General features: G+C 43.5%; 4 protein-coding genes and 2 non-coding genes across 9 annotated transcripts; 1 reads left to right on the top strand and 5 right to left on the bottom strand.

The window, feature by feature from the left end:
• Window positions 1-2,492: 2,492 nt before the first annotated feature.
• Window positions 2,493-41,785, bottom strand: LRRC47 (leucine rich repeat containing 47). Of its 2 annotated transcripts, XR_003939940.1 has the most exons (9): window positions 41,214-41,785; window positions 39,585-40,055; window positions 36,480-36,596; window positions 30,883-30,998; window positions 28,319-28,421; window positions 27,378-27,467; window positions 26,713-27,025; window positions 17,404-17,410; window positions 2,493-2,503 (listed from the first exon to the last, which is right to left on the bottom strand). XR_003939940.1 is itself a non-coding variant. In XM_030186284.1 (7 exons), the coding sequence occupies exons 1-7, from the start codon at window positions 41,778-41,780 to the stop codon at window positions 26,780-26,782; spliced, it is 1,710 nt and encodes a 569-aa protein (XP_030042144.1). In that variant the 5' UTR covers window positions 41,781-41,785; the 3' UTR covers window positions 26,420-26,779. The 2 variants fall into 2 exon arrangements, 1 of the variants encoding a protein (XP_030042144.1); XM_030186284.1 differs by lacking the exons at window positions 2,493-2,503; window positions 17,404-17,410 and having other exon boundaries at window positions 26,420-27,025.
• Window positions 41,786-51,848: 10,063 nt separating this feature from the next.
• On the bottom strand, window positions 51,849-123,383 carry CEP104 (centrosomal protein 104). Of its 3 annotated transcripts, none has more exons than XM_030222082.1 (24): window positions 123,224-123,383; window positions 122,892-122,978; window positions 116,950-117,071; window positions 116,654-116,827; window positions 111,075-111,213; window positions 107,134-107,196; window positions 105,333-105,409; window positions 100,722-100,890; window positions 100,047-100,202; window positions 96,650-96,889; window positions 94,944-95,141; window positions 93,681-93,848; window positions 88,415-88,588; window positions 84,425-84,601; window positions 82,310-82,516; window positions 81,432-81,545; window positions 80,490-80,606; window positions 79,633-79,666; window positions 73,194-73,269; window positions 70,717-70,825; window positions 63,460-63,598; window positions 60,636-60,703; window positions 58,308-58,398; window positions 51,849-53,123 (listed from the first exon to the last, which is right to left on the bottom strand). In XM_030222082.1, exons 2-24 carry the CDS (start codon window positions 122,940-122,942, stop codon window positions 52,987-52,989), a joined length of 3,000 nt encoding a protein of 999 aa, XP_030077942.1. In that variant the 5' UTR covers window positions 122,943-122,978; window positions 123,224-123,383; the 3' UTR covers window positions 51,849-52,986. The 3 variants fall into 3 exon arrangements, with proteins under 3 accessions (XP_030077942.1, XP_030077943.1, XP_030077944.1); XM_030222083.1 differs by lacking the exon at window positions 122,892-122,978 and adding an exon at window positions 122,793-122,846 and having other exon boundaries at window positions 123,224-123,382; XM_030222084.1 differs by lacking the exons at window positions 122,892-122,978; window positions 123,224-123,383 and adding an exon at window positions 119,915-120,118.
• Window positions 62,530-62,679, bottom strand: LOC115456934. The gene has a single exon (XR_003939959.1). It is a non-coding gene; the product is annotated as a small nucleolar RNA U109 (small nucleolar RNA).
• Window positions 68,552-68,690, bottom strand: LOC115456933. Its single transcript, XR_003939958.1, has one exon. It is a non-coding gene; the product is annotated as a small nucleolar RNA U109 (small nucleolar RNA).
• A 104-nt stretch (window positions 123,384-123,487) lies between the features above and the next one.
• On the top strand, window positions 123,488-141,926 carry DFFB (DNA fragmentation factor subunit beta). The gene is made up of 7 exons (XM_030222085.1): window positions 123,488-123,713; window positions 126,104-126,230; window positions 126,706-126,894; window positions 128,119-128,198; window positions 136,175-136,348; window positions 137,742-137,842; window positions 141,143-141,926. The coding sequence occupies exons 1-7, from the start codon at window positions 123,579-123,581 to the stop codon at window positions 141,372-141,374; spliced, it is 1,038 nt and encodes a 345-aa protein (XP_030077945.1). The 5' UTR covers window positions 123,488-123,578; the 3' UTR covers window positions 141,375-141,926.
• Window positions 141,927-144,233: 2,307 nt separating this feature from the next.
• Window positions 144,234-171,882, bottom strand: C13H1orf174 (chromosome 13 C1orf174 homolog). The gene is made up of 5 exons (XM_030185846.1): window positions 171,803-171,882; window positions 155,124-155,219; window positions 150,533-151,003; window positions 147,748-147,889; window positions 144,234-147,372 (listed from the first exon to the last, which is right to left on the bottom strand). The coding sequence occupies exons 1-4, from the start codon at window positions 171,815-171,817 to the stop codon at window positions 147,764-147,766; spliced, it is 708 nt and encodes a 235-aa protein (XP_030041706.1). The 5' UTR covers window positions 171,818-171,882; the 3' UTR covers window positions 144,234-147,372; window positions 147,748-147,763.
• Window positions 171,883-288,358: the final 116,476 nt, after the last annotated feature.

Genomic DNA, 288,358 nt, shown 5'->3' on the forward strand with positions numbered 1-288,358 from the left:
TTATTTTTGTTACATTTGTACCCTGCGCTTTCCCACTCATGGCAGGCTCAAAGCGGCTTACATGGGGCAATGGAGGGTTAAGTGACTTGCCCAGAGTCACAAGGAGCTGCCTGTGCCTGAAGTGGGAATCGAACTCAGTTCCTCAGTTCCCCAGGACCAAAGTCCACCACCCTAACCACTAGGCCACTCCTCCACTCCATGCTGGCTGTCATTTGGCCTTCCTTCCACCATTTTAAATAAGTGAAATATCTGGTTCGGGCTTCAAAGATGGTATTTTTCAAACAACATCTGCACTTATGCAGTAGCTGAGCCAGTTAGCAGATTGAAAATCACTGCCACTCTGGCCTAACTCCCCCCTCGACCATCCACAAAATAGCTGGTTTCAACATGGGCAATTAGAGGGGATATTCAGCGGCACTGTCCACTGAATATCCCTGGATAGCCCTGCACAAGCGACTTAAACAGCTATTTATATTGCTTTGAATATCTACCCCACAGCGTCTCATTGGTTAATCTCCTTTTACCAGGTCTCTGAGATACCTGTTATATCTACCTCTTCATTTAGTGCTATATATTAATAGAAATCAAACAAAATAAAACATGGAAAAGAAAATAAGATGATACCTTTTTTATTGGACATAACTTAATACATTTCTTGATTAGCTTTCGAAGGTTGCCCTATAAGCAAATGTGGTAGATGACAGTATATATAAGTAAAACATCCAAGCATTTCATTGACAGTCTAAGGTTGGAGGTGGGCAGGAGGTATGCATGGGAACATCAAAGCATTTCAGAGATAGTCTAACAGGATGGGGGTGGAAGGTGAAAGGAGGGTGATAAACATAGCAATACAACTTTATGGGTTATAATAGGCTAGAAAACCCAGATATTTGTTAAGTCCTGTCTGTTGGGTGTCAAAATATCCAATCATTTTGAATTCAAAGGTCTTACGTTCCTGTATTGTTTTAAAGTTACCTTTCAGGATTCTTACTGTGAAGTCACTGGTACAGTGATCTGGTTTTGTAAAGTGCTGACCCACAGGGGTGGAAACCAGGCTATATATTGTAACTCTTCCATCTTATTTTTTAGGCTTCTAACAGTTGTATACATACACTTCAAATTGTGGTTTTTGTTTGTATCTGCAGGTTGCTTAAAAGTTGACAGGGATAATTTGCAGTCTTTACTCTGCTCTTCCCTTCAAGGCTCCTGGTTTACTTTTGGCTTTGTTGCAACCTTTCTATTGAGATGTCCTAACTTCCTTGTTCCCTTCAAAGATGCCTTACTCCAAACCATGTGCTCCTGAGTGACTGTTGGCTTTCACCCAGGTTCTAGTTTAAAAGAGAACATTTTTCATGCCTATTTTATACATGCATAACCCCCTGGGGTTTAAACAGGGTTTACCCATGGAAAATGCTTAAAAAATCACCCCCTTGATGTAGGTGGTTTATGCTGCTTTGGTTTCCTTGGTAGAGCTGGTGCAAGAATATTAGGCACCTTATGTAAACCTTAGCCTGCCCCCCCACACACACTTCTTTCACATTACCCTTTAGCTCCCTTGGTCCTCTCCAGTTATCATAATCACTCTATCATCCCTCTCAGAATAACCTGGGTAAATGGGCTGCTTGAAAAATGCCCACCTCGCCTACTGTGGGTGATGCATGTGGGAAAAAAGAACCCGAATTATAGCTACGTCATGCAAGGTTCCACATTAGGAGTTACAGACCAAGAAAGGGATCTGGGTCGATAATACACTGAAACCTTCTGATCAGTGTGCTGCTGCGGCTAGGAAAGCGAATAGAATGTTGGGTATTATTAGGAAAGGTATGGAAAACAGGTGTGAGGATGCTATAATGCCATTGTATCGCTCCATGGTGCGACCGCACCTTGAGTATTGTGTTCAATTCTGGTCACCGCATCTCAAAAAAGATATAGTAGAACTGGAAAAGGTGCAGCGAAGGGCAACGAAAATGATAGCGGGGATGGGATGACTTCCCTATGAAGAAAGATTAAGGAGGCTAGGGCTATTCAGCTTGGAGAAGAGACAGCTGAGGGGAGACATGATAGAGGTATATAAAATAATGAGTGGAGTGGAACAGGTGGATGTGAAGCGTCTGTTCACGTTTTCCAAAAATACTAGGACTAGGGGGCATGCGATGAAACTACAGTGTAGTAAATTTAAAACAAACCGGAGAAAATTTTTCTTCACCCAACACATAATTAAACTCTGGAATTCGTTGTCGGAGAGCGTGGTGAAGGCGGTTAGCTTGGCAGAGTTTAAAAAGGTTGGACGGTTTCCTAAAGGACAAGCCCATAAACCGCTACTAAATGGACTTGCAAAAAATCCACAATTTCGGGAATAACATGTGTAAAATGTTTGTGCGTTTGGGTAGCTTGCCAGGTGCCCTTGACCTGGATTGGCCGCGATGTCGGGGACAGGATGCTGGGCTCGATGGACCTTTGGTCTTTTCCCAGTATGGCATTACTTATGTACCTCCTGTTGTTTCTTCATTTTTGTAGTTGTCAGGATCTGTTGTTTTGCTTTGACTGCAGCTGAACTTTGATGGCCTCCAGAACCTGCTACTCTAGGTGGCAGCCTAGTTTTGCCTACTGGTTGGGTTGGCTAACTGCCTGGTATTCCCTAGTAGTCTTTTATCTAGGTGCTACTAGGGTTGGGCCCTACTTAACGAAATCTTTACAGAGAATAAAGGTGAATATTGATCCAAACACTCCCCATCCACCATCTGCCATAGCAGACAGGTTTGATTGTTTTGTTTTGCTGTTGCTCTGGCTTTAAGGCTTCTGCTCAAGTTTCAGTTACTTGAGCTTACTTTCTTGTCTAAGCCAGCAGATGGCAGTAAAGTACTGAAACTACACCATCCTGTACTACCAGATTGCTTTCCAACAGGTCTGTGTCTGTAAGAACTGAGGGGCTGATGCTGAAAACTTGTGATTAATAGTCAGGGTTGAACTTAGAGCAAGGAGTAGAGATCAGTGCTCAAAGGAAATTGCATGCAAATGAGATGTGCAGAAAGTCTGTGCGCAGTTCGGTAGAGAAAGCGCATGACACATGCGCAGAACCAGTCTTGCGGTAAGTGTCAATGTTCAGTACATGCCCAGGCCAGAGAAATGGGAGTGGGGAGAAGGGGCAAATGAGTGCAGTAGATGTGCTCCATTACACAGGAAAAAAGCAGAAACAAAATACAAAACAAGACAAAATAAAAACAGAAACAACTGTTCTTTGGACCCTGCTGTAAAGGCATGTGTCATAGACAGACATCATACGCGTACCAGGGGCGTAGCCAGACAGCAGATTTTGGGTGGGCCTAGGCAAGAAGTGGATGGGCACCAAATGTTCTCTCCCCCACCCCCACACCAAAAAAATATCTCAGATGGTGGGAAAATGATTGTCTCCAGTCTCCACCTTGGTAGTCTGCAGCAGGCATGCACTGAAAACTGAGCATGCGAAGGTGCCAGTATTGTGGAGAGCAGCTTTTTCATTACCATGTGCTACTGTTGGATGGGCCTGAGCCCTAAGTGGATGGGCCCCGGCCCACCCAAGCCCACCTGTGGCTACGCCACTGACGCGTACAGTCATTGACAATTCTTATTGGTTACTTTTTTTAATTGTTGTCTTTTTATTGGGTTTTGTTATTGTTGTTGTATTTTGTGTATGGCAACCAGAACACTTTTCTTTTTTAAGGTTACATTACTGTTCTGGATGGGATACACGCACATGAAAAGTGCAGATACTACTAAAAAATGCAGACTACTGACTACTACTACTACTACTTATCATTTCTATAGTGCTACTAGACGTATGCAGTACTGTACACTTGAACATGAAGAGACAGTCCCTGCTTGACAGAGCTTACAATCTAATTAGGACAGACAAACAGGACAAACAAGAGATGAGGGAATATTAAGGTGAGGATGATAAAATAAGGCTTCTGAACAAGTGAATAAGGGTTAGGAGTTAAAAGCAGCATCAAAAAGGTGGGCTTTTAGCTTAGATTTGAAGACGGCCAGAGATGGAGCTTGACGTACCGGCTCAGGAAGTCTATTCCAGGCATATGGTGCAGAAAGATAAAAGGTACGGAGTCTGGAGTTAGCAGTGGAGGAGAAGGGTGCAGATAACAGAGATTTACCCAGTGAACGGAGTTCCCGGGGAGGAATGTAGGGAGAGATGAGAGTGGAGAGGTACTGAGGAGCTGCAGAGCGAATGCACTTATAGGTCAATAAGAGGAGTTTGAGCTGTATTCGGAAACGGATAGGAAGCCAGTGAAGTGACTTGAGGAGAGGGCTAATATGAGCGTAACGACCCTGGCGGAATATTAGTCGTGCAGAATTTTGAATAGATTGAAGAGGAGAGAGATGGCTAAGTGGGAGACCTGTGAGAAGCAAGTTGCAATAGTCTAAGCGAGAGGTGATAAGAGCGTGGATGAGGGTTCTGGTAGTGTGCTCAGAAAGTGTGCTACTGAGAAGCTACCCCTTCACATGCAACGCCACCTCAGACCTGCTGGAAAATTCTGAACATTACAGGTAGGCGCTCCCTTCTGTGCATCACATGGCATGCTCATTTTAATACATTTGCATCAAGTTTTTGGCCACTGCTCTTGTGCACAGTAAAAGCAGTCAAAACCCTTTGAGCTTTAGCTGCACAATAACATACACCCAAAACCGGCTAAAACTAATCAAAAGAGAACATTACAAGCCCCGTAAGCTTTGAGCATCAGCCCCTGAGCCATTTCACAGAGGTGGCCAACACTTGTACAAAAAGGCTAGTCAACATTTATACCCAATAACTTACTAAATCCCATGTACAGTGTTTAGGAAACCTGTATAAGAGATCCTGCTCACCATGAATTGAGTAATGATAGCTTTTATTGTCAGGCACTAAACAAGCTTTTAATCCTTTCATGTCCCATGTTCCATATGAGAACTGAAATGTTAGGCATTTATGGGCATAAAAGGGTTAACTGATACAAGGAAAGCAGTATCTGAACCTATATTTGAGTCACCACATAATCCGTGTTAGTGAACAGTTCCTTGACTACTATATTTTCCTGTACACAAATGCAAACTCTTCTTAATGCATTTAGGATACCCAGCACTGTCATCCCTGCAGAGCTGCTCATTAACAGCTTTCAGCCAACAGGAGAGCAGCAAATCTTGATGCATTACTCAGGGCGACCAAAAGGATAAAGGAGATGGCACACACCTCTGATATGAGGAAAGGCTAAAGAGGTTAGGGCTCTTCAGCTTGGAAAAGAGACGGAGGAGGGGAAATATGATTGAAGTCTACAAACTCCTGAGTGGTGTAGAACGAGTAGAAGTAAATCAATTTTTTACCATTCCAAAAGTACAAAGACTAGGGGACACTCAAGGAAGTTGCATGGAAATACTTTTCAAACAAATAGGAGGAAATACTTTGTCACTCAATGAATAGTGAAGCTTGGAACTCTTTGCCAGAAGATGTAGTAACAGCAGTTAATGTATCTGGGTTTAAAAAGGGGTTGGACAAGTTCCTGAAGGAAAAGTCCATAGTCAGCTATTGAGACAGATGTGTAGCATGGAATGTTGCTACTATTTGGGATTCTGGAATCTTGTTACTCTTTTGCATTCCGGAATCTTGCTACTATTTGGGTTTCTGCCAGGTTCTTCTGATCTGGTTTGGCTACTGTTGGAAACAGGATACTGGGCTAGATGGACCATTGGTGGCCATTCTTATGTTCTTAAATTAGATACTTTTGCACATACCACAGCAATGGCCCTCACTCCTAACCAGGGTATGTGGAGTATGGTCTCAGTTCAAAGGGAGAGTTTCCTTCTGGAGCTTAAGTTTGTAACATGCAATGGTAACATTTCAAAGAGTGCTTGGAAATGGCTTCTAATCAAGCCTTTGACAAAATATTTCTGTAATTTTCTGCCACATGTTCTTGGTTTCCAATTGCATTTTTTGTTATTTAAGGACCTTTTTTCTGAGTGGAGGAGTGGCCTAGTGGTTAGTGCAGTGGACTTTGATCCTGGAGAACTGAGTTCGATTACCACTGCAGCTCCTTGTGACTCTGGGCAAGTCACTTAACCCTTCATCGCCCCTGGTACAAATAGTACCTGAATATAATATGTAAACCGCTTTGAATGTAGTTGCAAAAACCTCAGAAAGGCGGTATATCAAGTCCCATTTCCCTTTCCCTTATGCATCCTGTCTACCATCTGTAGCCCTGTCCCTATCCTTTCTCCAGTTCCAACATCTGCCTTCAAAGTGTTCCAATCCAGCCCTTAAATTCAGCAATTTTCCCTCCATCCATATCCAGCATTTCTCCTCACTCCCCTCCCCTCCGTCCATGTGCATCTACTTCCTGTCTTCCCTCCCCTCCATCCATGTCCAGCATTTCTTCTCTCTCCCTCCCACTCCATCCGTGCGCATCTCCTTCCTTTGTCTTTCCTTCCCTCCATCCTTGTTCAACATTTCTCCTCTCTTCCCTCCCCTCCATCCATGTGCGGTATATCAAGTCCCACACATAAGGGTATATTCTCAAAAGGCTGCCAAGCACTGGGACAACAGTGCACAAATTCTATAACAGCAATTATGCGCATGTCCACATTTATGTGCCCAGTGTTAGGCATGCCAGCTCAGAGGCTGGTGTAAGTGATTGTGCCTAACCAAAGACGCATAAATGATAGTTTATGCGTCTTTGGTAAGGCACAATCACACCAGCCTAACCAATTGGTCTTTGGTAAGACACAACTCTTCCACTGTACGATTCCCTAGTATGGCTGTGCCACATGAACTTGATCTTACCAAATCACCCTTTATTTGTTCACATCGGAGCCTGCAAAGGCCTCTCCGGTACTATGTAAGCCACACTGAGCCTACAAATAGGTGGGAAAATATGGAATATAAATGTAACAAATAAATAAATAATATTCTATAACCTCTTCTGCAGTATTGGTTATTACTGAAAGCCCAGAGTCTTGTGCGCCTGTTCCAGCTGTTACCGGGCCCATTTTCCATTGCATGTGTCCACTGTGATATGGGTTACTTTAAAAAGCAAAGATATGGCTTTCTGCATCAAATCAGTCAGGTTTTCAGCATATCCAAATCTGCATATATTTGCACACAATGGAACCTATGCTGGAAATCCATCTCTTGCATATTCATTGTGAATAGCTAAAAGCTAGACTAGTTGTATTAAATTTCCAAGTGATATTTATCTCAAATTACCTGGGTGAAAATGGTGGAAATCCTGCAGGGATTAATTTACCAACAGTATGCACCAGCTCCCTCTGGTAGATAACATACATTAAGGGCCTTAGCACCTACCATTAGTAAATGACCCCTATGTGTGATAGGCTGAAAGGAGTTTGTAAACCACATTTTCTGATCCAAATGCAAATGTTTAATCCTTATTTGGCAGTTGCATCAACAACCCTATTTTAATACCTTGCTCACATTTGTACTCATTCTACAAACCGCTTTCAATTTTCATTAATATCCTTTGTAATGCAGAAAAACTGTCACATTTATTTTACTAAAAGGTTCTAGTAAAAAAAAAAAAATGTTTGGATGTAGAATTTAGTTAAATAATGAAATTAAACACTACCACCCTGTTTACTAAGCTGCACGGCAATGCTGACACAGTCCATTAGCCACTAGGATGGCTTAGTAAAAGGGGGGGGGGGGGGGGGAGGGAACGACATGAGTTCATCCCTGGGAAAACATGACAAGTTGCAGATCCATTCTGAACACTTAAAAAAACAGTTTCACAAATGTAGAATTTTTTTGGTCCTGGAGAACCAGCCAACAGTGAACTTACTATATGGGGCCAAACTACAATATTGTTTATTACTGCACATTAATATATGTCCAAAACGTTATTACACTGAAGAAGTATTTGCGCCAAAATAGCAGGGCTTTTTTGTGGGGGTACTGAGTACCAGTACCTTTTTCATTGTCTGCTAAAATTGACCCAAGGAACCCCAAGTTTTAATGAAAGAGCTCAGGCTCTACATACCAATTCTGCCTTGTCATAGGTTCTATGACTGGTTGCACAGGGGACCTGGCTATTGTGGGGTGGATCCCTCAGTGATCACCCCAACCTGAAGGGTGGCCTAGCATTTGAGTACCGGCACCTTTTTTCCTAGAAAAGATGCACTGCAAAATAGTAACAGGTCTGTAAGGACTCTCTTCAGGGCCGGCGCGAGAGTATTGAGCATTCTAGCCAAACCTTCAGCCTTACCCCCTTCCTAATTAACTTTCAGGCCTCTGCTAACACCCTCCCCCTTATCCCCAAGACATCATGTTTCTAAACAAATGGGAGAATAGGCTATTTGAAAACTGCCGTCCTTTCCTGCAAGGAACAAAAAAAAGGATGCAGTGATGTTTTTTTTTTTGAGTTTGTGTGGCTGTCAGGTTCTATCCTTTTATTTTGACTGCAGCTGCTCTAGGCAACCTCCTAGTCCAGTTTAATAGTTGGGCGGCCCTGGGAGTTGGGCGGGGTGTGGGGGGGGGGGGAGAGAAGAAACCCTCAACAACACTATATTTAAATAAGTACATAAAATGAAATAACACTTACACAGAAGAATGCACTACGTTTAGCAAAGCACGGTGTCTTAAAAAGGAGTTCAATTATGGTACCAACCCCCCCCCCCCCCCCCCACCACCACCACCAAAAACAGTTTAGCTCCCCAGATCAGGTTTTCGGCCGAAGTGCTAGGTCCCGAGTCCAGCGGGAGATTTCAGACAAACTGAAGAAACAGAGAAAGTTGTTCTTAAACATACACACAAAGCTTTCTGCTTTTCGGTCCGGCTCTCCATCCAGTTATGTAATAAGAGCTGAGAGGTTGACCCTGGATTTGGGATCCTGGTACTAACCATCCCCGTGTGAGACCGGAGAAGTCCTGGCTTCATCAGTCACCCTGATAAACAATCTTTATGGCGGTGTCCTGCTCCATGAGACGGGGCTCTGTGGTCTGTGGATGGGACGGGGAAAACAGGACTTCATTGACCCGCAGGACCCACTCTGCGATCCTGCTTCGGTTGTAATATCCCAACTCTGCCGCGCGCTTCTGCTCCTGATCCAGATCGAGTTCCGCCGCGATCCTCTGCTCCGGCCCCGATTCTGTTATGTACCTCTCCTCCTGCTTCGAATCCAGCTCTGCATCGCACCTCTTCTCCTGCAGATCCGGATTTAGCGCCACCTCGGAGCTCTCCTGCTCTGGTTCTAGTCCCGCCCTGTACCTCTTTCCCCGAAGATCTGCATCCAGCTGCGCTGTGCGCCTCCTCTCCTGTAGATCCGGACCGAGCTCCGCCTCCCAGACTCCAAATGACAACACGTCTCTTGCACCAGTCCCTCCCCTGGAGCAATGGGAAGGGGGTCGGTCGGGAACCACAGCTTTGTGCTGTGGGGCGCACTCCAGGCCCCAGGGTGCTGCGGCTGCCAAGAGGCAGGCTCCTTTCTGTTGGCAGCTCTCCGGGGTCAGCTCCATTTTGGGGTGCATGCCCTTGAAGGCCAAGGGATGCCCACTGGCAATCACCTGCACCGAGCGAATCCCCCCAGGACTGGGCCAGCAGAGGGGAGCTGCCCTGATCGGTGGCAGGAGGCTCCGGCAGTAACTCCTGTAGCTGCCCGGACTCATCCTTAGGAAACGACGGCTGCAGGTGATGTTGAACTGCGGGCTGGACTTGCAGGCGCCCGGCTTACCAGAAGCCGTATAGGAGTGTAATGAGTTTTTCAGTCCGTTCCCCCCCTTGGCTGATTTCCTTCTGTCCACACAAAGCAGCCTCCTGTGTATCTGTGCAGAGCCGGACACGGGCATATTATAAACGATGATCCCTTCAGTCAGATTGTCTTTCTTCAGCCTAAGTTCCCTCTTCCTCCCGCCCTTGGCTTTCACTTCTAGTCGGTGTGAGGTCCGCTTTGATCAGGAAACCTTTAAAAAAAAAAAAAAAAAAAACCACCCAGGTGGAGCAACTGTCTACAATCTGGACAGAATCAACAATGGCACTGGTGTTTCCTGGCAGGGGACACGCTATAGCTTCAAGTTTCCAGCTTTCAGCATTTAGTTATAGCCAGTGAAAGCGCTTTTCATTTGTAATGCCACCCTCCTTCAAAGGACAGACTATTTTTGAGAGCAGCTCAGAAGCAAGTAAGTGAAACCTTGGCCTTTCATCACAGTTCAAGTAGAAGTGTAAATATTTAATGTACATTTGAGGGTGCTATGACAGAAGCCAGTCAATTTTACTAAGGTAAAAGGAAGGAGGCGACTAGAAAATCAACTTGAAATGAATAGGCCAAGTGACTGAAGTACAAATACTCCCCCCCTCTCCCTTTCTCTTTATGGAGAGGAGTGGTGGTGGGGGAGGGGGGAAGTATTTGTAATTCAGTCACTTGGCGTAAGTTTCAAGTTTATTTCCTAGTCCCTTCATACATACAACATACATTCAACATTCCTAGTTCCTTTCATACATACATTTATTAGGCTTTATTGACCACCTTTATGAAGAGATTCACCCAAGGTAGTGGTCAGGAAGTACAGTTTAACATAAAACTTAATTTTGTTAACAGCATAACAATAGTAAAACAACCAAAATAGCATGAAGCCAAGGACCAAAGTTAAACCCGAACACCACAGCCCTAGTATTTAAAAGTACTGGACTTCAACTTCTGTTACTCCAAGTGGACTGTGAGCCTTGGCGTGGCCTTTGGTTTCTCGTTCTGGTTACATTTACAGAGACCAGAAACACTTTAGGAAAATCAGGGACTGTCCTTCTTTGTTTATTGTACAGCGCTGCGCAACCCTAGTAGCGCTTTAGAAATGTTAAATAGTAGTAGTACCTCATTTGTTCTACATCATTCTACAATCAGAGCGTGAGGCAATTTAACTTGTTAAACAGCATCGGAAACTCATTAGTAAAACCATACTTTTATTTTGAATATTAAGTCTACAGCACAAAGTTGTAGTATAGAGCCCTGGACACCGACTGCTAAGAGTACAGTTTTACAAATGGTCCCCCCCCCCCCCCCACAGACACACACTAGGTACCTATACCATAATAGCACCTGCATTCTGTTTTAAAACACTAGTATAACCCTGTAGTGACCTAACATTTTAAGCACTTTCTTTGTGAACCCATTGGGTACACAGAAATTACCTATATACGATACATGTAAACTACTTTAGCTGTACCACAGAAAGGCAGTATCTCACCAAATCCATGACCGCAGTTACACCAGCCCAGGGGCGTAGCCAGACTTTGGTGAGAGGGGGATCCAGAGCCCGAGGTGAGGGGACACATTTTAGCCCCCCCCCCCCCACCGCTGCCACCAACTGTGACCACTCCCCCTGCCGACGACCCTCTCGACCCCCCTCCCGCCACCAACCCTCCCTCGCCACCGCCTACCTTTGCTGGTGGGGGACCCCAACCCCCCCCAGCCGAGGTCCTCTTCTTCCTTCGTTCTGTTTCTGAGTCTGACGTCAGACTCACAGAAACAGAAGGAAGCCTTGCAGATCAGCCAGCGGAACAACGGACGTCAGACTCACAGAAACAGAAGAAAGCCTTGCAGATCAGCCAGCGGAGCAACGGACGTCAGACTCACAGAAACAGAAGAAAGCCTTGCAGATCAGCCAGCGGAGCAACGGAAGTCAGACTCACAGAAACAGAACAAAACTTGCAGATCAGCCAGGCTTTGTTCTGTTTCTGTGAGTCAGACGTCCTGCACATCAGACTCAGAAACAGAACGAAGGAAGAAGAGGACCTCGGCTGGCGGGGGTTGGGGTCCCCCGCCAGCAAAGGTAGGTGACGGTGGGTTGGCGGCGGGAGGGGGGGGTCGAGAGGGTCGTCAGCAGGGGGGACCAGGGTCAAATCTACGGGGGCCCAGGCCCCCGTAGCTAAGCCCCTGCACCAGCCATAGACCTAGCTTAAGTACAGGTGCCTAAAACATAGCAAGGGAACACAAAGTACAGTATTCTATAAGTTATACACATAACCTGACACCCCCACCCCGGACATGTTTTCTACCATAACCCCTCCCCTCAAGACAGTGACACTACAAACTGGCAAAGCTGCCACAATGGTACCTTAACATCGGCGCATGTTCAAGGCCTGCTACCTTCCATCCTTTACACAACAGGAAGTTCAGAGAGGGTAGGAGCCCACAGGTGCTCAAAGCACCACACTGGCCAGTGGCTCTGCCACCCTGCTTTTGGAGCTCTGCCAATTTGTATCATTGACACTCTAGGAAAGGAGGGGGGGGAATAACAACAGCACAGGGGAAGAAGAAAGATTGGGGGGAAGGGGTTGGAGAGAAACGGAAGGAGCAAAATGCTAGGCCTTTTTTTTTTTTGCGGGGGTGGGGGGGAGATTTGCGAGGTAGGGAAGGAGAGAATTATTGGACACCATGTGTATGTTGGGAAGGGAGTAGAGAGCTGGGAGGCAGAGAAATGATGGACACCATGGTTGGGGAATGGGATCCAGAGTTATGGAATAAATTACATAAAGAAATTAGAAATATTAGCTGCTATTCTGAATTTAGGAAGGCAATAGGATTCTTGAACTGAGGTAGGAAAAGGGTTTTGGGGGGGGGGGGGGTTAACTTAAATATTTGCTTGTAATTCAATGGACTTGTCCATTTCTATTTTACACTGGGATCTGCCTTGAGCCTTTTTGTAGGTTAAGCAGAATAAAAATGTCTATATTAGATTAGTACACAGGACTTGTAAAGGGAAATGGGACTTGATATATCGCCTTTCTGAGGTTTTTGCAACTACATTCAAAGCGGTTTACATATATTCAGGTACTTATTTTGCACCAGGGGCAATGGAGGGTTAAGTGACTTGCCCAGAGTCACAAGGAGCTGCAGTGGGAATTTAACTCAGTTCCCCAGGATCAAAATCCACTGCACTAACCACTAGGCTACTCCTCCACTAGCAACATTCCATGCAGAAGCCTGCCCTTGCAGATCAGCAACGCGGCCGTGCAGGCTTCTGTTTCTGTGAGTCTGACGTCCTGCACGTTTGTGCAGGACGTCAGACTCACAGAAACAGAAGCCTGCACGGCCGCGTTGCTGATCTGCAAGGGCAGGCTTCTACATGGAATGTTGCTAGTGGAATAGCAACATTCCATGTAGAATCTCAAATAGTAGCAACAGAATATCAACATTCCATTTAGAATCTCAAATAGGGAAAGGGAAATGGGACTTCATATACTGCCTTCCTGAGGTTTTTGCAACTACATTCAGGTTTACATATATACAGGTACTTATTTTGTACCTGGGGCAATGGAGGGTTAAGTGACTTGCCCAGAGTCACAAGGAGCTGCAGTGGGAATTGAACTCAATTCCACAGGATCAAAGTCCACTGCACTAACCACTAGGCAGGCACATAGATTTCAGTCAGATTAGGAAGATTTTATTTATTTGCCGCATTTGTATCCCACATTTTCCCACCTATTTGCAGGCTCAATGTGGCTTACATTATGTTATAATAGTAATTATTATTGACAGAATAAGAAGGTCTGCATATTGTTACAATTAAGATGCAAGAATAACAGGTAAGTTAGGGTAAGTAAATAGTAATACATGACATATAAGTGAGATAAGGGAAGTAAATAAATAATACATATGAATGATATCCAGATGTTTGGTAATATTGGGATTGAGGTAATCAAATTAAAAGAATTCCGTATTAGTTGGTTCTGGTGTAGTTTAGGAGTTAAGTCATTATGATGGGTTCTTTTTATAAGTCTTTTTGTACAAGTTCGTCTTCAGTAACTTCCGGAAGGTTGTCAAGTCGTGTTGTTTATATGGTTTTCGGTAGTTCATTCCATAATTGCGTGCAGAGGTAAGAGAAGGTAGATGCATGTATTGATTTGTATTTAAGTCCTTTGTAATTGGGGTAGTGGAGGTTTAAGAAGGTATGTGATGAACTTTTTGTATTTCTTGCTGGTAAGCCTATTAGGTCTGACATATATGATGGGGCTTCTCCATGAGTGACTTTATGAGTTAAGGTGCAGGGTTTGAATGCAATGCGTTCTTTTAATGGGAGCCAAAGTAATTTTTCTCTGAGGGGTTTGGCACTCTCATATTTTGCTTTTCCGAATATGAGTCTGGCAAGAAAGTTTCTAGGGAGAAGTGCTGGAGGGGCAAGTTTTACCCTGAAACCTTGAGGTAACAGGCACTACGAGTCCCAAGCTCCTAAGGGGGAGGGTGATGACTGGCTCAGGAGGGCTAATCAAGAAGATTGGAAGCAGCTGGGGGAGGAGCAGGAACAAATGGGACTGGCAGCCCTTAGAGGGAGTGCAGGGAATGTCTCAAGGAGATGAAGCTGCTGGCCCAGAGCCCATGCATATCTCTGCACTGGCTAGGGTGAAAGGGGAGAAGCTGAAGAGTTTTATAGGATCCCTACTCTCTAGCCTGGTGCAAGGGTGGAGGAAAGACTCCTTGACAAGGACCCTTAGTGAGCAGGGCTGAAGTCAACGCTAGGCTCCAGACAAGGACTGTTTCCCAAGGGGGGAAACGGGATAGCAGCAGAATGGCTCAGGAAAGACTCCTTGACAAGAACCCTTAGAGGCATATTTTCGAAGCACTTTGGGAGGCTAAGTTCCATAGGTTTCTATGGAACTTTGGGAGGCTAAGTGCTTTGAAAATGAGCCTGTTAGTGTGCAGGGCTGGAGTCAACTCTAGGCTCCAGCAAGGACTGTTTCCCAAGGGGGGAAACGGGTTAGCAGAAGAATTGCTCAAGCCTCACCCATACGGGAGGATATCAGATGTTTGAAGCTGGTATAAGAAAGGGAGGGGGGTCTCTTCAGCCTCTGTGAGTACAAGAGGGTGAAGAAGCAAAGATTTTTGAGCTGAAAGCACTGGAACTGTTGTATATAATTATATGAACTTTAACCTCAGTATGAACTGTATTCTGGGGGTGGGGGGGTGGATAAATGAACTTTGGACCTGTGGGCACTTTTTCTAGTTTACCACTGACTTGGGGGGGGGGGGGGGATCAGTATATGAGCATGCTTTATACAGTACCACAGGAGCCAAGCCTGCTTCCCTCCACACTGCTGCTGCCAGGAACCCGATCATAAAAGGTGTGATGTGGGTGGGGGATGAGAGATGGGGCGGGCGGTGGAAGGAGAATCAGTGGGGGGGGGGGGGGAGGGGATTAGTTGGACGTAAGGGTGGAGGGGAGGGTAAGAGGGAGAAATGTTGCTTGGCCATGGAAGGTGTGAGGGGTAAGAGAGGGAGAAACATTGGACATAGGGTTGGAGGGGAGGGATACTGCATGGGGGTTGAGAGGGAGAAATGTTAGACAAGGGTGAGAGGGAGAATTGTTGGACATAAGGGTGGACGGGAAGGATGATGATGCACAGAGGGTGAGAGGGATAAATGGACATTGGGGTGGAGGGGTGAGCAAGAGGATGCATAGAGAGTGAGAGAGGGAGAATTGTTGGACATAAGGGCAGAGAGGAGGGTAAGATGCGGCATGGAGGGTGAGAGGGAGAAATGTTAGACATAAGGGTGGAGGGGAGGAAGAGATAGTGCACAGGGAGAGAGGAGAAATGTTGGCCAAGGTAGTGGACAGGAGGAAGGGAAAAATGCAGCATTGGTTAGAGGGAAGAGATATTTTGGGCACAAGGGAGGGAAAGAGATGGTGGACAAATGGAGGAAAATGAGAGAAAGGGAGAGGAGAGAAAGAGGGAGATGTTGGATCCAAGAGCAGAAGGGAGTGATGGAGAGATGCTGGACAATGGGAGTGAGGGAGAAGTGCTGGAGAAATGGGGGTGCAAGCAGAAGGGAACAGAGAAGGGACAGGGAGATGTCAGGCTACAAGAGATAGGGAGATAGAGGGAACAGTTAGAGGGTGGAGGGGATGGTGGAATCGTGTGGGAGAGGCCAGAAGGAGGTGGCAAGGAAATGAACGAGAGGATAGTGATTACAGAGTAGAAACATGGTAAAGCGAATGCTACATACCTGTAGAAGGTATTCTCCGAGGACAGCAGGCTGATTGTTCTCACTGATGGGTGACGTCCACGGCAGCCCCTCCAATCGGAAACTTCACTAGCAAAGTCCTTTGCTAGCCCTCGCGCGCCCGCGCGCACCGCGCATGCGCGGCCGTCTTCCCGCCCGAAACCGGCTCGAGCCGGCCAGTCCAGTATGTAGCAAGACAATACACTTCAAGGGAAGACACAACTCCAAAGGGGAGGCGGGCGGGTTTGTGAGAACAATCAGCCTGCTGTCCTCGGAGAATACCTTCTACAGGTATGTAGCATTCGCTTTCTCCGAGGACAAGCAGGCTGCTTGTTCTCACTGATGGGGTATCCCTAGCCCCCAGGCTCACTCAAAACAACAACAATGGTCAATGGGGCCTCGCAACGGCGAGGACATAACTGAGATGACCTAAAAAATTTACCAACTAACTGAGAGTGTAGCCTGGAACAGAACAAACAGGGCCCTCGGGGGGTGGAGTTGGATCCTAAAGCCCAAACAGGTTCTGAAGAACTGACTGCCCGAACCGACTGTCACGTCGGGTATCCTGCTGCAGGCAGTAATGAGATGTGAATGTGTGGACAGATGACCACGTCGCAGCTTTGCAAATTTCCTCCATGGTGGCTGACTTCAAGTGGGCTACCGACGCTGCCATGGCTCTAACATTATGAGCCGTGACATGACCCTCAAGAGCCAGCCCAGCCTGGGCGTAAGTGAAGGAAATGCAATCTGCTAGCCAATTGGATATGGTGCGTTTCCCTACAGCCACTCCCCTCTTGTTGGGATCAAAAGAAACAAACAATTGGGCGGACTGTCTGTGGGGCTGTGTCCGCTCCAGATAGAAGGCCAATGCTCTCTTGCAGTCCAATGTGTGCAGCTGACGTTCAGCAGGGCAGGAATGAGGACGGGGAAAGAATGTTGGCAAGACAATTGACTGGTTCAGATGGAACTCCGACACAACCTTTGGCAGAAACTTAGGGTGAGTGCGGAGGACTACTCTGTTGTGATGAAATTTGGTGTAAGGGGCCTGGGCTACCAGGGCCTGAAGCTCACTGACTCTACGAGCCGAGGTAACTGCCACCAAGAAAATGACCTTCCAGGTCAAGTACTTCGGATGGCAGGAATTCAGTGGCTCGAAAGGAGGTTTCATCAGCTGGGTGAGAACGACATTGAGATCCCATGACACTGTAGGAGGCTTGACAGGGGGCTTTGACAAAAGCAAACCTCTCATGAAGCGAACAACTAAAGGCTGTCCTGAGATCGGCTTACCTTCCACTTGGTAATGGTATGCACTGATTGCACTAAGGTGAACCCTTACGGAGTTGGTCTTCAGACCAGACTCAGACAAGTGGAGAAGGTATTCAAGCAGGGTCTGTGTAGGACAAGAGCGAGGATCTAGGGCCTTGCTGTCACACCAGACGGCAAACCTCCTCCAATGAAAGAAGTAACTTCTCTTAGTGGAGTCTTTCCTGGAAGCAAGCAAGATGCGGGAGACACCCTCTGGCAGACCCAAAGAGGCAAAGTCTACGCCCTCAACATCCAGGCCGTGAGAGCCAGGGACTGGAGGTTGGGATGCAGCAGAGCCCCTTCGTCCTGCGTGATGAGGGTCGGAAAACACTCCAATCTCCACGGTTCTTCGGAGGATAACTCCAGAAGAAGAGGGAACCAGATCTGACGCGGCCAAAAGGGAGCAATCAGAATCATGGTGCCTCGGTCTTGCTTGAGTTTCAACAAAGTCTTCCCCACCAGAGGAATGGGAGGATAAGCATACAGCAGACCTTCCCCCCAATCCAGGAGGAAGGCATCCGACGCCAGTCTGCCGTGGGCCTGAAGCCTGGAACAGAACTGAGGGACCTTGTGGTTCACTTGAGATGCGAAGAGATCCACCAGGGGGGTGCCCCACGCCTGGAAGATCTGTCGCACCACACGGGAATTGAGCGACCACTCGTGAGGTTGCATAATCCTGCTCAACCTGTCGGCCAGACTGTTGTTTACGCCTGCCAGATATGTGGCTTGGAGCACCATGCCTTGACGGCGAGCCCAGAGCCACATGCTGACGGCTTCCTGACACAGGGGGCGAGATCCGGTGCCCCCCTGCTTGTTGACATAGTACATGGCAACCTGATTGTCTGTCTGAATTTGGATAATTTGGTGGGACAGCCGATCTCTGAAAGCCTTCAGAGCGTTCCAGATCGCTCGCAACTCCAGAAGATTGATCTGTAGATCGCTTTCTTGGAGGGACCACCTTCCTTGGGTGTGAAGCCCATCGACATGAGCTCCCCATCCCAGGAGAGACGCATCCGTGGTCAGCACTTTTTGAGGCTGAGGAATTTGGAAGGGACGTCCCAGAGTCAAATTGGAGCAAATCGTCCACCAATACAGGGATTCGAGAAAACTCGTGGACAGGTGGATCACGTCCTCTAGACCCCCGGCGGCCTGATACCACTGGGAGGCTAGGGTCCATTGAGCAGATCTCATGTGAAGGCGGGCCATGGGAGTCACATGAACTGTGGAAGCCATGTGGCCCAGCAATCTCAACATCTGCCGAGCTGTGATCTGCTGGGACGCTCGCACCCGCGAGACGAGGGACAACAAGTTGTTGGCCCTCGCCTCTGGGAGATAGGCGCGAGCCGTCCGAGAATCCAGCAGGGCTCCGATGAATTCGAGTTTCTGCACTGGGAGAAGATGGGACTTTGGGTAATTTATCACAAACCCCAGTAGCTCCAGGAGGCGAATAGTCATCTGCATGGACTGCAGGGCTCCTGCCTCGGATGTGTTCTTCACCAGCCAATCGTCGAGATATGGGAACACGTGCACCCCCAGCCTGCGAAGCGCCGCTGCTACCACAGCTAGGCACTTTGTGAACACCCTGGGCGCAGAGGCGAGCCCAAAGGGTAGCACACAGTACTGGAAGTGGCGTGCGCCCAGCTGAAATCGCAGATACTGTCTGTGAGCTGGCAGTATCGGGATGTGTGTGTAGGCATCCTTCAAGTCCAGAGAGCATAGCCAATCGTTTTGCTGAATCATGGGGAGAAGGGTGCCCAGGGAAAGCATCCTGAACTTTTCTTTACGAGATATTTGTTCAGGGCCCTTAGGTCTAGGATGGGACGCATCCCCCCTGTTTCTTTTCCACAAGGAAGTACCTGGAATAGAACCCCAGCCCTTCTTGCCCGGATGGCACGGGCTCGACCGCATTGGCGTTGAGAAGGGCGGAGAGTTCCTCTGCAAGTACCTGCTTGTGCTGGAAGCTGTAGGACTGAGCTCCCGGTGGACAATTTGGAGGTTGAGAGGCCAAATTGAGGGTGTATCCTTGCCGGACTATTTGGAGAACCCACTGATCGGAGGTTATAAGAGGCCACCTTTGGTGAAAAGCTTTCAACCTCCCTCCGACCGGCAGGTCGCCCGGCACTGACACTTGGATGTCGGCTATGCTCTGCTGGAGCCAGTCAAAAGCTCGCCCCTTGCTTTTGCTGGGGAGCCGCGGGGCCTTGCTGATTCGCACGCTGCTGACGAGAGCGAGCGCGCTGGGGCTTAGCCTGGGCCGCAGGCTGTCGGGAAGGAGGATTGTACCTACGCTTGCCAGAAGTATAGGGAACAGTCTTCCTTCCCCCGAAAAATCGTCTACCTGTAGAGGTAGAAGCTGAAGGCTGCCGGCGGGCGAACTTGTCGAATGCGGTGTCCCGCTGGTGGAGAGACTCTACCACCTGCTCGACTTTTTCGCCAAAAATGTTATCCGCACGGCAAGGCAAGTCCGTAATCCGCTGCTGGATTCTATTCTCCAGGTCGGCGGCACGCAGCCATGAGAGCCTGCGCATCACCACACCTTGAGCAGCGGCCCTGGACGCAACATCAAAAGTGTCATAAACTCCTCTGGCCAGGAATTTTCTGCACGCCTTCAGCTGCCTGACCACCTCCTGAAAAGGCTTGGCTTGCTCAGGGGGAAGAGCATCAACCAAGCCCGCCAACTGCCGCACATTATTCCGCATGTGTATGCTCGTGTAGAGCTGGTAAGACTGGATCTTGGACACGAGCATAGAGGAATGGTAGGCCTTCCTCCCAAAGGAGTCTAAGGTTCTAGCGTCCTTGCCCGGGGGCGCCGAAGCATGTTCCCTAGAACTCTTAGCCTTCTTTAGGGCCAAATCCACAACTCCAGAGTCATGAGGCAACTGAGTGCGCATCAGCTCTGGGTCCCCATGGATCCGGTACTGGGACTCGATCTTCTTGGGAATGTGGGGATTAGTTAATGGCTTGGTCCAGTTCGCAAGCAATGTCTTCTTCAGGACATGGTGCAAGGGAACAGTGGACGCTTCCTTAGGTGGAGAAGGATAGTCCAGGAGCTCAAACATTTCAGCCCTGGGCTCGTCCTCCACAACCACCGGGAAGGGGATGGCCGTAGACATCTCCCGGACAAAGGAGGCAAAAGACAGACTCTCGGGAGGAGAAAGCTGTCTCTCAGGAGAGGGAGTGGGATCAGACGGAAGACCCTCAGACTCCTCGTCAGAGAAATATCTGGGATCTTCCTCTTCCTCCCACGAGGCCTCACCCTCGGTGTCAGACACAAGTTCACGGACCTGTGTCTGCAACCTCGCCCTGCTCGACTCCGTGGAACCCCGTCCACGATGGGGGCGTCGAGAGGTAGACTCCCTCGCCCGCATCGGCGAAGCTCCCTCCGCCGACGTAGTCGGGGAGCCTTCCTGGGAGGTGGCCGCGGTCGGTACCGCACGCGGTACCGACGTCGGGGACCTCAACCTGGGCGATGGGCCAGCCGGCGCCACGCTCGACGGTACCGGTGGCGCAAGCACCGCCGGTACCGGAGGGGTAGGGCGCAACAGCTCTCCTAGAATCTCTGGGAGAACGGCCCGGAGGCTCTCGTTTAGAGCGGCTGCAGAGAAAGGCTGAGAGGTCGATGCAGGCGTCGACGTCAGTACCTGTTCCGGGCGTGGAGGCTGTTCCGGGCTGTCCAGAGCGGAGCGCATCGACACCTCCTGAACAGAGGGTGAGCGGTCCTCTCGGTGCCGATGCCTGCTGGGTGCCGAATCCCTCGGCGACCCAGAGCTCTCGGTGCCGACACGGGGAGGAGACCGGTGTCGATGCTTCTTCGATTTCTTCCGAAGCATGTCACCGGAGCTCCCCGGCACCGACGAGGAGGACGTCGAATCCATCCGTCGCTTCCTCGGGGCCGAAAATGAAGAAGGTCGATCTCGGGGGGGCTGTACCGCAGGAGCCCTCAGGGTAGGCGGAGACCCACCCGAGGGCTCACCGCCACCAGCAGGGGAATGGACAGCCCTCACCTGCACTCCACCCGATGCACCACCGTCCGACGACATCAGCAGACGAGGTCCTGGTACCACCGACGTCGATGCAGCTATCCGATGTCTCGGCGCCGATGCAGAGGCCCGATGCCTCGATGCAGGGGCGGCCGAGGAAGATGGTGCTCGGCCCCCAGACACTGAAGACACGACGAGTGTCGATCAGTGAGCGAGATAACCCGGGCGCACTGGGTGCACTTCTTGAAGCCGCTGGAAGGCTTCGATGTCATGGGCGGAAAAATCACGCCGGCGAAATCAAAAGCCGAAATGGCGAAATTTGAAGCACCAAATTTAGAGGGAGAAAAAATCTCGACCGAGGCCGAAAAGAGGCCTACCCCGACGACGAAAGAAAACTTACCGGGGCAAAAAAGCTGGAAGTACGGGGAGGATTTACACGAAACCCGGCGGGGGGTTTCCGGAGCACTTCCCGACTAGGACAAAGCTTTCCCGAAGGAAAAAAACACGTTCAAAACAAATTGGACGCGCGAGGTCGACTTTCCGGGGCTCGACACGGCGAAAACACGACCGTACCGAGTGCGGACAAAAGAAGACTGGCCGGCTCGAGCCGGTTTCGGGCGGGAAGACGGCCGCGCATGCGCGGTGCGCGCGGGCGCGCGAGGGCTAGCAAAGGACTTTGCTAGTGAAGTTTCCGATTGGAGGGGCTGCCGTGGACGTCACCCATCAGTGAGAACAAGCAGCCTGCTTGTCCTCGGAGAATGAGGATTAAAGATGAAAGAGAATTGAGGGCTGGGGAAGGTTTGAGATGGGTAATGGGAGAACTACTGGGTGAGAGAAGATGGAAATTTGATAGATGCCTGAAAAGTAAAAAAAGAAGGCTGATAAGAGGATGAAATCTGAGTTGACAGACAGCAAAGAAGAAAAAAAAAAAGAGGAAACAGCTAAAAAGGAACGATCAATGTGTTAAAGGCAGGTGTAGTGAGGGAATAGACAGGAGAGAGGAGAAATGACAAATGAACAGCAGTCGAAGGAGAATTAGCAGATGGAAGACAGAAAAGAGAAATCAGAAGCAACATGATGGAAAAAGAACATGCCTAGACTACAAAGGCAGAAAAAAGAATTTTTTTTATTTTGAATGCTTTTAAAGGAATATGTTAGCTTCGGGAAATGTCTTTGTATTGTGTTCATTACAAAAGGAAATGCATTTCTGTTTTTCGTTCTCCAGTATTGTAGAACGTGCTAAATGTATCTTCTTGGGGTTCCCAGCTCAATTTTTGTCTAAATATTTTTATTTCTAATTTGTGACCCCTTGTTCTGTATTTGGTGAGGGTCCGTCAGTGTGTTGATCAAGTTTCTACAGTGCTGTAATCTGCGCTCTCAGGTACGTGAACTGGTCACTGTTTTTTTTTTTTTTTTTAAGTTTGTTGCAGAAGTGCATTTTTATGTAAAAGATAAAATAAAACATTGGATGCAATAGAATAGCTACAGTGGGGGAAATAAGTATTTGATCCCTTGCTGATTTTGTAAGTTTGCCCACTGACAAAGACATGAGCAGCCCATAATTGAAGGGTAGGTTATTGGTAACAGTGAGAGATAGCACATCACAAATTAAATCCGGAAAATCACATTTTGGAAAGTATATGAATTTATTTGCATTCTGCAGAGGGAAATAAGTATTTGATCCCTCTGGCAAACAAGACCTAATACTTGGTGGCAAAACCCTTGTTGGCAAGCACAGCGGTCAGACGTCTTCTGTAGTTGATGATGAGGTTTGCACACATGTCAGGAGGAATTTTGGTCCACTCCTCTTTGCAGATCATCTCTAAATCATTAAGAGTTCTGGGCTGTCGCTTGGCAACTCGCAGCTTCAGCTCCCTCCATAAGTTTTCAATGGGATTAAGGTCTGGTGACTGGCTAGGCCACTCCATGACCCTAATGTGCTTCTTCCTGAGCCACTCCTTTGTTGCCTTGGCTGTATGTTTTGGGTCATTGTCGTGCTGGAAGACCCAGCCACGACCCATTTTTAAGGCCCTGGCGGAGGGAAGGAGGTTGTCACTCAGAATTGTACGGTACATGGCCCCATCCATTCTCCCATTGATGCGGTGAAGTAGTCCTGTGCCCTTAGCAGAGAAACACCCCCAAAACATAACGTTTCCACCTCCATGCTTGACAGTGGGGACGGTGTTCTTTGGGTCATAGGCAGCATTTCTCTTCCTCCAAACACGGCGAGTTGAGTTCATGCCAAAGAGCTCAATTTTTGTCTCATCTGACCACAGCACCTTCTCCCAATCACTCTCGGCATCATCCAGGTGTTCACTGGCAAACTTCAGACGGGCCGTCACATGTGCCTTCCGGAGCAGGGGGACCTTGCGGGCACTGCAGGATTGCAATCCGTTATGTCGTAATGTGTTACCAATGGTTTTCGTGGTGACAGTGGTCCCAGCTGCCTTGAGATCATTGACAAGTTCCCCCCTTGTAGTTGTAGGCTGATTTCTAACCTTCCTCATGATCAAGGATACCCCACGAGGTGAGATTTTGCGTGGAGCCCCAGATCTTTGTCGATTGACAGTCATTTTGTACTTCTTCCATTTTCTTACTATGGCACCAACAGTTGTCTCCTTCTCGCCCAGTCTTACTGATGGTTTTGTAGCCCATTCCAGCCTTGTGCAGGTGTATGATCTTGTCCCTGACATCCTTAGACAGCTCCTTGCTCTTGGCCATTTTGTAGAGGTTAGAGTCTGACTGATTCACTGAGTCTGTGGACAGGTGTCTTTCATACAGGTGACCATTGCCGACAGCTGTCTGTCATGCAGGTAACGAGTTGATTTGGAGCATCTACCTGGTCTGTAGGGGCCAGATCTCTTACTGGTTGGTGGGGGATCAAATACTTATTTCCCTCTGCAGAATGCAAATAAATTCATATACTTTCCAAAATGTGATTTTCCGGATTTAATTTGTGATGTGCTATCTCTCACTGTTACCAATAACCTACCCTTCAATTATGGGCTGCTCATGTCTTTGTCAGTGGGCAAACTTACAAAATCAGCAAGGGATCAAATACTTATTTCCCCCACTGTATGTGCTATAGGAGATCCAGTAATTTATTTTAGAGCCATATATGATGCCTTGTCTTTAAAAATTAAACAGAAATTACAGATGTTGATGCAATAAATTGATTCATAGTGAGTTGGTTAGTAAGCATTTTGATATTGTTGCCACTTAATGTGCACTCCTGTAATGGCAGGTGGGGAAATTAGAGGGGAGGCAGAGAGGAGAGGGGTTCAGGAAAGGCAGAGCTCTTTATTTTTTGACGTGTGCTCTAGCACGGCTAACCTCGATCCTGACCCTTGTTGTATAGCTGGTGGGTATCCCCAGTTGTGGAATTCATCCAACGACAGTCAGAACTCCCTTCTCCCAAGCCTTGTAGTCCACGACAGCATCCTTGAGCCACTGACAACTCTACGTGCGTGGGGTGCTGGCATCAGTGGCTTAGGAATAAAGCTGCTGCCTGCCAAGCTTGGTAAAAGGGAATTCTGGCCACCTTTGAGAAAATGTAATTTATATTTTGAGGTGTGGGGGGGGGGGGGGGGGTAGGGGGGGGGGGCAGAGAAAATGTTGTGCCCACCCACTTTGGGCTCAGGCCCATCCAAAACTGGCTGTCTGGCTACGCTACTGACCTGAAGTTATATATGCATATATCTATGTGGGTGCTGGAATGTTTTCACGAGCATAAAGTTTCTGCAATACCAATTATATCTGCACAGTATGACAGCTGAGCTGCATGTACTGGAATAGTAATATATTTTTTGTTTGAGCATAGGCCCATGGCTTCCTCCCAGTCAGCACTTATGCTCTTTGTACCAGCAGACTTTCCCCATGCTGTACAAAAGCTGCAGAACATTGTACTCACAGTAAAGGGAAGAAACGGGCAGGAAATCCTCATTAATGTTATCAAAGAAGTTCTGAGCTAGCCTTTTTACACCTCTTCAGAACTGGCTGTAAAGCTCTGGCATTGTGTTCAGCCTTTAGAGCTTCTGTACACTTCTCTGCATCGGTGCTGAATAGCCAGTGAAATGTGCTAGGCTTTGCAGAAAGCTTTCACAAAATTGTACATTAAAGCCAAGTAAATGGTGCGTGAAGGTTAGCGCACTTTTCTCCACCAGCCCCCCCCCCCTTTTTTTTTTTTGACATGAGCTCTGCCAGTCATCTACTGGCTCAGTCTGCAGTGCTAATTGGAGAATGACACATGGACATGGACCCACAGTAACCGCAGAGATGGGGGACATGAACAGGCTGGGGACAAACTTTGTCCCTGTGTCATTTTCTACATTGAAGCCTGTTAATGAACTGGACTTTTATGTTTGAGTGATACAGACAATAATATTTTGATTTTTTTTTGAAAACCAAGCAAACATGCTCGCCACAACTAACAAACTTGGCGTATGTGTGTGGGGGGAGATCCTGTACATTCTGCTACCTGCACATCTTCTATTACAGGAAGGACTGTGGAAGACAGGAGAGATAGACTGAATCCTGATATTGTTGATAACTTCTTATTCATCCACATATTTAAAGATAATTCATAACAGTGCTTCACAGGGCATACAGAACGGGTTGTATTCTGTACCCCTGGACATTTTAACAGAGCGGAATACAATTCCTTGTGGTAGTAGAAATCAGCTATTGCTGGGGTTGGAAGGGTCGAGGGTGTTGGTGAGGAGGTTTATTATAGCTACTCACTGTTATTATATTTTTTCTATTTGTAATTTATACACAATAGTTGCACAGCACATAGTTCCTTTTTATACTTTAATAAAAAGATTTAAATATAAAATCATCAGTTTGAGGCTTCTGCACATAAGGACAGAGCGGGGTGGGGACAAACATTGTCCCTGTGTCATTCTCTAGTGCTAATACCTTGTGTATCCACTTACAAAAACAGACATAATTCCTCTGGCTTCTCCTTTCATAGACTCTACAATGAAAACCCAACATGAAACCTGCTCCTAAGCAATTAACTATGATTCTCAGAAATATGACACTACAAGTTTCTGGCCAGTGTCCAAAGTCATGGAATAGTTATGGAACCACATAATCACTAAGTCTCTTGTTTCTTCTAGTCATGGATGGGAGACATAAGTGGAGGCTGAGTCATGATATCTACTAGTGTTACCATGCCAACATGTGTCCTGTATTGTGCACATACACGGGCAGCAATGTACAACTTAATAAGCATAAATTGAAATTACAGCATTTTTTACAGTTTTCTATGAAGATCAAAAGAGAACTCATAACAACCATTTCAAGATACAGAGGGGCATTAATATAATTTGTTTAAACTCATGGATTTAAATAAAGCTTACCCTAGTTTGAATCAATAATTGAACAAAATAAAAGGCATATACATCTTTTAAAAATAGGTTATACTGTTAGAGTAAACAATAGAAATGCCCTGGTATAACAAAAGTGCAAAACCCATCATCACAAGAGCCTGGTTTGCAAGAAGCAATTCTGACAGCTCTGTTTCTGCTAACGTATGACAGTTACATATGAATTGTCCATATTAAGGTCAGTTTTGGAAGGATATACCACTTTTAAGCACCCCTCCATGTCCACGACTCGGACCTGTTCTAAGGTTAAATGAAGACTTCCTTCTCTCTCTGCATTTTGGTGTCCTGTGGGCACCGAAAGCCCCACAACAGCATCTGCTTCAGAGTCGGAGATGGATTCTTCTTCCTTATTCTCTAAAGTGAATTTGTTGAGCTCTGCCATTTTCTAAGGGAGAAAAGAATACATATAGATATTTCCTCAGATTTTATATGGTCTCTCGTTACTGTGTCACTGCCACACCTCACTCGGCTTTTATTTTAACAATCTGCCCTGAGGATTTGAATTGCTAGCACAAACTTATGACTTAAGGTGAAAAAAAAAATCTCATAAAATTATCAGAAATCCAGAGTAGCCAGTCATCTTCAGTACAACTCAGACCATTACGGAGGTATTCATCACAGAGTGAGACCTCAACAATGTGGATAAAGGACTCCCAAAACCAGTAACCTCTTTCCCTAGGAAAAAATGTATTTTATTTTAATTACTACTGCTTTTTTCTTTAAAGATCCTTACTTACCAAAATGAGGGCATCCATAACATCTTTGCAAATCTGCAAACTGGTGGAACTTGTCACTTCCAGAAATAGAGCTGAAGTTGTTTTTCTTATCTGAGAAGAATGTTTCACAATTAGAAAGAAGGAATATAACCAGGTTTCAGCAAGTTTTGTAGACAGGCAGACAGGAGTATTAACATCAAGTAATGAAGTAACATATAATGCACACGTATGCAATATTCTTGGACAGATGCCACTAGTGAAAGCAGTCACTATACATGTATGAGCAAAAAGTAGGACCAGGCTATTGCATCCACTGACTAGGGGGCTGGAGAGGGTGGCCAGAACACAATGGAGTAGGAAGTTCAGGCCACACAGTGTTTAGGACACTCCATAACTGAGGGACCCAGTGGAAACTGTGCTAAGATCAAGTGGAGAGAGAATGTTTTGGTCAGGTCTGGTTGGGGGAAGGAGTGCTGGTCTCAGAATAGGGAGAATGGGCTTTGATATCAGCTACAAAATTCTTCTGTTGAATTTTTAGTGGATGACAGCTAGTTTAAAGACAAGCTGATTTATATTCCTTCTCCCCACCCCCCTAGTTCTCAGAAATGTTTCCCTTAACTACAGAAGCGAAAGGATTGTCAGCCTCATACAAAGGCATCAAATATCCCACATCTGGAAGGAAACTAAAAATGTGTGTGACCCAAAAAAGAGCATTTCCCACAAATTTATACACATCATGATCAGGTCCAGTGTTGTAGTATTTATTTATTGCATTTGTATCCCACGTTTTCCCACCTTATTTATTGTTAACAGCCTTACTTTTCAATCAGATCTGGTCCTAGTTTTATTCCCAAGGATTTATACTCAAACCTTCATTTTTTTTTTTTAATGATACCAGAACTGCAAATCCATGAAGGACTAGATCAGCTAAGTCAGACATGTGGGAGGTTCATATTTACTACCTTTGTCTTCTCACTGTTCGTGATTGGTGGAAATGAGATGACATCATTATCCTCATCTATGAGGCATGGGTAACATTCCTTCCCATCTAGCAACTGAAGATACCTGCAACATAAGGAAAAAAAAGAGACAGAGCAATTAGAGATGAACATAAGTACATAAGCATTGCTGTACTGGGACAGATCAAAGATCCATGAAGCCTAGATCACAACAGTGACCAATCTGGGTCACAAGTACCTGGCAATTTAATTTAAAAAAAAAAAAAAAAAAAAAAAGAGTAAAGTAGATGAGAAATGGATTTTCCAAAATCCATATTAAGAACTGTATGAACTTTCCTTTTAGGAACTTGTTCACACTTTTTAAAAACCTTGTTATGCTAACCAATTTTACCACATTCTCTGGCAACTGCCGTAATTTCACGTATATAAGCTGCACCCTACTATAAGCTGCAGATTTTCTACCTTTGCTTAAATGTGCCTCTGCATAAGCTCCACCTATGTATTAGATGCTTGGGTGTGCACGCACAATGTGCACTGAACGCTCAAGCAAGGAAGTTAACGTGCGTAGATGGCTACAATTTGTTAAGTTTTAAACGCAGATAGTAAACAACAAATACGTGCATGTGTCCAAACAAAACTGAAAATTAAACCACATAGATTTAGGAGCAGAACAGGCGCTGATACTTCCCACTTTTTTCCGAGCATGAACACAGCTGCAAAACCTGTGTGTGCCTGTGCCTGGAACGCTCCTCCCCTGATTAAATTCACATTGCACACTCCACTGCATATCTATATACACAGGAACACATATTAGTCGCACCCTTGTATTAGCTGTGATGCCTCTAGTCAAAATGTAAAAAGGAGTATAAGCTGCAGCTTATATGTGTGAAAATACAGTAATTTGAGAGCTTAACTATATATTTAGTGAAAAAATACTGTCCATGATTTATTCTAACTGTACTAATTAACTTTCATTGCATGCTCCCTAGTCCTTGTACTTTTGGAAACAGTAAACAAGGATCACGTTTCCCCTCAGCTGTCTGTCCTACTACTACTTAGCATTTCTATAGCGCTGCCAGGGTTACGCAGCGCTGTACAAGTTTAAACATGGGGAAGGACAGTCCCTGCTCAAGAGGGCTTACAATCTAAAGGTAACAAACTATGTAATCAGTGTAGGTATCATGAATGGGGAAGGTGGTTAGGCGCCAAAAGCAAGGGAGAAGAGATGGGCTTTGAGTAAGGACTTGAAAATGGGCAGGGAGGGCGCATGGCGTATGGGCTCAGGAAGTCTATTCCAGGCATATGGTGATGCGAGGCAGAAGGGGCGGAGTCTGGAGTTAGCGGTGGTGGAGAAGGGTACAGATAGGAGTGATTTGTCCTGAGAGCGGCGGTTACGGGTGGGAACATAGGTATGTCATACATATGTCCCTCCCACTGAAGAACCACAGCCTCTTTAGCCGTTCCATCCTCTTTATCATTTGGTCATCCTTGTCAGACAAGCAGATGCATGCAAGAATGCAAAGAAAGGAAGAAATATAAGATGTTACAAAAAGAGACAGATCAATCAGAAACCTATCACAGGTGGCTTTAAAATAAATATTAACAACAGTAAGTGGCAGCATCTTTATGTTATACTATGCAAACATAGGAATTCGTTGCCGGAGAAAGTGGTGAAGGCGGTTAGCTTAGCAGAGTTTAAAAAGGGGTTGGACGGTTTCCTAAAGGACAAGTCCATAAACCGCTACTAAACGGACTTGGAAAAATCCAAAATTCCAGGAATAACATGTATAGAATGTTTGTACGTTTGGGAAGCTTGCCAGGTGCCCTTGGCCTGGATTGGCCGCTGTCGTGGACAGGATGCTGGGCTCGATGGACCCTTGGTCTTTTCCCAGTGTGGCATTACTTATGTCCTCTACTTGGCTCACTTTTATTACATAGAGCAGTGATTTAACCTATTGTGATGTCATAGTGGCTCATTCCACCAATAAGAGCCAACCTCATTAGTGATGTCACAATGGCTTGATTGTATAGAATGTTTGTACGTTTGGGAAGCTTGCCAGGTGCCCTTGGCCTGGATTGGCTGCTGTCGTGGACAGGATGCTGGGCTCGATGGACCCTTGGTCTTTTCCCAGTATGGCATTACTTATGTACTTATGTACCTTTTTGCTGTCTATCCAAGACAAGATGCACATGTGATACATGTCCAGTAGTCAAAGGCTTTCCCTGGTGTTTTTGGCTGCATGGCACAGCCCCTTCATTTTATGTTTCAACTTTTTTATCAATGTCAATATAACATAGTGCAACCATCATTTACAAACCAGGAGGACAATTATAGGTTCCAATGCAGTGCACATCAAACAATACAGTCCATCAACACATTTTACTTGTTTCTCCCCCCCCCCCCATCTTTCTCCATCTGTCCCATTGAGACCTATGGGTATCATAATACGTACCCTCGAGAACTATCTCTGGGTAATAATCAGCCACTTCATTTTAATGGTGTGTTTCAAGGGAAATAAACTTTTTTGTGTTAGCTGAAAATGAGGGAGTTCAGATGATGTGCTTACTTGTGCAGCCCGGAAACATTTGGACGCTTTTTCTGTTTTCTCTGCTCTTCTGCGTCTAGCTGCAATTGGCGAACCAAATCTTTTGCTTTGATCTCCTTTCGACCCAAAGGGGTAATCTGGGGGGAAAAAAAGGCAGAAAGAAGGGTATCAGTATGGTGCCTTCAATGTGTGAAATGCCGTATATAGAATCCCTTGCCTAGAGAGCTGGTCTTCTGTGTTACACAGTGAAAGGTAGTCATGGGAATTACATGTTTTCATAGTTTTAGACCTCACTACACATTTGCTAAAAGTCCAGGTCAGAATGCCAAGGTGTTTGGGCAGAGACGATCCAAGAATCAGGCATGACTAGGCAGTTACCTAGGGTGCTAGCTAAGAGTAGCGACAATCAAAGCAAAACAACAGGTCCTGACAGCCACACAGAAAGAATCATCAGCACATACTGCAATCTGCAATTTTATGGGATGCTTGTGTGGGGTGATAATGTTGAGTTTAACTTTCAGAATATTGGAGGGGGGGGGGTTGCAGGTTAGAGGTTTAAAAGTTAATTGAGAGGGGGTAAGGCTGTGATTCACTAGGGTGTTCAATACTGTTGCGCTGGCTCTGTGTTTAGGGTACCATGTGACCTCAAGGGTATGCCATTTTAACCAGGTTTTCCAGAAATGGATTTAGCTTTACAGATCTACTGGAACATTTCATCAGGATGTTTAGTTAAGAAAAATACATAGAATAAAATGTGCTTAGCAATCGCATGTCTAGTTAAACATTAACCAGCCTTCTTTCTCTTGCTGTAGGAGTTACACAATGCCAGGCGCTTCAGCAATAACTTGTGCGGGAATGCCAGGCATGTTCAGAGTCTGCTGGGTTTTCCCTCTTTTGTTTATCAGATGCTGTTGCCACCTGTGACACAAACTCATGGCCAGAACAGAGTGTATACTTTGAAAAGTCTCTGGTTTGTTTGAAAATGAGAAGCCTGCCAGACCTTGGATTTAAGTTTCAGATAAAATCTGTAAATAAAAACAGACTGAGTGATTTCTCAGACTGTCTTATAACTTATGTGTAACAATAAATGCTACCATGTGCTAAGACTGAATTACAAACCTCAACTAGGAAGTTACTGTTACATTTCCTGGTACTGGCTGGCGATCTGAGCTTACTCTTAATTAGCAAAGATGATTGTATTGCACCTCTCTAGCTTTTTCCTGCACATGCAAAGAGACCAAAAGACAGAACTCCCAACTGGAGAAATTTCAACTTGTCACCTGTTTTCAATTTAATGTCAACTGTAATGAGTGGGAGTATAAGGCCTATGAAGGGAGAATTTTCCTGCAGGAAAACCTTATATATAAACCCAATTCTGTGGTTTGTGTATAGCTGACACCTGGTTTACTAAGGGGGAGGGCAGAAGTGAAGCTTGCAGCTAACCATTTAGTGTCACCATTCAACTGCTGAACATTAAGGGGCCCTTTTACTAAGGTGTGCTAAGCCCTAATGTGGGCCAAAAACATGCTTACTGCAGGATGTGCTAAGTGTCCTGTGGTAATTTAACTGTTTGTGCACAGTAATAATTACTCTCTATTTAGTTTTAGGAGGGCACGTGGCATGGGCAGGGAATGGGTATGGAAGAATTAACCAGCTGGCGCACTGACATTACAGCGCACTAGCTGGTTAATGCAGACTTGACTTGAGAGCCCTTAGTGCTTCCTCAACAGATGGTGGTAAGGGCTCCTGCTTGATTTTTTTTTTTTTAAATGGCTGCACAATGATGCTAACATTAGTGCACAGCAAGCAGGGCCAGCTGAAGGGACTATGGTGCCCTCCCATTAGTGTGCACCTCCCCCCACCTACCTTTAAAGGCAGTTTTCACCTCCTGAATACCCACAGCGTTTCACCTAACGCTACCCGCATCAGCCCCTGCCACTCCCCTATGGAAGCAGGAAGTCATATCGAAGGAGGGGCCTGGGCGCAGCAGAAGGAGATGCTGGGGCTGATGCGGGTAGCGTTTGTTGAAACTCTGTCAGTATTCAGGAGGAGAAAACTGCCTTTAAAAGGTACATAAAGAGATAGAGATTTACCGGCTTTATCTCTGGAACCTGGGCCAAAGCCTCAACTGGTCCATAGGTTAAGCCGGCCCTGACAGCACGAAATGAAACAAACAGAAAAATGGTTATTTTTACAGCCGTGCTAGAAATGGGATTAGTGTGCATGAAAGTCCTCCATTAGGATGCACTATGACCATGTGCTAGCACAACTTAGTACAAATTATCCATTTAATTTAAACTGCTGAATGGTAGGCTTAAATTAATGGATAGTTACTAATGTGGTCACTGGATATTCAGCAGCACTCCTTAAATAGATAATGCCACTGAAAATAAATTAAGAGACACGGCTGGCATTTAACTTTACATGGTGGCCATCCTGGCTGGAAATCTGACATTTTTCAGTCCTTATGTTTAAGGCTAGATTTACTTTTACCAAATTGAAATAAATCCCTAACCCAAAATATTATACCAATTTACATGCTTGCAAATTATCTGCTTCCAGCCCATCTCATACAGGCTCACAGAGCTTGCAGACTTATCAACTAGCACCGTTTCAACCTGAGACGAGCCATTAATTTTTAAATTCTAGGCTATGTAACGGAACACTGCCTGTACCTCCGACTCTGTGGCATTATGATCCTTGTCACTCTGCATACAGGGCTAAACTATCACTTGCAGGTTGTAGAAAGCATTAATATTATGTAGTCTTCTCAAACACAGCCAGAACCCAGATATGAAGGTTAAAGTAACAGATTTTTTTTTTTTTTTTTATACAGGAACCCAGAAAGTGCAAAGCTCTCAGACTTGATGTAGATTTGAGGTGGCAGACGAATTTTTGCGATAGCCTAGTCAAAGGATCAACTTGATGACTTAATCACCGTTTCGTCCTTCCGTGCAGGATAAATTACTTGCTTCCTCTCTACCAGTCCTTTGGACCAGGCTGGACTTGCTATTTTCAAGGAAAGGGAAAGCCATTACAGGGTCAATGAGAAAGTTGTAGGTGCTTGCCCTGGGATTTGTAGTATGGAGTGTTGCCAGGATTTGGGTTTCTGCCAGGTACTTTTGACCTGGCTTGGCCACAGTTTGGAAAACAGAATACTGGGCTAGATGGACTACTGGTCTGACCCAGTATATGGCTACTCTTATGTTCTTATGCACATGTGGTCATACTGAAATCAAAACTATGTGTGGAGCAAAGAAAGCCAGGTTGATATTTATTGGCTTACAGAAGAATTACTTTTTAACACCATACAAGCCTCAGTTTCCTGAAGTAATTTCATCTACTATAATAAAACGCACCCTGAACGTTCTGAGGACAAAGGTAATGAAGTCACAGCAGAACGATAAGGGTTCGTAAGTTCGTGGTGGTGAAGCCATCCCACTGAGAATGCCTCCAGCTCCGCTTCACACTGCTTTTCTTTTCAAAGGAAAACCTACAGGAGCCCTAAAAGGCCAAAAAAAAAAACGATCGCAAAAATAACCTCCCTTCTGCCCACGTAAACAAACACTGCTGCCTCAGCACAACACCAAAGAAGCTTAAAAAAAAAGAGAAACATCTATCCAGCACTCTGCAAACACTGACCCCCCTACAAACACCCTTACATTTCACCAAAACAAAGATCTACCTACACAAACCCCACAGATAAAGAAACAGCTTGCAAGCACAGCACATCCCCCAACCCCCTCCCCAAAAACAAAAGTTTAAAAAAAAACCCCACCAACAACCTGCACACATACACAAACTAACTCTGTCACACATGCACAGATAATGCACCACAAACACATACATTAACAGAAACACCCCTCCCCCCAAAAAACCACAGAATGTAAACAAAAATACATGCATACTCAATTGCTATCTGAATCACTCTATCATCTCTGCAGCCATAAACACCCTCAAAGCCACACTCTGCTCCATGACACTTTGCAAGCCTGGGGAGGGGGGAGGGGGAAATCCCTGCAACTGACATAAAGACCAGGGAACTGGGAGGGAGGGGGGACCCTGCCACATACTCTCATTCTCACACATGCTGGCAACCAGTCTCTGTCTCTCTGTGTGACACACAGACTCTCTCTCACACAGACCATCTCAACACACACTCTCCAAAGGTTGTTTGAAACTATGTGACTGGTAAGGATTTTTACCTAAACCCGACAAACATGTTTTTATAGTAAAGCTCTTTTTTGAAAACACTTATATCCCTTAATATCAAACAGGAAAAAACAACAACAAAAAAACCCCAAACCACATGCTAGCGCCCGTTTCATTTGTTACGGAAACGGGCCTTTTTTTACTAGTATTTTAATAAATAATGAAAAGAACAAGATGGCCTATTTAAAATTATTTCTCCCATTCCAAACCCGAGCTGCCTTCTCTGTCTGGCCAATTAGATAAATGTTTTATTTTACTGGAATAAAAAAAAGCATATTATTGTGGCCAAGATTATTTAGATGCCAATTTTGGAAATCGGTATGTCTTCTATTTTGTATGGTATCTTTTACAGGATGATAGAAAAGAAATAGCCATTAAACAGAAGGTGACAGGATGAGCAGAATTCTTAGCTTACAGATTTAACAAAGTAACAAAAATTGTCTGCATGTTTTAAGTGCTCCTTTGCAATTTTCCTGGGAGCAGCCACATTGCTAATCAGGTCACAAAATATCATAGAGTAGAAGAAAACTTCCAAACATATGTAGACGGGCCCAACATTTGATCTCCCTTTTGCACAGTCCCACTTTACACGCACATAACACTTTCCTCTCTCCCTCCCCCCAAGGAATTCACTCTCACTTTCCGTTCCCTCCCTCCTCTTCTCAGTCCTTCCAGCTCACCTACTCCAGTAGCAGGTGTTTCACCCACCACATCTGGCCCTCACTGGCAACATGCACATGTTCCCAAAGTGAAACAGAGATAGTCCAGGGAAAGGGAAACAAGTCCAGCCACAAACAGGTTTATAGAAAAATGACCCGACTCGTCCAAGTTTTGGCACTCACACCTTTGTCAGGGGTCAAAGACATAATTCTGCATTAGCATATGATAAATACAAATATGCCTGCTTCCAACGCAGACCAATTACAAGCATACGCTGTGCCGATAGTGTCACAGTGTGACCATGCACTCCAGCAACAGAATCAACACCCTATTGCTACCTTCTATTATATGATAAATGTGAAAGATCTGACAGGAATATACTGCCTATAAGTAGTTGTATCATGTACACTGCCCTAGAGTAATTATCCATCACCTGTGAGCATTCTTACGGTGGCTCCTGAAGTAACTGAGGGAGAGAGAGCACCAGAAAAACTCACAGTGAAACTGTTTAGCTATACGAGATGGGACTTGGTTGAATCTTATGACTTGTTTCCTGACATACAGCATAAGGAGTGAAGATTTCTGGGAAAATGCTATTTTTCATGATGGGGAGAGCAAGCACTACCCCTTCTGGACTGATTAAGACTTATTCTTACCTATTTATAACTACCTTCTGCGCCACTTACATCTCCACTGTAGCTGGCCTCTTCCTAATGGAAGCCACCTGCCATTACTCTCAAGCTCACCTTGAACTCATCTGGAGGCCTGGCATCGTATTGCAGGGGCCCTTTGACCAAACGAAGGTCATGTGTTGCTATAGTTGCTGCTGTTCTCTTCTCACAAATATCTTCATGGAGCTTCGTCTAGGAGAGAAAAACTAGTGCCATCAACAAATGACAGATTCTTTTTGTTTTAATACGAACACGGCATGCTAAGTTGCTCTACACACGTCCCAGTTAATTTTACATCACCTGATCACAAAGTCACATTCCATCCCTTAGCTGCTATTCTCCAAGAGCTGTATCAAACTGAAAAGCAGAACCTCAACTCTTGAGGATGAAGTACTAAGGATATAGGGGAAAAACAGGGGGGCTGACTCATCATATATAATAAAACGCACCTCCAACATTCTGAAGCTGACTGCATGGCTGAGGCATTCCTGCTCTCTGTATCCATCTCCTGAATTGACATCACGTACTTCCGGGTTCGTCACAAGCAGAAGTGACCAACCACACGAGGTTTCTCGGCTTCAGAATGTTGGAGGTGCATTCTATTAAATAGGATTGGTCAGTTCCTTGAAGCACAGCCAGAGCTTTGCGTCCTGCACAGTAATGCTCAGACACCAGAGAGAGAGAGGAGGGGCCTGACACCAGAGGGCGGGGGGGGGGGGGGGGGGGGGGAGATCTCTGTCACACACACTCTCTCTCTCACTATGTCTCTCTCTCACACTGTATCACATTCACTCTCTCTGTGTCACACACTCATACACTCTCTTGGTCTCCTACACTCAGTCTCACAGAGAGTCTGTGTCACACACACTCTCTCTCACACTGTGTCTCACTTACGCACTTGCACACACTCATTCTCACACACACACTCGCACCCAGACTCACTCCCTCTCTCACATACACACACAACCGCACATTCACTCTCTCTCTCTCACACAGTCACTCTCACACACACTCTCTCAAACATACACACTCCGAGGAAAACCTTGCTAGCGCCCGTTTCATTTGTGTCAGAAATGGGCCTTTTTTTTACTAATATATATATATAATTTTTTTTTTCAAAGCATGGGTATAATGCAAACTGCTTAATGTTAGAAACTGGTTCTTTCAGGACTAGAGAAACTCGCCTTTAGACATTAAATAGGCCATGTTTCATATCCTAGCCCTTTATTCTTTCTGGATTTCCATTTATTCCCCCGATAAAGCTAATTTTTTGCTTTTAAAAAAACTGATTAGAACTAACACAACTAAAAGTTCTGTTGCAACAAAGATATTGTTCTGATGGTCATGTTTACAAGAAAAAAAGTGGTACAGTTGACAGTATGATTAGAGATCTGAAACTATGTGGTAACATAGAGGCCTTATCTGCCATCTAGTGGACAAAACTCAGCACACCAAATGAAGGGGGAAAAAAACCGAGCTGTGTACTTGACCTCTTATATAAAGAGGTCAAGTACACAGCTTTTTTTTTTTTTATTGGTGCTCTTCCTAGATTGATTAGGTCACATGATTAATACTACCTTATAAATAACTGCACCCCTCCAAATGAACATAATCAATACCTTGTTTCTATTTAAGTACGATCCAAGCCTGAATTTGCTGCATTTGAAGTTTCAGGCCATTTACATTTAATTACAAATTTATAAATTGTACTTTTGAGTGAACCTGCATAAATTGTTTTACAACATTCTACACCTTACAGCAATAATCAATAAGACACGCTTCTGATGTACTTGATTTTAAAAGTAAGCTAGCAGATGCTACAATGAAACAACAATTTCTGTTTTAATATAGAGTTCCCACTGAAGACCAGTTTTATTGGGTCAAGAGTGTGTCACATCTGAAGCTCCATTCCAATTTTCAAACAGGAAGAAATACCCATGTCTAAAAATGAGGACGCTTTATCTAGACCTGTTTCAGTCACATCCAGGTTACAAAAAGGTGCTCTGACAGCAGCTGACCACTGGAAGGATTAAGACCTCAACCACTAGAGGATTAAGGAGGGGTCATGTCTCTCTCCCTCTCCCCTGAAAGTGAAACTGGAAAGGATAACTAGGCTTTGTGTCAGCTGCCTGCAGGTATTACAGCCATTCTGAACAAGGAAGCATGCAGGTCAGAGGAGTAGCCTAGTGGTTAGCGCAGTGGACTGTAAACTAAAGGACACAGATTCAATGCCCACTGTAACTTTTTATTCCCCCCCTGGGGTTCCCTCCAGGTACAGAATACTTACTGTACCTAAAGATATAAGAAACTTACAATGGTGTACATTCAGTAGGCATTTTTCTGTTCCTGGATGGATGAAATGTACAAACGCAATAAATAAAATAAATAAGAGTTACAGTGGGATTTGAACCTGTATCCCTTGGATTACAAGTACACTGCACTAACCATTAGGCTACTCCTCTATTCTGCAAGGACTTGTGTGTGGCCATTTTTATAAGATTGCTGCCAAACATTCCTGTGCTTTTATTTCCCTCATTTATAATTTAAATGTTTTAGTATATAACATGGTCATTCAGGACGGCTGTCTTCAGCACAAGAATGTCCTTCTAAGGTATTTTCGAGCAGGAAATGTCTTTCCTGTTCAAAAACTGCTGAGAGATAGACTTTTTTGGACATTATAAGGACTTACCAATTCTGACTTGGATGTTTTTTTTCAAAAATGCCCCCTATAGTAGTTAAATAAAAAGCTCAATGTACATAATTGTTTGGTTTACTGATTACTTACAGGAAAATCTTTGATAAATTGGGCTTTTCATGTCAATTTTAATGTTCAAATACAACAACCAATAAATACTAGCATTGCAAAATTACAACTACACTTTTCAGTTGGAATTGGAAATTCATGGTAAAAGTGCTACACTGACACCGCCTATAAAATGGGTGGCAGTTAAGTGCTATTTCTGTTCAAATCAGCGGGTGGTATTGTAGCTGCACTGATTAGCGCAGAACATCCACTCTCTGCCCTCCCAGACACACCCCCTCTAAGAAAAAAAATATTCTCTAGCATACGGTTATCATGCACTGATTTTTATATATTCCACTGAGGATGGAATAAGAAAAAGTTGTTAAATATTAAATAACATTTCAACAAAAGGATTGATGTAAAACCCTCTGAATTACCTGAGCCATTAGAAACCTCTTCAGTGCATTTCCTGGTTTTAAATTCATCCCTCTCACCACAGTACACACAATATAGGGCCGCACTTTTATGTTTGGAGTCACTTTAACAGTCAAGGGTGCAGGGTTTTCAGAAACATGCAAAATTCTTAGCAACATTTTACTGGCCTCTTCTACTCCGTCCTCTTCTCCATCTCCACTGTCCTTCTTCTGCTTTCTCTCTCTCTTTTTCTTTCTCTCTTTTTCCTTAATGTGCTCTTTTTCTGAATTTTCCAATTTACCCTTTCCTTTGCCACCTCCTCGGCCACCAACCCTCAGGTATTCCAGTACTGATTTGGTCTGGCAGCCATTCACCATTTTTTCTAGACGTTTGTCTTTCAGTTTGTTGCCTGTAAAGTTGATTTCTTTTAATTTGGGGCAGTCAGCCAGTTCTGTAGGCATCTCACTTAGTCTGTTATTAGACATATCCAAGCTCTGAAAAACAAAGTTGTTAGGCTCATCAATATTCGAACCATGTGAATGGGTGAAATCTGTAGGTTTGTTACAGTCGCAAATCCCACTTAAAATGGAAAGATTTTTTTTTTTCAAACAGAGCTTACTAATTTACAAAGATTTAGAAGTAACAGTAAGGCCCTTCCCATTCAAATACATAACATTCTAAAACAAAGAGGGGGAAAGTATCCAAAAGATTAAAATTTATAATGGATAGTAACACAGCAAAACACAACATATACGGCCTGACTAATCCAGTCTGCCCAGTTATTCAAGTTCACATCACTAAGGATAACTCCCAGTTACCAGCTCCAGAAGAGACTTAACTCCTTATGAAAATCTGCTTTGATTTTCTACTATCCTGGATGGAAGAGTATAGCATTCTGACACTCAATCCAATATGTCTTATCACCAATGCTTCATAAGCAGCTCAGTTATCAAAACTAGTGAGGCAGTTGTCTCATAGGGCACTATTAAGCTACTGGCTCCAACCTGTTGATTTCTTAGCTGCAGCCACTGGTACCAGCATAACTACTCTTATGCCTATGGTATAAGTCACACTACCTTTATTGTTTTCACCTTATTACCTTGTGGCCAATACCTGGCTCACACCATCCTTCCGGTACAGCGCTGGTTAGGTCCTTGGGAGCTATTTTTTTTATTTATTTTATTGCATTTGTATCCTACATTTTCCCACCTATTTGCGGGCTCAGTGTGGCTTACAATACATTGTAAATAATGGAAATGCAAATAGCCTACTGAATATAGCCTAGTTATCCAATGCCCTGCAGTACCATTAAGTCTGCTTTATCCACCCTTGGTTTCTTCTTATCACTTTGTTAGATGGGGGTACTCAACCCCCATATATCTAAAACAGTCCTTCTGATCCCTCTCCTGAAAGCACAACTGGTCAGTCGGGTTTTCAGGAGGTTGGTAATGAATACGCATGAGAGGTATGCATACAGCAGGTGTAATACACGCAAACAATGCATATTAATTGTGCTAACCTCGAAAACTCGGCTGGTCTGGCTAAGTGTGCTTCCAGTCTTAAGCAAACAACATTAAACTCATATATTCCCGGAGGCCCCTCGGGCCAACGAAAGGGACCCGTCACCCGCGAGGGCACACTGAGCTCCGTACCTTGAGCGCTGGTAGGAGGCCGACGTCGGGGTCCAGCTCCTCGATGGCGTTGTCAGAGGCGGCGACGGTTCCAAGAAGGGCGAGCTCGGGCCCGAAAAAGCCGCGGGGGAAAGCGGAGAGCTCGTTGCCGGAGACGTTGAGCAGGGCCAGCTTGGCGCAACGGCGCAGCTCCAGCGGCAAAGCCTGCAGCCTGTTTCCGCTGAGGTTCAGCGTGGCCAGCTCCTTCAGCTCCCCCAGCTCGACCGGCAAGTCCCGCAGCCGGTTGCCCGAGAGATCGAGGAGGCGCAGGGAACACAGGCCGCCGAGCCCCGGGTGAAGCTGCTGCAGGCCGTTCCGGCGCAACACCAGGCTGTGCAGCTGCTGCAGAAGCGCCAGCTCGGCCGGCAGCACGCGCAGGCTCGGGCAGCGCGACACCTCCAGGTAATTGAGCAGCGACAGCGAGAAAAGGACCTGCGGCAACACCCCGTCCGCCTGTTCCAACCGCTGCTCCACCGCGGGCCCCTGCAGCACCAGTTCCCGCCGTTTCTCGCGGCTCGCTCGTTCGATCTCGGCCCACTCGGCCTCCATCTTGCCTTACGCCTGTGCTGGGAGGCGTCACTTCCGCTCCTTTGATGGCGCGGCTGGTTACGTCACTTCCGCAGTCTATTTTCCTTTGTCAGGGAAGTTGAAGAAATTGTGGGCTGAATTGAACTGGTTGAAGTCATTAAGCGGAGAATGCCGCCACATTGGTTCACCCAAAATTATAGCAAACGCTTATTTGAGTGTAAAACGCTTGCTAGGGTGTAAAAAGTCTAAAGCTGTGCCAGTTGGATAGGCAGTGCCTTTAAAGGTGGAGGTTAAAGGGTTTTTTTTTTTTTATGTATTTGAAAGCTTCCCAAATAAAATTGAAAATCGCTAAAACATGTTTAGAATTTAGGGGTCCCAAGCCCCCCCAAGAAGGCTAGAGTGACCTCAATCTGACTCCATCTCTAAATAACACTAGTACTGGGGTAATCAGGGGGTTGTGAAGTTCTAAGAGAAATTGCCACTGAGAGAGACGTTAGGTCTCAAATCCCCACATTAGTCCGCCTCTCAGCACTGGCAAGGAATAGATACCAGCCTTATGACAAACTGGATTTAGGCTACAGGTTATATAATGCAGCGAATGATAGCCAGATGTAGCAAAAGCATTTGTACTTACAGCCTTTCATCATTAAGTGAAGCCCACAAACCATCGTTTAGAATGGAGAGTTTATTTGCATATCAGATTTTAATCAGGTACATTCATCAGACAAATTACTGTAGCTGATAGAAACAGCAGTTATAAACTATCTGTATTTTGTGCTCATTTTTCTACACTGTTCTATAGAATACAGTAATACATGGCCAAATTCCTGTTTGCTGATGAGTTTGTCCAGGGCTGCCGAGAGACTGGGCTGGGCCCGGGTCAAGGCCGCCCCCACTGCCACTGCCACCCCCCCCCCCCCGAGGGGGGCCCGGCGCCGCAGTCCCATGCAGCAAACAAAACTACCGCAGGGCGCCTGGGCACACCCTGCAATAGTGCTATTTTGCTGTGCACTACAGTCCCCCGAGCCACAGTGGGCCGTTTCCGGTCTTACCTTGAAGGGACCTGGAAATAAAGTGGCTTCTTCGGAGGCAGGAAAGAAACCCTCTCTTTTCTGCCCACTACCGCTATTCTGCCTAGCACTGCCATGATTTCAAAATGTGTGCCAAGACTTCCCACAGTAGTCTCACAGGTCTCAATAATCGAGGGAGTCTTGGGCCTTGGCAGTCATTTTTAAAACACGGTGGTGCCTGGCAGAATAGCAGCAGCGGGCAGGAAGGAGTGTTGTTCTTTCCTGCCCTCACAGAGGCCACTAGACCACCAGGGCCCTTCAAGGTGGGACGAGGGAGGCTCGGGGGGCTGTAGTGTGCAGCAGCAGGGGAAGGAAGGAGAACCTCTGGGTCCCCTTGAGTTTCTGGGCCCTCAGGCACTGCCTGGTTGCCCGAATGGTCAGTCTGCCCCTGCATATTATATACAAGTACTTATTTTGTACCTGGGGCAATGGAGGATTAAGCGACTTGCCCAGAATCACAAGGAGCTGCAGTGAGAATTGAACCCAGTTCCCCTGTTTCTTGGGCCACTGCACTAACCATTGTGCTTAGCACCATTCTATAAGCCACGCTTAGTTAGGCACAGTTTATAGAATAGTGCTTAAGGGCGAGGAACGCACCTACATTAAAGCATGCACAGCCATTTATGCCACTGAAACCCTGGCGTAAATACCCACGCCTAAATGTAGGCACGTTCCCCCGAATTCTGTAACCATGTAAATTTGAGGAACACCCCCCCCAACATGCCCACACTCCTCCCATGGCCACACCGTTTTCAGCTACATGACTTAGAATTTACACGCACCTCATTTTAGAATATGCCTGAAAAGAAGCATGCATGCATTCCAATTTTTGCCAATTAGTGCTGATAATTGGTTAGCCAATTAGCACTGATTGGCTTATTTCTCAATTAAGGTGCATGAGTAAATTGGGTGCACACCTAATTTAATGTATGCAACTCGCCACGCCTTATATAGAATCACGGTATAAGTGCATCTGCACTAACTGCAACCAAGTTTACGCACACTACTGCAGTTTTCAGTGCAGTAGTTGCTGAGGACATGCTGGACACACTCCCAACAATAACTACACATTAATTTTTTATGGTTAAGGCATGCTAAGTGCAAAAACAACACATTTTAGTAAAAGAACCCCTTTCATACAAGGTGATAACATACAGGAGATTAAAGCACAGTTTATTGTTACTAACAAGCTGGCAGGGATAAAAACAGTTAAAGTGAAGTATTAGAGTATTGTGTGTTGTTTTGGAGGCCGTATCTTGCTAAAGATGTAAAAAGACTGGAAGCGGTGCAAAGAAAAGCTACAAAAATGGTATGGGATTGGCGTTGCAAACCATACGAGGACAGACTTGCCGACTTGAACATGTATACCTTGGAGGAAAGGAGAAACAGGGGTGACATGATACAGACGTTCAAAATTTGAAAGGTATTAATCCACAAACAAACCTTTTCCGGAGATGAGAAGGTGGTAGAACTAGAGAACATGAATTGAGGTTGAAGGGGGGGGGCAGACTCAGGAGTAATGTCAGGAAGTATTTTTTTTAAAGGAAAGGGTGTTAGCATGGGTGTAGTTTGGGGGTCGAGGGGGGACATGGTTTAAGGTTACTTTTCAATGGGCCCTCCTTCCCTCCTCCTCGCCGTTCTTTCCCCCCACCCTGCGTTTAACCCTTTTACTTTCAGGCAGTGAAGACAACACAGTGGCTCGCCTCCAGCTTCTCCCTTCCCTCACATAGTATCCCGCCCTCGCAGAAACAGGAAATGTATCATCGCAGAAAGCAGGACACTGTGTGAAAGTAAAACGGTTAAATGCGTGGGGGGGCAGGAAGGAACAGCGAGGAGGGCTGTCGGAGAGCTGAGGGAGGGCAGGGAGGGCAGGGGGAGAGCAGAGATTGCGGGACGAGGAGGGAGGGCAGGGGGAGAGTAAAGATCGTTGGACATGGAGAGGAGGGGAGGGTAGGGGGAGAGAAGAAATTGCTGGACATGGAGAGGGCAGGGGGAGAGTACAGATCGCTGGACATGGATGGGATGGGAGGGGGAGAGATCACTGGACAGGAGGGGAGGGCAGGGCAGGGGAAAGGAAAATTGTTGGACATGGATGGATGGAGGGTAGGGGAGAATGGAGAGTTCCTGGACATGGATGGAAGAAAGAGGAGAATTGCTGAACATGGATGGATGAATGGAGGGGGCCGGGAAGAGAGGAAATTTACTGGATATGGGTGGATGAAGGAGAGGGCAGGGGAGAATGGAGAGTTGATGGACATGGATGGATGGAGGGAAGTCAGGAAGGAGATGCACATGGATTAAGTGGAGGGCAGGGAAGAGAGGAGAAATGTTGGACAAGGATGAAGGGAAGGAAAGACAAAGGAAGGATATGCACACGGATGGAGGGGAAGGGAGAGAGAAATGCTGGACATGGATGGAGGAGAGGGAAGACAAAGGAAGCACATGCACATGGATGGAGGGAAGGGGAGTGAGGAGAAATGCTGGATATGGATGAAGGGGAAATTGCTGAATTTAAGGGCTGGATCGGAACACTTTGAGGGCAGATGCTAAAAGGACAGGGCTACAGCTGGTAGACAGGACGCATAAGGACACAGGAGGATAGTGGACATGGTGAGTGAAAAATGGAAAGAAGACACTGCATAAAACAGAAGACACTGGGACCAAAGCAAATAGAAAAACTAAATGCTCAGACAACAAAGGTAGAAAAAAGTATTTTATTCAGAATGTATTAATTGGAATATGTCAGCTTTTGGAAATGTGCATCTGTGATATTTTTCATGCAAGTTTCAATTTTTCTAGTATTGCTGCGTGTTGAATCTGACTTCTTGAGGTAACTTTCCAGTTCAGTATTTTGCCTTCATATTTTTTAAAATTTCTAGTTCCTTGTGTCATATCTGTTGTCATGTGTTTTTCATGTGTGATCAAGGTACACTATTCTGCTAGTGTAGTATTTGCAACCCCTTTTTGTTTTGGGTTTGTTTTTTTTTTTCACTAGGTAGTGTACTGGTGTAATTAGTGCTGCCTTTCCACGCATAAGGTTGTAGCTCGTCCTGTCCTTGGAATTAGTGCTGTTATGGTTTGGTAAGGTTACGAGTGTGTTTTTGCACAAGTTTGTGTATAGTGTTTTGCAGTAGAGAGATTGTGTGTTGGCCTTACTGAGGTTGCACCAAAACATCAGAAAGGGTGTAGAGCCTAAATCATGACACACTACCTCTTGAAGGATCTACATACAGAGCTTATGCATTTCTAAGGCCTACACTGGCATGGTATGGAAAAGGGGGTGGGGAATTACTACTGGAGAGGAAGAGGGAGTTCTGGATAAGGAGGAAGGAAGGAAGGAAGGGAGAAAGAGCTGGCTTTTTGGGGAATAACCATAATGAGTATTTATGAGATATCTCACACATATTCATTATGGTTATTCCCCAAAAAGCCAGCTTTCTTCCTTCCTTCATATTAGCATATTCATTTGCATATATATATGCATATGAATATGCTAATATGCCCCATCCCTCTAAAAAGGGACCTAACTAGACCCTCAAAGAAGTCCAAAAATGACCTTTAAGATGCATATGTCTGTACTTATGAAAATCTTTTTCAAATTACTGCAAATTTTTGAGACCCCTCCCTTCCACTACAGGAACCAAGAGGCTGTGAATACAGATATTTTTTTAATGTGTATTTTATTACAAACATACATTCTCAGACTTCTCCTTCACATCATGAGCCCTTTGGTCATATGATGCAGCAACTATTTCAATAAAATAAACTCTTGATGATAATGTACATTAAAACTCAGAGGAACTGAGCAGCTGCAGTTCTGGAACAATTCTGTCCATATCCACAGACAAATAAGAGATAATAACATGGCAAATCAGGCCAGTACAAGGAGTGGGGAAAGGGGTGACAGCCCATGATGTCACTCTTTGAGGAGGCAACACACAGCAAAGGTGACAACAAAGATGATGTCAAAGCAAAACGTCCAAAGGACTCTCAAAGTTCACATCAGGAGTTTTATTCAAAGTACACAATGGACTCAACATGAAATGTGTTTCGGCCACAAAGGCCTGCCCCAGGAGTCCCTGTAGTGGGGAAGTATTCAACACCTAAACACAAATGTATAAAAACAGGAGTGCCTACTGTTAAAAGCGCAACAAATGCAAAGCAAAACGCTCCCGTTTTTATGTATGTTGTTTTCAGACATTATAGAGCACTGAGGAGTTGAATACTTTCCATACTACAGGGCTTCCTGAGGCAGGCCTTTGTGGCCAAAACGCAATTCATGATGCACATACTTTGAATTAAACTCCCGCTGTGAACTATCTCAGTCCTTTGGACGTTTTGCTTTGACATCATCTTTTGTGTCACCTTTGCTGTGTGTTGTCTGCTTGTTTTGACCTGTGCGAGGGTCATTTGTTCTTCTGTGCTTGACGACACTTTGAGGAGGGGCAGGACTAAAACTATCCTTGTCCAGTGTGTCATTTTGACCAGTAACTGCAACCACCGTCAGGCCTGATACCATTTTAATACTACCACTGGATTTGTGCAGCACTGTACAATGGTGATAAAATGTCTGGTAATATATATCCCCTACTCCAAAGAGCTTAGGATCCAATCAGGTAATGCCACAGCAATGGGAAACAAAGTGACTTGCCAAGGTCAGAAGGAATGTCAGTGGCAGGAGGATTTGAATCCTGGCTTCTATGGTTCTCAGCCCACTGCTCTAACCACTAAGCCAATTTGCTTCCTATAATGATAGCACAAGCCCTGGCTGCTCACTGGTTTCCTTTTACTTCTTTGCTATGAAGGAATGTGTGTGTTTAGGGCAGGCCTTCATAAATTTTGGCTTTCTTCTTTCTCCACCACTGTCCCTAGGAAACTATTCCATGCATTCATCACCCTCACCAGGCAGCCAAAGTTTGGAATAACACATGAGGTGGGAATGACGACTAATTACATGACATTTTGGAAAAGTGAAAAATGATGGGTCTCTTTTACCAAATGACAGTAAAATGTGGCCCGCGGTGGCTACGGCACATGGGATTGCCACATGCTGAGGCCACCTTTCCCTTTTACCACTGCCGGTAAAAAGTGTTTTGTTTTCATTTTTTTTTTTTTTTAAAGGGGGCAGTAAATGGTTGAGCAGTAATTAAAAAATGGTCATGCAGCCATTTCCTGCTGGAGCCCTTGGAAACATGACGGCAGATAAAGGCCTTATGACCCATCCAGTCTGCCCATCCTCTGTAACCCCTAACTCTTGCTTTTCCTAAGCGATCCCACATGCTTATTTTTAAATTCCGAAACAGTCCTCGACTCCACAACCTCCACCGGGAGGCCTTTCCTCGCCTCCACCACCCTTTCTGCAAAATAGTACTTCCTTAGATTACTCCTAAACCTATTCCCTCTTATTTTCTTCATATTCCCCCTCATTCCAGAGCTCTCCTTCATTTGAAAAAGGCTCTCTTCCTGTACATAAATGTCCTTGAGATATTTAAATGTCTCTATGTCTCCTCTCTCCCTCCTCTCTTCCAGCATATACATGTTGAGGTACATAAGCCTGTCCCTATAATTTTTGCGTTCAAGACCGCTTACTAATTTTGTAGCCACCCTCTGGACAGACTCCATCCTGTTTATATCTTTCCATAGGTGCGGTCTCCAGAACTGCACGCAGTAAGAGACTTATACAACGACATATAGGAGGCGGTAAGGGGTCTGGTGCTAACCCAGCAGCAATTACCGCCGGGCACATCCCTAGCAAGTCCGGCAGTAGGGCCAATTTTTCATGTGAAAACCTAACAGTAGCCCTACTGCCGGCTAGTAAAAGGGTCCCTTTATTATTTAAAAAAATATGTAGTTAAGGCAATGGATTATTTTTATTATTTTATGCAATTCTTAGTCTTGCCAAGTTTTCATTTTGTAATGCGTTCAGAACTGGAAAAGGTACCTTTGGAATATAAGAAATTTTATTGCATTGTTTATTGTATTGTAAAGAAATATTTTCTACATGCCACACAAAAGTGCTTTCATCCTCTTGTTCTACAGTTTCTTTTACACTGAGAAAAGACTTAAGTCTTTGAGGTACATTAATGTCTATCATACCACCCCCCCCCCCCCCCCCCCCAAACCTCTTGTCTGCTAGGATATGTTTAGGACTTTAAAGCTCATCTTGCACTAGTAAAAGAAAACTGCTAAAGCATCAATAACAACAACTAAATTACAGGTAAGACAGATTGTTCAAGAAAAAAAAAAAAAGTCAGTGTAAATCAGTATCTAGTGGCTATTCAGCATTTTGACAAAATCCAAGCACAGGGTCTGAGCTTGGACCTGAGGAGATGATGCCATTGGGAAAATTAGTAAGAGGGTTATACCTCCAATTAAAAAAAAAAAAAGCTAAAGACAGCACCACTTGCAAAATATATATTTAAAAAAAAAATTTGTATACTTTCATATATTGCCATTTGTTTCAACACAACTTTAACAAAGACAAAACAGTTAAATACCAGAATGCAAATGTACAAATCAAGATTCCCAAGTACAGAATTATAGCATTTAATCTACACACAGAGATGACATTTAAAAAATATTTATAAATTTACACTTTCATCAGCTGTCTTGTAGTTCTCGCATGTAAAAGCAAATCCACACATTGAGGCATATTTTCAAAGCACTTTGGGAGGCTAAGTTCCATAGGTTTCTATGGAACTTTGGGAGGCTAAGTGCTTTGAAAATGAGCTTGATTATGGACTGATTTCAAGCACTGGCTCTAAAGCGGACCTCTTACACCTCCATGATCGTATATTCAGGGTATTTTACGATATATAGTACTGGCATATAATGGAGGCTATGTATGCAAATCTCTCAAGCATATTCATCGCCAATATAACAGTAGCAGAGGACAGGTTTGGGCACCAGCGATTTGCAATAAAACAAACCGTCCTTGATTTCATTCTAGATTAGATGGCAACCTTTGAACGTGTCTGCACAAAAGGGCTTAGAAATATAATTAGAGCCTAATTAGCAAACCAGTTCATTTGATATTCTTGGCGAGTTTCATGCTGTTAAGCTGTAACCAGGAGATATAGCTAAAAATGCAATGTTCTCTTCAGGAAGGACATTTCTCCCATTTATAAAGTTATCCTCCCATGCAAACAAAGTCACCCAGAGTAGTATACAAATTAAAACATAGGGGCCTAGGTACCAAGTTGCATCAGATGTTTAAGGTGACTTAATAGCAGTGTATAAACCAGAGGCTCCCAAATCTGGTCCTGGAGGCACCCCATCCAGTCAGGTTTTCGGGATATCTGCAATAAATATTCATGAGATAGATTTGCATGCAGTGGAGGCAGTGCATGCAAATCTCTCTCATGAATATTCATTGTGGATATCCTGAAGTCTGACTGGCTGGGGTGCCTCCAGGACCAGGTTTGGGAACCACTGGTATAAATGGTTAACATGCACTAACTGCCATGTTAAAGCAGCTAATGCAGAAAATTCTACCTTGGGGAAGAATCTGGAGCAGTTCATGACAGCTCAAGAGGTATAGCTGACTGCATTTTGTGGTATCAAATATATTATTCACACGAAGTAGCAACTTTTTCTCTGTGTTAACCACATAACTGCCAGCCCATCCCCAAAATGTCGCAATGCTCACAGCAGCCAATATAGAGGTTTTGTAATTTCAGTGCATTAATTTTGGCTATTACCATGTAATAACTGCAAAATCTTAGCACACATTAGTAAATAGGCCTCTTATGTGTACAACACAGGTAAAAAAAAACAAAAACACAAAAATAATATGCTTTGTCCACAAATAAACTCCCAGATATCTCATCTCAAGTGCAATAATGCCCATCTTTAAAAGGCAAACATGTATTTTGTTTTGTTAATAAGAGGATTTCACTCAAGCCCTTTGAATGACAACATTTTGCAGGTATCTCATACAACAGATGCTCTAAATATATGAACAAATACCAACATTCATCTGTATTGATTCAGAAAAATCTCAAATATTTAATATTTTATAGGGGATAGATGTCATTTAAATTACTATTTAAAAAAATAGAAGGTATTTAATTTCTAAATACATGTGGATAAACATTATTCATATCTGCAGAATGAGATTTTTCTTCCAAAATGTTGAAAAGTTGTAAATTAATTGTGCCAATGCCTTCCACTGCTCCAGGTGAGCCGTTGTTGCAGGGTGGAAATGTTGTTTACTTTTCCACTGCTGCTCTCCTCGTGGTCTCTGTCCAGGTTATTGCCAGAGGACAGGAAATCAATAGAGCTCAGCAGCAAAGGAGAGTGGGGATTTGCTGAAGTAACCCGGCAGGTGGTCTGTCCATCATGACTCCTCTGAAAATGTTTCAAATGGATGGTCCAAGGTCTTTTGAGCAGAGCACTGAAATAGAGCTCCGTATGTCAGCTGACCTCACTGCAGTCAGGTACATTACTGACATTTTCTGTTTCTGTGCCCAGTTCATCACATGCATTTACACAGTTCTCAGCTAAAATACTTTCCTTATTCAGAATTCTGGTTTCCTTTGATCTGATTTATCCTGCTTAAAGTCATTTTTTCCCTTGCCTCTTACAGTGCAATCTTTATTGAACTTCTAGCAGCTTGCAGTAGCTTGTGGCTGTGCTTCAGCCTACAGTGTGTTGCTCTGAAAACAGACACCAGAACCAGCTGGCCGTGCTGTCTGCATCTGTAAAGCTCCAGGAGACCTTTTATCAGTACAACAATGGTTTGGCTCTCTTATTTTTACCTTTAAGATCCACACAGCTTTTCTAATATTTGGGAGTAAAGGAGACCAGCTTTACAGTGTAAAGAGCATCATACAAAGCTGTAGTAATAAATTATATCCTAGCAGAGAAATTTAAAACATTACTTAAGTAAAACAGAACAATGGAATGGCCACTGGAAAAGCAAAAAAGCAATCGTGCCACAAACATTCCTTTTAAAACTTTTGCTTATTTTCCGAATATTCTGTATTTTTTTCTGATGTTTCTCATATTGGTTTTTTTCCCTCATTTATAATAAACTTGTATTAAGTTCTGGAGTGCCTGTTCTTTCTGGAGCTGGGCCAATAATTAAGTGGACCAACTGTCCGCTGTGAGGAGTCAGCATGATTCTAGCCTGGAAACAAGTAATCCCAAACAGGCACAGCTGACATTTTTGTACAATCTCCTAGAGTTACGGACATTGCTATCTTGCCAAGAAAATCCTCTTAAGTAGTAGGAAGCCTTTCCATGCAAAGAAAGATAACTGTAAATGGTTGTTTAATCACAATATTCACAAAGAATAATATGGGAGCAGCATCAAACTTATCCCAGTCTAAGGGTATATTGGAGTACTCAGCAAATCAGATCTATAGCGTTACTGCTATGGAAACTGCACTATCAGCACAGAAGCATCTGGTGTCATGGTAAAGCATAACAAGAATAAAAAGAAGGGAGACAAATCTGATTAAGTCACCATTCATCCGTGTTTGCTGACCATATATGAAAACTTAGATTTTTTTAAACTGTGCTCACATACTTCCACCTACTCAAAGTGTTTGAGCCCCTTAGACTTATTTCGATCTGAGAAGCAAACTCCAATTTGACTGCAGAATTATTATAGCCTTGAAAAAGTCTGCTGTACCCATTTCCTAAAGTACCACCAAAGGTAACAGAAGAAAAATCTGGATGCAACAGACAACATACAAAATGAGCAGGTTAAGCACTGTTATGCTGTACAGAAATGTGCTACCAGCTCCAGGTCTGTCTGTAATGCAATAAGACTGTAGTTCAAAGTGCACCAGATCCTTTCTGGATGAAAGTGCTAGCTTAATTTAACTTATGGTGTCTGCAGCAAAACAGGTCAATTCATTGACCTAAGGGAAGAAAATAAAAAATCATCTTTCTCTCAATAAGCGATCTCTGCATATTTTTAGATATAGCAGAAACCACAGAAAGTAAAAATGATTTAGATACAGAATCCAGAGCTATAGAAAAATTAATAGCTAAAAGCAACTGCTAGGTGCAGAAGCTTATAAGATGTTCATGTGAGAAAAAAAAAACAAATAACAGTTCACGACAACAACGCATTAAAATTATTCACCACACTATCTTAATGCTGCTATGCACTGAGGAGGAGAGAGCGAAAGCTTCACTGTTGCCTGTCATCGGGTGGGCTGGGTCTTGCCTGTGGTTTTACCCATCCCAGCTCGTGGGGCGGGAATCTTACTTCCTGAGGCTGGGGTCCGCATCTTTGAGCCAGGAAAACCTGGCTTAGGCACAGTCAGTCCCCCTGCTTTACCTGTGGGGGAGGGGGATTTAAAACAAAAACAGAACAAAAATGGTAAAAATAAAATTCTCTCCTTCAAATTTGATATTTTACTTTTCGTAGGGAGTAAGAAAAGGTAAAATTTATTATTTTCTATTAATTTCCTTTCCTTGAGTCTTGCTGGACCAGTCCACACCAGTGGGTTATATTCTTCAATGGAGGTAAACAAAAACTCAAGACAAGTTTCCAGTGATCTCACCAGTATAACAGGAGATGCAGCCTGGACCTAGTCAGTATACCTCTAATAAAGCCTAGAAATAAGAATATCCCCTGTAGGGTCCTCTGGAACTTGTGCCCAAAAACAGAATAAAAAAACAAAACAAAACATTAAACAAACTGAAGCTATAAAGAGAGATCAGATTGGGATCACCAAGTCCCCGAGCAATGAGTAGGTAATCCCATGAACCAGTCTTTGGGCAGGATGGTAGACTGATCTAGCAAGGCTCAAGGAAAGAAAATTAACAGGTAAGAATAAAATTTCACCTTCCCTTATTGTCCAGCTAGACCAGTCCACACCAGTGGGATGTACTATATATCTCGGCAGGTAAAAGACAAAGTTCGCTGCACCAATGCCCTGCTAAAAGTGCTGTCACCTCTGGCACACAGATCCATCTTGTAGTATTTCACAAAGGAATGCAAAGAGGACCAAGTTGCCAGCAGACAATGTCCTCCAGGGAGATGGCCCAGGCCTCTGCCCAGAATTTGGCCTGGGTTCTAGTTGAATGGGTGTGCAGCCCCACCAGGATATCTGTATTGGCCAAAATATAGGTCGCTTCAATAGTTGGCCTTGATGCAGCACGCAATCAATGCCTTAGAAGCTGCTTCTCCTTTACACGGGCCTTAAAATAAAATGAAAAGGTGGTCTGACTCATTAGTGAGCGTCAAGCATTTCAGTAAAGCTCTGTGAATATTTCATTGCATAGCATATGATCTATTCTCTCCCTAGATCCTCGCATACAAGAAGGTAGCCAAACTACCATGGTTCAAGTGGAACGGAGACACTACTTTAGGGAGAAAGGAGGGCACAGTAAACAAGGACACCAGGTTACCTGAAAAGGGTAAGTAGGGATCTCTACACGAAAGAACATGGAGCTCTGAGATACATCGAACTGAGAAAAAAAATGACCATCAGAAATGCCGCTTTCAAGGAGAGATGCCAACCTGAGGGAGGTCCCGCCAGGGCCAATCAAAGTGGAGGAAGAAGTTGCTTAACACCCTGCAAGAAGCAGACTACATCAGGCAAGGTTATCAGAGTCCTGCCCTCCAAAGGCTCTGAAAGCAGGCCACAGCCACCCACCCAGACCTTCATGGAGTTCAGGGCTATGCTCTAGTCAAACCCGTCCTGGAAGAAGAACAGGACCACAGAGATATCTGCCTTCCAAGAACTACACCACAATTCAAACATCTTCCAAACCTATGCTAGAGATGTGGAGGATTTCTTGGTGCACAACAGGGTTTCATTCACCAGAGCCAAATAACCCTTGCACCTCAGACATTTCTTCTCAAGGACAAGGCTGTAAGCCAGAAGGTATCCAGACTGTCCATGATGACCAGCCCCTGGTGGAGAAGACCCTGCCCTCTCAGTCAGAGGAGAGGCTCTACACCAGAAGCCGAATAAGATCTGCATACCACAGCTGTCTCAGCTAATATGGTGCCATAAGAATCATCAGAAAGGGGTGCTGCACAAGACCCACCATAGGCTAAGGGGAGAACATCTACAGTACATCCCAATGAGGCCAAGTCTGCACAAGTGCATCAGTCCTCGCCAAGCCCTTCGCAGCCCTGTGGCTGAAGAAACGAGGACACTATGTTGTCTGGGGAAACCGGACCAATGACTCCAGGAGAACGGGAGATAAGATTTCAAAGAACCACTTTATTCAATGAGTCATTGAATAAAGTGGTTCTTTGAGAGTCATTGAATAAAGTGGTTCTTTGAAATCTTATCTCCCGTTCTCCTGGAGTCATTGGTCCACTTCCCACTCTCTCTGTGCTGTTATATTTACGTGGGAGTTAGTGTTCATCCACTTAGGTGGATTACTCTTTCCTTTTGTCCGAGGAAACCACCAGATCAGATCCAACTTCCACCAGCGATTCACAATGAGCCAGAAGGGTGCTTCACTCAAGGCCCATTCTACCAGGTCCAGATCTCAGCAGCTGAGAAAGTTTGCCTGAACATTGTTGACTCCAGCTATGTGCATCAATCACCAAGAGCGCCAAGAGCTGGCATTCTGCCCAACTGCACAACCACTGGATCCTCCAGCATCACCGCCTCGCTTCTGGGACCACCTTGCTTGTTAACGTAAGTCACTGCTCTCACACTGTACAAGAAAACCTGGACTGCCTCCTTTTGAATGATGGTGAGGAAACCCTGTAATGCCAAGTAAATTGCCCTGGCCTCCAAATGGTTGATGGACAAAGAGGACTTCTACATCGACCAAGTGCCCTGCAGCGAACTGGAATGACAAAGGGCCCCCCCAGTCCAGGTCTTGCATAGGTGGTGAATACTGTCCACTCTGGGACTGATAAAGGAGAAGCCTAGCTAAGTGATCCCAGCAGCTGCTGCTGAAATTCTGTGACTGGGGACTCCAACAGGACAAAAGCACCCTCTGAAGGGGACATATGTGAAACCTGGACACAAAAAGCCTGCTGCCGATTCTGCAGTTTGGAGACTCTCTTTTGAGTCAGGCAGGAGCACCCTATTTTTGTAAGGAAGTTTATCCTCAGGTACTCGAACCTCTAGGTTGGCTTGGTGTGACTCATATCATAGTTGACCACCCAGGCTATACTTTTAAGACGATAAGCAATCCAGGACGCTGTCGCCCAAGGGTCCTGCTCTGAATTGGTCTGGATCAGCCAGTCATCCAGGTATGGATGGACTTGTACTCCTTCCTTGTGGAGAAAGGCAACAGCCACCATCATATCCTTGGAAAAGGTCTGCGTTACCCTGGTCAGCCCACTCGGAAGGCCCCTGAATTGGAAATGCCTGCCCAACATCCAGAACCTCATACACTGCATGTGATCCAGATGAATGAGGATGTGAAAGTAGGCCTCTGAGAGGACAAGAGAGGAAAGAAATTCTCCTGGGCAAACAGAAGTGATCACCAAAAGAAAGGTCTCCATGTGAAAGCGGGGCACCTGCAAGGCTGCATTGACTCCCTTGAGGTCCAGAATGGGACAGAAAGAGCCTCCCTTTTTGGGGACCACAAAGTAAATGAAGGATTGCACCCATCCTCAATCTGCTGCAGGAACTTTCTCCACTATTCCCAGCTGGTAGAGGTCAGCTAAGGTTTCTTCTACTGCTCTGCGTCTGAGAGGGGAGCTGCAGGGGGATATCAAAGGAGTTGGAAACAGGACATGCGACATCCAAGGCATAGTCATTGAAGATGACCTCCAGAACCCACTGGTCTGAGGTCATAAAGGTCCACTCCAGTACAAAAACTGAACCAACCTCCCACCTGCACAGTCTGGTTAGGGCACCCTGAATCTTAATGGGGCCTTTTCTGAGTAATGGTACTGGAGCCAGAGGATCTGCCATGGTCTCTGGGCTGCTTTGCACCCAAATGGGCTGCCATTTCTGACCTTTAGCAATGGCACCCCTAAAGAGGGATTCTTAGAGCAGAAGTGGATGCTATCACAGGAACAACCCTGTGCCCCAGCAGCCCTAGAGGGTCCCTGGGGCTTGTCCTCAAACAGCTGGTGAGGCCTGGCTTCAACCAGGTCCTCCCAAAACAAGCCACTCCTGAAGGGCAACCTGCAAAGTTGGTCCTTGGAGGTCGCATCCGCCCCATGCACAGCCAAAGTTGATGCAGAGTACCCACTGAAATCAAACACGTAAGGGTTAGATCATAAAACAAGTCTGTCAAGAAAGCCACACTAGATTCCAGCCAGGCAGAGACCGAGGAGGATGGAAGTTGCTGTATCCATTGGAGCAGTGCTCAGGACACATAACCCCCACATATAGTTTTCTGAACTTCCAGGGTCTGACGTGGAAAAAGGGATCCCCTTCTCAACAGTCTAAGGCTGGAGACCAAACCTACTGTTCTCACAAGCTCAGCCTACAAAAGCATTTTCATTTTCCCTTGCAGACTTAAAGTTAAAAAAAATATTATCAACCCATCAGTTGGACTTTTTTTTTCTCTCTAAAGGGTGAGGCTCGTGAGGGGAAAGGGGGCACGGGTCCTGGCCCCTACTCACAGGGACCCCGTAAAGCCTGTGCTAAGTGCTCCAGGGAACCAGCTCACAAGCAAGAGACCCAGACATAGAGGGGTAACCCCCTCCCTCCCAACTCAACCTGGTAGTAGACTGTGAACAGGCCTGAGGACTCAACCAGACACCAGCCAAGGCCTGGGGGGAAGTCAGGCTAGAAAATCAACAAAAAGGCAATACCAGCCTAGTTCCAGGATGCACCTCCTGTTATATCGGTGAGATCACTGGAAACTGTTTTATTCTCTACCTCCAGCTGCTGGTTTGGGGATAAAACCCACTGGTGTGGACTGGTCTAGCTGGATAACAAGGAAACTACTACCACGAGAGTGTTCTGATTTTCTAAACAGTTATCCAGGAAGGCAGACAATGATTACCTTATTGTTCATCTTGTTTCCTCTACAATCTGTCTACAATATGATGTACATCTACATTCAATCATGAAAGAAAATTAAGGTGTACATCAGAGCTTAGACCAGTGGTTCCCAAACCTAGTTCTGGAGGCACCCCAGCCAGTCAGGTTTTCAGTAGATCCATAATAAATATTCATGAAAGAGATTTGCATGCAGTGGAGGCAGTGCATGCAAGTCTCTCTCACAAATATTCATTGTGGATATAATGAAAACCTGACTGGCTGGGGTGCCTCCAGGACCACATTTGGGAACCACTGGCTTAGAAAATACATATATTACTTAACGGGAGACAACAAACCTGTAGCAATAAAAGTAGACCTGTTCTAAAAAAGTAAATCCATTTTATAATTTCTAGTTAAACACAGTTCTTTTCTCCCCTCTAAAATTGTATGTGAAAATTAACCCACCCCTTCACTGAGGCACTATTTCATTTTAAAACAGCCTCCCTTCTTTGGATAAACAAATTTCAATCCAGGTAGCCCCCTCCTGCTTAGAGAGCAGAAACACATGTACTATTTTCTTGTACAAATACCATACATACCCTGCTGAAGTGGCTGAGTTCTCTGAAGGGCTCCCGTCCTGCGCAAGTTCATCTTGCAACCATCCCTTCCCATCAGGTGAAACTTCCAGGCCTAACAAAACATGACATTGTTACACTAACGCAGAAACAATGGGCATGATTACAAGAGTAATCAAATCTGCCTATTCCCACTTCCTTGTGCAACACCAGAGTTCTCAGTTAATCTCCAGCTTTACCTTTCTCACCACTTATCCCAGGCCAAAGTTAGAAGCCAGCACGTACAAACTAAGATTTTTTTTCTTGCCTCCACCACCTCCAGAAGGGGGCTCTTCCATGCAGCCTGTAAGGATCACAACCTTTTTTTGTGAACAGATGCAGCCACTTTGGCCTACCTGTTTGTAGCTTGATATTATGAAACTGTGCGCTCACATTACACCATCCCTGATTGCATTTCACTGGTTAACTGTAGAATCACAAATTTGATACTACTACTACTTATCACTTCTATAGCGCTACAAGGCATACGCAGCGCTGTACACCATACATGAAAAGACAGTCCCTGCTCAAAGAGCTCACAATCTAAATAGGACAGACAAACAGACAGAACAACTAAGAGGTAAGGGAATTAAAGAGGTGGGGATAAAAGGGTACAGGGCAAGTGAGTAGTGGTTAGGAGTCAAAATCAGCGTTAAAAAGGTGGGCTTTTAGCCTGGATTTGAAAACGGCCAAAGACGGGGCTAGACGTACAAGCTCGGGAAGTCTAATCCAGGCGATACGAGATTCTTGTTTTGTTTTTTAAAGTATTATGTATCATTTCTCCTCTAATAGCATCTCGTTTTCATCTTCATCACACCTCAAGGTCTCTGCGATCTGCAGGATCTGGTGTATTGGATGTACCTTGCTTTTGGTTGGTTTTCTTGGAAGAGTATAGAAATTCTATTTTCTATATAAGAGGTCCTAAATTGTGAAAAACACTCCCTGGGGAATCCGCTTATTGTGAAAACTGAAAGAATTTAAGGTTAAGTTGTATGGTTAAGTTAAGGTTTAAGGTTAAGTTGAAAACTTATTTATTTCAGGAAGCTTTTGATATAAAAATGTTCTAATTTTAAAAAAGGTCTTGCTGGGGGAAGGGGAGGGGGAATTAGAGGGCGGGAGGAGAGGGGGAAGATACCAAAATGTTGTGACAGCATTGAGATGTGGAATAAGTTTCTTATTTGTATGTAAAGTTTATTTGCATTTGTTGTCAATAAAAATCATTGAAACATAAAAAAAGGTCTTGCTGGTAATTTAGAGTAAAATAAACATTTGAATTGCAGGCTTGAAGGATGCTGATGATAATATTGTATTGTGGAAATTTATCCTATTTGTCGTTAATTTGTTTTATGTCAAAGATTTTAATTATTATGTTATACTGTACTCTGCCTAGAATTTGCAAGATAGTCAGAATACAAATATAGAAATAAATAAGAGAAGTGCAGAATATAAATACAGAAATAAAATAAATAAGGGAAGTTAAACTGGGGTCTTGCAGATCTGTAGCTCTTTGCTCAAATTGCTATGCTGGCCAGGGGGAGGCAAGATGTCCTGGTGGGAAGTACTTTTATTTGGAAAAACAAAGAAAGATTTTTTGCAAGCTAATTCAGGTTTAGAATAGGGGTTAAGTAAACTGTAAGAAAAGAACACAGAGAAGGTGACAAGATGGATGACGCCAAACAAACTTCTACTGGACTCAGAAAAAAGTTCACAGCAAGTCCAGTAGAAGTTTGTTTGGCGTCATCCATCTTGTCACCTTCTCTGTGTTCTTTTCTTGGTTTCTCCATCGCGGAGGTCTGCTTTCTTCTGTGTTTGCCGTTCTTAAGTAAACTGTAATCACAATTATACCCTTAGGGTCACACTTACTCTTCATCTTAGTCTCATCGTAATACCAGCAGCAGAAATGCCAGTAATCTTATTAAAGCAAAACTAACAGATAATAGATGATTATTATTTTTTTTTTTGCTTTACATGCATGCATACAAATGCAATCTAAGATGTTTTATAACCAAAGAACCACCAAGTAAAATACACTTGAGAGAGTAGCTAAAAAAAAAACAGAATACATGCAAAAGAAAGAAGGTGAACCTTGAGATGGGATGAGAAAGATGATGAATGAATCTAGACAGCAATAAGAAACTGTCACTAACGGACAAGTGAAAAGAGTGCATTCAAAAGAAGAAAAGTGTCTGTAAGATGGGGTAGTTTTAAATTTGTAGACATTTACTAAAGGTAACCAGTGGATGCCTATCTTTGGTGGATATGAGCCATAGTAATTGACCTATGGGACACCTCAGGCCAATTCTTCCTTCTTACCTCCTCTCCAGGTGTGAAATTCTCATGGCACAGAGGACAACGATTTGCAACTTTTTCTGGTTTGGCAGCTAAGTGAAAAGAAAACAAACCCTTACTCTGCAGCACTGCCTTTGTACTTATCTGCAGACTCTCACAGTTAGCAGCTTCATTGATAGGGCTATTGGATAACACATTTAACGAAATGGGGACGGTGCTGCATAAATTTAAACTCACAAGTTGGATCGCTGAAAATATACAAATAAAGCTACTAAAATATTAACTTTATCCCTGCCATTTCTGCATTCAAATTTGAACACACAAATTATCAAGAGAGCAAATGAATACTGCTACTCTCCTGTAAATTTTTAACCCATTCTAATTTAAAAGTGGTAAACTGTGACTACATAGAAACCAATCATGACTATTGAAATTATCTAAAAACTCAGGGGGGGGGGGGGGGTCTAATGAGATTATGGGGCTCATTTTCAAAGCACTTAGCCTTCCACTTTAAGAACTTCAGCTACATCTGACCTAGCAGCTATAACAAGCCTATAATGTTTTGCCAGCTACACACGTGATTGTAGCTACTTAGTCTAGTTAATCCTCAGTGTCAAATAAGAGTAACAGACTCATGACTTCATTATGACTCAACTGACCCATATAATGGTGATGAGAACATGCAAACTGGCTTCTACAAAAAAAAAAAACAACTGCAGAAAGAGGATGAAAGGTGTTTGTGTTATTTAATGTCTTATTATAAATCTGCCTACTTAATTCAATTCATCTTCTTTTTCTTTAAGTCTCTTCCTATTGATTTTTCCACAGAATTAAGCCATACAATCCATAATAAATTGCTTTAATGAAATATACGGCCACCTGCTTGCTATTAAACATTCATTAGGACACTGCAGCACAAAGCAAACTGCATACATTACACTTTGCCAGGCCTGTACCAAGCTATAATTATGCCCTTTGTGACTCGTCCACCGATACCGCTCCCCCATCCCGACTGCCCATTTTACTACCATCAGTGAGAGGAGACAGTGGGCTGGGAGCAATGTTTCCATCCTTCCATATCTGTGCCCTGAGCAGCCACACCACTCACTCAGCCCTTGGTGCAGTGCTGCACTTTGAAACAGCAAAATAAAGCCGAGAAAGGCACAGCCAACCAAGAAAATGTAGCATTAATACAAAAATATTCCCACGCATTTAAACAACATTTCATTCCAATTTGTATCCTACCCTATGATCCTTCCCCAAAGGGCTTACAAGAGTGGAAGATCTTTTTTTGTATATGTAATGATCTACCCTGGGACACTATGGTGCTCAATTTCAAAAGAGAAAAACGTCTCAAAAGAAGCACATGGACGTTTTCTTGCAAAAACTAAGATGCGATTTTTGAAACTCAGAATTGGAACGTTTTACTCCGCAGTTTATCTAAATTGCAAAGGGACATGTTGGAAACATTGTTTTGGGTGAGACTTGGGCGGCCTTAAAATCTGGACGTTTTTAAGCGACAATGGAACAGAAAAAAAAATGTCCAGGGCAAAAAAGACTTATATTTTTATCTGGACCTGTCAGTCACAACCAAGTCAGAAAAAGGTGCCCTGACCACTAGAAGGATTAAAGGCATGACCGCCTCTTAATCCCCCAGTGGTCACTGACCCCCTCCCACTCCCCCAAAGATGCGACAGTGACAGTAGATACCTGGCTATATGACAGCTTCAGATATTATGGCACTTACAGATGCACGTGTTGAGCACAAAAACATCCTGCTAAAAACCATAAACAAACCAGAAATTTAGAAGTTTTTCTGGTTCAATTATGGCTGCGAGTTAGATGTTTTTTTTCAGACTTTTTCGGCAAAACGTCTCAATTTGGACAGAAGGGCATTTTCGACATGACGTGTTATGTGTAATGTAGGAGGTATATACTACCACTTAGTCTCTGCTCTGGGACTAGTGGCCCTGATAGCTCTGCTTTTATTCTAGCACATGTATCAACAGTCCCACTATGAAAAGTGGACCTATTCTGAAACTACAGTCATGCAGTTCTCCATGTGCATTTGTTTCAAGCTCCCAGGATTCCCAATTATAGACTTCTGCTTTAAAAAAAAAAAATGCATATACACACACCTTACCAACAAACAAAAAAGCAGAAAGGGTTAAGAGATTTATTGGAACAATACCCGACGTGGCCACGTTTCGCCCTCAGGCTGCGTCAGGGGTAAAACTAGTAGGAGTGAATCTAAAAACCTATTCACTCCTTAATTGTTCCTAAAAACAGTTCCTAAAAGTGTGTTCTCTCTTCTAGTAGAATAGGTTTTTAGATTCACTCCTACTAGTTTTACCCCTGACGAAGCCTGAGGGCGAAACGTGGCCACGTCGGGTATTGTTCCAATAAATCTCTTAACCCTTTCTGCTTTTTTGTTTGTTGGTATTATTCAGTAAGCAGTTTTTGTGCCTTTTTGGTTTTTTTTGCTTATACACACAGCTTAACATATCTGGCAGGTATAAACCAACCAAACCCCTAAACCTCTTAAAACCCAAACAAAACACAGTGGTATTAATCACGTGTATGTGGAGGCTCCCCTCCCCTTTCCCCCAGGTCAACCTGGCCTATTGAGTCCAAGTTTTGCTTCACTGTAGTATTTGGTTTCCCTGTTAAAAGTAGAACTACATCGCCAGGCATGCAACAGGGCAAAACAAGGACCCAGATCAATTTCTCCAGGTTGATCAGGGTGAGGTGGCAACTACCAGCAAACTAAAACTGAATTATGCCCACAAAGGACAAAGGTCTCCAGTAAGATCATGCTTTCTAACCCACTTTATTCTAGTGTACTCACGATTGCAAGTTTTGGCCTTAACATGTTCTGCCAGTTCTTCCCTTGGGATAGCCTCACTGCAGAACTGACATTTTCCAAATGTATCTTTTCTGTCACACTCGGTCAACAAGTGCTCGGTCAAGCTGGCTATCTCCACCACCTGCAATTCCAAAATGCAGAATGGAATCAAGGACAAGACTATCACAAAATTATGCATGAAGTAAACCTGAAGAAACAGAAGGGGTGCTAACCTAACGGAACAGAAAGCTGTTTAGACAGAAATCCAGTAATGGCATCAAATGCTCAAAATCATGTAAAGATCTTGTTCCTCTCAGAAACTTTTCATGACAGCATGAGAGCCAGATGTTTCAGAACCTGCTTTACCTTTTTTTTTTTTTGTTTGTTACATTTGTGCCCCGCGCTTTCCCACTCATGGCAGGCTCAATGCGGCTTACATGGGGCAATGGAGGGTTAAGTGACTTGCCCAGAGTCACAAGGAGCTGCCTGTGCCTGAGGTGGGAATCGAACTCAGTTCCTCAGTTCCCCAGGACCAAAGTCCACCACCCTAACCACTAGGCCACTCCTCCACTGTTGCTATTATTTGAGATTCTACATGGAATGTTGCTATTCCACTAGCAACATTCCATGTAGAAGTCGGCCCTTGCAGATCACCAATGTGGCCGCGCAGGCTTCTACATGGAATGTTGCTAGTGGAATAGCAACATTCCATGTAGAATTTCCACTAGTAGCAACATTCCATGTAGAATCTCCAATAGTATCTATTTTATTTTTGTTACATTTGTACCCTGCGCTTTCCCACTCATGGCAGGCTCAATGCGGCTTACATGGGGCAATGGAGGGTTAAGTGACTTGCCCAGAGTCACAAGGAGCTGCCTGTGCCTGAAGTGGGAATCGAACTCAGTTCCTTAGGTCCACCACCCTAACCACTAGGCCACTCCTCCACTCCACTATGCTCATCTATGACCATCAACTAAACTTCTGGTGAACTCAAGGACAAACGTACATCAAATCCTCTATGAATAAATATCTTACTACAGCAGAGGCATATTCTTCTTACCGAATATTCATTTATTCTTGTTGCACTATAGGTGAAATTTTTGTACTGATAACCTAAATCTGATAAGGAAGCATTACAAAGTAAATGATGGAGGCAATTTTCAAATTATTTGTACTTTTATTTATTTATTTTTTAACCTGCTGCCTTTGCACTAATTCTCAAAACAACAATGGTTACTTGTTAATTTTCTCTCTTTTAGGCTTAACAGACCAGTCTAGAACTTGTGGGTTGCACCTGTCAGAAAGCAGATGGAGAAAGAGACCAAAGACTCACAGGCACTAGGCAGCCTGAGGTCATCAGTATTTCGAATAGCAAAGCAGTGGTGAATAGGGTACTTTCCCTTTCTTCTGTAGATAAAATGAGTAAGAATGGTTATTTCTAAATAGCAAGACGAGAAGAAACCTCATTTGGTAAAAACTAGAACAAGTGACTCATCTTCTGATAACAGCAATGAACTGTAGCATCTGGATACATATATAAAAACTAGAAGGGTTTCTGGACTGATCTGGTAGGACTAAAGGAAAGAAAATAAGTAAGCATAATTTCTCTTTCCTTAGCATCCTTACCAGACCAGTCCAGAATTTGTGAGATGTGGCAAAGTAATTCTTAAGAAGGGTGCAACTGTAAAATTCCCACTTTAAGAACTTCCGCTACACCTGACCTAGTAGCTACAACAAGCCTGTAATGTTTTGCAAAGGTATACAGAGATGATCATGTCACTGTTCTACAAATATCATGAGAAGATAGCATCCTGGGCAGAAATCTTCTGCGCTAGCACTCCTCTTGTGAAATGCGCCTTCAAATTTATTGGAAGTTTCTTCCCTTTAAATATAGGCTGAAGAAAATCAACTCTAAGCCAGCGAGCAATAGTAACTTTAGAGGCCACTTCACCCTTCTTTGGCCTGCCAAAAAGGACTAATAACCTGCCTGTCTTCTGAAAATCAATAATTACTTCAAGGTATCCGAGGAGGGCTTTCTGGATATCTAATAAAAGAAACATTTTGAAGTCTTCCCTGCAACCTTCTCAACGGAAGGAAGGTAGAAGCAGAACTCGATTTGCTTGAGAAGCAGAACTCGATTTGCTTGAGGAAGACACTGCTTTAGGAAGAAAAAAAGGAACTGTCATAATAGAAACTCCCGCCTCAGTGGGAAAGGATCTTTGCACAACAAAGCCTGAAATTCAGAAATTCTGCACACAGAAGAAAATCACCAATAAGAATACTGTCTTACAAGTAAGGCCTTTTAACTTTGCTCTCTTAAGAGGCACATATGGAGGAAGTTCCAAAACCTCAAGAACCAAGTTTAAATTCCACTCAGGACAAGCTGAGCATATGGAGACTCAGGCTACTCCTTTAAGAAACCGAATCACATCCAGATGTGTTGCCAAAGAGGTATTGTTGAAATGTCCCCTAAAACAGCCACCTGCACTTTCAGAGAAAAAAAAAGGGCAAAGCCTCTTCAAAGAATATCCTGAAGAACAGCTAAAATGCTAGCAATGGAGGCAGTAAAAGGAAACAATGCTTGACCAGAGCACCAGGATTCAAAAATTCTCCAAATTCTAGCATATGCTGTGGATGTGGGAAATATCCAAGCTTGTAGTAATGACTTCTTCTGAACAGCCTTTATGCCTTAAAATGTGACCTCTCAAGAGCCAAGCCGTAAAACAAAAGGGAGTCAGATCTTCCATGGACTGTTCTGAAACGCCTAGCACCCACCTGGGGTTAACCTTGCAGCCACAAACACTGCTCAGGCCCACATGAACCTGGGCACGTGCTCTATACCAACACCCTCCTCCCACTGACTGGCTGGTCTCCCACTCTCAGGTTATTCCCCGGGTGATTTCTAGGACACTAGGCCATACTCCAGGGGGTCCCACAGTTCTCAGAAAGCACCCACAGACCAAGCACACAGACACTAGGATTCTTGTACAGCGCTGCGTAACCCTGGCAGTGCTATAGAAATGCTAAGTAGTAGTAGTAGTCAGTCCAAACATCAGAGCTAATAAACTGAATTTATTTATTATCATGAAAAATTTGAACAATGAACGTTTGAAAAATCAGATGGAAAAGGTACAGCAAGCAATAACAGATAACCAAAACAAGGAGGAACATTAAAACTATCTAGCATTTGTTACTACTACTACTACTTAGCATTTCTATAGCGCTACCTGAAGAGTTCAGGAAATATAGCTGCTCAAAGGGCCCCAAGTAAAGAGATCTTTCTCTCTCCACTCCCTGGCTGAGACTGGGGAAAACTGAGTACCTTCAGGCTAGATTTGGAAATCAGCTGCCCAATGGTACTGCAGATTGCCTTTCCATAAGCTTAAACTGGAAAACAGAAAGTCTTTTTGTGCAACAGCTTTAAAACTCAAAAACAAGCGCCATCTGCTGGCCAATTAGGAGAAATACACTTCATAATAGTTTTCAGGCTTAGAAACCTAGTTTCATTACATGGACCTTAAAGAAGTAGTTCCCTCCTTTGGGAAGAAGGAGAGGCTGATCTATCTTGAGCTATACGAGATCCATAAACCAAGGACTCCTGTGCCACTCCAGAGCTTCTAGAATGACTGTTTAGAGTGGTAACTGATCCTTTGAAGAATCCAACCTATCACTGGAATAAGTGGAAAGAGAGAAGCTAGCTCCACGGCAAGGGTTGTAGAAGTGCATCCAGGCCCCTGGATTCAATATTTTTCTCTCTGCTCTAATAAAGTGGCAACCTGGCATTGACTTGTTGCCATAGGATCCATCACCGGCTTGCCTAGAAGGAATACTTCAGGAGACAATTACCACTCTCCTAAATCTAAGGTTTGTTTGTTGAGAAAACTGCTTGGGTGTTTTGAACTCCAGCAATATATGCTGTGACAAGGTTTAGAAGGTTATGTTCCACCCAAGATCGCCACCAGTCCCACTTCCTTCACTACAGCTGCACGTCTGGTTCCTCCTTGTTTATGTAGTCTACTGCATCATATTATCGGAGAATACTCTGAAAGCTTTGCTCTTCACTATCTAGTGTAAGGGTTGGAGTTCTAGACAAACTGCTCCGAGTTACAAATGGTTGATTGACTAGGATACTTCTGTTTGAGACCAAGTACCTTGTGCACCTGGTTACATAAGAACATAAGAGTAGCCATACTGGGTCAGACCAATGGTCCCATCTATCCCAGTATCCTGTTTCTAACAGTGGACAAGCCAGGTCACAAGTACCCGGCAGAAACCCAAATCGTGGCAACACTCCATGCTACTACTCCCAGGGCAAGCAGTTGCTCCCCCATGTCTGTAACAATAGCAGACTATGGACTTTCACTCTAGGAACTTGTCAGAGACACTGCTGCAAGTTTGAAAAATTACCATCATTTATCTGAGCACCTCTGTGAACTACCAGTAAGAAGAAAAACCATCTCCACAGTTCAGATATAGGGACTCCCTGTACTCACAAACCAATGCAGAAAAGAAATACCTAGCTCCAGACAATTTTTTTTTCTAAGAGAACGGAGCACCCCTTTCCTGAGATGGTTTCCGGTTCTCTAACTGGACCAGAAGTTCCCCTCAGAGACTAGTCTAGAAGTTGCATGGTCTGTCCATTATCATCATCTAATGGCGAGATAGAAATATGCTGAATTGTGCCCTTATAACGGCACAGCCCACGGGTCTTTGGTCTCTGTCTCTATGTGCTGGCTGAAGTACACAGTCCATAAATTCTGAATTGGTCTGGTAAGGATGCTAAAGATTTTTTCTTTGAAAATTGCCATTGATAAAAAGTAAAGACAGTCACTTGAACTTGTTTTTTTCCTGCAGGTAGAGGTTTGCCTGATAGAAGTACTTATGTAACACTAAAAATGAGATTTACATGCATATTTATCCACCCCTGAACCAAATAGGCCTCCAGAAATGGTGAAAAGTCCATGAACTCTTTAACAAAATAATTTTAAGGCACAATTTTCAGACAGCCCATCATGTAGGTAAAATGCTTTTTACGTAGAGAAGTCACTTTGAAATCAGTATACTGTATCTTTGCAGTGTATGACAAGCATTTGCAAAATGTAGGAGCAATATACTACCACTCAGTCTTTGCTTTATGACTGGTGGCCCTGATAGCTCCATCTTTATTCTAGCACACAACTCAACAGTCCCACTCTAAAGCAAGTAGGCTTTTTCCTAAGTCTACACTCATGCAGACTCAAAAATACACTTGTGTGCTTCCACCACTACTACTACTTAACATTTCTAAAGCGCTACCAGGGTTACGCAGCGCTGTACAATTTAACAAAGAAGGACGGTCCCTGCTCAAAGGAGCTTACAATCTAAAGGGCAAAAAGTGCAGTCAATCAAATTAGAACAGTCTAGATTTCCTGGACAACAGGATGTTTGTTTCTGTAGGGACAGTCCATATTCATTGACGATGGTACCAACTGAAATACTATTCTACTACTACTACTACTAACTAACATTTCTAAAGCGCTACTAGGGTTACGCAGCGCTGTACAATTTAAACATAGAAGGACAGTCCCTGCTCAAAGAGCTTACAATCTAAAAGACAAGAGAACAATCTAAAGACAAGTGTACAATCTAGAGGACGAATTAATCTGATAGGGTGGATAGATTGGGGGATTCTATATTTCTCAAGCGGTTAGGTGCCGAAGGCAGCATTAAAGAGGTGAGTTTTAAGCAGAGATTTGAAGATGGGTAGGGAGGGGGCAAGGCGTATGGGTAAAGGAAGATTGTTCCAGGCATAGGGTGAGGCAAGGCAGAATGAGCGGAGCCTGGAGTTGGCAGTGGTGGAGAAGGGTACTGAGAGAAGGGCTTTGTCCTGTGAGTGGAGGTTACGGGCGGGAACATAGGGGGAGATGAGGGTGGAGAGGTAGTGAGGAGCCGCAGACTGAGTGCATTTGTAGGTAAGGAGGAGGAGCTTGAATTGTATGCGATATTTGATCGGAAGCCAATGAAGTGACTTGAGGAGAGGGGTGATATGAGTATATCGGTTCTGGCGGAATATAAGACGTGCAGCAGCGTTCTGAACGGATTAGTAATGGTTGAGAGTGGTTCTGACCTCTCAAAGAATTTCAGAAGCCACCCGGAGGGGCCAATGCCATTTACCTTGTGTTTTCCAAGATGACTGTTTTTCACCTTTGCCAAACATCATTTGGACCAACTACCTGGTTTTACTAGGTTGGGACAATGCTAGTTCAGTTTGTCTTTTGCCCTAACCAGAGAATGAGATTCAATGGTTAAACTGAAAACAGGACTAACAAAAATTAAACAGAAGGTATTAAAAGCAGTATTTGCTGTGTTACTAGCAACTTTCCCTTTTTTTTTTCCCAGAGCCAGAGTTAGAGCTCATGTTGATGTGCAGTATATCAGACTGTATCCTCCCACTCTACTGCTATATCTTATTTTTGAACCACTTAGCAAGATAGGTAAAATAAAAAAAACAAAACAAAAACCTGGTCCCTGGGAAATTAGAGAACCTAGTAAAAATCCACAGAAAGGAAATGAGGTTGTCTGAGAAGTTTGTTTATTAAAATATTTGATATACTGCACTTTTTAGCAAGAGGATCATAGCTGTTTACAGTCAATAAAAAATAAACAACAAATAGAAAAGAATGCCAGCAAAATGATAGTAAAGAACATGCAACTAAGCTTTAAAAGAGTAATAAGTAAACAAATAGAGTGCACTGGGAGTTTCTCAATGATCCCAGGACTGACAGAGAGAAACCTGGTAAGATGTCAAAAGGACGTTGGAAAAAAAAAAAAAAAAAAACGTTTTAAAGATTTAAACTTAATAAAGGAAGCTTCTGAATGAATATCCGGAGGGAGATCGTTCCAAAACTTGGGGGCCACAAAATAAAAAGCTGACTTTCGGATGGAAGAAAGGATCATAAAGTCTGTTCTGCCCTTGTATATGTAATGCTATGAAGCTGATACTGAAACGTACCATTCAATTATTTTGCTCTGAAGAAATGTATTTCAGCAGAGTCTATTTTCCAACACCACAACTGTGTCTTAGCAATAAGTCTTGAAGCTCTAAGTGGCCAACGCTCTCCCCCTTTTAAAGAATCCATGTTTAGAAGTCTGTAGGATTGGCTCTGAAATCAAGAGTCTTCTGTACCCATGAGAGAAGCTACACTTATAAAAGTTATCAAATTACTTACAGTCCAACCAAATGAATTAAGCTTCTTTCTAGGCTTTGGTACAATGGCTTACCTGCTTACAATGTTCACATCTTTTTAACATAGGACAGTGCTTCCAGTAGTGAAGGTCCAAACCCTCCTCAGTGAAAGATTCATCTCTTTCTCCACAAAAGATACATAATCTACAGAAAAAGGGAGAACAAACATAAATAAAATCCATAACTTGGTGTCACAAAATACCTAGCTACCCCACGGCCACTTAGAGGATCTATCCCCAGCACAGTTTAGGTCCACCTGCACCTTGTGCTCTACACTAGCACCCTCCTCCCACCAACTGGGTCACCACCACCTCTGGGTGAGTCTCCCGCTCTCAAATTATCCCCAATGATTTCTAGGTTACTGGCGCCACACTCCCAGTGGTCCCACAGTTCCCAGAAAGAACTCACAGACCCAACACACAAACCACCAGGATTCTTTATCAGTCCAGACAGAGAAGCAATAAACTAAATATTGTTCACAGTCTTTTAAAAATCGAACAGTGGAACAAAATAGTGCAATCAGCAAACAATAACAGGTAACTGAAATATGGATCAATTATAACACTAACTAAACATTTGTATAATGTCTAAACAGCACCTGGGACCTGGGAAGATCAGGACATATAATTCACCAAGCCTCAGAAAAAAGATCTGTCTCTCTTTTCTCCCGGGTCAAGACTGAAGCAACAGTCAGCAACTGCTGGGTAATTTCAAAATCCAGGCCAATCAGAGCCTAGTCAACAAGTTTTAAAAGTATACTGCTCACAGTACTGTAGGTTCACTTCTTCACTGAATCTACAGTAGCAGGTAAAAGAGGGCATTCACTTTTATATAACAGCTTTAACAGAAAACATGCACCGCCTGCTGGCTAAACTAGAGAAATGCACTTCATGGTTTAATAAAGGCAATACACACTGTTCTGTCACACTTACCATATAGATGCTACACTTTTTTTAAAAATTGGTTTCCATATTTTATCACTTTTCTGCTTCACTCAAATATGAAACAAAAAGTCAGCTTGAGCAATGAAATTCTTTACCCTTTTGCCCCCTCCCCCAAGTATATTTTTATTTTTAGCTATATTGCACCTCATACTAGTACTGGGACCAGTTACACTCTCCCATTAGTGTGGCACTCCAGAACAGTCCTATTGCATTATGGGGAGAAACTGCACTAGAATCCAGCAAGTGGAAATTGGGGAATCGCCACACAATGCAGAACTGGCAGATTATAAACAAACCTACCGCCAGTAGCTGGCACCATCACTGCAACAGCATGTAAAGATACACTATTTTAAAAAACAAAACTGATAACATGCTCCTAGAGAACTTTTTCCTCCTCTTGGTAAGAGAATTTAAGGAAGGAAATTTTCTAAATATCTGCAATTTATAATCTCTCTTTTTACTAATCCTTTCAAACTGCCAACAATATAAATTTCAACTCTACTTAGGGATTCCAACCAGTCAGGAATTATTATACATTTCTTGTGCAACTGTGGGTTGCGGGGGTGGGGGGAAGTGCATTACATCCAGCTGTAAGCCAGCCTCTCTACATGTGACTTGGCATGGATTGACTTACATGCAGAAGGCTATCTGACCACATCATTCTGGCAACACATTGAGCCAAGCAGAAAGACTGACTTTTATGAGTATGACGATCATTCTAAGGACAACGTAAAAGTGAAGAAAGTAGGCCTACCACAAAGATCACATGTGAGATCCTACTACGTTCCTATAAAGTTCATCATTCCATGTATGTGTCTATATTCACTAGTGAATTTATAAAGGGTATTTTCCTCACCAGAGGAGAATGATGGAATACCTTTGCTAAATTAGACTAAATTCCACTAAAAATCTGCATCAAGTTTTCTATTAACATTTCTGTTTTTCTTACTATCCATTAGAAAGACTCTGGTTTCTTTCCAATTCATAGGCAGATTACATATCTATGTCGCAAGCACTCCTGGATCACCATTAGCTCTTTCCATGAAGCACTATAATAGAACCTACAATCTTGTAGTATTGTAATTATTTTATACATCTTGTTTGTTTTGCAGAACCCTTGTGTTGTCTCTGCAGTTCCGCACAAATGTGGAGAGTATTATGTATATTGATGGTGCATGCTAAACGCAAGAGAACATTTATTATGAGTGGAGGAGTGGCCTAGTGGTTAGGGTGGTGGACTTTGGTCCTGGGGAACTGAGGAACTGAGTTCGATTCCCACCTCAGGCACAGGCAGCTCCTTGTGTCTCTGGGCAAGTCACTTAACCCTCCATTGCCCCATGTAAGCCGCATTGAGCCTGCCATGAGTGGGAAAGCGCGGGGTACAAATGTAACAAAAAAAATTATAAGAAACAGCACTCATGGCACTAGGTTCATATAGCAAACTTACCAGCAGCCCATGAGTGACTTAAGCTGAATTTGTACATTAAAAAAAACAACAACTCTTGCATGTGTGAATGTTTTACATTTGGAAGGCAACAGATAGAAGAAAAAAAGTGGAATATGCTTACTTATCTAAGTAATTTGTAACTGAAGACTGATCGTCTGCATTTTCTAAGGGTGAAGCGATGGTTGTTGCCTTTCCGCCTAAACAAAAACAACAGAACACATTAAAAACAAGATAGGTTTTTAAATATTTTTGTACTTAAAATGGTAATCAACTATGCAAAACAAAGTCTAATTATGAAAGACGATGCCCAGTGTATTATAATCGGGGCTTTGTTTTTAGGCATTTATAAATACATACATTTAGAAAATTTCCAGCTAACTAGGCATTCTTTGAGTAGGGGCGTGGGAAACCTCACCTTCTTTCACAGACTGCCCCCTAGCACTAGGGGGTCAGAAGCTGCCATTTTGGAAGATGGAAACACAGGACACAGAAGTGAGTGGGTATTGCTCCTACCTTCCAACATTTAGAGCTGAGTGGGGAGGGGTGAACCACCAGGGTCATTTTTGTGGGGTCAGGGGAGGGGGCTTGATGGTGTATTGGGTAATCTGAGGTGAAGTGCCACACTTCAGATCACCCTTTTGCCCCTATGCTGTATCTTTATTTCACAATGTAAGAAAAAGGATGGTAAACAAAATAATAATAATATTGTGTGGAAGGGGTGACTCTCAGTTATCTAAGCTTTGACGCTACCAACGTCTGAAGCTTACTAGGACAACAAGAATTCTGCACAATATAATTTAATGCTCTAGCATTTGGTGCCTAGATACATGCTCGAGTGCACCTATTCCGTGTGCGTGTGTGATAGTGAAATAAATTGAAACCATCCAAAACTGAATAAAGTGTCCCCAAAACAAGCAAGAAAAAAAACCTCCAATTTAAATTGAAAAACAATATTTAAAATTAAAAAGTCCAAAGTACTTATCTTAAATTCCAAAATAATTTTTGAAAAACCACAAACTCTCCAAATTTCCTGTGCCATAATTTAAGCCCATTCCTTGTTCTTTCCTCAGTGGGGATAAGAGAACTAGTCATTATCTCCACTGTAATCCCCCCTTTATGCATTTACAGTATTAATATCATGTCCCCTTCAGTTTTTGATTCCCAGGCCAAATAAATTCATACCCTTCAACTTATCTTCATAGGTCATACTAGCTAGGTCTCTAAGCATTTATGTTTCTCTCCACCGAACTAGCTTTAACTTTACCACTTACCCTTCTTGAAAGTTGAAGCCTAAAAGCCTTACCAACATAGAATGGAGTAGCAGAATTACCTCACACACATCTACTACTACTACTTAGCATTTCTATAGCGCTGCCAGGGTTATGCAGTGCTGTACAAGTTTAAACATGGGGAAGGACAGTCCCTGCTCAAGAGAGCTTACAATCTAAAGGTTACAAACTATGTAGTCAGTGTAGGTATCATGAATGGGGAAGGTGGTTAGGCGCCAAAAGCAAGGGAGAAGAGATGGGCTTTGAGTAAGGACTTGAAAATGGGCAGGGAGGGCGCATGGCGTATGGGCTCGGGAAGTCTGTTCCAGGCATAAGGTGATGCGAGGCAGAAGGGGTGGAGTCTAGAGTTAGCGGTGGTGGAGAAGGGTACAGATAGGAGTGATTTGTCCTGAGAGCGGAAGTTACGGGTGGGAACATACGGGGAGAGGTAATGGGGGGCTGCAGATTGAGTGCACTTGAAGGTCAATAGGAGAAGCTTGAACTGTATACGGTAACGGATCCGGAGCCAGTGAAGCGACTTGAGGAGAGGGGTGATATGAGAGTATCGGTTCACACGGTAGATAAGACGTGCGGCGGAATTTTGGACAGATTGAAGGGGGGATAGATGGCTAAGCGGGAGGCCAGCGAGAAGAAGGTTGCAATAGTCAAGATGAGAGGTAACGAGCAAGTGGACATCATACGTAAGCTCCCTCCTTGCACAAGGATCTTATCTTTGATATTTCATATGCCAAGAGATAAGCTTTTCTGGTATGTTCCAAGATGACAGCTAAGGTCCAATCACAGGCTTTTACTGCTGATTCCATCTTTTGAACACACTGGAAATGTTATCTACCAATCTAGAGCATTTTCCTGTGTTAGTATCTGTTCTTTCAAACAGACTACTCTGTGAAATCAGACATAAATCTTATAATTTGCAGTTCAGGAAACTGCTGAAGTTCTGGTTGTTTGTGTAATTGTAGATCTGATGCATGATTGACCGTATGAACTGTTTTATTGATTTTCCTGTACACTGTATTGGACAGCTTTGTGCTGGGATTGCAGCTTATAGATCTGTAAATAAACCAATCAAATACTGGTGACAACAATTCAATGTACTTAAAAACAGAGATGACAGTTCATTCAAAGAGAAAAAAGGTTGCAAATGAAACCCAATAAAAATCGTACATCAGAAAAAAGCCTACTCACAAATGAGGGATTTCATTAGTATAGCTGTTATGCTGGGACCAGAACACCATGTTTTAAATCAACCAGCCAGACATGATCATTCATGAACAAAATAAATAACCCATCAATAAACAAAAACTGTGCTTCCTAGTTTCAGTTCAAAAAAAGGGGAGAGGCACATACAAAGTTTAAAAAAAGGCCAAAGAAAGGATACAACTGATGCCAAACTGCATCAACATAGTCATCAACTCGCTAGGTATGTTTAAATCTGTTTATTAGTATAGTCAATAAACAAACAAACAAACAAGAAACAACAAAACAAGTCAAGCAGAACTGGGAACATTGATACATCAATCAAGTAAGAATGAAGAGGAACTTTGTGTCTGATAGCCCCCCTGAAAGACAAAACATCTTTCCCAAAATGAAGTCAACACCCCCTACATCAAACCATCCACACCCCTACAAAAACAGACAAAAATAATTTTTTAATTCAAAATGACAAAATATTCAAAATCAGACTGCAGGATCTGAGAAAAAAAGGAATGTATATTAAGAACCCCACACTGCTTTTTACGTTTTAAGGACACTCCCACCCTCTGTTTCTCAATCAACATAATATGGTGAAAACAGTTACACCAATTCCAAAACGAAGGAGGGTGAGGAACAGTCCAAACCTTTAAAATAATCTCTTTACCCAAAAGGGATGCCTTGAAAATAAGTAGATGACCACCCTCACTTTGCAACAAAAATATTTCACATTTAGCCAACACAAGACCCATTGCTGATAATGGTATCGGGGACCACAAAAAGCATTCTAAATAATGGACTACCTTGGACCAAAAAAAATTTTGAATCTTGGGACACACCCAAAAGGTGTGAAAAAAGGAACTAAGCTGCTGATTATATTTTATGTCAATGCCACCCATAATAAAAATTGTGTTTGAGAGATAAAGGCCTGATAAAAGTAACCTAAATTGGCATTCACGCAGATGTGCTGCTACAACCAGAGTTGGAATCCTATCAACCAGTCTACTGATATCAACAGAGACCAAAGACCTCTGCAAATCCGCCTTCCACTTAGCCAATAGAGCAGAGGTATTTCTAGAAGGAAAAACAGCCTTACAAACATTAAAAAAAAAAAAAAAAAAAGACAGTCACCATCTGCTGGTCAAACAAGAGAAATGCACTGGGGAACAAATATGTCGTACATTCACTTAAGAAATCACACACATAAGTCCCCTGTTTCATCACAGTCATACGATATTAAAATCGCCACCTAGAATAATATTATCGTTCACATACGGGAGCACAACATCAAGCAATCTAGCAAAGAAAAGTCATCATAAGTGTTGGGCGCATACACATTACATATTAGAGAATGTTTAAAAGATACTTTGCCCAAGACAAAGTGGCCCTCCGGATCCTAAGCCACCAAATTTATCTGGACATCCAAAACAAAATAAGGACTCCAGCCCTCCTCCAAACAGCAGGAGACTCTACAAGACAGCCCACCCACCATTTCTGAAATTTCTGATGTTCCGGTGAGGAGAGATGTGTCTTTTGCAGCATAGCAATGTCCACCCGTTTCCTATTCAAGCACTGCAAAATCTTCTGACGTTTAATAGGAGATGTCACCCCTCCTACGTTCCAAGAAGATAATTTAGGACTCAAGAGTCAACCATCTGTATCCTGTAAAAACTCAAGAATAAATAAGAGCGTGAGGACTGTCCCAGCCAGCGGACTCTCTAAGCTCCCAAGCATGTGAAAAAAAGAACCAAAATGCATCAATTGGACCCCCATTAAAAGCATTACAAACAAAAAAGAAAACAAGAAAAAAACTCCAGTGCACAAACTAGCCAAAAAGAAAAAACACAAAATAAACCGCCCTTCCCTCCCACCCCACCCAGTACCATCTCCTCCCAAAAAGAAGTACTAACCGCCCTACCACGTGGGTGAAGATCAATGTGAGAAACAACTCCTCCTGTTCCTCACCTCCTCAGAAAAGAACATAAACTCTGTAAACTATAATTCCCACCTAACGAATAAAGCACAAATATACAACACAGTTCAGAGTCATATGTTAAAATAAGGTAGGCGAAGAGAAAAAAAAAAAATCTCCAAGCCTTCAATATAAGCAAAATCAGAGAAATATGCAACCATGTCTATGTTGGGAATCATATAAGGGCAGCATCAGTACCCCCCCCCCCCCCCCAACCAAAAAAAAAGAATAATCATCTCATCAGTGGAAGCGTAAATAGGCCTCCCTCCAAGGGGTGAAGGCTCCAGAGAGACTCTGGCTCAAACTATCCCAGATTTCCAATCATATAGAGAATAGCCAAATATGCAGTAAGGACTAGCGTCAGCCAGTTGGTTCCGGCAGCTTTTCAGCAAATTGAAAGAGCTTTAGCTGCCTGAGAGAAAAGACCCACACGATGGACCCAAAGCTTAGCGGGATACAAAAACGTAGAGAGCCCAGCAATTGGATAGTCTGGAGAATCTCCTGTTTGTGATCATAGTTCAAAACTTTCAGAATAATCGTGCAGGGATGGTTGTCAGATGATTTAACTGTGCCTAGTTGATGAGTCCACTTAATCCTTAAAAGGCCTGCTGCAGTGGTCAGCTTCAGTTCCTGCGACAGCCTGTACTCAAAGAACCTCCGCAACGCCGAATCTTTAATGGCCTTGGGGATTCCAATCAGCTGAAGATTACACCGCTGAAAGTGGTTCTCCAAATCATCCACCTTTTCCTCCAGTTTGTTCAATTTAGATTGCAAGTGAAGTTGCCGAGCTTCCTGCTGAGGAAGTTTGTCCTTGACATCAGAGAAATGCTGTTGATATTGAGCTCTAGCTGCCCGTCCACGGAACCAAGCTTTGTGTAAATCTACAGAAGCTGAGATTCAATAGGAGACAGCAAAGCCTCCTTGACCTCCGTTGCTATTTCGGCGACCCACACGGAACTAATAGAGGCAGGTCCAGCAGTCTTTTCATCTGCCATCTTGGTGTCGCCAGTCTACATTCAATCCCGGTCCCTTTGTGGGATTTTAGACGCCATCTGTGCTGATAAATTTATTTATTAGGATTTATTTACCACCTTTTTGAAGGGATTCACTCAAGGTGGTTTACAGTAAATATCATAAAAGCACCCCTCGGAGGTTCAGACAGCTTCCCAAAACAGTAAAGATACTTCAGGTGGGTAAATGCCGATAAAGGAGACAGATGTTACCCTCGAAGCCTAGGAGCTGTTCTCACCAAAGTCTGCTTTTTAACTCGGCATCATGTGACCCTCTATCAAAGGAACAGAACGTCTTGTTCCTATAATGAGAATCACATGACCTGTTTTGTAACAAATCCTAGGTCATCATGGGAACAAGCATGACTGATGGGGAGCACCATGAAAGATGACAAGGAATAGTTAGGGAGGTTGGATGCCAGAAAACGGCCCTGTTACCAAATAGAAATATTCTGTTATCAAAGTCATCCCAGCTCGATTCTCCCACTTGTTGCTCCGACTAATGCTGCTGTATTACTTGACACATAGTTGGTTAGCCACGTCCAGCAAATCTTGCAGGAATTCCCAACTCTACCAATCCAGCATCCGTGCATCAAGATCTATGCCTATATGTGCCAATTTGGAGAGTTCACATTTCAACTCAGATGTGGTTGGTGGTATATCAAAGTGGTTTACAATATGTGACCATCTCTGAGAAAAGGTGACACAACGCAGAAGATCCAAAATGTTGAGAATGGCCGATTATCCATAAGCAGTCTGAAAAAGTTACATGTTTGAACTTCTAGAACTTTTCTTTTTAACTTCTTTTCACTAGAATGGGGTTTTAACTGTTTTATTACAAACTGTTTGCTCTAACAGAATTCATTAAAAGCTCATTTTTTTTGGTTTCGGGTGACTTTAATCACTTTTTCCCCCAGAGATGGTGTAATGTAGACATGACTATGGTGGGTGAGTTTCGGTATAGTAGGCTGTTGGCAAGGTCCCACTGGAACAAAAGCTGGGGAGCGATTCAGGAAGGGAATGAAGAGGAGAGTTATACCACTTAAATGTCATTAACATCAGAAAAATTACAACAGGATTTGCAGCTGGTCTGCTTACCAAATTTTGATTTCTGTCCATCTGCTTCTTTCTCCTTTGTTTAAAAAAAAAAAAAAAGAAGAGAAGAGAAATTCAGTGTGGTAAATTCCAGTTAGTGTTTGTGTTGTGACAGTTTGAATAAATTTGTGTGCCTCTCATAGTTGCAAGTCACTACGTTATTCAATCCCTGTGAAAGGCAGATGGCTTGTGTAAAATGAGAGTGGGAGAGAGAAATCTGAAGATGGGATCTGTTGCCTGTGCTGAGGATTAGTAGAAGGTGGATTTTAGCAGTGACAGCTGAACAGAGGTGTATTTTTGCCCATAAAATGATTGAGAAAAAAAAAGGACCAAGTATTGTTAGCAGCCTCCAAGGTGAGGGCTTCCTAGCTACTGCATAATAGTGCTACCTAGTGACCAGGCTTAGGGCACTGGTTAACCACTAGTCATGATGGCTGGATGAAACGGGAAGAAGATGTAAGAAAACGGTAACTGGTGCCTACATTTCCTGCAAGTAGAAATTTGCTGGGAAAAGTGTGAAGATTTAAAAAAAAAAAAAAAAAAAAAAAAAGTAATCTACAAATGTTATTTTCCTTCCCAAACCTATACATACATACCCTTGGAAGTACCCCTCATGGAACTAAAAAGTATGCACAAACTTTCAGTCAATTAACACAGGTAAAGAACTTTTTAGATGTGTAAGTTGCTTTGACAACCATTTTCTACATTTCAAGAATTAGTATAAGCCAGAAATAAACTTGTAACATTCCAAAAAGTGCAGAGGATAAAGAAAAAGGTAGAAGGAAAGACTCTGAGTAAAGTACTCGGTGCAAAGTTGCTGTGTGTTCAAGTTAAGAGTGTAATTAAAAACCAGTCTAAACCTTCCCTACGGGACCCTCTGCCTGGTTTTCCTTTAATGTGGCCAGCTGTTCATGAAGAGCTCTGGTCTCCTCTTTCTTCTGCTTTTCAGATTCTTCCATAGCTGTTTTTTTCTGCATCTGTAATGGGAAAAACCCCAAACAAGAATTTAAAAAGTGACTATTAACATGCATTTGCCAAAATTTTGAGGAATGTATTTGAAAATAGAAGCGGGACTGGAAGTGTATACTTTCAGCTTCGTAGAGGAGATACATTTATATTTATTACATTTGTACCCCGCACTTTCCCACTCATGGCAGGCTCAATGCGGCTTACATATTGTATACAGGTACTTATTTGTACCTGGGGCAATGGAGGGTTAAGTAACTTGCCCAGAGTCACAAGGAGCTGCCTGTGCCTGAAGTGGGAATTGAACTCAGTTCCTCAGGACCAAAGTCCACCACCCTAACCACTAGGCCACTCCTCCACTTCTACAGTTTTCCTAGAATTGTCCTCCTGAGACAGCTAACTGGAGGCTCTTTCTCTGCACAGATCTGACTTAAATTTAGCATGGTTTGTCAACAACATTTCAGGCAAATCCATGCATGAACAAACAGAAGGAGAGACAAGGCAAAAGCAACAGGAGCTTAGCAATGCTGTATTAATAATTTAGCATTAAATTCCAGAGTCAAATATCAATGTGCAATACACCACATATGCAGCGGATAGTTATTGTCCCATAAAGCTGTAGGAAGGACTTCATTCTATTACTGGTAGTATAGGCACACATTCAGTTGCCGAAGAGCAAAAGTGCCTGAAATATAAGACAGACACGGGTGGCTACAATAAGCTTCCAGCAATCTGTGGTATACTAGGGCTAAAATGGGAAGCCGTAGTTGGAGGTATAGGCAAGAGTACGTGTTGAATGTAGAGTTTCATATGTAAGTGCACAGTTCGTCTCACACCTTCCCAGTCTGAACTTCTGTCTGAATCTTTAATGCAGCCAGCTGTTCTTGAAGTGCTCTGATTTCCTCCTTCTTCTGCCTCTCAGCGTCATCTACTGCTGCCTTCCTCTGTGCCTGTTTAAAAATAAAATTAGGCACTTGTTTATCGTATTTTCCAATTGAAGAGGTGACAGCCTGTTAAGTATATATTTTTCTTAAAAGCCATTTATTCAAAAGTATACAACATTTGGTGAAAAGAAATTCTCTTAATGTTGGATTGAGTTCTTGAAAATAAAACTTGCATTTATCTAGAAAACTAGTAAAAAAGCCCCGTTTCTGATGCAAATGAAACGGGGGCTAGCAATGTTTTCTTCTGTGTGCATGTGGGAGTGTGTGTGTCCCTGCCCTCTGGCCTCTCTCCCCTCCCCCTTCTGAGTCCTTCACTGTTACAGAGCCAGGGATTTGATTTCGTGCTCTGCTGTTTTCCTTCACTGACTGTGTTACAGAGAGGGCGGGGCAGACACTCATAGGGAAACCGGATATCTCGCCCCCTTCACACTTCCGGCTGGAGGCTTCATAGAACGTTGGTGTTGCCTTTTATATAGAGAGAGATAGTTCTCCCTACTTGATGGATTTGATTTTAGAATTCACCTCTTTCAACTGTTGAAAAATAGGCCCTTAAAGATCATTGAATATTTTAGTCCTAGGACAAAAATACTGACTTTCTAGATGAAATCAAAAGTCAAAATTAATATTTTCAATTATTATAAAGTTTGGTGGTATGACAAATAAAACTTCATCTTGCTGGGATCGCTTACTATGCAGTGTCTGGATTAAACAAGTTCTACATTTCATCTTTTTCCTTCCATTTCACACTGGAAGTTACTCCTGCCATTTACCTTTATTTCGGAGTTGGTAGGTCTGCCGTCTATTTTGGCAAATCCATCAAAGAGGGTTTTGTACAACACATTCTTGCGTGTGGTGGCATCATCCGGAGGGAGGTATTCCAATATGCAGTGCTGATGCTGCTTGTACATGTCGAGGATGATCCGGACAGCTGCTTCGCGGACTTCAAATGCCGAGTGCTCCAACGCCCGGGTGGCAAACTGAAACCAAAGCATACTGCAATGGAAACTTGCCCTCAAGAAAAATAATGAAGACTATCCTGGCAATTCTATAACCAGGCGCACGCAGTTATGCACACCTTGTATAAGTAGCGCTTTAACTGGCACATGCGTGTTCAATCATTAACATTTGCAATGTGGTTTACTTAAGCTGTTCTAAGTCTACTTTCAAAAAATTTCAGACCATTCAGAATGTAGTAGCTAGACTGATGTGTTCAGTGCATAAGTATAATTATACAACCCTTATTAAGTTACACTGGTGAAGGTAGAATTTAAAATTTGCATGATAATATTCAAAATCCTATATGGCCATTCTCCAGCCTATATGACATTCTCTGTATAATTATCATCTAGGGGTGAGTCTCAATGTCTTAGAAAGCAGATGATGTGTTTTCTGACGTTGTCTAAAATTAAAAAAAAAATTTTTTACATCTACAATTTCGCACCAAATGGTTAAGGTTTGGCATTCTTTGTCTTCTACTGTAAGAAGGATTCATAACTATGGTATTTTTAGGAAGGCAGTAAAAACATTTTTATTTCAGAAGTTCTTGATAAATAAGGTTTAAGTTTTGATGGTAAATATGTTTTATAGTGAGTTATAAGTTGGTAATATCATGGTTTCGATTATAGAAAGATGAATATGCACATAACCTGAGTAAGGAAGTTACATATTAGTTCTTATTTTAGCACTATGAACAAGAAGTTGACGTCAGAAGGGCAGGGGATCGGCAGAGCTGATAGTGCGTGTCTTGCACGTCTGAGATTGTGGCTTCACGTCTTCTACTCTGATTTGCCCAATGCTGCTGCTCATTGGGAGCAGCAGCGGTGGCCCTCGGAGAAATATTGGATGGGAGGAGAGAGGAGGCAAGGGGGAGAAATATTGGATGGGGAGAGAGGAGGCAAGGGGGAGAAATGAAAGGGATGGAAGTGGGGAGGAAAGAGAGGGCAAATGCTGGATGGAAGTAGGGAGGAGAAAGAGGGGAAAGCTATAGGTAGACACAGTCAAAAGAGGGCACATGAAGACTTGATCGTAAGAAGAACTAAATGTGGATAAAGGCAGAAAATAAAATCAAAGAAAGCTGAAAGGAAAAGATGGAGAGAAAAATGACAAACAGGAAATCCTGGCAATAGAGTTAAGAGAAGACGAGGAAAGTAGAAACCAGAGACTGGAACCAACACAAATGAAAAGAAGTACGTGGTCACACAACAAAGGTAGAAAAAAATAATTTTATTTTAATATAAAGTAGTGTGGTAGCTGTGCTAATTTTTTGGTTTTATTTGTAATGTAGTGAATGAATATTTGAAATTTGCATCTGCTATTTTTACAGAAAGGGGACATTTTTGTTTTTCTGGTGTTATCCTGCATGCCAGAGTCTGGTTTTTGGGGGCTTTCAGCTGATTCTTTTGTCTACTTATTTTATTAGTTTATGGTCAATCATAGGGGCTCTTTTTTTTGGGCCTAGGGACTTGTGTACTATTTTCAATGATGCCTTTAGGGATGGAGCCATAGATAGTGACCCCATCCTTAAGGTTGGCATTGTATGAGTACTGGTATCTTTTTACCTACACAAAATGCACTGTTTACAAGCCATTAGGAAAAACTGTCCTACTGTATAATTCCAGGACATTTGGGTATTACGAATTGGCAGAGACAATTCATATCACTTTCTCAAGCCCACACAATAATTAGGAAGTACAGGATTCATGTCAAACCTAGGATAAGATGTTAGCTTTGAGCATTAGCACTATTTAGTGAAATCACATTCTAACTACAAAAAAAATATTCCCTACATAAATTTACCATTTTGGGAAATAAGAGTACAAAAATAAGAGACAGAGATTTTAAAAGAATTTACAAACATAGAATATAACCTTTAAAGGTGCTCTTACCCTCATGACATTATCGACGGTAAAGCCAGAGCTCACAGTCCCTAACTCCTTCACCAGGTGTTCCACCAACTCCACATGGCTCTGGGCCAGACGAGTTGGACAAGTCTGTTTCAGTGGCTGAATCAAATGAGCTGGAACAATTTGCAATGGTTTAACTTCCTTAAAGAGAGCCATCTCCTGCAGGGAAGTACATCATTAGAGAAAAAAAACCCCGGAAATGCTCATGTTTAATATAGAATTCAATTCAGCAAAAGTTGCTTCTCCACTCCACCAACATTTTAATACCTAAAAATATTCCCAAATGCATTAATAGTTTTTCATTCTTTACTAGACATTTACAAATAAAGCTCAGTAAAAAAAATAAAAACAAACAAAACAAAACTATAAGAAGTACCTTTTTATGGTACTGACTTCATACATTTGTTACAAGTAACATAGTAGATGATAAATGGTCGAATCAGTTTGCCCAACAGTCAAACCCATTACCAATTCATGATTAAAAACCAGATATACTGAATCCTGATTTCTTTGCCATTTTCGGGACACAGACCACAGAAACCCACCCGGCACTGTCCTTATGTTCCACCTTCTGGAGTTGCCATCGAAGCCCTCTCCAGCACATTCTAATCTGTCTTTGCCATACATGCAGACCGTAGAAGTCTTAGTTCCTTAAAGTTGGAGTTGGATTTAAACCTCAGAGGATTCATTGTATCCACTTAAACAATGTTTTTTCTTTTTTCCGCACATTTTTATGGCATCATTTTGCTTATGACAACGCCAAACCTCTTGCAGAATACTGAATATAAATCACAATAATAAACTGCAAGTAACCTTCCACATATGTTGAAAGAATAGGAACCTTGTTATATTCGGACAACTTAATTTTCTAGATTTTTGAAATGTTTTTGTTTGAGGAGGAAAAGGTCTCAAAAAGCCCAGGTGCTGAGACAAACGTTAATTCACATTATGAATGAGTCATAAGGCCCACTGTAGGCTGAGCTCATCACCGACCTAGAAAAACCTCCTGTTGTAATTGTTTTTAAAGCAAACATTTTTTACAACACAATAATGTGACTTAAAACTTTTGGCTTTTTGTGTCAAATGTCCCTTCAAATGACTCCTGATGGGGACCCGTTTCACTCCACCAGCTTTATCAAGGGAGAAATCCAGATGTTTGGACAGTCTCGTTTCGTGTTCCTACAGCGGGACCCACAGCTGGTAATGTTTTTAATCGCATTTTTTTGGAGGTGGGAGAGGGTCAGTGATCACTGAGGGAATAAAGGGAGGTCATCCTTGATTCCCTCCAGTGATCATCTAGTCATTTAAGGCATCTTTTTGTGCCTTATTCGTTCTAAAAACAGGTCTAGCTCAAAATATCTTAGTTTTAGTCCTAGGCGGTTTTGTATTGTTTCATTATGGCTGAAAAACGTCCAAATCTTAGAAAATCCCACTTTTAAACATATCCATGACATGCCCCCTTGAGATTTGGACGCACAGCATAGAAAAAAACGTTTCAAAAATACCAATTTGGATGTTTTTGTGAGATAAAAATGTGCAAATGCCGTTTATGCAACTTTTTAGACATTTTTCTCTTTCAAAAATGAGCCCGAGTATCTGCCTTGTCCCTGTTTGGCCTGGGGAACTAGAACAATGGTCTGGAGTGCTAGCAAGGAATCTACGTGGCCTGAACCTCGACTGCTTTGGTTCCAATTTCACAAGGAGACTGTAAGAAGAGAGGAGCATCCGGGTGGGAATATCCAAAAAATATCCAAAAAAGCGTTATTCTACAAACCACGCTTAAAGTTAGCTTACACCTGAGAATCGTGCCTAACTTTAGGCGTGCCCACTTGCGCCAACTGAAATGTGGTACAAACGTACATGCCTAAATTAGACACATATCCCCCTTATTCTATAACCTCCCATTTCTGCACCCCCTTTTTTAACTCATAAGTAAAATTTTGGCGCAGATACCGTGCCTAAATTTATGCGCATAAGTTCTAATTGAATCTAATTAGTGCCAATAATTGCGTAACAAGCCAATTATTGGCACTAATTAGCCCATTAACTGGTTAAATTGCATGTATAAATTGGGCACGTCTACATTTGCATGCACAATTTTTAGCAACTTTTATAGAACTCAGGAGTTGGCACGTAAATATGGGCACCAAGTTATAGAACGAGGGGATCAGAGATTAGGATTCTGGCCTATTACTATTTGGGAACTAAGGCCTATATTTACTAAAAGTGTACCACCACCTCAGTGCATGCTAATACTACAAGCTCAAAATTTATGAAGATTAAGTAACCTAAAGAAAGGTATCACGATTTTGAAGCTCTATGCTCTTATCACCAGCAGCACAACAGCAATCATATCGAAACAGAAAGGGAGGGGGAGCGGTAAATGGAAGTAATTCCAAAATTTCCAACATACAACAGAAGTTGTATATGACAAATTACAGTTACTATTAAAACTACCTTCTAAGTAAATTCATTGAAAAAAAAAAAAAAGCCCTTTGTAGCATGTTACAATAAAATTCAGTTTGGAGCACAAAAGTTAATTTTTAACTTTTCAAGACAAATACAGCACATTCCATGTCTACAAGGAACAGAACTGCATCTGTAAGATTTTTCACTAAGTATAATTATTACAAATATTGTACAGGGGCGAACGACAGCTCATAAAAAACAATAAGCATCACTGGCGTAATTAGAAGCAGAAGCAATTTCTAAAATATTCCAATTAACAGCTTCAATAAACTCTGCAACAAAAGGATAGCATGGGGCTTTATTTCCTGTTTGGGTGCATTAACAATAAAAAAAAAAACCCTCAAGAGCCAGGAGGGCCACCTAATCACGGCAGAGGTTACTGTTCCCTTCCAAAGCAGCTTCTTAGCAGTTCACTCCCAGATTCCAACAAGGCAGGCACTGTCCCATAAACTGACCCTCTCTTCAAATACTGATGATGTTTACATGACTTGTTTATTTTTCCTTTAGTATCTGCTATGCTTTTGGTGAAAAGCCCTGACCAAAAACAGATGGGTGTGTGGGAAAGACAAACTACCCTTTCTGAGGTTGTTTAATAAAAAACAACACATTGTTTTAGATCTAGCATGGGATCTATTGATTTCTGCTTTTATAATGTAGCTTCCTACTGCTTTTTACAGAATGTTGGATGAACTAACTTATGGTAAAAAAAATTAATAATAATAAAAAAATGAGTGTGTTTTAACACATGCAAAACACATTTAAACACCGCTAAAAATCAGAAAACTCTGATGCCAAGGCCTCTCCACTTGCACAGCCTTGACTAGATTTGAACCCCTCCCTCTAATAATACAGTGTAATTTTGGCAGAAACTAACTGTGAATTCCATTTACAGATGTGTATTAGTGGTATTCCTTTTTCCTCCAGGGAAATGGGAAAAGACAAGTTGCTGCCTCTATAGCATCCCTGACCAGCCAGTTGTACAGAAGTGGGGCAGAGAACCAAACCCACATAGCTGGCAGGCACTATTGTACTGAACATATCCTCAAGTCAGCAGATGCCCAGGTTTCCAAAAATCAGGACTTGCCTCTACAATCCCAATTCATAGTGCATCAAAGTGGTTTAAAATAAGATGCTTAAAGTTACAATACCATTCACTCTTCCTCTGACTCTCATGTTTTCCTCCCTTCCCCCTTTCTCCAATTCAATCCCACATAAAAATGGAAAACACTGCCTATATGTCATGATTTTACCCGTCTGCAGAATGCCAAACTCCTTCCCTCATTTCTCAAACAAATGCATTCTACACGCACTGCCACACCAGTACAAGGCATGTAGCTTTTCACAGAACACAAAATTTCACATCAAGGGACTGTGTATCACAGCTTCTGATCTGTTTTATCATTTTGATATTTAAAATCCCAGATTTCTTAGACCAGAACTACAGCAGACTTTTATGAAATGAATGCAATTGGTTTTGAAAATGCATTGTAAAAACAAGAATACCTGAATGAAGTTTGAAGCAACCACTCGCAGGCGAGTAGCAGAGTCCCCAGTTCGAGCGATTAGGTTTGGAAGGGTCTTTTCCAAGCAATGGGTTGTCTCCAGTTTGCCAAGTTTGTGCTTTGGAATATACTGTGTAACAATCATTTTTAACAGTTTCAAAGCTGCGTGAAACACCTGAAGTGAATGAGAATATATCAGGATTTATAAATTATTGTTTATATAATTTACATCAATGAATCTCTGAGAGGGTTAGTATATTAAAGGAGATCACTGCGGAGGAAATGCACAATTGCAGGTTGACAGAGGCATGTGCATTGTTCATAAAGGCAGGTATAGCTAATCTAAAGTGGGGAGTGTGGTTATGTAAACTATGTGTCTATGTAAATTTTCTTGGCATACAGTATAATGTTATCATACAGAAACTGGTGTCAGGCAGAATTTGTTTTCCTTACAGACATGAGAGGTGAAGTCTTGACTTAAGAATAGCCATACTGGGCAGATCAATGGTCTATCTAGCCCAGTATCCTGCTTTCAACCGTGGCTTCCCCCCCATATGTGTCTCTCAACACCAGACTATGGACTTTTCCTCCAGGAACTTGTCCAAACCTTTTTAAACCCAGATACACTAACCACTGTTACCACATCCTACAGCAACGAGCTCCAGAGCTTAACTATTCTTTGAGTGAAAAAGTATGTCCTCCTATTTGTATTAAAAGTATTTCTATGTAATTTCATTGGAATGTTCCCTGGTCTTTATACTTTTTGAAAGAGTGAAAAATCGATTCACTTTTATTCGTTCTACACCACTCAGGACTTTACAGACCTCAACCATATCCCCCTCTCAGCCGTCTCTTTTCCAAGCTGAAGAGCCCTAACCTCTTCAGCCTTTCCTCATATGAGAAGTGTTCCAACACCTTTATCATTTTGGTCGCTCGCCTTCGAACCTTTTCTAATTCCATGATATCTTTTTTGAGATATGGTGACCACAATTGAATGCAATACTCAAGGTGAGATTGCAACAAGGAGAGAAAAACTTGAAACTTATAATGTCTCCGTATTTACTTGTTATACCGCCCATTAGAACTGTATGCGCGAAGCTCCAGAGCTCGATGGGCATACGAGTAGTTTTTATAAACGTTCTGGGAAACATTTGGGACCTCTGTTGCTCTGAGTTTTTAAGTCCTTTTGAGATAATACATTGCTACCATCGCTGTTACTGCCATCCCTATTTCTTTATTGGGGGGGGGGGGGGGGGGGGGGGGGGGGGGGGGGGGAACTGTAAAAGTCACAAAAATATTGGCACAATGATTACAGAAAGTGATAGCTTGTGTTGTGCATCCTGATCAGGTTGGTTTTATAGAAATAGGTAAAAAGTGGGATGTTTGACCAAGGAAATACAAATCCTGGAGACAATATCATAAAAACTTCTTTATTGAAAAAAAGACTCGACACAACTGTTGTGTTTCGGCCTACAGGCCTGCATCAGGAGTCTATAAAAACATAAATCAAATAAATCTTTCAAACAAATACAGAATCAAATAATCAAATAAAACATTCAAATAAGTAATAAATATACAATAAGAGGTCAACATATAATAAAATACAACAATAAAAAAAATTGATAATAAATAATGATAAACGTAAAGTCTCTAAAGTTGTGTGGAGTCTTTTTTTCAATAAAGAAGTTTTTATGATATTGTCTCCAGGATTTGTATTTCCGTGGTCAAACATCCCACTTTTTTTTTTTTTTTAAAATTTGTATATATTTATTGATTTTGTATATTAACAAACATATTGCTTATCAAACAGTCAATCACTGACACAATCCAAAATATTCCCCTCCCTCCAAACATCCCACTTTTTACCTATTTCTGTGTTTTCCCGTGGGGCGTTCGAGTTCTCCGCTTGATTGCGGATTTTTTTTGAACAGGTTGGTTTTATAACAGGGAGGCAGACCTTTGACAATACTCGTCAGGCCCTTTACATTATTTAGCAAGCCAAGAAGCAGGGATCCTGCACTACTACTTTCAGTTGATGCGGAAAAAGCATTTGACCCGGTACAATGGCCCTTTATGTTGGGGGCTCTCCAGTGGGTGGGCATTTGGGGGGGGGGGGGGGGTCACTAGATTGGATACGATTGATATAGACAACCAGTAGCTAGTGTAAATATCAATGGGATGTATACAGAGCCCTTCAAATTACATAAGGGGACCCGAAAGGGTTGTGAATAGTCTCCACTCGTTCGCCCTTTCCATTGAGCCCTTGGCATTCCGGGTTTGGGAAGCAAAGTATGAAGGGGGTAGACCAGAAGATCATGCTTTTCGCTGATGACGTGCTCATGGCTTTGACAACACCGATTGCCTCTCTGTCCCATGTAATGACCACCTTACAGACCTATGGGCAAGTCTCTGGCTTCAAGGCTAATATGTCCAAATCTGAGATTCTGAATTTAACCGTTATGGTTTCTCATTTGAAAAGCTGATTTCCATTTAAATGGGCATCACGAACTATCACATATCTGGAAATACAATTAACGGCAGACCTCTCCCATTTGTATGAAGTCAATTATCTCCCCCAAGGCCTGGGCTTTTATAGATGATTTAAATAGGGGGGGGGAAGCCTCAACATCTCTTGGTATGGACAAGTACTGTCAATCAGAATATCGCTTCCTAAATTGCTCTATTTATTTATATTTATGGCCCTACCGATTCCCATGCCTAAGAACAATTTTTTACTTGGCAAGGGTCTATGGTGCCATGAATTATGCTTTGGGGTTGATGCAGTTCTATACATAAGAGTATACTGGTACTTTATGGGGTGGTTTTCATTGTGGGGGGGGGGGGGGGGGGGGGGGGGAATGGGACATGGTTGATATTTTGCACTGCTTCTATGATGTTTTGGTTTGTTGAAAAATTCTAATAAAAATGTATTAAAAAAAAAAAACTAAGCAGTTTACATAATCAAAAAATAAATCTACATAATAACTATTGAAGTGAATTCCATTCAGATCAGAAAGATGATGAAAGAGTACAAAACATTCCACATAGAGACATTCAGGTCATTCTGCCGTGCTGATGATCCCAACCTCCTCCCCTCCTAGTTAAAAAGGAAAAGGTCAAGAGAAGGTAACTTCAAACAAAAACGTTTTTACATCAGTCTTAAAATTTGGCCAGGGAATCCTGTTGACGAATATATAAAGGGAGAGTCTTCCAAAGACTGGGGGCCCATCACAGAAAAAATTATTTTTCAAATGACATCATAGTGAATGCATTTAACTGTAGGAACAGAAAGATGATGCTGGTATTGGGACCAGAGAGCATGCAGGGGTGTATATGGAGTCAGTAACAGAGAGGAATGCCGGGAACTTAATCTGAAGAATCTTAAATACCAAAAGGATGATCTTGGAGGGAATAAGGTGGGACAGAGGCAACCAATGTGCCTCATGGAGAAGTGGCGTGACATGGTCATATTTTTAGGCTCCTACAAGCTTAATAGCAACATTCTGAATGATTTGTAAGCAATGAATATCAGAAGCCCGGAGGCTTTGGAAAATGACATTACAATAATTATACATTTTCTTGGTCTTATTTATCATAACTTTCCTAATAATTCCTCGTGGCATGCTTTTTTGGCCTCTGAATATCGCGCTTAACTAGCTATGTGCTAATTGGCTCTGGAAACTTGGAAATTCAATGCTGGTGCCCAGACAAAGCCTGGAATTGAATTTCCAGGTTTAACACCAATGGTAGTCATCAAAACGCTGATCACCGCTGGGTGAATATTGGGCTCCATTATAAATACTGGTCATCTCTTTATCAAGAAAGACTGGAAATTGGGATATCTGAGCTATCGTAAATGCAAAGCTTAATATTTTCTTCTGATTTACATTGCCCCCCCCCCCCCCCCAAATCTTCTCTTTGAAAGAAAAGTCTAAGGAAGCACAAAACGGGATTTTTAAATGTATTGTTGTTTTAAAGCCCTCTGCTGGCAGTTTGTTTACAAGTCGAAGTCGCCAGATGCAGAACACAACAGAGGAGTGCTATAAATTCTGACACATCTCGGTGGACTCCCGCAACTCAGAATGCCACACAGTCAACTGGCCCATGTTTAACTGACAAAGGACTAAAACATACAAATGAAGTTAAATCATTTAGCTTAATTGCAATGAGAAACTTCTGAACAGTCAACATTGAACTTCAATTAAAAATATTGTTATAAAATTTTTGGTTCATTTTCAAAGCGACTTAACTGACTGGAAATGGCTCCTGTTGTTTGGAGGTTAACCGGATAGTGCCACTGAAAATGTTCAGTTAAAGCCCAACACAAAACTGGCTATTTTGGGGGTGTTCAAGGGCAGAGTCAGCACTTAACCAGCCAAAGTACTGCATAAATAGGACAGAATAAAAGTCAGTCCTATCTTTATGCGATTCATCATAATATTGCAAAGGGTTGCAATTCGGAACTACCAATGCGCTACTGTAGAAGCCTGGTGGTAGTTACAGTGCATTTTTTCTAGCTAAAAAGGTGCCAGTACTCAAATGCCAGGCCACCCTTCAGGGGTGGAATGATCACTGAGGGACCCACCCCACAATAGCCAGGCCCCCTGCAACCAGTCACAGAATCTATGACAAGGCAGGATTGGTGTGTAGAGCCTGAGCTCTTTCATTAAAGGTTGGGGATCATGGGTTAATTACAGCAGACAATGGAAAAAGTGCTGGTACTCAGTACCCCCAAGTACCCTCTCAAAAAAAGCCCTAGGAAGTTCCCACCCCCAGCGTGTGCCATTTCTGGTGCTACAAAAATATTCTGAATTTTTGAACTGCTGGCTTAGCATGGGAGCCCTTACCGTCACCTAAACAGATGGCAGTAAGGGCTCCCCCTGGAAACGGCAGCACGACAAGCTGTTCACTTACCGCACGGCTATTTCTTTTTGGGAAACCCCAGCCTTTTACCAGCTGTGGTAAAAGAGGGCCTCGGCGTAAGTCACAAACATATGCCGATGCTGCCGCAGGCCCCCCCCCTTTACCGCAGCTTAGTAAAAGGACCCCCCTAACTGGCTATGTTCTTGCCAGCTCCTTAAACCTAGAAATTCAATGCTGGAGCCTGGACGTGGCCTGGCACTGAATTTCTGGGGAGAAAGCCAGCAAAACGCTGAGCACCACCAGGTGAATATCGGACCCTTTGTGTTTTAGGAGATAAGAGGCAAAGGTGCCGTCTTGTTATTATGGAGTTGTGTCGGCCGATTTCCCCCCTTCTTTTCACTCACCGAGGACACATTGTCTTTCATGGCTCTTTGGATAAGGAATATGGCTGCCCTGAGCATGCTCTTCAACTCATCCTTTGAAGCACTATTCGGCATCTCCCACAGCCTTTTATATACTGCGAGTAGGGCATCTTCTCGGTAAGACCACGTCTTGGAATAGGATCCTGCAACCTGATAGGAACAGACACTGTAGTTAAGAATCATCCAGAACATACCTCAACCTCCACTTCCCTAATTGCAAGGGCGTGAAATACAAGACGCTACACGCGTCAACCTTTTCTCACACGAGCACACAACTTTGGAATACACTGCCGCGCAACTTAAGAACGATTTACGAACAAGCCTCCTTCCGCAAATTACTGAAGACTCATCTGTTTGAAACAATTTATGGCAAGAGCCAAAACACATAGAGTCCACACTCACTGATCATCAATGCTCCATACATCCACTCCCAACCCTCATCCCCCGTAATTCCACATCACTCATACATTTACTCACAGGAATATGTACACCATATATCTCTGTCTTAACACTGCCCTTTAAGCTTCCCATTGTCTCTTTCCAACGTTTCAATGTTGATGTCCCATTGTTTTATTCTTAATGATACTTCCATGGTTTCACAAAACTTGTACAATGTAACCTATAACCAAGTTGTAACAAATGTATTTCCATTATTCATATCTTATTGTAAGCCACACTGAGCCCGCAAAGAGGTGGGAAAATGTGGGATACAAATGCAATAAATAAATAAATAAACAAACTATTCTATACTGAAGTGTCTCTTCCACCGGTCACCAATAGGACTAACTACTGTCAGTCTATGCAGCCATACCACGTAAGTACAAGCAATTAATTTGGTTGAAAAACAGCTTGAAGTATCTCCAGTGGTGGAGCTTTTCGCCTTGATTGATGAATGAATTTGTCAGAAACAGAAGTTACTGGCAACACATTTTTCACAAGCCCAACAAGATCATAATGTAGCCACAGTAAAAAAAAAAAAAAAAAAAAGGAACTACAAATCCACGTTTGCTTATTTTGAGAACCCCCCTCCCCCCCACAAAATTAATTCACCAAACGTATAAGCCCAACCATGCACAGATTACTGTGTAAAAGAATATTTATCAAATCCTGGGGGCAGAGGGCATGAGAAAATCCTTCAGTGTATATATACTACCATGGGCTAACGTTAGAAAAAAATAGAATTCCTATATATTAACTTTTGCGTTCTGTGTTTACATTTACGTATCACCTCTTTATGACCCTTACCAAAGTTTCTCCAAACACTTCAATGGCAAAGCTGGCCTCTCGCAATGATTTCTCAGTTAGTGGCTCTGGCTCGCCGGTGATGCCACTTCTCGAGGTGTCAATAATGCTTTCCTCCTCTGGCTCTGGCTCAGTGAATGTCTCCCCTTGTAGCTTACGGAGAGCTGGGAGCGGCCGTTCATCATAGGGTAAAGCTTCAATCTATCAGTGAACAAAATACAAAAAGTCAAAACAGCACCTCCTTTTAAATTGCTTTCCATAATAAAAATTGATGGAAGGTACCGCAACAATCTAAATGAGAACTAAATGTGTTCCTTCGCATCACATGAGGAAAAGGAAACATTAAACTGAACCTTGTTACTGTATTGCAATTCTCTGCCATAAACCATTATGAGTCATGAGACTGAAATGTTAAAAGCAGGTACATTTCATGTATGCCAGCATGCTCTCTATGGCATCACACTTACATTTTTGGACAATGAGGGAAGAACAAGTATGCATGAGGGGGAGAAAGAGAACGTACACAACAGAAGAAAAAGTTAAGAAGGTAATTTTCAAAACCATTCAAGACCTGCAAAATGGAGCTATCTGAAAACTGCTTACCCTCCCTTGTTTGTGGGGATTGCAACTAGGAGTGTAGTCTTGGATTTTCAAAATATAGTGTTTGCGTAAAGTAAAATTGAAAACACAGAGGGAAGTGTCCTGTGCATCAAAGACATCAAACTATGGATCTGAAAAAAAAAAAAAAGGAAAACCCCGCTTCCTAAAAGAAACTCAAGTTATAGAGAATCCCAAACTTGCTTCCAATGGGCAATGGTATTATGCCTTATGGCTGTTAATAACTCCATCTGATATATGTAGTGCAGTTTAATCCACCACTTAGGAACGGGACTCTCAGGTCCTTCCAGGCTGCAGCCATCTTTAAGCAATTTTCAAAGTGGAAGTATGCACATACTGTTTATAGAAAAACTAGACACCAAAATTTACACTTGCTCTCTTTGGTGCAGAACTTTTCTGGGTTAGCAGATGCTCCCTACCCTCAGGAATGCCTTGTGAAATAGCAATTAAACTCATGCATGTTCAGGTTGCATGAGCATCGTGTTTATCCATATATCCTGTGGACATTTTTGAAATAGGCCATTTCTCCAGGTAAAGCACTGCTCATCTCATGAAATGCTTTGCAAATTATTTTCTAAAAGCTTATTGTGGGGATTCTGAAAAAGAAATGGCAGGTGCACCCTTTGCCTTTGGAACTAGCACTAACGAGAATCTGGGCTATAAATGCAAGTACAATGGGTAGCAGCAGAGGGAGACCGGAAGACTGCAGGTTATTTTCTCAGTCTCCAGTCAAATTTTTAACTTTCTGTTAAAGAACAAAACCACTGTACAGAAATCAATGTCTATACAACTCTTCCCTTAAATGATCTAAATAATAACTACGTTTTTCTAAACAAGGAAAGCTGTTTTGTGAAGCTAACAGCAGTTATCTTAAGTCTCAAATTTTAGATTTTCAATTATAAATTGAAGAACCAATTTCCAAATAATCTGGAATCCCCTTTAAAAAAAAAAGGAACATAGAACACTGAGCCCAGTAATACCAGAAAAGCAAGAACCCAAGTCAAAGCAAGACTGACGTGCAAATTTAAAAAAAAAGCAAAACAAAAAACCTAATGGATATAAAGGCTGAAAATGGCAGTGCAGGGACTTACACTTATCTTGGGAAGAACCTGCGTGAGACGCAGACCTGCAGGGGAAGAAGGGCTGCGTGGCTGAGGAGTGCCTTTTGGAGAACTGCGTTTTGCTGGGTGTTCAGTTGGAAGGGGCTCTCGCTTCAATTTCTTCTCATCACTTTTGTCTCTCTTGTGATGGGGCGAGTTCATTTGCTCTTGTTGCCGGGGACCGACTACATGTTCCATAGGTTCAAGGGGCAGCTCAGGAGGTCTTCGGATCTAGAGCAGAATATGCCACATAAGCTTGCTATTCGACATCATAGAAAATATTTAGGGGTCAATATCTGCATCAGTTGGATCATCAAAAGGACATCAGGATCAGAAACTGTACAATCTGTGAGAAGTCCCAAAAGATGCCTATTTTAAGCTTATCTTATAGTGGCAACACAGGCACCTGCCTATCTTTATAAAATAACAAAAAAATATATATAGGAGAATATTTTCAGAAACACTTGAATGACATGAGTGAGGTTCGGTCTCATAACTTTAAACACGGCTACTATTCACATCACTCCCGTGGTGAATCTAAGCTCATGCGTCAAAATCTAATCATTGACTCATACCTCCACCGTCCTATGCTTTACTCTCACTACAATAAAATTATTCTACTGTAGGATATGTGAAAGACACTTAGCTTAACGGGCTTGCGATCCTTTTTAGCCTGTGTGCCCCAACAAGTGCCTGTTTTGCAACGCTTCGTCAAAAAGGGACTCTCACACCATCCAGCTGTTATGAGTGTCACAAAACAGTACTACTACTACTACTACTATTTAGCATTTCTATAGCGCTACAGGGCATACGCAGCGCTGCACAAACATAGAAGAAAGACAGTCCCTGCTCAAAGAGCTTACAATCTAATAGACAAAATATAAAGTAGCAAATCAAATCAATTAATGTGAACGGGAAGGAAGAGAGGAGGGTAGGTGGAGGCGAGTGGTTACGAGTCAAAAGCAATGTTAAAGAGGTGGGCTTTCAGTCTAGATTTAAAGGTGGCCAAGGATGGGGCAAGACGTAGGGGCTCAGGAAGTTTATTCCAGGCGTAGGGTGCAGCGAGACAGAAGGCGCGAAGTCTGGAGTTGGCAGTAGTGGAGAAGGGAACAGATAGATGGTGTGAGAGCCCCTTTGACGAAGCGTTGCAAAACAGGCACTTGTTGGGGCACACAGGCTAAAAAGGATCGCAAGCCCGTTAAGCTAAGTGTCTTTCACATATCCTACAGTAGAATAATTTTATTGTAGTGAGAGTAAAGCATAGGACGGTGGAGGTATGAGTCAATGATTAGATTTTGATGCATGAGCTTAGATTCACCACGGGAGTGATGTGAATAGTAGCCGTGTTTAAAGTTATGAGACCGTACCTCACTCATGGTCATTCAAGTGTTTCTGAAAATATTCTCCTATTTATATTTTTGTTAGTTATAATAGAAGTGGAGGAGAAAATAAAAGCCATACAGATTTTTGACAATTATCTTTATAACCAGAACTAGGTCCAATAGTGCACAAAAGCCAACGCACAAGTTTACACTTATTCCAAAGCTAGTATAGATATATGTGTGTGCGTTTAGTCTACATGTGTACCCATGTTGGATAAAACAGGAGATGAAGTGAGCCCATCTAGTTCATTGTATGAGCTAAAGCCTAAGCGGAGCTTAGGCGGAACTTGCTGCGGTTTTAATATACCGCAAACAATAGCAAATGCTATTGAAAACAATAGCAGCAGATTATTAGAAATAAGGGATTGCCTATGCATGGTCCATCTGTAACAAGTCTAAAGCTGTTTCAATTGGATAGACAAAATGTTTTTTAACTTATTGGACAGCTTTTTAATTTAATTGAATGCTTCCCATATGTAGATATAAATATCATGAAATAAAAATTGAATATCACTAAAACAGTTTAAAAAAATTATTGTAGCTGGCAGAAACAGGAATTATAAATTCTGTATTTTGTGCTCATTTTTCTACACTGTTCTATCCAATACAGATGGCCAAATTTCAGTGAGGATATCCGGCTTCCTGATTGGTTCATTGTTGTAATTTGCCTTGGGAAGCCTGGTGTTATAAAGATGATGGAATATATTGAAATTAAATGGAAGTAGAATTAAAACTCTCCTTTAATTGGGGCATATGGAGTCACATCTTCATCTGTTTAGTAGAAGTTTACCTTTTCGATACACAGATGGGTTATTCTGAACATGTTTCAGGGGGCAAGTAGTTTTATAAATCAAAATAAAAAAATATTTTGTTTCATGCAGATAACTAAATGGGCTATAAGACCCTAATGCAGTCCATTGGTTTTCTTAAATTTTGTTCCTGTCATGACTTACACTGTGTCAAAACTGAAAACTCTTATCTGTATCTCGTTGATAATAAAAAGGAGATCACTGTTTTGTGGATATACATGAGGAATTGTGTTTGTGTCCCTAGTCATTCAACCAAAGTTTATATAATCCTTTCAAGAAATCCAGTTAATCATTTAACTTATTAATGGAACATAACCACAGAGGCATGGTATGATCGCATTTTCAATATGGTAATATTAGGGCCCAGTTAAGGAACACGTTATTTTGAGTTAGTCTTCACTAGACCAAACTTGTTTCCTTGTGTCATCAAGATTCAGCAGGTAGGCAGCGTCTTAAAAGGTGGAGGATATTTTTTTTTTTTAACATTTATATCTTATTGGGCAGACTGAATGGACCATACAGGTCTTTATCTGCTGTCATCTACTTTGTTACTATCAAACATATAAACGGCGAGTGACCGACTCACTCGCAAATGCGCAGCAGACACTTCCCTCTCTGTCTCGCCCCCGCGTCAATACGTGATGCCGGGGGGGGGGGACAGAGAGGGAAACTGCGCCGCTGAGGTTGCTACCGTTCCCCCCCTCCCCCCCACTCGGAGTCGCAGCCGCCACCCCTCCACCCGGGCCCTCTCTTCCCTTCTGAACTTACACATCCATTCGCCGAACGCAGCAACGCACATCAGCTGAGCTGCCCCTTCCTTCTCTGCCTGTGTCCCGCCCTCGCTCACATTACGTCACAGGAGGGCGGGGCCACAGGCAGAGAAGGAAGGGCCCACTGCAGCTCAGCTGATGTGCCTTGCTGCATTCGGCAAATGGATGTGTAAGTATAGAATCAAAGAGAGGGCCCGGGCCGGGTGGAGGGGTGGCGGCGGCAACGACCTTACGGGGGGGGGGGGGAACCCCAACTCCTGCCCGTTTTTACGGGCTCAACAGCTAGTTCATTCTATAAAGTACATATCCACATCACAAGTATGCGCCCAAACACCTACACAGCACACATATAAGTGTGATCTCATAGGCCATGCCTCTACATGAGGAAAAACCTTTATACAAAGGGAATAATTTTAAGGGCGTATACCTGCCCTATATCCAACAGATTATGAAGTTCCAGCTGTTGGTAGACCTTCAGACGGTATTCTTCCATCTGCTCTTTCTTCTGTTTTGCCAGGCCATAATCCTCTTTTTCTACAGCACATCGTTTCTCCACCTCGTACCTTCCAAGGCGTTCCCCGACCTGAAATACATTTGACGTGAACAGGTGCTGCAACACTTTGAGACTCAACACGAAACTAAAGTTCCAGACTTAGCTCAAGTTGACAATTTCCTTAGCATGGGTACAAAATGTCACTACTAACAATTAGTCTGGTGTGCATAATTGCTAACTGTAATGTATTAAGATGTAAAACATGTCTTTTTTTTTTTTTGTGTGTGTGGTTGTGGACAACCGTGTCAGATGTACAGATTGTATATAATCAAGTTTTAATTTCTAGAGAACAGCCTGAACACAGTTCTGCAGCTTTTTTTCAGAATCCAAAGCTGCAGGGTTGTTCTGGTCCAACCTTTCCCTTCCAGGCAGTTTGCAGGGAGGAGAAGGGGAGGAGGCAGAAGAGAGAACAGTCACTCTGCTTTGTCTTTAAATTAAGTCCTGCATACAAGACTTCCAAAGCTTCACTGATGTAAAAATTCTACCCAGCAAATGACAGGGCTCCTGAAGCACGATGCTGTTTTCAATTATAAAATTAAACCCTCAAACCTTTTGCAAGTCAGCAATAGCTTGTTTGAGCTTCTTAGCGTAGTCGTAGCGTTCGTTTCTGACAGCTTCCTGCTTTGCCTCATCTAATTTGCGAATTATCTGAGCAACTTCTGGGTCCTGGTACATGTCAAAGGCCAAGTCATCCAGCGGGGAAATGGAATCCAGTTTCCTATTAACAAAGCCCACGGTCATGGACAGTGTTAGAGTATTTCTCCTCATTTAGTTTTCTGCCAAAATTTGCCAACTAGGTCTTTACAAGCCTTATGGAAGATGAATAAGTGAAATACTTGTCAGGGAATCCTTCTGTTATATTGCCACTTTTGAGCTCCCACAGCTTTAAATCAGAATTACAAAGAAAATCATTGGGCCCAATATTCAGAAATGCTGAGCTCTTAAATTTGTGTCCTATTTTCAGGAGCATAACTTCTCAGCTGAAATTCATCTTAATTTAAATTTAGGCCTACATCATTCATTTGCCTAGACTTATGAGCTTAGTGCTGAACATTAGTGCTCAGCTCTTAACTTCTTGTCCCCACCCCAAATTCACCCTGTTGCCAACCGCTTGTTATGCTCCCAAATTGAAGAGTTTTAATGAAATTTTGCTTAAAAATGTATACAACTCAGCCCTAGTACATTTTCAGACAGGCCAATTTAGGAGAATAACTTTCAAAGTTTAAAGCATAAATCCTTTGAATTAAACGGGCCCAATTTTTCTAGGTACCTATAAATGTTATTTTGAGGTGTGCCTGCATTCTTTCCAGGAATTTGGCTGTCGAGAGCCTAATAACATCAGCACAGGTGAAAGATATGAAACTGAAAGACTATTAGGGGAAAAGTTATCAACTTGGACTACTATTAAGTTGGGTTATTTTAGCAAAGGGTCTCATTGAGAGTCACTGCCCAGAAAAACGATCTAGGTGTCACAGTTGATGACACATTGAGACCCTCTGCTCAGTGTGCAGCGGCGGCAAAAAAAGCAAATAGAATGTTAGGAATTATTAGGAAAGGAATGGAAAACAAAAATGAGAATGTTATAATGCCTTTGTACCACTCCATGGTGTGACCGCACATTGAATACTGTATGCAATTCTGGTCACCATATCTCAAAAAAAGATGTAGCGGAATTAGAAAAGGTACAGAGAAGGGCGACAAAAATGATAAAGGGGATGGGATGACCTCCCTATGAGGAAAGACTAAAGCTGCTAGGGATCTTCAGCTTGGAGAAGAGATGGCTGAGTGGAGTGAAACAGGTAGACATGAATCGCATTTACTCTTTCCAAAAATACTAGGACTAGGGGACACACAATGAAGCTACTAAGCAGTAAATTTAAAACAAACCAGAGAAAATATTTCTTCACACAATGTGTAATTAAACTCTCCCTTCTCTAATGACTCCTTCAATGCTGGCTCCTCTGAATAGATCAAGGCTACAACAGATAAGGAGATACAAGCAGCGAGTCTCATTTGCTCACTTATGGAGACAGAGGAGCAGTGAGGCAAGAAACGGAAGCACCCTGCAGCAACTGAGTCTCCTCTTCAGTCAATAAACCCAGTGTAAGATCAATATAAATTCTGGCGAAAACAATGATCCCGATTCAGCTGAATGCGCTGTCGGGCCATGGGGCTGTGCTCCACATGTAAATCAGACAGAAGTTGTCCCTCTCTGCCAGTCAGCCACGAGAAAATGGCGCCCATTCCTGCATTCCCCTGCAAAACTGTGCACCGGCCCTGCCGGAGAGCCAAAATCCCTGGCATATTCGGATGCTGCACCACATCTAAAAATGTGCTGCTGCTGTTTCCTCTGCATGCCACGGGATTCCCTGCTTGCACGCACATTAATGTCCCGACACAGGCCAGCGAGTCCCACAGTGGAAAACCTCTTAAAACTGAATCCGTGGGAGTCGCCATTCATCCCAACTGTCACAAGCACCAGACCACATGGTCCCAAGCGGTGAGTCAAGATCCCTCCCCAGTACCAAATAGAACTTGCAGCCCTCCAAGTGGTTCCGAGTCAAACTTTAGTCGGACTTACCACTGCCGGCTGCTCCCCCGAACCTCACAGTCTCCACAAGTCTTCTACAGATGAGACAGAATCAGGACGGATACTCTGTCCCATGCTCTCCAGTAGAGTTCTTTCCGTCTCCTCTCTTTTTTTTTTCTTTTTTAAAGGTTGTTGTGCTCCACAGGAAACAGGGATTGGTGAAGGGAGGGAAGAAGTAAATTCACTGGGCACCAGAGACGAGGATCTGAAGACCTCCATATGACTCTGCAGACTCAAGCCACTTGGAAAACTCAACTGGAGACCAGTTGACCAACTGGACCAGGAGCAAATCGCTGAGAAACAGAGGCTGAAAAGTGTGTCCATCTGGAAATAGAACATACTGAGGAGATATGTCTCAGTTCTCTATCTCCACCTGCTGATTGATGGACACAACTATCCCACAGGTTCTGGAATAATGGAAAGCTATGTAATGGGAAAGAATATTTTCAGTGAGATTTAGCTTCCTCCCCACCTTCCCTCCAAGAAAACAAGAGGAAAAGGAATGCTTTGAAAATCTTGCTCTCCTTAACATAAAAAATCTTAAACCGCTCTCTAAGGGATGTCTGATGCAAGAGCTGCCCAAAACTGCTTATTTCCCTCATACCCATTGAACCAGACTTACCTTCGGCCCTGAATGACTACCTAACATCGTTCAAGAATGGGCCAAAAACAACAAAACTTTGCCTGAACCCAAGTAGAACCGAGCTTCTATGGGCCCTTAAAACAAATGGACGTACCTGACATTCAAATTTCACTTGGGAAATACAAACCCTCCCTCAAATCACAAGTCAGGAACCTTGGAATACAGCTAGATTCAATGCTGATTTCCCCAAACACAAGCAACCCTCAAGAGCTGCTTCTATCATTTGTGACAACTATGATACCTCTCTCCTTAAACTGAGAAGGCAAATCTTGTCTCAGTTTCACATACCATGATAACATCAAAACTGGATTACTGTAATGCACTCTACACTGGTCTAACTACAAAGGTCTGCACCAGCTCAAATTCAAAATGCCGCGGCTAGTAGAAAGTTGTAAGCAATGTGATCACCTCACATGATTTTTGCGAAACCTTCACTGGCTACAAGGACAAGATAGGTCTAAATTTACTTATGGCTAATCTTAAAGGAAGTGGCCCAGAATATTTGAAGAACAGGATTTCCCTCTACACACCTCCAAGGTCCTCCCAAGGAGTATCCCTAACCACAAGTCTCAACCTTTTCTTTAAAAAGGTTCTCTCCAGTACAGTTATGCATATCTTTCCAAAATCTAGATACCCTTAAACAGGCCATTCTTCTCATTCCTAATGCCACTGTTGCTCCTCTTGAGGCTGTGTCACGTAATCAAATATTTTGTGCATTCATCAAGATCTTGGATTTGTATTTCAAATCTGAGGTATTTTTAATGTTTTTCTAGAACTGTATAAAAAACTGTCATTTTAAATTGCTGCGTGGCAATCCTTGCATCTAACTTACCACCCAGAAACGCTAAAAGATCATCCCGAACTTTCCTCAACCTCCACTTCCCTAATTGCAAGGGCCTGAAATACAAGACGCTACACGCGTCAACCTTTTCTTACATGAGCACGCAGTTCTGGAATACACTGCCACGCAACCTGAGAACGATCTACGAGCAAGCCACCTTCCGCAAATTATTGAAGACCCATCTTTTTGAAAAAATTTACGGAAAGAACCAAAACACAAAGTCCTCACTCACTGTCCATTAATGCATCAACACATCATCTGAACTCTCATCCCCCGTAATCTCACCTCACCCACACCTTTACTCACAGAAATATGTATACCATATGTCTTCTTGTCTTAATATGGCCCTTTTAGCTTCCCGCTGTCTCCTTCCAATGTTTCACGGTTTTGTTCCATTGTTATATTCCTTAATAATACTTTGTCTCGCATAACTCTTCACAATGTAATCCATAACCAAGTTGTAACAAATCGTATTTCCATCATTCATAATATATTGAAAGCCACACTGAGCCCGCAAAGAGGTGGGAAAATGTGGGATACAAATGCAATAAATAAATAAACACTGCATGCTGGAAGATCTTCCCTATGGTATCTAGTATTCTGGATCTTTACTCAGAGGAGGGCTGGAATGCACGTTGGAACTTTTACATATTTTGAAAGCAGCTTGACCACTTATTGGTATGCAAGCTATGATTTGTCATAACCCATGGCTGACTGCACTCTACACTCCCCCCCCCCCCCCCCACCCAGATATTTAAAACTACTTAACCAGCCAGGAACGGCTCCTGGCCGGTTAAATAGCCTTAAGTCAGCTAAGCGCTAATATTACGTGCAAGACAAGACTGATTTGACGCTTTTTGGACATTTTTCTCTTTCAAAAACGAGCCCCATTGTATTCTACTTCTGTAGGACTTTTGTTTGACACAGGAGGACTCATAGCAGAGAACTAATGCCAGGTCTTCGACTTAATAGTACAGACTGCTACTTACAAGAATGCTGGCCTAGATCTGCAGATTGACATCACGTAACTGAAATTTTTAAAGTACTGGGGAAAAATATTTACAAAGACAATTTTACACCTCTTACCCATTGCTTGTTCCGTCTAAAGCTGGATCATCTGAACTACTCCCCAGATAATGGTCAATTACTTTTCCTCTTGTAAGCTTTCAATACAAAAAAAAAAAAAAAAAAAGGAGAGAAGAGGATAAGAGTGTGAGGAAAATATATTATATGAGGCAGCAACTAAATAAACAAGAGGCAAATCCGAAGGGAGAACCTGCTGTCTGACTTGTAAAGTCACAGACCTGGGACATCAATAGAAAGCTGCAGCCCAGAAAGTAGTATTTATACTCAGACCGATACATTTTAAGCAGCCTTTTAAACTTATAACAAAGTTATTTTTTACCATGTGGAACGCTGAACATGTCATAGAACTACCGTGTTTTCCTGAAAATAAGACACTGTCTTATATTAATTTTTGCTCCCCAAGACCCGCTAGGTCTTATTTTTAGGGGAGGCCTTATTTTTCGGGGAAACATTGGGTCGCCCCCCCCCCACCCGAGATCGCCAGCTCCCCCCGCCCTCAGTCGCTCCCGGAACTAACCTCTTAAACGCTTCCTTTCACCATTCATCTTCGCACTCGCAGCAAGCAGCAGGGCAGGCCATTCCTTCCTTCCGTGTCCCACCCTCGCCTGACGTAATGTAACAAGTGGCCTGCCCCGCTGCTTGCGGCGAGTGCGAAAGTGAAAGGAAGCGTTTAAGAGGTTAGTTCCGGGAGCGACTGAGGGCGGGGGGAGCCGGCGATCTCGGGTGCGGGGGTGACCCCGATGTTTCCCCAAAAAAATAAGGCCTCCCCTGCTAGGTCTTATTTTCGGGGGAGGCCTTATATTTTCAAATTGCAGCAAGACCTCTACTAGGTCTTATTTTCGGAGGATGTCCTATTTTCGGGGAAACACGGTAGGTAAAACTTCTTGGTCTTGATATTCAGACCACGAAAGCCAGCCCAGCTAACTCCCGCGGTTGGTGCTGAGCCCAGATATTCAATGCTGAGCCGTTTCTGGTGAACGGCACTGAATATCCGGTTTATTTTTGGCTGGTTCAAACACCCAGCTAAGCTGATATTCAGCGCTGCCAGTTAAGTTTGAACCAGGGGCGTAGCCACAGGTGGGCCTGGGCCCACCCATTGCTAAGCTGAAGCCTCCTTTCTGCCACATCCCGCCCCTCTAGTCACAACTTCCTGTTTCTGACTAGGTGGCGGGACACGGCAGAAAGGAGGTTATCTGGCATAGCAGCGTGTGAGATTGCTGCTGCCGCTGCCGGGGACCTGTTCACACAAAAGTGGCACTTAAGGGAGGGAGATGCAGGACTGCAGGAGCCCAGCTGTTGACATATAGTAGGAAAGTTGTGAGGTGGTGTAGGAAGGGAAAACAGGCAATTTCCCTTAGCAAATTGGATGCGTGGGCTAAGAGTGCCTGAACATGCTGCAAAAAAACTTCAAATCCCCCCTCCCCTCACATCCTCTTTGAAACATAGTTACATTTTAAAATTCATCCCCCCCCCCCCCGCCCCCACCACCTCTACTCCTGTGGTTCTGGACTGCAGAGGAAAAGCAGCAGGGTAAGAAGCATTGATCACAGACTCCTTCTGCTAAGTGGTGGGGGGTTAGGGAGGACAGACAGACCTCCAAGGGCTGCGCTGGCTCTTGCCTTACCCCTCCAACTCTTCTTTCTTCCAGCAGCTGACTTATCAGGGCAAAATTCTACCTCAGAAGCCATTGAATTAGCACATCCGAGAAGGCTCCTCCTAAACATTTAGACCCTAGGCACATGTCTAGTTGGCTTATGCCTTCATCCTACACTATTTACACCTAAAATTCAGTTGTACTTACAGTATTACTTTCATCACTGTAGTCCACAGGATCACCAATGATATTTATAGCAACAAGTGCAACCTGGAATAGAAGCAGCAGCACAAAAAATGAATATGCCAATATGCTCGTGATATACAATCTGAACTCTAAACCCGTGTTTCCCCAAGTTGGTCCTGGAGTACCCCATGGTTAGTCAAGTTTTCAGGATAGCCACAACAAATATGCATGAAAGAGATTTGCATATACATAAGCAAGGATTAATGAGACAAAGCCAACAGTGATTTAGTCAAGGGAAATCTTGCCTCACCAACCTACTACATTTTTTTTGAAGGGGTGAATAAGCATGTGGATAAAGGTGAGCCGGTCGATATCGTGCATCTGTAAAATGCCTTTTGAAAATCCAAAGTTCCTCATGAAAGACTCCTGAGGAAATTAGAAAGTTATGGGATAGGAGGTAATGTCCTATTGTGGATTAAAAACTAGTGAAAAGACAGTGGAGGAGTGGCCTAGTGGTTAGGGTGGTGGACTTTGGTCCTGGGCAACTGAGGAACTGAGTTCGATTCCCGGCACAGGCAGCTCCTTGTGACTCTGGGCAAGTCACTTAACCCTCCATTGCCCCATGTAAGCCGCATTGAGCCTGCCATGAGTGGGAAAGCGCAGGGTACAAATGTAACAAAAATAAAATAGATACTATTGGAGATTCTACATGGAATGTTGCTACTATTGGAGATTCTACATGGAATTCCATGTAGAATCTCAAATAGTAGCAACAGTGGAGGAGTTGCCTAGTGGTTAGGGTGGTGGACTTTGGTCCTGGGGAACTGAGTTCGATTCCCACTTCAGGCACAGGCAGCTCCTTGTGACTCTGGGCAAGTCACTTAACCCTCCATTGCCCCATGTAAGCCGCATTGAGCCTGCCATGAGTGGGAAAGCGCGGGGTACAAATGTAACTAAAATAAAAATAAATAAAACAGAAAGTTGGGTTAAATGATCAGTATTTTCAATGGAGAAGGTAGCTAGTGGGGTTCTACAGGGGTCTGTGCTGGGACCAATGCTTTTAAACATATTTATAACTGATTTAGAGATGGGAATAATTAGTGACGTAATTAAATTTGCTGATGACACAAAGTTATTCAAAGTTGTTAACAGGGGCAGCCCAAGGCAATCTGCTGCCTGAGGCGAACCTTGAGGTGCCCCCCCCCCCCCCCCCCCCACTGCCCCCAGCTCCTCCTCAAAACTACAATCAGGGAGTAAGGGGGTTGGGAGTCATAGAAAACAGTTAAGCAATTAAGTTTATTCTGAAATCATGAAAACACATAGTCATAAATAAATATTATATGCACATACAGCCAAACAGCCTGATGCATCGAACTACACACAAAAGAAAAATGTCCAGTCCATTCTACCAGGGTTGAGCCCTCTGCTGCTGACGGTTGACACAGCCTAGCTGGGGAATCGCAGGGAGGGGGGGGGGGGGTGTAGTGTTTTTTATGAAGGATAGGAAATTTAGGGGCTCTTTTCCAGCTGAAAAAGATAGACTGCTTCAGATTCTTATACGCAACCTATATATGGAAGAGTGGCCTAGTGGTTAGAGTGGTGGACTTTGGTCCTGGGGAACTGGGTTCGATTCCCACTGCAGGCACAGGCAGCTCCTTGTGACTCTGGGCAAGTCACTTAACCCTCCATTGCCCCAGGTACAAATAAGTACCTGTATATAATATGTAAGCTGCATTGAGCCTGCTATGAGTGGGAAAGCGCGGGGTACAAATGTAATATAAATATAAATAAATAAAATCTCTTTTATACAATGAAAATAAAGGCCATCACTTAGTGAAAATAGACTACAAACTAGAAACAAATACGTAGACATAAAATGAAATAGAAAACAAAAACAAAAAAGAAACCCAGAGTGGATGCAGCAGAACCCCAAAGGAGGAGAAACAGAGATGCATTTGCCGATGGGCCACGGACAAATGTACTCCTCCCTCAAATCTCCCATTGTGAATGAATACAAAATGAATACAAAACCTGAAGAAAATTCAAATATAAAAACTCAATACACATTTAGCAAATAAGTCATAACAGTAGCACCAATGCTATCATACAAACAGCAAGAACTGTACTTATTACTACTGGGGGAATTCAGCGTAAACTGAAAATTTCTGCATAAAACATTTTGGGAAATTCTCCCCCTTGTGTACTAAGCCATGCGGCAATGCCGACAGCCTATTCAAAGTGAATGGGCTGTGTCAGCATTAGCACACTGCCAGCCCTAGTGTGGCTTAGTAAACGGGGGGGGGGGGGGGGGGGGGGGGGGGGGTGCACAATATTTAAAAATTCTGCATTTTTGCAATTTTTTCTGCAGAATTTAGCCCGTCATAAGGCCTGCCCACTCCCCCAATAATAATCACTCTCCAGGCTGTACCCTCTCCACTTCTTTCTCATCTCGACTTAGCCTGAACCCCTTCCCTTCCCCAGTTTTCTAGTTCTCTCTCTCCTCTTAGCCCTCAACACCTATCTCTCTATATTCCTTTGCCCCCCACCTTACTGTGTCTTCTCCCGGATCATGTAGCGTAAAGCAAGCAGCTGCACATCAGACCATTTCCTCTTCCAGCCTAGGTCCACTGCTTATTTGAAGCACGCAGACTCCATATAGCCATGCAGTTGAAATAAGAAGTTGAGCTCAGGCCAGCAGAGGAAGAGGGACTGGTCTGATGCAGCTGCTCGTTCCTTCCATATGCCACATAATCCGGGAGGGCATCACAAAATTATTACACTGGACCCTAAAACACCAAAACACTTATTCAAGTAAATACAACACTGAAGAAATAAATACATTTTCTTTTGTACTGAACACAATACATAAACACCTGTGACGAACATTTCCCAAAGCTAACGTATTTCAGTTAATAAATTCAAAATAAAAAGCATATTTTTCTACCTTTGTGTGTCTGGGTCTTATTTTTCCATCACATTGGTCCCAGTTTCTTTTTTCTGCTTTCCTGTCTCTGCTAAATCTGTTTCCAGCAGCAGCTGTCCATTTGTTATTTCTTCCTCTCTCCTCCTTCCCTCAATATACCTGTCTCTGACACATCAATCTTTCTCCTCCATTTTTTCTTTTCTGCCTCTGTCCATTAAAATTTCACCCTCATGCTCTATTCCTTTTCATCTACTTATCAACTTTCTATCGCCTTCTCTCATCCCATACCTCTCACAATTCCCATCTTCCTATTCCCTTTATCTTTCATCTGCTTTCCATTACCATATTCTACCCTCTCCCACATGGATCCAACGCTCTTAGCATCCCCCCTTCTCATCCCACCCTTGTAACCCTTCCACCTCTGACATCTCTCCTTCTCTTTCTACACCATCGGACATCTCTCTCTTTTTTCTGTCCCCAAAATCCATCTCCCCTCGCTTTCCCCATCCATCTCCCCTTCTCTCCATTTCCCCCCTCCACCAAATCCATCTCCCTTTCTCCCTATTTGCCCCCATGTACCCAGTCCATTTTTCCCTCTCTCCCTTCAGTTCCCTTTGCCCGGGTCTCTTTCTCCCATTCCCCATCATCCCTTTCCCCCTTCCACCCCCTCTGCTCTCCCCCAAGTCCATCTCTCTCTCTCCCACAAATACGCCAGTTTCAACCTAGATGCTAACCGCCAATACTTAGGGGCACTATCTGGTTAAATGCCACTGAATATTCACAGTTAGCCATGAACAAGTGATTTCCTCTCCTGGCTGTTTAAATCGCTTTGAACATCAGCCAGAAAGAATTTTAAAAGATGTACAAAATGGTAAAAATGCCTCGTCTCCTACCTCAGGAAGGTAACATGTAGGGTAAATGAATCACCAGTCTGCAGTAGAATTTTAGTTTTAAAAGGGCAGTCTGCTGCTCTTACTACTTATGGTGAAGCTTAACAAGGTTTTTCCACATTAGGTAGATCAACTTGCTTGAACTTTACCTGATTGTAGAGGTTGTATCTATTGACGTAGTTTTTATGGAAAACCAGTTTCAGATATTGTCCTACTGCATCCACATAGACAGACTTCAGCTCACGAGCTTTATACCCAGTTTTCTCATTGTCTGACAATGACACATAACTGTAAGGGAGGAGGAACACATACATAACTAAAAATCACAGAAACCAAAAGCATGCTAACAGATATTATTTTATTTGTTACATTTGTATCCCACATTTCCCCACCTATTTGCAGGCTCAATGTGGCTTACATAGTACTGTAGCGGCGATTCGCCGGTTCCGGTCTGAACAAATACAAAGTATACATAAGGACAAGGTGTGGTTGTGGTAGAATGGGGATCATATATGGTAGATACATTGGGGGAACATTAGGTAGGAAGAGGGAGAGTTGTGGTGCGAGTCCATTACGTTCTTGGTGTTGTTGTATGACAGATACTCTTGTTTTTATGTTGGGTCGGTGGGGTATGCCTTTTGGAACAGGTTCATTTTTAGTTTTTTTTCCAGCACTTTAGGTGGTCGTACGTTGTTTTTACTATTGTTGGCAGTGCATTCCATAGTTGTGCGCTTAAATAGGAGAAGCTGGATGCATATGTTGATTTGTATTTGAGTCCTTTGTTGTTTGGGTAGTGGAAATTCAGGTATGTTCGTGCTGATCTTGTTGTGTTTCTGGCTGGCAGGTCTAGGAGGTCCTTCATGTATCCAGGGGCTTTGACGTAGATAATTTTATGGACCAGGGAACAGATTTTGAAAGCAATACGTTGATTGGGAGCCAGTGCAGTTTTTCTCGGAGGGGTTTTGCGCTTTCAAAATGCGATTTGCCAAATATAAGCCTGGCTGCTGTGTTTTGGACGGTCTGGAGTTTCTTTATAAATTGTTCTTTACAGCCCGCGTAGATTCTGTTGCAGTAGTCTGCATGGCTTAGTACCATTGATTGCATCAAGTTGCGAAATATTTCCCTTGGTAAGAATGGTTTCACACGTTTAAGTTTCCACATTGAGTGGAACATTTTATGGTGTATTTCGCTTGATTCTTGAGAGATTCCGATCGATTGTTACTCTGAGGATTTTCAAACTGTCTGCGATAGGAAGGGTATAACCTGGGGTGTTTATGTTTGTGGGTTTATACGTGTTGTATTGGGATGAGATTATGAGACAGTGTGTTTTCTCTGCGTTGAGTTTTAGTTGGAATGCGTTTGCCCATGAGTCCATGATGTTCAAACTGAGCTTGATATCATTGGTGATTTCTGCCAGGTCATGTTTGTAGGGGATATATATTGTGACATCATCAGCATATAAGAGGCCTTGACTGGCTAAGGACTTGGCTAGTGGGGTCATCATGAGGTTGAAAAGGATCGGTGATAATGGTGATCCTTGCGGTAGTCCGAATTCTGGTTGCCAAGGTGACGATATATTTGTGCTAGCTTTCACTTGATATGTTCTAGTGGTTAGGAAGCCCTTGATCCATTTGAGTATGTTTCCGCTGATTCCGAAGTATTCTAGTCTTAGTAGTATGTTATGATTGACCATGTCGAATGCACTGGACATGTCGAATTGTAGTAGAAGTATGCTTTTAACTATTGCTATTTCCTGCTTGAATTTAGTTAATAGGGTGAGTAGTACTGTTTCGGTGCTGTGTAAGGGGCGGAATCCTGATTGTGATTCGTGTAATATTGTGAATTTGTCTATGCAGTCATTAAGTTGTTTGGTTACCAAGCCTTCCATTAAGCAGAAAGTGGTAAAATAAATGTTCAATATCACACACAATTGGAGTCTACAAAATCACTGAGCCAGAAACATGACTGGGGCATTTTTCGTGCTATATAAAAATTATTTCAACTTGTTTGGGGAATATTCAGCTCTGTCATGCAGAAATTTATGCCTGTACAACAATGTCTTTATTTAAAATAGTGCCATTCGCTCTTTGCGTTAGGTAATATATATTTACAATAAATTACAATTAGTTTCAATATAAGATGAGCAATCACTCAACGCATGGAAACAAACACAAAGAAAATACAAATATGCAATAAGACAGTCCAAAAGATCCTACTACAAAACTAAAATAGGACCAGATTATAAAGACCTGAAGAAACTATTTCAACTCTTAAATAAGCTCCTAGACATCACTCCAATCACCACATCCAACTCAGATATTCCATCTGCAGATAAACTTGCAAAATACTTCAATGACAAAATAATAAAATTACGCAATACACTTCCTCAGCACAACATCGATATTGAAAGCTTCATCAATGAACTGGACTCTGACCTTGGAGAATGCCCAGCAGACCGTAGCTGGTCAAAATTTTCTCTTCTCACCACTGAATCAGTTACCCAAGCAATTCTTAGATTCTCCAATACCCACTGCAAATTGGACACCTGCCCCAGCCACCTACTCAAATCTGCCCCCAATCGCTTCATAGAAGACCTTGCATCCTACCTAAACTACATGCTCCAACAAGGTCTTTTCCCTGAAGAACATGGCAACATCCTACTCACCCCTTTACCGAAGGACACAAAGAAAAAAACAAACGATCTCACCAACTACCGCCCAGTAGCATCTATCCCACTAGTAGTCAAACTGATGGAGAGCATGGTGACCAAACAGCTCTTTGACTATATGGATAAGTTCTCATTACTACATGAATCTCAATCAGGATTCCGCACATCCCACAGCACCGAAACTGTACTGGTCACTCTCCTGGCCAAATTCAAGAATGAAATAGCCATGGGTAAAAGCATACTTCTCCTCCAATTTGACGTGTCGAGTGCATTCGATATGGTAAACCACAATATACTTCTTTGACTTCTAGACCACTTTGGGATTGGTGGAAATACACTTAGATGGATCAAGAGTTTTCTAAGCACAAGAACATACCAAGTAAAATCTAACACAAACATATCACCAATGTGGAAATCAGACTGCGGAGTACCGCAAGGTTCACCATTGTCACCAATACTCTTCAATATATTGATGATCCCTTTGGCCAAGTCCTTATCCAACCAAGGTCTCCACCTGTTTATCTATGCTGATGATGTCACAATCTACATCCCTTTCAGACACAACCTATCAGAAACAACCAATGACATCAAGCGTGGTTTAAACACCATGGACTCATGGGCAAACTCATTTCAATTGAAACTGAACACTGATAAAACACACTGCCTTATCCTCTCATCCCAGCACAATAATTACAAACCCACAACCATAATCAACTCAGATCATATCCTCCCCATTTCAGATAGTCTCAAAATACTAGACTTTACAATTGACCGCAATCTTACACTTGAGACCCAAGTAAACTCCACTGTAAAGAAAATGTTTCATTCAATGTGAAAACTTAAACGTGTAAAACCATTTTTCCGGAGGGATATATTCCGTAACCTAATTCAATCAATGGTACTAAGCCACGTTGACTACTGCAATGGAATCTATGCGGTATGTAAAGAACAACTCACAAAGAAACTCCAGACAGTCCAAAATACAGCAACCAGGTTGATATTTGGTAAAACACGATTCCAAAGTGCCATACCCCTCTGTGAAAAACTGCACTGGCTTCCGATCAAAAAACGTATCACCTTCAAAACCTGCACCCTGGTCCACAAGATCATCTAGGGTGAAGTCCCAGGTTACATGATTGACTTGACTGATCTCCCAACCAGAAATAGAACCAGTTCATCACGGACTTACCTGAATCTCCACTACCCAACTTGCAAAGGACTCAAATACAATACAACCTATGTGTCCAACTTCTCCTACATAAGCACACGACTATGGAACGCACTGCCAAAAGCTGTGAAAACAATCTATGACCACCTAAAATTCAGAAAATCACTAAAGACCTACCTGTTCGGTAAGGCAACCCAACATAAATGCCTCAACTCTGCAACACATCTATACCAAAGATTGTATTGGACATTATCTAACCCTTCCTATCTTCAACCCCTAATGTGCCTGAATCTTACCTACCCTACTCCACCCTAACATCTAATTGTATTTGTTCCTCTACCGGACTAGGCGATTGCCTTTATGGTACTATGTAAGCCACATTGAGCCTGCAAATAGGTGGGAAAATGTGGGATACAAATGTAACAAATAAATAAATAAAAACTCACAATGATTCATAATAGGAACTGTAATGCACCATCACTTACTTAATACTCGGAATATTTTCTCCCTATACCGGATTGTTTACTTTTATTATGTCATCCATGTTTTCTATATGTAATACCAATTGAATGTTTTCCTCTTTTTACCTGATTTGTTTATTATGTCATCCATGTTTTCTATATAATACCAATTGTATCTGTACTCTGGAATGGCGCAAGCCATGACGGAAAATTGTAAGCCACATTGAGCCTGCAAATAGGTGGGAAAATGTGGGATACAAATGCAACAAATAAATAAATAATGCAAAATAACCAATATTATGGAATTAAGGGAGAGGCCTACTTTTTATACTATTACCAGTTAATTTTGACAAGCTCTTATAGGTGGTTATTTTTTAATTTAAAAGTTTGCATTACTTCTGCTCATGAAATCTGCGCATTTTCCACACCAGCTACGTGAGCCATCAATAAGGCTGTGAGGTGCTTCTCTACCCAACTCAGTACTGGACCTACTCCCTCTGATACCTGTCTGCTGCTGGTGGCCCTGACGGTTGATAGAAGCTACCGCTGTCACATTATCCAACAAGATCTGTACTATGGTTTACAGTTTATTAGTCATTTACTATACTGCTTTCCACAAGTCATATCAAAGCGGTTTACAACATAAAGAGAGAAATAAAAAGGAAAAAAAGAAATGGAATTCCATTGCCAAATAGGATAGTAGACAAATCAGTGGCAGTAGAGAAGAATCGAGGTGATATAGTAAACAGAAAAAAATGAGTCAGTGTCCATGCACTGCCAAACCATCCCGCCAGTCCCATCACTCAAGCAGCAAAGGCAGAGCCACAGAGCTAGACGAACATCTCTAAATGACTGACGAGTCGCTTGGTCTTGACTGAATGTTATAGACCAGGGGTACTCAAATCAAGTCCTCAAGGCCCATGACCCACCCTGGTTTTCAAGATTTCTATAAAATGTAGGAAATTTGTCTGCATTCCATGCATGCAAATAGCTCTCATACATATTTATTGTTGAAATCCTGAAAACTAGGCTGGGTTGTGGATTGGATTTGAGGACCCCTGCCATAGACCCTGGATCACCTCACTCAGGCCACAGAATTTAGGGAAAAGTCTACTACTGAGTTAATTTTCACATGCTGTTATATTTTTTTAATTTTCCCATATATTGGGATCCTTTTACTAAACTAAGTTAGGTGATGAAGTGCACCTAACACAACTAAAAATGGAGTATCCTTGTTTGATCTAAGCTGCCTTTTAGGATCATACAAGCTTAAATTTCTCTGCTAAATAAGCATATTTCATTTGCCTACTAGCCTGAAAAGTGAGAATTTATCAAAATTCAATTTGCGCCAAACCTGGTAATCAATAGTAAATATCAGGTACATGAAAGTAAAATGGCACAAAAATATTGTCTACTTATCTTCTCCCTTACCCAAGTCTGTTAAACCTTTCTGACTGGTACGGTGCAAAGTATTCAGGTAGGCTTTCAGTAATGTAAAACTCAATTTTGGAAGAAATCAGATATTGATGAGCAAGTAGCTGTAGTTTTCTAATTCTACATCTTTCTACCATCTGAAGGACAATTTCTTGAGGGTACTGGCAAAATCTGCAAAGAGAAAAACATGCCAGTTATTTCCCTCAACATTCTCATTACTATTACTTAAGAGCCAGGGAGTCAAACTTCCCAGTTAGTGGAAGAGAACAATTTTAGTTCTTTAGTTATAATACCTTGCCGATCGCCATCCATTTACAGTTGGTGCATGCACCATCAGTTCTTTTGCACTGAAGCCATCTTCACGTCCAGATGAGCTGATCACAATAAATGCAATCTTGTGAGGCATTCTGTACAGCTGAAATGATGATCAAAAAAGTGTTACTATTTACAATAAAACTGGACATTAAGGCAAAAGGTGTATTTTTTGAATAGAATGCTAGTCTTTTGGCCAAATGCCAGCCATATTGAAACTGAGCGAGTGAGGCTTTGAAACAAAGTTGGGAAGGCAAGAAAACAGATGGCTCACCCTTGCGCTGCCAATTCCCATTTATTCCCCATTATAAATTACACCATTCTACACAGTAACATAAAAGTGACAGCAGATAAAGACCTGAACGGTCCATCCAGTCTGCTCAACAGTTACATTATCAAGTCACGATTAAATCAACAATCAACGCGATATTATGCTTGACAATGATCCTTCCTTGGTGTTTCTGGGACATAGACCGTAGAAGTTCGCCTGGCTCTGTCCTTATGCTCCAACTACTGGAGTTGCCATAAAAGCCCACTCCAGCCTATCTGAATCCATCATGTCATCTGCAGGACACAGACCATAAAAGTCTGCTCAGCATTGTCCTCGCGTTTCAAATTACTGAAGTTTGTCAAAGCCCTCTCCAGCCTATCCTATAACAGATTGCCATATGCGGGACCCAGACTGTACAAGCCTGCCCAGCACGAGCCTTAGTTTTTACAGCCAGAGTTGCCATCTAAACACCACTTGACATGCAAACACATATGCAACCCTTTACGTTTTGTTTTCTATACCATTCATTTTCTAATTAGAGATCCTCTGTGTTTATCCCACGCCTTCTTGAATTCCGCCACCGTTTTTTTCTCCACCTCCTCCTTCGAGAGGGCATTCCAGGCATGAACCACCCTCTCTGTGAAAAAGAATTTCCTCACATTACTCCTAAGTCTATCAACCCACAACCTCGATTCATGTCCTTTAGGTTTACTGTTTTCCCTTATATTTGTTTCTATATTAATACCTTTCAAGTATTGGAACGTCTGTATCATATCTCCCCTGTCCCTCCTCTCCTCTAGGGTATACATATTCAGGCCTTCCAGTCTCTTCTCATGTGTCTTTTGGCGCAAACCCCATACCATTTTTGTTTCCTTCCTCTGGACTGCTTCAGGTCTTCTTACATCTTTAGCAAGATATGGCCTCCAAAAACTGAACACAAGTGGGGCCTCACCAACGACTTGCACAGGGGCATCAACACTTCTTTTTTTCTGCTGGTTACACCTCTCCCTATACAGCCCAGCATCCTTCTGGCTACAGATACTGCCTGTTTCTTCATCTTCAGATCCTCAGATACTATCATCCCAAGGTCCCTCTCCCTGTCAGTGAATATCAGCCTCTCACCGCCTAACATATATGACTCCCTAAGTACATCACAATGCACTTCGTTGCATTGAATTTTAATTGCCAAACATTAAACCATTCTTCTAACTTTTGCAGATCCTTGTCATGGTTTCCACTCCCTCCAGGGTGTCCATTCTGTTACAAATCTTGGTATCATGCAATGTCGCTCACAAATATATTGAACAGAACTGGCCTCAGCACCAATCCTTACCTTTCCTTCCTCCGAGTGAATTCCATTAACCAACACCCTCTGGCATCTGTCTGTCAATCAGTTCCTAATCCATTTCACCACTTTGGGTTCTAACTTCAGCCTGCCAAGTTTATTTAAGAGCCTCCTATGAGGAACCATGTCAAACGCTTTGCTGAAATCTAAGTAGATTACATCTAGAGCAGATCCTTGATACAGTTCTCTGGTCACCCAGTCAAAGAATTCAATCAGATTCGTTTGGCACAATTTACCTTTGATAAAACGATGTTGTCTCAGATCTTGTAACCTACTGGATTCCAGGAAGTTCACTATCCTTTCCTTTAGCATCGTTTCCATTCCTTTTCCAATAATTGAATTGAGGCTTACCAGCCTGTAGTTTCCAGCTTCTTCTCTGTCACTACTTTTGTGAAGAGGGACTATACCCGCTCTTCTCCAATCCCATGGAACCTCTCCCATCTCCAAGGATTTATTAAACAATCTTTAAGAGGACCTGCCAGAACCTCTTTGAGTTCCCTCAATAAATATCCTGGGATGGATCTTGCCTGGTCCCATGCCTTTATACACCTTCAGTTATACATGGTGCCCTGATTCATAGGAGCTAACTTTTCACAATAATTGGGGGTGCCAAATTTACAACACATTATCCTTTCCTGGACACAGTAAAGAGTTTCCTCAGTACTGGGTATGCTCAAGCACTCACTCCACTCAGATCTGGCACCTATACCCTCAGGTATGCTCAGGGTATCATATGCTAAAATACCTTTTAAGATGTCATCTTTCTGGCGGATCTGAAATTATCTTCAACATTGGCATAGGAAAATTAGAAAGTTAGAAAAACTGAACAGAAGTCAAAGCCATCACCAAAGTCTCCTACATGCTGGCTGTAGTTGGCAACAGAAAATGCTGGAAAAAGTTCTACAGCTTCTTCAATTCCTCTTCAGAGATTAAAATTGTACCCATTATACTCTTGCCTAGAAGTGAAATTCATCACTGTCTTAAGATTTAAAAAAAACAAAAGAAAGAAAAAAAAACCTAACCCATTTGGAGACATTGCTGCCACCAGAAACCTGCACCCTGAGGTAAGAAATGACAGCAGTTAGGACTATTGTCAACATGTCATAAGGCAATGTTTCCTAACCAAACTGGTTTTTTGGACAGCCACAACAAATAATCTGAAGTATACAAATCTGTCTCTTGCATATGTCTCTAGAAGAGGGACAGAAAACCAGTGCCTTGAATGAGCTGTATTACAGCTATTTTTAGGTTAAAAAAAATGAAATATTAAGACCATAGAGCCTATGGAGGAAGAGAACGGGAAGTTAAAGATGACTGATCTCAGCTGTACCCGATTCTATAGGCACTTGACACTGGATATTCATCACCGATCAGTTTGGAGAAAGTTCCTTTGCAAGCAGTAAAAGCAGCAGCTTTCAAAGTATGGTAGGTAGGTGCTTAGCCAGAGAATCCATGGGAGAAAGCAATGGGCTCAGCAGGCCTCATATCATCATTGGCTCTCGGGGCTCAAACCGAACTGGGTTCTGGTCATCACTGAGGCAGCCCAGATTCAGAACCATGGCCAGAAGCCTAGGCCCAGCGTCATACCTAAAGGAGCACAGAGAAGCCTGAGGAGCCACTGAGGCTTTAATAACCTGGAAACAAAATCTCACTACCTGCTCTCTCCCATGCATCATCTCCACAACCACTTCTTGACAAAAATCTCTCTCATGCCTGCACAGCCCCAGCTAGGCTGTCAGTACAAAAAGCTGTTGGGAAATGTAGACCAGGAACACTTTTCGGGGGTCAGAAGGTGATAATGCAACCAGGTTAATTTATTTCCAGTGGAATCAGCATTCTTGCTGTACCAAAAGGTCCTTGCAACTTCCTGTTTCTGACTGGGCAGGACGTGGTAGAGGGGAGGCCCAGGCTTCCGGGTTAGTGGTAGACAGCATGTGGGACTCGCTCTTGCAGACCCGTTTAAGCAATAGGGAGAGTAGTGTGTGGGGTGGGGGAGGGAAGGAGAGCGGCTGCAAGTGGGGGAGAAGGAAGACAGAGGAAGATTTGTTGACATGGGTGAAGAGGAAGAGAGAGATATAGCAAAAAGGGGAGGGGAGGAGAAAGGGAAAACATATTGAATATGGTGGGGGGAGGGAAGGAAGGAGAGAGGCTGCAAGAGGGGCGAGAGGAAGAATTGTTGGACATGGGGTGGAAGGGAGAGATGCAGCAATGGGGTGGAGAGGGGCAAGAAAGGTAGAAATCTTGCATATGTGGTGGAGGGGAGGGCAAGATGCTGAATGGAGAGGAGCAAGAGAGAAAAATGGACATGTGGAGGGGAGGAAGGAAGAGATGCTGCATGGGGGAAGGGAGAGATATTGAACTTGGGGCACAAGGGAGGAAGAGTGAAAAATGGAGTGGGAGAGAGACAAAAATGTTGGACATGGATGTTGGGAGGTAGGAAGAGTGCTGCATGGAAAGAGAGGGAAGAAAGATGTTGGACCTCAGGCACAAGGGATGGGGAGAGATGTTGGACATGGGGGTAGATGAGAAAGAGGGAGGCAGAGATTCAGGAGGTAGAGAGAAGAGAAAGGAGATGTTGGATCCAGGAGCAGAACAGAGTGATGGAGAGATGCCAGACAATGAGAATGAGGGACGAGAGAGGGAAAATGCTAGACCATGGAGGAGATAGCAAGAGGGAAGAGAGAAGGGACAGGGCGATGTCACGCTACGAGAGTGAGGAGGGGAGAGAAAGAGGGAGCAGCTGCTGGGCTAGAAAGGTGGAGGGAATAGTGGAACCATGGAAATGAATGAGAGGATAATGATTACAGGGTAGAAATATGGTAATGGAGAATAGATTAAAGGTGAAAAGGAAGGAGTGAGATGGGGAATGGGAGAGCTAGTGGGTGAGAGTAAAAGATGGCAATCTGATAGGTAGCTGAAAAGTGAAAAGGAGGAGAAAGGTGAGAGAGAGTGAAGTTTGAGTTGACAGGAGAGAGTAGAAAAGACAAATGGACGGCAGCCACTTGAAGGAGAATTAGCAAACAACAGACAGGAAAGCAGAAAAGAGAAACTTGAACCAACATGATTAGAAAAATAAAATGCCCAGACCACAAAGGTAGAAAAAAAGCATTTTATTTTGAATATTTTAAATACGTTAGCTTTGGGAAATGTGCATATCAAATATCTTTATTTTGTGTTCAGTAGAAAAGGAAATGCATTTATGCTTTTATTTCTCCAGTGTTGCAGTAGATACTAAGTTTAACTTCTTGAGGTTCCCAGTTCAATTTTTGCCTAAATATTTTAATTTCTAATTTGTGATCCCTTGTTCTGTATTTGGTGAGAGCCTGTCAGTATGATAGTAATAGCATGTGGGGAAATCACAGGGGAAGAAGGGAGGAGAGGGTATTTGAGAGGGGTGCCCTCTTTTATTTTCTGATCTGGGCCCTAGCATGTCTAACAGTGGTCCTGACACTTACCGAGTACATCCTCCAAAGACAGCCAGAACTCCCCTCTACCAAACTCTGCAATCAGCGATAGCATCCTTGAGCTTGAGGTGTCAACCTCAGTGGCTTAGGAATGCTGCTGCTTACCTGCCAAATTTGGTAAAAGGGAGTTCTGGCCAACCTCAGAGAATGTGTTCAGCTGAGCTCGGGGCTTCTCATTAGCTAATGTATTTATATTTTGAGGTAAGAGTAGGGCAGGGAAGAGAAAAACTACTGAAGACCTATCTCTTCAAGAAGGCATACCACAAAGATCTACCAATGTGAATATATACAACTCCTCCACATATATTCAGAACTGTCTTACAATAGCTGCTCATTATACTACTATCGTGTTTTATCATTATCATGTTGCCCAAGATGCTTCTGTAACACTAAGAAGCATATTTTCAAAGCACTTAGCCTTCCAAAGTTCAATAGGTTTCTATGGAACTTTGGAAGGCTAAGTGCTTTGAAAATATACCTAATGTCTATTTTCTAATATATCTCCACCATTCATGATGTATTGTAAGCCACATTGAGCCTGCAAAGAGGTGGGAAAGTGTGGGATACAAATGCAATAAATAAAATTTTGTGCCCATCTAAAATTGGCTTTCTGGCCACACCACTGGAGCCCCCACCCTCTTCTTAGTCCTTCGCAAGGCCTGCTAGAGTTTTAAAAATATCTGAAACCAAGTAAACACCTACACAAAACAAAGGGATACATGAAGAATATTTAGATTTCCTCACTTTTCTTTCTGGAGACTTCTCGAGCCAGCAACTCCCGGGAACCGGTTTTCTTTGCTTAGGAAAAAAAAAATATATATATATATATATTTATTCTGGTACCTTGTTCTCTAGCTTCCAAACTCCGCCTTTAAGGTGGTTGGTTTCAGTCATCCCGTTGTGAAGGGAGAGCGAACACCACAAGGCACTCTGAAACGCACAGACAGAAGTAGGTAGCAACGCCAGAATGAGGCTTGGTACGCACTGAGAGACGCTATTGGAGCACCAGAATGAGACTTGCAATGCAGTTAGAAAGGTTATTGGAGCACCAGAACGAGGCTTGGAACGTATTGAAAAAGGCTACTTGAAAACAAGAATGAGGCTTGGCATGCACCTACCTACCAACGCCTTTCGGGCGTTGGAAGGTGGGAGTGCAAGCAGGCTAATTTACTCACAGTGGAATGGATGGAACCAGCATTTTTGCTGTGCCAGAAGGTCACTTCCTTAGTGTTGATGTTTCTTGAGCATTCTGAAACTCACGCAGCAAAACAAAGAAGAACATCTTTACGGAGCTCTAGAGCCCCAAGCCAGTGGGTTGGTGGCCCAGCATGTGGACTCGGAGGCAGAATGGTTGGTGGGTGGTCTCGCGAGAAACATCAGCGACCGGTATCCATGCCAACATGACGTCAATGAGCGTAGAACCAACCGAGCAGCACGCATTTGCTATAATGAAATTTTTGTTATCGAACAGAGAAGTGGGTGGGGAGAGGAGGACGGGATATTGTGTGTGTAAATCCGTTGCTGTCTGTGATGGTTCGCTGGAGCTTGTTATTTAGTCAACCCAAACTCTGCAAACTCAGGACCTTGCAGGGGGGCGGCCAGAAGTATGGGATCGCAGCTAGAAGCGTCCGAGAGCTTATGGAGAAAGGCTGCAAGAAATTCCAGGTCTCCCTTTCGCTTTAGTACTTCTTTCCTGATTGTCACGTGGCCGATACTCAGCGCTAGTTGTCAGTTAACTCCCATTTGTTGGGAAGGTGAATCCAAACTTAGTTTTAAGCATGCATGAAATTCTAAGTTTTGCTATAAGTCAATATGAAAGTAGAGTTGCAAGTCTGTGCATGCAGTGGGGCTGCTGCTAGTACATGATCAACCCGTCTTGGAAAAGAGGAGCCAATGGGCAACCTGGACGAACAAGCTCAGAGCATCCAGAGACGTTTTGTGATGGTAGAGTGTGTTCCAGGTCTTGTCAGGACAGCACGTACAGTATTGCCACACTGTATTAAAGGGCTTAGACTTTTTGCATTGGGGGAAGGGTCCTAATGTAGTGGCTCCGGCTTTTAACAAAGAATAAAGCCGAGATGCTGGAATACAAGGTCAACGCACCCCTTTCCGTTATGATGAGTGTGATCTTGGAGGAGGGGGAGGGTAGCGTTTTCACCTATCGCAGCCCCCCTTTTTTTTTTTACTCCAAATATAATTAGATAATATTCTCCACTCTCCCCTTTGCCCGTTGTTGCGTCAGATAATAATACTGGAGGCCAGGCTTTCCTTCCCGGTCGTGATAGTTTCTGCAAACAGTAGTATGAAAAAGATTCACCCGTGGATTAGCCTAATGGTGCAACTGCAGCAGTGTACACAGAAGCGGTTGGGGGGGAGGAGAGTGGGGCTCTTTTCCCAGTCCTGGTTCCTGTTCCGTAGGCGGGTAGGGTTAGGTAGACTGCAGATGCAGCGATCACAGAGAGCATAAGGGAAATGGGACTTGATATACCGCCTTTCTGAGGTTTTTGCAACTAGATTCAAAGCGGTTTACAAATATTCAGGTACTTAATTTGTACCAGGGGCAATGGAGGGTTAAGTGACTTGCCCAGAGTCACAAGAACCTGCAGTGGGAATCGAACTCAGTTCCCACTGCACTAACCACTAGGCTACTCCTCCACAACTACCAGCCGAAATTGTTAAAATGTTGCCTTTATAGTTGTGAAGTTTAAAGCATGTGCTGCTTGCTTATGACATTAGCAAACTACGGGATCACTGTTCTGTCATATAAGACAGAACTAATCAGTCCTAAATACTATAGAAATCTCTCTAAATTTAGCAGTTTCTTGGAAAGTAGGTAATAAAACCTAGCAGACTGATATAAATGAGAAGATTTTAGAGAAGGAAAAGGAGTGTGGTAGCCGTGTTAGTCCACTCTTAAGGTTATCAATAGAAATCAAACAAAATAAAACATGGAACAGAAAATAAGATGATACCTTTTTTATTGGACATAACTTAATACATTTCTTGATTAGCTTTCGAAGGTTGCCCTTCTTCGTCAGATGGGAAATAAGCAAATGTGCTAGCTGACAGTGTATATAAGTGAAAACATTCAAGCATTACTATGACAGTAAAATAGATACCATTGGAGATTCTACATGGAATGTTGCTACTATTGGAGATTCTACATGGAATGTTGCTATTCCACTAGCAACATTCCATGTAGAAGGCTGCGCAGGCTTCTGTTTCTGTGAGTCTGACGTCCTGCACGTATGTGCAGGACGTCAGACTCACAGAAGCAGAAGCCTGCGCGGCCACATTGGTGATCCGCAAGGGCCGACTTCTACATGGAATGTTGCTAGTGGAATAGCAACATTCCATGTAGAATCTATAGAAATCAAACAAAATAAAACATGGAAAAGAAAATAAGATGATACCTTTTTTATTGGACATAACTTAATACATTTCTTGATTAGCTTTCGAAGGTTGCCCTTCTTCGTCAGATCGGAAATAAGCAAATGTGCTAGCTGACAGTGTATATAAGTGAAAACATTCAAGCATTACTATGACAGTCTGACAGGGTGGGAGGATGGGGGTGGGTAGGAGGTATGCATGGGGACATCAAAGCATATCGTTGATATTCTAACAGGATGGGTGTGGATAGGTGAGGGGTGGGGCGATCAACAGAGACATACAGCTTTATGGTTTATAATGGGCTAGGAACCCCAGATCCTTGTTTCCTTTCTGTTGGATGTTAAAATATTCAATCATTCTGACTTCAAAGGTCTTACGTTCTTGTATGGTTTTAAAGTTACCTTTCAGTATTCTCACTGTGAAATCACTGGTACAGTGTCCTGTAAAAAAAAAAAATCTCATCCCTCCAACGTTACTTTCAGCGGAACAGAATGTTTTAGCTTGTAGCATTCTGCAATCCTATTTTAAGGAAACATATAATTTTGTTGTTTAGATTTATTACCTTTAGCTTTTGTTTTTAAGAAACAATTCTCAATCAGGATGCATTGTTGCAAAATGATTAATGTAAAAAAGAAAACATTTAAATAACGTTTTTTTTTTAATAGCTGCCTCCTGTGGGCTGTCAGGTGTGTTTATATGAGGATGGAACAGAGCTGAGTGAAGGCTACTTCAAGAAAATCCCAGACAACACAGAAGTCGTGCTTCTAACAGAAGGACAAACATGGCAGGGATGTAAGTGCTAAAGAGGGTTCATGTTCAGAAAACTATGAGCAAAAATGAAACTAAAGGCTGAACACAGGCGTAGTTTGGGGTAGTCATGGGGAGCAGCACTCCCCCCCCCCCCCAGTGTTATGGATGCTAATGCTGAATTGGTCTCTGCCCCCCCCCCCCCCCATTAAGAAGGCAAACTACCTATGAGGCTAGACACAAGCCATTAAGTATGACAGTGAGTATAATAAATTTTATACGTTTACTATACCACCTTTCTATTGTAAGTGGTTTATATTTATCTGGAATATAAGATAATGTCTTTCCAAAAGTAGAAAAAGGAAAACACTGGAACTATAATAAATGGCATAGAACATGCAGCAAGGCCTTCTTCTGAAACTAAGAATGGTTTTTCGATGAACACCCCCCCCCCCCCCCCAAGCGTTTTTTATAAGCCATTAAATCTTCTGTGTTTTTTGTTCACATTTTAAAATTACAGATGTCAGTGAGATGGATTGCTTTTTAAATAGCTTTTACAAAAATCAAGAAACAGTTGTGGAGGCCGCTCAGAGGCTGCTATCGGATGAACAGGCTCCACAAAGACAAAAGATCCTGGCTGACCTCATTCAGACTCTAAGGGAAAATATTGCTGCAGAAACCCGAGAAGAAGACAAAGAATGGTTTGAAGGTTAACTTTATTCCCATTATATTTATATCTTAGACATACAAAAGTCATATAGGGTTAGTTTGCAAGTTGATAACTTGCTGTAAGCCACATGGACAGTTTTGAATCTAGAGCTAAGTGGACTGCTTGTTTGCCTTCAGTTGCTTGTCCTGAAGATGTTGGTGCCTGAAACCAAATCTGCGGGTGAAATTTGCTGCTTGGTTTCTGCCAAAGCTGAAACAGAAACCATCACCTCTCCCTCCCACCCCCGATATGCTTTTCCCAGACCTACATTAGAAGTCCTGATGGTGTCTATTGGCCTCGTCAGGGCAGGAGCGATCCTCAGTTGCTCGTACCCATGCTGGCTTCACAGTCAAAATGGCTGCCAAGACTGCCGTGGGAGCTCACAGAAGTCATCTGGAGATCGCTGTGCCTTCGTGTGGTGACTTGAACCAACATGGACGGGAGCAAACAGGAAAAACCTCTACGAGAAAGCAGCACAGGCAGGAGAAAAGTAGAGGCTGGCCAAAAGATGAACCACCACAGGAGATATGTTGACTGTCATCAGGCTTCTCTGTCGGACTAGTGTGGGAATTATTCTATTGCTTGCTTGTGTTTTACAAATGTTTTTTCACCAGCATTTTATACATCTTTCTTGCCTATAGTTTAGTTGTGACCCCTGAGGCAGGCGGGTTATCCCGCCGACACACAGTGTCTGGTCCTTCTACTGGTGCTCTGAATAAATGTGATTAAGCAACACCTACTGTGATGATTCGTCTTTTGGCCAACCTCTACTTTCGCCTACCTGGGTTCTAATCACCAGTCACTCTTGCCCACATTGGCAGCCAGGGTGCGCAAGAGTCATAGATTGCTCCTGTCCCAAAGATGCCACTCGATCACCAGGGCTTATAAGGTAGACCCGGGATGGACCTATGTGTGGTGGGAGGTCAGTGGTTTGGGTGGGGGGGGGGGGGGGAAGGAAAGGGGGGTTTTGGTTTTAGAAGTTTCACTAAAATGAGTGTGCCTGGCGTGAGGGGAAGAAAAAGGGCAGGCAATGCAGACGCAGACCAGCGCTGAATAAATTCTTCAGCTGGTGGGGATTGGGGACCCCCGCCAGCCAATCAGGGGCCCAGAGCAAATTTTGGGGGAGGGGGGGCCAGGCCCCCGTGGCACCACCTAGCTACGCCACTGCTCCTGCTTAATTTTTTTTTCAGTCATGTTATCAATGTAACCTTTTATTCCTTTCAGGTATAGAGCCACGCTTTAAGAATAAATCTAGTTATATGCGTTATAGCTGTGAAAGCAGAATGCGGAGTTATATGAAAGAGGTACAGTTTGACTGTTATGCTCTGGCCTTTTTAAGAAAGCTAAAGGAGTTTAAAACTAATGAAAGTCTTCAATATTGCCTTAGGAAGTAACCAGGCTGTTGTCTGTGGGCTAACACCAGTGAACACTAGAAAACATGCTATTGTCTTCTGTTTTCCAGTTATAGTCATATAACATCATGAGAGCAGAAAAAAGCCTATTGCCCAGTTAAGTCTTGTCCTTGCTACAGGACTATAACGCTGCTGCCAGCCATAGAAGGATGACCACTTGTAGGATATAGATCCTTGGTCAGTTTTTGTTTTCTTCCTCCCTGCGTAAGCTCCCTTCCTTATAGAGACACCCAGCACCAAAGCTACCTAAACTGTGCCAAATATCCAATCGCCTCCGTCTCTATGGCCTTTCTGAATGATATCCATCCATGACCAAACATCACGAACCTGGTTGGTTGTTGGAGAGTCGTAGCCTGCTTGAATCAACATAATCTAAACCTAGCTCTCGCATTGCCTGTGGGGTCTGTCATGGTTCATATTCACCTTTTGGTTTCTAGCTACTTGTAGCCTGCTATTCTTGGGCCACCGAGGGGTTGGGGGGGGGAGGCAAAAGTCCCCTGGCCTGGCATCCAAAGGGGGGGGGTGAGGGGGCCTGGCGCTAGCATGCTTCTTCCTGCCTGCCTGCTTCTGGGTCTGTTCTCTTCTGTGTGCCACCCAGGATCTGGATGATTGCATTAGCGCGATATCACGTTAATGCAATCATCTGGGTCCTGGTAGACAGGAGCAGGAGAGGGACAGACCATGGGAGCAGGCAGGAAGAGACTTGCTGGACTCCCCCTTGGAGGCAAAGATAGAAAGGTGAGTGGGGGGGGGGGGGGGGGGGGGCAGGTGGTGGTCTGGTTCTGCCCGGGACTTGGCTATGGCTTTTGGCAGCCCTGTTTTTAACTCTGCTACTGCTTGGGTCGCAGTAACCCAGTCTCATGCTCCCTTTTTTGACAGGTTTTGTTTTTTTTTTTTTTCCTCTCCTTATCACCTCTCTTCTTACTTCTGCTTTCAAGAGTGAAGGATAGCTTGTTGGCAAAGCTGGCATCTGCAATATCTGTCCCAAGCACCCTTGAATTCTGTGAGAGAACTGGCTGATAAATTATTTTGTACATCTACCTACCATTCTCCTCTATTCTTTATCATTTTGATACTGCTGACAGAAATACACTGTAAAGTAGTTTTTTTTTTTTCATGTTTTCCTTTTGATTCTTTCTTCCTCCCTTTCACAACCTTTTGACTTTGAAATTATCTTGGTTATTAAAGCCTATTAGTATTTTGAATGTTTTTATCATTTCCATTTTTTTATTTTAGTTAAGAAGTTTGCTGTTTTATTCAATAATTACTATGTTTCATTATGAATGCATTAGTTTTTTGTAAACTACAAATGCATTCTAACACTATAGTAAATAAAATGTTCTTTCTTCCAGTGACTATATTTTTTATAGGAAGCACGAGCCCAGGGTTCCCTCTATCACAGCAGATCTGCCTGACACCCTTCATTCTATAGCAGAAGCCCAGAGAACAGGCTTTAAATCTAGACCATTTTTCTCTTGTTATGGGGAAGAAGTCTTTTTAAAGCCAGGGAGATCAGGCTAGCTGTTACAGGTGAGCCTGGAGCAAGGGAAGGAAAGCAGCAAGTTGCCATAGGCAGGCATGTAGTTTCCACCAAAAGGTGAGTGACTGTTTCTGGGATGGTCCAGGAAGTACTCCAGGGCTGCCTACAAACTTGGACACCATTATCAAGGATTGCTTGGTCCTGTGTAAGCATCTAAGCAGGATGATACTCTGAACAAATGGACGTAAGCTAAAGCAGGTGCTTTATTTACCAATACAAATGCTACTGGCCTACTCTTCCCAGCTCCTGCTGGGGCGGTTTTGTTATTGAAGTTGTTACTACTCTATTATAGGAGGGGAGGTGCGCACAGTAGGGTGTAGCTTGGTGCGGCAGTGTCTCCATTTTAGGACAGCTGCCTGAGAAACAAAATAGGCCACTGCTTCTCCCTCCAATGTCCCAATGATGAGGCACCTCCTGCTAGTTGTGTCCGTGTAGAGCTTTTGGGTTATACACATAGCCAATACTTTAAGCATTCGAATCGTCACAAATTATACACAGGAAATCCAATACGTTAACGTTTAACTTTAAAAAAGGAGACTATGATAAAATGAGAAGAATGGTGGAAAAAAACTTAAGAGGAGCGGCTTTGAGGGTCAAAATTTTACATCAGGCGTGGATGCTGTTCAAAAACACCATCCTGGAAGCCCAGGCCATATTCCGCGTATTAAATAAGGAGGACAGAAGACTAAACGACAGCCGGCATGGTTAAAAAGTGAGGTGAAGGAAGCTATTAGAGCTAAAAGAAGATCCTTCAGAAAATGGAAGAAGGAACTGACTGAAAATAATAAGAAACAGCATAAGGAATGTCAAGTCAAATGCAAAGCACTGATAAGTAAGGCAAAGAAGGACTTTGAAAAAAAGACTGCATTGGAGGCAAAAACACGTAAATTTTTTTTTAGGTATATTAAAAGCAGGAAGCCGGCAAAAGAATTGGTTGGACCGCTAGATGACCGAGTGGTAAAAGGGGCAATCAGGGAAGACAAAGTCGTAGCGGAGAGATTGAATGAATTCTTTGCTTCGGTCTTCACCGAGGAAGGTTTGGGAGTGATACCGGTGCCAGAAATGGTATTTGAAGCTGACGAGTTGGAGAAACTGAATGAAATCTCTATAGATCTAGAGGATGGAATGGGGCAATTTGACAAATTGAAGAGCAGCAAATCTCCTGGACCGGATGGTATTCATCCCAGAGTAGTGATAGAACTGAAAAATGAACTTGCGGAACTATTGTTAGTAATATGTAATTTATCCTTAAAATCGAGCATGGTACCGGAAGATTGGAGGGTGGCCAATGTAACGCCAAGTTTTAAAAAAGGTTCCAGAGGAGATCCGGGAAATTATACACCGGCGAGTCTGATGTCGGTGCCGGGCAAAATGGTAGAAACCATTATAAAGAACAAAATTACAGAGCCTATTTAAAAGCATGGATTAATGAGACAAAGCCAACATGGATTTAGTGAAGGGAAATCTTGCCTCACCAATCTATTACATTTCTTTGAAGGGGTGAACAAGCATGTAGATAAAGGTGAGCCGGTTGATATTGTGTATCTGGATTTTCAGAAGGCGTTTGACAAAGCCCCTCATGAAAGACTCCAGAGGAAATTGGAGAGTCATGGGATAGGAGGTAGTGTCCTATTGTGGATTAAAAACTGGTTAAAAGATGGAAAACAGAGAGTAGGGTTAAATGGTCAGTATTCTCAATGGAGAAGGGTAGTTAGTGGGGTTCCCCAGAGGTCTGTGCTTGGACCGCTGCTTTTTAACATTTTTATAAATAACCTAGAGATGGGAGTAACTAGTGAGGTAATTTAAATTTGCTGATGACACAAAGTTATTCAAAGTAGTTAAATCGTAGGAGGATTGTGAAAAATTACAAGAGGACCTTATGAGACTGGGAGACTGGGCGTCTAAATGGCAGATGACGTTTAATGTGAGCAAGTGCAAAGTGATGCAAGTGGGAAAGAGGAACCCGAATTATAGCTACATTATGCAAGGTTCCACGTTAGGAGTCACCGACCAAGAAAGGGATCTAGGTGTTGAAACCTTCTGCTCGGTGTGCTGCGGCGGCTAAGAAAGCAAATAGAATGTTAGGTATTATTAGGAAAGGATTGGAAAACAAAAATGAGGATGTTATAATGCCTTTGTATCGCTCCATAGTGCGACCGCTGCATCTCAAAAAAGATATAGTGGAATTAGAAAAGGTGCAGAGAAGGGCGACGAAAATGCTAAAGGGGATGGGACGACTTCCCTATGAGGAAAGGCTAAAGCGGCTGGGGCTCTTCAGCTTGGAGAAAAGATGGCTGAGGGGAGATATGATAGAGGTCTATAAAATGAGTGGAGTGGAATGGGTAGACATGAAGAGTGTTTACGCTTTCCAAAAATACTAGGACTAGGGGGCATGCAATGGAGGTACAAAGTACTAAATTTAAAACAAATCTTAGAAAATGTTTCTTCACTCAATGTGTAATTCAACTCTGGAATTGGTTGCCAGAAAATGTGGTAAAGGTGGTTAGCTTAGCACAGTTTAAAAAAGGTTTGGATGGCTTCCTAAAGGAAAAGTCCATAAACCAATTGGATTTGGGGGAAATCCACTGTTTATGGGATAAGCAGCATAAAATGTTTTGTACTTTTTTGTGGGATCTTGGCAGGTATTTGTGACCTGGATTGGCCACTGTTGGAAACAGGATGCTGGGCTTGATGGACCTTTGGACTGTCCCACTTTGGCAATACTTATGTACTTATGTATAAGGCAGTGGAGCAAGACATCTGTAAAGTCTATGCTTTTAAGGCCCCTGTGCACGCTTAGCCGAAAAGTAATAAAAACAAAAACACCGATGTAAATAAAAATAAAGCTGGCTACTAATCTTCAGATAGCTAGTCAGCCTGGCAGAAGAAAAGTGGCACCTGATTTCTAAAGGTTACACGCTGGCGTGCCTCAGGTCTCTTTCTCCATCTCCCAAAGTTTAAAAAAAAAAAAAAGTGTCCCTTTCTTTCAAAAGCAGAGACTATTTTTTTCCCCACAAAGAAACCTGTCTTCCTTAAACGACTCCCTGTTTCTAGGCAGCTACCCTAAAAAGTGATACGAGACTGCTGCACAGAGCCAGACCTCTCCATCCCAACTATGCTTGAAAAACAAAACCTCCCCTGCAGGGGCTGAGAAAAGCAGGGGCAGCAGCTTTGTAACAGTGAACAAAAGTACCTTATTTAGCTTAAGTTCATTTGCTCTTAGAAGCTCCCCCTCCTGCTCAGAGACTCTACGGATCCCTCCGTAGTGGTGTCCAAGTTTGTGGGCAGTTCTGGCACACTCCAGCAACAGTCACTGCTCTTAGGTTGGAGACTATAGCGGCTGTGTACCTATGGGAACACTATGCTTTCGCCCCCTCCCTCCCAGGTAGAGGAAACGTTCTAGCTTTAAATCCTGTTTTTGGGCTTCCACCTTAGAATGATAGGATCTCAGAGGCTCTTGCTTAGGCAGAGTAGATCTGACAGAGGGAACACTGGGGTTATGCTTCCTTTCCTTGTAACTGTGTAGAGGCTAGCCGAAATCAAAACTGCAGCTCAGACATATCACCTAGTTTTAGCCAAAGCTGAAACCAGAAACTAAAGTTTGGGTATGTGAACTGTTAACAAATGAGGCCCATGGGCGATTGTTGGAGCTTGTTAGCAGCAGCCCTCTGCTAAACCCATAGGAGAATATTGCAAACACAGGCTGAAAACTGGAAGAGCCATTCTAAAAAAAACCCTTTGAGTTCCCAAGTTAATGCAGATGCCCAGTTAACTATTCTCTGAGACAGGACCTTTGTGAGAACATGTACAAAAATAAAAAATAATCATGCTTACGAAAAAGTACATGCTTAAGAGAAAGTAGCATTGAGATGTTTCCTGTTTGTATTTGATTAAAGGATATAGATTCTTACTAAAATAGAGTAAATAAGTCCAGACAGTAGTCTACATTAAACCAGCCTTATGCACAATCCCGAATTTAAAAAAAAAAAAGCACATTGTTACTGAATGTGAGGACTATACGCTCTGAAAAATTACAATCAAGAGCAATATATTTCTCAGATTATTTTAATACATAAAACTTAATTTCATTGCAATATTTCCCTAAGCTTGACTAGTACTTGTGCTTGAAAACAATCACTGTAGTTTCCTCTCATAGAATCTAGCTTCTGCACTTTAATCATACCAAACAGAGCCTGGAAATTCTTTAGAATCAGCCCAGTATTATCCAAGATACAGTATACATAATTTAAATAATGAAAGACTATATTTTACTTCTAAACAAAATAGTGTCTGCACACATGGACCTCAGCTAATGAAAAAACTAAAAGCCACACTGCTTTTACAATGGCTGACTCTGTGCCACATTTGGAGTGACTGCTACAGAGCCACAGAGAGGGTAATTCCTAAGGAGCTTTATCATCCCAACTTTACAGACTTAAAATTCCCACTAAACCTTTGTATCAAAAGCATTTAAATTCTATGCAAGAGCATAACTGCATTACTTGTAATCGCGTTACACACACAAAAAAAAAGTGGTCCACTAGTGTAGGCAGGGCGAGAGTTATCCCCAATCACTCATGCCCATGTCAGCTCTACTCTCAAAATGGCTGCTGTGACCTCTTGCAGCAGTCGCACAAGTTTTTCACTAGAGGTCAGGGCAGTCATTTTGAGAGCAGTCAGCGTGGGCCAGAGCGACTGGGGATTACTCCTGCCCTGACGTACAGCCCTAGACCGCCAACACACGCACACAAAGACAGACAAGGTTAGAGTATGAGTAAAGTTAATGTACCGTATTTTTCGGACCATAAGACGCACCGAGGTTTTAGAGGAGGGAAATAGGAAAAAAAAATTTTTGCTTTTTCCCTCCTCTAAAACCTAGATGCTCTGGTGCGTCTTGTCCGAATCCTTCCCTCCAAGTTCAGGATCGCCCTCAGGGTTACCTCCTCCCCCCTCCCCAGCCCTGTCACCACCTCTCCCCTTACTCACGCGATCTTCCCTGGTGGTCTAGTGACGTCGGGGCAGGAAAGAGCCCCCTCTTTCCTGCCCAGCGCGCTGCTCTCCATCCTCCTGTGTGCATTGCTGCCTGACGGTCTCGGTGAGATTCAAAATGGCCACCGAGAATTGAAGTCTCGGCGGCCAGTTTGAATCTCGCCGAGACCATCAGGCTGCATACTGGAGGATGGAGAGCAGCGCGCTGGGCAGGAAAGAGGGGGCTCTTTCCTGCCCCGACGTCACTAGACCACCAAGGAAGATCGTGTGAGTAGGGAGAAGTGGTGACAGGGCCGGGGGGAGGGCGATCCCGAACTCGGGGGGGGGGGGGTGAGGGAGGGCGGGCGGCCTGCCAGCCAGCCAGCCAAATCTCTACCTTCGGACTGTAAGACGCACCCCCCATTTTCCTCCCAAATTTGCGTCTTATAGTCCGAAAAATACGGTAATTTTAACATTCTAACTTTACAATTACAGCTTGATGTATAACAGCTTCCTACTGTATTACTACAAAACAGAAATATACCATGCCCAAGTTCAGTCTCTTTTGAAGACTTAAGCAACACAAGTCTTCCTTTAATTTTTTTTTGGTAATAAAAAAACATTATAATGGCAAGATGATTCTCAACTGACCCATGCAGAAATTATGTCTTATCTGATCATTTTCTTTAGTCAGCGACACTGCTCTGAACCAATGTTGAAAGATCTGGACCCTTTTAGCTTACGGGCCACTGAGAGGAGGCAGTGGTTAGAGATGACAGTACTCTCCCGCTGGCCATGGCCACACAGCATGGTTGAGCAGAACAGCCGCTCCAAGATCAGTCTCAGGACTGTACCTGGTTGAGCTTGCAACTTAGCTCCGAAGCCCCCAGTTGCATTTCTTTGGCCCACTTTGTGGGTAAGAGGGGTTGGGGGGGGGGATGAGGACCTGCACCCCCTCAGGCAAAGCTCCACAGGACCGAGCCAAAGCCTCACTTAATAGCACTAAGTGGTGTAACTGGGGGCTTTGGAACCAAGCTCCGAGCTCAACCAAGTACAGTCCTAAAACTGTGATCTGAGAGCGGCTGTTACGCTAACCCTGCTGTGCAGCAAGCTGGAACAGGAGCACCGTCATCTCTAACCGTTGCCTCTCAGTGGCCATACCATAAGTCAGAAGGATCCAGAACAGTGGAACTGACAATAAGAAAATATTTTTCATGTGAGTGGCTAAGCAACAGTATAAAAAAGGAAGGCAAAAATGGACATGAAATAGTGGAGCAAGAGGAGGAGGAGAACGCCAACATCCAGCCACAATTCTAATGCTGCAGGCAGCCTGAAATAACCCATTTTATTGTACTAAAAGGTTGAAAACTACACTTCAGCTGTTGATCAGAGGGCACAGGACGAGTACAAGAGAATAGCCGAACTGTTATGGAATGAACTTAAATCGAAGAAATACAATGGCTCTTACTTTGACAGAAGAGAAATGGATGAGAGCAGTCGCCTTTGTACTCCTGAAGGCTGGTTCTTCTGTAAGGTACGAACACCCCTAAGTAGCTTAATGGCTAAAGCAATAGGTTAAGGAGGAAACCAGGGTTCAAAGCCTCAGGTACAAAACTTACCCCCAGAATCTGTATAGGTTGCCCACATTTGGGTACAGATTTGCCCATAAACTAGTTCATTAAGCACTATCAAATCAAACAAGCACTTTTCAGTAATTAAGAGCACAGATCTAACCTACACCTATTCTATAACTTGCACACCCAAGTTTCATAGCATGCAACTCCAAAGGGGGCATGGGCATTCCCAGACGTTAGGTATGATGTTATGAATACCTGTATTTGCGCATCTTACTGTCATCAGTGGGTCACAAGTATTTACACCAGCTTTTGGCAGATACAAGTTAGGTGTGAAAAGTGCAGTAAGCTAGTATTCTGTAAACGACGCTCTGCAAGGCATACTAGCTGACCGCCAATCCTAACAGCACTTCACTTTTGGCAATATTTACTGAATCTGGCCCTTAGATTGTAAGTCTCTTAAGGCCAGGAAAATACCTAATGTACCTGAATGTAAGCCACCTTGACCTACAGCTGGGAAAGGCATGGAGTGAAATCCAAAATTCCATCACTCCTGTTCCAGCCGGTGGTGGGAGGCGGGGCTGGTGGTTGGGAGGTGGGGATAGTGCTGGGCAGACTTATACGGTCTGTGCCCTTAAAAAGACAGATACAAATCAAGATAGTGCTGGGCAGACTTATACGGTCTGTGCCAGAGCCGGTGGTGGGAGGCGGGGCTGGTGGTTGGGAGGCGGGGATAGTGCTGGGCAGACTTATACGGTCTGTGCCAGAGCCGGTGGTGGGTGGTGGGAGGCGGGGCTGGTGGTTGGAAGGCGGGGATAGTGCTGGGCAGACTTATACGGTCTGTGCCCTTAAAAAGACAGATACAAATCAAGATAGTGCTGGGCAGACTTATATGGTCTGTGCCAGAGCCGGTGGTGGGAGGCGGGGATAGTGCTGGGCAGACTTATACGGTCTGTGCCAGAGCCGGTGGTGGGAGGCGGGGATAGTGCTGGGCAGACTTATACGGTCTGTGCCCTGAAAAAGACAGGTACAAATCAAGGTAAGGTATACACAAAAAATGGCACATGTGAGTTTATCTTGTTGGGCAGACTGAGTGGACCGTGCAGTCTTTTTCTGCCGTCATCTACTATGTTACTATGTTCCAAGACAGGTCATTTCCCCAGTTAGGCTGGCATTTTTAATCTGGGTCTGTCTATAAAGTACTAATTAAATCTACTTCAGAATAAACTGACAAAGCCCCAGTATTTTAAAAGAATTGTGAACAATGAAATGCTAATCTTGTTGCCATTTGTACTAGTCAGAAACTAGGTCACAGTCATTGATATCTCATGGAAAATAATTTTTCTGTTTTAGGGTTCTTTTGATTTAGACATGTGCTTATCTAAACACTCCATTAATCCATATGGCAACAGAGAGAGCCGAATCCTTTTTAGTACATGGAACCTTGACCACAAGTAAGTATAAAACATCAAATTACATATATGCATATATAAATCCACTCCCTTTTCTCTCACTAAAATGTTCTGTTGATTCAAAGAGGATTTGTAAAGGAAAGTTCAGCCGCAGTATAGTGCACCGTACTGACTGACTTTTACAGCAAGAGAAACATGATTAATATGTAAACCCCCTTAACTGAATATTTTGCTAAAGAACATAATACATTTAGAGTAAGATATTACTACTTAACATTTCTAGAGCGCTACTAAGGTTACGCAGCACTGTACAGTTTAACAAAAGGACAGTCCCTGCTCAAAAGAGCTTACAATCTAATAGGCGAAATGTCAAGTGTCAAGTGGGGGAAGTCTAGATTTCCTGAATAGAGGTATGGTGGTTAGGTGCCGAAGGCGACATTGAAGAGGTGGGCTTTGAGCAAGGCTTTGAAGATGGGCAGGGAGGGGGCCTGGCGTAGGGGCTCAGGGAGTTTATTCCAGGTATGGGGTGAGGCGAGGCAGAAAGGGCGGAGCCTGGAGTTGGCAGCGGTGGAGAAGAGTACTGAAAGGAGGGCTTTGTCTTGATAGCGGAGGTTACAGGTAGGAACGTAAGGGGAGATGAGGGTAGAGAGGTAAGGAGGGGCTGCAGATCGAGTGCATTTGTAGGTTAATAGGAGAAGCTTGAACTGTATGCGGTACCTGATCGGAAGCCAGTGAAGTGACTTGAGGAGAGGGGTGATATGAGTATATCGGTCCAGGCGGAAGATAAGACGTGCAGCAGAGTTCTGAATGGACTGAAGGGGGGATAGATGGCAAAGTGGAAGGCCAGGGACTTGCAGTGACCCCAGGCCTCTTGTGACTGTGTGCAGTTGTTCATTTTTAGATTTTTTCTGTGGTACTTCCAGAACCACACTTGAACTGCTACAGGATTGTATCTACAGCAGTTTTAATATTTATTAAGCAAACAATGGGGAGACTCATTTTATGGGATAGTTAGCAACACTAACTCAACTTGAAAATCTCCCAACATTAATGGAAATGGGATTTGATATACCGCCTTTCTGAGGTTTTTTTGCAACTACATTCAAAGCGGTTTACATATATTCAGTGACTTATTTTGTACCAGGGGCAATGGAGGGTTAAGTGACTTGCCCAGAGTCACAAGGAGCTGCAGTGGGAATTGAACTCAGTTCCCCAGGATCAAAGTCCACTACACTAACCAATAGGCTACTCCTTCACTTTAAGAAAAAAATAATTGCTTAATATGCATGTTTCTGCTCACATGCCCTACTGTGAGTATGTAAAGATCTCGGCTTAGTAAGAAATTAGGGGGGGGGGTATGTTTACTAAGATGCGTTAGCGTTTTTAATGCGTCTTTAAAGTTAAGGCGTGTTAAAGGCTAATGTGCTAATACATTCCTCTAGGCACATTAGCGTTTTAACACACATCAACCATTAACACGCATAAAAAACCACTAACCTGCCTATAGCATATCTTTGTAAACATAGGTTTAGGAGTTTCAAGAATCTTTTGCAGTTTCTAAGACGTTGCATGTAACAGTTTTTGTTTGTATTATTGCCAGTCCAGAGCAATCTTATCAAATGTATTTAATTTAAATTTGGACATTGTGGATGAACCATACAGTTGTAATTTGTACTGGGGCACTGCCTAAAAAATTTTAGATTTGAACTTAGACTCCAGTATAGATGTGGCATGTGCCGTAGAATATTACAGTTCAGGATGTGTTATTTTTTTAAAAGTGTTTTTGCCCTAATCCTCACAAATCTTTGCCCAGGAGACATGATGTTTTATCTAAACCATTTACTTATCTTAGTTCTAGCCTGCTTAACACTAAGCGGGTTCCAAAAATGCTGTATTCTCTCTTATAATCACCATCCCCCATTCAGGAACAGAAAACATTTTGAGTTTAACATCCAAAGTTTTATTCCCCAAATAAATCGCCCAGCCATAACCTTGAAGAGGTTGGCTGTGTCAAGTAGCACTCCTCACAGCACTTTAGGGTTTTTTTTTTTTTGTTTGTTTGTAATTCTTCTTTCTCAGCAGTCCCTCACTCTTCCCCTCAACCCTACAGCATAGCAGGCTGCAGGAAAAGTTTTAAAACAAATATTACTACCTGCTTAGCAAGCCCCAATCTCCCTTTGGGGGGGGGGGGGGTGCTCTGGAACACAAGGCCTACAAGATTTGAGGCAGTTGCTCCGCCTCCACCACTGATCCTGCTTGACTTTCTGCCTGGCACAACCATGGGGTAGTCGTGAGCGATGCAAATTTAACTTTAATAGAACTCCAAGTGATTTGTCTAAGACAGCCCAAATACAAATGAATCTGTCTAGTCTCAGCCTCAGTCCTATGCTTCTGCAGTTATTTAGCTTAAATAATGAAAAAGCATGATTAGAATATAATAAAGTACTGTTTCACTCATTTATTTCAATTAAAAATTGTTGAATACTTCAGCAGTCTGTTGGCTGTCTTTGGGCCCTGTTTCCTAAGCCACTAGTGTTTTCAGCCATGTTAAGCATTAGCACGTGCTAACCATGTAGATGCCCATAATATTCCTATGGGCGTCTGTGTAGACGCCCATAGGAATATTATTGGGGGGGGGGGTCCAGAGCCGAGGGGCCACATTTTAGCCCCCCCCCCCCCCCGGCGCCACTGACACCTCCAACAACTTTGACCACCCCCGCCGCTGACCCTCTCGACCCCCCCGCCCACCGTCGCCTACCTTTGCTGGCGGGGGGACCCCAACCCCCCCCCAGCCAAAGTCTTCTTCCTTCGTTTGGTTTCTGAGTCTGACGTCCTGGACGTCAGACTCACAGAAACAGAACAAAACCTCGCGATCTGCAGGGCTTTGTTCTGTTTCTGTGAGTCTGATGTCAGACTCAGAAGAAACCAAATGAAGGAAGAAGACTGGCTGGCGGGGGTTGGAGTCCCCCGCCAGCAAAGGTAGCAGGCGGCGGTGGGGGGGAGGGGGGGGTTTGAGAGGGTCGCCGGCAGGGGGATGCAGGCCCAAACCTACGAGGGCCCAGGCCCTAGTGGCCCCATAGCATCTACACCCCTGGTTAGCATGCGCTAAAAACGCTAGTGCACCTTTGTAAACGGGGCCCTTTGTCTTGTGTTGCCAATTTCAGGCTTCCTAAAATAATTGAAGTGCCTCTAATAGCCCCACCCTAGACTTCAGAAAACCCAGTGTATCTAATAGCAGCCCAGGTGATTCATTAGAGAGAATACATTACATACACAATTAGGAAACAAGACAATAAGACCATCAGTACTGCATGGGAATATGACTTTTGTTGTATTATACAGGATTGAAAAGAAACGAGCTATCGTTCCAGCGCTGGCAGAAGCTGTGAAGGAAATGAACGGGAGGGAAGTGAATTGGGAGTACTTTTACCAGCTGTTATTTACTGTTGATAATTTGAAGCTAGTGCATATTGCCTGCCATAAAAAGATAAGCCACAACCTCATCTGCAACACCAGCAGAATTTACAAGAAACGAAAAAGTTCCAGGAAGAAAGCCGTGTTCTCTTTACCCTAGCAGTGCTCCACCTTTGCCACTGTGAGCCACAGACTATCATAATGCTATTTTATTTTAATAATGATCTTTGCACTACATGAGTGTGTACTCCTGAGGCTCCCATACCTCTTACCAAGGAGCACTGCTCTTTCTGATATAAGAAGATTGGTCATTGACAGTGGATTCTGGGCTTGATGGCCGTCTCTCATAATAGGACACGTCTTATGCAAGATTTGTAAGGAAAATTCAAGGGCTCCTCTTCTGCGTAATGTATAGACTGTCACAGCAGCAACACCATTTCTAATAACAGTACAGACAAATCTTGTTCCCTTGCATAGTAAGGGGAACTTAATTCATTTCAGGTGCTATTGTTGGCCATGATATTAAATGAAAGGAAATTCATATTTACCTTAAAGGTGTATATAAAATCAAGAAAGCAACTGACTATCAATGAGTAAACATGAGGAAAAGCTGATGGCAGGTAGCTGAACTTGGCATATTATCCTAATATCTTTTTAAAGTAATGGTAAAAATTTGCTTTCCCCCCCCCCCCCCCCCCCCTTTTGATTTAATAAAAACATATGTTGGAACATTGTGGCTTGACTATGTTTATCAAACATATAAATTGCGAGTGACCGTACTCACCCGCAAATGCGCAGTAGAGACTTTCCCTCTCTGTCCCGCCCCCGCGTCAATACGTGATGATGGGGGCAGGACAGGGAAACTGCGCGAAGGGGAGGGAGGAAACCACCGAGGTCACTACCGCCGCCCTCCCTCCCCCTCTCTTCACAATTCAACTTACAGCGTCAAAAACGCAGCAGGCAGATCAGCTGAGCTGCCATCGGCCTTCCTTCCCTGCCTCTGTCCCGCCGTCGCCGATGTTACGTCACACAAGGGCGGGACACAGGCAGAGAAGGAAGGCTGATGGTTGCGGTTTCAGCACTAAAGTTGAATCGCGAAGAGAGGGCCCGGGCTGGCGACTACCTGGCAAGAAGGGTAGCTGGAAATCTTGCCCATTTTAACGGGCATAACGGCTAGTAGAATTATAAATAATAAAATTTACTTCTTTTGTATTTTGTGTACTCTAGAGGTCATTATTAAAAGTATGTATGGAGGGGCTGAATGTGCATATTTACAGATCATAACACGAAAATCAGAACTCCAAAGCAGCGATTGCCTCTTTTTTTTGTATGACCTGTGTTAATTACTCATGCTCTCTGAGCACTGATGTAAATATGCTTGTTTTGTACGGTGTTGCCTATGCTTAGTCTAAAACAAAACAAAGTGACTATTTGTCATTGTTCTGGAGGAAAACGGACCTCATAGTCACAAGAGGCAAGCTGGTAAATGTGAACTACAGTTGTCTTGAAAAGGTGCCTTTATTATGAAAGGGATCCAACACTGTACTGTTCATTTGCACTGTCCAAAAACCAGGGGCGTATCTGAGGTTCGGCGGTAGGGGGGGGCAGGGGCTAGAGTGTGGGGCACATTATAGCCCCCCCCCCCCACCACCGTTAACCCTCCCTCCCTCCCCCGCCTACCGCCGTCACCTACCCCCGAGGTCTGCTTTCTCCTGCCGGCTTTTTAAAATATTGCTTCAGCTGGCGGGGGACCCCAACCCCCCGCCGCAGTGTTCTTTAACTTCTTCATCCTCGTCGTGCTGTGAAAGCTGCATGCATCCTTAGTTCCAGTTGGACGGAGTCCAACTGGAACTAAGGATGCATGCAGCTTTCACAGCACGACGAGGATGAAGAAGTTAAAGAACACCGCGGCTGGGCTGGCGGGGGGTTGGGGTCCCCCGCCAGCTGAAGCAATATTTTAAAAAGCCGGCAGGAGGAAGCGGCCCTCGGGGGGGTAGGTGACGGCGGTAGGCGGGGGAGGGAGGGAGTGTTAACAGCGGTAGGGGGGTCCGGGGCAAAATCTGCGGGGCCCCAGGCCCCTGTGGCCCCACACAGATACACCCCTGCCAAAAACCCATCAAAACATATGTTTAAAAAAAAAACAGTTGCCACAAAAATCATGGCTCTTGATTGCCAGGAAGGGATTTCCTCACCTAAATGTAGCTCACCTTCATCTACCAGTGCAAAAGTGTAAGCTAAGCCCAATCTGCCAACTGCCTTCAGATGCATCATCCATACGTTCTTTGAAAAAGAACCCACAGGAAAGGTAAAAGTGCAACCAAGATTACAGTCACAACTGTAAATAGGGCTGGAATTACTTTTTATGCTTTAGCATCCCAAACCTGAACTGCTGGCTAAGCAACTTTCCATTGGGTTATGCTGTGTCATATATACAAGCTTTCAATATTTCACCAAAATTATGTAAAATCAGACATTAATACACAGATATATGAAATTCAATCATTTGTACTGCATAATGCTACGTGCAGTTTTCAGCCTATTAATATACATTTTTATTGTAGAACCCTCCTACTGCCTTGGTCCCTGAGGAAGTGCTAAATGTTGTTAGTGCATGTTAAAATCGGGCTTAATTTGTAGACAAAAACAAAACAAAAAAACAACTCTAGAGCTGGGGAGGGGGGTAGGCGGGACAGACAGGGACAGGAGCAACAGGAGAAGAAGCAGTGTGTTCCCTGATTTGCTACAGGCTCATCCTCTTCCCTGCAGGCTATCTGGAAGGGAGAGGCCGGAGCAGAACAGCCTGCTTGCTCTGGAATCTAAAGAGGTGGTGGAACTGTGCTTCAAGGCTTTTCTCCCAGAAATTAAGCCCTGTGCTAAACAAATTTAAATCACTGCCCTCTCCCCTAGAAACAAAATGAGTTTTTTTTTTTTTTTAATTCCTTCACAGCTCTCTATCCTCACTAGCCTTCAGGCACCCCAAACATAAATATCAGAATTCACACAGATTCAGTTTCAATTCAACAATTTTAATATCAAAAGTATATAAAAACAGATTTCCAGTAGAGCTCTAGCACTTATATTTTTTTAAATTTATTTTTGAGGCAAAAGTAAAAAAATAATTTACAAGCTTGCTCCTCCTTAGTAATTTACAAGGATGTGAAAATATATAACAACCCTTTTCCTTGTCTGTGAAGCTCTTAATATTATTACATTAAATCTAGGTCCAAATCCAAACTGCTGATTCATGTTATCTAAAGCTGCAAATTACTGAAAACATCATGCACAACTATAAACATTTTAAGCACATCCATCTATAGGATGAACACCTCAAAACAGGGAAAACACATGTAATTTTTGCCTTTCAGTCTGTATAAAAGTTGGCATGATTGGTAAAAGAGGTACATCTGGTTACACCTTTGTGTGTGCTCCTATGAAGGGTCCTGTATTTTTCAGCTATGGCATTCATGAGAATTGATGTCTTATGTGATTGGGATACTGGAAAGCTTAAAACGTTTATTGGCCACAGTGTATCACACTGCAATGATCAACATTTGGAAACTTACTGCAGCAGCAAAAGGCAGGCACACTGAACCAGTAGACACACAAATATCAGAATTCACACAGATTCAGTTTCAATTCAACAATTTTAATACCAAAAGTATATAAAAACAGATTACACCCTTTACCTTGCCAACCATGCAATCACTATACTGCCAGTTTCTTTATTTCAACAGGACTGCAGTTATGAACCTGGATTTGCCACTAGCCAGGGCTTTTCATCCGTTTTTATACACCCCTTTCCATTTGGCTTAGCCATCATAGTGAACAGTCCTGGATGAGGGTCTACAAATCAATCACTCCTTCTAGGTACCAGTGTATGTTTACTTGGAGTCTGGCCACTGGGTGGTGCAGTTGTATAATGGCTGAAACTAACAAGCAGAAGTAGGGCTGAAGTGTTATCCTATATGGTTCCATGGCTGCGTTGTACACTGCTATCTGGCTGACCACAGCCAAATTCCAACTGTCCAAACATCAGTGTTAATTAAGCTCAACTTCCTCTACTATAAGCAATTCGTGGAGAAAAAAAAAAAAGTTATCTACTGCTGAAGTTTAAACTAGTTGTACAGAACCCCGAGAACCCCCCCCCTCCCAAAAAAAAAACAAAAAAACATAACACATCCCAACAAGTATTCAGGTTGTGTTTACAAAATACCTTAACCCTTCCTAATTCCATAAACTCGCACACTCAATTTTACGCTTACTGGGGGATTCTATGGCAGCTAAGGTTGCGTGCACAAATCAGCATACACTGCCGATATGTGAGCGCAACTTGATTAATGAGCTATCAGCACTAACAATAACAACCAACTGGTATTAATTTACCTTAATTGGCTTTTACATGCAGATGATATTCTAACACTCCGCACATAAATTCACAAGGGTGTGGCCAGGGGCATTCCCAGAATTTACGTGCTTTGTTACAGAATATTGACTCCACTGGCGCATTAAATTAAGCACCATTTGTGCACTTAGCACTATTCTATACAGATCCTTTGTGGAATAGCGCTTGGAATTTTTCAGCGCCATTTATGGAATCTAGTCAGTGCGCAAAGTTGCATGTGCAAGTTATTGAATACTGTCAGTTATGCATATAATTTAATTAATGTTAATTGGCATTAATTAGCAGTTACACAGGTAACTACTGCCTTTATAGGTATAAACTGTGTGTGCAAAATCCAGGGTGTGTAATTACAAGGGGGGGGGGGTGCCTAGCACTTGCACGCACAGGTTACAGCATTAACAATAGTTGCATGCTAGCAGCTAGTGGTGAGCATTTACACCAACTATTGAGCTAGTGTAAGGTGCTTGTGCCTTAAAGTTAGGCACGTTAACTGCAGACTTGCTAGTGTAATGGCAATTGCGTGCTCCTTGGAGACTAGGGAGGAGCAGATGCACTGACACAGGTAAGTAGGGGGCGGTGGCAGCCTCAGCTAGTGAGGGGCAGCAGCTGCTGCATCCAGAGTATGGAGGTGGGGGCAGCCTGCCCAGGGCCTGGCTCTGACTCTTGGCTGTCCTGGACCATCACTTCAAAGCAGCTGCTATAAGATACCCAACACGTGCACAATTTTTTGCACCACACAGGATATCATGTGATAGATGCTGCCAGATCAGCTACTCTTCCTATTGCTTATATGAGCCAGCATGACTGATGGGTTTGTGGCTGGTCTTGGACTTCCTGTTTGTATTCGTAATAGTTGGATGTTCACAGAGCTTCAGAATAAAGCTGCTGCAGTTACTTTTGCTGGGGGAAAAGAGAATATTCTTATTTACATCAACTGCATTGCTCTGAAATGTTTCATTGCATCACTAATGAAAGTGCACACATCGCCATTATGGTATGATTTTAAAGGAAACTAAACAAAAGAAACCTTCAAGAATTCCTCCCTTCACAAACGAAAGATGGGACTAAATCATTTTGTCCTATTAGCAAAGCAAACCAATAGGCTTTTAGCTCAAAGCCAATATTAAAAACACAAAATGTTTTCTGCAGAGATCCCAGCCGTACCCTCTTGTATTGGTTGAACGGTCCAGGCAGAATTGCTCAATGTGAGATCAAATTTATTAAAGGTACCAAATGCATCACCTGCAGAACTTGCCCATGAGGCATCAACAAATGTGAAAATTGTAAGGACTTTCTAATCTTGTCAATTGTACAACAGAAATTTAAGGATAGATCCCCCCCATCACACACACTGGCACGGTCCTGCATTGGAGGGAATGGTACCTATAAAAAGCATTAAGAATGGCATAAGGTTCAGTCTGTCTACTGAGGTCAGTGATGACCACCAGACTGTTCTATAATTAGGTTATTAGTCCATCACTCCTTTCCCAGGTGCATCCTTCAATAAGTTTAGTTCCTTACAGTTCAGTTACTGAAACATTTGAAGTTAACAATTTAATATAAATTATAGAGCTACTGACATTTGTGTGTAACTATTTTCAAAACTTAAAAAAGAACCCAACAGTTTTTGTACATACACTATGAATGATTTGACTAGAAAGAATAGCTTTGCAGTCATTTAAGATTTTCAGACATTTTCTTCCAATACTATGTGTCATAAGCAGTATGTTTGGGTCTTCAGGTCATTTTATAGTTCCTGGGAGAAAAAGACAAACAATATATTTCAGCCAATAAAACATATAATTTATAAAAATCACTTTTTTCATACCAAAGGCAACAGACATCAATGAACGGACAAGTAAAAAAAAAAAAAGTCAAATGGTAAGCACGAGACCAAACATAATTAAATAGATCAGAAGGGAATGGTTAAAAAATATGCATTAACTCAGGCTGTGGATGTGTAAGACATCGCCTTTATCATCTGGTTCAGATATTGGAATTAAAATGTGAATCTTACTTCACAACAGATTTGGTTGTTTTCCAGACCAGTCTACTTTCTTTTCCAGTCTGGTATGGCCAAAGAAATAGACCACTGCCAGAGCTAAATTTTTTAAATAAAAATAGCAGCTACCTGGTCTGTCCTGCGCTTATAAATCTTCACCAATATCGTCGTCTTCATCGTCATCATCATCATCCTCCTTTGCTTTAAAGTGAAGTTTCCTGAATTCTCTCCGGCTCATTGAGGCATGGCTGGGAACGACTGGTGGAATGTCCTTGAGGGATAAAATCAGGACAAGCAAACAAAAAGACAATTCTCATCTGGTGTGGAAGAAAGGAACATTACTTTTGGACAAGTAAAATAGCTCTCATTAAAAGCAAAAAAAAAAAAAGCATGAAGTTAATATTTTTGAGGCTACTCAAAACAAATATAAACAACAATTTGGAAATTTAGCAAACCAAGCCATAAGCTGTAAAACTCACTAGCTTGTGTGTGCCTATCACAGGAAATGTAAGAGTTGGGTTTTATCCCATAGTGTGTTTTAATTCAGGTCAGGTCAGCCCCAATATTTGGCCAATCCTCTGATCCCCAAGTGCCCTTTGAGGTCTTCAAGATCTCAAAATCAAAAAGTAATGCCAACTTTGTTTACAGCTAGGCTAGATTCAACCTGGAAGTCTGTTTTTTAGAACCTTGCTCCAGCACTATGGAATTCCCTTCCCATCCATCTCAGATTGAATCCCAATCTTGAAACCTTTAGCTTTGTTTTAATTTTTGGGGCACTTGTTTATCTTCAGGTTGTTTATACTAAATGGTTTCCACCCTTTTAGGTTCTATTTCATTTGGAATTTATAAAATGGCTTTGTGATTTTTTTAATAATTAGTTTCAGGACTAGTGGAGGAGTGGCCTAGTGGTTAGGGTGGTGGACTTTGGTCCTGGGGAACTGAGGAACTGAGTTCGATTCCCGGCACAGGCAGCTCCTTGTGACTCTGGGCAAGTCACTTAACCCTCCATTGCCCCATGTAAGCCACATTGAGCCTGCCATGAGTGGGAAAGCGCGGGGTACAAATGTAATAAAAAAAAACCAAAAAAAAAAACCCATTGTACTGTAAAACCGGTTTGTTGGTTCTCTTACCCAAGGGTGATATATCAAATACGATATAGAAAGTTGCAACACTGCTAAGTGTTTTTCACAGCTGCTACAGAAAACCAGGAAAAAAAAAAAAGAAGAAAGAACACAACTATCATCAGTGCCATTAAAGTTACCATCACGAGAGGCGCCCAGGCAAATATGCCAGGCTGTGCAGTGGAGATTTCAGGGAAGGAAGGGGCACATAAGCTATGCGGCATCAGACCAATGGGTCCATTGAGCTCGGTATCCTCTAACAGGGGCCAATCTAAGTCACAAGTACCAGGCAGGATTCCTTTTGGTTTATGGATTTTATCTCCAGGACCTTGTCCAAACCCCTTGCTATTTGCTTTAGTCACATCCTATCAATAAATTTCATAACTTGATAGTGAATTGAAAGGAGGGAAAATAAACCTTCCATTTTTTATTAAAGTCTTGTTACGTGTTAGTAACAAGACTAGGGGGCACTCCATGAAATTATATGGAAAGTAAACAATTGTTCCCCTTCCACCCCACTCATGCTCTCTCAGCCATTTTTTTTCCAAGCTAAGGATCTTTAACTTTTAAGCCTTCTTCCTTTCATTCCCTTTATCATTTTGGTTGTCGTTCTCTAGCTTTTATAGATCCACTGTCTTTTTGAGAGGGGAGAGGGGATTCTATATATGGGACTCAAAACTGCACATGCAAATTTGGACGCATACCCAATTTGCGTGTGCAACTGACAGACAAGCCAAATGGGCACTAATCAATTAGCGCTAATTGGTATTAAACTTTATGCACGCATCTTTAGGCAACGGGAATTGCGCAGATCAGAAAAGGGGGTGCAACCATGGGAGGATCAGGGGCATTCCTGGAATTTGCACACAGTGTTATAGAATAAGGGAGATCCCTGCCTAATTTAGGTATGAGAATTTACACCAGGTTTCACTTGGTGTAAATCCTCGTGCAATGCCAAACGCTATTCTATAAATGGGCCCAGACCCTGAGCGCAGTTTATGAAATGGCAGTGCTAATTTTTTTAAAAATCAAAGCCCAGATTTGTGCGTTATAGGCAGAGTCCTAAATGTACATAATACTAAAGGTGCGGTGACAAAGGAGAGGAGAGAAAATGAGAGCCAAGAAAAATCAAAAAGGTAAATCTGGGAAACTAAAAAATTAAAAATAAAAGCCCCTTCCAAGTACAGAGGGCCTTGTTCATATTTATTTATTTATTGCATTTGTACCCCACATTATCCCACCTTTTTGCAGGCTCAATGTGGCTTACAGAGTAGGGTTATGATAAAGTCAGTACATGGTTTAAATACAGTTGATCATAAGCTGAGGTAAAAGAGGATTTAGATAGGCGGATGTTGGGTATGTTGTGTGAGAAGTGTTTTAGGTGTGCTTGGGTGGTTTGGGGGATGATTTGTATCATTGAGGGTGACTTTTGTAAGCTTTGTTAAAGAGGTGTGTTTTCAGAGCTTTGCGGAAGCTGGTTAGATATGTCTTCCAGAGCCACACATTCCCCTCTCCCACCTTTGTTACATGCCAGAAATGCCCCGATTTGGACTTGGCTTATAGTCCTTCTATACATGGGAAATGTACAACCTGCTAGGCCAGAACAGACCCTATAAATCTGATTTCAATTCAACCAAAGCTCGTTTTCCACTTGCACATCAAAAACAGATTTGTAAGCAACTCAGTTTGTTTAATTCAGTTTCTACTCATGTACTACTCAAATTCTGTGCTGCTAAGCTTAATACTTTAGCCACAAAAGTCTTCAGAGAGAACTTTTTTTTTTTTTTTTTTACCTGCATAAGGTCAGCATTTTCAAAAAACCGTCCCAGAGGCATAGGCTGGTTACTGTCCTCGTCCAAGAGAAGACTGGTATCCGACTGAAACGGAGTTTTCAGCACCTCCCTGTTCTCCAGATTGGTGACATTCAGCAATACACTTCCATCACCACTATTGTCTTCCGTGGCACGTTGGACAAGACTGGTATGATCAAATCCTTCATTCCTATCACCTGGCAGCACACTAGTCTTTGGCAAGCAGCTGCTACTGTTCTGAACTGATCTGGTCACAGCAGCACTGTTCTCTCTCTTTGGAATTATTTTCCCTTTTTCTCCTGTTGTCATGCTGCCCTCTGCAGGATGCACTGCATGCTGCTCTGCAGAATCTCCGCTTTCACACACAAGCTCCTGCAAGTCCGCTTTAACCAGAGAGCTCTTCTCACATTTTACCTTTTTGACAGGACGTTTCTCGCTTTTGTGTGAAGAAGCCTAGGCATTTCATAAGAAAGATTTATTGGTCAGAACCAGAACAATTGAAAAAGATGTGTTTAGTCCAAATACACGTTTAATTAACAGATATTCTAAGAATATAAATACCCCGTTTATAAAACATAGTTATGTGTGTCCTTGGAGTTTACTACCAGCAGACAGCACTGCTTATAGGCCCCACAAAATACCAAGTACACAAGAGGTGTGACTGACCAACATAATAGGCAGAGGAGTGCAGATTTTGTGTGCCCATGAGATGGTGATGCATGGAAGCCATGGTCTACTAACTCTATGAAAAAATGGTGCAAAGGGCAGCACAGGATGGGAGGAAAGATACAGTGGAAGGGTGAAGCCAGGCAGCCCAGATCCTCCCCTTCAGACAACTGTTTGCCCATCATGTTTGACTGTCTGCTTCATTAGTTGCATTATAAGTAGCTAACCTTCATGCAAAACTAAATTAAGGCCTTGGTCTTCAAGTCTAGTTCTCAAAAGCAGCCAATGGATCATGTTTACAGGAAATCCTTAATGAATAGCCATGAAGAAAATTTGCATGCCTGCTGACTCCATTTAAGACATTCTCTCATATGGATATTCATTAGGGATATCCCAATAATGTGACCCATTGGCAGCCAAGAAGTGGAAATGAAGATCAAGGACTTAAGGAATTGCTAAACTGCAGAATCACTTTGGGCCAGATATTATAACAGCTAAGCTCCTAAATTTGTGTCCTATTTCAGCCAAACTCAAGAGCTGAAATGTTCAGATAAATATTCATCTTAATTTAGAAGCTTCAAACCTTTGCTTATAAATATAGGAATACCACTAACCACTAGGCTAAATTTATAGGCCTAATTTATGGGAATAGTGCTGAAAATCAATGCTAAATTACTAAGGGGGTCCTTTAGCTGCAAGCAACAGGTGGTCTTAGTGCACCCTTACATGGGTCTTCCCAGCCTGCTAAAGCCATTTTTATTGATTTTCCTTTTATTCAATTAATGGCCGTGTGCTAATATTACATAGAAACACAGAAATATGATGGCAGATAAGGGCCAAATGGCCCATCCAGTCTGCCCATCCTCAATAACTACTAACTCTTCCTTTTCCTAAGGGATCCCATGCGTCTGTCCCACACTTTCTTAAACTCTGACAGTTCCTGTCTCCACGACCTCCACTGGGAGACCACTCCATGCAGCCACCACCCTTTCCTTGAAAGAGTATTTTCTCAGTTTCCTCCTAAGCCTATTTCCTCTTAACTTCATCGTATGCCCCCTCATTCCAGACTTTTCTTTCACTTGAAAAAGGCTCACCTCCTGTACATTAATGCCACTGAGGTATTTAAACATCCCCTATCTCCCAGTGTATACATGTTAAGGTTCATAAGCCTGTCCCTATATGTTCTAACTAGCCGTTCAGCCCGTAAAAACGGGCTAGTATAGGAGGGGGGGGGGGGTTGAAAGGCCCCCCACCCCGCCGCCGAGTTCGCCGCTGCCACTCCCCCTCCGAGTTCCTCCCCCCCCCCCCCCCGGAGCCGTTGCCACCCACCTTCCACCCGGTCGGGCCCTCGCTCCGCTATTGAAACAGCGAGGGCACGCAGCACACGGCTCTACTGCTGAGCTGCCGTGGCCTTCCTTCTTCTCTGCCTGTGTCCCGCCTTCGTGTGACGTAACGTCGTCGAGGGCGGGACACAGGCAGAGAAGAAGGAAGGCCGACGGCAGCTCAGCAGAGCTGTGTGCTGCGTGCCCTCGCTGTTTCAATAGCGGAGCGAGGGCCTGACCGGGTGGAAGGAGGGTGGCGGCGGCGACTCCGGGTGGGGGGAGCGTTAGCGACGGCGGTGTCCCTCGCAAATGCGCAGTAGAGACCCTCTCTGTTCCGCCCTCGTCATCACGTATTGACGCGGGGCAGGGCAGAGAGAGTCTCTACTGCGCATTTGCGAGTGAGTACGACACTCGCCATTTATATATATCGATGACCAAGACAGCTTACCAATTTTGTATATTGCTGAAAGCTCACCTTTTCACTACTGCCTTTGGCTCCTAACCACTACTCATTTGCCCTCCTCCTCCTCTGTTCCTCTTTACCCTGTAATTCCCTTGCCCGTAATGTCTTGTCTGTCTGTTTTACCTAGATTGTAAGCTCTTTGAGCAGGGACTGTCTCTCTATGTCAAATGTTCAGCGCTGCGTGCGTCTGGTAGCGCTATATAAATGCTATTAGTAGTAGTAGTGTGTGGCCACTGAAGAAAAATGATTGTGTGAGCACTTGTGCCACCCATTTTGTAGGCGGTGAGAGCTCATGCACTAATCCTGTGCTAGTCAGCATGCAGTAATGCAGATGTGGCGATTAGTGTGGAAACTCCTACTTTCCACTCCTCTGACACACTCTTCCATGGAAAAAAATATATATATACTCTGTGTGCAGTTTGTGCACACAAATGTCAAACTTACCACAGGATGCCTGAGCACGTCCCATGGTTAAGCCCTTTTAAGCTGCATTATTTATTTATTTGATACTTGTATCTCACATTATCCGAATATAATTATTCAGCTCTATGTAGCTTACACAAGTAATAACCAGTACAAGTATATGTATAATACATGTTATGTTATGCTACCCATTAGTGCCTAAAACAGCTTAGTAAAAGGACCCCTGAGTTGTTTTTTTTTCTGCACCCTAAATCCACCACTTTTATGTCACTATTAGGCCATCCGAAGACAATTATATTTTAGATTTAGATTCCTTTCACTGCTTCTTAGGTCTTGGGTTTTATTCCTACCTACTTCTTCACATTTTCTAAAATTTCATACTTTTGGAACAAAAGCCAAGCAGCTTATTTAGATCACACTACCATTTCAAAACTCCTTTCCTCAGTCTTTGAACTGTTTATAATACATGCCTTAATGAGCATTTGATAGGGAGCATTCTTATTTTATGCTGGAAGTGGCTACACCTTTGAAGTATAAAAAAAGGTGCATGAAAAATATTTAAGAGTGAAAACAAGTTGTTTAAATCATTCCATTTCTCTAACTACAAGTTGATCCCATATGAAGAGTTCCTAGTACTGGAGCTCTGGTAGGAACGTGTTGCTAGGAGTTCAAGTTTCCAGTACTGAGGAAAGATGTTAGAAACGGGGCTGTTGAAAACATGAAGTATCCTTCTGTACATACTCCCAGATTCAATATATGGCACCAAAATTTAGGTACGGCGTCAAGACGCGTGCACAATTAAATTGGTTAATAAGCTATCAAATATGAATGAGCCTCACCAATAATTGCACTTCACTGGCACTAACTGGAATTTGTGTGCACATCTTCTTGCATGCTATAACACCCCATATTTAAATCCTCTAGTGTCCAACTCAAAAGGGGTGTGGCCAGAGGATGGGCATGGGCGTTCCAGAAAGTTGCATCATGCACTGTTATAGAATAGCATCATTGATATGCTGAAATTCCATGAGCTGGGCACCGGCATTTTACATCAGGTTTCAGCTGGCATAAATTCCACCGCAGGAAATCGACTGAACCAGTGGTTCCCAAACCCGGTCCTGGAGGCACCCCAGCCAGTCAGGTTTTCAGGATACTCACAATGACTATTCATGAGAGATTTGCATGCAGTGGAGACAGTGCATGCAAATCTCTCTCATGAATATTCATAGTGGGTATCCTGAAATCCTGACTGGCTGGGGTGCTTCCAGGATCAGGTTTGGGAACCACTGGACTAAGCGCTATTATATAAAGCACGCTCATCTTGAAGCGTCTTTTATAGAATAGCGGTTAGCGCCGATTTCTGAGCGCCATTTATAGAAACTCTCTCCCCCCCCCCCCCCCAAATAGTGGGTTGGCTACCAACAAAAATAGACCTGCCCAGGGATTTCTGAACTTGTGGTTTTAGAAGTTTTAAAGAAGTTTCAAAGGCCTCCAATAAATGAAAAGAAATGCTGCTTCTACCCAAAAGCATTCACCTCTTACTCTACTAAAGATAACCAGGAATCTTCCCCCCCCCCCACCACCAATAATTTGACTTTCCTATCAAAAGATAAATATTAGATAGGGTTCCATTATATGTGCTATGATGCAAACTTAAATTCTCAAGCACTAGGAAGTAGTAAAACTGACTATCCTTTACCAGGCACACTGTTCTTGTAGAGGGACAAAGTTCAGTCTCCTGATCTGTTCTGCAGGTTCTGCTCTTCTGGCGTGCAGATCGCCCACTGCCTGTAAACTGAACCAAACAAATAAATCCATCACATGTTGTTCACATCATCCAACAACAATAGTTTGGTCAGAGGAATCAAAACTTCAATGATACCATTATAATTTTCGATTACAAACCATTTCTTTAGACAGAGAGTTACAAAAATAAAGAAAACAAACAAGAACAGGGGTTCTCAACCTAGAACTCGGGACAAACAGCCAGTCAGGTTTTCAGAATGCCCACAGTAAATTTTCACGCACTGCTTCCATTGTATGCAATTCTCTCTCATGCGTATTATTTTTTTTTTTAAAGTTACATTTGTACCCTGCGCTTTCCCACTCATGGTAGGCTCAATGCGGCTTACATATACAGGTACTTATTTGTACCTGGGGCAATGGGGGGTTAAGTGACTTGCCCACAGTCACAAGGAGCTGCCTGTGCCTGAAGTGGGAATCGAACTCAGTTCCTCAGTTCCCCAGGACCAAAGTCCACTAGGCCAGTCCTCCACTGTTGCTACTATTTGAGATTCTACATGGAATGTTGCTATTCCACTAACATTCCATGTAGAAGTCGGCCCTTGCAGATCACCAATGTGGCCGCGCAGGCTTCTGCCTCTGTGAGTCTGACACAGAAACAGAAGCCTGCGCAGCCTTCTACATGGAATGTTGCTAGTGGAATAGCAACATTCCATGTAGAATCTCCAATAGTATCTATTTTATTTTTGTTACATTTGTACCCTGCGCTTTCCCACTCATGGCAGGCTCAATGCGGCTTACATGGGGCAATGAAGGGTTAAGTGACTTGCCCAGAGTCACAAGGAGCTGCCTGTGCCTGAAGTGGGAATCAAACTCAGTTCCTCAGTTCCCCAGGACCACAGTCCACCACCCTAACCACTAGGCCACTCCTCCACCCTCATTGTGGGCAGCCTAAAAATCTGTCTGGGTTTGCCCAAGGACTGGGTTGAAAACCTGATCTAAGTAATGCTTTGTTTCCAAATGACATATCCATGATGTGGTTGTAAAATAACAATGTTTTTTTTTTTTAATCAAACAATAGAAGTAGACTACTCAGAGTAGGTAATGATAAATGTAAATCTCAAATCCAATTTTCTATAACTTATCTTTTCCAAATCTGAGCTCAAGGCAATTAACATATTCAGGTACATCTACTTATTTAGGATTTATTTACCCCCTTCTTGAAGGAATTCAATCAAGAAGTGTACAGTAAGAATAAATCAAACATAAGCAATAGACAATTACAGCAGTAAAAATATTCAAATACAAATCATAAAATTATACTGCTTTGTCACTCTTATCAGCCATCCATCTCTTCCCGTTTTTCACCCACCCAGCTCTCTCCGTTTCTCACCTAACCCACTCCACCCTCTTCCTGTGAGACTGTCCTTGGAATGCTTTTCTGTTTCACTTATATATTCTGATATTTGTCAACATTTGCTTAATTCCAATCTGAACAAGGATTACCTTCAAAAGCTAATCAAATAATAATGTATTAAGTTATTCCATGTTCTGATTTATTTCCATTTATTACCAATTCACAGAGAAAGACTTCCCTGCTACATGTGCTCGACCATTATAGGGTGGGGGATAGTGCCTAGAATGGGAGAGAAACTATCCAAGGAGAAGAATAGTTAGGGGGTCCCAAGCCTACTAAAGCCGAATAGGAGAAGGGCGATAGTGGGGTTCCTCAGGGAACTGTGCTGGATCCGCTGCTTTTTAACATTTATAAATGATCTAGAGATGGGAATAACTAGTGAGATAATTACATTTGCTGACAGTGGCGTAGCTACAGGTGGGCCTGGGCCCACCCACCTAGGGTTCAGGCCCACCCAACAGTAGTACATGTTTAGCTGTAGCTGGTAGGGATCCCAAGCTCTGCCAGCTGAAGACATCCCCCTGATGGTAACGAAAACGCTACTCTCCACAATACCGGCACATGTTCAGTTTTCAGCGCACGTCTGCTGAAGACTGCCAAGGTGGAAAGAAGCATTTTCCCCGCCAGCTTCAGAATTTTTTTTTTGGTGGTAGGGGGGAAAAAACTTGGTGCCCACCCACTTCTTGCTTAGGCCCACCCAAAATCTGTTGTCTGGCTACACCCCTGTTTGCTGATGACACAAAGTTATTCAAATTTGTTGAATCACAAGAGGATTGTGAAAAACTGCAAGAGGACCTCACGAGATTGGGCATCCAAATGGCAGATGAGTTGTAATGTGAGCAAGAGCAAAGTGATACACGTGGGAAAGTGGAAGCCAAACTATAGTTACGTGATGCAAGGATCCACATTAGGAGTCACCAACCAGGAAAGGGATCTAGGCGTCATAGTTGATATGTTGAAACCCTCTGCTAAGCGAGCAGCAGCGGCCAAGAAAGCATAAATCCAAGGGTTCTCAAAGAACTCACAAATGAAATTGCTGATCTGCTGTTAGTAATATGTAAGTGCCTGAAGACTGGCCAATGTGACGCTGATTTTTAAAAAGGGTTCCAGGGTGATCCGGGAGTTACACGCTGGTAAGCCTGACATCAGTGTCGGGCAAAATAGTGGAAACAATTATAAAAAAAATAAAAATTATGGAACACATAGACAAACATAGTTTAATGGGACAGAGTCAGCATGGGTTCAGCCAAGGGAAATCTTGCCTCACCAATTTGCTTCATTTCTTTGAAGGCGCGAATAAACATGTGGATAAAGGTGAGCACATTGATGTAGTGTATCTAGATATTCAGAAAGCTTTTGATAAAGTTCTTCATGACAGACTCCTGAGAAAATTAGTCATGGGATAGAAGGCAGTGTTCTGGTGTGGATTAGGAATTGTTATTGGACAGAAAACATAGGGTAGGGTTAAATGGTCATTTCTCTCAATGGAGGAGGGTGAACAGTGGAGTGCCACCGGTGCTATTTAACATATTTATAAATGATATGGAAATCGGAATGAGTGAGGTGATTAAGTCTGCAGATGACACAAAACTATTCAAGGTTGTTAAAACACATGTAGACTGTGAAATATTGCAGGAAGACCTTAGGAAATTGGAAGACTTGGCACCCAAATGGAAGATGAATTTTAATGTGGACAAATGTAAGGCGATACACATTGGAAAGAATAATCTGAATCATAGTTAACCAATGCTAGGGCCCACCTTGAGGGTCAGCACTCAAGAAAAAGATCGCTGTAGGTAATACACTGAAATCTTCTACTCAATGTACAGCGGCGGCCAAAAAAGCAAACAGGATGCTAGGAATTATTTGGAAAGGGATGGTGAATAAGCCCGAAAATACTATAATGCTTTTGTATCGCTCCATGGTACGACCTCACCTTGAGTATTGCGTTCAGTTCTGTTTGCCGTATCTCAAAAACATACAACGGAATTAGAAAAGGTTCAAAGAAGAGCGACCAAAATGATAAAGGGGATGGAACTCCTCTCATATGAAGAAAGGCTGAAGAGGTTAGGGCTCTTCAGCTTGGAAAAAAAAAGATGGATGAGGGGAGATAAGGCTGAGGTCTACAAAATCCTGAGTGGTGTAGAACAAGCAGATGTACATCGATTCTTTAGTTGTTCCAAAGTATAAAGACTAGGGGACATTCAAGGAAGTCACATGGAAATACTTTTAAAACAAATAGGAGGAAAAATTATTTCACTAAACAAATAGTTAAGCTCTGGAATTCTTTCCTGAAGGATGTGGTAACAGCAGTTAGTGAATCTGTGTTGAAAGAAAGGTTTGGACAAGTTCCTGGAGGAAATGTCCATAGTCAGCTATTGAGACAGACATGGAGAAATAACTTCTTGCCCTGGGGATTGTAGTATGGAATGCTGTCACCATTTAGATTTCTGCTAGGTACTTGTGACCTGGCTTTGGCCACTGTTGGAAACAGGATACTGGGCTAGATGGACAATTGATCTGACCCAGTATGGTTACTCTTATGTTAGGAATTATTAAGAAGGGACTGGAAAACAAAACTGAGAATGTTATAATGCCTTTGTATCGCTCCATGGTGCGACTGCACCTCGAATACTGTGTGCAGTTCTGGTCACTGCATCTCAAAAAAGATATAGTGGAATTAGAAAAGGTGCAGAGAAGGGTGACGAAAATGATAAAGGTGATTGAACAATTCCCTATGAGGAAAGGCTAGGCTCTTCAGTTTGGAAGAGATGGCTGAGGGGAGATGATAGAGGCTTATAAAATACTGGAACTGAATTAAATTCACTGTAAATGTTTAGGTTTTTTTACCACCTCTCAAATCTTCATATACCAGTTACCCACAAATTCGTAGAGAGAAAAGACCAAGGCTGCCGCTTATGAGAATGGTAAGTAAATAAAAAAGAAATTACCTAAGTACAGATATATAAAGGTACAGATATAATTAATAGTTTCTAATGGGAGAACGGGCTCTGCTATACAAAGGTATTATCTGAACCCGTCTCTCCAAAGTAATGATCTGGTTCAGCTGCTTATATACGTTTATGTTAAACAATGCTTCACATTACTTTAGCACTTATCTTCCTCAGAGATCATTCTGTTCTCACCATCTAATTTTCCCTTAAGTTGCTAATCCACATTCTCATGTTTGTTTATGCTTCCTCCTTTCCCAGGCCTGTTTGCCCCATAAGGATATCATATCAGATCATAAGTTCCTGGGCTTCACGATTTATGGCCTTTGCCCTTTGACTCTACTCCAGGGTGCATAACTGTGTTTATTACCTACAGAACAGGTAGACGTGATTTACTTGTTTACTCTTTCCAAAAATATTAGTGAGCACACAAAGAAACTACTAAGTAGTAAATTTAAAACAAATTGGAGAAAATATTTCTTCACTCAATGAGTAATTAAACTCTGGAATCTGTTGCCAGAGAATGTGGTAAGCAGTTAGCAGAGTTTTAAAAAGGTTTGGGTAATTTCCTGAAAGAAAAGTTGGGAAAATCCACTGCATATTTTAGGTTAAGCAGCATAAAATCTGTTTTGCTGTTCTGGGATCTTGCCAGGTACTTGTGATCGGGATTGGCCACTGCTGGAAACAGGATACTGGGCTTGATGGACCTTCAAACTGTCCCAGAATGGTAATGCTTATGTTCTTATGACCCCGAACTGAAGCAGAGACTGAGAAAAATAAAGTACCTGTTGGATTAAAGCAGTTTTGAAGGTCCTTCTTATTGTAGCATTGAGATTAAAAGAGCTTTCTGGAAAGACCTGTCCTATAATTTTAGCTATAAACTATAAACCTTTACTTCAGGTATACTACATTATTTCCCTTCCCCCTTCTCTCTTTTCCTATCAGCCACATGAAGGAATTTATGGCTGGTCACATGCTAAAATGGGGCCTCATGTTGCTAAGGCAACTTAGATACCTGGTATATCCTGTTACAAAAGGTATTTACTGAGAAAAGGTATGGCAAGGACCAATTGCAAGCCTCCAGCACATATGCAGCACCTATGATTGGTCCAGGGTAGAGGAGAGGTGGATGCTCACCACAGCCTATAACAAAGGAACTCTGAAAAACTAGGCATGCTTGGAAGTCCACCCAAATGGCCTGTTTTTCCTGGGGGAGGGGTTGCTTCCCCCCCCATTTCGTATCTTCTAGAATCTAATTCTCTATATCTACAAATCTTTCATTTATTTTCTTTCTTCCTTTATCTTCTCTCTCTCTGTTCTGTGACCTTTGTATAAGGAACAAACTTTCTTCTTCCTTTCTCTCTTCTTTATCTAATTAGTCTAATTACTTATAATTACCAGAAGTACTGATGTTAGATTTTGTAAGTTTTGTTATAACTTTACAACTGATGTCAGATGCTGTAATTAAAGACTTAATTCTCTCTAATTCTTGTACAATTCTTTCTATAATAATTTTGTGATATTTCATAAGGTTTTGGGTTTTGTTTTGAGTATAGCAAACCAAATGCAGCCTAGTACAAATGATTACCCACGACATCTACTGAAACTTTTATCTGCTTGTCAGAGAGAAGATAGTAGTTTAATTTATAGAAATCTATTTTTAATTATATCCTTTTTCTTGTTCCAAGGTTTGCATTTGCTGTTTGAAGCTACTGCAGTAGAGATCAGGAATTGTTCTTTATGAGTGTAAGAGAAGTGAAGTCCGTCTGATTCACAGTATCCAACACCCATTTTCCCCATATTTCACCAAAATTCTTAAGTATATAATTGCTATTCTGTAAAAAAAAAAAAAAAAAAAGTCCATCTGCTAAAAATTTCCAAAGTCCTGATTTTGGAAAGTCTGAATTTGGACATTTCACACTGCAGTTTGTCCAAATAACAAGGGTGTGTGTTGGGGTGTGTTCTGGACAGGAGTGAGGGCCCAAAGATGTCCAACAGGTGATTTCCAAATGGGAAGAAACGTCCATGTGTAAAAATGATGTTTTTATCTAGATAAATTGAGCAGCTGACCATTGAAGGGATTAAGGCATAACCCTTCCTTAATCCCCCAGTGGATGCTGAAAGAGGAACTGAAAAGGAAAACTAGGCTCTATCTCAGCTGAAAAGTATTATGACCACTCTGAACAAAGCGAAAAGCAGGTCAAAGGAGTAGCCTAGTGGTTACTGCAGTGGACTGTGAACCAAGGTATCCAGGTTCAAGTTCCACTTCAACTATTTATATAAATAAATTGAGCCTTCCAGAAACTAAAAAATACCTACTGTACATAAATATAAGATACCTGGAAGCCTGAAGGCTATTGTAGTGTACATTAAGGCACAATAGGTATTTTTTTCAGATGCAGGAGAGATCACTATTTTATTTTATTTGTTAAATTTGTACCCCGCGCTTTCCCACTCATGGCAGGCTCAATGCGGCTTATATGGGGCAATGGAGGGTTAAGTGACTTGCCCAGAGTCACAAGGAGCTGCCTGTGCCTGAAGTGGGAATCGAACTCAGTTCCTCAGGACCAAAGTCCACCACCCTAACCACTAGGCCACTCCTCCACTGTTGCTACTATTTGAGATTCTACATGGAATGTTGCTATTCCACTAACATTCCATGTAGAAGTCAGCCCTTGCAGATCACCAATGTGGCCGCGCAGGCTTCTACATGGAATGTTGCTAGTGGAATAGCAACATTCCATGTAGAATCTCCAATAGTATCTATTTTAGTTTTGTTACATTTGTACCCTGCGCTTTCCCACTCATGGCAGGCTCAATGCGGCTTATATGGGGCAATGGCCAGTGACAATGGCCATGGCCAGTGACTTGCCCAGAGTCACAAGGAGCTGTCTGTGCCTGAAGTGGGAATCAAACTCAGTTCCTCAGTTCCCCAGGACCAAAGTCCACCACCCTAACCACTAGGCCACTCCTCCACTGTTGCTACTATTTGAGATTGTACATGGAATGTTGCTATTCCACTAGCAACATTCCATGTAGAAGTCGGCCCTTGCAGATCACCAATGTGGCCACGCAGGACTCACAGAAACAGATGCCTGCGCAGCCTTCTACATGGAATGTTGCTAGTGGAATAGCAACATTCCATGTAGAATCTCCAATAGTAGCAACATTCCATGTAGAATCTCCAATAGTATCTATTTTAGTTTTGTTACATTTGTACCCTGCGCTTTCCCACTCATGGCAGGCTCAATGCGGCTTATATGGGGCAATGGAGGGTTAAGTGACTTGTCCAGAGTCACAAGGAGCTGCCTGTGCCTGAAGTGGGAATCAAACTCAGTTCCTCAGGACCAAAGTCCACCACCCTAACCACTAGGCCACTCCTCCACTATTTTATTTTTGTAAAAGATAGTGGGTTTGAACCTGTCCCTTGGTTTACAGTCCGCTGCACCAACCACTAGGCTACTCCTCTGTTCTGTAGAGATCTGTGGGGCCATATTTTTGAAAACAATGCCAGACAGACGTTCATGTCTCTGTTTTGTTTTGTTTTTTTGTCATTCAAATGACAGATGTTTCGCTTTGGACAATGGCTATTCATTTTGGAAGTTTTCAGTGCAAAAACACCCATCTCACAGCTATAACGAAATCTAGAAGCTTTTCCAGTTTGATTATGGCTGTGAGATCATTGTTTTTGGACATTTTGAACACGACTTTTTTTTGGACTTAAATGTTTTTCTTTTGAAAATGCCCCCATAGTGTTTATGCTGAAGTCTGTTTTGAACTTGTTCACCTCGAGTATAAAAGGGACCCATAACAAGGACCCTGCTGAGGAGGCAGCAGGATTAGAAACAAAGACCTTCCAGGACACACCTGGGTTGAAAACCTGTCTTGTTGGAAGGAGAATTCTCTGTTACGAATGCTGTAGCTTCCTATTGGAATACCGAGTGAACTTTGCCAAGTGTATGGACCCCTTTTTGCACACGGAGGACCCCCTATCTTTGTCCTGATCTAAAGTATTGCTAAATAATAAGTTATATTTACTAGTACTTTATATCTAGAACAAAAAAATGTAAAGCCTAATATCAGTCAGAATTGGAGCTGGAGTCAAAGTTTTGGTGTACCAACTTCACAATTCTGGGGGTAAGAGTACAAGACAGAATCGCTACCCAGTCTAATTATATATTATGTCAGCTGGATCGGTCTGGCCATTTTGCATATCAAGTTAAAAGGATGACTCTCACATCAGCCTATGCTGCTTAATCTGCCGCCAAATTAAAAGTAATAATATGATGTGGATTTCACATATTCATCTAAATTAAAGAACTTCAAAACTCAACTGAAGCCTTAGTATGAATTATAAAAACCACTTGTTCACCACACACACACACTTTAAATAAAACCATCATGACTGAAGCAGCAAATCTAATTTCAGTTTATCCTCAGAACCACAAGGAAGGATAAAAAATAAAGCACCCAAGATCTATGAGTACTTAATATCCTGTTCAAGGATTTCAAGTATATGAATCACCATAGCAATATTGTTTCGTGTTTCAAGGACACCTCGTGTTTCCAGTATACAGGAAAGCAGATATGGATCAGTCTTAACGTCTTAAAGTGCTCATTCTGCAGGGTGCATATCAACCACTATCAATTACTTTAATCAATCCCCTGCTTTTACATACAAAATGTTTATTCTATGTTTTATTATTGCTGCTGGCTTTAAACATCACTGGAACATACCAAAGTCATGAAAACGTTTCTCCAGTTGCCAGAAAACTTTAAATCATCTGATCACAGAAAAATGATGATTCAAGCATATGATCCACCAGGGTCTTTACTGTAATGCAACCGTCAGAGAACCAAGGTTACAGATACCTTTTCTTTATCACTCAGATTATCGGCATTTATTTATTTACTAGTAAAAAAGGCCTGTTTCTGTTTGAAAGGAAACGGGCGCTAGCAAGGTTTTCCTCTGAGAATGTATGTGAGAGTAACTGTGTGAGAGAGGCTTTTGTTCCTGCTGCTGTGCATTCCCAATGTTGTGCTGATTCGCTGCTCCCTGTATCGTGGCTCCGCCCCTCTCCCTTCTACTGGCCAATCTGCTGTGGGTTGTGTGACATCACTATTATCTACTACATGAGGGACATCACCTCCAGCGGAAACAATTGTTCCAGGCAGCCTCAGAATGTTGGAGGTGAGAATTATTATATAGGATTTTTGGTAGACAATATTTTCCTCCTTTGATCTTCCAGTTCAACTGCAACTGGCTTCGATAAGGTATAAAACGGCTTTGAAAAACAACTATCTGGGGGATTTCCTCCACTGGGATCAGGCTATCCCCTTCCTCATACATATTCAATAGCATTCAACCTCAGCCTTTGCTCACCATCTCCAACACCCATTGGGTGGAGGTATTTTGTAAGCCTACTTGTGAAGCAATAAGAGTTTGCTTCCCAACTGCTCCACCAAGGGACCCAGTGAGTTCTCATTGTGGGCCTTTTCCAGGGACTGCAAAGGCCACGGGACCCAAGTCTCTGGACAAGCATTCTGAGACCTGGGGTTCTGCAAGAGAACAGAGGAGCACCATCCAAAACAGAAGTCGAACTGCATCCTTTGAGAGCGTTTTACCAACCGCCTGATGAGATGGCAGATAAAGACAGTTCTCTGAGTGGTACTAGGCCTGGATTCACCCAGGTCCTTCAACCAAATTCTCTAAATCTTCCCCGAAAAGCAAATGGCCCTGAAAAGGGCACCTGTTGAGGCATGCCTTAGGTCAGGAGGTCAAATTGGCCACCAAGTGGCAAAATCTCAACCACCTGCAGGCCACCACAACTACAGCTACAGATGGGGGGGGGGGGGGGGGAACTACACATCAAAGAAGATGTTCACCAGATTCCAGGGTTGCCATCTCCTGGAGTCAGTGCAACAACACAGCTAGCACCTGCATACTGCAGCCTGAAATCCAATGGCTGATGAGAAGGCCTGCCCAAGAAGCTGCTCCACTTTACGGTTAAGAGAGTCCTTTAGCACACAGACACCCTCCACTGGAATTGAAGACCATTGACCATTTTAGTAGCTGCCCTCTGGACCAACTCTAACCTCCCAGGCTGTTTAAAGAGAACATTAGTCTTTTTGAGTCCATCAGGCACTCCCCTCAAACCTGCTCCTTGTTTATGATGTTATGACAGCTACTAATAACCAATATATGCTATCAAGAAAGTTTGTCCACACTAACCAAATATAAAGTAAACAAAAAATGTATGTTGCAAATGTAAAGTTTTATAATATGCAATTTTTAAATATACGGTTTTCATAAATATGAATGTCCCTCACTTTCAAAAAACAGGATTCAAATCAATAGCCATGAACTTGCATGTCCACCAAAGTGAAAATAAGTGGCAAAAACTGTCATAGCCCAAACTGAAGTCCTCTAAATTCACAAAAAAATACCTTTCTGAATAAAGTAAAAACACATATGTATGCATATACAAATAACATAGTAACATAGTAGATAACGGCAGAAAAAGACCCACACGGTCCATCCAGTCTGCCCAACAAGATAAAAAGTAGCACATATGAATTTATTTGTACCTGTCCTCTTCAGGGCACAGACCGTATAAGTCTGGCCAGCACTATCCCCGCCTCCCACCACCAGCTCTGGCACAGACCGTATAAGTCTGCCCAGCACTATCTCCGCCTCCCACCACCAGCCCCGCCTCCCACCACTGGCTCTGGCACAGACCGTATAAGTCTACCCAGCACTATCCCCGCCTCCCAACCACTAGCCCTGCCTCCCACCACCGGCTCTGCCACCTAAACTTGGCTAAGCTCCCAAGGATACATTCTTTCTGAATAGGATTCCTTTATGTTTATCCCAAGCATGTTTGAATTCTGTTACTGTTTTCATCTCCACCACCTCCCGCGGGAGGGCATTCCAAGTATCCACCACTCTCTCCGTGAAAAAGTACTTCCTGACATTTTTCCTGAGTCTGCCCCCCTTCAATCTCATTTCATGTCCTCTCGTTCTACCGCCTTAGCATCTCCGGAAAAGATTCGTTTGCGGATTAATACCTTTCAAATATTTGAACGTCTGTATCATATCACCCGTTTCTCCTTTCCTCTACAGTATACATGTTCAGGTCCGCAAGTCTCCCCTCATACGTCTTGTAACGCAAATCCCATACCATTCTCGTAGCTTATATAATTCTCATTGTTGACTGCAGTCAGCACCTCATCCAAACTGAGCAAGATAATGCACAGCTTCCTGCCAACTTTAAATGTTTGGACATGGCAGCAAATTAGTTACAGGCCCACAGGCATAAACTCAAGCCACAGAAATCAGAGGCTCTCCAGATGGAGTGGTCCTCTTTCAACAGATCTTCAAATCTATAGGGTCACCATGTCAGTCCAGAACAGTCTGAACCCTTGGGTCTCTTAATTCATATCTTGTATTGGCTCTTCAAATTTCTGCCATAGTTGACCAAACATTATTTGCCCTTAGATTTTCCCCCTTGGTCATTACATGCCAAGACACTCCAATTATTTGTCTGTGCTCTGATGGCAAAATCGCTTTTGACAACTGTAACTCCTCTCTACTCAGCTCAGTAAAACTCACTTGCCATCGACAATTAATCCAAAATATAGCAATAAAGCTTCTTCACAGAGCTCAGAGTTATAACTGTCACTTCTCACCTGAAGGAACAATACTGGGTACCAATTTCTTTCAGTATCAAGTTTAAAATTCTGCTGTGTGTTCATCATGCCTCATACCACAGGTACCATGGCTTACACTTCTGATCTGCTCACTTGCTACATTCCATCTTTAAAACGCGGGTCTTTTTAGAGTAACCTCCTTCATATCTTGCTCGAGCAGGGGATCTCAACTCAGTCTTCAGGATACACCTAGTCAGTCCGGTTTTCAAGATACCAACAATGAATATGCATAAGATAAGTTTGTATACCGCAGAGGTAGGGAATGCAAATTTCTCTCATGCATATTCACTGTGGATATCCTGGAAAACCTGACTGGCCAGGTGTGTCCCAAGGATTGGGTTGAGAACCCCTGGGTTAGAGGGAATATATCACAGCACCATCAGCTATCAGACCTCTATATTATGGGATACTGCTTCATCTGCTAAGAGCATAAAATTCATAATCCCCATTTTAAATTTGGAATTTAAGATCTGCTTTTCTGATGCAAGCCCTGTGATGTTTTAGATATCTTATTGTTTTGATTTTTATTTGTTTACTAGTAAAAAAAAGGCCCGTTTCTTAACGCAATGAAACGGGCGCTAGCAATGTAATGAGTTCCTGCCATTAATGTTTCCACGGTTGTATTCTGAATTGTTGTTTACATGTGTAAGATTTCTTTATATACAATATTTTTTGTGTAAACTGTGTTACAATGTGGTAAAAGTTTTCCTTGTTCAGGCCCTTCAATCAGTTTAACAATCACATCAGAAGAGCTCCTTACTGGTGAGAATGCAACATACAGTTGCCAATGTGAGAGACTGAGAGTGACAGTGTGTTTTACAGACAGTGTAAGAGAGAGATACACAGAGTGATTGAGTGTGTGTGTGTGTGTGTATGTGTGTGAGTGACAAAGTGATTAAATGTTTGTCTTCCCTTCCGTTCTGAGCACTTGCCTCCACTGATGTTCGTACCTCCCTGTATTTGATTGATTGTTAGAGATTCAATCCACTCCACTTCCCTCCTCCAAGTTCCGTTCTGTCTGATTGGTTCTTCGTTCCTGTGATGTCGCGTTTGTTTGCTTGGCAACTATGCAGCATTCAGTTTCCTCAACGTGAGGGCGGGGACAGTGAGAGCCAATGAAACGCTGAACTACAGACTTACGAACCCTACACTGCCACAGTGCCATGGAGTCAGCTTCAGAATGTTGGAGATGCTTTTTATTATATAGGATAGGATTGTAATCCTGCCCAGAATGGTAGATGGTACAAAAACAATCTTTTTAAGATAATTTTTGGTCAGCTGGTGTCCTAGCAATAGAGCTTATCAGCTTTCGATTTCTACCTTTTTTTTTTCTCGCTTTCCCTCTTTCTATGACATGGATGGGCAATCTCAGTCTAAGGGCCAAAACCCAGTTAGGTTTTCAGGATTTCCACGATGAATATGCATGAGATCTATTTGAATGTGCAAATAGATCTAATGCATTTTAACTGGTGAAATCCTGAAAACCCAACTGGGTTGCAGGCAGCCCTCAAGGACCAAGGTTGCCCATCCCTACTCTACAACATGATCTCTTCTCTTACTTAAAGAGTAGTAAAGATTTTTAAAATGTGTAATTATTCTTTTTATTTTGATTCTAGCCTTATTATATTGTATACATTCTATGTATACATATGAATAATGATATATCAAATGTTTAAACTAAAAAGCTTGCGATTTTGCTGATGGCATGGGGAAAGAAAACTGGGTTGAAGGGGATCTGAATCGGAAGGAATGGTGGGGGAGGAGCTGGTGAGGGGAAAGGGGATTCAGTGGTAAGGGTGGGACTCAAGCCAAAAAGAGGGGCGAGGGTGTTGAGCCCTGTATAAGGGCAAATACAACATAGTAAGGAGGGGCCAGGCCTTATTTTCAGGAAGCTATACAAATCATACAACTTTGAGTAATAATTTATAATTCAATACAAACAAGTTATTTAATAACTATATTTGTGTTGTTTGTTAATAACCACACTCAGTGTCCGATGTTCGAATGTGGCTCCTAAATATTGTGCTTGCCTACTTGATGCCCACATATCCTCTGGCAATCAAATGTGTTCTATTGTTTAATCATTAGGATCCTGTTGGTCTTATTCTATAGCCTAATGGTTACTGCAGTGGCTGAGAAGCTGGAGAACTGGATTGTAACCCTGGGCAAGTCACAACTCTTCACTGCTGCAGGAACAAAACCTTAGATTGTGAGCCCACTAGGGACAAAGTACCTGTATATAATATGCAAACTGCTTTGATTGTACCAAAGAGGTGATATGTAAAAGAATCAAGTAAATAAAAGATAGTGTTATATGAATATAGTCTGCAAAATTTGTAAAATATTACATGCAGAATTTCTACTACCGTTACAGAGAATTTCCCCAGGAATACACACTTTGGTCAGTATGTGGGGACCCCGAGTTTGTTTGCTAGGTATTTCTGTCATACGGTGACCATGACTACAAGTTTACCCTCCCCCCACCCTTCCCAACTTCTACACTGATGGCTATCAACACTGCCTCAGATCTGCCAGATCACAAAAAAAACCCACAAACAAAACTGAAAAAAAGTAAGAATATATCACAGCCTCCGTTTTTTGGAACAAAGTTTAATTCTCTGCTTTTGGCAACAGGTTTTTTTTTTTTTTACATTACTCCAATGGGAATGGGTTAATCCCTATTCATCTATATTCAATGGTATTCAATATGACCATGGGAAATTACAAGATTATGCACCTGTATGATTTTGTGCATAATTGCATAAACTGCAATAAATTTGGTGGCAGGCAATATGGCCTGACAAGAGGGAGTCATACAGAGAGCTAGGAGGAACAGAAGAAACAAACAAATATGACTGTCAAGTCACCAAGAACCAATCCACCCTGTTGCAAGCTCCTGTTAAGGTCAGTATAGAAGGATCAGCACCCAATGTTACTGCAGCAGTATTAGAGAAACCTGCAGAGCACAGGGGAAAGCAACACCTACCACCAGGACCATATACACCTGCTATTGGAGAAAAGATATTTGTGCGAAAGAGATACTACACCTTCTTGGCTTGCTATGAAGAAAACTCAATGGGGTGTAAGGTATGGAGAGCTGAAGGGGAACAGAGGAAAAGGAGAATAAGTGATTCACAGGGAGAGAGGAGACCAATTTGAAGGGGGAGGAGGAGGAATGAGTGGAGGAGCTTGACAGGGTTGAAGACAAGGGGGCCAGATGGGAAGAGCATTTGATAAGGAAGTGAAGAGAACCGTTGAGTGTAAGTTGGGGAAAATGGTCTTAGGAAAAAGTAGCGAATAAAAGTCTTACTAGATAGTAGAAACAGGGAGGGTGCAATATAAAGCATGAGTGGTTTACAAAAGAAAAACACTGCATGCAGTCTCATACACACAAGCGAACACTGGCAAAACCATGCACTTAAGCGGGTATAAATGGAGATAAATAAACTTTACACTTACCCTGCTACATACTTTTAACCATGCATTGATCCGAATGACACACTTGTAAACATCCCCCCTCCCCCCAACATATTCTGTACCCATGCATTCCACCCACTCCTTCCTGGAGAAGCACACACATTTTCCTACTACAAACCCGAAAATAGCCTTCCACCCACTCAATCACAACGAGCCAAGTACATCCCACCCACTTATGCTGCCTGCATCTATCAGACACTAACTTAAATGACAGACGGCGGTGTGTTTACTACCCATTTGTACAGTAACACTTGCACAACACACTCGCTTCCTCACCCAACATCCTACACGCAGTCCCATTCCCCTCCCCCCCCATCACAAATTCACACGCGCAGTCGCACACACTTGCACACTACAGACCCCCAACCCACCCGTCCAGCATTCACCCAAACAGCTGTACACTATAGAGGCATATTTTCAAAGCACTTAGCATTCCAAAGTTCCAAAGAAACCTAAGGAACTTTGGAAGGCTAAGTGCTTTGAAACTATTATAAGTAAATGCAGTATAAGTCTAGAGTGAAAGTATGTAATCTAATACTATGACCAGAGTGCTGTTTGTCATAGTATTTGCTTTGAAAATATGCCTCCATAAGTCACATCTCAAGAGACTCGAAGCCTGATCGAAGTTTTCATAATAAAACTTAACCTAATATCAGAAAAAAAAAGGCCGAAAAACTCCCTTTTTTTGGTCCAGAGTCCCAAGGACTCGGGGTGGGGGGGGGGGGGGGGGTTAGGGGAACATTTAGCAAAAGTAGCAAAAGTTCTGCAGGCAGCAGAAACACAATGTCAGAAGACTTTCGGGGTGTTACCAACTTATGCTCAGCGCACCAACAGAGGAAAAACAATTTACTTTACAACAAAAGTTATTATGTACAGCGCTGCGTAACACTAGTAGCGCTCTATAAATGTCAAGTAGTAGTAGTAGAAAAGTACTTCAACCCCTCACTTGTTTTCATAATACACAATAACATTCATCGCGCACGTAAGCAAAGGAATCCCAAGAGACCGTTCTGGGCCCTTCACACCGATGTTTCTTGAAGCGCCACGCGACATGACACACCAAGGCTCCGGCGCTCTCACCTTTCGGCTCCTCATGAAGCAACAGGACGCGCAACCCAGCCGGGCCAACTGCAAAGTTCCAACCGGCTGATAGCCCAACCGCGGCGCCAGTGACGGCGTTTACGTCAGATAGAAGGGGGCGGGACCTAAAGTTTATCCCGCCCACAGGTGCCTTTCATTCTCCCTTCAGTCCCAGCCAATGGCAAAGTCGCTGATTGTTGTGTCTGGGAACGTGGGGGCGGTAACGCGCTGCGGGGCGGACCCGGATGGGAAAAGAGAGTTGCATTACCCTTTAAAAAGTGTTTTCCGTGGCTAGTTAGTCTTGCTATACCGCCTTTTCTAACATAGAGTTCAGTGTGGTGTACAAAATTTTAAATGAGAGACATATAACACACAGACGTGGAACTACAAAAACGATATAAGGTTTAATAGGGAAGATCCACCGAAGTGGAGGAACACCGGGAACCCACGATACACAACTAAGCAACAAGCAGGGAGAGTGGGTAACCAGCGATTGTTCTTTAAAAATCAAGATATGGGACTCCATATAACTCTGCCTGCCTCTCAGGTCCAGAATGTCAATGGAAGCATTACTGAGAATGCTGTTGTGGAATTCCTGGATTTTAGTTTAAAAGCCTAAATTGGGTTTCCAGAGCCTCCCTCCCACTTTCTCATATGCCACTGGTACCCGCATGTACAGCCAGCTCCTCCCCAGCATTGACTAAAATTTTTATCATGGTGACATGAAGTCAGCTACCTTCACACAAGGCAGGCAGGTTACAAAGCCATCCTCTTATCCATCAGCAATTCAGCTATCTACATACCTAAAGATTGAATCACCTGCTACGGTGGCTGTCCCAGTCCTTCTTTCCTGTGCACATGCCCCTGGAGATACATCTTTGGTACATAAGGATAGTCCATCTGGATGGCAGGTTCTAGCTACAGGATTATGTCCTGCCATACCACTGATGTTCTCCACTTAGGTGACCTTTCTCCTCTATGGCAACACACAAACTTCCAGTGTGGAGGTAGGATTTCTCTGCTATATCCCTAAAGGTCTCCTCTATATAAATGTCTGCCTCAGCTCCTCCAAGTCTACTACTCCACCCTCCAGACATCAGACTCATTCCCTGAGTTCCACGAACTATTTGCACTGAGTGTACACATTACTACTACTACTACTATTAAACATTTCTATAGTGCTACTAGACTTACGCAGCGCTGTACAAATTAACATGAAAAGACAGTCCCTGCTCAACAGAGCTTACAATCTAAATATGACTTTTCACCAGCTGGAAGATAATCATGCATGTGACACTCAGTTTAAAAGACTGAATAGCCCCCCATCTTCCTAATGGACTGTTGTTTGCCTCTTGTTTTTGGTGAGTTGCTTAGTTCTTTAAAGTAGCTAAGGGAATATGGTTAATGCCAGAAATGGTATTCAATGCTGGCACTGTAAACCTAGAAGATGTAATGGGGCAATTTAACAAATTGAAGAACAGCAAATCATCTGGACTGGATGGTATTTGTTTAATTATTGGACTTTATTAACCACCTTTATGAAGAATTTCATACATAGAATTGAAAAATGAACTTGTAGAACTATTGTTAGTAATATGTAATTTATCTTTACAATCTAGCATGGTAGCAGAAAATTGGAGGGTGGCCAATGAGGTGATCCAGGAAATTATATTACATGAGTCACAATCAGGATTCCGACCCCAACATAGCACCGAAACAGTACTACTCACTCTCTCCTATCCAAATTCACGCAGGAGATAGCAATAGGCAAAAGCATTCTCCTCCTTCAATTTGACATGTCCAGTGCGTTAGACATGGTTAACCATAACATATTGCTAAGACTCCTAGATTATTTCAGAATTAGTGGTAACACTCTCAACTGGATTTTCTAACCCCCAGAACATACCAAGTGCAATCAAACACCAACGTATCATCACCCTGGAAACCAGACTGCGGAGTGCCACAAGGATCACCACTATCACCGATCCTCTTCAGCCTCATGATGGTCCCACTAGCCAAAGCCTTATCCACACAAGGCCTTAATCCATTCATTTACGCTGATGACGTCACACTATACATCCCATACAAACATGATTTAAAATTACAGAGCATATACATAAGCATGGATTAATGAGAACAAAGCTAACATGGATTTAGTGAAGGGAAATCTTGCCTCAACAATCTACTACAGTTCTTTGAAGGGGTGAACAAACATGTGGATAAAGGTGAGCCAGTTGATATTGTGTATCTGGATTTTCAAAAGGCATTTGACAAAGACTCCTGAGGAAATTAGAGAGTCATGGGATAGGAGGTAATGTACTACTGTGGATTAAAAACTAGTTAAAAGACAGAAAACAGCCCCTCCGAAGGGACACCACCTTGTAAGTGGTGGAGGGGCTTCCGTGTTTCAATGACTCAGAGGGCTATGCTGAAGGGTTACCCTTATCAGACAGGCCTCTGAGGAGAAACCAGACAAAGAGTGTCCCAAATTAGGGAGAGGGGAAAGATGGTGACCTGAAGCTCGTACACTCAACGGCCCAGCTGTCCTCTGAAGTTCAGTTTTTGTTCACTTGAAATTTCCTCTCTGCATTGCAGTTGCCTTAACAGAGGAAGGGGACAATGGGGGGTCAACCGTCGATGACCAGCGTTTTGTCCCCTGTGCAGCAAGTGTGGGACCGCTGTGTGACGAGCTGCCCATAGATGACTGGGTTGATGAGTCCTTTGATTAGCGCCGACGAAGGAGCGTCGATGCTCTTGGACCTGGAAACAACTTCATCGCTCAAAAATCATTTAACCACCGTGCCCAAAGGAGTGGAGCAGTGAGTCAGGAGTGTATGCTGAAACGGAAGTCGTTTACAGCTGAACCCGTGTCGGCGGTGCTACTCCTAAACCCTTAAGAGTTATCAGCTTGGAGTTTTTGGCTCCCGTGGAGGTTGCATTGAATGTCATCTGGAGGGTGCTCCAGGACCTGACGGTGGTAGAGAATGCCTTTGCTTCAGATATAGTCTTGTTAATGAGCCACATGGATAATCTAATCAAATCCTTTGAGAATATACAGCAAATGAAGTTCTACTGAAGTAGGAAACGTTAAGATTTGAAAATGATAAAAGACCAGAAAAATTTTGAACAAAATGAATATTGTTGCAGATGATTAATATCAAGATTGTTGTTTTCCCAGAGTTCCAGGTATGACTCCTAATGTTTTTTTTTCCTCTGAAATGATTCCTCTTAATATATTAATTCAAAAGGAGTGGAGCCTGTGAAACTGGGATTACTTTAATCAGCGGAAATTGGATTGGAGATTCAAGGGTTTGTATTGTTAAACAATTTCTGGTTTTAAAAGGGAAAAAAATGAAATTAGGTGTATTACTTTCACTAATATTGGACAATAAGTATCTTTCCAATGAAATTGATGGACTATGCACCGTTATGGTCTTGAAGAAACCAATCAGATGATCAATGTGGAATAATGATTTAGATAAATAATAACTGGGGATAATCGGGTTAATACCACGTTTTCTTTGTTTGCTGTTGCTTAAATTGATCTCCTTGTCTTGTTTCACTCTCCCTATTTATTTTGTGGTCTAAGAAAGAGAAAGATTGTATAAAATCCATTTATCTTGTTGAGATTGTTTTCTTCTAATATTGTTTTAATGTACAATCATCTCTGTTTTACTGTTTTGCAAGTGATCCTTGTAAAATGAAAAAATCTCTCTATATAAAACGCACCTCCAACGTTCTAATGAAGCCTCTGTTAGCCAACATTCTAAGTGAAGGGGGTGAGATCGCATTGTGTCTGCCCCGCCCATGCGTCAAACGTGATGATGTTGAGGGCGGAGCAATGACACTCAACCAATCGCATCGCTCGGCAGCGAAGCGTCAGGGAAGGAGGCGGCGCTCTCGACGTCTAGCCTTCCCTTCGCTGTGTTCCGCCTTCTTCTGACGTCAAGGATGATGTCAAAAGAAGGCGGAACACAGCGAAGGGAAACCTAGACGTCGGGAGCACCGCCTCCTTCCCTGACGCTTCGCTGCCGGAACCGCCACGGAGGTAAATTTAAAAACAAGAAAAAAAAAAACCACACATGTTGGGGGGGAGAGAAGAGGGTGGCCACTAAAGTACAACAATGGGAGCGGGAGGGCAGGGGAGAAACGACAGCATGGATGCGAAGGGGGGGGGGGAGAGAAGAGGGCGGGCCAGGCTGGGACATGGCAGAGAGAGGAGCATGGATGCGAGGGGGGGTCATGGAAGGGAGAGAGGGGACTTGCTCGAAAAGGATGAATGCAGGCGGCAGGGGACAGAGGAGCATGGATGGCCATGGATTGGGAGGGGAGGGCTCAGGGAGAGAGGGGAATTGCTGGAAAGGGATGAATGGAGGGGGCAGGGGACAGAGGAGCATGGATGGCCATGGATTGGGAGGGCAGGGCTCAGGGAGAGAGGGGAATTGCTGGAAAGGGATAAATGGAGGGGACAGATGGGCATGGATGGATATGGATTGCAGGGCAGGCCTCAAGGAGAGAGGGGAATTGCTGGATAGGGATGAATGGAGGGGCCAGGTGACAAAGGAGCATGGATTGGAAGGGCAGGACTCAGGAAGAGGGGAATTGCTGGAAAGGGATGAATGGAGGGCACAGATGGGCATGGATGCATATGGATTGCAGGGCAGGCCTCAGGCAGAGAGGGGAATTGCTGGATAGGGATGAATGGAGGGGCCAGGTGACAGAGGAGCATGGATTGGAAGGGCAGGAAGAGGGGAATTGCTGGATAGGGATGAATGGAGGGCACAGATGGGCATGGATGCATATGGATTGCAGGGCAGGCCTCAGGCAGAGAGGGGAATTGCTGGATAGGGATGAATGGAGGGGCCAGGTGACAGAGGAGCATGGATTGGAAGGGCAGGACTCAGGAAGAGGGGAATTGCTGGATAGGGATGAATGGAGGGGACAGATGGGCATGGATGGATATGGATTGCAGGGCAGGCCTCAGGGACAGATGGGAATTGCTGGATAGGGATGAATGGAGGGGGCAGGTGACAGAGGAACATGGATGGGCATGGATTGGGAGGGCAGGGCTAAGGGAGAGAGGGGAATTGCTGAAAAAGGATGAATGGAGGGGGCAGGGCACAGATGGCCATGGATTGGGAGGGCAGGGCTCACACTCTCTCATATACAATGTCTTTCTGACTCTCACTCTCACACACTCTAGCTCACACTGTATCACATTCACTCTCTATGTGCCACACACTCACTCACACACTCGCTTGGTCTCATACACTCACTCTCACAGAGAATCTGTGTCTCACACACACTCTCTCGCCCCCACACACACACTCTCTCTCACACTGTGTCTCACATACACACTTGCACGCACTCTCATTCTCACACACACACTCTGTCACAAACACACTCACACCCACACTCACTCTCTCTCTCCCACACACTCACACTTTCACTCTGACTCTCAAACAGTCACTCTCACATACACTCTCCCAAACATACACACTCCGAGGAAAACCTTGCTAGCGCCCGTTTCATTTGTGTCAGAAACGGGCCTTTTTTACTAGTTATAAATAAATGATAAAAAAAAAAAAAGACAGAAAACAGAAAGAAGGGTTAAATGGTCAGTATTCGCAATGGAGAAGGGTAGCTAGTGGGGTTCTTCAGGGGTCTGTGCCGGGGCCGCTGCTTTTTAACATATTTATAAATGATCTAGAGATGGGAATACCTAGTGAGGTAAGTAAATTTGCTGATGACACAAAGTTATTAAAAAAGTTGTTAAATCGCAAGACGATTGTGAAAAATTACAAGATGACTTTATGAGACTGGGAGACTGGGCATCCAAATGGTAGATGACATTTAGTTTTGTTTTCATGGTTTAATTTTTTTATTTATAACCATTTAAATTTTTACAATTTTACAAGCGATAAAACAACTTGCTGGAAATACAGAGAAAGTAATATGTAGGAATTATTTCAGTCAGGTAATTCTATTCTCTTCCTTAGACCACTAAATAGGGAGAGTGAAACAAGATAAGGAGATCAATTAAACAGTAAACAGAAAAAAACCCCGTGGTATTAACCTGATTATCCCTGATATTACTCGTCTAATTTATTATTCCACATTGATCATCTGGTTGGCTTCTTCAGGGCCAATACGGTGTATAGTCAAATCATTTCATTGAAAGCATACTTATTGTCCAATATTAGTTAGAAATAATACATCTGATTACATTCTTTCTCTTTTAAAAACCAGAAGTTATTTAATAATACATATACTTAAGTCTCTAATTCAAATCCCACTGATTAAAGTAATCCCAGTTTTCACAGGCTTCACTCCTTTTAAAGTAATAATTTGAGGAAATATTTCTGAGGAAAACTTTAGGAGTCATACCCGGAACTCTGGGAAAAACAGTAATCTTGATATTAATCATCTATAATAATATTCATTTTATTAATCAAAATTTCTGGTCTATTATCATTTTCAAAATCATAACCACTTCTTGCTCATGTAGAATCATTTGTTATATCAATTTTTTACTCTCAAAGGGTTCAGTTGAATTGTCCATGTAACTCTTGTTATATCTGAAACAAAATTATTTACTGCCACCGTTAGGTCCCGAATCCCCCTCCAGATGGTATTCAATGTAACCTCCACGGGAGCCAAAAACTCCAAGTTGATTTCTCATAGGTGTTTAGGAGTGGTTCCGCCGATTTGGGTTCTGCTGTAAACATCCTCCGTTTCAGCATATACCTCTAACTCACTCCTCCACTCCTTTGGGCATGGTGGTCGAATAATTCGGGAGCGATGGAGTTGTTTTTTCCAGGTCCAAGAGCGTCGACGCTCCTTCGCCGGCGCTAATCAAAGGACTCGCCAACCCTTTCATCTGTGGGCAGTTCATCGCACAGCGGTCCCGCACTTGCTGCTCAGGGGATAAAATGCTGGCCATCGGCGGCTGACCGCCGGTTGTCCCCTTCCTCTCAGTTAAGGTAACTGCAATTGCAGAGAGGAAATTTACATAAAGAAGACAAAACTTCAGAGGGCAGCTGGGCCGTTGGGCATACAAACTTCAGGTCACCATCTTACCACTCTCCCAGTTTGGGACACTCTTTGTCTGGTTTCTCCTCAGAGGCCTGTCTGATATTGAGCCTGCAAAGAGGTGGGAAAATGTGGGATACAAATGCAATAAATAAATAAATATGGGTAACCCTTCAGCATAGCCCTCTAAGCCATTGAAACACACAAGCTCCTCCACCCCTACAAGGTGGTGTCCCTTCGGAGGGGTGGTAGATGACATTTAATGTGAGCAAGTGCAAAGTGATGCATGTGGGAAAGAGGAACCCAAACTATAGCTAAGCGATGCAAGGTTCCACATTAGGAATCACCCACCAGGAAAAGGATCTAGGTGTCATTATTGATGATACTTTGAAACTCTCTGCTCAGTTTGCAGCGGCGGCTAAAAAAGCAAATAGAATGTTAGGTAGTAGGAAAGGAATGGAAAGCAAAAATGAGAATGTTATATTGCCTTTGTATCGCTCTATGGTGCGACCACACCTCAAATACTGTGTGCAATTCTTGTCACTGCATCTCCAGAAAGATATAGTGGAATTAGAAAAGGTACAAAGAGCTGCAAAATGATAAAGGGGATGGGACTGAGGGGGAAATTTGATAGAGGTCTGTAAAATAATGAGTGAAATGGAACGGGTGGACGTGAATCGCTTGTTTACTCTTTCCAAAAATACTAGGACTAGGGGGCACACAATGAAGATATTAAATAGTCAATTTAAAACAAATCAGAGAAAATATTTCTTCACTCAATGAGTAATTAAACTCTGGAATTTGTTGCCAGAGAATGTGGTAAAAGCAGTTATCTTAGAAGGGTTTAAAAAAGGTTTAGCTAACTTCCTAAAAGAAAAGTCCATAAGCCATTATTAAGATGGACTTGGGGAACATCCACTGCTTATTTCTAGGGTATTACTGTCAAAACAAGAACTGAGCCAGCACTCTGTCGAGTGTACAATATCGCAAAATATTCAAACAAATGTGAATGCAGGTTTTTTATATATAAAGTGGAGTGAAGTCTCATATAAATAACACGAATAGAGTAATTTTATCACTCAATAACTGAATGTATAATTCGTGTATATGATCTAATCATTGACTTAACCTCCACCAACCTTTGCTATTAACCAACTTATAACTTATATTGATAAATCTCTCACAATCTCATCGTAGTCAACAAAATATATGCAGCACTTAACTTAGACAAAGCAATGCTACATACGCACTTGAGGCAGTTACCGGAATTGGTGACTCCCCCTTGACAAAGTTAGCATAAAACGGGGACCTGTCGGGGTTCTTGAGTGCACCAACCTGCCTAAGTTAAGTGCTGCATATATTTTGTTGACTACGATGAGATTGTGAGAGATTTATCAATATAAGTTATAAGTTGGTTAATAGCAAAGGTTGGTGGAGGTTAAGTCAATGATTAGATCATATACACGAATTATACATTCAGTTATTGAGTGATAAAATTACTCTATTCGTGTTATTTATATGAGACTTCACTCCACTTTATATATAAAAAACCTGCATTCACATTTGTTTGAATATTTCTAGGGTAAGCAGCATAAAATCTGTTTTACTGTTTTGGGATCTAGCCAGGTAACCTGGATTGGCCAGTGTTGGAAACAGGATACTGGGCTTGATGGACCTTCGGTCTGTCCCAGTATGGCAACACTTATGTTCTTAAATCGCCTAAAGCTTATTAGGTATATTGCATGCTATTTATTTTATGCTTGCTTCAAGATGAACTACAAGGACCCAGAACTAATCAATTCCTAAGAGTTAATAATTTGCTGATAAAGATGCCCAATTAAACCTTGAGGTGAAAATTTTCCCTCCTATCCTCTTAATTGACTTAACAGCCCATAAATCAAAGATTGAGCCTAGGCAGGTGGGAATTGTAATCAAAAGATAAACAGAAAGTTTTTGCTGCTAAACTGACAATATAAATAAACACAGTATTTATTAATTTAACCCAAGTCTCCCTTGTACTGAAGTTTTTAAGACAGTTTTCAATTAAGTGCATTAAGTGGCTCATTGTTGAAGTAGAAAAATGCCCCAAAAATGGCATTAACAAGCAGATAAGCGTATTTCTCACAGAAAAATGTCCAGTGCTTTTTTTGTGCCGGTACGCAACGGTACGGCGTACCGGCACCTTTTTCTCCTCCTCCCCTCCCCTCCCATTATTTCCAGCGATTCTCCGCCTCTCCCCTGCCCTCCCATCGACGTCCAGCGATTTTTCCGTCCCTCCCCTGCCCTCACCTCTCTCATATCCAGCGATTCTTCGTCCCCCAGCGGTCCTCCTTCACTGCCTGCCAGCCAGTCGGACTCAGAAGCGAACGGTGCAGGCAGCGATTGGCTGGCAGCGTCGTAGCTTCCCTCTGCAAGTCCCGCCTATGCGTAAACAGGAAGTTGTAGGCGGGACTTGCAGAGGGAAGCTACGACGCTGCCAGCCAATCGCTGCCTGCACCGTTCGCTTCTGAGTCCGACGCTGGCTGGCAGGCAGTGAAAGAGGACGGCTGGTGGACGAAGAATCGCTGGATATGGGAGAGGTGAGGGCAGGGGAGGGACGGAAAAATCGCTGCACGACGATGGGAGGGCAGGGGAGAGGCGGAGAATCGCTGGAAATAATGGGAGGGAAGGGCAGGGGAGAGAGAACTGCTGGAAATCAATGGGATGGGAGGGAAGGGCAGGAGAGAGAGAATTGCTGGACATGGGATGGGATGGGAGGGAAGGGCAGGAGAGAGAGAATTGCTGGACATGGGATGGGATGGGAGGGAAGGGCAAGGGAGAGAGAATTGCTGGACATGGGATGGGATGGGAGGGAAGGGCCAGGGAGAGAGAATTGCTGGACATGGGATGGGATGGGAGGGAAGGGCAAGGGAGAGAGAATTGCTGGACATGGGAAGGGCAGGGGAGAGAAAATTGCTGGACATGGGATGGGAGGGAAGAGCAGGGGAGAGAGAATTGCTGGACATGGGATGGGAGGGAAGGGCAAGGGAGAGAGAATTGCTGGACATGGGATGGGATGGGAGGGAAGGGCAAGGGAGAGAGAATTGCTGGACATGGGAAGGGCAGGGGAGAGAAAATTGCTGGACATGGGATGGGAGGGAAGAGCAGGGGAGAGAGAATTGCTGGACATGGGATGGGAGGGAAGGGCAAGGGAGAGAGAATTGCTGGACATGGGAAGGGCAGGGGAGAGAGAATTGCATGGGATGGGAGGGAAGGGAAAGAGAGAGAATTGCTGGACATGGGAAGGGCAGGGGAGAGAGAATTGCTGGACGTAGGATGGGATGGGAGGGAAGGGCAAGGGAGAGAGAATTGCTGGACATGGGAAGGGCAGGGGAGAGAGAATTGCTGGACATGGGATGGGAGGGAAGAGCAGGGGAGAGAGAATTGCTGGAGATGGGAGGGAAGGGCAAGGGAGAGAGAATTGCTGGACATGGAATGGGAGGGAAGGGCAGGGGAAAGAATTGCTGGACATTGATGGGAGGGCAGGGATGAGATAATTGCTGGACATGGAGGGGAGGGCAGGGAAGATAGAATTGCTGGACATGGAGGGGAGAGAGGAGAATCGCTGGACGGGGAGGGGAGGACAGGGAAGAGAGAATTGCTGGACATGGAGGGGAGAGAGGAGAATCGCTGGACGGGGAGGGGAGGACAGGGAAGAGAGAATTGCTGGACATGGAGGGGAGAGAAGAGAATCGCTGGACAGGGAGGGGAGGACAGGGAAGAGAGAATTGCTGGACATGGATGAGAGGGGAGAGAGGAGAAATGCTAGAAATGGATGGAGAGGAGAGCAGGAGATAGAGGAGAATTGCTGGACATGGATGGATGGAGGAGTTGGCTAGGAGAGAGGAGAAATGCTGACTTGGATGGAGGAGAGGGGAGAGAGAATTATTGCTTTATATGGATACAGAGGAGGGAAGAGAGATGAGAAATGCTGGACATGGATGGAGAGAGGAGAAGTGCTGGACAGGAATGGAGGGGAGGAAAGAAAAAAGAAGATGCACATGGATGGAGATGAGGGAAAGGGAAGAGGAGAAAAACTGCACATGGATGGAGAAAATAGGCAAAAGCTGGATCCATGTTATACCTCCTCCAGTCAGTTCCATGGAGGAGGACCCAGCTTTTACTTATGGATGCAGGGCAACAAAAGAAGAAGAAAGGAGGAAAGTAAAGAAATAAATGGAAAGGAAGCCCTGGAAACGGAGTTAAGAGGACAGATAGAGAGCAGCAGAATCAGAGACTGGGACCAATATGGATAGAAAAACAAAGTCACCAGACAACAAAGGTAGAAAAAAATCATTTTATTTTCATTTTAGTGTTTGGAATATGTCCAATTTGAGAATTTACATCTGTTGTCTTATTTTGCACTAGGTATGCTGGAGCTGTAACAGCTTACAGAAATTATTTATAATGAAAAGAAATCATGTTATTTTTTCTCCTATACTAGTATAATATTTTCAATGATGTCTGTTTATATGCGCCATGGCTGGTATAAGGGGTGTGGCCAATGTGGGTGTGGCTATAATAGGGGCGGTGCCATGTGAGGTGACCCCGCCCACAATGAGTACCGGCACCTTTTTTTCTACAAAAAAAGCACTGAAAATGTCTAAAGCATATACTCGAGCAAACAAACAAAAAAAGCCTCCCAAGTCTGCTAGCTGCTGAAATGAAGACGTTCCCAGAGGGGGTGTTTTGTGGGTTTGACATGGGCGGTGTTACATGATGAACGTTTATTGGCAATAACGAATAGCAAAACAACTTCCTGGGGGCGGAAAGAAAAACGCCCAGAATTAGACCTGCTTTAAAAGCATCTAGGGTAAGGCTAAACCTGTCTTTAGACTCATTTGTGATTTTGCTGAGTTGGAGAGTAGAAAGGTGGAAGTGGTCTTTTGTGAGAAATAACGGAGAGTTGCTGAGTGCGTTTGTCACCTTTGTGTGTTTGCCTCAGTCTGACTCTTTTGACCCTTCATTTCCTGCCTTTCCTCTTTGTGGCTCACCTCCTTGCCCACACCTACTAGCCCCACAGCTACACTCATCCATTTCTCTGTATCTTGCCCCCTTCCCCCACCAAACCCTCACTGTCCCCAAACCCCCACACCTCCCAATCTACATCCCTACCTGCTTACCTTCTGTCTATCATTGTTTGTCCAGATCCAATTTGTCACTGTGCTCTGTGCTGCTGCTGTTTGTGTGAGGGCTGTGCTCTGTTCCTGGGAGAGTGAATGCTTTGTGCTGCTTTGTGTGTCTGAATTGTTTGCTGGTGGTGGGAGAGTGAGTGTTTTGGGCAGCAGGTATGTGTCTCATGCTGGTGCTGGTACTGGTGCTGGGTCTCACAAGTTGTAGTAGATGGAGGTGTACACACTGGTGTTTCTGTGAACAGTGGGTTGCACCTTGGTGGTGGGATACCTGCTTGGCAATCATGGATACTCTGCATACTTTGGTGGCTCACACCTTGCTGGAAGTGGATAAGAGTTTGGAAGGGAGGCCCTAGAGGAGATATCCCTAAGAGAGAGTCTTCAGGCCCTGCACCCGCTTCATGGACCTCACTGACCAGGAATGCATTACTAGGTTCCAGTTTGACAGGGCTGCCATGCATACGGTTACCATATTTTGTCCTCTCAAAAAGAGGACACATGTCCCGCCCCTGCCCTGCCCCACCCCTTTCGCATCCTCACCCTGTCCCTGCCACATATTGCCCTCCCCCGGGTCACATATTCCCCTCCCCTGCCCCCACCCCATCACCTCCCCTCCCCCGGGTCACCTCCCCTCCCCTTACTTATTATCTACTGCCGTGGTGGTCTAGTGACCTCTTCGGGGCAGGAAAGAGCCCCCTTTTTCCTGCCCAGAGCTCTGTCGGCATCCTGTTGCTGTGACGGTCTCAGGATTCAAAATGGCCGCCGAGACTTGAAGTCTCGCGAGGACGCTTCAACTCTTGGCGGCCATTTTGAATCCCGAGACCGTCACAGCAACAGGATGCAGGGCAAGGGCAGCGCTCCGGGCAGGAAAGAGGGGGCTCTTTCCTGCCCTGAAGAGGTCACTAGACCACCAGGGCAGTAGATAGTAAGTAAGGGAAGGGGAGGGGAGGCTAGGATAGGCCCGCCCGTTTGTCCAGAAATCCAGACAAATGGGCGGACTGGCAAAACCCGTCCGGACGCCCGGACATGTCCTCAAAAAGAGGACATGTCCGGGTAAATCCGGACATATGGTAACCCTAGCCATGCAGAACCTTTGTGACCAGCTACAATCCCTCCTCCAGCCCAGGACATGCAGGAATAATCCTGTGCCAGTCCATCTGAAGGTCATAGCCTCCCTTGTCTTTCTGGCCACTGGCACCTTCCAGTCAGTACTGGCAGTCAATGAAGGCCTCACCCAGTCCACCATTTCCAACTGTCTTGCCCAGTTCCTTGATGCCTTCCTCACCCACACCTCAAACTATATTACCTTCCCTACTACCGCACAGGCACTCCAGAACAACATGGCTCAGTTCTTTGCCATAGACCGCTTCCCTTCGGTCATAGGCGCCGGCGTCATTGACTGCATTCATCACACTTACTGCCGGCCCAACGTGGCTGCCGGTGATAGTTCCGCCCCGAGCACGCGCCATTTCCGGGGGTAAAAGAAAACCTCCAGAAATGTCTTGCGCAGCAGTAACCCGGTGGTAATCCAGCATCGCTCTGCACTGCCCGGTTATCACAGGAGCCCTTATCTGGCAGTAAGGGCTCCCCGAGAGAGTAATCCACCTAAGTGGATGAACACTAACTCCCACGTAAATAGTACAGAGAGAGTGGGAAGTGGACCAATGACTCCAGGAGAATGGGAGATAAGATTTCAAAGTACCACTTTATTCAATGACTCGACACAGAAACTGCTTTTAGAGATATTTTGGTGTATATTCTTTTTGTTATTGTTGTTTTTTGAACTTATGTTTTTAAATATTTATTGTTTTAGGCTCCTGAGGCAGGCCTGTGGCCGAAACACAGTTTCTGTGTCGAGTCATTGAATAAAGTGGTACTTTGAAATCTTATCTCCCGTTCTCCTGGAGTCATTGGTCCACTTCCCACTCTCTCTGTACTGGTAAGGGCTCCCCACCACATGGCCACGTGGTAAGAGTTCTCTTTCCGCATGGCCATGTTTGGGGGCTTTTTACTTGCTGCTGTAAAAAGGGTCCTGGCACTTAGGAAAAATGGCCCTTGCCGCTAAAGCAGGGCCCTTTTTCCAGCAGCTTGGTAAAAGTACCCCTTAGTATATATAACTGAGCTAATAAATAAAATAAAATAACCAGTTAAAAAAGGTAAAAAAGCCGGATAAGATGGTATGGCCAAGAAAACTGGCTCATAAAACATAAAATATAAAAAAATGGTAAGAAGTGTATAAAAGGACACGAAAAGGTGCTATAAATAAAAAGCAGGTGAACTTATAGTAACATAGTAGATGACGGCAGAAAAAGACCTGCACGATCCATCCAGTCTGCCCAACAAGACAACTCATATGTGCTACTTTTTGTGTATACCCTACTTTGATTTGTACCTGTGCTCTTCAGGGCACAGACCGTATAAGTCTGCCCAGCACTATCCCCGCCTCCCAACCACCAGCCCCGCCACCCACCACTGGCTCTGGCACAGACTGTATAAGTCTGCCCAGCACTATCTCTGCCTCCCACCACCGGCTCTGGCACAGACCGTATAAGTCTGCCCAGCACTATCCCTGCCTCCCAACCACCAGCCCCGCCTCCCGATCTCGACTAACCTCCTGAGGATCCATTCCTGCACTAAAAGACAAAAGACAAAACAAAAAAAGGAACAAACCATAGTAAAAACCAAATACAAATATTGTGTGTAAAAAGAAACAATTATGTATCATGAGAAATGTTTCACAGTCCTATGCTTATAAATTACAAAAAGGTTCTAAGGTCTATCTCTGAGTTCAAGCTTTATGGTTCCAGAGTCTTCATGAAAAAGATGGTCCTTTGTTCCTCCTGTAATAAGCATTTATCAATATCTCCACCTCTCCATGGATTCTTGAGCACTTTATAGACCAGAAATTTCAAATCAGCAATGGTATGATTCAAAGTATTCCAATGCTGTACAAGAGGTGCAGATGTGACATTTCTGCTGATGCTGCTTCTGTGCTCAATTATGCGTGTTTTTATGCTACCTTTAGTCTTCCCAATATAGAGTAGCTGGCATGGACACTGGATGATTTATATAACACTTTCTGTATTGCAGTTAGATGAGTGTCTTACTGTGTAACTCTTACTAGACTGTGGTGAACAAAGGCGGTGCTCTCAAGAGAATGAGAGCAAACACTACATTTGCCACAACGTCTATGGCCAAGATAAATACCACAAAGTGGATCTTATATCAGGGAGAGCTGATGGCACCATTCTTTCTTTATGGTTCTTGCCCCTGGAGTACCCAACAACAAGTTTCTTATTTGTAAACCACTCGTGGCCTTCTAAAATATGCTAATTCTTTTTGATAATCCATTGTATCCTATTTGCAATGTGAGAAAATCATAAGGTGCACACTATCCAGCTTATAATCGAACGAGAATAACGCCCAAGTTCCGACCTAAATCGGGAGATGGGCGTTCTTCTCACAAAAACAAATAAAGCGGCATAATCGAAAGCCGACCTTTGGACGCTTTCAACTGCACTCCCTCGCGGATGCGGACAAAGTTGACGGGGGAGTGTCGAAGGCGTGGTGAAGGCGGAACTGGGGCGTGGTTATCACCCGAACAGAGATGGGCGCCCTTCGCCGATAATGGATGCGTTTGTAGCTAGAATTTAGGGCACTTTTCCTGGACCCTGTTTTTTGACGAATAGGGCCCCAAAAAGTGCCCTAAATGACCAGATGACCCCCAGAGGGAGTCGGGGATGACCTCCCCTGACTCCCCCAGTGGTCACTAACCCCCTCCCACCACAACAAATGATGTTTCACAACTTTTTACTTTCACCCTCAAATGTCATACCCTCCTCCCAAGCAGCAGTATGCAGGTCCCTGGAGCAGTTGTTAGGGGGTGCAGTGGACGTCAGGCAGGTGGACCCAGGCCCATCCCCCCCCTACCTGTTACAATTGTGCTGCTTAATGCTACTAGTCGTCCAACCCCCCCAAACCCACTGTACCCACATGTAGGTGCCCCCCTTCACCTCTTAGGGCTATAGTAATGATGTAGACTTGTGGGCAGTGGGTTTTGAGGGGGATTTGGGGGGCTCAACACCCAAGGGAAGGGTGCTATGCACCTGGGAGCTCTTTTACCTTTTATTTGGTTTTTGTAAAAGTGCCCCCTAGGGTGCCCGGTTGGTGTCCTGGCATGTGAGGGGGACCAGTGCACTACGAATCCTGGCCCCTCCCACGAACAAATGCCTTGCATTTATTCGTTTTTGAGCTGGGCGATTTCATTTTCCATTATCGCTGAAAAGCAAAAACGCCCAGCTCACACCTTGACGAATAAAACATGGGCGTCTTTTTCTTTTAAAAAATACGATCCGCCCCGCCCCTTCACGGACCCGTTCTCGGAGATAAACGCCCATGGAGATGGGCGTTTCTGTTCGATTATGCCCCTCTATGTCAGGTGCATTCTTTTTGGATTGTAATGTCAAAAGTTAATTCCTGGGAACATCCATAGCTTTATGAAATCCTTTTTGCATACAACATTTGGGGTAACTTCTTCTTGCAAATCTTTCTATCATAATAGTCGATTGTTCCTTGAAGTCATCAAATTCAGAACAAATGTTCCTCAATCGTAAAAATTGACAGAAGGTTGGGTTCTGTTTGAGAAATGGATTATGAAAACTTGTGTAATACAAAAATACATTCTTATCAGTTGGTTTACGGTAAAGGGAGGTTCTAAAACCATAGTCCTCCTTGCAAATCAATAGGTCTAAAAATATTAATTTCATGTGTGTTATACTGTATCTTAATTGACAAATGTTGATCTCTCTCTTTCAGCCACGTTAAAAAAAACTTTCTAAGCTGATGGAATCACCATGCTATAATAAAAAGATATCATCGATCTAACATCTGAAAAAATAATATTTGACTTGTAAGGATGGTCACTTAAATGCGAGTCTTTAAAATGTGTAACATATAAGTTTGCTACACCAGGAGCCATTGCTGCCCCCATTGCAGTGCCACGTATTTGTAAGCAAAATTTGTCTAAAAAACAAAAAGTAATTCTTTGTAATAGTGATTAGGGTCAGGATAAACCAATTTGGGATCCTCCGGTTTGTAGTACGAGACTGGAGAGCTGTTTCAATGACATTAAGTGTTTGTAATTGTGGGATATTAGTATATAGAGCATTTATATCTAAAGTTACCAAAAGAACATCATGTAGATCATTATCAAAATCATCTAGAAGGTTAATCATATGTCCTGAATCTCGTAAATAGGACTTGATTTTAGGCACCAAAGGGTGGAGAAATTGATCCACAAAAACTGAAAGTGGTTCAAGAACTGATCCTTTACCTGACACTATTGGTCTCCCGGGGGGGGGGGGGGGGGGGGGTGTCTCTGATTGACTTGTGTATCTTTGGCAAAGTATACATAGTTGGAATAATAGGATGTTTAAACAAGAGTTGAGAAGAAAAGAGAGAGAATGGAGAAGGTGTCCATTTAGAGTGTTGCAATGAAACTATTTACAGATGTTAGTAGATTATAGGATTGCCACCACTAAAGCCAAATGTGCTTATTTTGATGAGGTGGTTAAGAAGGCACCCTCTAGTTCTAAGGAATTATTTGGTATTGTCTCGTCGTTGATATAAGATGGGAGGGGCTAAGTACCATATAAGGAGTTTTGCTCTTATATGGTGCTTAGCCCCTCCCAGTGCATCCCATTTTGCAAAGGGCAGGCCCAGCAGCAGGAGGGAGGAGATGTTGCTCCTGCCTTCCTGCCTTCAATGTTTTGAAGGTAAGGGGAGAGGAGAGGGGATCATTAGAGTGAGGGAGACTCAAGAAGGGGTCCACTGGCCCCCCAGGGTTTTTTTGGGCCTGGGGAGGGTACGGTAGGGGGTCCACTGGACCACCTGGGATTTTTGATTTGTGTGTATGTGTTTGTCTGGGGGGGGGGGGAGGTTGGGAGATGCACCCTCTGTAAACATTTTCTGGCTGTGTCCTTGCCCTCCCCCTCCAAATTTTGCAACATTCATTCAACAAATTTAAAATAAGAAGAAAATATGTTTTTAAGCTAGGAATGGACAGATCAGCACATGTTGGTTCCAAGATGCAGAATGACATTTATTGCTAACCTTCCAATCCCGTGCTTAGATTTTCCTTTAGGATCCATCAAGAAAATCCCAGCATGGGATTGAAACAAATAGACTTGTGATCATTTATGGGCCCTTGTACTAAGATGCGCTAAGCCTTAACACGGGCTTAGTGTCCCAAAAAAGATTTACCATGGGATGCGCTAAAGCATCTTGTGGTAGTTTTCCTGTTTGCACATGGTAATTGTGCTCTATTTTGTTTTTGGAGAGGGCGTGGCATGGGCAGGGAATGGGCATGGAAGCGTTATCCAGCTAGCACGGTCCCATTGCCGCACACTAACTGGTTAATGTGCTTTTGTATTTCATTTTATTATGTATTTGATGAGCATATTAATGTTCTATATCGTTGTACTATGGATTTTTGTATCATCACATTTTTATGGCTATTGAAGCTGTCCACCCACCTGTGGGCCCGCTGGGCTTATCTTAAAGTTCCTACTGTCTAGTGAACCCCAATCGCTCCTGCCCACGCCAGCTCCAGTTGTAAAATGGAAGCTATGACTTCTAGCAGTAGTCTTGACCCTAGCAGCAATCTAGAAATAGAAATCACTTTTCAGGTGACATGCAGTGGTGGCCTAGAAATAAAAAAACATGGGACCATATTCTTCCAGGTGACTTCCTTCTACCCGAAGTCAGCCTAGAAAAAGAAACCATGGGACTATACTCTTCCAGGTGACATCCTTTCATCTGGCGGCAGCCTAGAAATAGAAATCGTAGGCCACACTCTTCCAGGTGACATGCTTCCATCTGGATCTCACACTGAAATATATAATGAGAAATTAATCAGTCTGTGATTGGCTACAGTACAATTGCTCTGTCATCCTTTTCTAAAAAGGTTTCTATGAACTGTGGCATCTTGGCATAACAATAACCCGAAAGTCTGTTAGATATGAAAAAAGTAATGACATTTGGCCACTATACCCTCGATTGGGAAAAACAGAAGCAGTTATATAAACAAGTTCAGCAGCCCACTGCATAACACAGACCAAACTAAAATGCAGCGATGGCTTTCTGATATATCACTGCCAACCATTTTTTGATGTGTATGTAACTTCATTATCACTCATATATAATGACAAAAAATTGAGAAAGGTTGCTTTGTTGTGTTTGGCACTTTGCAGCACATTAAAAACTGCATATGAGTGCATATGTTTTATTCCAATGTGATTAAAAAGTTTCTTTTTATTAGAACCTGTGGGCAGGCAGAGGAGGAAGAGAGAAGCTGTAAATGAATGTTCTGTTCGCGCCCATGCTTTTAAGCAACAGGGGAGAGAAAAATCCAGCCCATAATCTTATTAAACATGAAGTGAGACTCAGGCTGTGAAACAAAATGTGTAAATTAGTCTCTCGAAGCAGATTCTTTTGCCTCCCACTTGCAAGCGTGTCTGTGTTTTAAACCCTCTTAGCTCATTTGGTTAAATTTTAGTAGCACAGCTACATCAGCAACTCAGGAAATGAGTTGTGCCCACAAAGGCAGTCACTGTTTACTGCGCCCAACCTTTTTTTTTTTTCATTGCTGTGCAAAGATGCACATGAGTTGGCTTGGAGCATTTTAAGAAAGATAGATGGAAACACTTTCCTGGAGGATGGCAGGATTTAGTTTTTTAAGGGGCCCTTTTACTAAAGCGTAGCGTGTGCTAACAGAATCAGTGTGCGCTAAATGTTAGGAAGCCCATTTAGTACATGCTAAGCTTTAGCAAAAAAGACCCCTTACTGAATCATGGTAGTGTGGTGGGCAATGTTTCTGCATAGCTGGATGGGAGTCCTCCACCTGCATTGCTGCCAGTGTGTGTGTGTGTGTGTGTGTGGGGGGGGGGGGGGGGGTGCTTCCATATTATGTTTTCAATTGCTAGGTACAAGCAGGTCCTCTGGAGTCCTGCAGAACTTGCTATTGAAAAGATGATATTGAAACAGCACCCCCTACTGGCAGGAATGTAGGTGGAGGACTCCCACATAGCATAGAACAGTGGTTCTCAAACCTGGTCCTGAAAGCACCATGGCCAGTCAGGTTTATGGATATCCACAATGAATATTCAGGAAAGAGATTTGCAATCAGTGGAGGCAGTGCATGCAAATAGCTTTCATTAATATTCATTGCAATATAGCATTGTTGAAAATAATACTAAAAATGAAGATGCAAAATATAATACAAATATCAAAAACAATAAATATCAATGTTTTTGGCATATGCATTATATTTTGCATGTTAATTTGTAGTATTATTTTCAACAATGTTATATTACATTATATATGTGTATTGTTGATTGTTATTGTTTAGTAGCTCTTGTTATATTTTTATTAATATTCATTGTGGCTATTCTGAAAACCTGACTGGCTGGGGTGCCTCCAGGACCAGGTTTGGGAATCATTGGCTTAGAGGGAACATTGGTGGTGGGAAATGAAGAGAGGTCTATAAGAGCTCTGTCTCTCTGCTTCTCTGTCTCTTTCTGATTCTGCTGGACTGCACTTTGACAGATTTAAAAAATAAAATGACACATATTCAAAATTCATAGCGGCTATTGTTCTTCCAGATGCAAATAGATTTTCTGGTGGGGACCAAGTGAATTTTAGTTCAAAGCACTGAGCTACAAGCTTGGTTACTTTGAAGAGGGCTATCTGTTGCTGTCAGTAGCAACAGAGCAGTCAGTGATGTCAGCTGGTCTCCCGCATCCCACATGCTAACATCACTGTATTGCTACTGCAGCTGCAGTTTGTGACAGCAGGAACCTTTCTTCAAGGCAAATTAGTTTTTATATCATTGTCCAATATGACTTGAAGGTAGGGATATGCGTTTGTTGCTACTATTTGGATTTCTGCCAGGTACTTCGACCTGGATTGGTCACTGTTGGAAACAGGATTATGGGCTAGATGGACCATTGGTCTGACCTAGTATGGCTATTCTTATTTTCACTTTACGCATGAAAAAAAGTGCATGCAAAAATCAATTTAAAGAGTATAAACTTCAAAATTATCACACAATTTCTATGCATAAAAAACTGTTTACATACGGAAGTGTGACCTAAACATGTTCCAATTTGGCCAGAAGAGTATGAAAATGATATTAGAGGAAAAAATATAAAATATGCAATACAGCTGAGTATGAAATGGACAAGATAGGCAATGATACCACATTCTGATTGACTGCCTTTTTTTCTGCATAGTGCCATAAGAAGGACCAGGGTTTGATTCCTGGGTTAGGTGCTTTGCATTCCAGGTCAGCTCGGGCTAAGGGTTCTGTAGAGGAAGTACTGTATTCATAGCCCCTGGGGGAAGGGAGTCTCAGCTATTGCTCAATGGCAACCTAGTGGCTGAATTGAGAGCCCATAATTTCAGGGAAAGGGAAAGGGTCTCTGGCTGAGGACTTTCACTGCCAGGACTGGGCTAAAGGGAAGAAACATCTCTGGATAGCTGTGAACGAAGGTTATAACTGCAACGGAATTCCAAAGGAAAAGGAATCTCCCAGTTAAAGCCAGGGCTGGCCCAACCAGCAACACTAGGCAGCAACTTCTGGGGGGGGGGGGGCAACAAAGAACAGCTGTGGTTAAAGCACAACAATAAATCCTGACAGCTGCAAGCCTCAAAGAACCATAAGAACATAAGTGTTACCATACTGGGTCAAACCAAAGGTCCATTAAGCCCAGTTTCCTGTTTCCAACAATGGCCAATACAAGGACCTGGTGTCATGAACACAGGACAATGAGCCCTTGGGCTGCAGTCAGACTCCGACTGCAGTAGACAAGTCCCCTGGCCTGGTACAAGGCAAGGTGATTCCAGGCAAGAACCAAGGCAGGACTGGACAAGGCTTGAACTAGACAAGACTGGGCAAGGTGGAAAGGCAGGACCAGAGGCAGAGCTGAGACACATGGGAAGGTCGTCTGAAGCACCGCTCGCCTTCACTGCTGACGTCGGACCCCGAGGTAAGAATTTTTTAATTACACGCAGGAAGGCAAGGGGCTGCCGGAGGACAGGTCGTGCTTGCACTCCGAGGGGACAGAGAGAGAGAGAGAGAGAGGGAGGGAGGGAGGGAGGCACAGGGGTCTGGAGCTCGGAGGAGAGGGGGGGCTTGGAACTCGGAGGGGAGGGGACGGAAGGGCATCCTGGAACTCGAAGGGGAGGGAAGGAAGGGGTCCTGGAACTCGAAGGGGAGGGGAGGGGGTCCTGGAACTTGAAGGGGAGGGGTGCCTGGAACTTGGAGGAGAGGGAGGGAGGGAGGTAGGGGGGCATGGAACTCGGAGGGGAGGGGGCTGGAACTCGGAGGAGAGAGAGAAAGGGAGGGAGGTAGGGAGGGGGGAGTGGAACCTTGCTAGCGCTCGTTTCATTTATTTTGGAAACGGGTCTCTTTTACTAGTAACAACATATTACTATTAAAAAAAATTGCAATAGTGATAGACAATCCCAATTTACATAAAACCTTTGAAATAATCATTGACTCTGAAACAGGTAAGTTTTTAAGGGTTTTTCAAAACAAAAAATACGAAGTGATTTGCTGAATTTGGACTGATACATTATTCCAAAATTTAGCACCCTGATGCATAAAAGAACACTCCCAAACTGATTTTAGCTTTATATTCTTCATTGAGGAAAAATTCAGAGTTATTTTATGTACACTTCTCAGAGATCTTTGAGAAGGAATAATTAAATTGGGTAACATTTTCGGAGCCCAATCCATAAAACCTTTATGTGTCAAACAAGCCAATTTAAAATGAAGACGATGCTCCACCCTTAACTAATGCAACTTATATAGGAGGCTCATGAAATTTACCTAACCCAAAAATTAACTTGCAGATGTATTTTGCAGCAATTACTATTTCTTCTTTAATTTCATGTTAATAGCAATATATAAAGAGTTGCAATAATCTAAATACGGAACCAAAGTGGCTTGGGCTATAGTCTGAAACCTAACAGGACTCGACACTACATTTTTTTTGTTCAAACTTTGAGAAAAAATGTTTTGAATGTACAGAACAAGAAAAAACAAGACTAATAACAACAAAAGAACTAGTAATTACAAGTCTGAGTATGAGAGAATCATTAATGAAATGGCAATAAAGAACCTGTTCAAAGGAGGGTAGTGATTGCTTATTTAGGTTCAGTTTTGGAGGCCGTATCTTGCAAAGGATGTTAAAAAAAATGGAAGCGGTGTAAAGAAAAGCTGCGAGAATGGTATGGGATTTGCGTTACAAAACTTATGAGGAGAGACTTGTTGACCTGAACATGTATACCCTGAAAGGAGAAACAGGGGTGATATGATACAGACATTCAAATATTTGAAAGGTAATAATCCGCAAACGAACCTTTTCCGGAGAGGGGAAGGCAGTAGAACGAGAGAACATGAAATGAGATTGAAGGGGGGCAGACTCAAGAAAAATGTCAGGAAGTATTTTTTCACGGAGAGAGTGGTGGATGCTTGGAATGCCCTCCCGCGGGAGGTGGTGGAAATGAAAACGGTAACGGAATTCAAACATGCGTGGGATAAACATAAAGGAATCCTGTTCAGAAGGAATGGATCCTCAGGAGCTTAGCCGAGATTGGGTGGCAGAGCCAGTGGTGGGAGGCGGGTCTGGTGGTTGGGAGGCGGGGATAGTACTGGGCAGACTTATACAGTCTGTGCCGGGGCTGGTGGTGGGAAGCGGGACTGATGGTTGGGAGGTGGGGATAGTGCTGGGCAGACTTGTATGGTCTGTGCCCTGAAGAGGACAGGTACAAATCAAGGTAGGGTATACACAAAGAGTAGCACATATGAGTTTATCTTGTTGGGCAGACTGGATGGACTGTGCAGGTCTTTTTCTGCCGTCATCTACTATGTTAGGTTAAGAGTTAGGTAAAATGTGGGCGAAAGGGGAGTTGGGCATAGCAGAGACTCTCTTGGAGCGTGCAATGGGAGCTGGAGGAGGGAAGGGGTGAATTTCCCACTTATACAGAGCTCTCCTGTCCTTTCATCAAACCCATTATGCATTATGTTGAGACATGGTAAAGGGATCGAGGAGCCTCTTATGAATATTCTAGCTGGGAACGTGCTTTTAAATATCTTCTTAAGGTATCTATAACCAGCAGGTTAATGGAAAATGGTTACAAAATTCTTTATCGCTGGTACTGTACTCCTCAAAGGATTGTTAAAATGTTTCACCAAAGTTCTACCTTATGTTGGAGGCAGTGTAATCAAATAGGAAATATGTTTTATATATGGTGGACATGTCCGATGGTGCAGCTTTATTGGACAATGGTGTTGAAGTTTGGTACCAGCCTCACCTAAGCTTCTTATCCCTTGAAAGCAAAATATTGTCTGTTATTTTATTTATTATTTATTTATTAGGATTTATTTACCGCCTTTTTGAAGGAATTCACTCAAGGCGGTGTACAGTAAGAATAGATCAAACATGAGCAGGAGGCAATTAGAGCTGTAAAAATATTCGAACAACAATACAAAGTATGGCATGGTATACTACTTGCAATGACAACACAATATGTACTAGAACATTATAATTGATAGAGAAGGGTAAGGCAAAATTGTAACATACAGATGAGTAAGAAAGTAGGAAGAATTTGAATGTAAGGTGACTGATTTGAAAGAAAGTTGCACATGAGGTCAGAGAGATAGTTAAATATTATCTCAGCTAGGTTAGGAGTGGATAAACATGTCCTGCTGCAGTATGTACAGCCTGAGTCAGTCCTTGTGTGTGTGAGTGAGACTGACAAGTTAGTTACTTCTTCCATTAAAGGCTTGGTTGAAGAGCCAAGGTTTCACCTGCTTCCTGAAGTAGTGGTAGTCTTGTGTTAAGCGGAGCCTTTCAGGCAATGCATTCCAGAGTGTGGGGGCTACTCCGGAGAAGTAATGTCTTTTGCAGAGGGTGTAGTTAAACCTTATGGGGAAGATTCTATATATGGTGCCTAAAAAATCGGCACTGAAATAAGTGACAACTATGGGTATTTCATAATCAGTGCCTAGATTTAGGTGACAATTATAGAATATGCTTAGTTGATATTTCAGCGCCTAAACCTATGCACATCCATTTACACCAATGAAAATGTAGCATAAATCTCGGCACGTAGATTTAGGCGCACTGGGCCATATTCTATAAGTAGGTGCATAAATTTCAGAATGCCCATGAAATGCTCATTTCCCCGCTCATAAGCACGCCCCATTTTGCCCGCACACATTAGAAGTTCAGCGCACATCGTTACAGAATACGCTTAGCGAGTTGTGTGCCTAAATTCTAAGTGCCAATTAGTGCTCATTATTGCTTGTTAAGTGCTGTTATCAGCGCTCATTAGCTTATTAAGCCAATTGAGTTGCGTGTATTGTTATAGAATTGGCGTGGATCTCTAGGCACACTATATAGAATCTAGGAGTATACGGTGAAACCAGCAACCAATAAATTAGGGACTCATGTTTTTTGTGTTTAGCAAATTGGTGCTAGCAGCGGAATGGAAGCAACCCATGCTGCCAGACCTCAGGCTACATTGCAGAAATTGGCATATATGCATTAGATGTCTAAGCTCACTGCTTTCCGAAATGATACCATTAACATAGTAAATGACAGCAGATAAAGACCTGTACGGTCCATTCAGTCTGCCCAACAAGATAAACTCATTTTACTTGGTATGTGATACTTTATATGTATACCCGAGTTTGATTTGTCCTTGCCTTTCTCAGGGCACAGACCGTAGAAGTCTGCCCAGCACTCTTTTTGTACTAAAAGTTCTGAAGATTCTGGAATCCTAAAGAGTTACAAGATTCTGGAATCTCAATTAGTAGCAACATTCCATGCAGAACCCCAAAGAGTAACATAGTAAATGATGGCAGATAAAGACCTTTACGGTCCATCCAGTCTGCCCAACAAGATAAACTCATTTTACTTGGTATGTGATACTTTATATGTATACCCGAGTTTGATTTGTCCTTGCCTTTCTCAGGGCACAGACCGTAGAAGTCTGCCCAGCACTCTTTTTGTACTAAAAGTTCTGAAGATTCTGGAATCCTAAAGAGTTACAAGATTCCGGAATATCAATTAGTAGCAACATTCCATGCAGAACCCCAAAGAGTAACATAGTAAATGATGGCAGATAAAGACCTGTACGGTCCATCCAGTCTGCCCAACAAGATAAACTCATTTTACTTGGTATGTGATACTTTATATGTATACCCGAGTTTGATTTGTCCTTGCCATTCTCAGGGCACAGACCGTAGAAGTCTACCCAGCTCTGCTTTTGCACTAAAAGTTCTGAAGCTAACATCGAAGCCCCTTAAACACTCCAGCCCATCCATATCTATTCAGTTACGATCAGGGTGTAGACCGTAGAAGTCTGCCCAGCACTGGTTTCGCTTCCCAATTACCGGCGTTGCCACCCAATTTCCGCTAAGATTTTGTAGATCCATTCCTTCTAAACAGGATTCCTTTGTGTTTATCTCATGCATGTTTGAATTCCATTACCATTTTCATCTCCACCACCTCCCTTTCTGTGAAAAAATACTTCCTGACACTACTCCTGAGGCAGCCCGCCTTCAACCTCAATTCACGTCCTCTAGTTCTACCACCTTCCTGTCTCCGGAAAAGGTTTGCGGATTAATACCTATCAAATATTTGAACGTGTGTATCATGCCACCCCTGTTTCTCCTTTCCTCCAAGGTATTCATGTTCAGGTTGGCAAGTTGCTCCTCGTATGGTTTGCAACGCAAATCCCGTACCATTTTTGTAGCTTTGCACCGCTTCCAGTCTTTTAACATCTTTAGCAAGATATGGCCTCCAAAACTGAGCACAATACTCCATTCTTCCCTATCCTAAAGTTTGGGATCCTTACACAACTTGGATCGTGAAGTTGGACACTCCTGTGTAACCTTATGTGATGTTATGTGATGTTCCCACTTCTTTCTATATCACACGAGGGGTAGTGGGAGCGAGGAGGTTTCGTTGGTGATTTGTTCTTACTTTGGTGGTGGTGGGGGTTTGATTGGTGGGATGTATAAAGGGAATTGGGTACTTGCTGGGAGGGGAGGAAAGGTTTCTTTAGGGTATATATTATTTTCCTGGATGCTGCTGTAATGTTGTTGTATTTCGGATCTGGTTTGTTTTTGTATATGTCTTTAAGATTTCGGTAAAATGTCTGTCCCAGTGCACTCTACTATAATGGCAGATGCTTCTCCCTGCATGTTTGAGATTTTTTTTTGTTTTCCAGACTCCAGGCTGAACTTGCTAATATCAGCTCAGTGTTGCCGATGCCCTGATGGTGCCTGCTGAGCTTGCTAGAATCAGAAGGTGCTGACTCAGACACGATGTTTAGCAGAAGGGCCTGCAAAGTTCACAGTTCTGTTCCAGGCTGAGAGCCTCCAGAAATTAAACATGTTCTTTTTTATCGCTTCTGTTCTCCCTGATGAGGAAACAAGGAACTCAGCTGGATGCTCTTTTAACATGCACAAAAAGGAGATATTTCAAGGATGGTTAAGAAGAAAATTCAGTTTTCTTTAAAACAGTATTACCAGCAAGAGTTTCCTATTCAATAGATGGCCAAGGACCACCAGATCCTATGTCAGGGCTTCGCCACTCTACCCTGATGGTCAGTGAGGTATTTAGGATAACTTGTGTGGGATAAACACAAAGGATTCCTATATGGAAAAAAAACACCAGAATCGAAACAAAATTTAGTAATACTTAGACAGCAACTCCAGTAATTGGGCAGACTTTTATGGTCTGTGGCCCAATTATAGTTAGATAGATCAGGATGGGTTGGAGTGGGCTTCAAAGGCAGCTCCAGTAGTTGAGGAGTAAGTGCAGTGCTGGACAGATTTATACAGTCTATGCCCTGAAAATGGGCGTTTCCAGGGGAAGGCGGTCAAATGTTTTCATACACTTCTGCCCCTTGAGCCAGCAAAGTCAGCACTTAAAATAAGTGAAGTTTTCATGAATAATCATGCGATTCAAAGGACTGAAGTTATGTTAAAAGTTAGTTGGGGAACTTTTTAGTAGGAGCTGGTATAGAATAGATATCACTAAGAGATATTTATAGCACGTATATGGTGATATACACAAAAAAAACAGAGTAACCCGATGAACAAAGTGCTATACCACCAGGCAACAGTTAATCTGAGTGCCAGAGTGTGTGGGAAAGTCTGAGGGTACTCTTATACACACAAAAAAAATCTTTATTTAAAGAAAATAACCGGTACAGCTTGGCATTGTTTATTCATGAATAATAACAAATAACATTTATGGTAGCAGTGATCCTGGTTTTAATGATGAACTGAAAATAGCAAGGACAGATGAAGATCAAATATACATATGCTATACTGCATCATATCATACGCTATCAGGCTTATTTTCGAAAGAGAAGGGCGCCCATCTTCCGACACAAATCGGGAGATGGGTGTCCTTCTCTCAGGGTCGTCCAAATCGGCATAATCGAAAGCTGATTTTGGGCGCCCTCAACTGCTTTCCGTCGTGGGGATGACCAACGTTCATGGGGACGTGTTGGCAGTGTAGTGAAGCCGGGACTGGGGCATGCTTAAGAGATGGGCGTCCTCGGCTGATAATGGAAAAAAGAAGGGCATCCCTGACGAGCACTTGGCCGACTTTATTTGGTCCATTTTTTCTTGCGACCATGCTTCAAAAAGGTGCCCGAACTGACCAGATGACCACCGGAGGGAATCGGGGATGACCTCCCCTTACTCCCCCATGGTCACCAACCCCCTCCCACCCTAAAAAAAAACTTAAAAAAATTATTTTGCCAGCCTCTATGCCAGCCTCAAATGTCATATCCAGCTCCATGACAGCAGTATGCAGGTCCCTGGAGCAGTTTTAGTGGGTGCAGTGCACTTCAGGCAGGCGGACCCAGGCCCACCCCCCCACCTGTTACACTTGTGGTGGAAAGTGTCATTTCCTTGACGTCAGAAGAAGGCAGAACACAGCGAAGGGAAGGCTAGAGACGTCGGGAGCGCCGCCTCCTTCACTGACTCTGCGCTGCTGGACCGCCACGGAGGTAAATTTAAAAAGAAAAAAAAGAAAAGGGATGTTGGGGGGGGGGGGAGAGAAGAGGGCGGGCAGTTGAACAATGGGAGCGGGAGGGCAGGGGAGAGACGAGAGCATGGATGCGAAGGGGGAGGGGAGAAGAGGGCGGGCCAGGCCAGGCCAACTGGGACATGATGGGACATGGGAACGAGAGGAGAGAGAGGAGCATGGATGCGAGGGGGGGGGTCATGGAAGGGAGAGAGGGGAATTGCTGGATAGGGATTAATGGAGGGTGACAGAGGAGCATGGATGGGAGGGGCAGGGCTCAGGGAGCGAGGGGAATTGCTGGAAAAGGATGAATGGAGGGGGCAGGGGACAGAGGAGCATGGATGGGCATGGATTGGGAGGGCAGGGCTCAGGGAGAGGGGAATTGCTGGAAAGGGATGAATGGAGGGGGCAGGGGACAGAGGAGCATGGATGGGCATGGATTGGGAGGGCAGGGCTCAGGGAGAGAGGGGAATTGCTGGATAGGGATGAATGGAGGGGGCAGGGGACAGAGGAGCATGGATGGGCATGGATTGGGAGGGCAGGGCTCAGGGAGAGAGGGGAATTGCTGGATAGGGATGAATGGAGGGGGCAGGGGACAGAGGAGCATGGATGGGCATGGATTGGGAGGGCAGGGCTCAGGGAGAGAGGGGAATTGCTGGATAGGGATGAATGGAGGGGGCAGGGGACAGAGGAGCATGGATGGGCATGGATTGGGAGGGCAGGGCTCAGGGAGAGAGGGGAATTGCTGGATAGGGATGAATGGAGGGGACAGATGGGCATGGATGGATATGGATTGCAGGGCAGGGCTCAGGGAGAGAGGGGAATTGCTGGATAGGGATGAATGGAGGGGGCAGGTGACAGAGGAGCATGGATGGGCATGGATTGGGAGGGCAGGGCTCAGGGAGAGAGGGGAATTACTGGAAAGGGATGAATGGAGGGGCAGGGGACAGAGGAGCATGGATGGGCATGGATTGGGAGGGCAGGGCTCAGGGAGAGAGAGGACTTGCTGGATAGGGATGAATGGAGGGGGCAGGGGACAGAGGATCATGGATGGGAGGGCAGGGCTAAGGGAGAGAGGGGAATTGCTGGATAGGGATGAATGGAGGGGGGCAGGGGACAGAGGAGCATGGGTGGGAGGGCAGGGCTCAGGGAGAGAAGGGAATTGCTGGATAGGGATGAATGGAGGGGGCAGGGGACAGAGGAGCATGGATGGGAGGGCAGGGCTCAGGGAGAGAGGAGAAATTGCTGGACATAGAGGGGAGGGAAGAGAGATGAAGGAGATGAAATGAGGGAAAAGGAAGAGAGGAGAAAAACTGCACATGGATGAAGAAAATAGGCAGAAGCTGAGGACCAGAAATGAAGAAGAAAGGAGGAAAGGAAAGAAATAAATGGAAAGGAAGCCCTGGAAACGGAATTAAGAGGACAGATAGCAGCAGAATCAGATACTGGGCCAGCATGATCAGAAAAAGAAAGTCACCAGACAACAAAGGTAGAAAAAAATCATTTTATTTTCATTTTAGTGTTTGGAATATGTCCACTTTGAGAATTTACATCTGCTATCTTATTTTGCAATGTATAGCAATTTGTTTCTAAGAATATTGCTGATAATTCCTGTCAGTGTGGCAAGTGGTGAGCGATCATTTTCACGGGGGGGGGGGGGGGGGGGGGGCGCCGCCAACTGATAGTCTGCAGGGGGGGCGCCAGAGACCCTAGGCACGGCCCTGCTTATATATTCTTGGTCTTCCTATTACTATGTTTACTACAGTTGTAATATTCTCCTTCAGGACTTTGTAATTGTATTTACTATGTAAGCCGCATTGAACCTGCTATGTGTGGGAAAGCGCGGGGTTCAAATGTAATAAATAAATAAATAGAATAGTAAAGTGCAACATTTACATGGAGAGTTAGTATCTAAACGTTGGTGCACAAATGCCGACCACGTTCTATTTTATAATGGAATCTGGGCACCCAGATGCAGCTATAGAGTTTGTACTCAGCATAGGAGTCAACATTTCAAAATGATTGGGGGTGCTAAACCCAATGGAAGTTACTCCATCCCTGGACACAGTCAAGGAGTTTGCTCAATTTTGGGGGTGCTCAAGTACCCACGGCTCCTATGGTACTCAGCACCCTGCATTTTAGTGCCCAAATCAGAGAAATCTTTGCAGACCTGCCACTGGTGGATTCAGTATTGCTGCTCTGGATGCTGGTGCTGTATAGGATGAGGCAAAAAAAAAAAAGTAACCCTCTTGCCATTTTCTCAGCAAATGCTTTGAATTTCAACGAGAATTTTTACTTACTTATTTATAGCCATCATACTTCTGTATTGCTATTAAACAACATTTAATTATCTTAAGCTATGTTGATGTTACTGACATTTTTAGCGATTTTTGCATGTTAAAAATACTTGAGCTAAAACACAGTAAAATAAAGTAATTCAAATGATATAATTACAACAAAGAAACTATCAAACACATCACACCAATATAGTGTCACACTGGGGATTCAGATCTGAAGAATAAAATATATTAAATTTAAAAAAATAGCCTCAGTGTAACAGGGAGCCCGACTTTTATGCTCCACTGTAAATATTAACATCACAGGCTTCCACCACCTTTCGAAAAAAAAAAAAAAACACAGAGAAAAACTCCCAGAATATTTCAAAAATTCTAAAGAAGTGGGAGAAAAGTCTGTGTTTAAAAAACAGAAGGGAGGGTAACACAATTTAACACAATACAGATCCAAATACCCACAACACTAAATCTCACTATGAATATAAATCACCCAAATAGACACTAATTAGCAATCCCTCACTAGACTAAAATCCTCATTCAAACAGAGAAGCCTTCCTGCAAGTAAAGACAACTCAAAATAGAGCAAAAACTCTTATAACATTGCTAGAATTGCTTAAACTTCCATCCTTACTAATGAATGGTTTCTAGTTCTGACAAAAAGTAAACTTTACTTAGCTCAGAACATCCAAATTGTCATAGCAGAAGTGCAGCCTCATAGGATTTTCACAGTCTGTGGGGTTTCTCCAAAATTAAAGTGTCCAATTTATATTATCCTTCTGGCAAAAAATGTCCAATTTCCTTGTTTCTCGACAGTAGGAAATCCTTCTGTTTCGCAATCTTCATCAGGAGAAATACATAGCAGTGCATAAAAACTGCTTTACAAATTATCCATAGCAAACAATGTGCTCAAAAATGGCTAACGTTTGTATGAGACGCCTTCAGAGAAACTCCACCCATAGATGACATCACTCACTTACACCATTGCTAGCTTGCTCAATCTTAAACAATGTGTCAGAATTTCGCAGTCACCGTGAATGCTCAAAGTGCTTTGGGAAGTTCTTAATAGCCTTGTCGATTGATCCCTGTGGTAGGCTGTCCCAGATCATCTGCCGCGCTTCCTTGAGTTTGGTGATTGTTTGCGGCTTTGGTTGGAGTTTGAAAATGATCATATTATCAAATACAAATTATTGTTTACAAAAGTCTATGTCACTGTGACATCATTACCAGTAAGCTGCTACCCCATTTGTTTTTTTCAAATAATGGTAATTTTACAGTGCAAATATTTTTGAATGCATGGAAATTGTTGGGCTGTCACCCTACAAAGTCTGTAACTTTGCTGTGTTTAAAGATAATCGTATTTCACTTGGCACATAAATGTAGATGCTAACAACAAAGCCAAAAAAGTTCACATTGAAATTTCAAGCGGTTGCAGGGAAACCAGCAAAAAACTCTAGGGGGTTACTTTTTTTTTTTTTTTACCTCACCTGTATTGACATATTTTTATAACTGCCACAGTCGGCATTTAAAGAAATGAGTTTAATATTTGGCCAAAAGTAGTTTAATTGCTCCTGACATGGAAAAACTTTTGTTTCTCCTGGGTCATGGATCAGGAAGTACAGAAGGGCAAAAGATGACCAATGACTATATTGCACTGTGAGTCTCACCATTTACAGAAATTAGACCCACTGCTAATGTCATCATTGGAGCCAGCTCTGAGGGTGCTGTGGATGCTTGGGCACCCCCAATATTGAGCAAACTTGTTGACTGCATCCAAGGAGGGGTAATTGCCATTGGGTTTAGCACCCCCAAAAGTTGGCTCCTATGAATGTCACCATTTCTTTAAGACGCATACCCTTTATTCAACTCCTATTGCTTATCAAAGTAGAAATTATTAACCAATATGTACATAAGTATATAAGTATTACCATACTGGGACAGATCGAAGAAGGTCCATCAAACCCAGCATCCTGTTTCCAACAGTGGCCAATCGAGGTCACAAGTATCTAGCAAGATCCCAAAAAGTACAATACATTTTATGCTGCTTATCCTAGAAATAATCAGTGCATTTTCCCCAAGTCCATTTTAATAATGGTCTATGGACTTTTCCTTTAGGAAGCCATCCAAACCTTTTTTAAACCCCGCTAAGCTAACTGCTTTTACTACATTCTTTGGCAAAGCATTCCAGAGTTTAATTATACGTTGAGAGAAGAAACATTTTCTCTAATTTGTTCATGGGTAGAACTTAACACAAAGGGGTTAGACTGAGAATGGGAGAAACTGTGACATCAAAAAGCTGAAGCTGTCTTCCTCCCATCTTCCTGTCTCCCCCATGCAGCCGCCATTTTAATACACCCCCAAAAAAGCAATCAAACCTATCAGCTGCTGCATCCACGTTGTTGCTCTTTATTGTTGGTAGCATTTTAATTAGATATCACTTTATTTTCAAATATGCTGGCTTGTGCAGCATACGAATGTACGCAGAGGAAGTATTGGTTTCATTGGTTAGACTAGTAATTAGTTCTAAATCATAATTGTTGTGTCATTTGGAGGGGCTGGTTATAGGGACTCCATGACGTTTTTACCTAGTAAAGGGCCACCAAAAACAGACATCATGTTATGAGACTCAGGTGCTCAACATTCAGAGTTTCTATTTATAAGTACAATGGGTTTAAAAAAAAACATTAATCAGGTTGAAACCTGGGAGCGTTTAACATCTTTTTTTTTTTTTTCCTGTGGGTACATTAAAAGAAAAAGATGGTATGTGGGACCTTGCTCCTTTTGTTTTGTGGAATGCAGTGGTATATTATAAAAATGAAATAGTTTTTTTTTAATTACTAATATTTCAAAAAAGCAGGTACTGAATAATGAGGGAAGAGCTTCCTTCATGCAGAAGTTCTGTCCAGAGTCAGTTTAAATTTGACAACATTGTCGAGTTCTGTTGTATATATTTATTTCTTCTTCAAGTCTGTTTGGTTGTAAAAGCCTTTTTTTTTTAAAAAATCTTTGTTTCCTGGCTGTATGTTTGTATATAGATGAGTGTGATTTTATTAGGCAGACAAACAATACACCACCAATATACAGTAGCAAGCAGCACAGTATTAGCCACCAAGTTCATACAAATTTAATTGTGTTCAGTGGAAAATAAATCTGTTGGCCTGCTATATGAGTATTCCATTACTGTTTCAATATTGCTACCAAGTATTGCATATTATGGGCAATTGCTTTAAACTTTGTTTTAATTCGTTTATCTGCACATGGTATTGCTTGTTAAATCCAAAAGTGAAGCATAAGGGCAGTTAAACAATTTGGTATAACTGTGTTGTGCTGTAGAAGTTGTTGTTGTTGTTTACTTTTGCAATCTGCATATGAATGCTTGTTCTGGTGTGCGCAGGTGATAATGTTTGAATACCTGTCTATACTCATGGCTATGATTTCTCAACATGTGGCATCATTAAAGGACAGACTTTTAAATGCCCAGTTGGGTATATATGCTAATCTGAACTTTGTTAAATGTTTCAGACTCATCCATCGACTTGCTCCCATGATGTTACTGAATTATATTATTCTGTCTCACTGTATTTTCAAATGTAAGCCACATTGAACCTGAGTTTGCTTGGGATAATGCAGGATATATATGTCAAAAACAAGTCCTTTATCGTAAGAGTTTTCAGATTTCAGATGACAGTATAAGTCATCACAGGAACAAAACATAAGAAAACCAACAGACTGCATTAGGGGCTTATAGACCATTTTACCCCCCTGTTTACAAAGCCACACTACTGGCTGCCAGTGTGGTAATGCCGACACAGCCCATTCACTTTGAATGAGCTGTGTTGGTATTGCTGCACAGCTTTGTAAAGGGGGAGGAGGGGGTGTTAGGAATGTTTAAAGAAATGAGAGATCTGCATGAATCAAAATATTTATTTTTATTATTTTGACTTATAAAAGAACTGAAACATGCTCAAAACAGAATAATCTATTTGTTTATCAAAAATGTTAACTTCTACAAATGAGATGAAGTGAAGAAGTGATTCCATGTGCCTCAGTGAAAGGAGAGTTTAATTTTACTTCCATTTAATTTCAATATATTCCGTCTTTATAACACCAGGCTTCCCAAGGCAGACTACAACAACAGTTAAGACGAATCCATCAGGAAACAGGTTATTCTCACTTAAATTTGGCCATGTATTACTGTATTTTATAGAACAGTGTAGAAAAATTAGCACAAAATACATAGTTTATTACAGCTGTTTCTACCAGCTACAATAATTTTTAAGCTGTTTTTATGATATTCAATTTTATTTCATGATATATATCTAGATATGGGAGGCTTTCAAATAAATAAAAATGCTGTCAAATAAGTTTTAAAAAATCCGTTATCCTCTACCTTTTAAGGCACTGCCTATCCAATTGGAACAGCTTTAGACTTTTTACAGATGGACCAGGGCATTGCTAGTCCCTTATTTCTAATAATCTTTTGCTATTGTTTTGACTGAACTAAAATGTTGGCAAGCTCCGCCTGCTGGCTTCTGCCTACTTAATGGGACAGATAAGCTCCCGCCATCTCCTGTTTAAATCGAACCTTCTTGAGTTAACATCACATATACACAGGCCTATGGTCACATTCCATTTCTTCCAACTGTTAACTGCTTACATGACTTGGCAACATTCCCTAAATATATATATATTTAATTGTTTAAGCTGCTCCCATGTAAACTGTCTTCCGGGGCTGAAATCACCTTATTAGCTACAGAATCACAGAACACACTGGATTTGATTGGCCTATTTTGGCTGTGATGTCACAAATAACATCATGCTCTGCATGACCCAATCAGATTTGGTTCTGTGGCAGGGGCATTGTGACTTTCTGGCTGTCAGAGCTGTTTGCAAAGAGGCAGGAGCATCTGAGGACCTCTTTCCAAACAGCAGCTGCACAGTACATTTTAAATAAACAGTGTTTATTTTTGCTTATGATATGTGCTTTCAAAGTAATCTGCAAATGCAAGCATGATTATTTTGAAAGCACAAGGGCAAATTATAAGGAGCCATATGGTTGTTATCTGCTCTCATATTCCAGGTTTCTATATAATTGAGCATTGCTCCATTTGCAGAACTGGGGGTGGGGGGGGGGGGGGGGTGGTGGAATCATTTACTAATGGTTAGCATGTGCAGATAGCATATACTAATACTGTTAGTGAAACGCTAACTGTTAGTAAGTGACCTCTTGGTGTCTGAGGGATTATTAGTCAATTAGATCGTTCACTACTCTTTTGGTGGAGCCATCCTTAAAGATTTCCAGTGTATTACCTTCCAATTTTTTTTTTAATTAAAATTAGTTCTCTTCCCCAAACCTCTGCTGGGTAAGATGTGCAGACGCTCTTAAAATCCTTTCAGATCCAGAATCTGGGTCTTTCAGCAACACTATCAAAAATTCTATGTCAAACAGAAGAAAACTTAGTAGCTGCAGTCATTTGAAGAGCAGGTATCTGCTAGTGACTAGAAGATGAGACAATGTTTTCTTTGCTCAAAACGGAAAAAATGAACATAGATTTATTTTCAAATAGCAGGCAATTATTGAAGCTTGTTGAAATGCCCAGATCTAAGCACTAGGGGTCAGTGTTTGCTAGGAAGTTAAAACACCAGGCGATGATGACAGCTAAAAATGGCGAGAACCCTTCTGACTCCTCAGAACATTAGAAACTTCAGCTTTCACCCACACATATTAATTATTTTGATGAGGGGTGTGGGCAAAGAAACACATTTCTGATTTTATTTTAAAGTCTCACAATCAGAAATATAGTCATCAACATGGGCATTGAATTAGAGATGCATTTCTGTTTTATTTTTACTAGAAAAGTCAAACCTCTGTTCTGTAAATATTTCAAAGAAGAATATTAAAATGTACTGGTATTAACAGCTGTTGAACTGGGTACTGATTTATATAATAAAAAAAAAACCCTTCTCTTACTGTGCCAAGCACCCCTGGCTACTCTTCATGGATGACTGTCCAGAGTATGAGTTCAGGTGCAGGAGGACCTTCTGTTTGAATATTTTATTTTGCCTCGCTTCATAGCAATGGTGGCTTAGCAACTGGTGCTGCAAAAGCTGCTTTCGTCCTATACTTCCATGCATCTTTTGAGAAAATGCTGTTTCCTCAGTGGGTCGGGGGAGCATGCCAAACGAGTAGGACACAAAACAGCCAGTGAAGGCAGGTAATGATGATATTTTGGCCCACCAAGTCTGCCCAGTTTGTTGTGGTCTACACTGCTAGGACATATCCCGGCTGTTATCTACAGTAGCTTGACTGTATAATAATAACAGAATTGTACCTGCTGTCTATGGGCAAGCAACAGTCAATCCTTGGTCCGTGAAATGTTAAGGAGCACTGCCTGTCAACTTCTGCAGGATCCAACAGCTACCGCCGATGCCAACAGAAGCTCATTGCTACTAGCCAAGTGCCAGCAAGAACTTATCACTACTTGTCCATTGCCAGCGGGAACTCAGCTGCTATGTCATGATCCAGCAGGTGGGACTGTGCATGAAGTAGTGGAAGAAGGGCATACCAGAGAACAAGGATATTACTGGGTTTCCTTTTATCTACCCAACAAAACCTCTTATTTATAGCCAAACTAGTGGAACCATGCCTGTTTCCTCAACAATGAAACGGGCCCTAGGAAAGCTGTCATGTAAGCTTTTTTTTTTTCTTTCTCCCCTGCCCTCCCCTCCATGTCCAGCAATTCTTTCCTCCTTTCCCCTCCATGTCCAGCGATTCTCCTCTTCCCTGCCCTCCCATCTGTGTCCCGTGGTTTTCTCCTCCTCTGTCCTCCCATCCCATCCATATCCATCAATTCTTCTCTGCCCTGCCCTCTCCTCCCCTTCCTCCCTCCCTCCCCTCGATGTCTCGTGATTCTCTCTTCCCCTCAATTTGTACCTGAACGTTCTCTGGCTGGCTGGCGCTGGCTTCTGTTACGTTCGTAACATCCCTCCTTGATGTCAGCTTGCCTCCAGCATTCCCTTCCCTCTTACTGTTCCGCCCTTTGACATCATTATGTCTTGACGCGAGGGCGGGACAGTGAGGGGGAATGGAACGCTGGAGGCTGGCTGATGCCAGGAGATGTTACGAACCCAGGCAGCCAGACATGGAACGTTGGAGGTGCAAATTATTATATAGGATGAGCTTGCATGCCTGTTGCTGATGCCTTTTCTCACCCGCTACCTTATTATCTATTCATGGGTAGCTCCCTAATCCACCCCATTATAACCAATCAGATGTTTCTCAAGTTTGTGATGATAGATCTAGGATAAATAAGGAAGATCCATAGTAATGAAAAGTGATGGGACTGACAGATCAGCTGGGGCCAAAGACAATGCAATAAAAATTAAATTGGGCAGACGTGGTGGGCTAGAAGGTTCTTATCTGCTGTCATTTTCTATGAGGTTGATATTCAGTCATTTATCCAAATAACAGTAGTTGCTGTCCGAACAAATGGCTTAGGCACTGGGGTGATGCATGAGTGGAGTGAGGACAGAACTGGATGTTATCTAAAGAGTGACAATATTAAGCCCGCTCTCTGGAGAGCTATCTGGGTAACTTAAGGACAGCATCCAGAGAGCAGGCTGAATATCATCACTCTTTGGATACTGCCAACACTGCATGGATATTCAGTGCCGGTTGCAATCACGATAGCGACATTGAGTATCAATGATTAAATTAAATATCATGGTCAGTAATTAAAAGAAACACCGACTGTGGCGTTTGATTTGGTTTTTTTTGTAATTGCCTTGAAGTCACTATAATGCAGGGCCGCAGTTGTGGGAGTTTTACAATGTATTTAAATCTCCCACAATTTAAACCAAAACTGAAAAAAATATTTCTTCACTCAGTGTGTAATTAAACTCTGGAATTCATTGCCAGAGAATGTGATAAAAGCAGTTAGCTTAGCAGGGTTTAAAAAAAGGCTTGGATAATTTCCTAAAAGAAAAGTCCATAAGCCTTTATTAAGATGAACTTGGGAAAATTCACTGCTTATTTCTGGGATAAACAGCATAAATCTGTTTTACTGTTTTGGGATCTTGCCAGGTACTTGTCACCTGGATTGGCCACTGTTGAAAACAGGATATTGGGGTTGATAGACCTTCGGTCTGTCCTAGTATGACAATACTTATGTTCTTATTTATTTGACAGCAGAGAAGGGAAAGGCAGGGAAGAACATCTGGATTTAACTCATGCCTTTTCCAGTAGTTGCTCAAGGCATGTTACATTCAGGCCCATCATTCTTGCTTACCTAGGGTAACCACGGACTGAGCAGGGTTAATCCTGCTCTGTCCATGGTGCGACAGCACCTCGAATATTGTGTGCAATTCCAGTCACAGCATCTGAAAAAAGATATAGTGGAATTAGGAAAGGAACAGAGAAAAGTGATCGCATGATAGAGGATTGAACAACTCCCCTATGAGAAAAGGCTAAAGTGACTACTACTACTACTTAACATTTCTAGAGCGCTACTAGGGTTACGCAGTGCTGTACAAATTAATAACTAAGGACGGTCCCTGCTCAGAAGAGCTTACAATCTAAAGGACGAAATGTCAAGTTGGGGTAGTCTAGATTTCCTGAGTAGAGGTGTTGTGATTAGGTGCCGAAAGCGACATTGAAGAGGTGGGCTCTTCAGTTTGGAGAAGAGACTGCTGAGGGGAGATATGATAGAGGTCTATAAAATACTGAGTGGAGTGGAACAGGTAGATGTGAATTGCTTGCTTATTCTTTCTAAACATAAAAGGACTAGGGGCCACACAATGAAGCTACTAAGCAGGAAATTTAAAACAAATCAGATAAAATGTTTCTTCACTCAATATGTAATTAAACTCTGGAAATCATTGCCCGAGAATGTGATAAAAGCGGTTTAAAAAGGTTTAGACAAAAACCTAAAAGAAAAGCCAATAAACCAATATTAAGGTGGATTTGGGAAAATCCAGAGCTTATCTCTCAGATAATCAGCATGAAATCTATTTTACTTTTTGGGGGGATCTTGCTAGGTACTTTGACCTGGATTGGCCACTGTTAGAAATAGGATACTGGGCATGATGGACCTTCGGTCTGTTGTAGTACAGCGATGCTTATGTACTTATGCATTAGCAAGTTTCCTTACAATGTGCTTCCAGTGGTTCATGACACATCCTTGGGAGTTTTATAGAAGAGAGCCAGATGGGCTTTATTTGCCTCCTTAAAGGAAAACCCTTAAATGGGTTACTCCTCTGTTGGATGAGAACAGCCCACTTCTGTGCTACTGGAAAGACTTTGCAACTGCCTTGACCCTCGAGTTTGGAGTGGCCCCACCAGCTCCAAAGCTACCTATTTCTTCAAGGTGTGTTTCAAAGTTTCCTGCTTCCAAGACTCCAATTCCTGGTATTTCAGCCTGTGTTACACCTACCTTTGCTTCAGTGTTTCCTGCTTCCAAGACTTCAACACCTGTTCCTCCAGTCTTGGTTTCCAGGTGCTCTCACACTGCAGATTCTAGTTTCAGAAATACAGCTCTGGTTGTTTCTGCTTCCGCACCAGAGAGCCCAACTCCAGAGACTCACTTCACTATTCTATGGTTCCAAACCTGGCCTCAAGGGATCCTGCATTCCTGAATCCAGTTGGGCTGACCTGAAAGACTTTAGTAATAGCGATTTTAAGCACACTCCTTATTTGCAACTTGACCCCCTAGAGCAGGGGTAGGCAACTCCGGTCCTCGAGAGCCGCAGGCAGGTCAGGTTTTCAGGATATCCACAATGAATATGCCTGAGATAGATTTGCATACCATGGAGGCAGTGCTTGCAAATCTATCTCCTGCATATTCATTGTGGATATCCTGAAACCCTGACTTGCCTACGGCTCTCGAGGACCGGAGTTGCCTACCCCTGCCCTAGAAGTAGTACTGTGTGTATTCCCATAGGGATCAGAGCCAGCATTGTGAAACTGGGCAGTAATGGGGCTGGAACCAAAGGGGGATTGCTCTTGCCATGACAGTACAGCACAGCACCAACTATACCCCTGGTAAGTGCCGAGTGGAGATGGGCAGTGTGTGTGTGTGGGGGGGGGGGGGGGGTGCGGGGGGGTGGAATAATTTGTTCAGTGCGGGAGAGGAGATAATGCTGACGCCTGCAGTTGTAGGTAATGAAACATTACCTAATACTTGTACCAAGGGAGATTGGAGAGAGTTATGTGATGCTTTTAAAGGGGTACAAAATGCCGTCAGATGTTCAGGTTGGGGTGGTTTGTTGCTAACATTTTGTTTGTTTGGGCAGCAGCTGTGGCCACCTCTTAATTAACAAAATTTCCATGGAATGAAAATGCATAAAAACTGGGGCTGAACACTGATTATAAACTAATTATTCAATTAATCGTGATTAAGGTTTTTAATCACAAAATTAATTGCCTAAATTGCCCCCTCATATTTCCTCCTGTACAGTGCAAAGTATAGAGAACAGATGTGAATTCTCAAAACTGACATATTTCAAACACTAAAATGATAATAAAATAATTTTTCTTACCTTTGTTGTCTGGTGATTTAATTTTTCTGATTATCTTGTTCCCAGTCTCTGGTTCTGCTTCCCTGTGTCTATCTTCTGAACTTTGTTTCCAGGACCTCCTGTCCAGTTGTTATTTCTTTTCTTTCCACATTTCTTTTTTGCTTTCCTGCTCTATATCCATCTTTGGCACTGATCTTTCGCATTCATCTCTGGCGTAGCAACAGGTGGGCCTGGGTGGGCCAGGGCCCACCCACTTAGGGCTCAGGCCCATCCAACAGTAGGACACGTTTAGTGGTAGCTGGTGGGGATCCCAAGCTCTGCCAGCTGAAGACTTCCCCCTGATGCAGTGGCGTAGCCAAGGGTGGGCTTGGGTGGGCCCAGGCCCACCCACTTTGGGTTCAGGCCCACCCAGTAGCAGCATACCTATGATGTGGCTGGCAGGGATCCCCAAGCCCCACCAGCCGAAAACTCCCAGCAAGTGTCCCTCCTGCATACCTTGTAAGTAGCAGATCTTCACCTGCAGTGAGCAGTGACATACATACTGCTTGCACCGGCCCCACAGCCTTCCCTCTGATGTATTTCTGCCTAGGCGGAAACAGGAAGTTGCATCAGAGGGAAGGGTGTGGGGCCAACATGAGCAGTGCGTATTAGTTGCTGCTCACTGCTGGTGAAAATCTGCTTTTTAAAAGGTATACAGGAGAGGGGGGGGATGTTTGAGAGACCATATGGCATTGCAGGCGAGAGGAGAGACCAAATCACCTGTGGGATGGGGTGAGGTTCTTCTGCCCACCCACCTTGGGCCCAGGCCCACCCAAAATTGGGTGTCTGGCTACGCCCCTGATTCATCTTTCTACCTCCTTCTCACATCTATCTAATTTTTCATCTCTTCCCTTCCCTTCCATTCATTACCAGCATTTCCTCCCTTCTCTTTTCCCTTTTCCTCTATCCATGTGCAGCATCTCCTCCCTTCTCTCTTTTCTTCCCTTTCATCCTTGTGTAGTATTTTATTTCTTCTCTCTTCCCTTCCCCTCCCATCTATTCATGCTCAGCATCTCTTTCTTTCTTCCATCTCCTCTTTCTATCATCTCTCCCACTCTCTACCTATCTCCCCACTTCCATTGGTCTGGCACCTTTCCCTCTCCTCCTCCCCCCCTGAGTCCAGCATCTCTTCCTCACCTGCCTCACCAGTCCAGTCTCTCTCTCTCTCTCTTCCCTCCATTCTCTACTGTCCTCCCTGTCCAATCTTCCAAACTTGTGTATCTTTGTCATCAGTAGCTGCAATTAAGTTAGACTGCCTCTAGCATGCTTAAGGGCCTTCTCTCTGCTGCCTCCTGTCCAAATGGCAACAGGAAGTTGTGACAAAGGAAAGGCCCCTGGGGACTGGCCAGAGGTAACCCAGCTTAATCGCTGCCACTGCAGGTGAAGATACACAAGTCTGGAAGACAGGGCAGGGAGAAGGAGAAAGGGAGAGATGCTGAACCTTTGGGAGAGAGGAAGGCTGCAAAAGCATTAATTTTACTTTAATCTGTTAAAATTGTAACTCATTAATAATGTTTTAAGGGCCAGATTCAGTAAATGGCACTGAAAATTAAGCGCCAGGAAAAATGGAAGCTCAGCGTAATTCTGCTCTGGGCTGACTGCACTTTACAGAGCAGTGCTTAGCATGAATTCTGGCACCTATGTTTGAGCACAACTGAAACCTGGTGTAGATCCTGGCCCACAACTTGGCGTGCTGCCCCAAATTCTATAGCACTGCTCATAATTCTTCGGAACGATCCCGACCCACCCACACTCCATCCCATAGCTACGTCATGCCACATTTTGGGTTGTGAATGAGAGGATTTGAGTGTGGATCCTTATAGATTTGCGAAGAGCCAGATTCATGCGCAAATCCAAACTAGAGCCAATTAACGTTCATAATGGACTGTTAACAGCCAATTATCAATCAATGGCTCGTTAACCAATTTATTTGTGCGTGGATCTCAGCATCGTGCGCAATTTTGAGCTCCATTTATAGAACCCAGGGGTAAACGTGCAGCCTTAAAAAAAAAAAAAAAAAAAAAATGGCACAGGTAACTAAACAACATAATGTTTTTTTTTTTTGCCTGCATGCCCCTAGGAGTTACATTTATATTATAGATTCTCAGTGCCGTGTGTGTGTGTGTATCTATATATAATCTTGAACGGCTTAGGTGGTGAGTAAAAGCTCTCTGACCTGTTGTCAGTGTTTGCCTCTTGAGGATTCAGGAGCATTTATGATTGTAAAGCAAAGCTGAGTCATTCTATGCTTCAGGTTCCTTAGGGGGTATTACTGACAAGAAAGAGCAGAAACCTTCCACCGGCTAGAGGCATTATTAAATAGTAAAAAGAAAACACTACTTCTTTGCCCCCAAATGAAAACTGTGAGCACATACAAATCATGAAACCAGCTTCCACAGAAACAAATCAATTGCTTTTTGAAACCTTTTTGCTGTTCCGATGGCCTTGCAAAAGACCTAAGAGTTCAATTTTAAGAAAGAATGTGAAGATGGGAATTGAGATGTCCAGGTTTGGACATGCACAGTTCCCCCTGTATTTTAGAAAGACGCTGCCAAACACAGAGTCTCTTGTAAATATGTGTCAGGACATGCAGGACTGCATGTCCATGTCTCACCAAGTCACACAAGGGCAGCAATTTTCAAAAAGCCGTACATGGGGGGGGGGGGGGGGGGGGGAATAGACTACTATTCCACATGTGTGCAGGAGAAGCTTTTTAAAATCACTGCTTCCTCTTTGCACACACACCCCAAACCCCTCCAACATCAGCACCCCCCGATTCCTCCTCCCCCCAACAAACATCAGCACGAGCACCCTATCACCCCCTGCCCCCCACTGAAAGGATCTTTCCCAGCTCTAAGCGATGACCTTGACGTGAAAGCAGGAATGATCCAAAGTCACTCCTGCTGTTCCCAAGTACTGAGAGAACTCAAACATGAAATTGCTGATCTGTTAGTGATCTGAAACCTGTCAATAAAATCATCCGTAGTACCTGAAGATTGGAGCATGGCCAACGTTAAGTCAGTTTTTTAAAAGGGTTCCAGGGGTGATCTGGGAAATTACAGACCGGTAAGCCTGACGTCGGTGTCAGGGAAAACAGTGGAAACTATTACAAAGAATAAGATTATGGAACATGTAGACAAACATGGTTTAATGGGACAGAGTCAGCATGGGTTCAGCCAAGGGAAGTCTTGCCTCACCAATTTTCTTCATTTTTTTTTGAAGGATTAAATAAACATATGGATAAAGGCGAGCCAGTTGATGTAGTGTATCTGGATTTTCAGAAAGCTTTTGACAAAGTTCCTCACGAGAGACTCCTGAAAAAATTAAAATGTCATGGGATAAGAAGCAATGGAGGAATTGGTTATTGGACAGAAAACAAAGGGTAGGGTTAAATGGCCATTTTTCTCAATGAGGAGGGTGAATAGTGGAGTGCCATAGGGATCTGTACTGGGATCGGTGCTATCTAACATATGTATAAGATTTGGAAAATGGAACAATGAATGAGGTGATTAAATTTGCAGATGACACAAAGCTATTCAGAGTTGTCACAACACATGTGGATTGTGAAAAATTGCAGGAAGACCTTAGGAAACTGGAAGACTGGGCCGGCAGTGGCCAAAAAAAAAGCAAACAGGATGTTAGGAATTATTAGGAAAGGGATGCAAAATAAGACCAAGAATATAATAATGCCTCTGTATGGCTCCATGGTACGACCTCACCTTGAGTGTTGCTTCAATTCTGATTGCCGTATCTCAAAAAAGATATAGCAGAATTAGAAAAAGTTCAAAGAAGAGTAACCAAAATGATAGAGGGGATGGAACTGCGAGCTTGGAAAAGAGATGGCTGAGGGGAATATGATTATAAAATCCCGAGCGGTGTGGAGCGGGTGGAGGTAAATTGATTTTTCACTCATTCAAACACTCATTCAAAAAGTACAACGATTAGGGAACACTCAATGAAATTACATGGAAATACTTTTAAAACAAATAAGAGGAAATATTTTTTCACTCAAAGAATAGTTAAGTTCTGGAACTCGCTGCTGGAGGATGTGGTAACAGTGGTTAGCGTATCTGGGTTTAACAAAGGTTCGGACAAGTTCCTGGAGAAAAAGTCCATAGTCTGTTATTGACATGGACATGAGGGAAGCCACTGCTTGCTCTGAGATTGGTAGCATGGAACGTTGCTATTCATTGGGTTTCTGCCAGGTACTTATGACCTGAATTGGCTTCTGCTAGTCTTATCCAGTATGGCTATTCTTATGTTCTTATGTAAAATGGCACCCATGAACCCTAGTGGTAATCTTTCAGTACTACCACTAGGGGTCAGGCTGCCTTATATATGAACTGAAAAAAATCTCAACAAAATTTGGTCCCTGTTTACTAAGATGCGCTAGCGTTTTTAGCGTGCTCTAAAATGATCACACGCTAAACTCTAGAGTTGCCCATATGTTTCTATGGGCAACTTAGCGTTTAGCACGTGCTAATCATTACTGTGTGCTAAAAACGCTACCACGCAGTGGCGTTCCTAGCCAGGATGGCACCTGGGGTGGATCGCCGATGCGCCCCTCCCCGGCGAAATGACACCTCCCCCCAGCGAAATGACACCCTCCCGGGTTCACTCCGCTGGGGGGGGGGGGGCCGCGGCGCGCGCCTCTCAGCTTCAAAAAGTTTGCTAACTTCACTCGTTCGCTGCAGCTCCCTCTGCCCCGGAACAGGAAGTAACCTGTTCCGGGGCAGAGGGAGCTGCAGCGAACGAGCGAAGATAGCGAACTCGGAGCCAGGCGCGCGCCACGGCACCCCCCAGCAGCGTGCACCTGGGGCGGACTGCCCCCACCGCCCCCCCTTGGTACGCCACTGCTACCACGTCCTTAGCATGGCTTAGTAAACAAGGCTCTTTAGCTTGTATTTTCATTCCATTTTGCTTATACTTCATATTGTTGGCAAATAAGTATTATTTGCAAAGAAGTAAAATGTAAGAAACAAAGAGAGAGAGAGAGAGAGAGAGAGAGAGAGAGAAATGGAACAAAATGAAAACTGTCGAAAATTTTCCATACAAAACAAAATGAAACATAAATGATGCATGCATCCTTAACAAAGTCCCTATATAGTTCAGCTTTTGCTCTGGCTGCTGTGCTGTGTTATTTTTTCTCTACTTGAATCAAATGAAAGACTACAATTCGCAGACTGCTCAGACTTTTCAATGAAAGAGACTGTTTCATGCTGAACGATCTTGTTACTAGCTGGCAGGTTTGTCTAAGGGAAAAATTATTTCTTCTGGTTATCATCCAGACACCTCCTTCTTGGCCCAAATCCTTCCATTACACTAACAATAAACAATTTCAGGCCAAGAGAGCACTGAGACCTCTGTGGGGAAGAGATACCTACTTGGCTTCTTGAAAGTTCCCATTAAGACTGGATTATCTCAAGGCAAAATGGTAGCGTGGGTCTTATCATCCATTAGTTAAAATCCAGGGCTGTTGTATCATGCATGCAGTGACCCAAACACATAAATCTAGCTGCTTATAATTCACAGATCTTGGCATTTGGCACAAGACTTCAGAAGTACATTTTACTGCAAGACTCCAGCAGCAGGCTCAGAGAAAGTTTAACCAGTGGTTTTCTGGTAAACAGAAAAAAAATACCTCACAGAATCATAGGAGCCGGCTCTGTGAGTACCAGTGGGTGCTGAGTACCCCTAATATAGAGAAGACTTGTTAATTCTGTCCAGGGAGGGATAATTTGAATTTGTGTTTGGCACCTCAATCACTTGGAAATATTGGTACCTAAGCACAGAACCAGGCCCTAGGAGGGGAATTGTCATAGTTCAAAACTGGGCCGCTCACTCGGACGAGAGAGCACTTTCTGGAAAGGAGATAGCAAAAAGAAAAAAAAAAAAAAAGCTAGTGGAGCAGCCAAAATTTTTTTTTTAAAATTCCAAGCTATCTGAGCATCAATGACATTTGGTGACAGAGGGGGTGAACCTATAGTGCAGGCTGAAGTACTGGTTAAAGGTGTGGCAAAAATGAGATGAGCAAAAGAATATCAAGAAATAGGGATGGGCTGTCGCTTGCTACAACACGAGAAATGCGAACGACATATTCCATGCCCATTGTACATTGTTAAAACCTGAAAATGAGCAGAGAAAGCTTGAAAATTTGTGTTTTTTTGTTTGCTAATTATAGTGTGAACTATTTGGAAAAAAGGTGTACTCTTTTCCTGTTGGTGTGTCACTGCTCATGCATAACCATTGTGGCTGTGCGAACACTGTGCATGAGCATTCTGTTTCAGAAAGAGAGTGCACTCAATGACTTTGCTCCTATGATGAAAAAAAATGGGCAACAAAAATGATTGGAACAAACATTCCCGGCAACGACATGAAATGGAAAAGTTTTTGGCTGGCCATCCCTAGTAAGAAGTAGTAGTAAGGGAAAGCGAGCTCTTTGGTCAGCTGAAGGCAGGGGTGTGCTGGTAAATTTTTAACAACAGGCTCTTTCTCCGGACGTAGCCAGCTCTGCAGTTGGAAGAGCCAGGGGTGGCTGGGGGGGGGGGGGGGAGCAACACTTGCCTCTCTCTCCTCCCTCCCTTCGTGCGGGCACGCTAGACATACCTTTGCTGGCAACCAATAAATGGACTGCCACCACTCCCAAGGTCTTGCTCTGAGCAGCATGCTGAAACTTCTCACACATGCTGGAGAAGTCCCAGCCTGCTGCTCAGAGCTGGAAACAAGGAGCTGGGAGCAGCAGCAGTCTATTTACTTGGCTGGAAAGGCTCGGCATCCCCACCAGCAAAGTAAAAGAGAATTCAGCAGGGGGCCCAAGCCCACATTTTGGGAGCCAGTTGTTAAAGTAGCCATGGAGGGCCCTGCTCTAACAACCGGCTCCCAAAATTCTTAAAAACTTAACAACCGGCTCTTGCGAGCCTGTGAGAGCCTGCTCCAGCACACCACTGGCTGAAGGTATAAATAAACACTGAAGATACCTAAAGGAGGAGGATGCAGATTAGTATTGGTTGAGATGGAGGGTGTGGAGGTGGGAATGAGTTCATACAAGATGCTAGTACAAGAAAGAAGAAAGCTCCAAGGCCCTCGTCTGACGTAACTTGCGTGAGGGTGGGACACGGGGAGGGAAGGCCCGAAGGGAGGTGATCTGCAGACTGCCGCTGCCGTGCTTCTTTCACACGGAGCGAGGTCGAGGTGAGGCGCTATGATTTGAATTCAGGGAGGGGGGGGGGCTGACCTGGTGGTGGATGGAGGGGGGCGGGTGGAGGGGGGCAGTGACGACGACGACCTCGGGGGGAGGTGGTGGGGGCGGGGCCCCGGGGGCAGCCTTGCCCCGGGCCCAGCCCAGTCTCTCGGCGGCCCTGTTTATTACTTCTAGAAATTTTATCTCCCTGGCTCTCCCTGATGTAACATTTATGCAGTCAATACTGGGGTAATTGAAATAACCCATCATTACAGTGTCGCCCAGTTTACCAGCTTTCCTAATCTCTGCAAACGTTTCTTCGCCTGCCTGTTTGTTTTGTCCAGGTGGACGGTAGTACAGCCCTGCAAGAATACTCCTTCCCTTCACATATTGAATTTCTATTCATAATGATTCCACGCTTCTATCTGTTTCATGTGGAATGTTTATTTTATTTGACTCAATTCCCTCTTTAACAAAAATAGCACAACCACCCCTCCAATTTGATCATCCCTATCATTGTGATACAATTTGTACCCTGTTAACGTGTAGTGTCTCATTGATTGTCCTCTTTCCACTAAGTCTCTGAGATGCCTATTATATCTACCTCATTATTTAGTGCTTTATACTCTAACTCTCCCGCCTTATTTTTTAGGCTTCTAGCATTTGTATATAGGCACTTCAAATTGTGTTTTTTATTTTATTTTTGTTACATTTATACCCCACGCTTTCCCACTCATGGCAGGCTCAATGCGGCTTACATGGGGCAATGGAGGGTTAAGTGACTTGCCCAGAGTCACAAGGAGCTGCCTGTGCCTGAAGTGGGAATTGAACTCAGTTCCTCAGGACCAAAGTCCACCACCCTAACCACTAGGCCACTCCTCCACTGTTGCTACTATTTGAGATTCTACATGGAATGTTGCTATTCCACTAGAAGTCGGCCCTTGCAGATCACCAATGTGGCTGCGCAGGCTTCTACATGGAATGTTGCTAGTGGAATAGCAACATTCCATGTAGAATCTCCAATAGTATCTATTTTATTTTTGTTACATTTGTACCCTGTGCTTTCCCACTCATGGCAGGCTCAATGCGGCTTACATGGGGCAATGGAGGGTTATGTGACTTGCCCAGAATCACAAGGAGCTGCCTGTGCCTGAAGTGGGATTGAACTCAGTTCCTCAGTTCCCCAGGACCAAAGTCCACCACCCTAACCACTAGGCCACTCCTCCACTCGGATCTACAAGCTGCTTAGAAGTCGAAGGATATAATGTGCACCCTTTATCCTGCTCTCACATTAAGCACACCTGGCTTATTTTCAGCATTCTTGAAACCTCTCGATTGGGATTCCCTAAGTATCCTGTTTCAATAGTATTCTTCAAGGATACTCCTCACCGAACCATGCACTGCTGGGGAACTGTCGGCTCTCCCCCATTCTAGTTAAAAGCTGCTCTATCACCTTTTTAAAAGTAAGCAGCCTGGTTCCGTTCCAGTTAAAGTGGAGCCCATCCTTTTGGAATAGTTTCTTCCTTTCCCAGAATGTCACCCAGTTCCTAACAAATCTAAATCTCTCATTCCTGCACCATTGTCTCAAACATGCATTGAGACTTTGGAGCTCTGCCTGCCTTTTGGGTTCTGCGCATGGAACAGGGTACATTTCTGAAAATGCTATCCTGGAGGATCTGGACTTCAGCTTTCTACCTAAGAGCCTACATTTGACTTCCACATTTTCCTATGTCATTGATACCCACATATACCAAGACAGCCGACTCCTCCCCAACACTATCTAAGATCCTGTCTAGGTGACGAGTGAGGTCCGCCACCTTTGTACCAGGCAGGCAAGTCAACAGGTGATCCTCACATCCACCAGCCACCCAGCTATCTACATTCCTAATGATTGAATCACCAACTACAACAGTTGTCCTAACCCTTCCCACCTGGGCAGAAGTTCTTGGAGACATATCCTCACTGCAAGAGGATAGTGCTTCCCCTTGTGGGCAGGTTCTGGCTACAGGAGTACTTCATTCTCCAGCAGGATGATGCTCTCCTTCTAAGAGACCTCCAGGGCAGCACAGGGGCTGTCAGACTGGAGGTGGGACTTCTCTACAACATCCCTGTAGGTCACCTTTATGTATCTCTCTGTCTCCTTTAGCTCCTCCAAGTCTGCTACTCTAGCTTCAAGAGAACGGACCCTTTGTCTGAGAACTAGGGGCTCTTTGCATCGGGAAAACACATATAACCGCTCACCAACTGGAAGATAAACATACATGTGGCACTCAATGCAAAAGACTGGATAGCACCCCTCTCGCTGCTGGACTGCTATCTCCATCTTAGTATTTTTGAGTTTTTCAATAATATAAAACTTGCTAAGGTATTAAGGATTAGTCTAATATAAAAAAGGTCTTTAGCTTTTATAGTATATTGTGTGATTTATGTGGTGTTTTCTTCTTAGAAAGTAATGACATGTAATTAAAACTCTGTAACATCATGCCTCCCTTGTTATCCTAATTAGAATAACTGACTATAAATGAAGAGTTGTGCTTGGGGTGGATGGGAGTTGGGGAAGGTGGGTGGGATTGAAGACTAAACTAGGTCCTGCTGTGCCTTCTAGAGGCTATCTGTTAATGTTGTAGGCTGTGGCAGAAAGTTCAAGCTAACTCAGTAATCAGATTGCCCTTAATAACCTTCCTTACACCTCAATTAACACCTAATTCAGGTCAGTAGCAGTGCTACATTTCCAGCAGCCAAAGAACAGAAAATGTCTTTTAGAACAAAATGTGAGCTTTGCTACTATTCTTTTTAATATTCTTTGGCTATTATTAAGTTTCTACCTCTAGAAAATGTTTCAGTTTAAAACTATGGGAAAAGCGTTTACCTCTAGAGAAAGTTTCAGTTTAAAACTATGGGAAAAGGGTTGTACACTATGGAAACTAGTTAATAACACTTACTTCTCTCTTCCCCCCCACCCCCAAGACTGAACTAGGCCCTGCTGTGCCTGCTAGAGGCTATCTGTTAATGCTGTGGTATAAAGTTCAAGTTTTAAAACTAGGGGAAAAAGGTTATGGAGACTAGTTGATAAAGTTTTTTTTTTTTTTTTTTAATTCTGCCTATCAATAACCTACAATTCCTCCTTTAAACCCCAATCTTTAAGTTCCCAAAAAAACAAAGCAAAATAATATTCACTTACCAGAGAAATGTCCTCTTCTCTCAGAACTTCTATTTAAGGACCCGTGACACAGACATTAAGCCAAAACATGGCCATGTCAGGTCAACTTGTAAATAAAGGTTTTCTACAATACATGGCTTCTGTGGTAGTTTCCTCACTCCTTGACCATCTCCATCAGTGGCCTAGTGGTTAGAGCACTGGTCTTGCAATCCAGAGGTGGCTGGTTCACATCCCATAGCTGCTCCTTGTGATCTTGGGCAAGTCACTTAACCCTCCATTGCCTCAGGTACAAACTTAGATTGTGAGCCCTCCTGGGACAGAGAAATATCCAAAGTCCCTGAATGTAACTCACCTTGAGCTACTACTGAAAAAGGTGTGAGCAAAATCTAAATAAATAAATATTATCCTCCTGCAGGAGGGAGATGCCAAAACCAGACCAAATCAGCCACATGAACGATGCCTCCTCTTCTGTGTCCAGGGTCCCCAGCTTTGGAACTCCCATCCCATCCCCCTTTGATAGCAGACATCCTTTGACAAATTTAGGACAGATATCAAAACTAATCTCTTCAGAGATGTGTTTCATTGGTACCCTCCTTTTTTGCTTCTAATGAATCCCAGAGGGAGCCCTGGAAATAGTAGCAGCACTCCTTTTGTTTTACCCCCCATTCTATCTAATATTGTATTTCTACCCCTCCAGCCTTTCTGTATCATGTATTGTCCCCCCTCCATCTGCATTTCTGTCTTTTTATTCTTTTTTTGCTTTGTAAGCTGCCTTGAAGGCCTCCCAAAAGGCGGGATAGCAAATCTATAATAAACTTGGAAACTTGAAATTATAATGCCCAAACCTACAGGTTACCCATGTCACTATCTTCAATAATTCTGTTCCAACCCAATTCAAGAATATATGTTTAAAATATTTTCTCAAAATGCCCTACCTATGAAAATATATTAAAAAAAAACATAATAACAAGCATGCTTTTCTGTCCTGTGGTCATAGCAGAGCTGTCTGTTCAGTTCAGAATGACCTGTACTGTGGACTCTACAGTGTGAGAAGTCTTCTGACAAACAGAAATATCTGGTTGGAGGAAGCAGTTTCAGATGCAATACGTCCGTAATTGTCTTATCTGTCTCCCTGGTTACAGGAAGAATTTAAGTCACACTGGGTTTTAACCTGTTCATTATAATTTTTGTTTGTTGAAGTCATAAACTAATTTCTATTTCTTACCTGTAGTGCCAATGTTTCAACTAACATTCCTTCTTGATTAATATCCTTCCTAAATGGTTCTGGGTGCCGATATTCAGGCACCAAGAAAATACTTATATGGAGCTTATTCTACAAAGAAAATTAGACGCCTACTTTCCTTTATAGAATACTCAAGGAGGTTGTAGAAAGCACAGGAGACAGCAGGAGCGTGCTTCGCCCATTATCTGGGCTAAAGTCAGTAGGCAGAGCTTGTCACCCTATAGTTACCTTGCTTTGGGTGTACCAAGATGGCGGCAGCTGCATTGGAGAGAATGAAAACCTCTTTGGGTGGACTGGCTTCAGCTTTGTGGCATCATGCCATCTCCTGTTCTTTCTCCACCCTCCTTGAGAATACTAGTGTAGCAGGGAAAATATGCATGTATTATTTAGAAACGATCACTTACACTAGCTATAGAGATGGGGTAAATGCTCATGCCTAGATTGCTAAAAAACCTGCATAAATTATAGTGTTCTATAATTCACATGCTTTACTGTGAGCCCCACCTATGCTTCATGCAGACTCTGCCCATATACATGCCCATTTTCAATTTATGCACCATTTGATAGAATAGCATGTAGCTGGAATATTGGCATTTGCACACCCATGTGCACATATGTGCATATATATACTGGTATTTTGGTCATTTACGTATGTTTTTGGCACCTAAGTGTTGGTGCCTTGCAAAAGAATTACCTCCTAAGTGAGCTCAAAACTCTAATCAGAAACAGCACAATGTGCCTTCTGCCTGAAGTTCATGGGTTCCAATTTGGTTCAAGTGGGTAGAAGATAGAAGTTATCATCTCGAAAAAATTTAGGGGTCCTTTTACTAGCTGCAGTAAGCCCTAACGTGTGCTTGCTGCCACTTAAAATGGTTTACCACAGGATGCGCTAAGGTAAATGACATTTCACAGTGGTGCCATGTGGCACTAAAGTCTTCCTCTGCTCATCTTCTGGCTGTTCAATCTTTGGGATCTTTGACACCTCTCTATGTCACCCAGCCATTCTGCAGAACCCACTGTCTGGGATCCGCTGTCTGATCTTGTCTATGGGTGTCAAAATCTTAAGTCCAGCACTGTCTTGGCACACAATGATTCTTGTAGATTACCTCATGAGCAGTGAGGAGTTTTCTTTTTCTTACATCCAGTTTTTCAAGATATTTCTGAGGCCATCCACAGTTCCAAAGCTGCATGAGAGCACTGGGAATGCATTACTGATTGATACCTTGTACCTTATTCCATGCCATTAGAGTACTTTTTAATATCAAAGTCAATATCTGTTTCAGTCTTCAGTATCATTCTTTGCTGATCTTTTTACTATTTCGGTGAGAATGAGTTGGTGGTCGAAGTCCAGGTGCTGCCTTGTGTGTGTGTGTGTGTGTGCATGCACATGCTCTATGTAGTTTATTTGTTTGGTTCTGGGGTTCTGTGTGTGTAAGTAGCTTGTACTGCTTCTGCTCATGCTGTAGTTGTTCTGTGCTGGATGTGTGTGTGTGTGTGTGTGTTTTGTAGAATAATGGACACCTTCTTGGAATAATATTTAAACTCAATGGCCAGCATCAGCATTTAAGCTTATACCCAAATATTAAGCACAACGTCGACATCTAGATAATATCCCAGTATGAAGGCAACCACTGTCATGATCCAGATAATAGCTTTCACTGGTCTCTGGATCATAGGAGCCAACTTTTCAAAATTATTGGGGGTGCTAAGCCCAATGGAAATGACCCCTCCCCGGACACATACAAGGAATTTCCTCAATATTGGGGGTGCTCAAGCACCCACAGCACCCACAGAGTCGGCTCCAATGCTCTGGATAAAGTCTGGCTCCACCCAGGCTTTGTTCCCAGACTACTCTAGTGCTATCTGGCTAGAGCTGGGAATGTCTGGAGTGATTTTTCAGAAGAAATATCTGAATAACATAGCTGAAAATCCATGAATGGCCCCATTCAGCGCTTCTTATCTGGTAGCAGCACCTGTTACTCAGATAAATAGTTTAGAATATTAGCCTGTCTGTTTCCTGTGCTGTCATAAGCACTACATGTACTAGAAAAATTAGGTAACAAATATATTTAGTCACCTTTTTAATTTTTACTTGCTTTGTTTCCCTTTCATCTCCGATACCTCCATCCCAGATAGTATGCTTGGGGGTTAGTAGGTCACCATTGTTGATGTAAGGGCTGGAGTAGCACCTCTTCTACATCACATCCTTAGCTCTGGCAACCATCTCCACTTTCTCTTTCCCTCTTTCTGGGTCTGAACCAGGGCCAGTCCAAGGGTATCTGATGTTGTAGGCTAGGGTTGTCCAACCTCAGTCCTTAAGGGCCGCAATCCAGTCAGTTTGTTAGGATTTCTCCAAAGTATATGCATGAGATCTATTTGCATGCACTGCCTCCACTGAAGTCCTGAAAACCCGACCTGGTGAGGGCTGAGGTTGCACATCCTTGCTGTAGGCAAACCTTCAGCCCCTGTCTCATGTATCCAACATTTCCCCTTCCCTCCCCCTCCCTCCAAGGTGTCCAGCATCTCCTCCCTCTTCCTTTTCCTTCTCCTTATCTTTGCTTCTGCCGCTGCCACCCTACCTCTGTCCCCCACCTGAGTCAAGCCTGAGTAAAACCAAAAATGGTGTGGCAGTGAGCCTTTGTGCACCATGTTTGAAAACTTAAGGCCTGATGCATCCTGTACTTTCTGATGCAAACTTTCTGTCTTGGTAGGCAGGATGCAGCAGGCCTAGGGTTACCATACGTCCATTTTTACCCGAACATGTCCTCTTTTTGAGGACACGGCCAGGCAACCAGATGGGTTTTGCCAGCCTGCCCATTTGTCCGGATTTGTGGATGAACGGGCAGACTGGTGGGTGGACGGGCAGGTGGGCCTCAGGGTGTCCTATCCTCCCCTCCCCTCCTTTACCTTAGTGTGGTGCCCTGGTGGTGATGTAGAAGTCTTGCAAGGTCACTGCTTGAACTCTCGGCAGCCATTTTGAATCAGCACTGGGAGAAAGTCTGCAGATGCACTGAGTAGGAAAGAAGGGGCTCTTTGCCTCTTTCCTGTCCCGAAGAGGTTACTAGATCACGAGGGCACCAAACTAAGGTAAAGAAGGGGAGGGGAGAAGTAGTGAATTGAGTCATGTGGGTGGAGGGGGGCTGGAAAATTGAAGGGGGGATCTACATGGGGGGGGGGGGGGGGGGGGAGGGAATCTGGCTTTCTTTGGGGTGGTCAAAGTGATAGGGGGTGGGGTGCGACAGAGGCTGGGTAGTGTGCGACAGAAGGCATGGCAGGGGTGTGACGGGAGGTGGGGCATGTGTCTTCTTTTTTCTTAGGGCAAATATGGTAACCTTAAGCAGGCCTTGAGTGGGTGCTCAAAGGCCTGTAGCTGTCTTGTTGCTAGCAGTGGGTTTAAAGCATTGCACTGTTGTTGTTTATATTTATGTTTATTAAAATGTTTGATACCCCGCTGTTTCTGTTCGCAGGTCGATTTAAAATCAATCTTATCTTATAGAAAACATATAGACCAGACGTGCAAGAGTCATTCAAACACATGGTACGGAGAGGGATAGAGTTCAGAGAGCTCAAATTAAACTGCTGGGACCAGACGGCTCACCCAAATCTAAAGTCAAGCAGGCGGCTTAAAGGCCAACGCGATGTTGCCAGCCCCTGAAATCTGCCACTCTAGGCAAATTCCTAGTCTATCTAGTGGTAAGGCTGGCTCTCATCTGACTATATCACCTCAGCACAGTTCCCAGACTTGACTGACCCAAGAGTTCAGCTAATAAAAAATTGATCCCAGAATTAACTCCCTGGTAAAAAATCATCAAATATCAAAGCATGGAACCAGAGGATAGTAAAGTAGAAACAAAATATAGATAGAGGATTGACCCCACACTTAAAAAACAAATAACTAACAAACTTTTGAATAAATTTGGAGAGTTCTCAGAGTATTAACTCACCCAAGCGAGACTACACGCAAGTGATTTATATCTCTAAGGGTGGTTGAGCATCTCAATCATAGAACTTCTCCGTGGTTTATATTTTTATTTTTTTTACAAATCTTTCACAAAACCACAAAGTAGTGCTCTAATCACAAAATAGCGAAAAACTAAATAAAGAATTTTCCAAAATAACCAAAAAGTTATAAAAGTCAATCACTTCTGTCTATTGTTCCACTCAACCTCAATCTCAAATATTTCAAAAGTATGTATGACCTAAAAAAGGTCTAATAAACTTCTAATTCACAATGAGGCACTTATCGTATTATGTCAACTGACTCTCCTACGAGATGTTCAGTGGGTTGCTCTTCTATTTTCATCCATCTTGCTTTCCACAAAAACATCGGGTCTTTATCGCTTTGTTCTCAACTTTTCCACTCAGCCAAAAACGTTTTCAGGATTCCCACAATGAATATGCATGAGATATATTTGCATGCACACACTGCCCTAGTATATGTAGATCTACTACCTCATGCATATTCATTGTGGGAATCCTGAGGACTCTACTGGCTGGTTTGAGGTCTGGGTTGATTATCATCCTCGCTTTAATATTCCCTTATCTCTTGTTAGTCCTGTTTGTCTGTCCTAATTAGATTGTAAGCTCTGTCGAGCAGGGACTGTCTCTTCATGTTCATGTGTACAGCACTGTGTGCGTCTAGTGGTGCTATAGAAATGATAAGTAGTAGTAGTCTTGGGTAGGGTTACCATTTTGTGTCCTCTGAAAAAGAGGACACATGCCACGCCCCCGCCTGCACCCGCCACGCCCACTGCCACGCCCCTTTTGGATCGTAATTCCGCCCCCTTTCCCCTCCCCTCTTCACATAGTCCCCTCCCCCGCACCCCCCCATCACATACTCCCCTCCCCCTGTCACATGCTCCCCTCCCCTTCCTTACCATCTTCCCTGGTGGTCTAGTGACGTCTTCGGGGCAGGAAAGAGTCCCCTCTTTCCTGCCCGGAGCGCTGCCTGCCCTTGCCTAGATCCTTCTCGGTCTCGGCTGAGGATTCAAAATGGCCGCCGAGAGTTGAAGCGGCCTCGCGAGACTTCAACTCTCGGTGGCCATTTTGAATCACCAGCAGAGACCGAGAAGGAGGATGGGCAAGGCAGAGCTCCGGGCAGGAAAGAGGGGACTCTTTCCTGCCCCGAAAGACGTCACTAGACCACCAGGGAAGATGGTAAGGAAGGTGAGGGGAGACCCACGGCGCCGATGGATCGCGCAACTGCACGCACGCCCTCCCGCACGCACGTTTGTCCAGAAATCCGGACAAACGTGCATGCAGGCAAAACCCGCCGGACGCCCCGGACATGCCCTCAAAAAGAGGACATGTCCGGGGAAATCCGGACAAATGGTAACTGGGCTGTCAGATGTTTTCCAGCTGCAATATCCCTTGGACACTAGGGTGGATACGAAATCCCATATGTACTGGTACAGCATGGCATGAACATATTACTTACCTTAGGCGAAAATAATATAAAAACTTGCGTGTTCCCAGTCGCATGCAGACAGGTGTGCTAAAATGTACTTTGCTTTTATTTTCAGTGAATATCAGGGCTGTTATTTATTTATTTTTGTTACATTTGTACCCCGCACTTTCCCACTCATGGCAGGCTCAATGCAGCAGGCAATGGAGGGTTAAATGACTTGCCCAGAGTCACAAGGAGCTGCCTATGCCGGGAATCGAACGCAGTTCCTCTGTTCCCCAGGACCAAAGTCCACCACCCTAACCACTAGGCCACTCCTCCACTGTTGCTACTATTTGAGATTCTACTAGCAACATTCCATGTAGAAGTCGGCCCTTGCAGATCACCAATGTGGCTGCGCAGGCTTCTGCTTCTGTGAGTCTGACGTCCTGCACGTACGTGCAGGACGTCAGACTCACAGAAACAGAAGCCTGCGCAGCCTTCTACATGGAATGTTGCTAGTGGAATAGCAACATTCCATGTAGAATCTCCAATAGTAGCAACATTCCATGTAGACTCTCCAATAGTATCTATTTTATTTTTGTTACATTTGTACCCTGCGCTTTCCCACTCATGGCAGGCTCAATGCGGATTACATGGGGCAATGGAGAGTTAAGTGACTTGCCCAGAGTCACAAGGAGCTGCCTGTGCCTGAAGTGGGAATCGAACTCAGTTCCTCAGTTCCCCAGGACCAAAGTCCACCACCCTAACCACTAGGCCACTCCTCTATTGATTTTCTGCGTGCTCAAATGGGGTATGTGATCAGGAAACCTTTGCACTGCAAATGTTAATGCACAGCCAGAATGTTTAAAACTGCTAGACAGATTCTTCCTGGTTGCTGATTCTGTGCATAGAGGATGCTCAGCAGCCTGAGAGAGTCAGTCTGCCAGTTAAAAGAAAAATGCAGATAAAAGGCTGATGGGGAGCTAAGATGGTGACAACACATTGAGTTGGTTTAGATGCTGCCAGTTTTTCTCCATAATATCTTGTTACATGGTAAACCAGAAAGGTAAGGCAAGGTTTTATCCCTCAGAGCCTTCTGCCTTTCCTTTGCAGAGTACTATGGACCACTATGTGCGGTGCCTGGGACTGCAAATATTAAGCTCCAGCAGTGGCCCGTTGGGGTCAGACCAACGGATACCTTGAGACTTGAGTCACCTTTAAATTTGCAGCTGCCTGCTTCAACCACAAGGAGTAGACCTGGTGACAACTCCTCCTGCCTCGATGACTTCAAAAGCGGCACGAGAGGATGAGATTGGAGCAGAGCCGGAGCAGCTGAGTGCTTCACAGGGTGCTGTCGGGCTGTGCAATTGTGAAGGCGGAGGTCACAGTGCAGCGGAGAATGTGGCAGCCTTGGAATGGCCCTTGGGGATCCCTTTGGATCCAGCAAGTTCACTTGATGTTTCATTTGTTTTGAATTGACCAGCAGTGTTCTCTTTGGAGATAATTTGGCAAGTGATTGCTAATTTAGGAAAATCTTGGGTTTCTCATTGTGCTAGCTTGGGCCAGAAGCTGTAATTACTGGCATCCAAAGTGGGAAAAAAAAATACTGAGATTATTAAATTAAGTCAGTAAGGTTGAATACACTGTAGAACTGATCAGAGCAGGCAAGTATCCTGCCTTAATGAAGGATAATACAGTTCTTCAAACTAAAATGGAAACTTTGGAGAATGTAGCAAGGGGTTGCGATTTGAGGCTGATTAATTTTCCGAAGTTGCCTGCAGTAAAGCAATGTGTTCATGATACCTGTCTGAAGCGTTAAATATGTCTGCTGAGTGTGTACCACCAGTGCTTAAATGTTATTATACCTCCTCATAAAGAAGATTGGAGGATGGTAGCCAACTTGAGATAGTTCACCCTGAGGCTTTGGATGCTTCAGCATTACTGGAAACTTCAGACTCTGAGTTGGCACAACCTGCAACTATAATTATCACTTTAGCTCTGGTTTCTGATAAGGAATAGCTTCTCTGAATGTTTGTTCGGTGTTGTGATAAATTGTATCTCACTCTCAAAGTACAAATTTCTCCAGATGTTTCTAAGGAGACTCGAAGGAAGAGGAAATAGTTTTTGTTATTGTGACCTGGGATTTTTTTTTTTTTTTACATTTGTACCCTGCACTTTCCCACTCATGGCAGGCTCAATGCAGCTTACATATTGTATACAGGTACTTATTTGTACCTGGGGCAATGGAGGGTGTTGTGACTTGCCCAGAGTCACAAGGAGCTGCCTGTGCCTGAAGTGGGAATTGAACTCAGTTCCTCAGGACCAAAGTCCACCACCCTAACCACTAGGCCACTCCTCCACTGTTGCTACTATTTGAGATTCTACATGGAATGTTGCTATTCCACTAGCAACATTTCATGTAGAAGTCAGCCCTTGCAGATCACCAATGTGGCCCCGCAGGCTTCTGCTTCTGTGAGTCTGATGTCCAGTACGTACGTGCAGGACGTCAGACTCACAGAAACAGAAGCCTGCGCAGCCTTCTACATGGAATGCTGCTTGTGGAATACCAACATTCCATGTAGAATCTCCAATAGTAGCAACATTCCATGTAGAATCTCCAATAGTATCTATTTTATTTTTGTTACATTTGTACCCTGCGCTTTCCCACTCATGGCAGGCTCAATGCAGCTTACATGGGGCAATGGAGGGTTAAGTGACTTGCCCAGAGTCACAAGGAGCTGCCTGTGCCTGAAGTGGGAATGGAACTCAGTTCCCCAGGACCAAAGTCCACCACCCTAACCATTAGGCCACTCCTCCAAATGGAGGCTTTATTTTTTTTTTTAATTTCCCTGTAAATGTGTTGTAAAGTATAGATCTTTTAAATATATTTTTAATGATGAATCTCTGCATTTATCTCTCATAGGGGGGTGGGGTTTCTGAGGGTGGTGGGAGAACCCTCCGCTCCATGAATTGCACCTAGTTGATCCTCTTAATAGGAAAGTGGTCCTGGTATTTCTTTCTTTTGAAATATTTACATTTCTTTAATGTTATTTTTCTTTTGACGTTGGTATTATTTCTTTCCTTTCTGTACAAATGTGAATACTTGGATTGTAATTTGTAAGATGCATAATAAAAATTTTTTTTTAATGCAAATGAAAGGATGATGAAGTGGAGCTTGAGCAATTTAGCATCTCCCTAACCACCTAAAAATGGAGAGGTGGTCTATGATGGCTGTGGCTGATGGAGCTCATCCTTCTAGCCACTAAAAACAGTGAAGAGGCAGTTGCGATGGTGACTGGTGTTACTCATTTCCCAGCTACTGAAGAGAGAAGAGATGCTCAATACTATTTGAGAGGGGAAGATATGTGGTGGACGAGAGAAAGAAATAAGGTCTGGAGAGGAGTTTGGAACAGACCCTTCCCACTCACCTTTGCTACCTGGAATTCCCAATCTGGTATCGTTTTTCTTCCCAGAAATTCATGGCCGATAAGGGTACACTTTCAAATGCCTAGCTGGGACTTAACATCCTATATAATAAAACGCACCTCCAACATTCTGAAGCTGACTGCATGGCTGAGGCATTCCTGCTCTCTGTATCCATCTCCTGAATTGACATCACGTACTTCCGGGTTCATCACAAGCAGACGTGACCAACCACACAAGGTTTCTTGGCTTCAGAATGTTGGAGGTGCATTCTATTAAATAGGATTGGTCAGTTCCTTTCCTATATAATAAAAGGCACCTCCAACATTCTGACGCTGACTGCATGGCTGAAGCATTCTGCTCTCTGTATCCATCTCCTGAATTGACATCACGTACTTCCGGGTTCACCACAAGCAGAAGTGACCAACCACACAAGGTTTCTCGGCTTCAGAATGTTGGAGGTGCATTCTATTAAATAGGATTGGTCAGTTCCTTGAAGCACAGCCAGAGCTCAGCGTCCTGCACAGTAATGCTCAGACACCAGAGAGAGAGGGGGGGCTGACACCAGAGAGAGGGAGGGAGGGGGGCCTGACACCAGAGGGGGGGGAGGTATCTCTGTCACATACACACTCTCTCTCTCACAGTCAATGTCTTTCTCTCTCTCTCTCACTCTCACACACTGTCTCTCACACACTCTATGTCTCACACTGTATCACATTCACTCTCTATGTGTCACACAGTCACTCACACACTCTCTTGGTCTCATACACTCAGTCTCACAGAGAGTCTGTCTCACACACACTCTGTGTGAAACACACTCTCTCTCTCTCTCTCTCACACTGTGTCTCACATACGCACTTGCACACATTCGCACATTCACTCTCTCTCACACACACAGTCACTCTCACATACACTCTCTCAAACATACACACTCCGAGGAAAACCTTGCTAGCGCCCGTTTCATTTGTGTCAGAAACGGGCCTTTTTTACTAGTGTAATATAAAGTGTATGTGTGTGGAACCTTGCTACTATTTGGGATTCTTTTTTTTTTTTTTTAATTTATTTATGAATTAAATTTATGAATCCCCCACTACTAACTCCCAGCTCCGTTCCTTCTATCTCGCTGCTCCCTATGCCTGGAATAGACTCCCTGAGCCAGTACATCAGGCTCAGTCTCTGGCTGTCTTCAAGTCTAGGCTTAAAGCCCACCTCTTTGCTACTGCTTTCGACTCCTAACCATGACTCTCTTACTCAACATCCTCACTTATCACCCCTACCACTGCAATTTCCCCACCCCTAGCTGTCTGTTCGTCTGTCCAATTTAGTTTGTAAGCTCTGTTGAGCAGGGACTGTCTTTTCATGTTAATTTGTACAGCGCTGTATAAGTCTAGTAGCGCTATAGAAATGTTTAATAGTAGTAGTAGTATTTAATATTTACAATCAGGCAATACATTTGTACAGAAAAGTTAACTTCCAAAAATAAACAAATTAAAAAAGGGGGAAAGGTAAAGAGGAATAAATATATATTAGAGACTTTACCACTGGGTCCAAGGCTGGCGTTAAGGTCTCAGACCCAAAATGGATGCGCGACAATTTTCATTTTGCCGCACGTCCATTTTCAGCTAAAATTTAAAAGGGCATTTTTTTACAGGTGTGCTGAAAAATGATTCTGCACATGCCCAAAACACATGTCTACACTACCACAGGCCAGTGTTCAGCGTGCCTTTGTAAAAGGGCTCCTCCTCAGTTAGGTATTGAAGATTGTACATCAGACTCTCTTCTCTGATGCTCCTTTTTACTTAAAGCAAGCTCTGAGTGTTTACATTCCAAGATGGAGACTGAGGTTTGAGAATACCACGTGGCTCTCCTTGGATGCAGTGGTGCAGATACGTCATGCTGATATTAGAGCTTTATCTTTTGTTGTGGCAGAAATTCCTTTATGAAATGCACTTCCTGGCCAGCTTCGTCGACGTGCTAACACTGTTCAAAAAAACCTTTGAAGATACAGCTTTTTGTAACTGCATTCTTTCGATCAGCTGTGATTTATTGCTGAGTAACAACATATTGACATTGATAGTTGAGTTGTTTGCGGACTATTTTCTGTTGTATGTTGTTTTAAATTTGTTTTTATAATGTATGTTTAATATGGAAACCACCTAGGTTATAGGTGGTGTATACATTTTTAAAATAAACAAAAAACAAATAAATAAATTCAAGATCATCGTGAGGTTAAATGGTACTTTGAATGGCTGATGTGTGGGGAGTTCTTCTTTGATGATGCAGCCAGCCTGGGGTGCAATCACAGGGTCATCAGAAGAGGTAGCTTCCCACAATGCAATGTTGCTGGTCAGGCTCAGGCTTGGGGCAGCACAGAGCTCAGTTGTTGTATGGCCACTTCTATGCGCTTCAAAGAGGACCACTGGTAGACATGTCCTTACATTATTGGAGGGGATGCTCCCTGACCCTCAGCATTACCCTACCCAGGAGCTGCAAAGCTTTCTGATGTACCTGGATGGTCACACTCTCATGACATGTTCCATCTTATCCTTTTATAAAGATGTGACTGCACAGGAGTGGCTTCCTGTAGAGCACGAGAGAATACTTCAGCTATTAGTACAGTGGTGGTGGGAGCATGGTGTGCTGGTGCTCAAGTAACCTGACATCCTGGACAGACAACTGTCTAGGCCACCTAGGCCAAAAGCCTTGTGGAGGAGTGGCCTAGTGGTTAGAGCACCAGTCTAGAAATCCTAGAGGTGGCTGGTTCAAATCCCACTGCTGCTCCTTGTGAGCTTGGGCAAGTCACTTAACCCTCCATTGCCTCAGGTACAAACTTAGATTGTGAGCCTTCCTGGGACAGAGAAACATCCAGTATATCAGAATGTAACTCACCTTGAGCTACTACTGAAAAAGGTGTGAGCAAAAATCCAAATAAGTAGTATTGTAGAAACAATAAACAAGAGAACAGATCCCAAGGATGGTTTCCACATACAAAGTTCTTTTATTAATACAAACATCTGACATAGTCCATGTTTCGTGGGCTGCCTCAGGGGTAAAGACTAAGGGGCCCTTTTACAAAGCATTGGGAAACCCAACGCGGGCTTACCACACGCTAACTTGGGTCTACCGCTGGCCCAACGTATGGCCATTTTTTTGGGGGGCATTTTACTTGCTGTGGTAAAAAGGGCCTTGGTGCGTGGAGAAAAAACAGCTCCCACTGCTACCGCAGCTTAGTAGAACAACTCGTAAAAACATAACTCTTATATTAATTAATTTTATTTATTTATTTATTAGGATTTATTTACCGCCGTTTTGAAGGAATTCACTCAAGGCGGTGTACAGTAAGAATAGATCAAACATGAGCAGGAGGCAATTAGAGCAGTAAAAATATTCGAACAACAATACAAAGTATGGCATGGTGTACTACTTGCAATGACAACATAATATGTACTAGAACATTATAATTGGTAGTGAAGGGTAAGGCAAAGTTGTAACATATAGACAGTGGTGTGCTGGAGCAGGCTCTCACAGGCTCTCGAGAGCCGTTTGTTAAGTTTTTTTTTTTTTAATTTATTTATTTATATATTTTTACATTTACATTCCATCATAAATGTAATGAAATACAGAAAATATAATAATCCAAACAAATAATTAAAAGGAAATAATTCTCTACATTCTTTGTCCACATATCAAAAAGAGATCCAAGTACTAGGAAAAAATGATACAAGCAATAAAAAAAAAGTATAGTACTGAAAGTTTCAGAACAGACATAACCCTGATAGCCTACATTATAGCATATATCTCACTGGGAGGCAGTTAAGGATTTACCAACACTTTCTTGTGCCTCAATAAATTGTAACAGTTTTAAGGGTTCAAAAAAACATAATTATTTTCATTTAATGACACTAAGCATCTACATGGAAATTTTAAATGGAAAACCGCTCCAAGCTTGAGAGTTCTAGTCTTATAAGACAGGAATTCTCTTCTTTTTTTCTGAGTGTCTCTAGCTAGGTCTGGAAAAATCTGTACTCTTGAACCCAGAAATTCCGTGTTTATATGGCGAAAGTAAGTCCGGAAGACGTTGTTTCTATCCATTTCTAGTGCAAAAGTTACTAAAAGTGTAGTCCGTTCAGTCACTATGTCCAAGGAACTTTCCAGGAAATGAGTTAAATCTAGGTCCGGCGCAGCCTGAGATTGTCCAGCAATATTCTTTATTCCAGTAATATATTGGGCCCTAGCGACAGGTGGAAAAGCCGTCGCTGGGATCCCCAATACCTCTATAAAGTATTTCCTCAGCATATCCAAAGGGGCAATTAAAGGAGATTTTGGGAAATTAATAAATCTCAGGTTGTTCCTGCGGCTTTGATTTTCTAAGTAAACAATTTTACGTGAAAAAATGTCTCGTTCCCTGACAAAAGTGGCTGATAAGTTTTGAGATTTAGTCAATTCAACCTCCAAATTCTGAACTCTTTCAGCCATAATATTTTGCTTTTCTTTTAAATCAGTTATTTCACCCCCAAAAGAGTTGGAAATAGTTTGTAAGGAAGTGTGGATACCTTGAATTGCGTCCCAGAGCGCTTCAAGCGTTATTACAGCCGGTTTAACTTTTCCTCGGTGCCCTTCAGGAGTCATCTCGCCCGCTAGAGACGAAGAGAGCACTTCTTCCGCACTAAAACTAGTTGGCGTCGAAAATACTACGGGAGCTCCCAGCACAGGTACCAGGGGCGGCGTTCCACCAATCGCTCCGGTCTCCTGTGCCTCCGTAGCATTCGCAGTAGCTCCCGGACGGGGAGGGGCTGTAGTCGGGGGAGGACTCAACGATATCCCCTCAATGCTATGGTCCGCTTGAAAAAAAACGGACCCTGCAGAATCAGGTTGTCGCTCACGGAGGACCTTCACTCCATAAGATTCCAAGACGGTCTGGCGCTCAGCAGGGTTCACAGCTACGCTCGGGGAAGTAAGAGCTTTAGCTTTCCCCTTTCGCTTTCCCATGGTTTGATTAGAGAAGCTGGCGTTCGGTCGACTGGAAGCTCAGGAGCTCTGATCCTCACGTCCTTTCAAGACGCCATCTTGGATCTCCGTTTGTTAAGTTTTTAAGAATTTTGGGAGCCGGTTCTCCATGGCTACTTTAACAAATGGATCCCAAAATGTGGGCTTGGGCCCCTCCTGAATTCTCTTTTACTTTGCTGGCGAGAGAGAGCCCCCTGTTAACAATTTACCAGCACACCCCTGCATATAGATGAGTAAGAAAGTAGGAAGAATTAGAAAATAAGATGACTGATTTGAAGAAAGTTGTACGTGAGGTCAGAGAGTTGGTTAAATATTATCTCAGCTAGGGTAGGAGTGGATAAACATGTCCCGCTGCAGTATGTGCAGCCCGAGTCAGTCCTTGTGTGTGTGAGTGAGACTAACAAGTTAGTTACTTCTTCCGTTAAAGGCTTGGTTGAAGAGCCAAGCTTTCACCTGCTTCTTGAAGTAGAGGTAGTCTTGTGTTAAGCAGAGCCTTTCAGGCAATGCATTCCAGAGTGTGGGGGCTACTCCGGAGAAGGCTCGCTTGTGGGTATCACATCGTGTAATGTCTTTTGGAGAGGATGTAGTTAGTGAAAGTCCTTGGGAGGACCTTAGTGTCCTTGGTGGTGTGTGGAGGTTCATCCCATTTCCTTTCAGGGCTTGAAGATCAGACATATAATAAATATAACCTCACATTTATAAACTGTTCTCTTCATTGTCTCACTGGACTACCTGTGGATCTATAGAGTGTCTATTGTTTGACTGTTTAGTACTGTAGGAATACAGGTAATGCCCGTACTCTTGTCATCATTCAAACTCACTTAAGTGTATGTGCATAATTTTATATACCTAACTAATTTTCTGATGTGATGTTCATGGGTGCCTTGTGTTTGAAAATCAACTGGGTTTTTGTAGGGACTGAAATACGTGGGCATACATTTGGAGTTATATGCGTTAGTGAAAGTTTACACTGTAGAATAACTGCCCAATCCTTATGGCCATTGGGTGTCGCTTGGACGTTTTTCCTTAATTCTTTCTGTCTCTTAATTCAAAAGATGTTAGACCGTACCCAGCAGAAAATATTTAAGGATCATTTAAGGGTTTGGATTTTATTGAATTATTTTGAATGGGATCTTTAGGCTTCAGGTCATAAGTTTTCCAACTCTTTTTCAAATGTTTTTTTTATTTTTTATAATTTCTCATTATAAAAATCAGTTTAAAAAACCTAAAATGGATTTATCTTCTCTTCACAGTTGGGAGCCTAGTGGTTCCCATAATGTTTTAGCTGGCATGTGCACCAGTATATCAATGAAAGGGTGAACAGCAGGTTTTAATAAACATTAAGAAAACCAACTTTTATATTCACACATATTATTTACTCTATCTTCAATCTTGGGGGTCTGGATCTACTGGGAAGTGATGTATATTAGAGACAGACTGAATTTTGGTTTCAGTTTTGGCGCTACCTTAAACTTGTATTCAGCCTTGTTTTGGTTTCAGCCGAAAATGCTGGTATATTTTTGGCTGAAACCAAAACTGTGCTGTACAGCCCCTGCTCCCTCCATCTTTCTTCCTAACCAGAAAGAGCCTACCTCTGGGACACATCCATCAGCGGCAGCCTCCTCCAGTCTTGTTTGTGGCTTGGGGGGGGGGGGGGCAGGAGTGATCCCCACTCGCTTCATCCTGTGCTGGCTCCAATTTCAAAATTGGTGTCATGACCTTCAGTGGCGAGACTGCCACTGGAGGTCCCAGAAGCCATTTTGATGCAGGAGCCAGCGTGGGCAGCAGCGAGTGGAGATCACTCCTGCCCCCCCCAAAAGCCACCAACAACACAGTAGGTTCAGGGGAGGGCAGCCGCTAAAGGGTGGGTCCAGGAGGGGTCCCTTTCTGGTTGGGGGAAGGGGAAGAAGTGGGTGTTAGTTGGGGACCGAGGCAGGGCTGGTTTTGTTTTCAGCTTTGGTTTCAGCTGAAACCGAGTGCCAATTTCGGCTGCAAATTTGATTTTGGCTGAAACTGAAAATCTTGGTGTCAGTCGGGCTCTAGTGTATATGAGGATTTGTCTTTGCACAGCTCATAGTCTTGAAGACCTGTTTAATGATTTTGCCTCACAGTAATTCAGATTGCCAGAATATGCATTTCTGGGATGGTTCCTACAAACGCTGCTTTTCCACAGCATGCATCCTCAGACAGAGTGAGGGATATTGATAATGCATGAATCTTATCATACTGCTTGCCCCAGTGGTTATTCATCCTTCTTTGGTAAGTTGCAGCTGTACATTTTCCCAGGCTGAGATTCCCTCTCTGCGTTTATCGACGCCCTCCGTTTGCACCTATACAATTGCTTTTCTAGCTTTTGATTTGTTTTCAAGGTTCATTCTTTGCCCATCTGATCCTATCCGTTTGAAGTCTTATTACAGTTTCAGATTACAAAGCAGCTACCAACATGTTTGAAATGTAAGATGTTCCTCATTAGATCTGATCCTGTTTTTTTTGCCAGGTTCTCTTTACAGAAAGAATTCATGATGGGAAGTTCTTCTTTCCCTACAGCCCTGTGTTATAAAACTAATAAGCCATGGCAGCTCTTTATTCCTTGCTGTGTCTTTGCCAGTATTTTAATGCATCACTGTCCATTGGCCAGGGCTAATGCGAAGCAATGGCAATGTAGAGGGCTACAGATGAGACAACGGGGTGGAGACAAAATCAGAGAAAGCTGAGTTTATTGTCAGACCTGATAAGGCTTGTGTTTTGGCAGATGTCCGAGTCAGGGGTCATCCAATGTAACAGCTGAGTAAAGCCTCCTATAGCAGTCTCACAATCGCAGTGGACAAAAAAGCAATACACACTTGAAAGTTGGGACAGTGTTTTCTTGCATTTTTTCTTTAATCTGAGATGAAGGCCGGGTTGGGTCCTACACTAATCTCGGCTTCCTCTGATTTTATCTCTGCCTCATTGTCTTGTCTGTGGCCCTCTACACTGCTATGACTCCACGTTTGCTTTTGTGTTGCTGTGTCCCTCTGGTCTGCTTGTGTTGGCCAGGGCTGGCAAAATGAGTTGTGGGTAACTTCCTGTTTACACTGGATTTCAGTTATTACTGGTATTGGATCAGTTGGAGATGGGGCTGGTTCTGGCCTTCAGCCTACGCCTCCTTTAGCTGGAGGCAGGTTTGGGGCCCCCTATGATGGGACTCAAGGCAATTGCCCTGTTTGCCACCCCCTAACGCTGGCCCTGAGTTCCACAAGCTAGGCAGTTGTCTAAGGCAATGGTTCTCAAACTATAGGCAAATCTCTCTCATGCATGTTCAGTAGGGAAATCCTGAAAACCCAACTGGCTGGTGGTCCCTCAGGACAGGTTTCTGGGGGGGGGGGGGGGGGGAGTGGGAGAAAGTTGGTGGTGGCAATAAAGAACAATTGCAGTTAAAGAAAAACAATAGGTCCTGACAGCCTAGGGTTACCATAAGTCCGGATTTACCCGGACATGTCCTCTTTTTGAGGACATGTCCGGGCAACCGGGCGGGTTTTGCCAATCTGCCCGTTTGTCCAGAAATCCGGACAAATGGGCAGATTGCTAGCCTCCCCTCCCCTTATTTACTACTGCCCTGGTGGTCTAGTGACCTCTTCTGCCTTCGGGGTAGGAAAGAGATCAGCAACACAAAGGATGCATGCAGGGCAGTGCTCTGGGCAGGAAAGAGGGGGCTCTTTCCTGCCCCGAAGAGGTCACTAGACCACCAGGGCAGTAGTAAGGTAAAGTAAGGGGGGTGATGGGGAGAGGGGTGACAGGGTGTGTGACGGGGAGGGGAAAATGTGACAACTGAGAGGAGAAATAGAATGGTGGACACCATGGGCCCCTTTTACTAAGCCACTGTACTGCCCTGGTTTTACAGCCTGCTTTACTGATACAGACCACTCAGTAATTACTGTGGATTGTTTTGGATTCGTATTAGGTAAATGAGACCTTTATTAGAGGTTCTAAAATCTAAGATACATAATGATTTATATATATACAATGATTAGCTATATAATTGAAAAAAACAATACCTATAAACAGTCATTACATCACTGGTCCCTACATTCAAGCAATGCTAGGAGTTTCTAGACCAGGAAAAGAAGCAATAATACACTATAATATACATACGTCCATCACTGATCATTACATCTTCCAGGCTCTTATCATCAGCTGGGGGGGGCCCAGTTCACAGTGAAAGCCAGGAGTTTTTTGACCAGGAAATATGGTTTCTGTGCTCAGTTTGTACGTTACTCACAGACAAGCTCCCAATTTCACTGATAGAAACTCCCTTTTTTATTGGGCTTAGAACTCATGTTCAGAGCTAAGGAAAATTACAGCATGCTTGAGAATTTCTCTGTTTAGGTAAACAAACCATACTGTGGGAATGTGGTCACATGTTTCTCAGTCCAGGTGGCCAGTCTGAACTTGAAACAGGTTCCACCTCTCCCTTCACATACCAAATTAATTAGAGCTGTGTCTTAACTTCTACATTCCAACTTATTTTTACATAATCACACAGGGAGGGAAGGCCAGAAGAGACGCGATCTGCAACTGCCGCTTTGAATGAAGGGGGCCCGGAGCTGTGGAGGCAGGCAGGTGAGACCGTGGACTGCAGTGGCGGGGGGAGCAATGGGGGCGGCAGTGGCGGTAGGGGGCGGAGGCAGGGCAGCGGGGGGGGGGGGGTGGAGGCGGGGCGGCCTTGTCCCGGACCCGGCCTTACCCCAGGCCCGGCCTAGTCTCTTTGCGGCCCTGAGCGGTAGAAATTCATTTTTTTAAATTTTCCACCACATGTGGTGTTTCTGGCGGTAATCGGCGGTTGGCGCATGCTGAACGGTTAGCTCGTGTGGAGCATGTGAGCCCTTACAGCTAGATCAATGGGTGGCAGTAAGGGCTCAGGCCGTAAATAGGCACACTCTAGTTTTAATTTTAGGACACGCCCATTTTCCCAGATGTGGTAAAAAATGGCACGGCTCACGCCAAAAACACACACCCACACTACCGCAGGCCACTTTTTTCCCGCAGCTTAGTAAAAGGATCCTGAAGTTTGGGAAAATTTACCCTTTTTTTTTCAGGGCCTCATTATTCTTTTCCTCAGATATGTTCGCAGACCAAAGAGGCTAGAAATTATTTTCTAGCAACATCTATACGTAGCTCCCTCTTTTTGGTCCAAGAAATACAAGTTATAAAATATCCTATAATACCTTTCTGACCTTTTTTATATCTTGTGTGGATTTTTGCAATAAAAACAATATTCATGGACATAAACCCCCCCCCCCCCCAGCATATTTCTGATGACCAAACACTGTGCAATACAATTTTGCATTCAGATTTCCATTGTTCTTAAGGCAACCTCTGCTTGCTCTGAGGACAGACATGTGCTGTCCATGGAGCAATGAGGAGTATAAATAAAGGTCTCCTGAAAGAAAGATAAAATGTATTGCAAAGAGACAGAGGAAAGGAAATTAAAACTGGTGAGTTTTAGCAATGCCAGTCATGTAGCATCGATGGGAATGAAAAACAGCAGAGGTACAAATATATTACAACGCCTAAGTGTAATCTGTGGTCTTTTGGGACAGTGTTTTAATAAAACAATATCTGTTGGTAGTCAATAAATATATTTTGTATTACTGTGGCTGAAACAAATGACAGTTCTTTTAATTGCTGGATAAGGTACATTCATCTGTGGAGCACAATCGCTGTTTTACAGTGCTCCATAGCAATTACCACTGGAAAAAAAAAATGAAATTATAAGAGGACGTGCACGTTTGGTGTTAATGAAGGTGAAACTGTGGGGGCCTTACAATTTCCTCAGGAGGGTGAATTGGATCGGGAAAATACCACATCAACAGTAGAATATTTGAAAGAAAAATTCTTACCTTATAGTTTAATTCTCTCAGGGGTCCTTTTACTAAGGTGCGCCGAAAAATGGCCTGCGCTGGTGTAGATGCGTGTATTGGATGCACGCAGGTCCATTTTTCAGCGCACCTGCAAAAAAGGCCTTTTGGACGTGCGGCAAGATAAAAAAACTTGGCGCGCGCCCATTTTGGGCCTGAGACCTTACCGCCACCCACTGACCTAGCGATAAGGTCTCATGCAGGCAGTAATGGTCTACATGCGCACAGTGCCGATGACCGCACAGTTAGCGTCGCGTGCTGGAAATTTTCTGGTGTGCTTAGTGGACACGCGTATAAAAAGAAATTACCACACAGGTGACGCGGTAGTTCAAAATTGACGCACGTAGGACATGCGTACACGCCTGTGTGGCTTAGTAAACGGACCTCTCAGAGGCCCTTTTACTAAGCTGTGGTAAAAAAAGTGGCCTGTGCTAGTTTGGGCATGTGCTGGGCCATTTTGTTACCGCGGTGGGTAAAAAGACATTTTTTAAAATGAGGCAGTAAATGGCCGTGCGCTAATATTAAAAGTAGCGTGTGGCTATTTACTGCCAGAGCCCTTACTGCCACCTATTTACTTGGCAGTAAGGGCTCACGTGCTTCCTCAAGTCACTTCACTGGCTTCCTATCCGTTTCCGCATACAGTTCAAACTCCTCTTATTGACCTATAAGTGCATTCACTCTGCAGCTCCTCAGTACCTCTCCACTCTCATCTCTCCCTACATTCCTCCCCGGGAACTCCGTTCACTGGGTAAATCTCTCTTATCTGCACCCTTCTCCTCCACTGTTAACTCCAGACTCCGTTCCTTTTATCTTGCTGCACCATATGCCTGGAATAGGATTCCTGAGCCGGTACGTCAAGCTCCATCTCTGGCCGTCTTCAAATCTAAGCTAAAAGCCCACCTTTTTGATGCTGCTTTTAACTCCTAACCCTTACTCACTTGTTCAGAACCCTTATTTTATCATCCTCACTTTAGTATTCCTTTAATTTGTTCTGTTTGTCTGTCCTAATTAGATTGTAAGCTCTGTCGAGCAGGGACTGTCTCTTCATGTTCAAGTCAGTGGCGTAGCTACGTGGGGCCATGGGGGCCTGGGCCCCCGTAGATTTGGCCCTGGACCCCCCCACGCCGCCGACCCTCTCAACCCCCCTCCCGCTGCCAACCCTCCCCCGCCGCTGTCATCGCCATGGGCTACCTTTGCTGGTGAGGGACCCCAATCCCTGCCAGCCGAAGTCCTCTTCTTCCTGCAAATTTTTTTGGGATAATTTTATCTTAAAAGTCCATAAGCTATTATTAAGATGGACTTGGGAAAATTCACTGCTTAATTCTAGGATAAACAGCATAAAATCTGTTTTACTGTTTTGGGATCTTGCCAAGTACTTGTGACCTGGATTGGTCACTGTCGGAAACAGGATACTGGGATTGATGGACCTTCGGTCTGTCCCAGTATGGCAATGCTTATGTTCTTATGTCCTGGTATTATGATTCATTTACTTGATTTTTCTTGGGTGTTCTGTAAACATTCTTTATGATCTGTGATTCAACTATGTTTTCCAGATCCTAAAGGGATATGATCAAAGAACTTTTTAATTCTCTCTTTTCCTGTCAGGCAGCTAAAGCTTGCAATGTACTATCGGAGAATTTAAGAACAGAGTATAATTTTATGCTATTTAGGAAAATGATAAAAACTACACTTTTTTTGTGACTATGTTTCTCCTGATATTCAGCCGGTGGCGGTCAGCATTTTTTAAAATGCTGATCATTTCCGGTTAAAGTATCCCCGATATTCAATGCTGGGCCGTGATATCAGAGGAAATTTTTGGCGGGCTGGGTGCCGACACTTATGTGGGCCCGGACGATGTTCAGTCAGGGCCGCATAAGAGTTATATGGCCCCAGTTGAATATCAGGACTGACCCGCATAACCATTTTTTTTTGCATTTAAAATTTTAAAAAAGCCCCCAAACCCCCTCTTGCCCCTGTCAGTGTCCCCTCTTTCCTTCCCCCCTCGCCCCAGCCCGCATCAAGACCCCCCTGGAAGACTCCTGCTCTCACAGCTGTGCAAGTAAGTCCTTCCCCTGGGCCTACCTATATCCCTGGTGGTTCAGCGTGGTCTTTGGGTGCAGGAGCGCAGCCCCCTCTAAAATGGCTGGCGCGACCAAATTTGGGTGCCGATAAAAATAAGTGCTGAGCGCTATTCCACAAACCGCTCTGAATTGGGTGCCAATTGTAGAATAGTGCGTAGTATTTGGATCTGCGCCCAGCTTTGGGCATGAGGATTTACATCAACTTAAACATGGTGTAAATTCTCATGTGTAAATTAGGCATGGATCCCCTGAATTCTATAATAGTGCATCTTTAGTGAACAACATTCACCCGCCCCTGCCCTTCCCGTAGCCACACCCCCTTTTCAGTTGCATGCTAAAATAGCGCCTAACAAGATGAGCACATAAATCTAAATTCTTGCCGATTCGCACCAGTAAATGATTGTTGGCAACCTTTTATTGGCACTAATTGGCTCATTATTCAATTAAGTTATGTGTGCAAATTGGGCATGTGCCCAAATTTGCATGCGCAATGTTGAGCGCCATATATAGAATTCAGGGGTAGGCTTCATTGGAGTAAAGACTGGGCACAGCCTGGAGCATGAGCATAATATTTCCAGTTGTCTAAAGGATTATCTTACCAAGGGCCCTGTTTACTAAACCGTGTTATAGGCGCGTTAACGTCTTTAACACGCATTAACCATGTATGCACGTTAATATCCCTATAGGTGCCTACACAGTTAGTTCGCACACTAATTGTAGGTGCTTTAAAAATGCTAACGTGCCTTAGTAAACAGGGCCCTTTTTGTCTAGACAATTGAAGATCTCTGCCACATAAAGCGTAAGTACCCAGGATTGCTGCTAGGGGTTGGGGTGGCCATTTTGAAGCTGGACTTGTAACAGGCAGGACTGAGTGGGCATTTCTCCGGCCTGTAAACTCTCCCCCCAGACCACCAGGGAGATTAAAGATATGACTGGAGGGGGATGGGATATGGGAATGGGGGGGGGGGCTCAGGCCTAGCCTTGATTTTTTCCTGGGGGGAGGGAAAAGGGATCAGGACTGAGGAGGAGGACCCTGAAATTAGCTGGACATGGCCAATATTCTGCCTGGTGCCCAGTTAGCTTTGTAGCTAAAGTTAGGACTTTATCTGCTTATTTAACTAGTTAGAGGTGTGAATATTGCTGCTAACTGATTAAGTACAGTTTTTCCCAACTCCTGCACGGTAAATGAGAGGAAGCATAAATTTAGGAGCATAAATTTTAGGAGCGTAAATTTAGGAGCATAACCTTTAGAGAATAAGGCCCTATGCTCCCACATTTACGCTCTTACATGTACACTCCTAAATTACGAGCGTAATCTATGCTCCTAAATTTATGCTCCTAATTTAGTGCCTATTACGCTCATAGATTTAACATAAATTTAGGAGCATAAATTTAGGTGCGTGGCCATGAGGGATGAGTCCAGGAGCGCGGCGGCTGTGACAAGGCAGATGTGCACAGAAAACCAAAATAGATTCAATAACAGATCATTAAGGTAAATTAATTAATAGTTAACAGCTCATTGACCAATTTGTGTGTGCATTGTTGATCCACGTCAATCCCTCTGATTCTATAAAAGTCGTCAAAAATTGCACATGCAAATTTTGGCGCATTTCCAATTTGCATGCACAATTTAATAGAATAACAAGTCAATTAGAGCCAATAATTGGCTTTTTAACAAGCAATTATTGGCACTAATTATATCTAACTGTGACTCAAACACGTAAAGTTAGGCACAGGATCCATGCCTAAAATTTATGTGTGGCCTGAAAAAGGGGGCGTGGAAATGGGAAGATCATGATGTTTCAGGGTGGATGGGGACGTGGTTTTGAGTTACACAGGTAATTATAGAATAACGGTGCTCTGCGTGTAAATTTAGGCATGGACATTTGCACCACATATCCATTAGTGGAAATGGCAGCATCTACGTTTATGTGCAACCTCTCTACGTAAACGTTAATTCTAAAAACTGCACTGAACTTTAGGCATGGTTTATAGAATACCAGTTAACAGTGACGTAGGAAGGGGGGGCGGTGGGGTGGTCCGCCCCGGGTGCACGCCACTGGGGGAGGGTGTCGGCTCCGCTGGTTCCCTGCTTTCTCTGCCCCGGAACAGGTTACTTCCTGTTCCGGGGCAGAGAGAGCAGGGAACCAGTGGAGCCGACGCAGCTCCCAGCGATGTGCACTCGGGGCGGAGCCAGGGCCGCTGAGAGCCGGGCCCAGGACAAGGCCGCTCCTGGGCCCCCCCCCGAGGTCACGTCGCGTTGCGCCCCCCCCCACCACCCGCTGCTGCCAGTGCCGGGCCCTCTGAACTAACCTGAAGCGCCTTCATCTTCGACGCAAGCAGCAGCAGTAGGGCAGACCTCTCCTTCCTTCCCTGCCCCGCCCTCACGGACGTTACGTCAGGCGAGGGCGGGACACGGAAGGAAGGAGTGGCCTGCCCTGCTGCTGCTGCTTGCGTCGAAGATGACGGCGCTTCAGGTTAGTTGTGGGAGCGATGGAGAGCGGGTGGGCCGTACTGTGGCAGCGCCGGGCCCCCCGCAGAGGCTCGGGCCCGGGGACTTTTGTCCCCCCTGTCCCCCCCTCTCGGCGGCCCTGGGCGGAGCGGCACTCCCACCCGTCCCTTTTCCTACGTCAGTGGTAAGAATGCGCTCCGGAGGGGGGGGGGGGTGTGTGCGCCGTGCTGCACCCGGGGGGGGGGGGGGTGCGCAGCAGCGACCCGCCCTGGGTGTCAGCTGCCCTCACTACGGCACTGCCAGTTAAGCAGCTTTTTGGCACCGCATAGCTGCCAGATATAGAATCTAACCTCATATGTATAATCCAGGGAAAAGGTAGCTAGCATTTGCAATGAGTTAGCATAGGATGTGATTTCTAAGCATACTGCTTTAAAAGCGAGTTTCACAAATCCCACCTAGCAGATCAGACCACAGGATTATCAACAGCACATTCTTAATGATGGACCCAATAACCAAGTCCTCTCTGGTGTACTAATTCTTCTTATCTATAGAATGTGGACATGTTCTAAGCATGCAGGATCACGTTATTGTTAAGAAAATCAGGGCTAAGAATCTTCTAGAACTGACTTGACAAAACAACTTTTCCTAGTTCTCCAATTACTTCCTTCACATCCTCTGCTTTCCTGCAGAGCTAGTGCTGGTGGCTGAGACACAACATACACCCCTGATAATTTCCTGAGCTTGCATCATGGCTCAGAACATTGCTTCAGTGCTCCTCTGGTAGAATTCCTCAATGAAAAGTGCCTCCCAAGCCGCCCGACCTGCAGCTGGCGAATGTTAAATATGTTGCAGTTAACATGTTTCTCCCCTGGGTTCCGAAAGATCCCTGCACCTGCGAGGGACTTTCTTTCTGCGCTATGTAATCAAAGCAAACCGAGAAAGGCTTGGGATTACAAGTCTTCTGCTCAAGCACAGACACCCAGGGGTTTGGAGATGGGACGAGGAACAGAAGGGCGGGAGGGGCGCTCCTAAATTATTGATGATGGATTTTTATTAAAACTCCAGTAAGGCTTTGTAGAAGTCGGGATCCTGGCTGCTATGGGGAGAGTTTTTCCTGGTCTTCTTTTTCGCCAGTGGGTCTTAAAGGAGTTCAAAAGTTCCTTCTTGTCAAGCACTGACATTTACTGACTTTATTTTTGCTGCTGCTGTTTGGGGGCTTTTGTTTTTCAGATGGAATAAATTTGCTTTATGAACCTGGCTGTCTGTGTCTGACAGATTCAAGGACAGGAGAGGTTCTGATGAGAACTCGGCGCACCTGTTACACTGGCTGAAAGCTACATGCTTGATTAGCTTAATTGTGATTAAATCCTGGCTAAGGCTTGTTATGGAAGTGGCTGGCCAACTAGCATTCACTGAAGAAAAACCTTAAATTGTGTGAATTAAGAACTCAAGTTTGTTTTCAAGAAAATGTTGATTCTATTAGATCTCTGACTGTCTTATACATATTTTACATTCAAATCACTTCTGACGCAAAGAAAAGCAAAACAAAACTGATTTTATTTGGATTCAGGAGAGATGACACAATCAGACTATTGTTACGTATTTGTAAAACCGGGGCACACCTCTGGCTCACTTCCCCTAGGACTTGGGGTCACACAAACAGAATTCTTCTATACACACAGCTGCCACTCAGTGGAAGGTATCAGGGGCTTAAGGGTGAAGCTCAGGACTTCTTCGGGTCCACAAGGATCTTGCAAGTGAAAGAATCAGAAGTGATGTGGTGGAAAGGGATGGGGAGGGGCCAGGCATTTAGGGGCCCTTTTACTAAGGCACGGGAAGCACACGCCAAATCGGAACTACTGCTGGGCTAGTGCGTGCACCCAGCAGTAACTCTGAGTTTGGCGTGTGCCAAATCCTGTGGTAGAAAATACGTTTCTATTTTCTACCATGGGGGTGTTCCTGGTGGTAATCAGCAGTTGGCGCATGCTGCATGGTTACTGCGCAGGTAGCACATGAGACCTTACCGCTAGAACAATGGGTGGCGGTAAGGGCTCAGGCTGTAACTAGACGTGCACTAGTTTTAATTTCAGCGCATGCCCATTTAAAAAAAGCCCTTTTTCGTAGCCACAGAAAAAAATGGCCCCAGCGCGTGCCGAAAACACGTGCCCACACTACCACAGGCCACTTTTACCACGACTTAGTAAAAGGATCCTTTGATGCGGTAAAAATGTGGCAAGTGCAAACTTACTGCCCTCTCGTTCGAGAGCCCCAGATGTCCAAAGCTCAAAACATTGTAGAACGGTATCAAAACTTGCTATCAGCAGAATTTCTGTACCATGGAAAATAAAGGGTGCGTAGAGACAGGTCAATAATTGAGCAGATCAAAGGGATCCAATTTGGGGTTTTTAAGTAATCTGGAAAATGTTCTTTGATACAGACCTGATTAATGCCTTGTATTTCCTCAAATCCAAATATAAGGATTTAGCCACAGATGCAGAACTAAGATTAAGTGGAATCAATTTCTGGACTTCTTCCAGAAGTAGGCGGGACTTCTTCCAGAAGTAGGCGGGACCATATTAAATCTGTGCCTTGACAGACTCCCCCACTGGTGTTCCCCGCTCTGTCTGCTTTACTACTGCCAGTGAGAGGCGATGGTGGGCTGGAAGCAATTTTTGCACCCCTCATACTTGTGTCCTGTATGACTGCACTGCACTGAAAGTAGAAATCTCCTTTGCCAGAAAAAAGGAGTTAATATGTACGATAATGGCATAGAAAGTATTGCAAAATCTTGACTGATTCCCATATGCCCAGTGGTGTGCTGGAGCGGGCTCTCACGGGCTCGCGAGAGCCGTTTGTTAAGTTTTTAAGAATTTTGGGAGCCGGTTGTTAAAGTAGGCCTCCCCATGAATTCTCTTTTACTTTGCTGGCAGTGATGCTGGCCCCACCAGCCAAGTAAATAGACTGCTGCTGCTCCCTGCTCCTTGTTTCTGACTCTGAGCATCAGGCTGGGACTTTTCATGCAAGCGCAAGAAGGTTCCATCATGCTGCTCAGAGCCAGAAACAAGCAGCAGAGAATGGTGGCAGTCCATTTATTGGCTGGTGGGGCTCGGCAAAGGTATGCCTAGCGTGCCCGCACAAGGGAGGGGAGAGAGAGGCATGGATTCCCCCCTCCCCCCAAATTTCAGGGCCGGCTATGTCCGGAGAGAGAGCCCGTTGTTAAAAATTTACCAGCACACCCCTGCATATGCCTCTCATCAGAAATATGATTATGTCAACTTTATGACTGTCCAAAAAAGATCAATACTACTGTTTAAAATTCAGTTGCTAATCTGAATTGCCACCTCTGAAATGCACAGGGACCCGTACAATTATTCTCCAGTGCAGATTTATGGAGATTTATTGATGAGAAAGCTGCAATATTTGCAGTTGGTGCCGAACACTGCAGCCCGTCTATTGATAAATAAAAAGAGTGGTGACCATCCAGCTTATAATCGAACGAGAAAAACGCCCAAGTTCCGACCTAAATCGGGAGATGGGCGTTTATCTCACAAAAACGATTAAAGCGGTATAATCGAAAGCCGATTTTGGACGTTTTCAACTGCACTCCGTCGCGGATGCGGACAAAGTTGATGGGGGCGTGTCAGAGGTGTGGCGAAGGCGGAACTGGGCGTGGTTATCTGCCGAACAGAGATGGGCGCATTTCACAGATAATGGGACAAAAGTATGCGTTTTTAGCTAGAATTTAGGGCACTTTTCCTGGACCCTGTTTTTTCACGAATAAGGCCCCAAAAAGTGCCCTAAATGACCAGATGACCACTGGAGGGAATCGGGGATGACCTCCCCTGACTCCCCCAGTGGTCATAAACCCCCTCCCACCACAAAAAATGATGTTTCACAACTTTTTATTTTGACCCTCAAATGTCATACCCACCTCCCTGGCAGCAGTATGCAGGTCCCTGGAGCAGTTGTTAGGGGGTGCAGTGGACTTCAGGCAGGTGGACCCAGGCCCATCCCCCCCCTACCTGTTACAATTGTGCTGCTTAATGCTTAGTCATCCAACCCCCCCCGAACCCACTGTACCCACATGTAGGTGCCCCCCTTCACTCCTTAGGGCTATAGTAATGGTGTAGACTTGTGGGCAGTGGGTTTTGAGGGGGATTTGGGGGGCTCTACACACAAGGGAAGGGTGCTATGCACCTGGGAGCTCTTTTACCTTTTGTTCTGTTTTTGTAAAAGTGCCCCCTAGGGTGCCTGGTTGGTGTCCTGGCATGTTAGGGGGACCAGTGCACTACGACTCCTGGCCCCTCCCACGAACAAATGCCTTGGATTTATTCGTTTTTGAGCTGGGCGATTTCATTGTCCATTATCGCTGAAAAGCAAAAACGCCCAGCTCACAACTTGGCGAATAAAACATGGACGTCTAATTGTTTCGAAAATACGCTTGGGTCCGCCCCTTCACGGACCCGTTCTCGGAGATAAACGCCCATGGAGATAGGCGTTTCTGTTCGATTATGCCCCTCCATGTGACCCCTCTTGATGGAATTCTCAGTGTTCCAAGCACAATTTAAGGTTCTTTCCTGCAGTTCCGCTGTCTTCCCACTGCTTACTTGCGTTATAGGTCTCAACAAAGTCTCTCTGAATGACATTCATCCATCCACAAGCTGGTACTAAATCTCCATCATCCCCAACAAGGATGTCTTGTTTCATAAATACTTTGCTGTTTCAAGAGGAGAACATGTTAAGAAACTTTGTTGAGACCTATAACGCCGCCAGTAAGCCGTGAGAAGACAATAAAAAATTTTTATTGCCGAGAATGGACGTGTGGCAAAATAAAAATTGCCGCGCGTCCATTTCGGGTCTGAGACCTTACTGCCAGCCATTGTCTTAGCGGTAAGGTCTCTCGCATTAACCGTGCGGTAATTGTCTACGTGCATCAAGTCGGAGTTTCCGCCCAATTTTCACCGCACGCCAGAAAATAAAATATATTTTCTGGCATGCGTCAAAAATGAAATTACCGCACGGGCCACACGGTAGCTAGGCGGTAGTTCTGAATTGGTGTGCGTAGGCACCTACGTAGTTTAATAAAAGGACTCCTATGGAAGTTCCCCTAGAAACAGAAAAAAGATAGGATGTACACAGAGAAGTGATTATAGGGCCATTTTACTATGCCACGTAGATGCCTACGCAAGCCCAGTGTGTGCCAATTCAGAGTTACCACCTGGCTACCATATGGCCCGTGCGGAAATTTCATTTTTGACGCGCGCCTGCTACGTGCACCAGAAAATATATTTTATTTTCTGGTGCATGGCGAAAATTGGCCGGTAACTCCGACTTGACATGCGTAGGTGATTACCGCACGGTTAACATGAGAGACCTTATCGCTAAGTCAGTGGCTGGCAGTAAGGTCTCAGACCCAAATTGGACATGCGGCAATTTTTATTTTGCTGCACGTCTATTTTCATCAAAAATTTCAAAAAGACATTTTTTGCATGCGCGCTGAAAAATGGATCTGCACGAGCCCAAAACCCGCGCCTACACTACCGCAGGCCATTTTTCAGCGCACCTTAGTAAAAAGACCCCCCTATGGAATTAGTCCCATTGGAGGAAGCGGGCAGCTATCCAACCTGCAATGGAGACCTTCGTGGGCAGATTAAAGGTCCCACCATGAATGTCACTTTGTCAGCACTTTGCCAATTTGTATGTTTCAGAGTGGTAAGATTATCAATAGAAATCAAACAAAATAAAACATGGAAAAGAAAATAAGATGATACCTTTTTTTATTGGACATAACTTAATACATTTCTTGATTAGCTTCAGAAGGTTGCCCTTCTTCAGATCGGAAATAAGCAAATGTGGTAGCAGATAGTATATATGAGTGAGACATCCAAGCATTACTTTGACAGTCTGACAGGGTGGGAGGGTGGGGGTGGGTAGGAGGTATGCATGGGGACATCAAAGCATTTCATTGATATTCTAACAGGATGGGTGTGGGTAGGTGAGATCTGAGGAAGAAGGGCAACCTTCGAAAGCTAATCAAGAAATGTATTAAGTTATGTCCAATAAAAAAGGTATCATCTTATTTTCTTTTCCATATTTTATTTTGTTTGGTTTCTATTGATAACCTTAAGAGTGGACTAACACGGCTACCACACTTCTCTACTTAAGAGTGGTAAGAGAAAGCAGCTGTCCTTCATTCTTCTATGAGCTAGCTCCCTAGCACTTGGTATTACTGTCTGGTACCGGTGGAGTTAAAAGCAAAATCTGAGTAAATCCATGCTGTATTTACATTTCCCTTTCAATAAGCCAATGCAAAGGTCTAGAAACCGTGATGGAAAGGTCCAGGGAAATGAACTGAACAGTAACAGCCTGGGGGAAAGCAGAGAGAGAATCTGTTCTTGGGAAGAAGAGATAGGAAAGCTAGAGAGATCAGCTGGGGTCTGTGATTTTGTATCAGGTGAGCTTGGGCAGGCTAGGTAGGCTTTCTGGTCCTTCTTTGTCCTTACGTTCTGTCTTTCATTTATTTCTTGGTCCGGCAGTTCCTTCATCAGTCACAACCAAGTTTTAGATCCTGGCACCAGAAGCCTTTTTTTGCAACCACCTGGAAATTTTCTGCCCCACCCCCAAGTATCTAGTCTGGTCAGTGCAGTGACAATCCTCTGTCAAAGGCCACGCTCTAGGGCCAGGGCCGGTGCATGGCTTCTGGGTACCAAAGGTGAACCTTCAACCTTACGCCTGCCTTTAATTAACTTTCAGAATCTTAATCTGCCCCCCCAAGATATCATGTTTTTATATATTAATTTTTTTTCATGTGTGACAAACTCAAAGAACCATCAATATATACTTTATGCATATGAAGGGTGGGCAATTTTCAAATACCCATTTTATATTCATTCTGCCCTCGGTATTTGTGTATGTGTAATTAATTACATTCAAAATTTGTACCATGTTCGCTATCATAGGTAATGGACAATCAGAAGTAACATTCCTTCAATGACTGCTGGAAAATCATCACTTTATATTATCATCAGCTCATAAATTTTTAAATCAATTTTATATCTTTTTATCATTCCTTTTATCTTATAGAAATTTTTAAAATAAGCGCTGACTGGTTTAGTTTATAGCGGCCAGAGATAGGGTGGTCTGAATTGGCCACCAAACTTAGGGGCCCTTTTACTAAGCTGCGGTAAAAGGGGCCCAGCTAGCAGTGGCGGTCATTTACGCTGCACGCTGAGGCCATTTTTCCCACATCAGGTAAAAAGGCTGAAAAAAAGAAATGGCCATGTGATAAGATTGCACTTATTGCATGGCCATGCTGGGGGGTGGGGTGAAGAATTTACTGCCACCCATTGAGGTGGCAGTAAGGGCTCCCATGCTAACCTGATGATAACTACAAATGCGCTGCCCCGATTACCGCTGCGTAACCCCCTGCGGAAATATTTCTGCGTGCGCCGGAAATGCCGCACGCTGGGAATGGATCTATCGCCGGTGCCTGTGTTGGGCTGGAGGTAGTTCCAGATTGCCACGTGGTAAGCCCATGGTGGGCTTACTGTCGCTTAGTAATAGGGGCCCCTTTAGCTGGCCAAGCACTGAATATTCATGGCTAGCTGGTTATATCACACAATATAGCCGGTTAGTCACGGAGGGGTGGGGAGAGCAGGGGGGTTGGATCAGAGTGCAGGATCAGAAGGCAGATTTGACTGCTGCAGTGGCTTCACTGCAGTCATGCTACAGGACCGCCAATAGTGCAGCTGCACTTAATGTCTCTTCTTGAGGTGGCGGTAAATGCAGCCACGTTATCAGCAATAGTGACAGCTACTTCATTATAACGATCTGCACGCTAGCTGTCACAGTTGGTCATGCCTGTGACCCACCAATGACATGCCTGGTTCTTTTCTCCTACCCATGTTAGGCAGCTAGTGCAGGTTTGGTCTTGAGCCGCTGATTTTGCCAACGTCTAAAAGAGCCCCAGAATTTCTCAATAAACCCTCTATCCTGAGCTCATCAACATATTTCCCAGCAAAGCAATGTTTACTTACCTGAAGAGTTTGTACTCTCAGTACTCAGTTAGAGGAAAGTTTTTGCTTAGTGGGAATTTTGATGGGGGCAGAGTGTATGTATTTTGGAGAGGGGTGTGAACCATTACTCTAGACAGCATACGTTAAGCAAGTTTTTTTTTTGTTTTTGCCTTTTAGGACTTTTCAATCAATCTTACACAAATTTTCACTTTATCATCCACCTACCCTAGATGGTCCATGCAGTTGCTAACAATCCCAATTCCAGTAGGAACATTTTAAGCCAGCCTCAAATTTCTGACAACCCTGTAGCACTGATATCTATGGGTAGAATTAGAACGATAAATATCACCTTGCTTTGGGTGTAAGTCTAAAACCAGGATTGGCCTAAACTGTCCCTAGTAGAACTGGGTCAGTTGGCAGCTATAAGTCTAACCCGAGGAAGTCTTCTCAAAAGTTTGATCCTTCAAAGCTACTCCTAAATCAAAGCTTAGGTAGAGTGTAATAAGCTTTTATTCAATCAATGGTAAGTCAGGCAAAAGTGGAAGAGGTTGGAGGGTAGATGAAAGGAGAGTTTGATTCATGGTTGACCTTGTTATCACTTTTAGATTTGGTTGGTGGACATAGATATTAACAGTCTACTGTGTTCACTAAGCACATCTTGGGGGCCCATCTGTATAACATCTAGTGTGTATTTTGCATTTTGGGTTTACAATGCAGCACTTTCAGGGAAACCTTTCTAGATCTGCCCATTCAGAATGAGCATCTGAACAGAAAGCATAACAGGAACATTTTTTGGGCAGATATAGTAAGTTTTCATAAGGTTAAAAAATGAACACCTAAACTGCTCCAGCTACGGTACACTTATAAGTTAATGACAGTGTTTAATATTATTCTTCCCTTTAATCTCCTTGCAGATGATTAAGGGCATCATCACACGAAATGAGTATTCTGTAACACTTGGGCCATTGGAAAATGACATTTAAAAAAAACTTACAATAAATCTGAGCTTCAGTGGAACTTAATTTTCCACTTCAGCAACTCCCCAAAAATTGAATATTAAAGAAATAAGCCAATATTATTTTCTCCCACTTCTCAATCTTTTGGAAGGATAACCGTGATAGTAAGGAGTAGCAAATATGCCTCAATCAATTAGTGTGTCTGTATAATACCACTTGCCTTTCTCATATTTGCTTCCCAGCTTTTGCAACTCTTCAAATGTCCTAAGCCTTTTGATGTTAAGACGCATGAAATCTTCAAGGTGGGGCAGGATAGTCATGGCTTCAGGGGTGAGTGGGTGACTCCATGTCCCTTAGGAAAGGCTGAGCAGGTTCTGGTTTGTTCTAATTTGAAAACTGATGGACGAAACTATTTTTGTGGTTTTAATACTATTTTCTTGTGTTATTTTATTATGAATGTAAGTGTAACCCGTTCTGGGTGTTGTCGGGAGAATGAGCTATAAAATTTGAATAAATAAATAAATAAATAAATAAGCTTTGCAGTTTGAGCTATTGTATCTATGAACTCATAATTCTGTTTTTGTATTAAAAAAGTACTGGAATCACAAGTTCACACATGGAAAGGGGTAAACCCAGGACTATTTTTGTCTCCCCTAAATCAGTGGTTCTCAACCTGGCTCTTGGTACTCACTTGGTCATTCGGCCTTTCAGACTTTCCTCAATGAATATGCATGTAATATATTTGCATGCATTACCTCTGCTGTATCCAGCTACAGCTCATGCATATTAATTGTTGATATTTTGATAACCTAGGAAAGGGTAGTTACTAGTAGTGTGCCTAGGGATTGATCCTTGGTCTGTTTATTTTAAATATTATATAAGTAACATTGCTGAGGAGCTGTTGGGAACATTTTGCCTTTTTCTGAATGATACCAAAATCTGGAACACCCTGAAAGGTGTGGAGGGATCTGGTGGAGCTTGAGGGATAGTCTAGTGTTTGACAGATAAGATTTAACATAAAAAAAATAAGCAGAGTTATATATTTGGATTGTAAAAACCTAATGAGACCTAGGGAGATATCTGTTGACAACCTTAAGATTGCCAAACAGGTAGATAAGGCAACAGAATAAGCCCAAAAATATGCTTGGGTACATTAGAAGAAGAATAAGCAGCAAGGAAAAGGAGGTGAGATTGTTTCCGTAGATGTTTTTGGTGAGACCTCGTTCGGAGTATTGTATACAATTGTGGAGAGAGATTCTTCAAAGTGATGTAAACTGGAAGGAATCAGTCTTGAGTACGCAACTGAAATGGCTGACAGTCTTTGTTATAAAGCATATAGGGACAGACAAACATCTAAACATGAATACCCTGGAGGAGAGACAGGGAAGGGCATGTATAATAGAGACATTTATATAGCTCCAAGTTATAAATACACAGGAGTTAGGTCTCTTTTAATGGAAGGAAACTCTGGAACTTGGAGTTATGGGATGAGGGTGAAAGGGGGCAGACGGGGGTAATTTAAAGAAATATTTATTTACAGAAAGTGTAGCGGATGCATGGAGGTAGTGGAGATGAGGACAACTTTAGAATTCAAGAAAGCATGGGACATGCATCTAGGATTTCTGAGGGGGAAGAAGGTGCTAAAGAAACTGAGGCTGTTAGTTTAGATAGGCTGACTGGATAGGCCACAAGGTCTTTTTCTGTTCTTATAACATAGTTACATAGTAGATGACAGCAGAAAAAGACCTGCATGGTCCATCCAGCCTGCCCAACAAGATAAACTCATATGTGCTACTTTTTGTGTATACCCTACTTTGATTTGTACCTGTCCTCTTCAGGGCACAGACTGTATAAGTCTGCCCAGCACTATCCCCGCCTCCCAACCACCAGCCCCGCCTCCCACCACCGGCTCTGGCACAGACTGTATAAGTCTGCCCAGCATTATTCCCGCCTCCCAACCACCAGTCCCGCCTTCCACCACCGGCTCTGGCACAGACCATATAAGTCTGCCCAGCACTATCCCCGCCTCCCAACCACCAGCCCCGCCTCCCACCACTGGCTCTGGCACAGACCGTATGTCTGCCCAGCACTATCCCCGCCTCCCAACCACCAGTCCCACCTCCCACCACCAGCTCTGGCACAGACCGTATAAGTCTGCTCAGCATTATCCCCGCCTCCCAACCACCAGCCCCGCTTCCCACCACTGGCTTTGCCACCCAATCTCAGCTAAGCTCCTGAGGATCCATTCCTTCTGAATAGGATTCCTTTATGCTTATCCCACGCATGTTTGAATTCCGTTACCGTTTTCCTTTCCACCACCTCCCACGGGAGGGCATTCCAAGCAGCCACTACTCTCTCCGTGAAAAAAATACTTCCTGACATTTTTCTTGAGACTGCCCCCCTTCAATCTTATTTATGTATCTGAGTAACCAGACTGGAAGGGTGGGTGCTGAGGATAGGATTGGGAGCTGTTACCTTACATGATTTTGAAGCCATCTGGCAAGACTGATGATAAATGGTTCTCCTCTGGACCTTGCCCTATTTATCTGTCCAAATGAATTCATACCAGTGACCCGATTCTTAGAGCGAGTTTTTCTAGTGGCTCTTTGTGAGGCATAGATTCCATTTCAGAAGATTTTCTTGTTCTTCTCTTTCTCTCTTTAGCTATATAAGTATTTATTTTTGTTTTCTTCCTAGAGAATTTAGTGCTGATGAAAAGTGCCAGGGTGATAAAACAGGTACAATAATTTCATAAATGCAACTTTAGAGAAAGTTGTATAAATCATGCATGCAATCATTATCTGCCTCAAACACTTTAAACTTCTTGCAGAGTGTTATTTTTATATTAGTAATGCCCCCCGTGCTATAGTTCATAAATTTGCAATGTGATAGCATCACAGACAAAAATAAAAGCTGTGCATAGCTTATAAAGTATAAGAAACTAATAAGAAAAAAGGTTAGTATCAAACTCTAGCACTCCTCTACAGACTTTCTTGTTCAATATTTACTCCAGATATGCCAATGGTAGTCTAGCTAGAGGCCAAACCATCAGGCATGTCATGTACAGAAAGAAATACCACGCTTGAATATAAGAAATGATCTGAGCTGACAAAGAACAAGCTTCAGCTTGGCATTTCTGCAGAAAGCAAGGAAAAATATTAATGTAATTATTACAAGAGAAAAAGTCAGACTCTGGTAGATCTCGCACAAAAAGTTACAGGACAAGGATGGCACAAGGAAAATACCAGATGCTGAGTTTAGTTTGCACCTAGAACTTCATATGTTCTTTGACAGATGTGTTAGCTAGACCGTCATATCCTGAAGAATGGTCTATGAATTCTTTGGCTGAAAAACTTGAGTAACGATTCAATGTTCGAGGAGAGTGGCTAAGATGATGGCATGAGTTTGATCGTGTCCGAGTCTTTGAGTTGCTGTGCATACTTGCAGTGTTCTCTACCATTATGCCCTACAGTAAGAAGAAGGAGGTGGTCAGGACTGCTCCCCTGCCTTCCTTGACCTCTTTGCCAATGCAGTAATTGCTGACTCAATATGCTGCCAGTACCTCATCCAGATCTGGAGAGGTTCCTGCTGTGACCTCGACTGGAGGAACACTTGAGGCCCTAGGATTGGATGTCGCTCTTTCCCTCTGGTTCATGACCTGCCACCATGCCTGCTAGCCCTGGCAACTTTGGAAGATGCACCTGTAACTGAGGAGTTTGGTCAGGCAGCCCCCATTGGGGGCGGAGAAACTATTGGAGCCTTCGGAGGACTGAACATCGATGAAGCCCAGCTGAGCCTTCAAGCCAGAGGAGAGGCACCCTTGGTGGTTTCCTTTAGAGAGCATTTGGTCAGATCTCCAGAAGTTGGACGCTACTGTAAGCAAATCTGCTGAAGATGTATCATTGCTCATGAGTAAAGCTGATTTACTTGCTAGTACTTTGGAACGTGTTAAAATAGATTTTTCAGCCCAGATTAAAAAAGCCCAAGATGATACCAGCTCACTTTGAGACTTAACTACAGCTATTGTTAAAGATCAGACTCTGATACATAAAGAGGTAGAACAAATTGAAAATTTCAACAGAAGGCTAAATTTTCGTTTCTTAAATTTTCCAATGTCCCCAGATCTCTCTCCCCTTGAAGTCTTCAAGAGATACTTAGTTGAGATTTTTAAATATCCCTCTGAAGTTATTCCTCCAGTAAACAAAATCTATTATATTTCCACAGTAGCAAGGGGAGCGGGGGACTAGCGAGGGGCAATGATTCAAGAGCCAAGAATGGAAAGTCTAAATATATCAGATTCTTGAAACATCAATGACTGCTGAATCTGAGAGGGCTAAATTACTTCTGTCATTTGTGTTTGAGCAGGATTTAAATGCACTTTTGAGACTTCCCCTTCTGTTTACTAAGCTGTTCTGGTGGCTGCCTCGCGGCAATGTCGACACATCCCATTCAAAGTGAATGGGCTGCGTCGGCATTAGCGCATGGCAGCCACTAACGCAGCTTAGTAAACAGGGGTTTATTTTTAAAACTCAACTTCTTTATTTTGTGGTAAGAAGATTTGGATATATCTCAATGTTATTAAGCGAACACAGAGCCGTAGAAAAGATTTATTCCTCTCAGACAAGAGACTGTGGGGTCCTTTTTACTAAGGTGCACTAACAGATTTAGCATGTGCTAACAATTAATGCACGCTAATCATTAGCACGTGCTAAATCCATTAGTAAAAGGGCCCCTTTATCTTTTGGGTGCTTCGTTAGCTTACTCCTGCAAATGTATAGCAAAATATTTAGGGATAAAATATGTGTTCTTTATTCTGTTTAATATCAGTAGGTTATGTAAAATGTGATGATGGGAGATATAATGTAAGTGCATTTTTCCCTTTTGTTATTTCTTTATCAGATCTTCTAGTTTAATTTGACTTGCTCCTCCTGTATTTGTGGTCTAAGGAAGAAAAATCTCTGGGAGTAACTCCGCTAGATTATGTAAAATAACAACCAACAAATGTAGCGGGTAAAAATAATGAATTGTGAGATAAACTCAGTGGTGTGCTGGAGCAGGCTCTCACAGGCTCGCAAGAGCCGGTTGTTAAGTTTTTAAGAATTTTGGGAGCCGGTTGTTAAAGTAGGGCCCTCCATGGCTACTTTAACAACTGGCTCCCAAAATGTGGGCTTGGGCCCCCTGCTGAATTATCTTTTACTTTGCTGGTGGGGATGCTGAGCCCTGCCAGCCAAGTAAATACTGCTTGTTTCCAGCTCTGGGCAGCAGGCTGAGACTTCTCCAGCATGTGAGAGAAGTTCCAGCATGCTGCTCAGAGCAAGACCTTGGGAGTGGTGGCTGCCAGCAAAGGTATGCCTAGCATGGAAGGGAGGGAGGAGAGAGAGAGGCAAGTGTTGCTCCCCCCCCCCCCCCCGGCCACCCCTGGCCCTTCCAACTGCAGAGCTGGCTACGTCCGGAGAAAGAGCCTGTTGTTAAAAATTTACCAGCACACCCCTGGATAAACTTATCGATAATGGAGGGAAAGAAGACCTCAGACCACTGACATTTATTGATCAGTAAGATCACATTACAGTCACAATCATGTAATCACTGGTCTTCTACCGGCCTCCTCCCTAAATGTTTAACTTATGCGCTTAAGCAAATAAATACATGCTATATATCCAAACAACAAAACCACAGCTACTTAGCTTTATTGTTGCAAACTCAAGGGCCTCCCCAACGGTCCCGTTTCGCCAACTGGGGCTTCATCAGGAAGAGAAAGCCTCGCAACATCCAACTGTGGGAAAAACCTAAAAACAAGCACAAAAGAAAAGGAAAAGAAATAATGTTTGTTTTTTTTTATTTTTCTTATATTTGAATTGCTCTGTTTCACTGTAACAAGTGTTTTACTTGATATGTTCTTTTTTGAAATCATAATAAAGAAAAAGAACTTGAGTAAGAGTCCTAGTTAAACTGAAGAGAAAACAAGAATAATTTGCTGAGTTCCTTTCTTCTGTTTTCATTAAATATCGTAACGATGATTTAAAGTGTTTGGATGCTCTCCTACTTTACATTTGCCAAGTCCTCTGCAGTGTTAAGGCAGGATGCTAGGACTTATTAGGAAAAGGATGGTGAATAAGTCCGAAAATATTATAATGCCTCTGTATCGCTCCATGGTGCGACCGCACCTTGAGTATTGCATTCAGTTCTGGTCGTACTATCTCAAAAAAGATATAGCAGAATTAGAAAAGGTTCAAAGAAGAGCGACCAAAATGATAAAGGAGTTGGAACTCCTCTCGTATGAGGAAAGGCTAAAGTGGTTAGGGCTCTTCAGCTTGGAAAAGAGACGATTGAGGTCTACAAAATCCTGAGTGGTGTAGAATGAATAGAAGTAAATTGATTTTCTTTACTCGTTCCAAAAATACAAAAACTAGGGGACACTCGAGGAAGTTACATGGAAATACTTTTAGAACAAACAGGAGGAAATATTTTTTTCACTCAACAAATAGTTAAGCTCTGGAACTCTTTGCCAGAGGATATGGTAACAGCAGTTAGCGTATTTGGGTTTAAAAAAGGTTTGGACAAGTTCCTGGAGGAAAAGTCCATAGTCTGCTTTTGAGACAGACATGGGAAAGCAACTGCTTACCCTGGGATTTATAGCATGGAACGATGCCATGATTTGGGTTTCTGCCAGGTACTTGTGACCTGGCTTGACCACTGTTGGAAACAGGATACTGGGCTAGACGGACCATTGGTCTGACCCAGTATGGCTTCTCTTATGCTCTTATGTAGATGCTGTGGAATGGCCAAAGGAGAAAGACAGAGAACCAATAGCTGAATAGATTCCAGGGATATGCAACTTTCACCCCCTTGGACTAATAAACTTTGCACCTTGGTTCTTAATTGCCTATACACCGTATGGTTGGGGAAAGAAATTAATGGCATTCCAATTCAAAGCCAATTTTTCAGACAGACTGCAAGTTTTACTCATATTGACCCAATACTCTGACCTGGATCATGGACATAAGGGTGTTTCTCAGTCTTGTAATTTTCACAGAACATTTGAAAGTGGGACCTGGTTAAGGATGTGCACTTGTTAGTGGCCTTTAAAAATGTAGGGCTCAATATTCAAAAGAAATTATCTAAATAACAGCACCTGCTATCCAAATAAGGGGGGAAGTTATCAATGTGAGCTACCGTTAAGACGTGTCATTTTACTGTTAACCCCAGTTAATAGTATTTAGTTCACATTGTATAAAATGGGACCTCTGCTACAATAGCACAAGTTAGTGGTCAAGTAACTATCTTAACAGTAGCCCATGCTGATAACTTCTTCCGCCTAGTGTGAAGAGTTTCAGTCTCTGGTAACCAGAGCTGATATTGTGATGTCATAATGCCCTCATTCCACCAATGCCTAAGAGCCAACCTCCTCAGTGATGTCACAATGGCTTGATTGTCCTATACTTGGCTCACTTTTATTACATTTAGCAGTGACTTTTGATTTCTAGAGGCATTTCTTTTTTCTTTAATGGGGAAAGTTATCAATGTGGGCTACTGTTAAGATGTTATTTTACTGTTACCCCCATTTATTAGTAACAAGGTCTCATTCCTTAAAATGGGACCTGTGGTAAAATAACGTCTTAATGGTAGCCCACGTTGATAACTATGCCCCTAAGTGCTGATGACTGGGATATTCAGAAGCGCTATCCCGATCCCTAATGACCATCTTTATACTATGGGGGCAATTCTATAACTACCCAGAGGGACATGGTAAATGGTTCACAGGGAGGATCCAAGCATACTAAATATGCATGAAAAATGTTTTTAAAACAAATATGACAGAAGGCGGGAACAACAAGTAGATCTTAGGGCACGGCTGGGTATCAGCAATCAGCACAGAAATAATTGCAGCTGTGAATTGTGTACTTTTTGCACGAGAGTTAGTTTTCCTTATGGCATCTAGGGTTGCCAACTAGATCCAGATGTGCCCAACAGGGTTGATCCATTCCTGGCCTTACCCTATTGCATGCAGGAACTTGTGGTTCTGTTTTCCCTATTGAATTCCCTAAGAAAAGCAAGGCTACAAGTCCCTACATGCATTGGAGTAAGCCCAAGACTGGATCAACCCTATCAGGTGAATCTGGATCTTGATGGCAATCCTAATGGCCTCACTATTGAAGAAAGATTTAACTGAACGGATCTGTTTTAACTTGAAAAAGTGTTTTTGTACCATGATGAGATACACCCCTGAAAGTTTAATTCATTATCAATAACAACTCCCAATATCCTTAAGGAATCCACCACTTTGGTTTTTTGCATCCTCAGTTCTGAGGAATATTGGCATAAGGGTTTTCAGTGTTCTTCAAAAGATTAGGGCCTGTGTCTTACTTTGAACATTGGCCACTGTAGTGACTATTAAAAATCCAAAGGACAGCAGTAGTATAGGAATTTACCCTGAAACAGTCCCTATCAATTTTACTACTGTATCAGCTGAGAAGGCAGCTCTGCTCCGCATACGGTTCAAACTTCTCCTTTTGACCTACAATTGCATCCACTCCACAGCTCCTCAGTACCTTTCCGCTCTCATCTCTCCCTACACTCCTCCCCGTGAACTCCGTTCGCTGGGTAAATGTCTCCTGTCGTCCCCCTTCTCCCCCACTGCTAACTCCCAGCTCTGTTCCTTCTATCTCGCTGCTCCCTATGCCTGGAATAGACTCCCTGAGCCAGTACGTCAGGCTCAGTCTCTGGCTGTCTTGAAGTCTAGGCTTAAAGCCCACCTCTTTGCTACTGCTTTCGACTCCTAACCATGACTCTCTTACTCAACACCCTCACTTATCACCCCTACCACTGCAATTTCCCCACCCCTAGCTGTCTGTTCGTCTGTCCAATTTAGATTGTAAGCTCTGTTGAGCAGGGACTGTCTTTTCATGTTAATTTGTACAGCACTGCGTAAGTCTAGTACCGCTATAGAAATGTTTAATAGTAGTAGTAGTAGTTCCAACTGTTGATGCGCCATTTGGGGGACCCCCCCCCCCCCGCCAACCAGGAATAGTAAAGATTCCCTGCTAGTGGTGTACTGAACTGAGCTCAGAGAAACTGTCCTGATTTTTATTCTTCTAGTTGTGCAATGTGTAGGCGATAAATTTCAAAATGCTGGAAGCTTGTTTCTGCCTTTATATTTGATGGTTAGTAGTTCAAATCCCTCCTGGTTTAGAGGAAGTAAGGAATTTGCTAATTAAGAGACTGTAGGTTTCCAAATCATTGAACGCCTTGAGGGCCGGGGATGAAAGAAGCCCTGGAAGATAATGGCTGGCTGGAAATCAGCAACTTTTTAACTCCTTTTTCTAGTTTCTCTGCCATGAAATTTTAGTTGGATGGAAAATATGTTAAGTACAATAAATTCTTCTCCATTTGCTGCTGGCACACAGGCTTGATTGAACCAGAGAGTTTAACCCAGTTACTGTGAAAATATTGCCAATAACTTTCTTTTAATAATCTAATTTAAAGTTCATGAACACATGATTTAAATCCTGATTGAAAAATTTTGGGGCCCTTATCCTAAGTTGCGTTAGGTGCTAATGCATTCCTGAAACATGTGCTCTGAGAGATAATCTGAAACCCAGGACAGGACAGGACAGTCCCATGGATACCAAGAGATTGAAGACGAGAAAGAAGAAGAGTGTGATCCACAATGTCAAAGTCAGAAGAAAGGTCTAAAGAGACAACAATGACTGAAAGACTCTGGTTGAAAGAGACACGAATAGAGTCGTTTAAAGCTAATAAAAGGGTTTCGGTACTGTGAGACCAATGGAAATTAGCTTGGTAGGGGTGAAGAGCATTGGTTTGTTCTAGGAAATTGTCAAGTTAGGAAAGTACTAATTTTTCTAGCATTTTGGAGAAGAATGGTAAATTAGATATAGGATGGTAATTAGCTGCAGACATTGGATCAAGATGCGGTTTCTTAAGCAGTGGATGAACAAGAACATGTTTCCAAACAGGGGGAACAGTATCAGTTAGAAGGCCTGTCACACAGCAGAGAAAGAACATGAGAAACCAATGTTGGAAAGAGGCAAACAACCAGACGAGCAGGCCATGGATCTGCTTCAGAAGAACTGGGATTCAGAGTGCTCAAAGTCTGAGAAAGTGACGTTTGAGATGGGAGATTAAAACAATGCCAAGAAACACATAATACATGGGAGGATGTAGAGTGAGCAGACAATGGTGATGCAAGAGAGTGAATGGGCAGCAAAGGAGAGGCAAGGGGAGGGGATGGAAGCGACTGACGAAGTAAAAAGATTTTTGATTGCCAGGTATTGGCCAAAGTGTAGAGGGGGAGCAGGGAAGGTTCATTGGAAGTAATGAGTAGGAGCTAGTTCTTGAAGAATACGAAAGGCAGCCTATGGGCAATTGACATGGGGATGCCACTGCTTGCTCTGGGATTGGTAGCATAGAATCTTGCTACTCTTTTGGATTCCAGAATCTTGCTACTCTTTGGAGTTTTGGAATCTTGTTACTCTTTGGGATTCTGGAATCTTGCTGCTATTTGGGTTGGATTGGCCACTGTTGAAAACTGGATATTGGGCTAGATGGACCATTGGTTTGACCAAGTGTGGCTATTCTTATGTTCTTATGTTCAATATCTGGATAGCTTGGGGGGTGACCTATAATGATTTTTGGTGGCACTATCTGGATAGTAGGTGCTCCTATCCAAGTACATGCATTTGAATATCAAGCCCTCCATTTTCAGGCTAAAAGGATGAATTTACTACTTATTTTTCTCATATATGGGGAGGTTCTTCCATAAAACTGGTCCAAAGAATGAAAATAAAAGTGTTGCAGAAGGTCTTATCACATCGTTTGTGCGAAAATATTTTTTTATATTAACTCCTCCTCCCCCAGCCACCAGAAGAGATGCTCTGATTCTGTGAGAAAACAATTTAAGAGAGGTTCATCTCTTGGCATCCCCGAGAAGAGCAACAAATGAAACTTATTAGATCCATTCCCCAAACACCACTAACTCAATGACTCCTGAGTTTTCAGATGACTCTCAGCACGCCGAAAAGCACCTACATAAATCATGGGCTCAATACTGTGCTGTCATTGAAAAGTAAAACCTCATATTGTATAGCTCATGGAGGCTTTTAGGTTTTCTGTTTTTTTTTTTTCTGCACAGAAAGGAAGAACCTTGGGCATTGCTTCAGGCGAGAGCATGGTGAAAAACAGAAGATTCTGCAGTGATCTGAAATTTTAGCTCTAACAACACTACCGGCAAGGTGATTCTCCAGTTGACATGACAGGGTTGGAATTGAGATAATGCTTTTTGTTTTCTGTCTGATAGCAATTCAATTTTTCTCTTTATTGATGTTAACTAAGTATAGCAGGGTCTTAACCACTGATGACAACATTCAGATACAAATATCACCCAGAGACAAACAACATATTCCCGTTTCTTTTTCTTTCAAGTACAAGGAGCATGCATATAATCATAGCTCACTTGAGACAGAATAGAAATGGTAATCTTTATCTTTGCAAAGACTCATGGGATTATATCATATTGTTGTCTGGATGTTATATATCGCTTGCAACTACTGCTAAATATTTTTCCCTTCTGAAGAGGCAGAATATTTAGGCCCAAAATTATAATGCATAATAAGAAATCTCATTAGCTCTTGCTTCTAACTTGATGTGTACAACATTTAACAGTGCACCGACTTCCCTGGGGATTGGATGGTTCGTTTCACAAGGGCGAGTCAAGCGGTTACCTTTTACCCGTGTAGTTCATAGTTCACCTTCATTTGTTAAACAACAAATTAAATAAAATATTTAAGCACTTTACAATAAATTTAGAGAATGGCACAGATTTGTCTTGCCTGCAACACTCACAAGTTATGTCTTTTCTTCTACCCATAAAAGAAACACAAAACTCATGCTTACTCAGGAAGGTAGATAAGTTTCCACTGCTAAGCCTGGTGTGTGCAAGCCCTTTCATCACATTAACCTGAAAACTTGTACTTGACTGAAGGCCATTTGATGTTCAGGAGACAATGACTGGTAAATATTCAGCTGACAGTGGTGAGCATTTTGCGGACTGCTGCCAGTGTTATTCCCGAATATTCAATAGCAGGCCATGTCCGGGATTTGGCATTGAATATCCGGTTTATGCGGTGCCAGCTAACGCATAGCCACTTAAGTTGATATTCAGAACTTAAGTGGCCATGGGATTCCACATAAAGATAGGCGGTCCAATTTATGTGGTTACCCTGGCTGGGTAAGTGCTGAATATCGGCACTTAACCAGCTGCTGACTCTGCCCCCAGAACATCCCCCCAAATAACCGGCTTTCACTAAGGCGTTACTACTAATTTTCAATGGCGATAACTGCTTAAGTGCCGATGAAAATTAGTGAATAGCCCTGAACAAGTTATTTAACTGGTCAGCAGCCATTTCTGGCTGGTTAAATCATTTTGAATATCAAGCAGTGAATCTTTACAGTGGAGGGGAGAGTGAGAAACAGGGAGAGCGGATGGGTAATCGGAAGGTGACAAAGCAATATAATTTTAGTTTTATCATGTGAGATGAAACCAGATCCTGTCTGGTGGGTATCAAAATAGTTCATTATTCTTACTTCTGGATTGTGTTTAAAGTTACCTCTTAGCAGGAGCATCGCTAGCAGCCCATTTTTGGAGAGGCCCCAGGGTGGAAGCCACCCATTCCTCTCTGCTCTCTCTCTCTCTCTCTCCATCCCTCTAATTAAAATGTTACCTTTGCTGGCAGGAATACCCAAGCTCCACCAGCCGAAGAGCTCCGCAGCCTGAACCTCCCCCAGTGCCAAGAAGGCTGCAGTGTGCTTTCCAGCCGCTGACATGGGCACTCCTCAGTCCTCACAAATGCTCAGGTCGCGTGCATGAACTGAGCATGTGCGAAGAGAGCTGGCGGGGCTTGAGCATCCCTGCAAGCCATTTGGGGTTCTGCAGTTTGGAGAGGGGCCCTGAGCCCAAAAGTGGAGGAGACCCAGGCCCCCCCCAAGACTATGCCTCTGCCTCTTAGTATAATATAAGGTCATTGATGCAGTGCCCAGGTTCTGAAAAATGCTCACCTTTGCTTACTTTGCGGTGTTTGATATAGTGCCTGTGTGAGTCAATTATCATCTGTGCAGTGCCAGCGTTAGGAGGTGGCAAACAGGGCAATTGCCCTGGGTCCCCCCATACTAAAGGGCCCCCCCCAAACTGCCTCAAGCTGAAGAAGGCATAGGCTGAAGACCAGCTTTGGGACCCCAGTTTCTGCCCTGGGCCCCTGAATGTCTAACACCAGCCCTGTGAGTGTGAGTTTTATTACATAGGTCCCAGTTCATACAATGATCAGTTTTATTTTCAGAAGTTGATGCAATTAAGCAAAAGGGCTTAATTTATCATACAGCGACTATTAGCATGTTCCTAATGTAGAAGCTGCCCAGGCCAAACAAATCGCTTTAAGAAGTCGATTGGACGGTCAGATTCCAGCCTTTACACATCAGATATGCACAAAAGTCTGATTCCTGCTCTTACTGAAAAGTGCCTGTCAGTATCAATTCTTAACTAAGTTGAACAAAAGATGGGAAATGAAGTGTCTATTCTTTCACACCTGCAGTTTCAGTTCAACTATGGGATTAGAAATGACCTGTACCCTTGTCTTTCATTCAGCAAATCCCAGAATGGTACCTGCTGGTTAAAGATTAATTCGGTTGGCAGCTGTGGGCTTCATCTATGACCGTGGAACTATCTGGGGACTACTGTTAATATGGCGGATTGAGGGTTGGTTGGCTCATAAAGGAAGACAGATAGGACAGTGTAAAAATTGTATGCATGGATCGGAAACTACCTTTCAGGTCTGTAGCCCTCCAGCAAATGTCACACATTAGGAATATTGCTGTGGATTTTACCTGACTTGATTGAGAAGAATTTTTTTTTCTCTTTACACACACAGCAGATCCATGGTAGACAAAGACTGGTCTTTTGCTATAAACTGTGTCATTTCAGTGACAGTCAGTATATGCACAGAAAAGAACATTGAGAATGCAGTGGATTAAGGTACATTTAGAAGCCTGTTCACAATTTACACATGTAAATACTGGCTTACTGCATATAGATATATAGCCTGATTTTAGAAAGCCAGTATTTGCACCAGGGACGTAACTACCGGGGGCCACGGGGGCATGGGCCCCCACAGAGTATGCCCTGGCCCCCTCTACATATGACCCCCCCCCAGCTGCCGCCCCCCACCACCGCCGCCGCACCAGGTACCTTGTTTGCTGGCAGGGGTCCCCAACCCCCGCCAGCCGAAGAATCTTCTTCAGCGCCGGTCGACTCCGGCGCCTTCGTTGTGTGATAATCTGTTTCTGACGTCATACGTCCTGCATGGGGCTACATACAGGACGTGCACGGTGCAGGGCATTAGAAGTTCGAAACAGATAATCACACAGCGAAGGCGCCAGAGTCGACCGGTGCTGAAGAAGACTCTTTGGCTGGCGGGGGTTGGGGACCCCCGCCAGCAAACAAGGTACCTGATGCAGCGGTGGGGTGGGGGGCGGGGGGTGGTGGCGGCGGGGGGCAGTTTGTGGTTGCGGCAGCGGGGGGGTCCAAAGTGGCGGGGGGAGGAGGCTAAACAGTGCCCCCCCACCTCGGGCTCTGGCCCCCCCTCCCGCCGAGGTCTGGCTACACCCCTGATTTGCACATGTAAATCTGCGCTATATATAGAATGGAAGGGAGTGTGGTTTGGTCAGGGCTTGGGTGAATATTGTTCACCGCCTTGTTATCCTATGAGGAAAGGTAGTATAGTAAATAAAATAAGCCAGAAAATCCAAATGTGTATTCTCCATGTCAGAAGGGAATGCACACTTACGTAATAATATATCAACGTTGAGATTTACAGCTGCTCTTTTGACCGTATGTTTGGCAAATGTACTCATTTTGCACAGCCTTTTAAGAGAGAGAATAAGGGAGTTCTTCCCTTAATCCCCCGTTGCTAATTTCCATTTTCAAATGATATATAATTAAGGATCACTGCCTCTGTTTTTAATTAGCAGCATGTCCGTGGGTAGATTTGTAAAATGGTAGGCATGCACGTGTAACCAGGGCCTTGCGGTCCCTGCTATCTTTGGTCCCGTCCAGGTCCACAAAGTACAGTCTTTCTCTTCTTTTTCTCCTGTTCTTCCTCTTCCTCCTCCGCGGCTCATTCCTTCATCGCCTCCCATTGGGCACCAGTTCTGTGTAACCTGCCCAGGCTGGCACTCCTCCACCCAGGTCTGAGACGCCCAGGGGACTTAGTTCTCTCTCTCACCCTCTGTTCAACTACCACTCAGCTCTTCACTCATACAGTCACGCTTCCATACATCGAGCTTGGGAGTGGGTCACTGGTCTGGAATAGAGACCCGGGATGTGAAGAGTTTCTGGAGAGATTTCCAGGAATTGCTTCTCACAGTCCAAGCACCCTCTCCCTGGTGCTCCAAGGACCACATGGTAATCCAGAAGATTTAGGAAAACACAACTCCAACTTTCCTGTAACTTTGAGAGTTTGATGCGTTGTAAATTTGTTGCCAGATATTTACAGTTCCATTCATCCACTGCTGGGATGAGATGATCCTCTTCACCTCCCTTTTACTTCGGTTTCATGCTCTACGTATTTACATGACCTCCTGCCCATTCCCCATCCTTTCGTGAGAGGAATCAGTTCCATGCTGTGACTTCTACTCCTTTCCTCCTCACCAGTCCCTTAGCGACTGTCCTCTCCTTTCAGCAGTGCCAGCAGCACAGAGGTCACCTGATCTACTGGCACATGCGTGTCGTTGTGGCCACCTGGAGTATCGTGTGTAGCAGCCAACAGCAGAAGAAGAGGTCAGTGACTGTGTGCACCTCTCACCAACTCTCTGGTTCTGAAGCTGCCGTGGAGCAGGCCTTTGCAGTCTCAGCCAAGAACAGAAGAGCCTGAGCACACTTTGTCTGTAGCAGACCACCACAGAGCTGAGTTGCATTCTGGCACTGACTCCTCCAGTCGAGGACACAGGATCCCATCCTGCTGCACATTTCTGAGCTCTGCCTCTGCTGCGGCAGCCTCGTCCCCCTCCCCTCCCAACACATCAACATGAGGGAGGCTCAGGAAGCAAGCCAGTCCGGAAACGATTCTGTTGAGTGCTGCACACACTGCTGTGCTGTGGTGCCCCTCCACCCCATGACACATACATCGAGGAGACTGAGAGTGCTCTCATATGGCCCCCTCTAGTGGGTCTACCTGAGAATTGCTTCTTGACTTTTTAACTTTAGGATACTCTTACAGCTTCTAGAACATGGGGTTGTTTTTTCTACAAGAGATTAACAGTGGTAGTATAGAGTGGGAGGAGATACCCCTTGGAAGGAAACTGCTGGTATAAATATGCAGCCCAATTTCGAATCCCTTGTCTTTGACTCCAATTTTCCTGACCACTGTACCATACAGTAGGAGGAAGAGGGTCTCTGGCTAGTACAGCCACTGCACTTGGAGAGAGAAGACACGGACAGCAGTAACAGGGTCTATAATGCTGCTGCACTGGTCACCAGTGCAAGTTGGAATGAGGAACCAGCACATCTTTCCAATGAGAAAAGGAATGAAGCAAGTCTGAAGAGGCAAGAAGGGACCAGGGAGGAGTCACAATACCATTAGACTCAGAGAGCCCTACTTAACTGAAAGACCTAATGAACTGCTTCCCTTTGGAAGAGGATCTCAGAAAGAGTAAAGCTGTATATGGACTTTCACCAGGAATCTCGTGCAAGACAGATTATTCCTAAGAAAGCCTAATGGAGCCTATAGATAAATGAACTATTTTTCTGCCTGCATATAATTGATACTGAGCACTGTTTCATTGTTTTGCTTGAAGAATCCAAGTTGAAGTAAACCATTTGGTTCTGAACTACAGTTCTGGCTTGGACTGATTTCTTGGACGAAAAGACAGGCTGAGTAAGTGGATTATAGTGCATTGTCTTTCATCAGACAACACTTCTTATCTGCTGCTGCTTTATCATTGGACAGATTTCCTCTGTAATCAGAACCATGCAGGGCCCTTTAGATGAGACCTGCTGGCCCCACAGTTCCACTGCAGAGGAAAGTTGACAAAGGAAGGAGCATGTTAAAGGAGATCAGTTCTGCTGGAGATCTAACTCTGAAGACAGTGCTCCTAGTGCCTATGGCATCAACTAGGCGTGTTTTGGAGCTCCAAGCTTTGTCACATAGAGACCCTTTTTTCTGTTTTCCAAACAGTGCCTTTTTCTTCCCAAGGTAGTTTCTAACTTCCGTCTCAACAAACCAAGCTACCTCCTTTCATTCCAGAAGAATTATTGGCTCACGTTTTGATTGTTTGGTGGTTACTTGACGTACGTAGGGTTCTCTTAGAAGTCACCAACTACTTCAGATGTTCTGATTAAATGAGTTTATCTTTTTGGGCAGACTGGATGGACCATACAAGTGTTTACCTGCCATCATCATCTACTATGATGCGATAGGTAGTTATGTCAGGAGGCATGGGGATGCGAAGGCTGTTGTAATTGTGCTAAGAAAGTGGGGGTATGGAAAGTTTTATATAATCAAGATGAGGGGGAGCCTGAAGTGATCTTTTGCCTAGGATCCACCAACGGGTTAATCTTGCATTAAACATAATACCAACAAGTTGTAGAAGTGCATGCTTTGAGCATAACAAAATAAACTTGTTTCTTAGTCTTCTTGTGTTATTGATCCTCCAGTAAATTCAAATGTACGGTATATAATGTGGGTGGGGTTAACATTGTAACAGCAGCAGAATTCCTGGCTGAGCGGAAAGGGGATAACATTCTAGCACTGTGACATCAGCAGAATCCCTGGCTGAGTGCGAAGGAGGTAACATTCTAGCACTGTGACATAGCAGGATCTCTGGCTCAGTGGAAAGGGGATAACATTCTAGCCCTGTGACATCAGCAGGATCCCTGGCTGAGTGGAAAGGGGATAACATTCTAGCACTGACATCATTACATTACATTACATTGCAGGTCTCATGTTCTGCAAAAACCTTCACAGTTCTATGCAGATAACAAAAAACTTGAAACTAGATATAGCAAATCTAGGAGTTACATTAAAATACCAACGTCAATCCATGTAAAAATTCTATTAAACATTAAGTGAAACATTTTTCAAATAAAAACAACTTTAGTGCTTTTCTAAACAAAGTGAAATTTCTTAGAAACCTAATGGAAATTGGTAATGTGTTGAAAACTGCAGCTACCTGGTATGTAAAGATGATGACAGTATTTTAAAAGATTTGACCTTTTTTTTACAGTTGGGAAACTCAGTAATAATTGCTTTCCGAGGGAGTACAAATTATTTCCATATAAAAGATGAATGAACTCAATCATATACGAAGGTGTATTACCATAAAGTATTGTAAATACCAATGTACATATTTTTAACTGTACCATAGCCTCAACTGGTAGCCAATATATTTTGAGAAAAACAGGTGTAACAGGTCCACTTTTACAAGTAGAATATATTAATCTAGCTGTTGTATTTTGGGCCATTTGAAGTCTTGGAACATCCAATGTAGATACTATTACAATAGTCAATTTGTGATAATAAAGTCTGATTAGTAAGCCTATAAACTGACACTTACATAATAACATAGTAACATAGTAAATGACAGCAGATAAAGACCTGTATGGTCTATCCAGTCTGCCCAACAAGATAAATAAACTCATTACATATGGTATGTGATACTTCACATGGATACCTGGTCTTGATTTATCTTGCCATTTTCAGAGCATAGATTGTAAAAGTCTGCCCAACCAGTGGCGTTCCTAGGGGGGCTGACACCCGGGGCGGATCGCCGATGCACCCCGCCCCCCGGGTGCAGCGCCTCCCCAGATTCAGCGTGACCCCCCTGGCAAAAGGACACCCCCCACGAAGGAACCCCCCCGGGTGCACGCCGCTGGGGGGGTGCCGCGCGCGCCTGTCCTCTGTTCATTCCATGCTTCTTCTCTGCCCCGGAACAGGAACTGTTCCGGGGCAGAGAAGAAGCATGGAACGAATGGAGGACAGGTGCGCGGCACCCCCCTCCAGCGGCGTGCACCCGGGGCGGACCGCACCCACCGCCCCCCCCTAGGAACGCCACTGTGCTCAACACTCCTTCTAAAATTTCTGAAGTTAACATTGAAGCCCCTGAACAGCTCCACTCCATCCCATCCAAATCTATTCAGCCACGATCAGGGCACAGACCTGAGAGGTCTGCCCAGCGCTGTCCTTGTTCTCCAACTTCTGAAGCTGAATCTGTCTAAGCACCATCAGAGCATAGACAGTAGAAGTCTGCCCAGCACTGGCTTTGCTTCCCAATTTGCTTCCTGATCTCTGCAAAGTTCTTTGGATCCATTCCTTCTAAACAGGATTCCTTTATGTTTATCCCACGCTTATTTGAATTCCATTACCATTTTCATCTCCACCACCTCCTGCGGGAGGGCATTCCAGATATCTTCCACCCTCTCCGTGAAAAAGTACTTCCTTGACATTATTCCTGTGTCTGCCCCCTTTCAACCTCAATTCATGTCCTCTCTAGTGCCTTCCTGTCTCTGGAAAAGGTTTGTTTGTGGATTAATACCTTTCAAATATTTGAACATCTGTATCATATTACCCCGTTTCTCCTTTCCTCCAGGGTATACAGTGGGGGAAATAAGTATTTGATCCCTTGCTGATTTTGTAAGTTTGCCCACTGACAAAGACATGAGCAGCCCATAATTGAAGGGTAGGTTATTGGTAACAGTGAGAGATAGCACATCACAAATTAAATCCGGAAAATCACATTGTGGAAAGTATATGAATTTATTTGCATTCTGCAGAGGGAAATAAGTATTTGATCCCCCACCAACCAGTAAGAGATCTGGCCCCTACAGACCAGGTAGATGCTCCAAATCAACTCGTTACCTGCATGACAGACAGCTGTCGGCAATGGTCACCTGTATGAAAGACACCTGTCCACAGACTCAGTGAATCAGTCAGACTCTAACCTCTACAAAATGGCCAAGAGCAAGGAGCTGTCTAAGGATGTCAGGGACAAGATCATACACCTGCACAAGGCTGGAATGGGCTACAAAACCATCATTAAGACGCTGGGCGAGAAGGAGACAACTGTTGGTGCCATAGTAAGAAAATGGAAGAAGTACAAAATGACTGTCAATCGACAAAGATCTGGGGCTCCACGCAAAATCTCACCTCGTGGGGTATCCTTGATCATGAGGAAGGTTAGAAATCAGCCTACAACTACAAGGGGGGAACTTGTCAATGATCTCAAGGCAGCTGGGACCACTGTCACCACGAAAACCATTGGTAACACATTACGACATAACGGATTGCAATCCTGCAGTGCCCGCAAGGTCCCCCTGCTCCGGAAGGCACATGTGACGGCCCGTCTGAAGTTTGCCAGTGAACACCTGGATGATGCCGAGAGTGATTGGGAGAAGGTGCTGTGGTCAGATGAGACAAAAATTGAGCTCTTTGGCATGAACTCAACTCGCCGTGTTTGGAGGAAGAGAAATGCTGCCTATGACCCAAAGAACACCGTCCCCACTGTCAAGCATGGAGGTGGAAATGTTATGTTTTGGGGGTGTTTCTCTGCTAAGGGCACAGGACTACTTCACTGCATCAATGGGAGAATGGATGGGGCCATGTACCGTACAATTCTGAGTGACAACCTCCTTCCCTCCGCCAGGGCCTTAAAAATGGGTCGTGGCTGGGTCTTCCAGCATGACAATGACCCAAAACATACAGCCAAGGCAACAAAGGAGTGGCTCAGGAAGAAGCACATTAGGGTCATGGAGTGGCCTAGCCAGTCACCAGACCTTAATCCCATTGAAAACTTATGGAGGGAGCTGAAGCTGCGAGTTGCCAAGCGACAGCCCAGAACTCTTAATGATTTAGAGATGATCTGCAAAGAGGAGTGGACCAAAATTCCTCCTGACATGTGTGCAAACCTCATCATCAACTACAGAAGACGTCTGACCGCTGTGCTTGCCAACAAGGGTTTTGCCACCAAGTATTAGGTCTTGTTTGCCAGAGGGATTAAATACTTATTTCCCTCTGCAGAATGCAAATAAATTCATATACTTTCCACAATGTGATTTTCCGGATTTAATTTGTGATGTGCTATCTCTCACTGTTACCAATAACCTACCCTTCAATTATGGGCTGTTCATGTCTTTGTCAGTGGGCAAACTTACAAAATCAGCAAGGGATCAAATACTTATTTCCCCCACTGTACATGTTAAAGTCAGTAAGCCTCTCTTCATACGTCCTGCAAAGCAAATTCCATACCATTTTCATGGCTTTTCTCTGAACCACTTCAAATGGTAGTAAGATACGACCTCCAAAAGTGAACGCAATACTCTAAGTGGGGCCTCACCAATGATTTGTAGAGGGGCATCAACACCTCCTTTCTTCTACTGGTTATTCCCCTCTCTATGCAGCCTAGCACCCTTCTACTGACGGCCACTGTCTTGCCACATTGTTTTGTCACCTTCAGATCCTCAGACACCATCACCCCAAGGTCCCTCTCCTGAGCCCAGATTACCAATCTCTCCCCTCCTATGCGGTATATCTCTTTTGGATTTCTGCACCCCAAGTGCATCACTCTGTACTTCTTGGCATTAATTTTTAACTATCCTGAACTTAGTGGTGAGATGTTATGGTTACAGTAGTGTTTGCAATAGAACTTAATCTTCATTGATTTTCTCCTCAGTTTTAGTGCCCAGCGACCAATCTATAAATCCCATGGAAGCAGGTTCATCTGAACCGAAACGCCATGTTCTCCCTTTAGTGGGTGTGGGGAGTTTTGCTTGTTCTTCAGCACTGTGCTATTGCGGAATTCAGCTAAGTATTGGGTCGCTGTTTTTTTATTTTATTGCATAATCTATATATATAAAAGGCAACCCCAATGTTCTGAAGCCTCCACGGAAGTTGAGGCGCCCGAGATATCCGGTGTGCCCTGGAGTGTCTGCACCGCCCTCGCGTCAAACGTCATGACGCGTCAAAACGTCATGACGTTGAGGGCGGAGCTATTGACACTCCAGGGCCGAAACGGCCCACAGCGAACAAGGCAAGTAGCTTCGAGGGACGGAGGGAGGGGGCCCCTTGTTAGCGCCCGTTTCATTCCGCTCAGAAACGGGCATTTTTTCCTAGTCTTATATAAAAGTGATTAAAATTAAGCAATAAAACTTCAACTATTAATTTGACAAATTTTGGGTCATTATAGAAGGCAAATGATTAACAGACATGATATGCTGCAGATCTGGAACAGCTTAGCGCTATAAGAGATCACAAGAGCCTATTTGATTTGTATGATGCCTCCTACCTGACTGTTTCTAGTTAAGATATTTTGGGCTTTTTGGTAATCCAAAAAGTCTTTGTTTCTCACCACTTTATGTGTCATAATTTTTGCAAAAAGTGTTCAGGTTTGTTTACTCCCTTTGCTGTTCTAGCCTATTAAATTTTAACTGCCAGACTCTTGACCATTCGTCTAATGTTTGGCGATCCTTCTCATGGTTTCTACTCTCTCAAGGGCATCCACTCTATTGGTGATCTTCGTGTCATCCGCAAAAAGGCAAACTTTTCCTTGTAACCTGTCAGCAATGTCTCTCACAAATATATTAACTAGAATCAGCTCCAGCACCGACCCCTGAGGCACTCCACTACTCACCTTCTTTTCCTCCAAGTGGATTCCATTTTCCACCATCCTCTTCCGCCTGTTGGTCAACCAGTTTCCAATCCAGTTCACCACTTTGGGTCCTAAGTTTAGTCCTCTCAGCTTATTCACGAGTCTTCTGTGAGGGACCGTATCAAATGCTTTGCTGAAATCCAAGTAGACTACATCTAAAGCCGTCCTTCATTTAATTCTTTGGTCACCCAGCGAAGAAGTGAATAAGATTCGTTTGGCAGGATTTTCCTTTGCTAAAGCCACATTGCCTTGGATCCTGTTGGCTTCTAGAAAGTTAATCATCCTTTTCTTAAACAGCGACTCCATTATTTTTCCTACCACCAATGTGAGGCTTACTGACCTGTAGTTTCCCACTTTTTCCCTCTCTCTTCTTTTATGAAGAGGAAGCACATCAGCTTGTCTCCAGTCCTGAAGAACTTCTCCTGTCTTTGAAGATCGATTAAATAAATCCTTAACAGGTCCTGCCAGGACTTCTCTGAGCTCCCTCAATATCATGGGATGTATCCCATCTGGCCCCATAGCTTTGTCCACTTTCTGTTTCTCAATCTGTTTATAAATGCTTTCTTCCGTGAACAGTACAATATCCTCTCCATTCCCAGATAGTTCCTCGGCAGACAACCGCGATCCTTCTACAGGATTTTCTTCTGAGGATTCCGAGGAGAAGTATTTGTTTAGCATGTTCACTTTATCCTTATTACTCTCCACATAGCCATTCTCAGCATCTTTCAGTCTACACATATATCATGCATGTGCAAGAAGTCCCAGCATGCGGCTCAGAGCCAGAAAGAAGTAGCAGGGAGTGATGGCAGTCCATTTATTGGCTGGTGGGGCTTGGCATCCCTGCAAACAAAGGTATGCCTAGTATGCCTACATGAGGGGGGGAGTTAGGCATGCATTGCCCCCGCCAGTCCATCCCTGGCTCTCCCAAATTGCAGGGCTGGCTACACCTGGAGAGAGAACCCGTTGTTTATTTATTTGTTGCATTTGTACCCCACATTTTCCCACCTATTTGCAGGCTCAATGTGGCTTACATAGTACCGTCAAAGGCGTTTGCCCAGTCAGTGGATAACTAATACAAAGTTGTATAGTGATCGTATGAGGTATAAGTGGAGGGTCGGAATGGATGAAGATTGCGTGATGTCCTGTTTGATCATAGTCATGCTGTGTTGGTAGGTGAAGAGGGTTACGTAGGGTCGTTGGGGTAGGCCTTTTTGAAGAGGTAGGTTTTTAGTGATTTCCTGAAGTTCAAGTGGTCGTGGATTGTTTTCACGGCTTTTGGGAGCCCATTCCATAGTTGTGCGCTTATGTAGGAGAAGCCGGCTGCGTAAGTTGTTTTGTATTTCAGTCCTTTGAAATTTGGGTAGTGTAAGTTTAGGTAGGATCTTGACGATCTGTTTCTTATTGGTAAGTCTATAAGGTCTGTCATGTATTCTGGGACTACGCCGTACATGATTTTGTGGACTAAGGTGCAGATTTTGAAGATGATCCGTTCTTTGATTGAGAGCCAATGCAACTTTTTACATCAGAAAAATGCCACCCATTCTCTGAAGCCTATTCTTCAAACATCTGTTTCCGTCTGACGTCATTCCAAACCTTCAAACAAACACGTTTCGAAAAGCAGAGACTTTCAAAAATCTGATTTCCAAACCTATTACTTCTTAGTGAAGGACTGGAAAACTACCTGTTACCCAGCAATTCGTCCATGTGAACTTCCTAGTAAGGTTTGGAAACTGAGAAATAAAACAAAAGCCCCTGAAACTTTCTTATACTCCCCTGACTTCTTATTACTGTCATGCGGTAAAACCCAAATCTGTCATTTTGCAGATCTCAGGTGCTGGTCAGTAATCCTTTAAGTGAGCAATTACTTTCTCTAATCTTACAATTGAGCTGTCTAGAGCACAACTTTAAACAAGCCGTTTATTTTCTAAAAATCCATTGCTTGAACCTATATTTGTTATTAATGGTTCTCAGTGAGACACTTATATCATTATAAGAGCACCAGTTTCCTAAGTAAACATACTGTATGAGAAGTGTGAAGCACAGAGGAACCTACTGGGAGCCATTAGAATAACAAAAAGCTGCAAAACCCCTATTAAGTCTTGGAATATGCCAATGCCAGCAAACAGATAGCCCTATTTATGATAAAATGATCTTGCCAGAATACCTCATGTGCCAGTTATTGACTGTATAGTGCTAGAAGATTCCTCCATCTGTATCTGAACAGGGAAAAAAAAACGTGGGTTTCAGAAGATTTGCTAAACTGTGTTTAAAAAAAACAAACAAACTATGATGTTAAGCCCTTAAGGAGCAGATAGCGTGTAAGAACAGGCTACCGCATAAATATGCGAAAGTGTTTTGCGGTATTTTTCCTGTTTTTACATCCTAAACCATTATTTATTTTTTAAAGAATTTTCATCTGAGGGGGGGCATGGTATGAGTGGAGAATAGGTGTAGAAGCATAGGAGCCAACTTTTCAAAATGATTGGGGGTGCTGAAATCTTTTTTTTTTACAGGTGGTGCATTCCCCCCCTCGTCCCCCCTCCCTCTCCCCCTCTGATTTCCAGGCCTGCCCTCCCTCTGAGTTCCAGGCCCTTCCTCCCTCCGAGTACCAGGGTCCCGAGTACCAGGCCCCCCTCCCTCCCTTCCTTTGAGTTCCAGGGCCCCCTCCCTCTGACCTTGTCGGGGTTAAAGCGTGCAGGCTCAGCGCTTAGTTCAGCCTTCCCATTTCTCTCTCTCAGCTCTGGTCCCGCCCTTGCGGAAATAGGAAATGAGGGCGAGACCAGAACTGAGAGAGAGAGAGAAGAGAAGGCTGAACTAAGCGCCGAGCCTGCACGCTTTTCACTGCTGCTGTCACCGTAACCCCGACGAGGTAAGATGACTTTTAAAATTCGAAGGGAGGGGGCCCTGGAACTCAAAGGGAGGGAGGGACTTTTAAAATTCTGGGCTGGTGAAGGGAACTTCCGGTCAGTGAAATATTGGGGGTGCTCGAGCACCCACAGAGTTGGCGACTATGTGTAGAAGCATTAATCAGCTAGTGCGTTATGATTAATGTGTGCTACCTGATTAACACAGAGATAACACAGGAGCCTTTTTCACCTCATAAAGAGAATGTGCTCCCGCATTAATGTTTCGCAGGTACCGCGTACTAATGGGAGCATTGAGCACATGACCTGGAAAATAAAGGAAAAAGTCCTAAAACAGTGCCATGTAATATCTGCGCATAGCACGCGGGAAAGAACTAGATTAGGATGCATTAAGCCCAAGTCCTAAAACAGTGCCATGTAATATCTGCGCATACCACGCAGGAAAGAACTAGATTAGGATGCATTAAGCCCAGACTCTAGCACAGTTTAGTACAAGGGCCCCCTAGTGCACTATTAAAATTATTGCACTGATGTTGACAGGAAGCTGTGCACTCACTGGCAGCAGGTGAACATATAGGATCCTGGATATACAGTGCTGGCACCTATCTGGGTACTTGCATTGAATATCCAGGTAGTCAGCATCCTGCTGGGAGTTACCCAGGTACTTCTGATATTCAACAGTGGTACTTGGAGAGCTACCTGGTTAATTTAGGGCAGCCTCTGAACATTGGTGGTGCCTGGGCAACTCCTGGCTCCACCCTGACTCTGTCCCAGGGGTGAAACCAGAAGGCCATTTTAGGGAGGGCCCAGGGGTGGACTGAGGGGGCTGCTGGTTCAAGTTCCACTGCTTCTTTTAAAATGGTTGTTTCTTTTCTTTACTTATTTTAATTTTGAACCCTCCAGGGACAGGAAAATACCCACTGTGAGTTCCCTTACTCCATTGCTCAATCAGAGCACCTTCAGTAACCTAGTACCAGGTCTAAACATGAATATTCATCTTTTTGAACGTGGATGTCCCTTCCATTTCTGCAGTTGGAGTTGGATATTCACCTTTTGGCCCTCACAAGCCCCACTCCAAACCTTGTCCAGACCACCCCCCTTGCCAAATACACCTGAAGCAGTTTTAGATGTCCATATCCAGGCTTTATAAAATTGGCATTTGGATGTCCATGCTGGTTTTCAGATGTCCACCACACGAATAGAGCTGCATGGTCCATCCAGTCTGTCCAACAAGATAAACTCACAACCAGGGGCGTAGCCAGACTTCGGTGGGAAGGGGGTCCAAAGACCAAAGTGTGTGGAGGGGACATTTTAGGCCATCTCCTCCAGCCGATGCCCTTCCCCCGCTGCTTCCGACCCCCCTGCTGCCGGACCCCGGCGCCGCAAGGTATCTTTGCTGGTGGGGGTCCCCAGCCCCCACCAGCTGAAGCATTTATCTGTCCCGCGCTGGTCTCTTACTTGCTTCCTCTCCTGTTTTCAGTGCGCTGTGTGTGCACTGGACACTCGTTTTAATGAAATTGAGCATTCATGGCACAACTGGAAACAGGAGAGGAGGCAAGTCCGAGACCAGTGGGGGGGGCGTTGAGGTCAGGGACCCCCGTCAGCCAAACCGGGGGCCCAGACCCCCGTGGCCCCCCACAGCTACGCCACTGCTCACAGCATATGGTTATGGTATGATGCAATATACCGTATGCAAACTTGATCTTGATCTGCACTTGCCATTTTCAGAGCACAGACTGTAGAAGTCTGCCGGCACCGGACTTACTCCCGAACCAGGTTCTAGAGTCAAGGTTCAAGGTTTGTTTTATTTGATATACTGCCTCAGGGAGCAGCATCAAAGTAGAGCACAATAAAATCCTATATAATAAAATGCACCTCCAACATTCTGAAGCTGACTGCATGGCTGAGGCATTCCTGCTCTCTGTATCCATCTCCTGAATTGACATCACGTACTTCCGGGTTCGTCACAAGCAGAAGTGACCAACCACACGAGGTTTCTCGGCTTCAGAATGTTGGAGGTGCATTCTATTAAATAGGATTGGTCAGTTCCTTGAAGCACAGCCAGAGCTCAGCGTCCTGCACAGTAACGCTCAGACAGCAGAGAGAGAGAGGGGGGGGGGGGGCTGACACCAGAGAGAGAGAGAGGGAGGGAGGGAGGGGGGCCTGACACCAGAGAGGGGGGGAGGCATCTCTGTCACACACACACTCTCTCTCTCACACACTCTCTCTCACAGTCAATATCTTTCTCTCACTCTCACACACTCTATGTCTCACACTGTATCACATTCACTCTCTATGTGTCACACAGTCACTCACACACTCTCTTGGTCTCATACACTCAGTCTCACAGAGAGTCTGTGTCTCACACACACTCTCTCTCTCTCGCACACACTGTATTTGTGTGAAACACACTCTCTCTCACACTGTGTCTCACATACGCACTTGCACACACTCTCATTCTCACACACACACACTCTTTCTCTCACAGACACACTTGCACCCAGACTCACTCTCTCTCTCACACACACACACACACACTCGCACATTCACTCTCTCACACACAGTTACTCTCACATACACTCTCTCAAACATACACACTCCGAGGAAAACCTTGCTAGCGCCCGTTTCATTTGTGTCAGAAACGGGCTGTTTTTACTAGTAAAGGTATAAAACACAAAAGAGAGAATTGCAATGTTAAAGGAAAGAGATACAAAATATACTACTTGACCACCGGAGTTGGTGTTGAAGCCTATTCCAGCCCATCCAGATCAGTCCAGTCATAATCGGGGCACATAGACTGTAGAAGTCTGTCCCGCACTGGCCTTATTTTTCAATTATTGGACTTGTCATCTAAGCACCACGAAATCTGTTTTGTTTCCATTCTCTTTCCATATACTAATCTTTTGTATTTATTTATCCCGCACAATTTTGTGTTCTGTTACTGTTTTCGTTTCCACCACCTCCCGCTTCAGTTGTTCTTATCCTCAAACGACCCCTAATTGTCTGAAAAAGAAACATTTTTTTAAAAAACAGTTTCTTTATGACCTCTTCTTCTAGAACCTTCCGTCCACTGGAAAAGGTATATGCTTCTTGTGCATTGTGTACCTGTGAGAAAAAGATATCAGTGCTCCTAGTGTGAAAAATCATTCACGTGCATACAAGTGCACATATACCACTGTGCCCGCTCCCAGCTTATTCTATGTACTTCAAAGCCACCAATCGAAGCTATTTCAAAGCCCCACAGAAGCCTTTTTCCTTTGAAGTTCTACATTGTATTGCAGCCTAAGAGCCGTGTACATAAATCGGTCATAAATATTGCAAATTCCTGGAGCCATCACAGTCAAAGAAAGTTCTTTTATCTCAAGCATTTGTAAGGGATCCAAAATGCAGCAGGACCAATGTCTTTCACAAACTTAACTGAGCAACATGGTCGTGCTATCCTGTATGCCCCACTGAAATTTATCAAGGACTCAGGAACGTACCACCAGATCCTCAGTGGCCTGTTTAAAGGAAGCCACTGAATGACACTGTTTCCGAGTTTGGTGGGTCAACGCAAGAGTTAATCCTTTTATATCTCTTATCGGTTGTGATATGGAATATTACTGCATTTTTCAGGTTCATCGGGGGGGGGGGGAGGGTAGTGCTTACTGCACTCATTCTGTCAGGGTGAAATACCTTCATTTCGCATTTATAACCTTCCCAGGTGTGCTGGAATCAGGCTGCAGTACTGCATTTCTATGGCTCTCTCGGATGTGTGTCTGTAATCACTACCAGTAACGGATTAATCTCCGCAAGGATTTAACAGAGCCTCCTGCAATAATGGACTTATCTTTTAGAGTAAATGTGTAATTTTCCAATGCACTGAGCAGAATTCCACACTGCCGTCCGGAATTAAGCAGCCCGGTATATGGAGGAAGCTTGAGGCTGGGTGCATGGTAGAAACAGGCGTCTTCATTTATTTCAGAGGAGTTATTCAGAGGGATCTTTATCTCGTTGCAGACATCACTGTCTAGCTGTGGTGCT

This window comes from Microcaecilia unicolor, chromosome 13, assembly GCF_901765095.1.
Source record: "Microcaecilia unicolor chromosome 13, aMicUni1.1, whole genome shotgun sequence".
Lineage (NCBI taxonomy): Eukaryota > Metazoa > Chordata > Amphibia > Gymnophiona > Siphonopidae > Microcaecilia > Microcaecilia unicolor.

What these genes read in the sequence shown, in the direction of transcription:
- CEP104 (XM_030222082.1), bottom strand. Translation starts at nt 122,942, where the DNA reads ATGACTGAAACCAACCACCTTAAAGGCGGAGTTTGGAAGCTAGAGAAC. An exon ending in TAAGGCCAAAACTTGCAATC is followed by an intron (nt 60,704 to 63,459) that starts GTGAGTACACTA and finishes CTTTTCACTTAG; the next exon opens with CTGCCAAACCAGAAAAAGTT. An exon ending in AACTCAGCCACTTCAGCAGG is followed by an intron (nt 53,124 to 58,307) that starts GTATGTATGGTA and finishes CCTCCCCCACAG; the next exon opens with GTAAAGCAGGGGGACTGACT.
- LRRC47 (XM_030186284.1), bottom strand. Translation starts at nt 41,780, where the DNA reads ATGGAGGCCGAGTGGGCCGAGATCGAACGAGCGAGCCGCGAGAAACGG. An exon ending in GCCTCCTACCAGCGCTCAAG is followed by an intron (nt 40,056 to 41,213) that starts GTACGGAGCTCA and finishes TTTGTTTTTCAG; the next exon opens with AGCTTGGATATGTCTAATAA. An exon ending in AATGTTTCCGGGCTGCACAA is followed by an intron (nt 28,422 to 30,882) that starts GTAAGCACATCA and finishes CTTATGTTGCAG; the next exon opens with GTATCTTCAGTTGCTAGATG.
- C13H1orf174 (XM_030185846.1), bottom strand. An exon ending in CTACAAGAACAGTGTGCCTG is followed by an intron (nt 151,004 to 155,123) that starts GTAAAGGATAGT and finishes TGAAATGCCTAG; the next exon opens with GCTTCTTCACACAAAAGCGA. An exon ending in AAAATGCTGACCTTATGCAG is followed by an intron (nt 147,890 to 150,532) that starts GTAAAAAAAAAA and finishes TTATCCCTCAAG; the next exon opens with GACATTCCACCAGTCGTTCC.
- DFFB (XM_030222085.1), top strand. Translation starts at nt 123,579, where the DNA reads ATGGTTCGCTGGAGCTTGTTATTTAGTCAACCCAAACTCTGCAAACTC. An exon ending in AGGACAAACATGGCAGGGAT is followed by an intron (nt 126,231 to 126,705) that starts GTAAGTGCTAAA and finishes TTAAAATTACAG; the next exon opens with ATGTCAGTGAGATGGATTGC. An exon ending in TGCGGAGTTATATGAAAGAG is followed by an intron (nt 128,199 to 136,174) that starts GTACAGTTTGAC and finishes TTGTACTAAAAG; the next exon opens with GTTGAAAACTACACTTCAGC.